This window comes from Cavia porcellus, unplaced genomic scaffold (genome assembly GCF_034190915.1).
Source record: "Cavia porcellus strain 051 isolate PalLab524CR breed Dunkin Hartley unplaced genomic scaffold, mCavPor4.1 scaffold_1, whole genome shotgun sequence".
In the NCBI taxonomy this organism is placed as follows: Eukaryota; Metazoa; Chordata; class Mammalia; order Rodentia; family Caviidae; genus Cavia; species Cavia porcellus.
The window spans coordinates 194,148,670-194,424,816 of record NW_026947484.1 but is presented as its reverse complement, the minus strand read 5'-3'; the positions used below and the strand labels follow the sequence as shown (position 1 = coordinate 194,424,816).

The following is a 276,147-nucleotide window of genomic DNA, read 5'->3' as shown; positions in this document are numbered from 1 at the left end:
AAGCAGGAGAACTGAAACGAGCCAGGCCAGCCTGGCCTGCATAAGTGAGCTCAAATCCTGCCTGAACTACACAGAGGGACCCTGTCTCAAAAGACAGAACAAGAGCGGGGCATGGTGGCTCACTCCTGTAATCCCAGCCGTTGGGAGGCTGAGGCAGGAGGATGGCTGTGCATTTCAAGACCAGCCTGGGCTACAAATTGAGCTCAAGGCCAGCCTGAGCTGTATAATGAGACCCTGTCTCAAAAAGATTTTATAAAGGGCTGGGGATTTAGCTCAGCGGCATAAGCGCCTGCCTTGCAAGCAGGCAGTTATGAGTTTGATCCCTGGTACCGATAAAAAGGAAAAAGACCAAAAAAAAAAAATACATACATATACATATATATATATATATATATATATATATATAGATAGATAGATAGTTGGTTTCCTACTGTCTTGTTTTTGGAATCCAGTATCATTCCCATTGTTTGTTTTCTTTTGTTTTTTGTTTTATTCCCTTTAAAAAAAAAAAGCCTACCACTGGGCTAAAAACTTTTAAAAGTTGAAAGAGCAATGCAATGGGGCATGCCTGTAACCACAGCACTCAGGAGACGAAGCCAGAATGATCACTGAGAGTCCAAGACCAGGTGGGCTACACAGTGAGTTCAAGGCCAGCCTAGGCTACATAACAAACCGCTGTCTTAAAAGGGAAAAAACAAAGAACATTTAAATCCATGTCTGAGCTGGGCATAGCAACCAGAATCAGGGAGGCTTAGACAGAAGAGTGACAAGTTTGAACCCCATCTACGCAGCTTAGCAATTTGATGAAGCTCTTTTCCAAAATAAAAAGGGTCTAGTAAGTATTGCTCATTGCAAAGGCTCTGGGGTCAACCTCTGGGTGCCAAAATAAAAGACAAATTGAGTCCAGGCTGGGGACATAGCTCAGTGGTTTCTCAGTGGTAGCCTAGAATGAGCAAGACCCTGGGTTTGATTCTCTGTGCCACAAAATAAAATCTCAGATCCTTTTCTTTTAGTGCTTAAGCACCTAAAGACCAACACCTTCCCATGACAGCTACTGTTGATATTTTGATAAGCTTTCTTCTAGTTCTATTTTTTAATATTTTTTTTGTACCGGGAATCGAACTCATGACTCTGCATTTGCAAGGCAGGCACTTATGCCACTGAGCTAAATCCCCAGTCCCGCTTCTAGTTATATATATATATATATATTTTATATATATATATATATATATTTATATATATATATATATATATATATCCTACCCCCATTGTCAACAATAAATGGAATGATATTTTATATGTAACTTTTCTTCATATTGGGTATTGAACCCAGGGCCTTTACACTGAACAACATTGCCAGCCCACTATATATATATATATTTTTTTTTTTTTTTTTTCATCAGTACCGGGGATCAAATTCATGACCGCCTGCTTGCAAGGCAGGTGCTTATGCCACTGGGCTAAATCCCCAGCCCAATATTTTTTATTTTGAGACGCCACCTTTCTAAGTCTCTATGCTGCTGAGGCCACGTAACATTTTATACCGCACTTTTTCCATTCTGTGCCAATAAGCCCACATCCACCTAATCTGTATGGATGTCCAGGAGCCCACCTGATGGATCTTTCACACTGTGGGATGCTCTTACTGGTGGACATTTAGAATATCTCTGGTTTTAAGCATATCTGACTGTTCTCTTATGAACAGCACAGGGCACACACAATTGGTTGAAATACAATTAGTAATAAAAATGCAAATAAATATTTTTAAAAATTAAATCAAGAAACAGAAATAGCTTAAGATTCTTTTTTTTTTTGGTCTTTTTCATTTTTATCGTTACCAGGGATCAAACTCACGACTGCCTGCTTGCAAGGCAGGCGCTTATGCCGCTGAGCTAAATCTCCAGCCCCAATAGTTTAAGATTCTAATAACTAACTGGCGCATGGTGGCATAAGCGTATAGTTCCAGCACTCTGGGAGGCTGAGGCAGGAAGATTACAAATTCAAACCCAGCCTGGAAAATTCAGTGACCTAGTAAAGAGTTTTTTTTTAATCTTTTTTTTTGTTTGTTTTTTTGTTTTTTTGGTACCAGGGATCAAACTCACAACCTCACACTTGCCATGCAGGCACTTGTGCCGCTGAGCTAAACCCCCGGCCCTGTCTTAAATTTTAAACATAGGGCTGGGAATGTCACTCAGGATAAATAACCTAGGTTCAACCCCCAGTATGCTTGAAAACTAGCTGGGTATGGTGGCAGACACTCACAGTTTCAACAATCTGGGAAACTGAGGCTGGAGAATCACAAGTTTTAGCCCAGCTAGCAGCTCAGTGATTAGTGACACTCTGTCTCAAAATTTAAACAGGGCCAGGTATGGTGGCACACAGGAGGATCACTGTAAGTTCCAGGCCAGCCTGGGCTACAAAGTGAGCTCAAGGGCAGCCTGAACTGCATAGTGAGACCGTGGCTCAAAAAGATAAAAAGGACCAGAGAGGCAGCTCAGTGCCAGGTCCTCAGGTCCTCGCTTGAACCCCAGTACTGAAGAAAAAAAGGAAAGAAAAGAAGCTAAGCTTTCACTGGAGTAAACGTCCCCTTCCAAATTCCCTTCTCAGTACAGAGCAAGGTAGCAGCTTTCTCAAGATCACTCAGAACTAGGACTGACCCGAGCACCCCAGCCCCAACTCTCATGCTTCTCAGAGTCTCGCATGAGCCTCCAGCCTAGAGCAAACACAGGTTAAGGCAGACAGGATCAGGCATGGCCCCCTGCTAAGGACAAAAATTCTGCAAGTCAAGGAACCAGAATTTAAATGTGGCCTTTGTCTACTCCAAAGTTGCTGCCAGCTGCTTAACTTGGGACGGAAAGCAGTGCTGAGGTCCAGACTTTCACCTTGTAGTGTAAGCCATGCCTACCAAGGAAGGCTTCCTGCAGGAAGGCCTCCCACCAGCAGAAGCAACTGGGGAGACAAAGGAAGGAATCTGCATCTGTGGAAGGCATTTGTGCCGTTGTATATGTTTAGATGGGAGTATGCACCTGTGCATATGTTTTATCTGTGAGCACATGGATAGGTGTGTGTGTGTGTGTGTGTGTGTGAGTGTGTGTGAGTGTGTGTGTGTGTGTGTGTGTGTGTGTGTGTAATTGTGCATACCTGGGTCTTGTTGTGCATGTAAAATCCTCTGTGTGGACACATACACAGGGTCGTGCATGCGCCCATTCAGCTGGGTTAATGTTTTCCTGTCTGCGTCACCAGAGACCCAGGAGACAGGCAGCTTGCGGCAGGAATGTGCCCTATCTGATCTGGCCAGGGGATGTGGGCCTGAACGGGGTCTTAAGGTGGGCAGGGAGCCCATCTCAGCTCTCCCAGGGCAAGTTACATGCTCGGCCCTCTCCTGCTCAACCTGAGAGGGGAGACAGCCCAGCACCGCTCAGCCTGTCTCCCCACTCACACTGCTCTCCAAGGGAACAGCCTCCCACGTCCCTCCAGACAGGCAAGGCCCTGGCACCAGCCTGCCCCTCCAGGCATAGCTGTCCCCTGAGGACAGACAGGGAGCAGAGACCCCGGGAAATGCTTCCAGTGAAGCCCTCTTCAACAGGAGAGCAGCTTTGAAATAACCCTGTGAGTGAGCAGGAAGATGGGTAGAAGATGGGAGGGACTCCATTGACAGCTTTCCAGGAACAGCGATTGCACCAAAGGTCTGCGTGGGCAGCGCTGAGGCAGCCTGTGGTCTGCCAGCGCCCTCAGGCTCTGAGTTCCACCCAGGGAGTCTTGGTGGAAAGAACAGGGAGATCCAGGGTGAGCTGGGTCTTCGCCATCCCTGAGCCTCTCCCTGTGGCGCTGGAGGGTCCTCCACACCCAAGCTGGCCCCTCAGGGGCAGGCTGGGCTCCAGCTAGCTGGGCTGGGCAGGCCGATACTCTCTCCTCTGCCTCCGGCACAGTCCAAGATCCAGGTGAGTCAGCCCCAGGTGTTCTGGCTCCAGCCCAGTTTGAGGATGCCCCAGAGCACCCCTGAACAAGAGGCAAGGGCAGCTCGGGGCTGGCACTGACCTCCACTGGGGTCAGCCCGTTGCAGGGGCTTTTGTCCTCTTGTCTTCCTCACACTCTGCCTCAGCCACATCCTGCGGCTTCGTTCTGACTTTTGTGGGCCCTTGACTTTTTTTATTTTTGTTTTTTTGTTTTGTTTATCTTTTTTTTTTAATCGGTACCGGGAATCGAATTCACAACCGCCTGCTTGCAAGGCAGGTGCGTATGCCACTGAGCTAAATCCCCAGCCCCTCCTTGACTTTTTTTAAATTGGCGCTTAAAACAATTTAAAATTTGTAATTTAAAATTTGCCATCTTATTTTAGTTAAAAATTTTTAAATTAAAAACATTTCAAAAATTTTAATGACAGTACAAAAAATTAAAGTCTATATCTATTTTACTTAACAAGGAGAACAGTGATTTAAATGTTGCACATAAACTCTTCTTTTTCCTTGCACCTGTGTGAACATGTGTGTGTGTGTGTGTGCGCGCGCGCGTGCACGCGTGTATGTTGTTACTGGAAACTGAATTCAGGGCCTTGAGTGTGGTAGATAAGTGCCCTCCCACTGAGCTACACCCCCACCCTAAATTCCTTCTCACAGAGGAGCTGCTGTGCTCCCATCAGCCACAGAACTCACATTTAAGACTTGCAGGAAGCTGGATGTGGTGGTGCATGTTGTAATCCAATACTCAGGAGGCTGAGGCAGTAAGATCACTGTGAATTGGTGGCCAGCCTGGACTATATACCAAGACTTTTTCTCAAAAACAAAACAAATAAAAACCTGAAGGAGTTTCTCATGGTTCAAAGCACTGTGGTCAGAATGCTAGTCCATAATTATTGACATTAATGATCTGTAGGACTTGAGATGTAGCCTGGCTGTCAGCCTCTCCTGGTGTCCTGAGGGAAACCGGGGTTTGATCTCTGGTAGAGGCTGGCGGGAGGGGTTGTAATAATCTATAATAATCAGTAGATGGAAGACTATGTTTTATCATCTGGAATATCTTTATCTGCATTGGGGACAGTTGTGTCTATAGCTTCTATTTTACATTACCCCAGTCTGCTTCTAGTTCTGCAAACTTCTCTTCTGTGTCTCCAGGTGGGAGACCGTGATATCCAGAGCAGGAGGTTCAGGCTTCAGCCTTAGACCTGCAGTCTTGGGCCCCATTCTTCTCTCTTTGGCTGGACAGGAGATAGTTTGCTGTCTTATGTCTGTAAGCACGTAGTTGGGAAATGGTGAGTACTGTACATTCACACTGTTGGGCCACCAACTTCCAGAGCACTTTCATTTAGCAACAACTCCCCAACCGCTCTCCCCAGTCCCCACAACCACCGTTGTTCCTTTCTCTAAACTGACAGCTCTAGAGCCTCCATGCAGGGGAATCATACAGCACTTGTCATTTGATGTTATTTTTATCTTATTTTTATTTATCTATTTTGTTCTTTTTATTTTTGTCTTTTTGAGACAGGGTCACTTATGCAAGTACAGGCTGGCCTCGAGCTCACTTTGTAGTCCTGGTTGGTCCAACAATCCTCCTGCCTCAGCCTCCTGAATGTTGGGATTACAGGTGTGCTCCACCAGGCCCGGCTCATGCTCTTTATTTTATGGTGGCCTCATCTCATTTAGCATAATGTCTTCAAGGCTCATCTGTGTCAGAATTTCCTTCTTGAACCAGGCTGGATGGTGCACATTTGTAATCCCAGCAGTTGGGAGGCAGAGGCAGGAGGACTGTTGCAAATTTGAGTCCCATCTGAGCAATTTAGCAAAATCCTACCTCAAAATAAAAAAGGGACTGGAGATATACCTTAGTGTGAGGACCACCCAGAGTTTAACACACACACACACACACACACAACCCAGCAGTAACAACAACAATGTTTCTTTTTCTTCTTCTTTCCTTTTTTCCTTCCTTCCTTCCTTCCTTCCTTCCTTTCTTTCTTTCTTTCTTTCTTTTTTTTTTTAGACAAGATTACACTCTGCAATTCAGGTTGGCCTCAAACTCACAGCAATTTTCCTGCCTCAGTCTTCTCAGTGCTGGGACTACAGGCATGTGCCACTTGATCCAGTCTGCCACATTTCTTCTTCAGACTGAATTAAATCCCACCCTTTGATGTGGCTCATTGTATCTATCCATCACATCCACCCACGGATACTTGGGTTGCTTCCCCTTGTTGGCTGTGAACACTGGTGTACAAATGTGCAAATATCTGATAGGTATCCCACCTTCAATCTGTTTCAGTATATATATACCTGGTATTTTTGCTTTCTGAGGCTGTGTCCTCAAAAAATAAAAGATGATAGGCAAATATATTAATGTTATGTATTTAAATTCTTTCCTCAGCTTACAAGTTCATTGTTTTCTTCTTTTTTAAGCAAATAAAAACATTCTGTAACTAGACATGAGGCATGGACCTGGAATCTCAGCTACTTGGAAGGCTGAGGCAAGAAGATCCCAAGTTCAAGGCCAGTCTCAGAAATTTAATGAGACCCTGCCTCAAAAAATAACAAGGCCTGAAGCTCAGTACTCCCTGGGTTCAAGCTCCAGCACTAAAGAAAAAAAAAAGAAAGAAAGAATAAATACAGAAGAAAGTGAGAAGCTGGGCATGGTGGTGCACACCAGTAATCCCAACACTCAGGAGGCTGAGGCGGGAAGATCGAAAGTTGCAAACCAGCCTGGGCTAAATAGTGAACTATTTTGTGGGCCCTCACATAAAAGCATTTTCTTGGGTGCCTGCTGTGTGTGATGGGAAGTTATGAGAAGCTGCAGAAGGGAGCCTCGTGTCTCCTTCTGCCACACAGATGCAGCAGTTTCCCCAATTTCTGTCTCCCACCAACAGCTCCTTCCCCTGCTTGAGACCAATTATCCAGCCTCTTTTTCTTGTATGTCTATCTTTGGCTGCTCCAACCCAACCCACTTAACAGCCTGTACCCGGCACCTTTCTGAGCCCATCTTGAGGCCTGCCATCCCCATCATGCCTCTAGCCGGATCCCGTCCCTCCAGGAGCCCTCAGTCTGCTTCGTACTCTGGTGCTGCTGGCTCTGCCCCTTCTCTACATCCCAAATCTCTCCGTCTCCAGCAGTCTCTTCAGAATCCTCCCTGAGTACAGTCCTCGCCCATTCTCCCCTCACAGTGACACCTCTCCCCCGACAAGCTGCCACATTTCCGCAGGTGCACTGTTCCCTGCACACAATGCAGAGGTCTGGCCTTGCACACTGGAGGTCTCTGGCACACCATGCTGTTTCTGTGCCTTTAATCATCAACTTTTGACATCAGAGTTTCATTTATCCTACTTTTTCCTGCAGTATTTTTAAAACAATTTCCAGTGACTTTGTCATTGCCTTCCCACAGCCTGCAGTCTTCATGGCTACAACATAGGAACATTGTCTTACAGCATCACAATGCCAGACCTAATGCAGTGAGTAACCACGGAATGATAAAGTCACTCCAATAATTTCCAAACATCTCCTTGATTGATTTGTTGGTTTGAATCAGGATCGACATAGCGCGTTGGGTTGGACATTCTCATGAACAAAAACCACCCCGTCCTCCAGCTTTATAAGCTCGTGTCACTGATTTGTGGAGCAAACGTGATCCTACAGGAAGTCCCGCACTGAGATTTGTCTTGTAACACCATTTAAGTTTTTCTTAGAATACACAGGATGTTTACTCTGGTGGTATGGTTTTATTTCAGTTCAACTCTTTTTTGTTGTCCGATGGCGCAGAGTTCTCTGTAGCTGGCACTGTGTGCTGTGTTTCTAATTTACCCATCTGCAGACCTAGAATGTCAAGTCGCCCCACACCTAGTGACACAGACCAGTTAGTGTGTTCAAAGGTGACAGCTGGTCCCTCCATTGCCAAGTTCCTCTCATCTGTCTATTGCCTTCTAGGTCTATCCTTTTTATTACTATTATTTGTCTTTTTGAGACACGGTCTCTCTAGCCTTGAGCTCACTTTGTAACCCAGGCTGGTCTCGAACTTGCAAGGAGCCTCCTGCTTCAGCCTCCCAAGTGTTGTATCCTTTGATTTCTACCTAAATCAATTTTAAAATCTTTCCACAATAAGGTATTTATTATTTTGTAGTTTTTGTTTGATTTCTGCTTTTCTTTTTGAGATGGGATCTCATTATATAGTTCAGGCTGGCCTTAAACTTACTATGGAGCCCAGGCAGGCTTGAACTCATAGCGAACCTCCTGCTTTTGAAGTGCTAGGATTGCAGGCGTTGGCACAATAAAACATTTTAAATGAGAAGCTCAATGCAGCAAAATTTTTCCCACATTTTTGAGTTCATGTTAGTTGTGCAGGCTAATCAGTTTCATTTTGGCAGGTTTATGCATGCATAGAACACAGTGCTTCCTGATACCCACCCTACACCCACCCCTCTTTTTCTCTTCCTCTGTATAATTGTCTTGCTGCTACTTTCTTGTCATCTTTTTTTAGATTCAACATATTAGAGAAGACATGTGCTCTTGTTTTTCTGAGTCCAGCTTATTTTGCTCAGCATGATAATCTCTAGATCCACTCATTTTTTTTTTTGCAAATGACAAAATTTTGTTTGTTTTTATGGCTGAATAATACTCAAATGTGTATACACATCACATTTTCTTTATTCACTCATCTACTGATGGGCACCCAGGCTGATTCTGCATCTTATACTGCAGTAAACTCAGGTATGCATATTCCTCTGATAAGCTGACTTTAATTCCTCCAGGTGTATACCAAGGAGTTGTACAGCTGGATCAAACGCTAATTCTAATTTTAGCTTTTTAAGAAACCTGAATAATTGATTTCCATATTGGTTGCATTAATTTACATTACCACCCACCTCTGCTCTGACCACCCTCAGCTGCTGCCAAGACCAAGCTAGAGGGCCGGGATAGAATATTGCACGCTCATTCCACAGAAGCAAGAGTCAGGCCCAGGCGGTTCCCCTGTCTCCAGCCAGGTACATCCAGTCTCCTGGCCCTTCTATTTCAGCCTCCCGCCCTCTGAACTTGAACCCCCAGTGGTCCGTTGCATCTAGGGACTGGGCTGCCCCAGGCATCATGTAATAGCCAGCTCAATCAAAGGCATCTGGCTCAGGTTCACTGAGCAAAGGGAGATCCAGGCGTGACAGGATCTTGGGGAGGCTACCTACTGAGGCAGCCCTGGCCGGCTGGGCCCATTGTGGGTGGTAGCATCTGATTTCTAAATGATTCCTCCCTCACTAGGAACTCAGCAAATGCGCAATAAATGCACGTTGAGAAAACCAGGTGCCCTCTACCCTGAGTGGAAGAGATAGTTCTTCAAGGAGGCCGACTCTGCCTGTGGGTGGTGTGGGGACGTCCTGGGCATCCCCAGGAACCGGAGGCGCCAAGTCCGTGAGTCCTAGGCAAGCAGAAGGCCAGGGCAGAGAGCCAGGTGCTTCTCACTCGTGTTGCAGCCCGTTTGTTCCCGCACCCCACCCACTACCCAGGCCCCAGTTAGTGTCTTACTAGCTGAAGCAACTGAGCAGAACCCTCAGAGGGGCGCAATTCCCACCCCTGACTCCCACCCACTGGCTTTTACACCTCCAAAAGGTTAGCATCGCGCCCCCTGCTGGCAGTCCATGCTCACGTCTTTGGCCTGAGACCGCTTAGCTGCCCTGGTTCTGGGGGACTCACAGGGTCTGCGCTGTGGGAGAGGCACGGCTCCATGCAGCCCAGCCCACACACCTTCATTGTGGTTTCCAAGTTTTCTTTTCCACTTCACCTATGCTGCTTCCTTTCTTGTTTTGTTGATTTTAGTGCTGTCTCTGTTTGCTGTGACTAAGCCTACAGCCTCAGGATGAAACCTCTGAGTTCAAGGAGTGTGAAACTGGGAGGAAGCAAGCTGGGGTGGGAATGGGACTTGAGAGACAAGGCTGTGAGCTAGCTGGGGCCTCAATTAGGGAGTTTTCACCCTCCTTTTCCCCTCCCCACTACCTTCCACACCCTTGGGGGCCTAGGGGCAGGGATGGGTGGAGAGACTTTCCCAGCCTCCCTACAGGCAGGTCTTGGCTTGTCACGTTGGTAATTTGTTTTGAAGCTCTGCCTCAGAACGAAATTCTTGACATTTTGGGGGGTGAGGAGGAGGCTTGTAGGGCAGGTGCAAGTTCTCTGGAAATTGTTAGCAGCTTGCAGTTCCTAGCTCCTCAGCTGTACGATGCAAGGAAGGCTGCCATTTCTCATGAGCATCCCAGGACCAGGCTTTTTGGACTTTTTAACTGCAGGAGCCTGAAGCCCAGCTGTCTTGTAAAGTAACCTGATGGGGGTGACTGCTGGCTGAGTCACCTCTCCCAGCGGGAAAGCTAAAGGAGCATCTCCATAGTCACTAAGTGACAGCGAGGAGTAGTACAGGCATCTGGGCTCCTGGCCAGAATCTTTGCTCCACTTCAGGCAGAGCTAAGATCGCAGAGCACGATGGGAAGGCAGCACGGGGCCTAGACCCTGGGGTGGGCACCCACACAGCCAGCCGTGTGCTATGCTCACACACACAGAGTAACAAGAGCCACACTACGCAGGCCATGAGTGACCTCAGGCTGAAGTGCTCTCTCCATATTTCTCCAGAGCAAGACTTGGAGCCTTAAAGATGTCCTTCCTGCTGCAGAGAGGATGAAATAAAGCCACGGCTCCATGCCCACCTGCCATTTGCTACCCCTGGCCTGCCTGAATGGCCGTGGAGCGTGTGCAGCTTCTTGGGGTTAGGATGGGGAAGCCACTGAGGATTAAGAAGTCACTACCATCACCATCATCATGGTCTGGCTCTTCCAGCCGGGCCAGAGAAGCCCATCCTGGGAACTAACGACAAGCTATCGTCAGGTGCCCTCCCACCTCTCAGTGCCCTGCTTCCTTGCCTCGTGGCCCACTGGCTGGGAAGCCGCCTCCCTCCTTTGGGGCACCTTGCTCTTGTGCTCTTGAAGTGCTGCCTGCCTCTCACAGCCCCTCTGCTCACACTGTGGGCACCCTTCCCACACCCTGTCAGACCCACAAGAGTGCTGTTGTGCACAGGACTCCCTGTGTGTTTACAGGCACAGACCCAGGTCCCAGAGTCAGGTGTGTCACACAGCATATCTGCCTAGTAGATGAACTGAATGCAGAGATGCTGTGTCCCTATGTACCCCTATCCTTTCCAGAACAAAGGCCACTTGTGGAGAAGGGGTGAGTCACCTAGCAACCTGTGGGACCTGCTGAGCCAGCAAGATAGGAAGCCCTGCTGGGCCTGGCAATGCCCACCTGTAATCCCAGTGCTCAGGAGGCTGAGGCTGGAGGAACCCCTTTGAGCTCAGTACAAGCGTGGGCTACATGGTGAGTTCAAGGCCAGCTTGGACTACAGAGCAAGACAGAACAAAAACAGAACATGGCTGGGGACGTGGCTCAGTACAGAGGCCCTGGGTTCAGTTCCCAGCACTGGGAGGAGAAAATAATGGACTGGGGGTACATCTTGGTAGTACAACACCCTGTCCCAGGAAGAGAAAAACCTAAATATACTGAGTTTGTTTTGTTTTGTTTTTATGAGAAAAGGCCTCTCTATTTAGTCCAGGCTGGCCTTGAACTCACAGTATAGTCCAGGCTGGCTCTGACCTTAGCCATTGTTGTTTTGCTTTGGTTTGGTTTGCTTTCTTTGTTTGTTTTTTGAGAAAGGGCTTCACTATGTAGCACAGGTTGTCCTTGAATTCATAATGTATCCCAGGCTGGTCTTGAACTCATGGAGATCCTCCTGCCTTAGCCTCTTCTGTTAAGATTACAGGTGTGCACCACAATACCCAGCATGTTCTTTATTGTAAATTTTAGAATCAATTGCTCTGTAGAAGGCTTTCTCTGATTTTTTTGTTTTTGTTTTTCATTGGTTAAGTGAAGATCTCACTATGTAGCTCAGGTTGGCTTTGGGCTCACTCAGTAGCCTCAAACTCGTGGCAACCCTCTTGCCTCAGCCATGTACACTGGCTTGCTTTCTTTGATTTTTGCCAACTCTGTATCTGCAGCCAATGTCTGGTTGTAATTCATAAGCTTTGTAAAAAAGAAGACCATGAATAAATGTTTGATTACTATTCAATTCAGAGTCATGTCTTGATTGACTCATGTCATGATTGCTATTTTCATTTACATTAAATAGTAAGACAGAAACAGGAGTTTTCAAGTATTGAAAGAATATATTTTGTGCTAGTCACAATATGATGGCTGTAGACACTTCACACACTGTAAGTTTAATCTGTACACATTGTTAACATTTTTCTTTATTACTTTCCTAAGTCTAGACCAAGGATTCTTTTTTTTAATTGTAATACTGGGGTTGAGACCAAGCCCTTCTCACAAAGCTACAACTCTAGCCCTTTTAAAATTCCTTTTCTTTGAGAGGGTCCTATTAAATTGCCCAGGCAGTGCTCAAACTTGCAAATCCTCCTGTCTCAGCGTCCCAGAGTACTAAAATTACAGGTGTGTCACCATGTCTATCTAGATCACTTTTTTTGTAACAACAATAAATATGAAGGAAAGAAAGGAGTCTGAGGGGAAAAAAAGGCAGCAAATATTTCAGGCTTTGTGAATCATATAGTCTCTATCGTAACTACTGCTCTGCACCAGTGCGGTATGAAGCAGCTGTGGACAGTATATAAGTAAAAAAACAGATTCATGTTGTGATAAAAACGTTTTTGTTTTCTTGAGTCAGGTTATCACTGTGTAGCCCAGGCTGGCCTGGAACTCCCTGAAATTCTCCTACCTCAGCTTCCCGAGAACTGGGGTTTCAGATGTGCTCCACCAGGACCTGCTTGATTAAACCTTTATTACAAACTGGGTGCCGTGCCACGGTCCCACAATCCCAAATACTCGGTAAACTGAGGCAAAAGGGTCATAAATCTAAGCCCAGGCTAGGCATCAAAAAAAGTTCTTAGTTTTGCAGGCTGGATTCGGCCCGCTCCCCCTCCACGCAGTCAGCGAAACAAGTGGTTGATCAGTTTTCTGATGAACAGTGTAATGTCACCTGACAGGAAGGTGGTAAGCAGTGTACCATTATACAGCCTATTTTAAAGACACGGTAGATAGCGATACTTTGAAGTGTACAGATAATAGTAAAATGCAATAATTATGAAGTGATTGTATATTCCCTTTGTTTTTTAAATAATTTAATTATATGTTTACATAGTTTAATTTTTTAATGGTGGCTTTGTGTAACAAGTGGTGTGTGGAATCCCTGAAGACTGGATGCCAGGTGATCCCCTCTCCACCCCACTCTGCCCAAATTTCAGCTGTGAACATGGCAAGGAATTGCAATAAGGGACACTCCCCAGGCTCCGGTGACCAGTCAGATAACACTTGTGTCTTTGGACCCCTTTTGGTGAGCAGAAACTAAGGAATAATTGTTCGCAGAGGAACCAATGAGGTGCAGAGCTGCACCTAACCCTAACCTAACTCAAGCCCAGTGTCCCAGGGTTTCCTTCACAGCTGTGAATTCCCCAAACTCTGGGTGAGGGCCACAGGCTCCCTGCCGTGCCTCCCAGGGCATCCTAGCCTCTTCACTGGCTTTTGACAAGAGGTTTTCTCTCTGACAGAGGGGCCGGATGCTACGGGGTTTCCCTTCCTTCCTCAGAAGCCAGCCAAAGGAAGAGGCTCCTCATTCTCCCTGATACATAGTCACCTGCCCTTCCATCACCTTGCCTGGATCCCTCCTAATCTCATGTCACTACCTTTCCTTCCCAGAAAGGCACCTTGGCTCCCGACCTAGAAGTAACCCCACCTCAAGACTCTTCCACCCTCTAGCTGCAATCCCAGCCCGATGGGAAGCCATAACCCTGCCCAGTCCAGCAAGGATCCCTGCAGTCCCTGAGGGCTGTAACCAAGTACTGTAGGCAGCTGGCCTACTGGAGTCGCCTCTCCCATCCTTGACCTTTGCCTGGGATCCACTCCTGCCTATCCTCCCCATGACACATACACACACACACACACACACACACACACACACACACACACACCACCCTGGGGCCCAGGATCCTCTGTCCACCTGTCCAGACTTACCTCTGTCCTCCTGCCTGACAGACCCAACCCAGCCAGTCCTAGGGACAGTGTATCCAATCCAACTAGAGAAAAGCAGGAAGAGGGGTCCTGAGAGGCAACTTCATCCCCACAGCTAGCGTCCTCCTCAGCCCAGCAAGGACCGGAGGCCCACTTCACCAAACATTCAAGTGTTATGGTGGGCAAAGGAAGGCCCTGGGAACTGGTGGAGCCTGGAGGTGGGTTAGTGACCAGGACAGGACTAAGTCCCAGTCAGGTAGGATCCTATGCAGAGGCCTGCATTCCTGCGCAGGAAGGCCTCCTTCCCACGGCCTGCAGCCAGGAGGAGCAGAGAAGCCACAGGGTGCAGAGAAGCACTGGGTGCAGGGAAGCCAATGGGCCTGGCTCTGGGAAAGGGTGCCCTTGACATAGAGTTTTGGGAACCGGATTCCAGCTCTGGACAGGTGGGAGAGGAGCAGAATCCCTGGTTTCTTACTCGTCTCATACTAAATGGGAGGGGGCAATCCCCCCAAGGGCTGGCAAGAGGGGGTACATCATCAGCATCACAAGCAGGAAAACTATGTGCAAGGCCCTGGGGGGTGGGGTGCGGGTGCAGGTGTGAGTGAGGACCATCAAAAAGTCAGTCTGCTGCTACTTGGCACAGTGGTGGCTGCAGTGATGCCATGCAGTGCTGGTGGTAAAACGCACAGATGGTATAGAAGGCTCTCACCACCGCCTCCTGCCCACCCGCCCACCGCTGTTCCCAGATGCACACTCACCTCACACTCCTGCATGTCAATTCCACACTGTGTTAAATCACAGAATTGTCATAAGATGATTATATCCTTTTTGGGAGAACTCCTGAGTCTTTTTAGGGAACCTTTTTCTGTCCACTTTGGAATTTTGCTTTGTTTTTACAGTAGTGAGGACTGGGGTCTTCACAGTGAAAACATTCCCAGCCCTTTTTATGTTTATTTTAGGCAGAGTTTCACTAAGCTACTCAAGAGAAACTCAAACTGGCTACTCTCCTTCCTCAGTCTCCTAAAATGTTCATTTGATTTGGGTTTTTTTTTTTTTCCTTGTTTTTTGTTTTGTTTTGTAGACAGAGTCGCACTGTGGAGTTCAGACTGGATTTGAACTCACAGTGATCCTCCTGCCTCAATCGCTTGAGTGCTGGGATTATAGGCATGTGCCACCACGCTTGGTTGGTCATGTTTTGAGACAAAGTCTAACAAGTAAACCAGGCTGGCCTGGAATTCATTCTGTAGCCCCAGCTGGCGTCAAACTCTCAAACCCTCCTGCCTCAGCCTCCTGAGTGCTGGGATTGCAGGCATGCAGACCCAACACTTCGGAGCATCATTAGACATTCTGGTGCTGGGAATCAAACCCAGGGTCTCAGGCCTGCTACAGAACTACCCCCCCACACACACACACACACACAAGCACTAAGAAATAGTAACCCCATGGTACTTTATTTATTCGTTACTCATTCAGTCATTCCACAGAATTCATCAGAAGCCCTTCTAAGCACTGGGCGCTAGATGTGCATTAGACAGAAAAACTTAAGGGAAGCTGCCAAGTAAATAATGAGGACAGTAGAAGTAACAAGTGCAGGACCCGTGGGAGTCGGGAGGAGCGCACTGATCAAGCTCTTGGCAAGGAAAAGAGGGAGGAAAGAAGGTGACTGTGACAGCAGTGGTGGGAAGGAGCCAGCCTGGCGGAGGCAGATCAGTGGGTATGGTACCGCACCTCAGCACCTAGGAGGCTGCTGCAGGTTCAAGGCTACCCTGGGCTACAGTGCCCTCCAGGCCAGCTGAACAGATCAAGGCCCCATCTCAACAACAGCAAAGTGGGAGATGGAAAAGGTGGTCTCCCCACTCCCGTTCCCTTCCACAGAAGACACAACTCCTGCAAACGCCCGAGGGAGGTGGCTGACAAATGCCAGCTGTGAAATTCTGGCACAGGGAGGGCGTGCACCATAACTCAGGAGAGGTCAGCCGGGCTGTACCTGCTCTTGGTAAGGTAGGAGTGGAGAGGGGCATCGAGCTCCGGCTGGGGCGTAGCTCAGCGCAGGGCACAGGCCCAGCAAGCAGAAGGGCTCATCCCAGTGCACCAAAACAAAACAAAACAAAACTTCAAAACACGTTGTCGCTCAGAAGGATTTGAGGTGAACAGAGTGGCTAGGGCAGAGGAACTGGTTAGAGGCCACCTTAGTCACAAAGGCGGGAGTCGCTGATGGTTGGAACAAAGGGAGTCACAACAGAGGTAGCAGAAGAGGCTGGGCTGGAGCTCAGTGGACTGTGGGAAAGCAGGAGTGAGAAGCTGGGGTAACTCTCGGGCTTTTGGCTGGGGTAGCGCCCTTCTCTGAGATGGGAGCAAGGGAGGAACAGGCTACTGTGTAATTGGGTCTCATCTCCATGTTTATGACATGATGCTCTCAGATTCATAATGCAGCTTAAATGTGCCTTTGTGCCTGTGTAGAGTTTTTTGGGGTTTTGTAGATCAAGGCAGTTCCCACAACAGGTGTGGTGGTGCACACCTGTAATCCCAGCACTCAGGAAGCTGAGGCAGGAGGTTCTCCCCAAATTTGAACACCTTAAGTCCAAGGCTAGACTGAACTAAGCAACATCTTGTCTAAAAAAGAAAAAAGCAGCTCTCAGCTGGGCACGGTGGTGCACACTTGTGCTCTTGGCCCTCAGGAAGCTGAGGCAGGAGGATTGCCAAGAGTTCAAGGCCAGCCTGCACTATGCGGTAATATCCTGCCTCAAAGAAGAGCGGCAGCTCTTAAACATTCTGTGCGGAGAGGGGTTATCCAAAGTGAAAAGAGGTGAGAGAGGCAGCATAAAAGCACATCTAATGAACTCCATTGTGTTCCACTTCCCCTACCAGCCTTTCATTCAACAACCAAGTCTGGCGCTAGGAAGCAGACAAGAGTCTCGGCCTCACAGGATTTACAGCCTAGTAAATCAAAAAGTAATAGAGGATTATAAAACAGTACCACTTTCACATAAAATTTTATTTTTGCCTCTCTTTTATAAAGAGTTTCATTGCAAATGATGCCCATCAAAGAAAATGTGAAAACATCTAGAAATAAAAGTAAGTTGGCCAGACATGGTGGCACATGCTGGTAATTCCAGCACTTGGGAGGCTGACGCAGGAGGATCACTGCTGCATTCCAAGGCCAGCCTGGGCTACATAGCAAGACCCTGTCTAAAAACGAAACAGATTAGTAACGTGTTCACAATTCAGACAGCATAATGCCTGTTAATACTTTCATCCCTTTTCACCCATTCGACTTTCTAAATATTTTGTTAATATAATTGAAAATAATTCAAATCAGCCTGTTTGTATAATGTCTTTTTCACCTAATGCTAAGATTCTAGAATAGTTATCAACTCTTCAGAAGCATGATTTTAGTAACCAAGAGACAAACCATACATCACTTAATCTATCCTCTGAGTATTTAGTTTTTTTGTTTTTTGAGTATTTAGTTTATTTCCAATTTTTCCCCCAAAAAAATGTTGAGAGAAATTCTTACTATGTAGCCAGGCTGGCTGTGAACTCATGATCCTCCTGCCTCCCAAATGCTAGGATTATAGCCATCCACCTCTACCTCGGGTCTTTCAGCTTTTTAAATGTTATGTTTCATTTTTTTATTCATAAATATCCACTTAACACATTAGTGTTTCAGTATTGGAAACAACATTGCATTGAAGACCTTCGAGGAAAGGCTTTTTCTGTATCTTTAGTTATTTTCTCATGAATAAATCTTCAGAAGTGAAATAAATGGGAGAAAGAATATGAGAAATATTCCCAGGCATGGTGGCATATGCCTGTAATCTCAACTACTCCAGAGGCTGAGGCAGGAGGATCGTGAGGTCAAGGTCAGTCTTAGCTACTTACCAAGACCTTGTTTTTTTGAAAAAAGAAAACAAGTGCTCACTTTGCAGAGAAGATTAGCATGGCTCTGTGTAAGGATGACATGTACACTGGTGAAGCATTCTATATTAAAGAAAAAGAAGAAAACAAATATGAGAAATATGCATTTATTTTAATTATTGCATATTTACCTCTTGAACTCAACAATTTTATGGTGGGAAGTGAGGATTTCTTTTTTCCTTGCCAGAGGTCAGAAAAGGTCTTCTTTAGGCCCCTCCTCATGCCGTCCTATTTGTCCCCAGTGTCTTCAATGAATTGAGAGGTGACACTGTACACTGAGTTTCTCTTTGCCCTAATTTTTGTTTTGTTTTGTTTGAGACAGGATCTTGCTGTGAAGTTCGGGCTGGCCCTGAACTCACTATGTACCCAGATTGGCCACAAACTCATGCCCCTCCTGCCTCAGCCTCCCAAGTGCTGGGCTTACAGGCATGCCTCACCATGCCCAGCTTCTTTATCCTAAATATAAGAAAGTGTTTTCCTTGTGTGAGTAACTGGCTTTCTCTAAGCACCCTCTGTTTCTGATGAATAACAAGACATGCTTCTCTGCTTGAACTTCGTCAGAAGTGTTTGTGCCAAATTGGCTAAGAAGCCCTTGGAACACACAAAACAACAACGAAGAAAAGAGACTGAAAGTGACTCAAGTTAGTAAGCGTAAAGCACCTAGTACAGTGCCCAGCACAGATGAAGGGCTGAATGCGTGGTATTTATTCCCTTAGTAGACATTTTCTGAGCCCCTCCCAGAGCCAGACTCTGCGCTAGTCCCTGGGGTCTGGCAGTGGGACCCAGAGGGACCCAGTCACTGCCCTGCCCACCTAGAGCATCAGCCCAGCGGGAGAGACAGCCCTGGGTACACGGTTATCACGGGTGCTAAGTGTCAGGAACTAGGAAGCCATAGCAGGCAGATAATCCAGTGACAGTGAGTCCAAGGGGACACTGGGAAGACTGAAAAGGAAAGTAATACTTAACATAATAAATAGGAATCTTGAGGCCAGCCTGGGCAGAGGCACCGCCAGGTGTCAAAGGTCCAGGCCGAGAAACTCCAGGGCAGGATGGGTCTAACTCACTGCCTGTGCTGACATCATGTGCAGAATCCTCTCAGTACTTGGCACCAAGTGCATGGCCTCGAGGCCCAGCCAAGCTCTGGTGGGAATGCAGCACCCCAGCCAGGACAGAGAGCGCAGGCAGGGAGCACAGCTCACAGGGCGAGGCAGACGGAGAGGCCAGAGGCTGGGAGGGCAGGTGACAGGGAGGGCTGTGCCCTGGATAGGGACCTGTGTGAGGAGCTGGAGACAAGAAGGAGGGGTGGGGCAGTGAACGGACATGGAGGCCAGAGACATGAAGGCATGAAGGGTCACCCCGAGGCCTTAGGTGAGGGGAGGGAACAGGCAGCAAGAGCTGGAGAGGACGCTGGGAAATGGCAACGACAACTGTCAAAGGCAAAGGTGGCAGTGGCAGCCCAGACCCCAGGGTGACAGAGACGGGTGAGGACAGTCTGGTGGGATGGGAATGGAACTGGAAAGGGGTGAGGAGGAGGCAGTTGACGAGTGACAGGGTCGGTTCAGATGGCAACAACCCTGGGTGTGTCAGTGCCAGAAGGTAAGGGTGGCGGGAACTGTGGCCTGTGACAGCGTAGGTGCCAAAGGGGCAAGCGTTGTGATGCAGGGATGACAGTCAGGCTGACACATGAAAGAAAGGGTGGTTGGTGAGTGAGGGACAGCAAGGTGACTGTAGGAGACAGGAAATGCGGTGATGATGTCAGCACAGGCGGTGAGTTAGACCCATCCTGCCCTCACCCCTGAGCCGTTTCAACATTAGAACTGTTTTCCAGGCCGCGGTCCCGTGACTCAGTACCACCCATCAGTCATGTCCCCTGATAGGATCTCTAGGGACAGCCAGGGGGACTGGCCAGGTGCCATCTGGGCTATGCCCAGACTAGCCCCATCAGGGAATCTAAGCATGGAATTTTAGTGTCCTCTCTCCTCCTCCCTCCTGAGTCCTCATCCACCCCAACCCAGTGTCCTCCAAGGCTCCCCACCTTGCTCTTCTTGGAGAATTCAGCTTCTGTGACAACTTTTCTAACCCGCTATACCAAACTCCTTCCACAGCTGACCCTTAGCTGTCCCTTAGAAGGGGGGTAGGAGAGATAGGCGGGTTCTGAAAGAGTCCATTCAGCTGGGCAAGTGACACACATCTGTAATCCCAGCTATTAGGAAGCTGAGGCAGGAGACTGCAAGCTCAAGGCCAGCCTTGGCAGCATAGCAAGATCTTATCTTAAAATAAAAAGGGCCAAGGGTACAGCTTAGTCCAAAGGCCTTGTATTCAATTCCCAGCCCCACAAAATAAAACAAAACAAAACAAATCAGAAACAAATGAAAAACCCTTCCTTTCTTCCCACAAATATTAAGTCCCTCTGCAACATACTGCCTTTTTACAACCAGACCTGCTTTTCTGTCTCCATCGGAGGATGCAGACTTGTAAACAGTAATCACCACTAGGAGAAAGTGACATTTATTTGCAACAGACGGGGCAAATTGCTTTTGAACCCTGAAGGCCGTGAGTCTCCTTAAAGAAGATCTCAAGGCCTGTGGGTGCCAGTGATGCGTGTTGCAGCATGCATAATGTGCTCCTTTTGCTTTTTTAACAGACTGAAAAGAAAAAGAAAAAAGCACCATGGCTGGGTGGCCACGCTGTTTAGGTCTAGGCCAAGGTGGTAGCAGAAACGCGGCCTCAATATTTCCCCCTTGGACACTAACAGTTAGGATGGATCGACTTAGCACAGAGTTCTTACCTTCTTTTGAAGGTTTCCCTGCCCCTTCCAATTCTGGGCCCAGCTACTGTCTGTCAGTAACCTTAGGTGCCGTATTTTGGACATATTTTCCTAACCCTCTCATTTCAATCTTATAATTGTTTTTTTATTTTTTATTTTTTATTTTTTTAGACAGGATCTCTGTAGTTCAGGCTGGCCTTGAGTTCACTGTGTAGCCCAGGCTAGTCTCGAAATCACAGTAATCTTCCTGCCTCAGCCCCCTAAATGTTGGGATTACAGGTATTGGCTTTTGACATTCTAATTCTTACACTTGGCATCCCAGGTCCACTTGGCCAAGTTTCTTTCTGGTTTCCTGAACAACCTTCAGGAACTCTCTGTCCCTTTGTTCACACTGAACCCTTTATTTCAATGGCCCCCATCCTCCTTCTCCTGAATCTAAGGGTGTTAGGACCCCAGAAAAAAATTGGATAATGTCAGGGCTGGGGAGGTAGTTAAGCCTCTCTATCATCTCATGCAGCACCCTAGGTGGTCCTGATATGCAACTGAGGCAAAGAACAGTGGGTGGAATTTGCTCCAAGTCTCTGAATGGGCTGGAGCGCCTGACACCCAGTGTCCTCACCACATAGCATTCTTCTGGTCTCTGTTCCACATAAAGCCTGGCCTCCAGTTGTTCCCTTCCTGCCCCACTAGCTTGATGACAGCCAGGCTCACTGAGCTGCTACTCAAGAGCGCTAAGAGGTTTGGGTCCCCAGCATCTGCCTCACCTGGAAAATGCCTGCTCTGGCCTCCTGCACCTCTCCAATGTGGTCAGGCGTTCCAAGCTCCAGCAACACCAAACTGCTTTCAGCTTTTCCAGGACACCCTGCCTCCAGACCTTTGCACAAGCTCTTACCTCTATCAGAGAACCCCTCAACCCAAGGTTTTCCTCATCCTTCAGGTACTAATATAGAAGTACAGGGCCAGCATAGTGAGTTCAAAGCCAGCCTGAACTACCCAGCAAGAACCTATCTCAAACACCCAAACAAACAAACATAAGAGAATCTAGCCTTCTGATGAGGCTGACAGCATGGAAGGAGGGGAGAAGAGACAGAAAGGGCATGGATGCTGGGTCAAACCATATCCCCACTTTTCATCTAAACTTTTTGGTTATGTGGGTATGTTATGGTCTGTGTCAGTATGTCCCTCCAAAGCCTCACGCAGCCATAGAGTCTCTTCGGAGGTGACTGAGGCTGGAATGTGTGACTGATTCACAGGGCAATGTTGGGATAAAGGGTTCTGGGAGGCCATGGATAAAACTCAGTGGCACAGTGCCTGCCTGGCAAGTGTAGGGTCCTGAGTTAGATTCCTGGTACAAAAGGAAAAAAAAAGAGTCTGGGATTAGGGGTGAGCGACTGTCTGTCTCTCTCCATTGTTGTTTTCGCTGCTTTGTGGGTGCTGTGAATTGTTCTCTGTACATACACCCTGGCCTGGAGTCAGCCAATTATGCTGAAACTTCTACAGATAGTGAGCTAAATAAACCCTTCTTCCCTTACCTTTGTGTGTCTGGCATTGTGTCCCAGTAATAACAGACCTGTATGTTTGCCCTCAGGAACCTGGGAGACACTGATTCCTGGGGATGTTCACACCTCTGATCTTATACTGGCCCAGTCTAAGCTCCAGACAGGTGTGCAGGGTACCTTCAGGAAGCCCCAGGGTGTAGTGGTAAGCGTGCACATCAGACAAGTCATCATGTCCATTCACACAGACTGCAAAATAAGGAACAAGTGACCGAGGCCCTATACAGGGCTAAGTTAGGTTTCCTGGCCACCAGAAGATCCACCTCTCAAAGAAGTGGAGCTTCGCCAAGTTTAACACAGATGAATTTTGAAAGCAAGGTGGCTGAGGAGCGCCTCACCCTGATGGTGGTCCCCTGGACAAGTGGCGGCCTTACACTCTCGAAGGCTCCAACTCTGCCGTTTCCTCCTTCAGATCAAGTTCATCAAGAAATCTTATCTAAAAAATAAAAAAATTTTTAAAAGAAGAAATCTTATCTATACCTGTGCTTGCTTTGGCAGCAGACACTGAAAATCTTATCTCTGTCTAAAGACACACACATCATACACACACACATATATTTTTCATTACATGAATCGGTAATACCATTGATAACATCATTGCACAAACCAGAGCAGTGTCCTTTTACTCAGATGCCAGTGCTTCCTAGTGGATATTCCACGTCTCTCATTCATTATCATATTCCTGATGCCTAGCATTAAAAAGGGGCTCATGTTACAGGTGTAGCTTGGCAGCAGAGTACCTGCCCAACATGTACAAGGCCCTGGGATTGATCCCCAGCACCAAAAATAAATAAGAAATAAAGAAAAGAAAAGAAAAGAAAAGAAAAGAAAAGAAAAGAAAAGAAAATGAAACAAGCTGCTCAAACTGGGAGTGCAGAGGTGAAAAAAACCAGCAAAATTTCTTCCCTCATGAGATTCACATTCCAGTGGGAAAAACAAAGTAAAATGTGTAGTGTCTTAGGAAAAACTAGAAACATATGAAATGTGCATCAGCTGCTAAATGGGTAAACACAATATAGTGTGTCTCTCCTACAGAATACTCTTCAGCAAAAACAAGAAGCAAACTGCTGGCACATGGATAAACCCAAAAAACATTACTCTAATTGAAAGAAGTTAGACACAAGGGCCATGCTGTGTATCACAACATCTATAGGAAACGTTCAGAAAAGGTAATTACAGAGATGGAGTCACTTAATGGTTGCTGGCAGCCAAGGGTGGGAACAGGATTGACTGTGGATGAGCATAAGGGTCCTACAGAAGTAATGAAAATGCTCTAAAATTGATGTATGGTGACTACAACTTGGTAAAGATATTAAGATCAGTGAATTGCATATTTGAAAAGAAGTGCTCAGTAGTGTCTGATGAACACTGTAGTCAGGGGTTGTGAGGAGAACAATTAGAATCAGGACATGGAATTTGTAATATTATTTTATGATGGTCACCCAGAGTTAACACAAACTACAAGAAATCTGTCCATAACACCAAAGACATAGAATATTCAGCCAAGGGCCTGAATCCCACAGCAATGTCCCACATGAGTCTGGATAAAGACCCAGAGCTCATGACAATGCCTCCCATGAGTCCAACTGGAAGTCTAGAGCCCAAAAGGACTCACGCCAGTCTCTTTTACAGATCTGTGCGGGAAGGCCCAAAGGTCAGGGATGGAAGCCAGAAAGCCCATGCCAGCGGGGTGAAGTAGCTGTGCTGGTAGGTGGAAGATTCTATGCTGGAGCCAAGAAGTCATGCTCAAAATAAAGACCAGGGCTGTCCTGAAAAGCACCACAGCCAGCCGTACGACATGGAGGCCCCGAGCTCCTCCGACGATAAGCACAGTTGGGTACATGCCAGGAAGCCAGCATGACGAATTCATCCTGGAGATTAAGTTTCCCCTCTAGAGTCAGGAAGCAATGCTCGACGTGAGGACCAGAGCTTCTGCAGGAGAACCAACAGCTTAAAAAGCAACACTTAGTGAAACCCACAAAGCCTCAATGCCTCAACTCCTTTCTTCTCTTTCTCCACATCTCTATTTATGCTGGCAACTTTCCTCAGCACCATGGTGATTTAATTCTGCTGGTGTTAAGTTGACCACTAGTTTTTAATCTATAACAATGAACTAATACCTAAATAAATTAAACCCAAGGCCTCTTGCAGAAAGGGCGAGAGCACAGTGTTTTGGGGGTTTTATTGTTTGTTTTGTTTTGTTTTTGGTCCTGGGAATTGAACTCAGGACCCTGTGCATGCTGGACAAGTGCTTATGCCACTGAGCTATGGCCCCAGCCCCCACAGTTTTTCCCAAGAGACCCTACCAGAAGCATTTCTTCTGCATGTCCATGGGCTTCCTGATACTTCAGAGGATGCTGCTTTCTCTCTCCTGGCCGAGATCCAAATCCCTGGACAGCCTAACACAGTTACCTTCTGTTCTGCCCTACCAGCCAACCTCCAGAGGCTTCTCTCTGCATTGGATGTCCCTGGCCTTACAGAGCCCTCAGACCAGGACCCAGGACTAGACTGGTCTTCACCTGGCCCAGTAGCTTTGTGCATGATAGTTGTGTCTGAGACTCAGCCTGCTGCTCTACAGACTGACAGAATGTAAAAAAAAGGTGAATTCAGAGGGGGAAATAGCCCAGCTGTCTTGTTGCCTAGGATTCTAAATTTTTGTTTGACAGACATACCTCTAAAGCAGGAGGCTCACTGAATCCTGTTATTGTCTCATCCTGCTACTATTTGTTGACAGTTGCTGTGTGCCCTGCCCAGGCACCAGGACTCTGATCACATTCTTCAAATGTTCCTGACCTCTTGCTTTGAAAATCTGAATTGTAGCCCACCATGGTGGAACAGACCTGTAATCCCAGCTGAGGCAGGAAGATTGCAAATTCAAGCCCAGTCTGAGCTATTTAGTAAAGACTCTATCTGAAAATAAAAACTAAAAAAGTCTGGGAATTATAGTTCAGTGAAAAGGCCCTGGGTTCAATCCCTAGTACCACCAAAAATATAAATAAAAATTTAAAATCTGGCCAGGGATTTAGCTCAGTGGTGTAAGTGCCTACTTGGCAAGCACAAGGCCATGAGTCTGATCCCCAGTACCAAAAAGAAAAAAAAAGAAAAAGAAAAATCTGGGTTGTACTGTAGAAATCTGTGCGGAGATTCCTCAAAAAACTAGGACTACAGATTCCATTTAATCCTCTTTTCCTCTTCTTGGCATCTTCTCAAAAAAAATTAAAAGCATCACACCAAGCAATATATGTGAACCCATGTTTATAACAGAACAGTCTGTAATAACTAAAATTTGGAACCAATCCAAATGCCCATTAACTGGGCTGGTGATTAGCTCAGTAGCATAAGCACCTGCCTAGCAAGTACAAGGTTGTGAGTTTGATGCGCTGTGCCAAATAAATAAATAAATTAGAAAGACTCATGATGTAGCTCCATGCTGGAATATACTCAAGACCATGGGTTAGATCTTGCAATCTCTCAAAGGATTAAAAAAAGTGCCCATTGAGGGCTGGGGATTTAGCTCAGCAGCATAAGTGCCTGCCTTGCAAGCATGCAGTCCCAAATTCAACCCCTGGTACCAATAAAAAAAAAGTGCCCATGAACCAATGAATGGATAAGATGTGCTTTTTCCATACAGTGGAGTACTACTCTGCCATAAAGAAGGACAAACGTGGACATCTGTAGCTAAATGGATGGACCTTGAGACCACACTCAAGTGAATAAACCAGATACATGTGTAAATATTGCATTGTCTCACTGGTATGAGAAACTGAAAGTGTAAATATGGCCCAAAATGCATAATAGAAATGATGAAATAGGAAGCAATTGTTCAAAAGGAAAGAAGAAAAAAAAAAGGAAAGGCGAACTAGGGAGAGGGAGGGGAAAGGGAAAAAGCCAAAGGAAAACAATGAGAAAAGGACAAAATGAAAATGAAGCTTTGTAGACCAGGAGGGAAAGAGGGGTTGAAGGAACAAGAGGGAAATGGGGAAGAAAGAATCAAGACATGTCGCGTACAGGTGAAAATTCCGTATGATGCATGCGGTCCCTGTGTTTGCTCATACACATTTGGGTAGCTTCTGACCTCCTGCAATAGGAGTGGGGGCAAGTGTGCATGCCAGCGTGCGTGCCTGTGCGCAAGCGTGCTTGACAAGAAGATCGTGTGTGACTGTGAGGACGCGGAGACTGGGTTTGGCGGCCTGCGAGTATGCGTGAATGTACCCAACTGTGTCAGCATCTGTCTGAGCACATGGATGAGTACCCTGTAACAGTAGTGTGAGTGTGCATGTATGAGTGGGGGGGGTGAGTGTGGAGAGATTAGCATGTGAATGTGTTTGTGTGAACGTGTGCACACACAGTCCTTCATCAGTCCCCACAGATACCCCCTCACATGCATGTGGCACATATGTACCTCAGAGGGTCAAATGGGGCTCGGGCCATAAAGGGGTAGTCCAATAAAGGGACAACTTTGACCACAGGCTGGGGTCACTGTTCTCTCCCCACCCTTGACGTGGAACTAGGGGTTACCTCTTCCACAAAGAACCCCCAGACCTGCCACCTTCTTCCCTCTTCAGGCCTAGCCTTCCTCTTCCTACCCAGTTTCTAGCCCAGCCTAGGCAGCAACCTTAGCACAGAGGTGAGGAATGAGGGGTGGCAGCGGACATTCCAGGTGCCTCCTCAAGTATGGGGGCATCTCCGTGGAGACCAGCAGTGGACCATGTCCAGATGCTTATCAGAGCTACCAGAGTGCTCACTCCCCTCCCCCAGCCTCTCCTAGGCAGTCCTCCCTTACTGTGAGGAGAGGCCTGACAGGAGTCCGTCCCCCTCTCAGCTTGCACAGGCGGAGGCCAAGGATGAGGCTGCAACTCAGTAACGTAGCACTTGCCTGGCATCTCAGAGGTCCTGCGTGAAATTCCCAGCACCACAAAAAGACAAAAAAAGTCATGTGGAGACCAGAGAATGCTGGGAGAGCACCAAAATGGTTTTCTTGAAGCAAGAAGAGAGCCAAGCCACCCACCACCACCCCCCCTCTGACCACCTCTCCCAAACCACGTGGAGGAACAGGGAACAGTGCAGACCTCCACGCTGCTGAGACTCGTGGGGTGTTGGTGAGAGCTGGGAAAGGTCCCCAGAGTCATAGTAACCCACACACCCCCTTTTTGTTGGTCATTTTAATTTTTAACAAACGTTATCAGTGCATGTTTGCTGGACATAATGATTATTTTCACATAGAGGAGTTGGTGCACATATGCAGCATATCTTGGTTCTTTTCACCTCCCCTTCCTCTCTGTTCATTTTTAACCCAGGCCTTATGCCTGCTTGAGCCACTGCTCTAGCGCTGAGCCCCAGCCTCAGTCTTGTTTTGTTCTTTTGTTTATTGAGACAGGGTCTCGCTAAACGCCCAGGGGCTGTTAGATGTATGCCAGCACTCAAAAGGCCGGGGCAAGAGGATCACTTTGCGTTTGATACCAGCCTGGGCTTCATAGTGAGGTCAAGACCAGCCTGAACTCCATGGTGATACCATGTCTAAATAAGTAAATAAGTAAGACTAAATGAACAAATTGTCCAGGCTGAGCTCAAACTTGTGATCTTGCCTCAGTCTCCCGAGGGCTGGGCTTCCAGATGTGCACTGTCTCACCCCGTCTTCAGTCCTTTTTATGTTATTTTGAGACACGGCCTCTGAGTTGGCCAGACTGGCACTGAATTTGCAATCTTCCAGCCTCAGCCTTCCAAGCACAGCACCACACTTGGCTCTGTCTCACTCTTGAGGACTAAAGTGGGAGGCAGAGAGACCTTGGGGCACTTCTGACAGGAAGTGGTGAAACAAGTGCAGAAACACAGCCTAGGCTGGGCACGGTGGCACCCTGGTAACCCCAAGCACCTGAGATGCTGTCCTACTTACTTTTCTTATTCCTGAGACAAAGCATCCAACATCCAAAGTTAAAGGGCGAAAGGTTTATTTATCTCACAGTTTGCAGAGCTTTTAGTTCATAGATGGCTGGCTCAGATGCAGGGTGGCACGGCAGAGGGGCATCGTGAAGGAGAAAGAGTTTATGGTGGTCAGATGCAGCAAAGCAGCCGCACAGTGAGAAAGTAAAAAAATGTCCTTCTGTCCTTTGTGTTGTACCGTACTATGCACACTTAGGGGGCGTAGCCTCACATCTAGGTGAACAGTCACATCCCCCATACTCAGAACTATCCAAACCAGTCGGTAGGCTAATGACCACACACCCTTAACCCCTTGATCACACACTCTGAGCCACCCACCTCTGAAAAGGCCCTTTCTATGCATGAGACTCTGGGGAGACATTTTTTAAAATTTTATTTCGAATGTATTAAAAATACAATAGCCCAAGACAGAAAAAAGCCAATCGAGACAATGCAGTGAAATTGGTACAGAACTTCACGGTGGGATACTGGGATGGTAGTAATAAGTACTAGTATATCTTGTTATCTTCACAATAGTTGTCCAGTAGTTAGGTATAACAAAATCAAACCAATAACAAAACATTATAAAACCAATTGAAAGAGAATATTGAATAGAGCAAAACCATCAAAACAAAGCATAACTGTGAAAATAACCTTTGCCTTCCAACAGAACATAGAAGGAAATCCCCCATATTTGCCATATTGTGTATGGACATCCTCCCCAGAGGTGCTCAGACCTCTGTCCCCAGTTGATGGGGGGGAGAGATGTTTGATTCTCAGCCCGAGCATCAGTAGGCTCATGGGAACAGCTGACTAGCTCTCCCAGCCCACACCAGGGGCCGCTTACCGAGAGGGTGGGCAAATTGCCTTCATGTGCAGCTGCCTAAGTCCCAACTCTTTTTTTTTTTTTTTTTTTTTTTTTTTTTTGAGACTGGATCTCCCTATGTAGTTCAGGCTGGTTTTGAACTTACTATGTAGCCCAGGCTGACTTCGAACTCACAATGATCCTCCCAAATGCTGGGCTTACAGGTATATATACCGACATGCCTAGCCGGGGAGGGGGACAATTAGACACAAGTCATAACAGGCTGAAGCAGGAGGATCACAAGTTTGAAGAGAGCCTAGGCAAAGTGATAGGTCCCTATCTCAAAAAAAGAAAAGAAAGAAGTAGTGAAGGAAAGAAGAAAGAAAGGAATGGAGGAAGGAAGGGAAAGGGAAAGGAAAAAGATTTGGGAAGCTGAGGCAAGAGGACTGCTGTGAGTTCAATGCCAGTCTGCATTGTAGTGAAACTTTGGTTCAAAATAATGAAAGGGAGAGAGAGGTAGAGACAGAGAGAGGGGAAGGGAGAGAGAAAGAGGAAGGAAGGAAGGTAAGAAAGAAGGGGGAGAGAGAGAGAGTATGTGTGTGTGTGTGAGTGTGTGTGTGTGTGTGTGTGTGTGTGTATGCGTGTGTAAGATTTTGCTTGTGGGGCTGGGGATTTAGCTCAGCGGCATAAGCGCCTGCCTTGCAAACGTGTGGTCGTGAGTTCAATCCCAAGTACCAATAAAAAAAAAAAAAAAAAAAGATTTTGCTTGTGCCCTCCACCTGGCACAAACTCCCTCCTTGACCCTACTAACACACTGCCAGCTAAGCTTATTGCTCATTACCACTACCACTCTCAGCCTCTGCCGATTCCCTGAGCCCAAAAAGTAAAGGGAAACTCAGCGGTTCCTTTCTCAGGAGCCTGGAGAAGAGCCAGGTGGGACAGGGGCTCTGGTGTCACCTTTTTGGACTCCAGTCTTCTTGGGAAATCCTGATCCTGCTTACACTGGGGAGACTAAGGCTAGACCCCCGGGTCAGCCAAGAGCCTCGGCAGTTCCAAACTTTGGCTCTGGAGGAGACAGCCTTGGGGAATCAAGTGTGGGACTTCCCAGCTCAGCTGCACACCTTTGCCCTCACAGTTCACAGGGACTTCATGAGAAGGCGTCATCACCATCACCTCTACTCCTCCATCCAGCACTGTTCACATTCACCTTATATAACCTGATGAGGAGGTATTATTACCACCCCATTTTACAGGGGAAGAAGCCAGAAGGCAGGGAGATAAAGTCAGCCAAGGATCTGGCAAGAACCCGTAGAATTCAGTTGGGCATGGTGGCACACTCCCAGCACTCAGGAGGCTGAGGCAGGAGGATTACCATGAGTCCCAGCCTAGCCTGGGCTACATAAATGAGTTCAAGGCCAACCTGCACTACATGGCAAGATCCTGTCTTTTAAAAAGAAGAACCAGTACTATCCTGTGACACTTCCCTGAGGTCTGAGAGCATGTAGCCATTACCTCTTCAGCCAGAAGAGGCCAGAGAGAGCAGCCTTCCAGAGTGCTGGAGAAGCCAAAGCCCTGGCCAGTCGTGGAGCCCAAACCTTTCGCTCCCCACCCTTCCTGCCCTCGGGATTTCTCGCTATGCCATCTTCTTACCAAAGCCAACTGGAAGCCACAGGACAGGTGATATGGTCTCCTGGGCACAGATCAGGGCAGGGATTGGACTCGGATAAAAGAGACTTCCACTTGCCCTGCGGTAAACCTAGGTGAGGTCCCAGGGCTGCCATAGGCTGGTTTGCAACCCAGGAGATCTGGATCCAGAGATGTCACGAAGTGTTAGTGGTGTGGCAGATACAAGGTGGAGGATGAGAGGACTGGGTCCTGAGGCAGGCTCTGCTACACTGATCTGTGCCACCTTGGTGAGACTCTGGGCCTCAGTTTCTCTTTGTACAAAGCAGAGATGATCTTTATTGGTCCCTCCACAGCCAAACTGCCCAGGCCACACAGAGCCCCTTCGTTCCTCCTCACCTACCCCATTACGTTAGATAAACCTGCTGCCAAAGGCAAGGAGCCCCCTCCTGAGTCCCTGTGGAGGGCACTGCCACATCTTCTGCCCATGGGACTCTGGAGTTCTGAAAAGTCCCCATCAGTCTCCCTGGAAATCCCAGTATTCACACTAGCAGGCAACAGCTTGGAGCCCCCACCTCAAAGAACACAGCCTCCCTCCTTGCAGTGAGGAGGTGCAGGGCCCTACTTAGGCTGGCACCCTCATAAATCCATCCTTGTGGGATCCAGGCTGTCTTTGGCCTCTGGGGTCTCTGCACTATATGGGGTAATCCCTTTTCTCTCTTTTCCACTGCACCCACCTCTACCTCACGGAGGTCTCCCCAAGCCTAGAGGTGCCTCACCCAGCTTTTCAGCAAAACAAAATCCAGACAAAAGGTCTAGCAAAAAGATAAGAGCTCATTACCAGAAATTAAGGAGGAGGCATCCCCTGGGGCCAGATGAGTGGGACTGGGCTGGCAGGAGAGTCACTCTGAAGTATAGGAAGAAACAGGCACCAACTGTGCCCCGAGTACTTGGAGATGGGCTCAGGGTTAGTACTGAGGTGTGCAGGGCACACTGGATGCTCACTCAGAGGTGCACAAAAAGTCGGTGGTGGAAGGTGGACAGAAACATAGTAGGTCCAAGGCTGAGATTCAGAGACATAGCCAGGGATGACAGAAGGCGGGCACAATGCATGAGTGTAAGTGTGCTAAAAATGCACACTTACACTTACGCATACAGCCATTCCTACACAGGCAGGTAGATGAAGAAACAGAAAAAGTGCTTCGAGTTTCAGGAAAACTGATTTCAGTCAGAGTAAGTCACAACTTAGAAAAGCACACACATGGAGACTGGAAATGGCCTGAGGAGGAGACTGGCACAGAAAGGGCGGAGTCCGGGTGCTTGGTGAGCCATAGTGTGTGGAGCCTCCCATGGGGTGATTCTCAGGTCTCCCCTGAAAAATGGATTACATGGGATGAAAATGATGCTTTGTTGTTGTTGCTGCAGATGAAGATTTGTTTTCTTTCTTTCTTCCTTCTTTTTTTTTTTGAGTGGGGACAGCACTGGGGATTGAACACTGCCATGTGCATGCTTGGTAAACACCCTAACACTGAGCCATAACTCTAGCTCATTCTACTTTACTTTACTTTACTTTTCTATTCTATTCTATTTTAGGGTCATGCTAAATTGCTCAGGCTGTTACTGAACTTGTGATTCTCCTGCCTCCACTGCATGCTTATACCACAGGCTTATGCCTCTGTGCCCAGTTGGAGGTGAAGTCTTTCTTCTAGAAACTGCTGCCCTCCCTAGAGAGGTGTGATGGCAGGGAGCTTTCCTTCTGCACCTGTGGGGTCCCGCAGCTACTGCTGGACTCTCGTCCTTCTCGTGCTCATTGCTCCTGGCCAGGCTCACCGGTGCTTCCTCGAGTCATCTGACCCCTACATACTCCTTTGGCTGTGTGTGCTGAGTCAAGGCACAGCAAGAAAACTCAGAAAACGCAGAACCATGGAGGGATCTGAGGCGGAAGAGGATGTTGAGTTCAATGACCTTTAGAAAACAGCTTTCAGTTAGGCATGGTGGCACATGCCTGTAATCCCAGCACTCAAGAGAAGGTCATTCACGAGTTGGAGGCCAGCCTTGGCTACATATGAGCTCAAGGCCAGCCTGAACTACACAGGGAGACCCTGTCTCAAAACACAAATAAACCAAGAAAACAAAAACCCAGCTTTCAGCACTCTTCTCCCATATTCCCACCCTGGAATTCCCCTACTCTACCTCTACAGCCAAGATGACATTACTTACCAGATGCTGGGTCACTGTGCTAAATTCTTTGCACTAATGATCTTCCATGACTTCCTCCTCTCCTTCATCCCAGAGTCACAGATGAGAAAACTGAAGTTAAGGAAAATAACTTAAATACTCCAGGGTTACATAACAAGAGAGAAACTAAGATGGGTGTCAAATTCCTATCCCTAGCCCTCAGCCATGGCTGACTAGGCAGGGTCAGCAGCAAGTTTTGACAGGGGGGCCAGCCATGGCGGTGCATGTTTGTAATTCCAGCACTCAGGAGGCTGAGGCAGGAGAATCATCGTGAGTTTGCAGCCAGGCTGGACTACACAGTAAGTTCCAGCCTGAGTGACATAGCCAGACCCTATGAAACAAAACAGGCAGTGTGAAAGTCCTGGGTTCAATTCCCAGTATTAAAGTTTTGAGTGATAAAGGTAGGATACCAAAGGTGAGGCTTCTGTAACTGACATGGAACTGCAGCCACATTCCCTTCCCAAGATTCAGCCTTCTTCCCCTCAAGGCCGGTGTCGAGGACATGTCTTCCCGCTCAGATCCCTCTAGCCTCTGAGACGTTCCCTTGGGGAGTGGGGTACAAGGAAGGCACAGAGACCTGAGGTGGAGCTGCCCTCTCCCCCTCCTTCCTCGCTGTGAGACCCACATCTGCCATCCCCCCTCTCTGGCCAGGATCTCCCCATCTTCAGGAAAAGCAGTCTCTTCAAGGCCTTTGGGATGTTCTGGCTCCATGGGGTTAACTCTGCTGGGGAGCTCAGGGAAGTTTAAGTAGGAACCAGTGAAAGGAGACAGAAATATGGAGAGTATCTGGGGTTCAGTTTGCCAAGACCCTTATATCCCTAGGTTCCCAATCAGTCAGTATCACCTCTGCCCAGACGCTTCCAACTAAACACACACGTGGAGAGGAGCAGGGAAAAGCAGCCTTGGGCAGGTGGTGGTAGAGGATGGCAAAAGAGTGGAGAAGAGCAGGGATAACTTACTTCTTGGAAGAGGAGGCATTAAAGCAGATCCAGAAGATTTTCAGGAGCAAAGATGTGAGTTGGAGTTTCCCAGTTTAGGCCCCAAGGACAAAAGTGAAGGAGGCTGAGCTGAGGTGGACGGGCATGTGATAGAGTGGCAGAGGCAGGGGCCAGGCCCTGGAGGGGTGGACAGCAGATGGAGGGCGGATAAGAACCACAGGGTTCTCCTCTTCCAACAGGGGTTCAGAAAGAGTCCTTGAGAGCAGCATGGTCTAGAGGCAGAAAGGTAGCGGGAAGGAACATAGCCAAGGTCCAGTGGTGGTAAGGGACACTGACCAGCTTGTAGCAGGCAACATGGCTTCCTAGTCTGATTTGTGTCCAGCAATGGGAAACTCATTCTCTTGGGTCTTCCCTTGGGCAGGTGTGGCTGGAAGGAGGTTCCTCCTTACACGGGGCTCTGGCCCAGTGGTGAGGTCTGGGTACGGGCAATGGGAAGATGCTGTTCACTGCCCTGGGGTGCCCAGGATGGACACTGGGGACTGCAGAGTGTAAGCTGAGAGGTTCTCTGACCTCTCTGTGTCCACCTGAGCAGGGCCTGAGTTTGACCCCTACAGCACCCTGACCAATTAGATACTCAGCTAGGCACCCTGGGAATTTGAGTCAGATACATTGAACCTTCCATTGACTCCAGGAAAACCACAAAACAAACAGAAAGAAATCTGCACAATTGGCAATTTTAGACATATATTTTATTATTTTTTTATAAAAGGCAAAAGAATACACTGTCGAATGAAGTATTAACAGGGAGAAGACCCTTTTATTAGAGTCTCCTAACTCCCACTCCTAAGACTGTAACATCTGATATATATTTTTAAAACAACATAAAAACAAACATGAAACTTATGACCTGGACTTCACCCCCTCCCCTGTGCCTATTTTATGACAGAAACATATTATAGGGCTCTAACTCAGGGATTCTAGAGCTCCAGACCTCAGCAGGGGCCCCTCCTCCCAAAAGCCTGGACAAGACAACTTAGGAAAAATGACGGGCACACATACTCAGAAACACACACACACACCTGGACCGTCCTCCATAGGGAGCCTCTAGATACACATACCTTGGCACTGCCCTCACTCACAGAGGGTCACAGTGCTCTCCCTTCCTTTTGGCTGTCTGTACCATTAGGATCCTTTAGGAAAACTTGGTTTCTTGCCCTGAATATCTTGGAAACCACACACGTGCGCCCATGTGCACACACACACACACACACACACACACACACTCTGCTACCCATTCTCTCCCCCTGTCCAATTGGGCAGGGTCCAGTGGGAATCCTGGAGGAGGTTGGCTAGCTGGGATCGACACGAGGGGTGACACAAAGGGGCTTCTAAGGAACAGTCCCTGCATGGTGGTTAATGCTCAAGGGAAGGGACACGAAAGACATGGCCACTGCCCACTCAGATCTGCTCCTTGTGCTTCACGTGGGCCAACTTCACGTTCTCCTGCTCGGTAGAGGGTGGGGGCTGCTCCAGGTGGCAGCCAATCATGAGTTGATACACAAAAACACCCGCAATGGAGCCCAGGAGCGGAGAGACAATGGGCACCCACCACCAGTGCCGGCCGGTCCTGGAGGACAAACGAGTGTGTTAGGAGGGTGGGGGCTAGGGCAGAGGAGAGCAGGCTGGGGTAAGCTGGGTGGGTGCTGCACTCACGTGAAGACTTCTGAGCCCCAGCCAGCGATGGCAGTGAAAAGGCGGGGGCCGAAGTCCCGAGCAGGGTTGACAGCATAGCCAGAGTTGAAGCCCATGGAGGTGCCGATGACAAGGACCACCAGGCCCACGGTGAAAGCCTCCAGGCCACGGGGAACAGGATTGTTGTAAGGATCGACGATGGCCAGCACACACACGATGAGGGAGGCTGTGCCTATGAACTGAGGGGTTGGGAGAACAGGTTGAGGGGCAGCTCTCTCACACTCTCACCCTGCCGTCTGTCCTCTGCAGCTCCTGGAATGTGGCTGCCTAAAGCAGTGGTGCAGAAATGTTTGCAGCAGAGGAACTGACAAGGAGCTGCATGTTTTATGAGGACCTGCCACCATGCTCCACTGCAGGGGTGCCCACAAATTGAGAAATCTTGTGGTTATCAAGGAGTCCTGGCTACTAGCCAGCCCACAAGCAACCAAAGGAACGTGGTCCCCCTCCCTGCATTCCCCTCACACGTCCCCAGTCCATACCTGATCGAAGAAGCCATTGATCATGTCCAAGTGTCCTGAGGGGTAGGTGGCAAAGATGCCAGCTGTGCCGTTGGGGCCTGAGACTACCAGCTGATTGTTGGCGAAGCCCCAGATCGCATCTGGTGGTAGATTAGACCCAGAGTGGGGGAAGGCAGGGGCCCGAACCTAGCCTCCCCGCTCAGATTGGTCCTCCCACCCTCTCAAGGTCATGAGTGAGCAGAATCACTGCTGCATTACTCAGGAGGCACAGCAGTAGAGTGGGTGGGGCGGGTGGAGGGCCTAAGACTCCCATTGCCCAACTCCATCTTCTCTCGTGCCCTCTGCCTTGGGCTTGTGACTGGGTGAGTGAGTCATGAGCCTGGGGCCTGGGCAGGCCCTGCTGTCTATCATCAAAAAGCCTGGTGCCAACGGATCCCAAGCAAAGGAAGGGGGAGTAGGAAGTAGAGGAAGGCAGAGTGGGAAGTCTTACCATAGTAAAGCCCAAAGATGATCCCAGCACCCAAGAAGGCTCCCAGGGTCTGAGCCAGGGTATAGACCAGCAGCTTGATCCAGGGTTCTCGGGCCAAGAAGCACATGGCAAAGGTTACAGCAGGGTTCAGGTGGGCTCCTGGGTAGACAGGAGATAAAATCTATTAGCTACAGCCAGCTACAGTGAAGATGCCAGGGCCCCCAGCGTATGTCTCCTTTCTGGTCTTGGCAATAAGAGGTGCACAGAAAGTCTCCTTGTACAAGATGGTGGCTGGACTATGTAACAGATTCAGTCTTGTTTGCTCTTTTTTTTTTTTTTAACTTTTAACTTTATCGGTACCAGGGATCGAACTCACGATCGCCTGCTTGAAAGGCAGGTGCTTATGCCACTGAGCTAAATCCCCAGCCCCTCAGATTCACTCTTGTGACTGTAAGGTACAAGTTGAGGATTCTAAGCGTCAAGTTTCTTCTCCGCCCTCCTCTCCCAAGGTGAAGTCAATGCTATGACTGCTGCTTTAATGTCACCACCCAGTGGAACACCTAGTGGGAATAGTGTGGGGATTTTAAGGACTTACCAGAGACCTGGCCAGCTATGAGGATGCCCAGGGTGACAGCAAAGCCAAAGGCCAGGTTGATGGTGAGGAAGCCACCATGTGTGCCTCGGCTGAGCACTACCTGGGCCACAGAGCCACAGCCAAACATCTGTGTCAGGAAACAGAACAAGGAAGAGAGGGTGAGGTCTCGGCAGCCGCATGCAGGAGGGAAGGAGTGCAGCCAGCAACCCCCCTTCCTGGAATCCAGTGCGAACCCCTCCTGCTGGGTCTACAAGAACCAGACACAGGAGACGGTGCCATCCCACCACTCTGTGCAGGCTCTCACGTGGGATCCCGTGACAGCGACTGGGAGCAGGGCTGTGGCTAGCAGCTTGGAAGGTCACTGAACTATGGTCATTGTTTTCTCTTGAATCCCAAAGTGGGTGTGGAAGGCCAGCTTTTACTCTCACACAGCCCCTTCCCCAGTCCTTCATGCCTGGTCCACAGAGGTAGAAGATCTCCTTCGTCCCTCAGCTGCCGGACAAAGAGCTTAGGAGGTGGTGGTGGCGGTGAGGAGGTGGGGGCCCATCTTGCAGGACTCAGGGCAGAGAAAGCGGAGATGACTCTGAACTTGCTGCCATGGATGGAGAAAACCTAGAGGGAACTAAGCTCCCTGATGTTCTGCAAGTATAGAACACATTACCTGTCTGCTCCCCTTGTTAAAATGTGAAAACACTAAATGGGGTGTGGTGGCACATGCCTATAAACCTAGCATTTGGGAGGCTGAGGCAGGAGGATCTTTATGAGTTTGAGACCAGTGTGGGCTACAAAGTGAACTCAAGGCCAGCCTGAACTGCATAGCAAGATCCTGTCTCAAAAAAAAAAAAAAAAAAAAACGAAAACAAAAAAAGTGAAAATATTTCTGTATTAGCTATCACAGGCTATTGCCCCGAGTCCCCAGCGAACTCCACAGTGGCTAAAATCCTAGTTCCAGGTCTCCCTTCTTATTTTCCTATAACTAAAGGTACCATGCTGACCCAGCAGCCAGTTTCTGGAACTGTGCTTAGACTCCTGTGTATTCTAATGGGTCAGTGCCCATTTAATGAGCTTTTAAACATTTTGATTATCACCTATCAGAAATACCAAGACACAGTGGGGAAGCCAGGGATGTTGATGCAGGGCAAAGGTGCACAGGCAGGTGAGAGCAAAGATCAAGATCATGAGTAGGGGGGAGAGCGGGGGCAGGGCAGGCACAAGGAGGTCTGGGGCACTCGGCCAGGCCAGGCCAGGCTGGGCCCTGGCCGCAGCTCTTTGCCTGCCTGAGGCCCAGACCTGGCTCCATCCCAAGAGGTGTTGGAGGGAGGAGCCGTCAGAGCCAGTTCTACCACCTTGGGGCTAATCTTTCCCTTCCTTTCCCCATCCCCTGCCCCCAAGTTCTTGGCCTGCCCCCCACCTTGCCTTACCAGGGACCTCAGAGAAAGGGGCCTCCCTCACAGCAAAGCCAACCCTAATCCTGCACTGCTGTTCTAGGGCCTGACCCATACAGATATGTAATCAAGCCCTCCTCCACCACCTGGGGATGCCCCAGCAAGGCCCCCACTGGTTGGGCAGCCCTGAGGTTCTGTTTTTCACAGACATCTGATGCTTCTCATCCACCCCAGCCTAACTAACACCTTCTTTTTGTGGTCTAGGAGAAGCCAAATGATTCTGGGACTCAGAAAGAGAACTGGTTGCTCCTTTTTGGGGGAGAGGACTTTTAAACCAATACTTAGGACGAGATAAAGGAGCCCCTCTATGAAAGTGGAAGACCCCTTCTTTTGTTCTGTCCCAAATAGGTGGTGGGCTTCACAGCAGGACAATAATAAAGGTATCCCTCAATTCTCTTCTTGGCTCTGGGGAGGGGGGGCATGGGGACAACTGATAACGGCCATTAGCCCTGTGAAGCCAGAGTATAAGCCCCACACACACACCGTCCCCAGCCCTAGTTACCTCTAGTTAAGGGTCCTAGTCCTCCAGGGGCTGCTGGTCTATATTATTTAAGACAGAGGCTGGGCTGGAACGAGCAACCCACCCACTGCAATGGAACAACCAAACAGAAGCAGCCCAGAGGAAGACAGGTGTCACCGAGTGGCAGACTGAACGCCAGAATAACTGGGACAGGAAATGCAAACTGTAACTGGTGCATCTGCCAGATCCCAGAAATACGCAGCCACCCAGGAACACTCCGAAGGTGAAACTGCTGAAGCCACGGGGTGACTGGAACTGAGCAGAAAGGCAGGCAGGAGAAGTATCTCACTCATTAGAAAGCCCATGATGGGAGTAACCAGGGGCCGCTGCTTCTGCACGGAAGCTGATAGCTTCTGTCTGGGTAACTGACAGGGCAGGGAGTAGGCTGCAGGAGGGGAGCCACTTTTAGAGACTCCACATCCCCTGTGCTGGGCTCCCGCTTCCCTGCACAGCTCGGGGAAGGACCTTTCTCTCTTCCCTTTCTGCTTTTTGTGATGCATGTAGCCTACGCACTCTGCCCACATCTGTAGCAAAGCAGCCCTCACTTCACTGCAACTTTTGGACTTTTTGAGGCTTAATTATTCATTAGGGGGCAGACACCCAGAACCCAAATAACCTAATAGGGGTCCATCTACTTCTGCCCCCTCCACTGCCTCCCAGGGCTGGGACTCGGAAGCAGGTGGCATTTGGGAGGTAAGAGGATAGGACCAGTGGTCCCTGATTGTTGGAGGCTTGGTGGGGGACACTGTTTGCGGGCTGTGGGCTGGGTCACCCACCCATAAGGGAGCAGAGCTGTCCCTGGGGAATAAGAGCTATCATTCTGACATGAGCCAAGGAGTCAGAGCTGGGGCTAGAACTGTGGGTGAAGAGGGCTTCAGGGATCACTGCAGCCCCCCGGGTTAAGTCTGGGGAGGGAGCTGGGAGCAAACCAGGGCTATCTCCAAATAAGTCTTTCCCAGCGTTAGGCACAAGGGCCCTGGAGGCAGAAGAGCTGTCTGGCCCCCCAACTCACCACGAGGATGAGGGTCCCCAAACACTCTGCCATCGCCTGTCGAAACAGCCGGTAGCGGATGTGGAGCATCTCCCCGCAGCGGGACACCAGCTCCTTTTGTCGACCCATGGCTCAGGTGTCGGGCTCTGGTGGGTGAGCGAGGCTGAGCGGTGCAGGAAGCAGTGGCCAGGAGCTCCTTGGCGCCCTGCCCCTTATAGGCCCTCACAGGCCGGCTCCGCCCGCAGCCCGGGCCACGCCCGCGGGCTCTGGAGGTGGAGGGGCGGCCACCACCCACCGCCTAGCCTGGGGCGCTGCAGGGATGCTGGAGAGGGGAGCTGGTGCGGAAAGCCCGGATGGGTGTGGGGAGCTTGGAGGGTGGGCTGGAGCTCTGGAGCTTCAGAGGAGGGATGTCACTGGAGTGAGAGACTGAGGGGGTTCGAGAGCTGGTTGTGGCCAGGTGACATAGCATGTGGGGACCGCAGCTGAGAACAGAGCTAGCAAGGCAGAGTATATGTAAGCTGGGCCAGCTGGCCTACATTTGTAATCTCAGCACTGAAAAGCCTGAGGCAGAAGGATCGTCAGGGGTTCCAGGCCACCCTAAACTACACAGCAAGACCCTGTCCAAAAAATAATAATAGTAATAAATAAATAAAATCAAAGCAATGAATAAAATAAAGAGACCTAGAGTGGGTCCACTCATGATGAACCCTCCACCCTCCACAGTGTATCCACGTGGGAGACGGAAACCTGTGGCAGAAAAGAAAGGAACCGACCCAACGCTATAGGATGACTGAACCAGCAAAGGTCCTGAGGGCCGAGGGAGGAGGCTGGCGGCCCCTGAGAAGAGACCCTCCTAGTGCAGGCCCAGGTTTGGGCACCCTGAACACAGGGCCTCCATCTAGAGTTTACAAGCCTTCTCACAACACATTTGAGAACACATGTGTCCCTCCTGCCTGGTCATGCTTGCTGGACACGCTCATGGCTGTGCACAGGCCCGCTGATCAGGGCTGGGTTAACTTCCCACATACATGTCCGCATGCACGGTTCCCATAGCTGTAGGGGCTGAGTGGCAGTTGCCCTGACGTGCCACATGCTACAGCTACCACAGGGAGGTGCCCACTGTTTTCAACCCTCTCTTTACCTGCTCTGGATGATCGCCTGACCTAGGAAGACTCTGAGCCTCTAAAAAAAATTAAATTGATCAAACTGTATGGGTATCATGATACCCTACCTGAGGGAGATTTGGGACAACTTTGCTCTATGTGCTATTTATTTGTTTATTTTTAGGGTTGGTGTTCAACTAAGGGCCTCGCATGTACTCTACCACTGAGCTATGTTCCCATCCCTAAATTGTATGTAACTATCAGGAAATTTGGCTCAAGGGGCAGCTTGGTGGTAGAATACTTGCTGGACATAATACTCAGTCTCAAAAGTTTTTTAAAAGAGCTAAGTTTGGATGTGGTGATGCATACCCATAATCCCAGCACTTGGGAGGACAATCACTATGAGTTCAGGGCCAGCCTGGGCTACATAGTGAATTCAAAGACAGGCTGAACTATGTAGCAAGACCCTGTCTCAAAAAGGATTTCTTTTTTTTTTTTTTCAGGAAACTGAGGCTTTTTTTTTTTTTCCAGACAAGGTAAGAGCAATTCACTTTTGAATTCTTCCTACTCATCCAGAAAAACCATCTGTCATCTTTCTTCCTCCTTCCTCATCTTCAAATAAATGGCCTCTTTTACTAAAAAAAAAAAAAAAAAAAAAAAACCCAAAAAACAAAAAACCAGGGTCTAGTCATGTAGTCCAGGCTGGTGTTAAATTCATTGTGTAGTCCAGGCTGGCCTCAGATGCTCAGATCCTCCTGCCTCAGCCTCTGAGTGCAAGAATTATAGGTGTGTGCTGCCACTCTTAGCAGAAAATTGAGGCTTAATGGTCTTTCTATGGGACAAGAAGCAAAAATCCTGTCCTCATCCCCAAGTCCTTGGCAGGAGAACAAAGAAACCACATTTTCCAAAGGGACTTAATCAGACAGGCAAGTACCTTCAGGAACCTGTTCCTTGAGGAATGGCTGTCAACAGTGAGGACTCTTAGTTTCAAACCAGGTCATGCCCAGAGGGCTGCGGTTTGCAGTGTACATAGTGTGGATCCACACCGCTGCAGGTGTATGCATGCACACAGATGCACACATGTGAGCGCACACACATAAACCCCATACCCTGGAACTGGTAATTGCACTCTGGCATAGAGACGCTGAATTTTTAAATTAGATTGTATTGGTACATTTTAGATATACACATGACCACACTCACCATAGAGAATTTGTACCTATACATGACATAACTTGTTTCTCCCCCATTTCCCTACCCTCCCTTCAACTCCTCCTCCCCCTCATTTACAAAGCTTTGTTTCTGTGTTTTCCTTCTTTTCTCACTTTTTTAACTTTTCCTTTCTTTCCTTTCCCCCCCTCTCCTTTGTTCCCCTCCCTATTTGAACATTTTCCTCCTATTTCATAATACCTATTATACATGTTAGTCCTTATTTAAACTCTCAGTTGCTCACACCAGAGAAACAATGGAGTAGAACATGTATGTCCAATTTATTTCACTTAAGTCTGTGGATCAAGGTGCATCCATTTTCCTAGAAATGTCTCAAACATATCTTTCTTTATCACAGAGAGTACTCCATTGTATGAAAAGAAACCACATCTTCTGTGTCCATTCACCACTTGATGGGCACTTGAATTGTTTCCCAAATTTGGCTACTACAAACTGTGCCCCTATAGACTTAACACTGAATCCTTACATGCTCATGAAATTCTTTTCACGTAAGATTCCGGCCTTAAGCGTGGACATATACGGAGCCACACATAAAGCTGCTATGGCCTTTGACCCACAAAGAGGCCAGTGGGCACATGCATTGTACTTATGCAAACATGGGAAAGTTACGCTTTCCCCCAGGCTCAAGATGAATCAGGGAGCCATCACCCAGTGCCTGCCCACCGACCCTCTCACCAGTGACTCAAAACAGTGCTAGACTCCTGGGCTGGAGGCACCACCACAGGTTGTGGGAGCTGGGGAACACCTCAGCCAGGTGTCTCTGCCCTCTACCCGAAGCATGTTTCTCAGCCTCTCACTGCTTCAAGTGGGGCTGCCTAGACAGCACAAGGCAGGAATTCACTAACCCTGAAACAAAATAGGGGTCCTCCAGCCCCCAGCCCCTAGCCCCCAGCTCTCACTTTGCCCCAGCCTGTGCCTGTGGCAGCTAAATGTGGCCTGGGAAGCAGAACACAGAAGAAAAATAGGGGTGCTGAGTTCCAGTAGTCACACACAGGGACATGTACATACATGTGATTGTACTCTTCTGACACGGGCAGCACCAGGAAAGAACAGGTCACACACACAACTATGGATCTGTATATCTTACACACTCACCCATGTGTGCATGCCTACCTATCACCCTGGGACTGAAGTTCACCATACAGTGACTTTGTGGTTCCTTCTAGTTGGTGTAACCCCATCAACTCAACGGTGTGGTTTGGCAAGTGAGCCAAGAGCTGGATTTCAGTGTCTTTGTGTTTTTTGTCTCCTCTGCTAAGGTCCAGGATGCAGTACCATGAATCCGTGTATCCCCATCAAATTAATTCATGTCCATAAGAAGGACATACACCCAGTTCACACAGGTACACTTTCGTGCCCACTGGTCAGGTTGGAGCTGAGAAGATATGGATGGGTAAGTCTCTATGCTTCTTAGTGGACGTGAGAGGCCCCTGTCTGGAGAAGGGAAGGATACAATATATTCCTTATTCCTGCCAGCCCTTCTTGGATCACTTGAGATGGAAAAGGGCTAGAGAATGCCAAATGGATGAACCAGGCTGACCTGATGGTGAGGCAGGAGTGGGGCTGCCTCATTACACCACTCGGGAGATCAGATTATTCTCTTGGCAGCTGATGCAATTGGTGTCCCCTGCAACTAGAAGCAGAAGAAGGCATCACTTCACAGAGAAGGTGCACCTTGCTGAGGTCCCAACCCTCTGAGTCACAGATTCCCCAGGGGCCTTTGGGCTTCCTCTTGAGCTTTGGCAGGGAGAGTCATGCTGGAGTGCGGGCCAAGAGCCAGGAGCACCAGGAGAAGGCAGATGGGGAAGTCACACCTCCTCCCAGGGCATCTGGGCAAGGCCTGTGTCTCACAGGGGTGGGAGGCTGAGCCTGGGCAGCCCATCCTGCCGTGTGAGGCCATGACTCCTTTAAGGCTGGAGCTGAGAAGTGGGTTTTCAGAAGGAAGGGCTAGAGTACACGTTCCAGCCTGCTGGACCAGAGGGGCTGGCTAGGACTCTTTAAGGAGTGGGGGTGGCATGCCCTTCGTTTCCTGTCCCCAAAACTCTTGCTGCTTGAATGAGAGCAGTCTGAGCCAGCAAAGATCTGGGCTTTGCTGCTCGTGAGTCAGAGCTGAGAACAGAAATGTAGAAAGTGACTGACTTAGCGCCCAGGGGTTACCCCAAACCCCTTAGCTCTGGCAGAGCATTAGCATGGAGTGGGTGAGGGGCAAAGCAAAACAGATCTGTAGACCTTTTCAACTGTAGAAAATGCTCCTTTCTCTTAGCAAAGCAACCTCCATAAGTGGGTGTATTTCCCATTTCACAGATAACCAAACTCAGGAACAGGATAGAAACTACTTGCTAGAGTCGGTCAGTCACTGAAAATTGATGTGAGAGTCAAACGAAACCCCACAAGCGTAGGGAGGTGAATGAAGAGGGTGGAGGCCAGGGTGCTGCGTTTCTGAGGCAGCAGGTAAATAGTGCACCGGGACTGAGAAGCCCACTGAACCCCAGCATCTTTGGGCCCCTTTCCAGAGTGTGCCCACATTCGTAAGCCACTGGTGAACATTGTCTGCTCCTGGCCCTCAGGGATAATAAGGGAGCCAAGTCTGGGCTGGAATGGGAGTGGAAGACAGAAATTAATCATCCCATTATGAGCGTCCTTCGGCTGGGGGACAGTTGGCGGGCAGCCCCTCCTTCTTCACCAACAGTTACACTGGGCCTCCAAATAGGCTGGGTGGCCCTGAGCCCACAAATGCAAAATCCTTTTAGGCACCTCCAGACAGATTTCCAATTGGACTTTGAGAAAATCTCTTAACTATACCCTGGGGACTTTGGGCTCACTTCCTGCTGTTTCTGAGCAGCCTTCAGCAGCCTTTGAGGAGTTAGGGCAGTGAACAGTCATAATAAGGGAGCAGAGGAATGAGACTGAGCCCTATGCCTGCGATCTTAGCACTTGAGAGCCTGAGGCAGGAGGATCACCATGAGTTTGAGGCCAGTTTAGATTACATAGTAAATTTAAAACCAGTCTAGAATATACTGCAAGACTCTGTCTCAAACAAGCAAACATGGTCTGGGGATTTAGCTCAGTGGTACAAATGCTTGACTGCCAAGTGCAAGGTTATGAGTTTGATATCTGGTACCCCCCTAAAACAAACAAAAACTAAGCCCTAGACCCCTTACAGAGGAAGGGCCCAGATACACAGGGATTAGGCCCTAGGCACACGATGGGGACAGAGACCTCTAAAAGACCCCGTGTCTAAACTCCAAGCAGTCAGGGGGCCTACAATACTCTCTTCCCCCACCCCTCAGAGTCACATTTTCTTCATGAGACATACAGAGGTTTCAGTGTAGGACCCTCCAAGGCACCTGTAAGAATCCAACAAGATTGAGGATGCTTCAGGCTTCGAACCCTCATTACATAGTCCACATGGTAGGGTTAACTCTAACCAGAGCTAACTCTAACCATACAAGTGCTAACTCTAACCAGAGCTGTCTCTCCTCGTGCATAAGTATCCCTGTACCTTCATGTGGGCTGTGAGTGTCCGTGTGCATACCTATGGGGGACTGTATGTGTATCTCTGGGCCCAAGAGAGTCTGTGTGTATGGCATGTGTGCCTCTTTGTGGGCCTGGCTGTGGGCCTGGGTCTCCTATCTCCAAAAGCTAGAGACAGTAAGCCAAGGGGGATGGCAATGAGCTTCCAGACATTTGAGCCAAGCCCATACCGCGTTGGGAGGAAGGGTGTTAGTGACATAGACCTGACACAGACTAGGCCATTAATGAATGGGCTCAGGCTGTCTGGAGAGCTCTTGTTCACACCTCAGGGTTCAGATCCCTAGGGATGCTTCTGATTTCTCCATCTTTGTCTTTACTGGCAAGAAAGATTTGGAGCTAGGATAAGTGGTTGTTGTAGTCAGGGTTTGCAAGAAAAACAATTATCTACATAATTTATAGTGTTATTTATAACGGTCATGCAAGGAGTCAAATACAAAGAAATTACAGGAACTCTGTCCACACACTAAAGACTTAGAGAATCCAGCTGAGGGTCTGGATCCTGCATGAGTCCAGCTGAAGATCTAGCACCTGTAACAGTGCCCTCCATGAGTCCACCTGGAGGCCTAGTATCTCAGGCAAGTCTATTTCATTTGCACTAGGAAGGCCCCAAGGTCAGCACTGGAACCTAGAAGGTTTGTGCCAGCAGGGTGAAGGATCTATACCAATAGGTTAAGGTCTCTGCAAAGGAGCCAGGAAGCAATGCTTATAGTAAAAACCAGAGGCCAGGGATTTAGCTCAGCAGCATAAGTGTCTGCCTAGTAAGTGCTAGGTCATGAGTTCAATCCCAGGTACCAAAAAAAAGTAAGACCTAGAGCTCCCCTGAAAAGTACCACAGCCATCCTCAGTGACAACAAGGTCCCGAGCTCCTCTGATGATAACAGCCAAGTTCATATCAGGAGCCAGTGTGACCAGCTCCTCCAGGAGAACTAATAGCAACAGGAGAACCAAAACACTATTCTTCCTCTCCAATTCTGCCTTTTATGTTAGAGAATCAGCAACACTCCTTATTCCTCTCTAGCTTTCCTTTTTATGTTGGCAACAGTCCTCAGGTGGGTCATCCACATCCAGCACCACACTGATTCAGCTCAGCTGGTGTTACACACTGACTACTAGTTATCAATCCGCCACAGTGGGTTTTGTTTTGTTTTGAGACAATATGTCACTATGTAGTCCAGTGATCCTCTTACCTCAGTCTCCCTGCTAGGATTATAGGTGTGTACCACCTTACCTTGAATCAGAGGGCTTCTTGGACAAGAACACATTTGGCTGAGATTTTGGGGAGAGTTTTCCAGGTGAGAGATTGCTAGATCAGGCTCTATCAGAGATAGCTGCCAGTCTGGACATAAGGAGAACAAAGGTGGAAATGCTAGGGAAGGAAAACGGGTGATGTAGGGAAGGCCTTAAGTCCTGTATGAAAGACCTGGACAAGGCAGGAGATACTTGCACTGTGCTTTCATAAGTCCAGGGCTCTGAGAACACTTTCACAGGAACTGAGAGGTGAAAATAGAGAAGCCAAGGGTGCAGAGCCCTGGACACCTCCTACTTCAGCCACAATATTTTAACTATTTTACATCAAGGTTCTTAATAAGATTATAATTGATAAATATCCCGCCACTAAGAAGAGTGGTTGGGCCAGACCTGGGAGCATACACCTGTAATCCCAACACTGAGCAAGTCATACAAGAGGTTCAAATGCAAGTTTGAGGCCAGCCTGATCTACATAAGGAACTCAAGACCAACCTAGACTACATAGTGACGTCCTGTCTTAAACAAACAAAATAAAAAACAAAGAGCAGTGGCTAGGGGAGTTCTGAAGGTGTTAAACTGGGCCAGGGGGCAGGTACTGGTCTTAAGATCCAGATGGCAAAGTCCCACCAATTAAGCGGAGGGTGGGTTGTAAGGGGAGAGACTGAAGCCTGGAGGCCTGGGAAGAGGCCATGAAGGAGGAGAAGAAGCTACACATAGGGCACTGGTGAAGGGAGGAGGAGGTTGTGAATTTGGGATTTAGGAAGCAGAGTAAGCAGGAATATCAGCACAAACTCAAGAAGTTAAAGGTAGGCAGAAGAATTGGGTGGGTAGGAACCACAGCTGAGGTGGCGCCCAGGGGCAGGCTGACACTTGCTCTCTGAAGGGCCCTTGGTCTCAGGGGAGGGCCATGGACTTGACAAGAGGCTCCACATCTGACGTGCTGGATAGGCAACAAGCATGTGGGAGCCCAAGGATGCTCGGCCTTCATCCCAGCCCAGTCCAACTGCTAATTACAGTGCAGTCACCAGGAATCCGCTCAAAAGGAGAGGAGTCACTGAGGAAGGGCAAACTGGCTCCAGAGCATCCCCAAAGGCTGGGAGATGGTGTGGTGGGGAGGGTGCTGTGAAGGGCAATTCAGGAGAGGCTAGGGTGCCAACTGATAGTTGTTCTCATCCATACTGTCGGTGGACAGTCCAGGGGCTGGACTGCAAATGCTCCCTTGCCCCTTAGGTCTTGGCCTCTTCAAACATTCAAACTTTGAGAGATTGCTCTGCAGGTTTCCAGTCTGGAAGAACAGAGAACTGGGGCTTCTTTTTGAGGGGCTCCCAGGTCAAGGGGCAGACACTTAGACGTGAGTGGAACAGAGTGCTCATCCTTCTGCCCCTATCCACCCCATCTTGAACCTGCTCCTCTGGGTCTTGCTAATAAGAGCTGTAATAAAGGCAGAGGGAGAGGGCCTAGGTTTTCTCCCCTCGTCTGCCCTACTGGAGAGATCTATTGCTCAGGCCTCTTTGCTCCTCCTTACCTCACCCCTTGGGCCCATGAAGGCCAGGTTCAGCAGCAGGTGGTTTATTGGGAGCCAGGACACTGGATTCTCCATAGTTCCCCTGCTCCCATCTCCATTTGACCCCAGGTAACTTCCTACACCTCGCTGTGCTGCACATAAATAAGAAAAACTATCCTCACTTCCCAGACACTAACGTGGCAGAGCAAGTCTTCCTTTGGGTTTGGAACACCCTCTTCCTAGTTACCCTTTGCTCCCCAGGATGTTCTGAGATGCCTCCTTTCTTTTTCTCTGCAACAAGGGGATGGGCAGATTGACCTTTCATGTGGAAGGTAGGGGTGACTCACAAGCCCCAGGGTTCTCCTCTCCCTTATCACTCAGCTGAACTAATCTGTGACTCACTAAACAAGTACCGGATATGGGGTGGATATGAATGCTGGGGGGAGGCTGGTTAACCCAAATATGACCTCATAAGTCAGGCACTGAGCTGTCCTCAGGACTTTACTGAATGTGACCTGCTGCATGGACCCCTTCGGTGTCTTGTTCTTTTTCCTCCCAAGGAGCTGGATGTGGAGGGGAGGGGAGAAGTATGGTCTTTGGTTAAACAGGATTTGGAATGAAAGGCCAAGGGCCAGGGATATAGCTCAGCGGCAGGGTGCCTGCCTGGCAAGCGCAAGGTCATGAGTTTGATTCCCAATAAATAAATAAATAATTAACACTTCATGACCACAGCCAGAAAGGAAGATTCTTTGAGAGTCCATTAAATTGCACCAGAGGCAATCAGAGGGTAAGAATTGGGGAAACTGGAATCACTTCAAAAGGGAAAACATTTATTTACTTAGGTACCAGGAATTGAATTTAGGACCTTACACCTGCCAGGCAGGCGCCTTGCTGCTGAGCTATATCTCTGGCCTGAAAACTTTATTTAAAACGGCAAAATCCAGGATTTCAATATCCTACTTAAGAATTTTTTCTAACGTGCTCTCCAAAACCAGAAATTTTCCCTTTTGCAGTAATCCAGAACTGAAGGCAAAAGCGCACACCAAGATCAGTCCATACAGGTATGTGTACCCTAGCACGTAGGACAGCTCATGTCATACATCAGATACCACCCCACCAGTGTGCACCTGTAGAAATAAGTGCTGCAGAGGGCTAGCACAACCACATATGAGGCTTCTGAGATGCCTTTCCTCCCTTCCAGCTCCTGACCACTCAGCCCCAAACCTCAGCCAAAGCCAGAGAACCTCCCTTCTCAGTGAACTGGGCCCTGAAAGGCCAGTGTCATCCTGGCTGACACAAGGAGCCAAGACAGTCTTCTTGGACACCAGCCTCTTTGCCCATCTCCTGAACACAATCCAAGGGAAGGAGCTCGAGCTGCCACAGGAGAGTTACGACCAAGCAGGAGTGGAAAGCACAGGAAGGGACGGTGTCATCCTTGGGTTTCTGAGATCTCACACTGGGCACTGGGCACCTGACAGAGTCATTACCATGCCCATTCTACAAGCGAAGACACTGACCCAAGAAGTTATTTGTCCAGGACCATGTGGAGAGGTAGCAGGACCACAGCTTGTCTCAGGTTGGCACTGGTGTCTGCACCTCTTAGAGCCACCTGCTGAAGTACTACTGCCCACACGCAGATCCTACCCTTCTCTCAGCAGTTAATCCAGTGCTGGGTTTGCAAAAAAGCTTGCAGCTGCCCTGGCATAAACCAAGATGGTTTGAAACTGCCGGCAACCTCTGGTCTTTCCCAGAACCCATGGAAGGACTGTGCAGAAATGTCTTAGGAACCCAAAGAATGAAGCAGGAGAGGCAAGGATGACCACGGACCACGGGGTGTAGATTAAGGGTTGTTTACTTTACCCAAAATAAAGCCTGGCACGCTAATTTTTAAAAAATTTTTCTTTTTTGGTGGTACCAAGGATTGAACTCACAACCTCGTGCTTGCCAGGCAGGCACTTATGCTGCTGAGCTAAATCCCTGGCTATTTTTTCATGAATGAACATATAGCACAGGTAGATCACAGACCTCCAGCTCACACTGCCAACCAATTTATTCCCTATGCTAATTTCAACCCTGGCTGAGTTGTCCTCGGATAGTAACAGTAGGGACAAGCACAGGTCCAGACATCAACAGTTGAAACAGAACTAGAGGCAAAACCTGGATATGTACACGCACACCTATAATCCAAGCACCTAAGGGGCTGAGGCACAAGGAGCACAAGTTAGAGCCCAGCCTGGACAACTTAGTGAGATCCTATCTCAGAAACCGTGCAAGGGGTGCGGGAAATGTAGCTTGGTGCAAAGGTTAAGTTCAATGCCACAAAACAAAGCAAAGCAAAACAAAACTGGAGGCCAGGGTTCACACATGTGGTTTCTCATCTCCTCAAAAATAGAGCTCCTTGGGAAGGAAGACATCCCTAGGGCCCTGCCACTCGGCCTAGTCAGGTAACAATGCAAGTTGGTCTATTACCAAATTTCCATCTATGTGGAAAACACATCTGACTAACAGTGCCAGGACCATGTCTACTAGATACTCATTAAACATCGACCTATTTATCTCCCAGGTTTTCTCTTCCAACACCATACCTGCTCTATACAGAGTTCATAAACCATTCCTATTTCCCTGAGGCCTTCATCTGCTTGAGCTGTACACTTCTATCTCCTAGTTGAGCAAAGTCCCATCCTAAGTGCCATGAAGGATACTAGAAATCTGTGGTCAAACATATTCCCTGCCCTTAATGAGCTTATACAGTTTAAAAGGCAGACAAACCAACAGCATAGACAAAATTAAGCATTTTAATTTAAATGAGAGTTCAAGAGAAGGGTACACACTGACTGCCGGGCAGCCCTGCCAAGCACTCACAGGGAGATCTGCTCTCAGCTCACAGGAGAGCAAGGACACCTCCGGCTAGGGACAAAGGCTCAGCTGAGGAGGGGCACCATTTGAGCTGAGTCTGGAAAAACTGCCATGATTACAGGAAACAGGAGTGGGAGCGGCTGCCAGAAAAGGGGTGTGGACCAGACTGAAAGAGGCCACATTCCCATGTCCCCTGGGGCTCCGGAGCTCCTGGAGAACAAGACTTGGGTCCTCATCTCTGCAGCTCCACTAGGAGTGCACAGCAGGGCGAGTGTGATACACAGGGGCAGAACAAACAGGCCAGGGTCAGCACCTGATGCTTTCTATGTGCCTCCTGGACACTGGGGACCACCTGACCCTTTCACCCACCCCACTTTTCCTGTTCTCTGCTCTTTCCCACTGTCTCCACTCTGGTAAGCAACAGCACCAACACAGGAGGGCATTGTGTCCTCTCAGTGTTGTCCATTCAGACACACAAAGCCTCTTTTCCATTGCTTGGTGTTGCTGCTGTGACTCTTAGGAAGAGCCACACCTCTGGGGCCCAGCTAAAGGCTGATGCTACAAGTGCAGGGCACAGTGAGATCTGCACACATGTCCTGCCCATGGGGTGGGGACAGAGCCTCCAACTCAAGGAAACAGCTTCTTCTCCAAGTGTTTCTTTGAGAAGCCTAAGAGGGAGAAGAAAAAAGGGAAGAAGGAACAAAAGAATGAAAAGAGGAGAAAAAAGAAAGCGAAGGCCCAGGCCCAGGGCTGCAAGGTGACAGATCTGGATTCAGTCTCCTCTGAGCAAGATTGTAGTCCTCTTCTGGCTGTCCAGGGAGGAAGGCCAGGGTGCTCTCCAAGATACCACATCCCTGCCTCGGTGCTGAAGCAGCAGAGAGGAAGTCGGGGCAGGACTTTCTCTGAGGATGATTGAGTGTGTTCAGGACATCAGGCCCATTATGAAAGGGTCCTGCTCCAGAGGTCCACCACAACTTGCTTTAGAGCTGGGCTCACACAGTCCACCTTTCACTTTGGGCCTCCACAGACTGCACCAGGCCTTCCCCCAACACGGCAAAGTCCTCCAAGATTGCTTCTATATTGGGCACCATCACCAGCTCCTCGCCCTGAGACACCACCATGCGCCCTTTTGTGCTGGAAGCCTGGGGGAATCAGAGAAATGTGCATTGCAGCATTACAAAGGCAAACCCAGAGACACACTGCTGGGGGACAGAATCAGGGTGGTGAAGAAAGACACACGAGCCCTCAGCCCATGCTGACGTAGAGTCATTCACAGAAAGACTACACAGACATGGATACCAGCAAGGCACCACATTCCCACTCAGCACACCCCAGCTGTACTAGCCAGCACACCTTGAAGGGCTGGGGCTGGAAGCTGGTGGGCTTCCAGAGTACACCGATCACCTCTCCACCATGCTGGTCATAAAAGAAAAGTGCCAGATCCTCAAAGGCTTCCTAAGAAGGGACAAAAGAGACAAGATTACAGTGGGTACCGTTCCCCAGCTCGACCAACCCTTGAGGACTCACCCTGAGTTGTGCCAGATAGAGCTGAGGAGGATCATAACCCAGCACTGGCATCAGCGATGAGGGCCCTGGCTCCCTGAGCAGGCCACGACAGAAGGAGGCAGCTGGACAGTCCACAGCCTGACGGTGCCGGGGAATGTGGCGGGGAGACAGGCGGATCAGCACGTCATATATGTCCAAGGGTGGCCGGAACACCGTCTAGGGAGAGGGCAGGGAGGTGTTAGCAGTGCTCCAGTAAAAGACCCTTCCACATGCCCACTCTGCTCCTCCCTGCATCCAACCATCCAATATAGGCTTGTGTGCCCACTTGAAGCAAGAATGCCAAGACCTCCAGAAGAAGCAGGCAGAGCAGAGGCTAGGAGGAAAGGTCCTAGAGAAGCCCAGGTTCTCCTCTAGGCTCCACGACTGCCAGTCTCAACAAACAAGGGGACTAGACATTCTGCGAGGGCTCCCCAAATACTGGACTTCCAGGGTTCAAAGAAGCCCAAGAGCTCCTGGAGTCGCTGTGGACCTGAGGCTTACCCTGATGTCTCCAGGTCCCCAGGGATCCATCAGCTGTTTCTCTAGGATAGACAAAGCCTCAGCTGCTAGAATCACAAGTTGCTGGAGGATCTAAGGGGGTAGAGAAACATCAGACCAGAACTAACCACAGGTTTCTCCTAGTTTAGGCTGTGCCATATTTTCCCTGGGACAGAAAAATCAAATTTGGGGTAGGTATGGGGTTGAACCTGGGCTGTAGGTCCATCCTGTGTCCACACAGAGCTTTTGCGGTCCTGCGGAGTCACAAGGACCATAACAGGGAGTCGCGTCCGAGCTGCCAGGAAATCACGGTGGATCTCCACCTGCTCCTCCGCTAGAGACAAGTGGGGTTCCTGGGTCAGACTATCCCTTCCAGGAAGACACTCTTACCCCCAAGTCTTCCCACTATGCACTCAGCAGCTGCCTAGCACAGGAATTTTCCAATACCCCTTCCCCAAGGAGCAAAAGTAAAGAAAGGGATACCACATTTATTTTAGCTGGGGGATGTTAATCTCCCCTCAACTCAGGGGCAGAATTTTCCACTGCCTGGCACCTCCAGGCTAGTTTCCGGGCAGGCACAAGCTGAGGCCTGCTCCTGGCCCCATGCTACCTACCTTAGCTCCCACACCTAGAGAATTAGGAATCTGACACCCTGCTCTCTGCTGAGATGCACAGCTCCTCAGATTACAGCTGGAAATTGCCATACCCACCCTAAATAGGTGTAGGCTACAAGTTTACGCTTCCTTGCTCCTGCATAAGACTTCTCACCTGGTATTTAGGATCTTCCTCCATAGCCCTTCAGGCAGCCTGCTTACCACCCCAGCCACTCTTGTCTCTGACCACCACATGGCAAACCTCTTTGCAACAGCCAGGCTTGACCTGATCTCCCCCTCTCCAGAACTCCCTACTCTGAGATAGTCACATTTAGATACCAGGACAGGATAAGCACAGAAAAAACCTAACTTCGAAAGCCTTGCCTCTTGTCCTACTCTATAATCCATAGAGTATTTCTCCCAGGAGTCTGACCCCACTCCCACCACTTACCAGTGAGCTCATTGTTGAGGTTGACAATGAGGGGATTATTCTTCCAATCAAAGGTTGATACAAGGGAAAGGAACCGAAGGAAGCCAACCTGGGGGGAGCTGAGTGGAAGGAGTGAGAATGAGTCTGGGGCCCTGCCATGGCCCCCTGCCAGGATTTTCCCACAATCCAGGCGGCCCAGACCTCTTAGTATGACTCCCGTGTGGGAGAAACAGTGTCTAAGAACAGTCTCCACCACTTCTTCAGTTCCCTCTCCCACTCAGACTGAGGCTACAGCATGCAGGATGAAAGCTGGCCTCCAGGGAGATTCCTGCCTGGGGAGAAGGTGGAGGGAATCACCTGGGAGGGGTGAAGGGTTCAGGGTGCAGGAAAAGGGCAGCAGTCACCAGATCCAGGCTCTCATCAGTGAACCCCTCACCCAGAAGCTGGGCACGCACCCACCGCTTGGCCAGCCGAGCTACACCAGAGAAGGCGGGGTGCTGCTGCTGGAGGCTGGGGGTAGAAGAGGAATAGCAGTGAGAGGCAGACACTCAGGGCTCAAGATCTCTGCCTTAGCCTCACTGCTACTGTTTACCCAACCTGTACCCAGTGCTGACCTCCACACTGATGCATTACATACATTTTCTCACGTCTTCCTAACAAACACCTAAAAAGTCAACCCTACCAATGAGAAAAGGTCTGGAGGGAAACCCACCCAAAGTGGCAGCACCATGATTCTGAACCTATACCTGAGCTACTTGACTTCCAAAAGAACAGGCAGTCTGGTAAATAGAACCAGAGGCCAAAAGAGGCATACCCATGCAGGGCACTGGTGAGCAGGGGCAAGTGCTTTGTGTCTCTCTCAAGGCGGAGAGAGGCAGGCGTGTCCCTCAGAGAGATCATCCCCTCAGGGCTCTGCACCTCTCTCAAGATCTGTGGCTCCCGCTGATAGGCCACCCGGATCCGGAACACAAAGCCATCCTGTTGCAGTAGAGTATGGGGTAGGAAGTGAACATCAAGCTGGGACCTGGGCGGCTCTGCCGCCTACATTCCCGCTCCCCAGCCTGGTGTCCACCGGCCTCTTCCTGTTCACCCTGCCATCCCCAGAGCCTCTTTCTTGGGCTTCCCTGCCCTGCACCAGCCTGACCTTGAGAACATCAGTGTGTGTGGCAGTGGCACGGCACTGCAGTCCATGCTGCTGTGTCAGCAGCTCTGCTAGGCGCAGCTGAAAGGCGGCTCTGACCCGCTGCACCGCCTCAGCATCTTGAGGCCAATGACCACTGCCCTCCAGATGACAAACCACTGAGGGAGAAGAACAAGAGGTCTCATGCTGCAGCTTGGCATAGAACTGCGCTGTCACTCGCTGCTCAGAGCCTTCTTACCAGTCATGGGCTCCACATAGGCCGGGCAGGGTTTATCCGACCGGGGCAATAGCAAGCCCCGCTCTTGGAGATGCTCATGAAAGGAGAAGGCAGGTCGGACTGGGGCTGGTGGGAATACCTGTGGAAGAAGAGGGCTGAGGAAGACACGTAGGATTGAGTGTATCCAGAGGCAGGAAGCATAAGGGACTGAAGCAGAGCTGGGGAACAGACAAGCTTGTGTAAAGGGCCTCCTTGTACCATACCTCCGTATAGCGCAGCACAGGGTGGGCGCCCTGGACGGCAGACACAGTCAGAGGGAGACCCTCCAGCCCCCACAGCAGACGGCTCAGGTCATCATAGCAACACACTGCCACTGTGAGGGCCTCCTCTCCCGTGCTAGAGGGCTTGGGGGAAAAGAGGGAAGAGGCTGATAACCACAGTACCACCTGGAATTCGACCTTGGCTCAGGAAGTAGTGGAGCCGGCACACCCCCTGCTGGCCACCCCAGGAAGTGAAAGCTGACAGAGGCGGACAGGACACCCATTTGTATAGGTTTGATCCCAAAGCCCTTACCTCCTTCGGACGTTGGATCAGGGCATCCAGGAAGCCTCCCACATAGTGGATACAGGTATCTGGGATATCAGCATGGCTGAGAGACACAGACACAATGGTGCCTCAGGGGCTATATCCCAGCAGACAAACTACAAACCTCCAAAGCTGGTCTACATCCTTCCAAAAGGCTCTCCAGCCTAAGGCTGCCTCCTCAAATGCAGATGCTAACACTCACAGTGCCAGGAGGTGGGTGACCACCTGATGGGGGATAAGACGCTTCTGGTGTAAAGAGGATGCCTCCCAGACCACAGCTTCCCGAATGGCTCCATCCTGGAAGCGCCGTAGTTCTGAGCGGGATCCCCAAAACTGGCGGAAGTCAGCAGCCTGAGGAGAGCCAAGGGATGAGAGAAGAGATTAGAAAAGAAAGGTTAGCTGGATGTGGTGGCAAATGCCTATAATCCCAGCACTCAAGGGGCTGAGGCAGGAGAATTGCCATGAGTTTGAGACCAGGCTAAATTACACAATGAGACCCTGTTTCAGAAGAGAGAGAGAAAGAAAGAGACAGAGAGAGAGTGAGCGAGGTACCAAGAGTGCTGGAGGCAGCAGAGAAAAAGGGAAAGAGAAAGACAGAAAGGGAGAAAGGGAGAAAAGGAGGGGGGGGGAGAGGGGGGAAGAGGGGAAGAGGGAGGAAGAAAAAGAAGGAAGGTGGGCAGGTGGGCAAGCAGGCAGGGTGTTTCAGAAACTTCTCGGACAGGCTTCAACATATGCAGTATAAAGATTAGCCACCCCTCCTTCCCATATATCCTAGGGCTCCTCACCTCAGGTTGGTCAGCCTCTGGACCCAGCTCAAGGACACTGCTCAGTCCCTCAGGCTGGAGGAGCAATCCCAAGGACAGGGCCCCAGAGTCTCTGTGCTTTGGTGGATCTTGGCTGATGTCCCACTATAGAGAATAAAAAAGCTCAACTCCACTCAGGACTCTCCCAGTCTAGCTAGAAAGGAAACACTATCCAGCTGCGGTAAAGAGGGATGCCAGGCCCTTTGCATATGTTAGACCCCTGAATAGCCCCACTCACTCCCCATCCTATACCAAATCACCTCTGGGACTGGGGGCCGAGAGTGAGCTAGCAGCTGCAGTCGGGTCCCCAGACCCTTCTCCAGGAGGGCAGTTAGTGGGCCCAGAACAGCTGAGACGTAGTCCCCACCACTGTCCTGCAGCTCTGGACAGAGCTTTAGCCGGTGACATGCTGCCTGCAGGCGACTCACTGGACGGACACTAGAGGGGCAGAGAGAAAGTGGAATCAAAGTATGTCAGCCTAGGGTAACATCTCCTCCTTAGAAAGTCTGATCATCTGCCTAAGGATCTTTACGCCACTGCCCCAGAAGACAGGACCCACCTACCTACCCTGGTCACCCCTTAACTCACTGCAGGACGTGGTCAAAAGATCGGACCATAGGTTTGGGAGTCATCAGCAGCAGCTGGAATCCATCATCAGCTTTGCTGTCCAGCAGCGCCATGGACAGCCGTGCCTCATGCTGCACCTGAGGTCAGAGTAAGGAGGGTCCATCACTGTAGCTCTCTTTGACCCAAGGGCTCAGACCAGGACATATGCCTGACCTCACTTCCTTGGAGGAGTTTCTGGGGCTCTTATACTGCCCCAAACGGTCTGAGCTAGGCTACCTAGGGAACGCAGGAGTTGGGGCCCATGGGTACCTGGTGGTAAGTGGAGGCGGTAACATCAGCACAGAGGTTGAGGCGGCCTGAAGAGTCCAGGAAGACAACAGGGAAGGCTTGGTAAAAGTCAGCCAGGGCCGGCTGCAGGGTAGAGAGAAACCAGTCAGGGTTGGGCTTTACCTTCCAGCCTCCTGGCACAGACTGGAGCCTTCCTCAACTCACCAAGGAGGGATCTGAGCTGAGACATAAACTGATCCCATTAACGGTCAGATCCGTGGTGGCTGGAGGAAACCAAAAAAGGCTGTAAGGAGGAGTTCCCTGGCTGGAGACCCAGCCCTAATGACACCTTGCTTGGCCTGGTGGCCGCAACAAGCTGCCTCTTCATCTGACAGCAAGGAATCAAGGGATTCTTGGGATTAGTAGAGTTCCTGGCCTTCCACAGTTTAGCTGCCTCACCCAGAAACTGTAAGACGCTTCTCAGGACCTGGTAGCCACTCATGGTAGTGTGGATCTTGCGTGTGGACACAAGGAAGGCAATCAGCATGGAGATAAGGAATCCATTAAACCCACCCAGGCCCTGCAACAGAGAGGAACAGGTCTGAGCCCAATGCCAGCCCGTCACACAGCAAGCCAGGGGGCTGGGGCACTCCAAATTTACCTTGTCCAGCTCCCGCTGCCGCAGCCAGACCTTCAGAAGTGTCACCCCATCCTTCAGCCCCTGGGCAGAGCTCAGCACAGTTGAAAGCAGCTGCATGTGGGACTCTAGAGCTGTATCCTGCAGGACCCATGTGTTGTAGTGAGGGGTAGGAGGTTCTGGTTTCCCTGTGAGAGGAAAAAGGAAAGCACGAAATGAGAGAACACCACAACCTTCCCTCTAGCACCACTCTACACCAACACTTGCTCACCATCCCCTGGATGACTCTGTCCTTGATACCAGGTGGAGCGCACATTGTTCTTAGATGGCAGTAGGCGACACGGGCGGAAGAAGTCAAGTGGAGGGCAGGGATGTAGGCGCACAGTGACCAAGTGCTCATCCTTTCCTAGGTGGAGACAGGAAGCGCTGAAAACCACAGAAGTCTCCACTCTGCTCCTCTTATACTTAGGGACCCCTGCCTTCCCACCTCAGAATGTGCGTGCCCTATCTTGCCCTTCACACTGGAGCCTCATGCCTCTCCCCATGCTCTTGAGACTCACTCCTAATCCCCTAGACCTGAGCATTCTATGGCTCTCCCTCCAAATCCACCCAGTGTACGCTTCCCACCATGTGGCCGTAACAGTAACAGTGGTTTCAGGTGGCAGCCGTTGGCATAGGAGAAGTGAACGCTGCCAAACAGGGGATCTCGGGCCAGGTGGTCAGCCAAATGGGCCAGGTAAAGAGCACGCTTTCGGAAATAGCGCTGGTTCAGCAGGTCCTTGTCTTGTAGGATTTCCTGAGGAGGCCAAAGAAGAGAGGGGGCCAACACATAAATGCCTGCAGGGTTTGAGCATAAAAAACAGCAAGGTGGCAGCCCTAGTGCTCCTCGGACTGTAGAGGGCCTGGGCCAAGGCTAGCAACACCATATTCAATTCTCAATGAACCTCCTACATGATGCGTTTTAAAATTTTGTTGAAGCTTTTTTCTTTCCTTTTTTTTTTTAAATTCTTGAAATAAAGTGGATTTAGGAAAAAAAAAATTCTCAAATGAAGAAATGTTCCAAAAGGGTAGCAACTCCCCAACAGCCCACCCAGGGTGCTCTGAAGATGACTGCGGTGGTTTGCTCTTTTGATTTAGAATTCCAATTTCAATCCCATGACAAGTGGCATGTGGAAAAGAATGACTCAGGGATTAGTAAGTGGTCAGGTACTAAGTTTTCTACCCCCAAACCCTAAACCTTACCCTGGGCATAGTCAGTGCCATATCCACATTGATGTCGGGCCGGGTACAAGTACCCAGAAGATAGCTGCCCACAATAGTGACCTGGACTGGAGGCAAGAAGCGGAAAGAGCCCTTCACAGTAAACGGCACTTGGTGGAGAGGGACTCGAACCCCAGCTGGGAGCCATGCCTGGTCAATAAGCTGTGGGGATAGAGAGAGTTACACATGTTGATATTAACGCCAAACTCACATAGATACTAGTTTCTTTATTCTAATGGATTTGCTGCCTGCACAATGAGAAAACCATTGCTAAAATAAGGTAGGGAAGGAAAACACTGTCAACTCTGTCATTACTGGATACAGACCTGGAGGACCACCATAGCATCTCATCTACAAATGTGGTGGGACATGATAGTGGAACCCTTCAATCCCAATGCATGGGAGGCTGAGTCAGCAGATCAAGAGTTTGGAGCCAGCAGAGGCTAAACAGTGAGATCTTGTCACCAAAATAACCCCTAAAAATCTGAGGAGGCTGCTGAGAAAGGGCCCCTTAAGATCTGGGTTGCCAAGCATGGTGGCACATGTCTATAGTTTGGCTAGTAGGGAATCTGAGAAAGGACTGTGACATCAAGGTCAAACTGCATTTTATGTCTCAAAATAAAACACAAAAAGAAAGAGCTGGACACCATAGCACATGCCTGTAATCCCAGCACTCTGGGAGGCTGAGGCAGGAGGACCACAGTGAGTTTGGGCTACCTAGAGAGAGTTTGAGGTCAGCCTGAACTGCACAGCAAGATCCCTTCTCAAAAAAACAGAAAAGGAAAGAGATGTATGTAGCTCAGTGGCACATAATTTACCAAGAAGGCCTGCGGCTCTGGGTTCAATCTCTAGTACAAAAGAAGAGGGTGGATTAATTATTAAAAACTGAGCATGATGACCGGGGATTTAGCTTAGCAGCACAAGCATCCACCTGGCAAATGCAAGGTCATGACTCCAGTTCCCAATACCAAGAAAACAAATAAACAAACACTGAGCATGAAAGAAGTATCACCATTTCTATCTCCTTATACAAATTTGAGACCAGCTGTACTATGTGAATGTCACTGATTCCCTGTAACAGGTGATAGTGAACTTCTTAGAGGTGAATGCCTGAACTATCCCCCAAACCCACTTACTTACCCATCACGAAGTACTAACAACTGCAACTAAACCCAAATACTGAGGTTTTTAGTTTAGAAACAATTCATTAATATCTTTTGTCTTAAAAACAACAAGCATGCCACAGGTTCACTGCCACTGCCCAAGAATACAGAGACTACCAGAAACATGGTTATAGGTACACCTCAGTCTGTGACACCCTAGTCATTGCTTCTGTGATTGTGAATTTGAAGCTGGAATCTCTCCTAAGAATGGACACACCAGAAAGTAAGGCATTTAGGGTTACACACTATTAAAGTAACTATTCTTAGCCAGGTATGATGGTGCACACCTGTAATCCTAGCCCTTGGGACACTGGGGCAAGAAAATCACCATTAAGTTCTAGGCCAGCCTGGGCTACATAATGAATTCAAGGCCAGACTGAACCATGCAGCAAGATCTTATCTCACAGCGAGATCCTGTATCAAAACAAGACCCTGTCTCAAACAAAACCAAAAGGTGGGGGATATAGCTCGGTGGCACAGCATCTGCCTGGCAAGGATGAGGTCATGAGTTTAATTCCCAGTACAAAAAAAACTCATCAAAACAAAACAGAAAAGCCAAACAAAAACAACCATATAGACAAAAAAAAAAAAAAAAAAACTTCTCAAAAACTAATTCTTGGTGTTAACAAAATGGATTCTAAGGAGTGAGGGATTTAGCTCAGCAGCATAAGCACCTGCCTTGCAAGCGCGTGGTCGTGAGTTCAATCCCTGGTACCAGTTCAAACAAACAAACAAAAAGATTCTACTGAGCAACCCTATAACCAGAAGAGAGAATACTGGATTATACCCACCAACTCATCACAAACTTTGTGCCTACCTTTCCAGAATATCTACATTTGGTGATATCGGGACCATTCGTATGGGCTGAGTGAAGAACATGAATCTTCAAACCCTGCATGATTGTGACGTCATAATTGAAAGCAAAATCTGTAGATATGCACCTTAAAGTTTGAGTGAAACTTTTTCTGGGGTCAGTGTATATCACAAGGTCAAAAACATATCAAAAACACATGTTTGGGGGCTGGGGATTTAGCTCAGCGGCATAAGCGCCTGCCTTGCAAGCAGGCAGTCGTGAGTTCGATCCCTGGTACGGATAAAAAACGAAAAAGACAAAAAAAAAAAAAACCCACATGTTTGGCATATATCAGGTTGAGTTCACACCACTGCACCAAAAATACACAACATGTCTATCAAGACATTTGTTGGGGCAGTACTGCCAGTGAGTTATAAATAAAAAGCACAGGCTTTAATGCTCAGGTGAGTATCCTGAAACATGGCCTTGAAGTTATAAACTCCTGCCTCAGCATCCCATGTGCTGGGATTATACAGCCGCATCATCACGTCTGACTTTCAATGTATCCTAATTGTCCTGGGTGTGCTCTTGTACTGAAGTGTCACACAGTTCTTTGCTTTCATTTGTTTTTCGAGTCAGGGTTTCGCTGTGTAGCCCAGGCTGGCCTTAACCTTAAATCTCCTTGCTATACTCTTCTTGCAAGAGTGTGCTGCCATTTCCAGCAAAGAAGGCCCTAAAGAAGTTTAGTGATACTATCCATCCTTTAAGACTTCTGGAAAGTACACCTGTGTTGAGAGTTTATCTTTCTGAGGCATTTTCCAGTTCATGTGATAGATACATTCTGTGAGTTATTATCAGTTTAGTGGACAAGAAGCCTGCCAGAACTGGCAAAGTCACTAATTCTGCAAAAAAAGGGGCCAGAGGGTTTAGCTCAGTGGCACAAGTGCCTGTCTGGGAAGCACAAGATCATGAGTTCCATCTCAAGTAGCAAAAAAAAAAAAAAAAGCTCAATGACGCTTTGAAAAAGCTCTTAAATAAAATTTAAAAAAAATAGAGCTCAATGAGCCAGCACACTATTCTGATCATAACACTGTGGAAGGCTGGGGCATAAGACTGACAAGCCTGACCCTAGCCAGGACAACTCAAAACTGTGTTTCAAAATGTTTTTTAGATGGACATGGTGCTGCAGGCTTGTAATGCCAGCACTTAGGAGGCTGAGGCAGGACTGCTGTGAGTTTGAGGCCCACATGGGGCTACATAGTAAGTTTAAAACCAGTCTTAACTATGTTGAGTTTTTTTTTTGAGACCCTGATAAATCAATAAACAAACACAGAGAAGCAAACATAGCTACATGTCTTTTTTTTTGGGGGGGAGGAGGGGTACCGGGGATTGAACTCACAACCTCACACTTGCCAGGCAGGCGCTTATGCCACTAAGCTAAACCTCCTACCATATGTCTAACCAAGCTACACGTTTAACCAAGCTCAAATCGTTACAGTCTAGCTTCCTTATAGTGAGAATCAGTTCCCTAGCTCCTTACTGAAGGCCCCACATTCCAGTTCCCCAGACCACTTGCCTCACCTCTGTCTCTGCAGTTGAGGGCACCTTCTTGATACGCTGATTGACCTCTTGAAGAAAGACATCAATCCGACCCTTTTTCTTCTCTGACAGCCTTACTTCCTTTAGTAGCTCCTCTACCTGTAAGGGGGGTAAGGGAGAATCCATTGGCCTCAGCGTCTCAGCCAAGTCCTTCTAGTCCAATTCTAGCTACCCAACAGCACCTGTAAACGAAGCAAGCTGGAATGGAACAGGATCTCAGTTTCCCGAAGTCGATTCAGCTCTTCATTGGTAGGCTCCTTGTACAGTTCTTCCGGGCTGAGCTTCACAGGCTGCAGGAGGCTGTCTACTAGGGACCCAGCCACTGTACGTTTTCTTGAGGCCATCTTCTTTCCCCCCTGGACTGTGCCATCCATGGCTGGTCCCATCATCTGTAGCCAGAGAAGGAGAAACCAATGTAGTAAACTTTCAGGTCCCTAGCATTTGCTGTCTCACGTGCCACCATGAAAGGTTGTGGGTAAAGACTTCACCTTTGCTCCTGACCCTCCTGTAAATGGGAGTCATGTTCGGTAAAATGCAAAATAACCATACGTTAGAGGAATATTACACAGTGCCACACTGAAAAAGCCTTAAATTGAGGGTTCCGTCTTCCTGACCACACAAGTTTGCAGCAATGCCCAAAACTACTTTACTTTCAGGTTCCATAAATTTCTAAGTTTCTTCGCCTGCTTGGACACAGTCCTGGGACTTCTCAAATGCCTTTTCCATTTCTCGCTCTAAACTAAGCACATCTTGCCAGGTCGCCCTCCGCTAGCACCTCCAGACTATTTTAGTATTCTCGCCTAGAAGGACTGTGAGAACGGAACTTTTGCAGTAAGCCGCTTTCGTGGCCCTTCCTAGACAGCTGTCAGACCAGGCATGCTATCTCTGGCTCGGCAGCCGACGGAGCTCTACCTACCTCTGGTTCCCCAGCAGCTCGGCGCAGGTGCTCTTCTGCAGAGGCTGGCCCCATCACTCCAGCCCAGGTCACTCTCCAACACTCAAGCCGAGTCTACACAACGTAGCTCACCACGTGCGCAGAAACGCCGAACTCTGGGCCTCAAACTGCTAGAGCGTAGTTCCGAATTCCACCCACTCCAGAGCCATTGGGTTACCGGCCGCTCTGCAGCTCACCATTGGTCAGTTTTCTCTAGGATCGCCCATTGTGGGCGGGGACAAGTGGTATTCTCCGATTTACGGCCTCTTTGCGACACTAGACGGAAAGCCGGCTGGTAGGTAGCTAGACCAGCCCTTCCTTTTCCTCACTTCCTCTACAGGAGGGCCTAACCTGCAGTGCGGGCTCACTTAGGCCCTCTAGTAGGAGTTTGTTTATTTATGCTAGTGATTCCTTCCCTTTTCCTCCACCCGCGCACTAAAGGTATTTACCGGACTAATTATCCCTACCTGCAAAACGTAGCTTGCATTTATTCATTTTTCTGTTTTTAAAGGCAAGTTTAGTCTTACTGTCATCTTGTGCCTAGTTATGATAAACATTTTTCATCACCTTTTACTTATTATTAAAATACTAAATAATCTGTTGTAGGTTTTGTATTTGTGAATTCTTTTTTTTTTTTTTTTGTATGTGGTACCGGTGACGGAACTCACGGCCTCGCGCTTGCCAGGCAGGCACTTATGCCGCTAAACTAAATCCCCTGACCCTGGGGTTCTTTAGACACGGTTTTGCTATGTAACTCAGGCTAGAGTCGAGCTCGCTCTGTAGCCCAGACTGGCCTTGAACTCAGCGGTCCTTATGTCTCAGCCTCACAAATGTTTACTGGAAAATTTATTACTAAATTTTAGCCGATAGTAGTAGCACACAGCTGTAATCCCAGAATTCAGGAGGCTGAGACACAAAGATTATAGGCAATTTGAGGCCGGCCTGAACTACACCGCAAAACTGTTTCAAAACTAACAAAATAAATAAATGATTTTTTGAAAAATTGGGCTGATGGGGCTGGGGATTTAGCTCAGCCGCATAAGCGCCTGCCTTTGCAAGCAGGCAGTCGTGAGTTTGATCCCTGGTACCGATAAAAAGGAAAAAGACAAAAAAAAAATATTGGGCTGAGAGGCCAAGAATATAGCTCAGCAGCACAGTGCCTGCCTGGCAAGTGTGAGGGCATTAGTTTGATTCCCGGACCAATAGAAAAAATATTTTTTTGGTGTTTTGAAACAAGGTCGCAGGCCTGGCATGGTGGCGCCTGCTTATAATCCCAGTACTTGGGAGGCTGAGGCAGGAGGATGGTTGAGAGTTTGAGATCAGCCTGGACTACAAAGTGAGTTCAAGGCCAGTTTGAACTGCATAGCGAGACCCTGTCTCAAAAAAACAAAAACAAACAGGAAAAAACATGGTCTTGCCATACAGTTCAGACTAAGTTCAAATTTTTAGCAATCCTTTTGCCTCAGCCTTCTGAGCGGTAGGGTCACAAGCGTGCACCACCATGCCCAGGGTTTATTATTAAATTTTAAACACAGAAACATTGAAAGGACAGCCAGGTGTATTGGTGCACACCTGCATTTCTAGTACTTCGGAGACTGAGAGAGAAGGGTCATAAGTTTAAGGACAAGCCTGGGCCACATAATGAGACCCTATCTCAATAAATGAATAACCAAAAAAAAAAAAAAAGTCAAGAATTCACACATGGGTTCAGTGGCAAAGCTTGTCCTTTTGCCTATGATAGAATCTCAGTTTACCACCTAGCAACACACACATATTAATAGTAATAATAATAGGGGGTAGGGATATAGCTCAGTGGCATAAGTGCCTGCCTAACAAAGGCATGGTTGTGAGTTTGATTTCTGATACCTAAAATAATAATAATAATAATAATAATAATAATACTAGACATCCAAGTAATGTTAAGTCTTGAGCTTGGTGCCCAGAATAGTTAAACAGGGTGTAGTGGCCTGTGCCTATAACCCCAGCATTTAGGAGGTTGAGGCAGGAAGATTACTGTGAACCAGCTTGCACTACAAAGTGAATTTAAGACAAGCCTAAACTACATGAAAGACCAAAAAAAAAGGTGGTGGTGGGGAGTAAGTTAAATAAGACTTGGGTCACAAACCAGAAATGTGAAGAATATTCTTGCCCTCCCATTTCAGAGGTCAGTTCCCTTCTTCTGTTTTTTTTGTTTTGTTTTTTTTTTTTTTTTTTTTTTTTGTCTTTTTCCTTTTTATCGGTACCAGGGATCGAACTCAGGACTGCCTGCTTGCAAGGCAGGCGCTTATGCCGCTGAGCTAAATCCCCAGCCCCATTTTGTTTTGTTTTTGGTACCAGGGATCAAACTCATGACCTTGAGCTTGTCAGGCAGGTGCTTATGCCACTGAGCTAAATCCCCAGCCCTTGTGTTTTGTTTTCTGAGATACGCTCTCATTATGCAGCTCAGGTTGCCTTATACTCCCTATGTATGCCAGGCTTGCCTCAAACTTGCAGCAATCCTCCTGTCTCAGCCTTCTGAGGGCTGAGATTATAGGTGTGTGCCATCAGCATAGGCTCCCTTTATGTATTCAAATATAAATTCAGATTGGCACAGGTGAATGCTTGTAATTACAGCACTTGAGAGGATTAGGGGCACTTAGCAAGATGTTCTCTCTCTCTGATCTTCCCCCAGAAAAGTAGTTTCCTCCTTTTCCCTCATTTAAAACTGCATCTTGCCATACTGTTTTTAGCCACACTTTTAATCACTTCCAACAGTACTCCCAAAACATGTAATATTATTTATTGACTGCTTGTTTTCATCATTTTCTGTATCAGCCACTAGAATGTAAGCTTTATAATGGCAGGGATCAATTACTTCTGTCTCATTTATTACTGTATCCCTGGCATAGAGTCTCACATTAGTTATTCATATATGTATTGAATGAGAGAATGGAGGAAGGAACAAATGCTTCTTTTCTCTGAAGAGAACCTAAGGGGCTGGAAGAAGTGAGCAAATATCTGCAATACAGTATTGAGGGTGTTGTGCTAGGCAGATTCTGCAGGCACATTAGACTATGAACATTACTATACAGAGGGTAAAAGCAGTCACAGTGAAGTGGGATGGTTGAGGGTATCTCCAGGTTTTGGCATTTAGTAGCCAACTGTCCTTGGGTAACTTTTAACCTCTGTAAGCCTTACTTTATTCAGAAAATGAGTATTTTACTGATGACCATGCAATGGATTTGTGTGAGAATTAAATACGATGTTTCACATAAGGAACTCACTTGTAATAGTGATTCTTAGTAAATATTAGCTATTATTATTGTATTATTTTCCAGACAGGATCTTTCTGTGTAGTTCAGGCTGGCCTGGACTCACTATGTAGCCCAAGCTGCCCTTGAACTCACAGTGATCCTTTTGCCTCAGCCTCCTGAGTGCAGAGATTACAGGCATAGGTAATCACATCCAGCAATAATATTAACTGTTATTTTTTTCTTTTGGTACCAGAGATCAAACTCACAACTTTGTGCTTGCCAGGCAGGGACTTATGCCACTGAGCTAAATCCCTCGGCCTAATTATTATTAAGGAAACCTGCAGTTTCAAAGGTCAATGTATAAATCTTGTTAACATGTTGAATGAAAAAAATGTTGGACTCTTAAAAGAGGATCATTCTTTCAATTCACAATTATCTTTCCTGAAGAAAATACCTGTCCTGCTGGGCATGGTAGCTCACGCCTGTAATCCCAGCACTCTGGAGGCTGAGGCAGGAGGACTCTAGCGAGTTCGAGACCAGCCTAGGCTACAAAGTGAGCTCAAGGCCAATCTGAACTGCACATCGAGACCCTGTCTCAAAAAGACAAAAAAAAAAAAAAAACCTGTCCTGTTATCTTACCAAGATTTCCATATCTTTTCTCTGGAATAAAAAAGTAATGATTCCTTAGAAGGATCAGGGCTGGGGATTTAGCTCAGCAGCGTAAGTACCTCCCTTGCAAGCAGGTGGTTCTGAGTTCGATCTCTGGTACCAGAAAAACGGGGGGAAAAAATTACTTTACCACAAGAGGGCACCAATCAGTCAACTCAATCTAGACCTGTAATTATGAAGAAATGAACACCCAAAGCTTCAGGAAGTTGTTTCTGCTATTCTTTCAGTAAATACGTTTTTTGAGTCCCTACTACCTGACAAACATCGGAGTGCCTGGTATGTAGTTATATACTTCATACTCTTGAACACCTACTATGTGCTTGAGAGAGCCTAGATATTGGAGTGCAAGGTCAGGTTCAATTTGCTGTTTTGTGAGCTGCTGCTTTTCTTGTTCTGGGCCATGAGTCTGAGAACAGTAACACAGTGTCTACTCTGTCAAACAGTGCGCTGACTGTGAGACACAGGGATGAATAAGACATAGTTGCAGCTTACTAATCATGTCTTACTGACTAGGATAAGTAGACATGAGCTAGTCCTGTGGAATGGCAATCACTGAGTTCAAAACTCATCTACGGTAGGCTGCCAGCCTTGTGCCTTAGTGTTATGTCCCCAGTGGATACTTGGTCTGAGTCACTGAGTTGATCTGAGATCAGGGCACAGCTTCTGGTCTGAGTGCAGGTATGTGTTCCAGTGGGTGAGGTAAGGGTTCTATCATCTTTTAAGTTAGGGTGGAGCTATAATGTGTTTACATGAATGAAATGCTTTGAGTTTTGTTTGTATCTTTGATTTTTTAGAGACAAGTCTCACTACGTATTCCAGGATGGCCTCCATCTCATGGTGATTCTCCTACCTCAGCCTGCCAGTGTGCTAGGATTGCAGGTATGTACCATCATACCTGCATGGCTCAGATGAAATGCTTTGAAGATGAATTTTCTGCCTGTTTGTCTACTCACAGCTTTGCTATTGAACGTGTCAACATCATTTCCCACATTTCCAGGTTGGCAATTTTCTTGTCCCTAAACTGAGTGATGGAGGAAGAGAGGACCAAATTCAGCACACATCAGCATTTTGAGATGGGGGCTGCATTGATTGAGATGCTGTTCCTCCTCTGAGGGCAACAGTAATTCCAGTGGAGCCTGATTTCAAGCTCTAGATTGGAAGTCTAAAGAATGATGCTTAAAAAAAAAAAGAATGATGCTTTAAAGTATTTAGACTTAATTTATGGGGGAAAAAAGCAGAGAGACATTTCTTAACTGTAATTGCATATAGTAACTCCCTTCCAGAGAGTACAGCATAGAAAGGAAGTAAATCCAGTGTGTTGATGCAGGCCTGTAATCCTAGCACTCACGAGGCTGAGGCAGGAAGTGATATCACCTCAAGTACAAGGCCAACCTGCGCTACACAGTGAGACCCCACCCACCCAAAAAAGGAGAAAGGTATAAAAGGGCACAGGAAGAATCATTTTACAGTGGACAGATCTAACATATTATTACGTCAGCCCTGTGGCTGAGGTCAACGTCAGTGGTGCTGAGTCATACTGCTCTATTGTGTGCCCTTGATATGTGATAAAAATGGTACTTTACCTCTGTGAACCTTGCCTCAAAAAACCTCTAACCCCAGGCTTTTATTTTCTTCAGACAGGGTCTCACTATGCGGTTTAGGCTGGCCTTGGGCTCACTTTATAGCCAGCCAGGCTGGTCTCCAATTTGTGATGATCTGCCTGCCTCAGCCATGTAAACACTGGGATTATAGGAGTTCGACATCACACCTGGCTCTAACCCTGGTCTTTTAAAAAAAATTTGTATTAGTACATGTTTCCAGTGTATAATAATTACATTCATCATGGGGAGTTGTACATGCATATATAACCCGTCTTACGAGAAAAAAAAATTTTTTTTTTTTACGAGAAAAAATTTGACAAATCCCAACTGATGAAGTATCTACAAAGTATTTGAGTATATTCCTCACAATTATCAAGATTGCCAAAAAAAAAAGGGTGCTGGGGATTTAGCTCAGTGGTGTAAGTGCCTGCCTGATGAGTGCAAAGTTGTGAGTTCAATCCCCATCTCCCGTACCAAAACAAACAAACAAAAAAAGGGTTAGAGGCCAGGTATGGTGGCACATGCCAACAACCCCAGCACTTGGGAGGTTGAGGCTGGAGGACTGCTGTGAGTTTGAGGCCAGCCTGCATTGCAAAGCTAGACCCTGTATCAAAAAAGAAACAAACAAACAAACAAATAAAAAAACCGAAGGAAACATAGAAACAAGAAAGAAAACTAAATGTAGACTGGTATTTTGGATAGAATAGAAAAAGGACACTGGTTTTTACTAAAGAAACTATGAATAAACATGAATTTCAGTTAAAAGTAATGCATTGACTGGGGATTTAGCTCAGCAGCATAAGCACCTGCCTTACAAGTGTGTGGTCATGAGTTCGATCCCCATTACCAATAAAAAGAGAAAGAAAAAAAATGATAAAAGTAATGCATTGCCAAAAAAAAAAAAAAAGTAATGCATTGTCAGGCATGTTGGAACATATATACAATCCCACTCTGGGAGGCTAAGGCAGGAGGATCATGAGTTTGAGGCCACACTGGGCAATTTAGGGAGCCTCTGTCTCTAAAACAAAACAAAACAGCAAACCAAAATAAAAACTTGGTATCTAGATTGTAGGTAGGCCTAATAAATGTTTTTTACACATTCTAATAAATTTATCTGCAAAAACAATACAATTTTTTGTTCTCTTTTTTTTTTTTTTTTTGGTCTTTTTCGTTTTTGTTGGTACCAGAGATCGAACTCATGACTGCCTGCTTGCAAGGCAGGCACTTATGCCGCTGAGCTAAATTCCCAGCCCCCTGTTCTTGTTTTTTTATAGTAAACTTTTCTTTTTTTTTTTTTTTAAATGATTTTCTTTTTTTTTTTTTTTTTTTTTTTTTTTTGTCTTTTTCATTTTTATCGGTACCGGGGATCGAACTCACAACCGCCTGCTTGCAAGGCAGGTACTTATGCCGCTGAGCTAAATTCCCAGCCCCCTATAGTAAACTTTTCAACTACAAATCTTGAATATGGAAAAGATTACATGCATAACAGGATTGATAAAACTCAACTAAAATAAATTTTTTAAAAATTTATTTAAAAATAAATGAAATTCTCTATTAGCACAAGAACAATAGTACCTATAATAATGATTTGTGGATGAATATTAACTATCCTAATTCTAGTTCTGAAAACTTTTTTTTTGAATCAGGAACCAGATTCTGGATCTTGCGACTGTCAGGCAGGTACCTGTGCTACTGAGCTATACCCTTTGCCAAACATTTCATTTGAAAAGTCTGCATTTGAGCAGGGTGTGATGACTTACGCCTATAATCCCAGCACTCCAGAGGTTGAGGCAGGAGGATGTTTGTGAGTTTGAGACCAGTTTTGGCTACAAAGTGAGCTCAAGGCCAGCCTGAACTGTATAGAGAGACCCTGTCTCAAAAAGACAAAAAAAAAAAAAAAAAAAAAAGAAGTCTGCATTTAAAATTCAATGCTGGGCTCGGGATATAGCTCAGGGGCATGGTGCCTGCCTGGCAAACAGTTCAATTCCTGATACAAAAAAAAAAAAAAAAAACTAAGAAAAAATAAAATTCAATGATTTGGGGCTGGGATATAGCTTGGCAGAATGCATGCTTGGCAAGCATGAGATGTTGAGTTCGAGTCCCAGTACCAATAAATAAATACATAAATAAAATTCAATGCTTTGTCTGGTTTCCTATCGCATTGCTGCTGATTTCTGCTTCAAAATGTAAAGTATCCAACTTAGTGATTAGTTCAAATTGTACTAGTGTGGGGAAAAAAATAAATACCTTAGGCCTAATTTTGTGGTACTAGAGATTAAATGTAGGACCTCACACCAAGGTACATTTGCAGTCATTTTTTATTTTAAGATTGGCCAAATCAGAAAGCTTCCCTAGCTAGGCTCAAATTTGGGATGTGCTTGCTTCAGCCTCCCAGAGGGTGGGGATTACAAGGGAGTACCATCATGCCTGTCTTTTTATTTATTTATTTATTTAATCGGTATGGGGATCGAATTCACGACGAAGCTTTTGCAAGGCAGGTGCTTATGCCGCTGAGCTAAATCCCCAGCCCCATGTTTGTCTTTCATTTCTGTAAAATTTCCATTTATGGGTCACTTACCATGTACTAGTCACTTCAGTTAACCTGCTCTTACAGAAGCCAATGATGAATCAGGAAGAAGTAAAAAATGTATCGCGTTGCCAGGGTTGGAATGAAGCCCAAAACTGTATGTACCGCTCACAATTATCTTGGCTTTACTAGGATAAGGTTTAGAGTTGAGGCAGTTACAGGTCATGCTTTCCTGAGAGAAAGAAGTCTCCTAAATCATGAAAATTGTTTCCACCTCTCACTTCAGTCAGGATTATTCAAAAGTCGCTCACTTTGAGGTTGGAATGACTTAAAGATCAAAGTCCAACCATTGTACCTTATTTTACAAAAGGATAACTTACAGGCTGCGGATTTAGCTCAGCGGCATAAGCGCCTGCCTTGAAAGCAGGCAGTCGCCTGAGTTCGATCCCTGGTACCGATAAAAATGAAAAAGGCCAAAAAAAAAAAAAAAAAAGGGTAACCTGAGGTGTAGCCAAGGCTCTCGCCCCACATCACACTGACAAAAGCCAGGAATCTAAGCTCAGTCTGTACTTATTTTCTGTTTTTGTGTGGCCTTCACACGGAGCTACTTCCTCAGCCCTTTTCATTTTTTGAGGCAGGGTCTTACCAAATTGCCCAAAGTTGGCTCCAATTTGAGACTCCCAGGGTGCTGGGATTACAGATGTGTGCTGTCAAGCCTGGTTAGTAACTAGTTCTTACTCTTTCCTCCCAATTTCCTCTTTGCAATTAAGGTGGGAAGTAAGAACTGGCTTATCTGCCTTCCTCAGGTCCTTCTTTGTGAAACTACCCCCTTAAAGGTGGGTGACTCGTCCAGCCGCACACTGTGCAGACATGTATGGAGGGCCTGTTTGCACTGTTAAGACTAACATTTTTAGCAGTCTTCCCCCACTTTGGGAAAACAAAGTCTCGCTCTGTAGCCCAAGTTGGCCTCGAACTTGCAGTGATCCGAGCGCTTCAGCCTTCCTAATTGGTGGGGTTACAGACACGCGCGCCACCATTCCGGGCTCTCAGCTCTTTGCAATCAAGCACCTACTACGTGGACAACAGACTGGGTGTCACAGGGAGGGGCCCGTGGATACATATATGGTGTGTTAGAAGCTCTAGCACCTGAATTCTCTTCCGGGGCACGCCCCTGAAGTCGCGGCATCAAACCAACACTTCCTTTAGCCAGGGCCCAAGCAATCCCCAGAAGCCCGCCCTTGTCTCTACTGCGGCTTTAACCGGGGGAGGACAAACGTCGGCGTCACAAAGCTCAGCCACCTCGCCGGCTGGAAGGGAGGAGGCAGTGAAGGGGAAAAGAGGAGGAGCAGGGCGGGGTGATGCGGGCAGGGGAGGGAGGGGCGTGCGCACGCGCGTCGGGCCGCCAGCCGCGAGAGCCGCCTGCCCGCCCCCCGCCCCGCCCGGCGCGCCCCTCCTGCCACTCTCCCTCCCTCTCGGCTCCGTCGCTCCTGCGGCGCGAGGCGCTCTAGCTCCTCTCCGCTCCTCCCCCCACGCAGCCGCTGCCGCCGCCGCGAGACCCCCGTGTACCCCTCCCCCGCCAACCCCGCGCGCCCTCCGGCCCGGCGGCCCCCGAGGAGAACGAGAGGGCGAGCTAGCGCGGCGCTCCCGGGCGGGCTCTGCCCCCTCTCTGTACAGCCGCCGGCCCTCAGCCGCCTACCTCCGCTTCCACCACCTCTCCCTACCCAAGTGGAGGCCCCCTGGGGGGGGAGGCCCGGGGTCGGGAGCGAATTCCCTGAGCTCCCCTGTCTCTCCCCCGCCCTCCCGCCCGAGTGTGAGAAGAAGGGCCCAGCCCGGCCCGTGTCGCGTGTGAGGAGGACCCGGGCGGGCCCACGGGCCGTCTGGGCCTGGTCCGGCCCGCCGAGGGTGTGAAGGCAGGGGCCCGGGGCGGCCCGGCGCGAGCGGAGCGGAGGGAGGGGCCTGGTCCGGCCCTGCCGGTTCGCGAGGACTGGGGCCCCGGCCCGGCACGGCCGCTGCCGCCGCGATGGCCCAGCAGCAGATGACCAGCTCGCAGAAGGCCCTGATGCTGGAACTGAAATCCCTGCAGGAGGAACCGGTGGAGGGCTTCCGGATCACCCTGGTGGATGAGTCCGACCTCTACAACTGGGAGGTGGCCATCTTCGGACCCCCCAATACTCTCTACGAAGGCGGCTACTTCAAGGTACCTCACCCCTCCGGACCCGGCGTAGTCCGCCGAGGCCTCGGTTCCCCAGCGCGTTGGGGCTGTTTCGGGGCTGAGCGTGTGAGCGCGGGCTCGCGGAGGGGCTCCTCGCCTCGCAGCCCCCTCCCCCATCCGCGGAGCCAGGAAGGACTCGCTCACCGAGTCCCTTTTCTTTGTCATGGGGCGGGGGCGGGCGGCCGGACTACTCCGGGAAATGGGAAAGCCTCTCTGGCTGGGCCGGTGGCTGCCGGGGAGGGAGTGCTCTTTGTTTGTTTCCCCAGCTGAGGACGTGTGGAGAAAGAGGTGGTCTTGTTTCCGCGGTCGCCCTCACTTCTGAGTCCTCCTTACGCAGGCTGGAACTGCCCCAGAGGGCAGAGTGACCTGCACTTACTGGATTGGACTTTTCTTTTTTGGGGGGTGGGGTGGGGGAGGGGAAGTAGCTTGTCATTCCTTAGGCTGCGGGTGCTCTGACATTTTGAGGATTCGTTGGGCTTTTGGGGGGAAATGCTATTTCCAACTTTGCATTTCAGTGCATGGTAATGAAGAAGACTCTAGAGGTAGTTAAAAAGAATAAAGGAGAAAGGGGTGCTTACGTTGTCTTGTCTTTAACCAGTTGAAGGAACTTTTAATTTAGCCCTTTCTGTCCTAGTTTTCTATTTATCTCAGTCAGTGCTTCTTTCAAAATGCCCTTTGTCCTCACTCACCACCAAGTTTGCTAGCATTTTTTTTAATCCGTGTAAAAACATCCACAAAAGGTGGAACTTGTCTTGTAGGGAGATTGATAGTTTCCCACTTCAGGGAAACAAAATTGAAAGCTTTTGCTCAGGTGGTAATTCCTGCGAATAGGGTCGTGTTATCCGAGGTGAGACGGTTTCTCTAGGTGAGATTGTTCCTTAGGCAGTGACCGTAGACGTTTTTGTTTCTATTGAATGATTTTAGAACAGTGGTTATAAAAATAACGACAGAATCCAGGTTTTTCTTTCTTGCTTTTTATTTCTTAAACTTCAGTGTAGGTAGCTGACTTGGAGATAGTCGGTTATGTTTCCCCCTGTGTTTTGACTTAGTATTTTCACAGCAAGGAATCCCAGATTGAAGATTTGAATATTTTAAATTGTAGAGGAAATGAGTGCTTAGGAATCCATTTTTTTTTTAATTTCCAAAATTAAGTAAAGTAGGCCAGTGAGTCAATTTTAGTTTGTTTTGAAGGGAGGGGTTATTTTGGCACAAATTTTAAATGAGTAGCTTAGTCATGTAGTTGTGATGTGTATTTTTAGGACTACCGAATTACTTAACTCTTGTTTTCTACCCTTCTAAAGGTAAAATTTAAGTTTCATGCCTTAAATTGGGTCAACTTTGTAGAAACTGGGATTGATACCGGAATGTTTAGTATTCATACTTGATAGTCACTGAATACCTAGTAAAAGCACATTTTTACAATATTATGTAAGTGCAGTATCTTTACCAAGTCTTCTCTTTTATGGTCAACGTACACTATACTTTTTAGATGCATGTATTGAAAATTATTGTTAACAAAAAAAGAAAATTATTGTTAAGGGTACAAGTAATTAATAAGGACAAATTAAAAAAACTGCTGTGTCTGTGTTAAGCTGTATTCTTCAGGGTCAAATATAGGTTTTATAGATACTGGGAACATTAGTTGTGTTGAATGGAGCTTGTGTGCTGACTTTCCTAGCAAAGCATTGTTCAGCAAAATCTAATTTCAGGGGATAAGGTTTTAATTCCCCAAAAATATTTGGAACAACATAGTTGAGACAAGTGGATACTGGCGAGAATGACCTTCTACCATGCAATTTGTAAAACAAAAAAACCCAAAATAATGAGTTACAAATTTTAATATTTTTGCCTAAGTAATTGGGAATTGTGGCAAAACCTGAGTTTGGAATTGGTAGAATGGAAGGGATTCCTATAATATATGCTGATTGAAGATAAAAGCTTTTAACTAAAGTCTATTTATAAAATGTCTTATTGATGTATGTATTAGGTTTCTTAATCTAACACTCAAAAGGGTTTATCTCTTTTTCTTTATTAATTGGTGCTGGGAAATTGAAATAGGGCCTTACACACATTCTACCACTGAGCTATATCCCCAGTCCTTTTACATTTAACTTCGACACAAAAAATTTATGAAAATTCTTAAAGCAGAGTTTATGTTGTAGTTTTATGTGAGAAATTTACTCAGTTGCATTTTCTTGTATTTTGTCTCTTGTATTGCCTTTTATCTGATTAGTACTTTCTTTGGAAAAGGCAAATTTATGGTCACTTTATTATTTGACTGCTTTTGTCTTAAAACAAGGCTTTTATTATAATCCACTACAGCTGCAGTTAACAAAGTTTTCCATACTTATCCTTTGTCAAATAGCAGTCCTTGAACAGTTAGTACAGTTCTTTTCTTTTTTTTTTTTTTTTTGGTCTTTTTCATTTTTATCGGTACCAGGGATCGAACTCACGACTGCCTGCTTGCAAGGCAGGCGCTTATGCCGCTGAGCTAAATCCCCAGCCCCAGTACAGTTATTTTCAAATACATTTTTTTCTGTGTTTGGCATAATTGTTTGAAAATAGCGGGATAATTGTTTGACGATAGCCATTCTTCTAAGTTTTTCTTAGTATGGTTTAACTCATTTAACTTTCAGATATTAATAGACCTTATTGCACCATGAAATGATTGGCAGCAGTCTGTTATAACCAGTCTGTGTTGGAAACATTCCTGTCACCCTGCTTTTGGTTATTTAATAATCTCTAAATCATATTTTTTAGTTTTGTGGGGTATGAGTATATGATACACAAGGTAGTTTCCTCTGTATTTTCTGCACATGTAAAATCTTTTTGGCTTTGCTTTTAGTCCAGTTCTTTGGTCGCGTTGAGGGAACTTCTGAATTTCTTTGCTTTTTGGAATTTTTCCTCTAGAAGTCAGTCGCTGAAAGTAGGATGGCTTAGGAGGCAGAACCTTTGAATTGAATTTCCTGTGGAACAAGTTGAATTGTATTCTGTGGAATTGTATTCCTGTGGAACAAGTTTATTGTATTCTGTTGAACTACTACATTCAATAGTTATTTAAGACATTTAATAAGTTCCTTTCTTTCTTTGTTTCTCCTTCCTTCCTTCCTTCCTACCTTCCTTCCTTCCTTCCTTCCTGGGAATTGAACTCAGGACATTGCACTTACCAGGCAGGTGCTTATGCCACTAAGCTATACCCCCAGCCCTAAGTTCATTTCTTTAAAAGAAACTTTTGGGTTTTTTTGTTTCTTTTTGAGATGGGTTGCTCTGTGCAGTTCTGATTGGCCTTGAACTCACTTTGTAGCCCAGGCTGTTCTTGAACTCACAGTGATCGAGCTGCCTCAGTCTCCCAAAGTGCTGGGGTTACAGATGTGCACCACCATACCTGGTGACAGGGTCTCACTTTGCAGCACAGTCTGGCCTTGAACTTGCCTTATGTATTATAGGCTGGCTTCAAACTTGTGGTGAACCTCCTACCTCAAGGAATTAGTACAGGCATGAGCCACTACACTTTGCTGTGTTTTCTTGATAATAATCGGAATTGTAAGTGCTTTGGAATAGAACCTACTTGGAATTCTGCATTATTTCTCTAAAAGGATGATGGCCCTCTAGAGTCAAAAAATCAGAATACCTTTTTGTTTCTTTGCTTGAGACCTGTTCTTAAGCTTTTCAGACTGGTTTTGAACTCACTGTGTACCCCAGAACAATTTTGAATTCATAGCGATCCTCCTTCCTCAGCGTCCTGAGTGCTGGGTGCCACTACCCACCTAAGAGTGCCTTTTTCATGATATGCATAACAAAATTTTTTTTTTTGTCTTTTTGAGACAGGGTCTCGATATGCAGTTCAGGTTGACCTTGAGCTCACTTTGTAGCCTAGGCTGGTCTCGAACTCACAGCGATCCTCCTGCCTCAGCCTCCCCAGTGCTGGGATTACAGGCGTGAGCCACCACGCCCGGCTCTGCATAACAAAAAAATTTTTTTTGGCATAACAAAAATTTAAGCAATACCAGAAGCTTAAAATATTGCAGTTAACTTTCTGTAGTTTTTATTTTTTTAATTAGATTTTTAAAATTCATTTTTATTGTTTGCAGTACATGAGCATCTTCATTGTACTTCATTGTAAGATATGTATAACATATCTTAGTAGTTTATACATCCCTTTCTCCCCTTCCTAGTTTTTATTTTATTCAGTAATTTGGCGGAGGAGGTGAAATAAAGATGTATGTAATTTTTAGAAACTCTCAAACTAACAGAAAGTATGTCACATACTCAACACTTTTGTCAATTTTGCTGTTGTTGTTGTTTTGGCTTTTGGGTTTTGTTTTGTTTTGGATTGAACTCACGATAACCTTGCTTGCAAGGCAGAGCTTATGCCACTGAGCTAAATCCTTGGCCCCTTTCTTTGTCAAATTTAATACAAACTTGTATTAAAGAAACTTCAGTTATTATGTATGTTATTTTATTTCATTTATTTATTTATTTTGTGGTATTGGGGATCGAACTTAGGACCCTGTGTTTGCACCCTGTGCTACTGAGCTATATCCCTGGCCTCTGTGTGTATTTTTAAAAGAAAGGGCTATTCCTCATTCATTAGGTTTCATTTATTCTAGAATAAATGAATCTATTTTCTTTTATTACTCTTTCTCCTACCACAGAAATCCCAGACTTCATATCTGGCAGTCCTTAAAATGATAGCATATTGTATGACTGTAATGCTTTTGTCTTTGAGATTTGGTCATTATAGTAGTGGGGATTGAACTCATGGCCTTTACAGTGAGCTACATCTCTACGCTTCTTTTCCCAAATCCTTTTTCTTTTCCCCAGAAAGGGTCTTGCTAAACTGTTAAGTTGGCCAGGTTAGACACACATTGAACTTGAAATTCTTCTGTCTCAGTCTTCCAGAGTGCTGGGATTACAGGCATGTGTCACCATACTTGATCTCAACCCTTTTTGAAAAGTTTATGTTTTGCTAAATTAGTCAGGCTGACCTGTTACTTGAAATATTCCTGCCTGAGCCTCCTGAATCTTGGTGTTACAGGCACCACCAACCCCAGCTTCGATAGGGTAACTCTCTTTTTTTTTTTTTTTGGCTTCTTCCTTTTTGTCGATACCGGGGATTGAACTCATGACTGCCTGCTTGCAAGGCAGGAGCTTATGCTGCTGAGCTAAATCCCCAGCCCGATAGGGTAACTCTCAAGGCGTAGTTGCAACAGTCCTTTTAAAAAAGTGATTTATCTGTTTGGATTCAGGGTCTCTCAGTGTTGCCCAAAGTCTCCCTCTCAAGTCTGGTCTCACGTGATTTCCCTGCTTGTGTCTTTTAAATACCTATGATTGGAAAGATGCATGCCACTATATATGCCTGCCTAGAAGATCATTCTTTTTAGGATATCTTTTATCAGTTAAATTCTTTTTTTTTTTGGTCTTTTTCCTTTTTATCGGTACCAGGGATCGAACTCATGACTGCCTGCTTGCAAGGCAGGCACGCTTATGCCGCTGAGCTAAATCCCCAGCCCCTATCAGTTAAATTCTAAGAGTCCCTCTTTAGGCATTTAGTTGCTGCCACTTTTGGAAATAGAAATTATCTCAGTGGTGGGTAAACTAAGTCAGAGTTGTACATGGAAACAGCTAGTGTAAAGGGTTTGGGCACTACATGAAGTTTCAGTTTATGTTGTTTTTGGCTTAACTATGTTGTCATATTTAAGCCAAATATGACACCTTTGTATTTCATAAAGTGTAGTATGTTCTATTTAGTAGATTATTAGATTTATTTTTTCCTTTTCATAGTGAGGATCTAACCCATGGCCTGAAGCATGCAAAACATTCATTCCATCATTGAGCAAAGTCCCTAATGCATCTTTACATTTTATTTTTTTCTCTTGTGGTGCTAAAGATTGAGCCCAGAACTTTGTGCATGCTAGGCAAATGTTCTGCCACTGAACTAAGTGTCCAGTTCTCTTAAATTCTCTTAAATTGAAGATGTTTTAGCATCCATAAAGTCTTTTTTCCTTTTTTTTTTTTTTTTTTTTTGGTACTGGGGCTCAAATTTTTGACCTCACATTTGCCAGATAGGCGCTTATACTGCTGACCTCACATTTGCTAGATAGGCGCTTATACTGCTGAGCTAAATCCGTGGCCCTTTTTTATCTTTTTGAGACAGAGTCTGGCTATGCAGTTCAGGCTAGCCTTGGTCTCACTTTGTAGCCCAGGGTGGTCTCAATTTGCAATGATCCTCCTGCCTCTGTCTCCCTGAATGCTGGGATTACAGGAGTGTGCCTCTGCACCCGGTTTAGAATCCATGAAGTCTTAATAGTTGTCATCATCTAGGTGGTATTTGTGACTTAGTTTTATGACAACCTTCCATTGAAATGTTCTGGGTATGTACATGTGTATGTATTTTTCAGGTTTTTCAAGCCATGTCCTGCTTGAATGTTATGTAGTTCAGACTGGCCTTGATTTTACTATGTATGCCAGGCTGCCTTGAACTCTTGGTGGTCTTTCTGCTTCAGCCTCTTAAATGCTGAGATTACAAGGGTGTGTCACCACACTGGGCAACTGATGCAATTGTAAATGTTAATAGAAAGCAAAGCTTTTAAAGGTTTATGGCCAATTGGAGCATTTGTCAGTACTGTGTAAGAGCTATTCATCATGATAAAATGTTTTGTTCCTTCTTTCCAATTTAGTTTTTTGTTTGTTTGTTGTAGTTTTTTTTTTTTGAGACAGGGTCTTACTAGGTAGTTTAGGCTGACCTTGAATTCACTATATAGCTTGTCTGGTCTCAATCTCATGGTCATCCTCCTGCCTCCACCGTCCAAGTACTGGGATTACAGGCATGTAACACCAGGTCCAGCTCCAATGTAGCACTTTTTTTTTTTTTTTTTAAATTTAGTACAACATTAATAGTCTTAGTTTCTGAGGTTCCAGAAAAACCCGTCTATTGAAGACAAGTGAGACAAAGGAGGCCAACAAATTTTCTTACCTCTGTATTAGTCTGAATACTGGAAATAACAGGGAATGTTCAAAATTCAGTTTAGGACTACTGAAGTCTGCCTGTCCGGGAGTTTATATTTAACAGTTTTAATTCTACTAGTTCGTATACTTCCTTTGGACTGTTCCACATATAACTGCATAAATGAGTTAAGACAGGTTTTGTAAAGCTCCTTGAGATTGAAGCAGGAAGATTGCAAATTAGAGGCCAGTCTGGGTAGCTTTTTCCCCAAAAAAATATTTTAATGGGCAATTTAAAAAGATCCGATCTCAAGATACTGGGGATCAAACTCAGAACCTCATGCTTGCCAGGCAGGCGCTTGTGCCAGGCTCTTGTGCCACTGAGCTAAATTCCCGGCCCATGGAAATAAAAAATTTTAAACAGCTGGAGATATAGCTCAGTGGCAGATCAAGTGCAAGGGCATTCCCTATTACTGCTAAACAAACAAACATTCTGGTAGGCTGAGGCAGGACGTGTAAGTTCTTTTTTTTTTTTTTGGTCTTTTTCCTTTTTATCGGTACCGGGGATCGAACTCAAGACTGCCTGCTTGCAAGGCAGGCGCTTATGCCGTTGAGCTAAACCTCCAGCTTCGAGATTGTAAATTCTAACCCAACCTGAGCAATTTATCAGAGCTGGTGTAAAACTGAAATGGGCTAGAAATCTAGTTTAGTTCGGGGCATGGTGGCATACTCTTGTATTCCCAGCACTCATGCTGAGGCAGGCGTATCGTTACAAGTTTGAGACTAGCCTGAGCCTCAAAGTAAGCCCAAGACCAGCCTGAACCACATAGCGAGACCCTGTCTTAAAAAGACCAAAAAGAAAGAAAGAAAGAAATATAGTTTAGTGCAAAGGCCTTGATTTTAATCCTTAGTACAGAAAAAGTATCTTTTGCATTCTGTGCAGAACTAATTTATTTCAGCTTTATTCAGTGAGAAATTGTTTGTGAGGTTAAGACAAAGAGGAAAAAGTTGGTCAGCCTGGTCTGGGAAATTCAGTGACTTGGTGGGAAGAATGTCTGTAAATAAAAAAAATTAAGGCCTGGGCTCAATCCTAGTGCTAGGGGGAATTTAAAAACAAACAAAAAAACAGGTTGATTCTAAAGTGAAACAGTGAATGAATGCTAGATACTGAATTGAAGACATTACTATAATTCAGATTGCCAAGGTATTCTTTTCTTTCAAATTGCCAAGGCTGGACTCCACAATTTGTGATTCTCTTAGCTCAGCCTCCTAGGATGCTGAGATATCAAGCAAGCACCCCCATCCCTGGTTTAGATTAAGAACAATTTAAGAGGACCAGGTGCTTGTAACCCTACCTAATTTCGAAGCTGAGGTCAAGATGATCAAGAGGCAGGCCTGGGTAATTTAGTGAGACCTTGTTTCAAAATTTATAAAAGTCAAAAGCCCTGGGGATATAGCTCAGTTATAGACAACCTAGCTAACTAGCATGCTGAGATTCTGGGTTCAAGTCTAGTACTAGAAAACAAAAAAAGACTTTTTCTTAATATACATATTGCCTGCCAGGTGTGGTAGCCCAGCCCTATATGTAATCCCAGCACTCGGGAGACTGAGACAAGAGGTTCACAAATTTAAGCCCATCCTGGATCACTTGGCAATTTAGCAAGATCCTGCTTCAAAATTTAAAAAAGGACTGGGGATGTAGGTTAGTGTGAAGGCTCTCAGTTCACCCTGAGTACCACAAGTGTATAAATAAATAATAGTATTTTCGTCTCTCACCAAGGAACATAAAACTTACTAGCATTAACTCATTTTTTGCTCTAAACCTAGGCAGATAATCAGTTTTCACTCGGTGATTATAGATTGCCCCCTCCCCCTTTTGACATAGCCCAGGCTGGCCTTGAAATCACTACCCCAGACTGACCTTGAATTTATGGCAGTCCTGCCTCTGCCTGCCAAGTGCTGAGATTACAGGCAAACACCTTGGCTCTTTATAGGAGGGTTGGTTTGCCTATCCTAGTCACTTTATATATAATATATGTCTTTTGGGAACAGACAAACAGGGTCTCACTATATGTAGCCCAGGCTGGCTTTGAGTTCAGGGCAGTCCTTCTGCCACAGCCTTCCAAGTGCTGGCATTATAGGCACATGCCACCATGCCCAGCTCAATGTCCCTTTTTTTTGGTACCAGAGGTCGAACTCATGACCTCCCACATGCCAGGCAGACGCTTAAGCTGCTGAGCTAAATTCCTGGCCCAGTGTCTTTTTTTTTTTTTTTAAACAGGGTCTCTATGCAGTTCAGGGTGGCCATGAGCTCACTTTGTCCCCCAGAGTGGTCTTGAACTCGAAATGATCCTCTTGCCTCAGCCTCCCAAGTTTTGGGATTACAGGCATTAGCCACCACGCCCGGCTTCAGTGTCTTTTTTTTTGAGATGAAGTTTCACTTGTTGCCCTGGTTGATCTCTATAGGCTCAGTTGAGACTCATTTTCTCCTCCTGAGTAGCCTGACTGATACATTTTACATAAATGGAAGTACACATATAAGCACTTAGGACCCTTTTTCTTAACATGTTTTAAGAGGTCTTTGCATGTTGTAATATTAATATTCCTTTTTTGGGGGGGGGATCGAACTAAAGACCTCACGCTAGCCTGGCAGGCGCTTATACTACTAAGCTAAATCCCTAGCTATTTGATTTTTAAGACACTGTGTCATTGAGTGTATAGTCTTGGCTGGTCTGGTTTTGTAGCAGTTCTCCTGCCTAGCCTCCTGAGTGTTGGGATTATTGGCATATGCCACCGCTTCCCAGCTAGTTCTTTTTATTTTCACTTTTATTAATGTGATGTTTGGATGTTTTATTTATCCATTCATTAGTTGGATACTTGAGTTGTTTTCACTGTTTGGCTATTATGAGTAATACTGCTGCTAACATTTATGTATAGATTAGTGAGGACATATGTTTATATTGTCTTGTGTATTTACCTAGGAAAAGAGTATTTGAGAAACTGCTAGAATGGACCATAATAGCTATATCTCATTACTTTTCTTTCCATGTTGTTATTTCCCTGCATCTTCACCACCATGTCTTTTTTTTTTTTTTTTTTTTTTTTTTTCTTTTTGTACTGGGCATCGAACTCACAACTTTGCACTTGCCAGACAGTTGCTTGTGTCACTGAGCTGTATCCCCAGCCCACATGTTTGTTTTTTGATATGGGGTCTTGATGTGTTGCCAAGGCTAGCTTGAAACTCCCAGAGCCTTCTACTTCAGCTGGGATTACAACTGTGTGCTGTGCCAGGCACACTGAATTGAAGGAACACTGAGTTCCTCCCTCCCCTTCCTTGAGATGAAGCCTGGGACCTCATGCACACTAGAAAAGCGTGTATACTAAACTATACTACCAGCCTTTTCCCCCTCTCAATACTGCAGATTGAACTGAAGGCCTTCATATTGAAGAGCATCCAGCTCTTTTTGGGAGGGGGTCTTTTTGAGACAGGGTCTCACTATTCAGTCAGGCTAGCCTTGAGCTTACTTTGTAGCCCAGGCTGGTCTTGAACTTGCAAAGAGCCTCCTGCCTCAGCCTCCCTTAATGCTGGGATTACAGGCAGGCACCAACAGCTCTTTTTTTTTTATTTTGAGTGAAAGTTTTGCTAAATTGTCCAGGTGGATCTCTAACTCTCCCTGCCTCAGATTTTCTGAATGCTGGAATTTCGGCTTGCATTCCCACACCTGACTCCCAACTCCTTTTTTTATTATTTTTGAGACAGGATTTTCACTAAATTGACCAGGCTAACCTGAAACTTGCTGTATTCCTTCTGCCAGTTTCCTAAATCTGGGATTACGGGTGTGCAGCTGTCATACTTGGTGATTTTTAACCATTTTTTGAGAGTATAATTTTGTAACTATTCACAGTGTTGTGTAACCAGAGGCACAATATATTTCTTGTACCTTTTTATTATTCCAAATTGCAATTCTGAACCCATATATTAAAACTTTCCATCACCCCTTGCCTTTATCTCCTGTTAACCTGTTAGCTTTTGTATCTTTATGAATTTGCCTATTTCTTGCTATGTGGTGGAAGTAGAATTGTATAGTGTTTCTTTTTCCATCTGACTTCACCTGCATGTTGCGTGTAATTTCATGATTCATCTGTGTTGAAGCATGTATCAAATTTTCATTACTTTCTTTTCTTTTTTGTCTTTTGAGACAGGGTCTTGTTATGCAATTCAAGCTGATCTTGAATTCACTATGTATCCATATCCCAGACTGGCCTTTAACTCCCGGAGATCCCCTCCTGCCTCAGTTTCCTGAGGGCTGGGATACAGGCATATGTCACCATGCCTGGCTAAATTTTCGTTGCTCTTTAAAAATTTTTTTTTATTTTTTGGTGTGGGGATCAAACTCATGACCTGTGCTTGCTTGCAAGGCAGGCACTTGTGCTGCTGAGCTAAATCCCTGACCCTTCATTCCTTTATGTGACTGAATAGTAATTACAGGCTGAAGATAATAGCTCAGTGGCAAAGCCCCTGCCTGGCAAGTGAGAGGTAGTGAGTTTGATTTCCAGTACAGAAAAAAAGTTGTGTATATTAATTCATCTGTTGATGAATGCTTGAATTTTTCCTACTTTCTGGATATTTAGGAATAGATTAATACTTTTTTAATCGGAACCGGGGATCGAACTCACGACTGCCTGCTTGCAAGGCAGGTGCTTGTGCCGCTGAGCTAAATCCTCAGCCCCAAATACTGTTTTCTGAGTGTCCAGTTAGACTTGAGATATCCAGCAGCTGTTTCCAGTGGGTTCTTTACTGAACTAATTGAGATGGAAGATCAAGTTGTTTGACTTTTCCACCATACTTATCACCCATCTTCCAATAGGTAATTACTGTATGTATTTCTAAATACGGTAGCTACTTTTTGTTTTGTTTTGTTGTATGGGGGCTCAAACTTACGACCTTGCACTGTGCTGCTGAGTTAAACCAGCTTTTTTTTTTTTTTTTTTTTTTTTGAGACAGGGTCTCACTGTGTAATGCAGGCTGACCTAGAACTCATTCTGTGGCTCAGGCTCACCTTGAACTTGTAGTGACCCTCCTTCTTTAGCCTCCTGAGTGCTGGGATTGTATAGGGGTATACCACCAAGCCTGGCCATACTGCAAGTTTTAATTGCTGTGTAGTGCATATGCTGTAATTTCTTTGTATTGTCTATTGAACATTTGTTTCAGTTTTTACCCTGATACTAAAAAATGCTCAGGAAACTTTACTGCATATGTTCTTGTATTGATTCTTTTAAATGAAAAAAAGTGTGTGTGTATTCTGTGTATGTTTGTGTGTAATTTTTTTTTTTTTTTTTTTTTTTTTTTTTTTTTTTTTTGTTACAAAGTCTTATTGTAGTTCAGGCTGTCCTTCAACTCACTGTGCAGTTCATACTGGCCTCAAACTCAGAGTGGTCCTCCTGCTTCAGTCTCTTGAATCCTGGTATTAGAGGTGTGTGCCACTACATCTTATTTAAATGAAATATGAAGTAAACTTTCTGTACAGTAGTCCAAGCTACTTGGGAGACTGAGGGAGGATCACTTGAGTCTAGGACTTCAAGGCCATCATGGGCAGAATGAAAAAAACAGGAAAACTGGGCATGGTGGCCGGCATTTTTAGTCCCAGATAGTTGGAAGCCTGAGGCAGAAGGATTGCCTGAGCCCACAAGTTCAACATAAAAGTGAAAGCAGCCTGGACAACATAGAACCAGGCTGTATCCCAATGGGAAAAAGAAATGATTAATGAAATTAGTAGCTACACAATCACTATAGCTTTGGGACAAATAATATAATCTAGTTTTATCTCTAGTATATAAAGTCATTGAAATAGATTTTTGGGGTCAAAAATGTTCACATCTTGAGATTTTTGTTACAAATTAGTAATTTTTCACAAAATCAAAATTGAAGAAAGTTTCTGGAAAATAGATTTTTTTTTTCTTTTTCCTGAGTTATATCCAGTGTTGAGTAGATATTGAATGACAGCATGTTTCCATTTAATATCCATTAACATAAAAGTTAGAGGCAGAAGAAAAGTAAAATCTAAGGCAGATTTTCAATATAATTTAGGATTCCCAATATTTCATGTTTTCCATAGGCTTAAAATATTTAGGGGGGAGTAGGGATCACCAAACACTTTTTGAATAATACCAAAGGGCAGCCAGTGTTCTAAGAAATACCTGATGAGTGGTTAAACTGTGTCAGAATCATGTTGGACATTTAAAAATAAATTTCTGACCGCCAATTCATACTTTTTTTTTTTTTGTCTTTTTTGCGACGGGGTCTCACTATGCAGTTCAGGCTGGCCTTGAGCTCACTTTGTAGCCCAGGCTGGTCTGGAACTCAACGATCCTCCCACCTCAGCCTCCTGAGTGCTAGGATTATAGGCATGAGCCACTATGCCCAGCCTCCAATTCACAGTTTATAGTATAGGACCTGGGGTTCTTGTTCTGGGATTCAGGATATTACTTTTTTTTTTTTTTTTTCTTTCTTTTTCCTTTTTATCAGTACCAAGGATTTAACTCACGACTGCCTGCTTGCAAGGCAGGCGCTTATGCCGCTGAGCTAAATCCCCAGCCCCCTGTTTATGAGTAGACTGTCTTTATGTTCCAAAGATATTTACAACACTTAAAGAGTTTTTTTGGTGCTCTGGACTCAGCTTCCAGGCCTCATGCATCCTACATGCTTTTACACACTGAGCCACATCCCTGGTTCCCTTTATAAGTTTAGCTAAAAAGGTGAACTTCATGGTTTTGTTAATGTACTTTCTGTCCTCAAACATAACAAGTCTGTCCTTTATATTTTTCCTTTATTATATGTCCCCATTCCATTGTAAAATATATACACCTGTGAAGTGTTGACCGAAATTCATAATTCTAAAGATTTTTGTTTATAGTATTATGTGTGTGTATGTATGTATGTTTGTTTTTGAGACAGTTGCTCTGTGTAACTTTGGCTGTCTTCAAACTCTGGGTCCTCCTGCTTCAGTCTCCTGAATGCTGGAATTACAGGCATGTGTCATTGTGCTTGGCATGTTTGCTATATTTTTAAATGAGTAGTTAATAGTTTTTATTTTTGTTCAGACAAAGAAGTTTCTTTAGAGCAGTAATGGTGAACCTTTTAGGTTTTCAGTAATAATGACAGGTTGCCTCACACATGCCATGAGTTCAGAGTTTAGAGCATATCTAATGTGTTACTGAGTCAGAAATGTTTTCCCTGGTAAATGAGAACTTTAGTAGAAAGTATTGCTAGACTGATTATTTTATTTTTAAATATTGATTGGTTGATTGATTGATTTACACAGGGTCATGCTATGAAGATCAGGCTAGCTGGTACCCAGGCTGGCTAGAACTCATGGCTGTTCTCCTGCCTCAGCCTAATGAAGCAGCCTGGCAAAGCAGCTTGGCAAAGCTGAAATTTTAGCTTCTTAGGTAATACTTTACCATTTAGAGAAAGATTTAGGCCTTGTGAAAACCATTAATGTGATTTTCCTTCTCATATATAATAAACAAATATTAATTGACTATGTAGCCCAGGTTGGCCTCAAACCTGCTGTGATCCTCCTGCCTCAGCCCCCTGAGAGTTAGCATTATACGTGTGTACCATCATGCCTGGCTGTTTTGGATTTTGAGACGTTGTTAAATAGTTGAGGCTGGCCTCCAATTTGCAACCCACCTGCCTTGATTTCCAGAGTGTTGAGATTACCACTGTACTCTGCTCTTTCCCAATTTCCAATAGATTTTTAAAATTTTTCCTTTTTTTAAATGGTGCTAGGGCTTGAACTTTACCTCACAAATACTAGGCAAGGCTCATCCATTGAGCTACATCAGAGGTTTTTTAAAAACTTAAATCCAGACTCACTGTTGTGATGTATAGCTATAATTCCAGCTACTTGGGAGGCTGAGACAGAATCACAAATGTGAAGGGCAATTTAGCAAAACCATGTCTCAAAACAAAAAGTGAAAAAGGGCTGGAAATGTAGCTCAGTAGTAGAGCATCCCTGGATTTAGTCCCTAGCACTGCTAGTGATATGAATGAATTAATGTATGTTATATATGATATAGGTTACAAGAAAAAATAGCCCCACAATATAAAATAGTAGTCCTGTACATCCTTTCTCAGCACTTCCATCAGCCCAAGAGAAGCAGTATTTCTTTTAGCTGGTTATTTTGCATTTGCTTCCTTGTTAATGTATTGCTTTAAAAAAATTTTTTTTTCAAGCCAGTCATGGTGTTTTTTCCAAGCTGGGCATGGTGGCATGCTCCTATAATCCCAGCACTTGGGAGGCTGAGGTAGGCAAATTGTTGCAAGTTTGAGACCAGCCTGAATTGTGTATTGAGATGGGCTGGGGATTTAGCTCAGTGGCATAAGCATCTGCCCTGCAAGCAGGCAATCGTGAGTTTGATCCCTGGTACCAGAAAAAAAGAAATAAAAAATAAAAAATTGTATAGCGAGAGCCTGTCTCAAAAAGACAAAAAAAGTTTTTTCACTGAATATCCAACCGAGGGTATTATATATGCTAGACAAGCACACTACCACTGAGCTACATTTCTGTCCCTTTTTATTTTATTTTGAGACAAAGTTTTGCTAAATTGCCTATGCTGGCCTGAAATTTCGGGTCCTCTTGTCTCAAGCTCCTGAGTATATGGAGTTTATATAGGCAAATGTAATGGCATCTGGTGTGTGTTTTGGTGCTGTTAGGAATTGAACCTAGGGACTTACGTATACTGGGCAGGAACTATGCCATTGAGCTGTACTTTCAGTCTCATTAACATTTTCTTGGTTTGTTTGCACTGTTTACTAATGAGTCATGCTACAACATTCATGTACATATTTTATGTGGACATACTGTCATTTCTCATGAGTGTACATCTAGAAATTGATTATATGGTAACTGTTCACAGTTTTGGAGAATTGCCAGGTTTTTTTTTTTTTTTTTTTTTGTCTTTTTCCTTTTTATCGGTACTGGGGATTGAACTCACGACTTCCTGCTTACAAGGCAGGCGCTTATGATGCTGAGCTAAATCCCCAGCCCCTAAATTGCCAGTTTTTCCAGGGTGGTTACATCATTTTACCTTCCACCAGAATCTTGGAATGTTACTAACTTAATTTTGGATGTGTGTATCTTCTGTACTTAGTTCATAGCTGTTACCCCAAGATCACTCATTTCACACTTATACTGTTCCCTGTTCTTTCTGTGTTGAGTACTTGTTTTGTGAATTTAGTGTCTTCTTTGGTTTATTCTCTTATTTTGGTATAGCATATTTTTGCAGAAATATTCATAATAGGTAAGTAATGTTTTTGAGGTCTTATTCTAATTTTATAGTTGAATAATTGTTTGGCATCATATAGACTCCCTGTTTTGGAAATTAGGTTAGCTTCAGAAATTTTTTTTTTTTTTTTTTTTAGCTTCAGAATTTTGAGGTCATTATTCTGTTAGCATATTTCCAAGCTGCAGTTTGAAATTCAAAGCTATTCTAAATTTCTACCCATTGTATGTAGATTTTTTTCTTCTAGGAATTTGTCATATCATCTTTGTATCCTTGAGATACTGAAATTTCTCATTACTCTGTGTGTGTGTGTGGTGTGCTTGGGATATGGAAGTACTTTTGATTTGGAAATTGTTTTTCATGTTGAGAAATTTTCTTCAGTTACTCCAATTATATTTTTTCCTAACCAGCTTTGCTATCCTGTCTCAAGAGTATCCATTTTCTTGATTTTGACATGCCTGAATTAATCTTTTAGAATCTTTTTGTCTGATTTCATTTTGTTTTTACTTTTTACCTTACCTTGATTACCTTCTGTTAAGTTTTTGTTTTTGTTGCCGTATATATATTTTATTTAAGGTATAACTTACGGGGTTTTTTTGAGACAGGGTTTTTACTAAGTAGTCAAGGTTGGCTTTGAACTTATGTGTAGCCCAGGTAGGCCTTGAACTCACAGCAATCCTCCTGCCTCAGCCTTCCAAATGCTGGGATTACAGGTGTATGCCACCATGCCCAATAGATATAATTTACATACGATAAAATGTGCTGGTCTTCTTATCTTTTTGCAGGGAGACTGTACTAGGTTTTAAACTTAAGGCCTTCACACTGAGCTACAGCCTTAGTCCTTTTTTCTTTTTTTCCAAAATAGTGACTAAGTTGCTACATTGCCTAGCCTATCCTAGAATTTGTGATCCTTCTGCCCCAAAACCTCCCAGAGTTCTGGGATTTATAGGAGTGTGCCACTGTGCCTGGATATGTACTAATTTAGTTCCTTCCTTTCTGATTTGGGGATTAAACTTGGGACCTTGTATGTTGACCTTTCTCTTTGTGGTATTGGGGACTGAACAATAGAGGATCTGCACATTGAGCAGTATTCTCAGTTGCTTTTTCTTTCTGTGTCTCTAACGATAAGGTCTTGCTAAGTTGCCCAAGTGAGGCTGAATTTAGAGTTCTCCTGCCTCAGCCTCTGAGAAATGTTGGGGTTACATGTGTGTATCATCACATCTAGGTCTCCTTTTGGTTAGATGAATGCTTTTGTTAAGAGATGCTATTGCTTATTTAATATTTAGTTATCCATGGATAGAGTTTTTATAGAAAACTAGCATTTATTTGTATTCTTTGCCTTTATTCCTTTCATTCTTTAAGAAAACCACCCTTTTTTCAATCTCCGGTACGGATTTAAAAAAAAAAAAAAAACAACCCACCCTTTTTTTGAGACGGGTCTCCTGGTGCAGTTCAGGCTGGCCTCGCGCGCATTTTGTAACTCAATGATGTCAAACTTGCAACAATCCTCCTGCCTCAGCCTCCCAAGTGCTAGGATTACAGATGTACAATGCCATGTCCCGTTTTGCGGGGTGGGGGTGGGGGTGTTGGAACGTAGAGCTTCACAGAGAACCAACTATTTTTTAAAATGTGTACATGTCTATAGATAGTGAGCTCAGGGATTTAGGTGCGTTTGATGGAAATTGTCTTATCTTTGGCCCATTGGAGCTTCCTGAAATTGGCTGTTTAGTGCCTCATTTCTGGTAACATTTTGTGCATCCTTTCTACTTGATATGGCTGAGTATTCATTCTTATTGCCTACATTTCCTTCACCAGATTTGTAACTTACGGTTTTTCCACAATACCTTAATTTTGGAGAAGCTAATGGGGGCTATGGTGATGCTGCTGTGTTTAGGATGTGGTTTGTCCTCCAAAGATTCATGTACAATATTGAAAACTTGGTCCCCAAAGTGACAGTATTAAGACATGGTGGAACCTTTAAGAGGTGAAATTTAATAAAAGGTAATTAACTTATCAGAGGCATTGATCCCAAAGGAATTAAAACAGTTTTTGTGGGACCCTGGTTCCTTATTCTGAGAGGGTTGTTAAGACCCTTTACCATTCTCTAACTTCCTGTCTCCATGTGATCTCTCTCATTTGTGATGGGAGAGTCACCATGAGATGCCAACCAGAACATGAGTTGATGCCACTGCCATGCCCTTTAACCTCCAGGACTATGAGCCAAATTGACTTTTTTTATACCTACTGTCCAGCCTCAGATATTTTGTTAATGGCAATAGAAAATGGACTGATACAAATAATGTGCTTTGAGTTACTATTCTTAGGACAGAATAAGGGGTGAATATAAAAATACAAACACAAATAGACTTTTGGTGGGAGGTTAATCTCCTATATTACTTCTGTGTCTTTTTCCCATTTCAAAATTTAAGGACAGGGCATAGTGTAATAATTAGAATAATTATAATAGCATAATAATTAGAATGTCTTCATTAGTAGTGACTTTCATTTGTTTTTTGGGGGGTTGCGTATTTGTGAGTTGTACTCACGACCTTGTAACTTACCAGACAGGCACTTAGGCCGTTGAACTATGTCCCCAGCCCATTTTTTTTTCCCTTCCATTATACAATATCTCAATAACCTAATATTATTTGCTAATATGATTACTGAGAAGTTACATAAACTGATTTGCTTATAATGTCCCCATTCTTTCTTTACATTAGATCTGTATTGTTAGATTACATCATGCTATTTTGTTTGCTTTTTAGTTTAGTTTAGTTAGGTTTAGTTATGTTTTGCAGTGCTGGAAATTGAATCCAGGGCCTCATTCACACTAGGCAACTGCTTTAACTCAGGTTACATCCTCATATCCTTTTTTATGTTTTATTTCGTTTTGTTTGTTGTTTCTCACTATATAAGCCAGACTTGCATATGATTTTAGATTCTTCTGCCTCTGCCTCCTGAGTAGTGGTGTGTACCCCCATACCTGGCTCTTCTATTTTGTGTGTTTTTTTTTTGGGGGGGTGGTGTCACTGTATATTTCAATCTGTCTTCAACTCACTGTGTAGCCCAGGCTAGTCTTGAATTTAGGCAGTTTTCCTGCCACAGCCTCCTGAGTGTTGGGATCATAGGCATCTGCTGCCATACTTGGCTCTTGTACTTTGTCTTGTTTTTTTTTTTTTTGTTATCAGGAATTGATACCATACTTTGTCTTAAGGAGACTAGATGCAGATCTTTTAGGCTTTGTGGGTCAAGAAACAAAATGGAAGATAATATTTAGTTATTTATATTACAATGAGAAAACAAATTTCTGTTAAGTCTTTATGGACAAATTCAGTATAAACAATAGTTTTTTGTAATGTTGGTTTGTTGAGAAGAGTGGAATTAATTTTGAGGGGATTGATAATGTTTCGTGTTAACTAATAAAGCTACTATTCATTTTCATCAAAATGTATTGCTAATGTTGATCTCTAATGAGATTTCCTCTTTGGAAATTTCTTTTCACACGGATTGTACTACCAAATACAGGCATCTGACTCTATTTTATTTTATTTTATTTTATTTTTTGTCTCTGAGACAGGGTTTCAGTATGCAGCTCAGGCCGACCCTCAGCTCACTTTGTAGCCATGCTGACCTCAAACTCACAGAGATCCTCCTCCTGCCTTAGGCTCCTGAGTGCTAGGGTTACAGGCATGTGCCACTGTGCCTGGCCTGGCATCTGATTTTAACTGAGATTTTTATTGTTTGGAAGGCACTTGTAGAGTTATAGAATTCTGTTAGATACCTCTTGAAATTTGCCTTTTAGTGGGTCATTATAGTGCAAATTGACCACTTTTGGTTGGAGGTTAGATGATAGGTCCTCAGTTGTATGGTTAGCTGGGTTTCAGCTTACGTAAATTTCCTTTGCACTTAGCTGAAGATCCAAAAAACAGTGCTGTAACTAACTACAGGTTGAACTCAGTTTGATTATGGTGACACACACCCATAATCTCAACACTTGGGAAACTGAGGCAGGAGGATTGCTGTGAGTTTGAGGCCAGCCTGATCTGGCAAGGCCCTGTCTCAAAAATCCAAAACCAAAAGTATAGGTTGATCTCAGGAAATAACATCCCTAGCAAATTAGGATGGCAATACCTCACATCCCGTTTTTTTTTTTTTTTTTTTGAACTGCGCGGTATTTGAAACAGTTTGACATTAGGCATTTCCAAAATAGTTTAGGTCTAACTGCAGTGTGTTTTGCATAAATGCTATTTGCTTCATAATTTTAGTAAGAAATACCAATTTGTCCTTGGTGTGGGAGCACACATCTGTAACCCCAGTACTCTAGGAGGCTGAGTCAGAAGGATGGCAAGTTTAACACCAGTTTGGACAACTCAGTAGCTTAGTGTGAAGGCCCTAGGTACAGTCCTCAGCACTGGGGTGAAAGTCTGAAAAAGCTACTTTCCAAAGCCATTTAGCATTCTGTAATAGACTTAAAGAGTCTCCAGAGAAATTTGTCTTTGCTCTGAGCTCAGAAAATTAAAGCCAGGCATTGTGGTGCTTATCTGTAAAGCAGCTCTCTGGAGACTGAGGCAGGAGGATCGGTGTTTAGGGCCAATCTTGGATACATGGTGAGTTCACGGCCAGCCTATAATACATAGTGAGACTGTCTCAGAAAAAAAAAAAAAAAAAAAAAAAAAGAAAGAAAGAAAGAAACAGCAACAAAACATTACTATCAGGCTATTGAGCTGCTGTATATAAGGGGGACATTGTCAGGTTATTCAGCTTCTAGTTGGGAACTACTAATGGTTTAATACACCGAATAAATGAAATTCACCTTTTGTTTCTGCTAGTTACTTACAGATGATAAATTCAAATATTTTCTGTGAAGTATCTACTGATGAATAATACAACAACAAACTATAAGCTTGAAATACTCACTGTTTTTATATTTTCACAGATTTTCTTAATTTGTCCAACTAATTTTTTCTCTTCCACACGTTTTTATGATGATCGCTTGTAATGCTGCTTAGTAGATTTCACTTTAGGTTGTACTGAATTGTATTGTTAAATTTGAAAATATTCTAGTACAGCATGAATGAACATAAAGAATAAAATGTGTTTTGTGAAATAACCTAAGCACAAAAATAAAAACTATTGCATGATTTGAAAAAAAAATTCTAGCCTGTAGTTGTTTTAGACAAACATTCATAGAGGGTAATTCTTCAGTCATTTCAAACTCTGTATTGACTGCTCAAATAAACAGCAACTGAGCAGTATCAGTAACATATGCTGACTCATCTAGAGCCAAGGAAAACCACTCAACATCATTTGCTTTGTTTTTAAATTGACTACTGGTGTTGCTTCCAATATTCTCAGTGTGCTGTGCCACTGTTTTCACCAAGATAGTAATCTTAAACACGTTTATTTTCTCCAGACTCATTTCTTTACTACTGTAATGAAACAGTTTAGTTAACTCAACCTTAGTAAATACTCTCCATGCTAGGCTAACAAGCCACTCATTAACCTAGTTGAGTATAGTTTCACTTTCTTTTCATTTCTTTCTTTTTTTTTCCTTTTTTTTTTTTTTTTTTTTTTTTGAGACAGGGTCTCACTATGTAATGAGGGCTGGCCTTAAACTCACTGTATAACCTAGCGTGGTCTCATTTGTGGTGCTTCCCTTCTGTTTTCCTTTAATTTGCTAATCATAGTCTCTCAATCTCTTTTCTTTTTTCTCTTCTCTCTTATCTCTTCTTTTTTTCTTATTGGTACTGGGAATCAAACTCACGACCGCTTGCTTGCAAGGCAGGTGCTTATGCCACTGAGCTAAATCCCCAGCTCCTCTCTTCTTTTTTTGAGACAGAGTCTTGCTCCGTAGCCCAGGCCAGTCTTAAATTTAGTGTGTAGCCCAGGTCTCAAACTTCCTACTTCAGCTTCGAGTGTTAGGGTTACAGGTATGTCCCACCACACCCAGCTATAGTCCCATTTTAAAGTTCTTGTCACCTAGTTCCAGTAGCTAAATAATCTATGGATTGTTTTCTGTACTTTTTTTTCTTGATTTTCATTTTGCTGCATTTCATAGTTTTATTTAGGTTTTTAGTTTTGGGATTTAACCTGGGACTTTCAGCCACTGTGCTACATTCTTAACCCTGGCTATTTTTATGGTACTAGAGATTGAACTCATTTTTCACTGAGCTACATCCCCAGCCCCTGCTTTTTTATTCTTTATTTTTTTTGAGATAAGTCTTACTATGTAGCCCAGGCTGGCCTCAAACTCATGGCAGTCCTCCTGTCTTAGCCTCCTGAGTGCTGGGCTGGCACACATGTATTACCACGCCGGGCCTGAACCTCTCTCTCTCTCTCTCTTTTTTTTTTTTTTTTTGGAGATAGGGTTTCAATATGCAGTTCAGGTTCTAGGGTTTCAATATGCAGTTCAGGTTCTAGGGTTTCAATATGCAGTTCAGGTTCTAGGGTTTCAATATGCAGTTCAGGTTCACTTCGTAATCCAGTCTGGCCTCAAAGTCTGTCATCCTCCTGCCTCAGCCTCCCAAGTGTAGAAAGCCACCATGGATGGCTTTCTACCTCTGGTGTTTTTTTTTTGGGGGGGGGGGTCTTTTTCGTTTTTATCAGTACCAGGGATCGAACCCACGACTGCCTGCTTGCAAGGCAGGTGCTTATGCCGCTGAGCTAAATTCCCAGCCCCTCTACCTCTGTTTTTTAAGACAGAATCTCACCAAGTTGCTAAGATTGCCCAGGCTAGGGTTGAATTTATCCCTCCTGCCTCAGCATTCCAAGTAACTGAGAGAGTATAGGTATACATTTCTGCACCTGATAAAGTTTAGCTTTTTAGGGACTGAACACTGTGTTAAAAATCTTTGTTTTTTAATTGTCTTTTTGTTGCTGTTGAGACAGTGTCTTGGTATGTAATCCAGGCTGCTTGGTATGTAGTCCGGGCTGGCATTGAACACACTGTGTAGGCAAGGCTGGCCATGAATGCAGTGTTTCTCTTGCCTCAGCTTCCCGAGTGCTGGGAGTACAGCGGCATACCACCTGACTGGCTCTTGTTGTTTGCTTTTTGTTTGAGACAGGCTTTGCTATGTAGTTCAGACAGGCCTTGAACTCACTATGTGTACAGACCAAGCTGACCTCAAAACTCACTAAATCTCCTGGGTAGCTGGGATTACAGGCATGTCACAAAGGTGTGGCTATATTCTGTAAATTTTGTTTGTTTGTTCGTTTTATACTGGGGATCGAACTTACAACAAGCTTGCCAAGCAGGTACCTGGTGCCACCGAGCTAAATCTCCAAGACCTATTCTGTAAGGGCATTTGTGTGTTTTTTATGTCAGTGCTGTAAGCCTGAGGAAAATTGTTTATGGTGTTTCAAGATGGGGGATTGGGATTGAACCCAGGGCCTTTACACACAGCTTCATCTCCAGCCCCTTGTTCTTTATTTTTGAGCATGGTCTCACTAAATTGCCAGACTGGGCTCAAATTCATGATCCTTTGCCTCATTCTTCTAAAATGCTGGGATTACAGGCAACGTGCTGCCTGGTTTGTCCTCTTTTTAAGTACTTAAAGGCATTCATGGCCGGCGTGGTAGGGCATGATCAGGTCACCCTGAGTTTGAAGCCATTTTGAGCTACATATTTCAAGGTCAGTCAGGAATACAAAGCCAGACCCTGTCTCAGCCACACCCCTCAAAGTAAAACAAAGGCCTTCATTCCAGTCCCACAGTTGTGCAGATTTTCTTTATATTGTTTTTTTTGTATTCTTTTCTTACTAGAATCTGCCTAGCCTGCCCCCCAAGTTGATAAGTGCTCTCCAGAAAAGGAATGTGATCCTCAGCTTCTGGATCACTAAAGAGCTCTTTCTGCAGTTTTAGTTGAAATACTTGTTACTTTCTTTTTTGTGTGTCTGTTTTTTATTTTGGTACATTTTAGGTATAATAATCATCAAGGGAGTTTGTACTTGTCCATGATACATCTTGCTGCTGCCATTTTCCCCATTCCCCTCCCTTCCCTTCCACTTATTTTTAAAAGCTTTGTTTCTATTTTTTCTTTTTATTGATTTTTTCTTTCTTCTTTCTTCTTTTTTTTTGTATTGGGAATTGAACTCAGAACCTTACACTTGTCAGGCAAGTGCTTAAACTGTTGAGCTGTATCCCTGACCTATTCTAAAAGGCCAGGTATGGTGGTGTTCGCCTATAATCTGCCTATAATCCCAGCATATTAAGAGCCTGAGACAAGAGGATTGTAGGAATTTGAGGCCAGCCTGAACTACTTAAAGATTCTATCTCAGCTCCATCTCCCAAAAAGTTTTTAAACTGTGAGTGTGTGCGTGCATGTGTTTGTGTGTGTGTGCGTGTGTGCATTTAATTGAGGTGGTGTCTCCCTATGCAGTCCAGGTTAGCCTTTAAACAGCACTGTGTAGCCCAAACTGGCCTTAACCTTGCTGTGGTCCTCTTGCCTTGTCCTCCCCAGTGCTGCGGCATGTACCACCACATCTGATTCAAAGATCTTTTTACTGCCTTCATAGCTAAGCTTTTTCCTCCATGTTTGGAAACATGTAGTATGTAGCTTTTCAAGTTGGCACTTGGTAACATGCATTTAAGGCTTTTCCCTATCTTTTAGTGGCTTGATAGATTATTTCATTTATTTATTTGTTTTTGTGGTTCTGGGGATTGAACCCAGGACCTTGCACTGAGGAACATCCTAATCCTTTAAAAAAAATTTTTTTTCCAGTCTTATTATAATTGCCTAGGCTGGATCCAAACTTGTGATCCTCAAGCCACAGCTTCCCATTTACAGTTGTATACCACCACTCCTGGTGAGATCCTTCTCCTTAGTCTTCCCTTTCCCCTCCTCTCCTCCCCTTTCTCTTCATCTTTCTCTCCCCCAGTACCACATTCTTCAATCCTTGTTCTGAAATGGCCTCTCTAATTTGTTACTTTGCCACTCAGGTTGGACTGGAATTTGGATTCTCCTGTCTCAGCCTCCCAGAGTTCTGCGATTATAGGCATGCACCATCATACCAACCTTCACACTAGTATTTAACTTTGTCTATTTTGGATTTTAAACTTTTTTTTTTTGCTTTTTAAGACAGGGTCTTGCTTGTAATAACTCAGACCCCGGTATAAAATCTAAGGAAGCAAGAGACTGAAATTTGGGGAGCAAAGGCTTTAGACCAGGCCTGGTGTCGAGTCCCCGGGAGCCAATTTGGAGACTGTGTGCCAGAGACTGAAGGGAGGACTTTAAAAAGAGGCTGGAGGAAAAGGTCGGGGGGGGCACGACAAAGAAACCTGCAGAGCCATCAAACTTGTTGACCCGAATCTGGAAACTGTATAGCTGTCCACTTAGTTCTGACAACCTCGGGAGCCTTTGGCGCCTTTTGAGTTACTTCCATCCTGCAGATAAGAATTATCTGCAATAACATTTGGAGAAGAAAGTAGAAAGCTAATTATCTCAGGACAGCTCCTTAACACTAACAGGTGGGAAGGGGTTGAAAGTTACAAGAAGCTGAAACTTAAGCCTTCACAAGGATTTGGAACTTAAGCCTTTTGGTGCATTAGGGTTAAGCAACAACATTTTCCTGTAATTTCTTTGAAGCTAAGGCACGTTTTATGACAGATCACCACCGGGTCAGGAAGAGGTCACCAGAAACCCAAAATTTTTATGGCCTACCCTAGATAGATAAGAGAGGGGAGAGGGGAGGCAATAAAGTGCAATACAGAGCAGAAAAGGCCGTTATGTTTTTCTTTCTTTCTGGGGAGGGGGATCAAGGTCATGTAAAGGGTTATGCTAATAAGCAAATCTCCCTGCACTCAAGCAAGTTACTTCAAACAAGTGTAAATTAGAGGGCCATCCTAGATTTCTTTAGCTCTTTAGTGGAGAATACAGGTGCCTAACAGTGATTAACAACCCTTGTTAGCTTGTTTTAGCACAACTTCTGTTGTTTGTAGAGGGCAACAATGGTTAACATATCAATTAGGTAAGGTTCTACAATTCTTTACAGAGGAGAGCATTGCTTAACATATCAATTAGGTCATCGAAAGGGAAAAGGAAAACACATACATAAGCCGTGTTTCAGGTTTTGTTATAATACACATATAACGAAGCTATTTTCTTAAGAGTACCATTGCTAATTTAGGGTGGCCTTGAACTCTGTAACCCAGGCTGGCCTCAAACTTGCAACAATCCACCTGCCTCAGCCTCCTGCTGGGATGGTAGGTGTGTGCTGCCATGCCTGGCTAAGCATTTTAATAGATATGCCTTGATAATCTTTTCAGATGTTTTATAGCTGTTTGCTTTGTTGTTGCCTTTCTCTCTCTTTTTCTTTCCTTTTGAGGCAAGGTCTTGCTGTGTAGCTCAGAGTGACCTTGAACCACACAGGCTGGTGAACTCAGCTTTCACAGGGCTGGGACTATAGGTGTGTACCACATTGCCTGCCTGATTGTTCCTTTTTTTTTTTTTTTTTTTTTTTTTTTGTCTTTTTCCTTTTTTATTGGTACCGAGGATCGAACTCACGACTGCCTGCTTGCAAGGCAGGTGCTTATGCCATTGAGCTAAATCCCCAGCCCCGATTGTTCCTTTTTAAAGAGTTTTTTTATATATATTTTTCTTTTCTTTTTCCTCTTTCCAATCTATTTTATTCAAGAATAAAAAGAAAGAAAACAAATTATATTTTGGATTAATCTTTTATTGTCTTTTAAAAAATTTGTATCTTTATTGAAGTTTGATTGATTGATTGATTAATGTACATGTGCTAGTGGAGATTGAAACTAGGGTCTGATGCATGCTAGGCAAGCACACTACCACTGCTTACATGCCAGCGCCTCAGTTACCTCCTTTGCAAATATTTTCTGCCAGTTGGTGGCTTTGCGCTGGCTTGCTCGCTTTCTAGACAACAGAGTCTCATCATGTAGCCCAGGTTGGCTTCAAACTCATGGTTATCTTTTTGCCTCAGCCTTCTAAGTGCTGGAATCACAGGTGTGTGCCTCCACGCCGAGCCTTATCTTTTCTTTCTTTTGTTACTGTCTTCCTTGGAGCATGTTTTTAATTCTAGTAAATTCCAAATTGCCTGTTTTTTTCTTTTCTGCCTTTGGCAGTATATCTAGAAAGTCAACCAAATTCAAGGTTATCCTGATTTTTCTTCTGTAGTCTTCTGGAAATATTACAGCTTCATGTTTTACATTAGGTCCATGATAATTTTGAGTTAATGTTTGTCAAGAATATGTGATCTGGGTCAAAGCAGGTTTGAGGAGGGACACTGTATGACTGAGCTACACATTTAGTCCTTTTTCTCTTTCTTTGTTTGTCTTTTTAATACAGGGTCTTGCTGTGTGGTTCATGTTGGCCTTGAGCTCATTGTGTACCAGGCTGGTCTCCTGAGTGCTAGGATTACAAATAAACTGCATAATAAAGGGAACCCCATCTCCACCCCGACCTACCCCCCCAAAAAAGACTGCCATGAGAAGGTCACAGAAATAATCATTTTTGTGATAACTCCATGTGTGATGCATAGCCTGAGTCTAGTTGTTAGGAAACATCAGGGAACGTCAGGTCTGAATGAAAAAGTCTACAGAATGACTGACCAGTAATTTTCAAAAATGTCAAAGTTAGGAGAGTCAAAGACAGACTAAGGAAGTGCTCCAGAGTGATACCGACATGAAATTACCTACGTGGTAAAGGCAACCATAAATCCTTTTTTTCTGTAAATGATAATATTGTAACATTTGATGAAAAGTGGATAAGATCTGAGAACTAGAGACCAATAATATATTGATGACAATTTCCTAATACTGTTGGGTATAGAATCTCCAGCATTTATCTTGTGCTTTCTCCTATATTGGGGTAAAGAGATAGATAGAAGATGGAAAAAGACAGATGACTCTCCATTAGACAAATGTAGAGTCCAGTAACTAGATTATTCAGGATTGGAATTGGCTGGAGACTGAAGTCCATCCTAGGCTATAAAAATCAAGCCAGAATTGCTCCAGGGGGTGAGAAGTGCACTGAATTTGATAGTGTTATTTATTCATTTAGCACTGGGAATCGAACTCATGACCTTGTGCTTGCCAGGCAGGTGCTTATGCCACTGAGCTAAATTTCTAGCTTCATGGTGTTTTTAAAGTGACAATAGCTGCAAAGGTTGCTGCAGAGACTGGGAACAAGGGTGTAATTAGTTGCTTCATTTCGTCTTATAATACTAAATCAGCTATATGCTGATTACCTGTTGAACTCATGAGCTACTGAACTCATGGTTTACATCTCCTTTGCAATACTAGATTTCAGCTATGTCTTGATGACTGATGAGCTAACTAACCTGCCTATCTGGATTCTTGACCTAGCCTTTTAACCGTGTCCTTCCAAATGCTGTCAACCTAGATTCTTTACGCTAGCCTTTTAACATTTGCGTGTCCTTCCAAATGCTGTCAGCCTAGATTCTTTACAGCCTTCACATTTTTATCACAATCATCCCCCCCCAAAATTTATTTATTTATTTATTTATTTATTTAGATAACGTCTTACTCTAATGTTCAGGCTGACCTCAAACTCATGGCAGCCTTATTGCTACAGGCCTCCTGAGGGCTGGGATTAGAGGAGTGTACCACCATGCCCAGCAGCTTTCACATTACCATCTTGGTACTTGCTTCTTTAGGTTTTTAAATTTTTTTTTTTTTTTCTTTGTCTTTTCCAGACAGAGTTTCACAGTTCAGCTGACCTTGAACTCACTTTGTAGCCCAGGCTGACCTCAAACTCCCAGCAATCCTCCTGCCTCAGCCTCCCAAGTGCTGGGATTATAGGTGTGTGCCACCATGCCAAACTTCTCCTTTAGTTTATATTTGTAAAAGTAATTCAAGCAAATAGTTTTAAAAGTCAGATGTACTGTATGATATAGAAGGGACAATAGTTCCCTACTATAGTTCTTTCAGAAATCAGTCTTTGGTTATCTCCTTTGATTACTGCCAGCATAAAGCCACCTGAAGCAGGTGTTATCCCTAGACAGAGTCATACTTGTTAAAATATACTAATAGTTCATTATTTTTGCCTAGAATTGAGTTACTAATGATCCTTCTAAGTTCATGTCTGTGTGTGTGTTTTGCTAGGGATCAAACCAAGGACCACAGTCTTCTAGGCAAGCCTTCTACCACTGAGCCACGTCTCCAGCCCCAGTTCATGATTCTGTATCATTATTTTGGCTATTCTAGACTTTGTTTGCTGGTATCTATAGATCTAGTCATTTCTTTCCTTTCTCCTTCTTACTCTTTAATCATTTTTAATGTTTATATCCTAATTTTAAAAATAAGAGTTTGTAGGAGAATTAGATGTTAAGCTACAAATTCAGGAAATTTTTTTCTTATTCTATTAGAGGTGAGTTGTCAGTCTTTGACATCTCTTTCTCTAAATATTTTAAAATGCAGTATTTAAAAATAGCAAGTCTATTTTATATAATCACAAATTACCATCAGCAATTAGGAAATTAAAGTTGGAACATTAGATCTCATTCAGTTTTACCAATTATCTTATTGGTCTTGGTAGCAAAAGGATTCAGTTGAAAGTCATTGCTTTTTGTGTGTCTGTAGTCCCTTTCCTAATCATTCCTAGTTTTGTTCTAGACTTTCATGGTCTTAGATAGTTTGAGCAATTAATGTCATTTTGTAGAATGTTCTTCTACTAGAGTTTGTACAGTTTTCTCATTTTTCCTGCATTCCTTTCAGGTGGCATATAGTTTTAATGTCTCACTACTGATAATCTCCACTTTGGTTCTTTATCACTGTAAAGTTACTCTTTCCCTTTGCAATTGATAAATATTTTTTAGGGATTTACCTTGGAACTGTGTAAACATTCTGTATCTATTGAACTTTTTTTTTTTTTTTTTTTAATCGGTACCAGGGATCGAACTCACCACCGCCTGCTTGCAAGGCAGGTAGGTGCTTATGCTGCTGAGTTAAATCCCCACCCCCTATCTATTCAACTTTTAACTTATTTATATTCTTGTGAGCTAATTGTCTATCTTATTAAATGGGTAATGATGATATTCACGTAAAATATGTATTATTGTATATGTATACATATACCTTAGCATAAAGGGTATTTAATTTTATTTCAGTATTTAGTATGCAAGTATGTAAAATATGTAAGTCCAGGTCATCATGGAGAATGTTCAGGATGAATATAAATGACTGGTGCTAAAACTTTACAGTAGTAAGATAGGTTGGATTTAAAAATCTCATCACACAAAATACGAGATGATGTTCCTTTTTGTTTGCTTGTATTATTTTTTGTTTTGCTTTGTTTTCTTGAGACAGGGTCTTGCTATATAATTCAGGCTGGCCTTGACCTTGTGGCGACCCTCCTGCTTCAGCCTCACACATGCTGGGATTTCAGATGTACACCACTATGCCCAGCCTGAGATATTATTTCTACCTGTCTTTTTAAGTCAGAAATCAAGTTGCTTGATTCTAATCTGACCTGGTCTTAGCTGTCGTTTGCTGCCACCTGGTGGTAGTTGTTGAACATACCTGTATCAATGGGGACAAACATGACTGGTTGGGACTTCTAGGCATTGGCAGTAATTTCAGGCAAGGCTAGTTGATGCATTTGGCATTGTCCTGACAGACTGACCCAGCAGAATACTAGGAATGAAATACGCTTTTCTCTGCCTTCTTGCTTTCTATGACAGTAGCCTGCTTTTTTACTTCCAAGCGTTGCCTTTGTGACGGTGGAACGGAATGGTGAATGGATGTTGTTAACTGTTCTATTGATGAGTATTGTTTATTCTTTAAACATCTTTACTGAGGCCCTTTATGGTGCTTCATACCTGTAATCTCAGCACTTGGGAGGCCTGGGCAGGGAGATCTCAAACTCAAAGCCAGTCTAGACCTTGTTTTAACAAATTATATTTTGGTGGGTGTGGTGACACACATATGTAATTCCAGCTTCTTGAAAGATTGAGGCAGGAAGATTGCAAATTTGAGATCAGCCTGGGCAATTTGGTAAGACATTCTCTCAAAAAGGAATGGGGATGTAGCTGAATGGTAGAATGCTTGCCTAGCATGGACAAGGTCCTGGGACCAGTCCCCAGTTATAGAAAACTGAAAATTTTCTTTTACTTCAAATTAGTGTGTATGAATGAAGTATTAAGATTAACTTTTATCAGAAAAAAAAATTTAAAGGGTAATGCTCAGCTGTCTCAGTAGTAAAGGAAGCAATGTTAAGTAGGTGATTGATGTAAGAAATACTTTCCAGGACTAAAAATAAAATTTTTGCCCCACTAACTATGTATGTAAGGCCCACTATCAAAACTTATTCTGACTATGTAAAAGGGTTCTTTCTTTCCGGATGTGGTGGTACACACTTGTGATCCCAGCTGTGTGAAGAGATTGAGATGAGAGGGTGACAGGTTTGAGGCAGCCTCAGCAAATTAGGCAGACCCTGAGATGAGTGGCCCTTCTCAGTTTAATACGTATTAAGGAAAAAAATTTCTAGAGCAGTACTTGTCTGCCTTTATATTTTCTATATTTTAATTCTGCTATGTGTTCCCACCATTTTCAAATTCTTGCTCATTTACATGTCTATCCACAAACTTTTCTTTTTAGATCTCAGAAACAAAGAGTTAATGACAGTTTTCAGTTTATGACCTGTATTATTGATCTGTACAGACTATTTCATGTTACTTCCTTTTATCCACTTTCATTTCTTTCTTTCTCTTTTTGGTACTTTCATTTCTTTCCTCTTATCATAGTCAGACATTCTAATGTGTCTTTTAAGCTCACTTTGTAGTCCAGGCAGGTCTTGAATTTGTAGTGATCCTGCTGCCTCAGCCTCTAGTTTATGCTTATGTAATTAGGTTTTTGTTTTTGTTTTAGTTTTGGAGGCAGGGTCTTGCCTTTTTGTTTAGGCTGTCTTTGAACTCACTGTGTAGTCCAGGCTGGCCTCAAGCTTTTTACCTGCCATATAGTCATTCATAGTAACCTTTTACATTTTTTCTATTGTTTTTATATTGCCTAGTTATTTCCTACTGATTGATTGATACTGAGATTGAATCCAGGGTTTTTGCAATCTTTTCTCATTAAGTTGCTAAGTTGACCAGGCTAAGGCTTCAACTTGTGATCCTTTTACGACAGCTTCCCTGAGTAGCTGGAACTACAAAAGTGTGTCACCATACCTGGCTCTTCTTAATTTTTAAATGTTTTTTGCTGGAGAGCAACATGGTATAAATTGTATAGTCTTAACTTTAGACTGTTTATTTGGTTTCTTTTCAAACCATTTCTTGGTTTTATTGCTGTTCTTTGTTAATTTTTGTTGGTCTGTCATTGAGTTCTGCTTTTTTTTTTTTTTTTTAGATAGACACTCACTGTGTAGTGTAGGCTGGCCTTCAGCTCACAGCAGTTCTCCTGCATCAGCCCTGAGTGCTGAGATTACAGATGTGTGCCATGACTCCCAGTACTTTTTTTTTTCTTAGATGCTAGCTATCCAACCTGTGACCTCACAAATGCTAGGGATGCACTTTTACCACTGAGCTATACCTTTAGCACTTACTTTCTTCCCTTTATATTCTTGCAATTTTGTATATGTTAGCCTTCTTGAATTTAACACTTAACTCTTTAATTTTTTGAGAAATGTACTTAAAGCTGTGACTTTTCTATATATGTTGTTTTAACCATGCCTCACAAAAATTTCAGTGCCACTAGTGTTTTGTCATTCTAAACATTTCTTAATTTCCCATTTCTTTTTAGCATAGGAGTCTAGCATGTTTATTTTCTAAGAATATAACTTTTTAAAAAAAGAAACATTTAGTACCTGTTTTTTATATTATGTTTAAAGAACATAATTTTGGATATTGATTCTTTGGAATTTATTGGTGCTTGCTTTTTGGCTCTGAACGTGTACATTTGAAAGTACTTCATTACCTCTCTAGTATAATGTCTAACTCGTTAATTTTATTGTCTAGGTTTTATTTATTTATTTTTTTTGGAGACAGGTTCTTGCTGTGTAGTGCAGGCTGGCCTTGAACTCACTTATGTGTGCCTTTTTTTTTTTTTTCCTTTTTCCTTTTTATCGGTACCGGGGATCAAGCTCACGACTGCCTGCTTGCAAGGCAGGCGCTTATGCCGCCTAGCTAAATCCCCAGCCCCTTGAACTCACTTACGTAGCCAGGGCTGGCCTCAAACTCAAGGGGATTCTCCTGGCTCAGCCTCCCAAGTGTTGGGATTATAGGTGTGTGCTAACACACCTGGCATTTATCCTGTTTTTATCTACATGTGATACCAGTTTCTGAGAAGTTATAAAAATCCAGATTTAATTGTAAACTTGTATATTTTTCCATTTCTCTCATTTGTTGATATATTTGTATAGTCATACTTTTATTATATATTTGTGATAGTTGCAGCTTAATGTTATTCCTTTTTACCAGATACATGCTGCTTTCTACTGTTCTTTGTGTACTTTGTATTAAAAATATTAGTTTTTATGTCAGAATACTAATGAATGGCTATTTTCTTAAAAAACAGATATGTTTTTTGATGCTGGGAATTGAACTCAGGGCCTCATGCTTGCCAGGCAGGCATTGTGTTCTGAGCTATATCCCTGGCCAGAGTTTTGTTTTGGTTTGGCTTGTTTTCTGTTTTTTTGAGACAAAATCTCACTCTGCAGTGAAAGGCTGGCCTTGAACTATGTAGTCCAGGCTGGCTTCAAACTCATGGCAGTCCTCCTGCTTCAGCCTATTTCTAACACTTCTAGAGACTGTGAAGTCTTGTTTTTGTTTTTTGAGGGGGTGCTGTGAATTGAACTCAAGACCTTGCACTTGTCAGGCAGATGCTTATGCTGCTGAGCTATATCCCCAAGACCTGAGCAGTCTGAAGGCCCTAGGGAAGGCCTTTCTCCCTTATTTGGTGGAAGACAGATAAGCAGTGGAACATGATGTGTGGTGGTGCATACAGGGACAAGGGAATGAACACTTGATTTTATCAGAAATCCATTCCCTTGAAAATGATAATTCATTCATGAAGACATAGCTGTTGTGACCATCTGTCACTATTGGTGCATTGAGTTTCCAGCACATGAAGTTTGGGGGGCACATTTAAACCATAATATCCTTTATGGAATGATGATGATTATCTTGAATTCCATTTTATATTGCTTCTCTGGATTTTTGTTTTGAGGTTCTTTTTTTTTTAAAGTTTTCTATCCTTAAGTCTAGTTTGTACCTTGGAGATAACATACCGTTGGATTTCAGAACAGATGAACCATGAATTTAAAATAAACACAATACTATATTTAAGGCAACAAGGGTTTCAAAATGGTATATGTTGTCTGGTTCTTGTATGCCACTTATTTAATGTACTCTTTAGAGATAAATTTTGTTTCATGTATTTCATTTTCCTTCTTTTTATTTTAAAAATGTTTTGCAGTACTAGAGGTCAAACCCAGGCCCTCATCTGTACTACCATGCCTTTTACCACTGAGATACCCTATTTCCTTGAAAGTAAGACCTAGTCAGAAAATAAATCAATCTTGAAAATTAGAGATTAACAGTGCCAGCCATAGTCTGCCTTGTCTTGCCTTACCTCCATCACTTCGTGAGAGTGGGGCCATGCACGTGCCATCTCTGTTCTCTGGCTTCTGTAAGGCAGTTAAGGAAAGGAAGACTGAATGGGACTGTGCAACTGTAACCCCTTCTTGGGATTTTAGCTGTTACAGTGGTAATATGAATTGGGAAAATAATGGGGAACTAGGTACAATATTGTTCTTGTTTTTGTTTTTTGGTTCTAGGAATCGGACTTGGGACCTTGTGCTTGCCAGGCAAGTGCTTGTGCTGCCGGCCCAGGTTCAAATTTTTGTTTATTTCAAGGAAAGGATGATTCTCAGGCACCACATAGTAAGTGTTCATCTTTGTTAGCTGGTACTTCATGCAGCACACTGGATATTTGACTTTGAAACTTACCGGTAGTAATAGAAAGGAGCCTTTTTCTTAGATTATATAGCCTACCTGCACTTGTTTACATAAATCCTTTACAGGAGCAGGTGCAATAATACGTGAACTGCAATGCGACTCTTGGTAAATCTGGTGAAAGGAACAGGCAAGGGTATTTGCAAAGCATTAAAGGGCAAGAACAAAGGACAGAATGCAAAAGGTCCTTTAGAAAATAATGCTTTACTATGGTTTTTTGTTTTACTTTTAAGTATTATGTATGTATAATTTTAAAATTTAAAAGAAATTATAGACCTAACATGTTTAACTAGTTCCCTACTGCTCTTTCCATTCTTTTCCATGTTGCGTTAAGTTTTGTTTGTAATAGTATTTATTTTTACATTTCTTTTTTTTTTACATTTTTTTTTCTTTTCTATTTTTTATTGGTACCAGGGATTGAACTCACGACCGCCAGCTTGCAAGGCAGATGCTTATGCCGCTGAGCTAAATCCCCAGTCCCTATTTTTACATTTCTTTATACACATACATACACACACACACACACACACACACACACACACACACACATTTTTGGTCTTTTTGAGACAGGATCTCACTGTGCAGTTCAGGCTGGCCTTGAGCCCACTTTGTAAACTGGTCTTGAACTTGAACTTGTAATGATTCTCCTGCTTCAGTCTGCTAGGAGTACAATTTTTTTTTTTTTTTTTTTTTGAGATAGTGTTTCACTATGTACTTCAGGCTTGCCTTGAACTCATGGTTCTCATGCCTCAGTTTCCCAAGTGCTAAGATTACAAGTGTGTGCCACCACGTCGAGCTACATTTCTTTTTTTTTTTTTTTTTCCTTTGTTTTTCCCTACTTTGTTTTATGAGACAAAGGTCATGCTGTGTAGCCCACACTGGTTTTGAACTCACCATATAGCCCAGGTTGGTCTTGAACTCATAGCATCCTCAGCACTATTTTTATTTTTTATTTTGAGATAGGTTCTCACTAAATTGTCTAGACTGAGCTTGAATTTGTGATATCTTCTTATCTCATCCTCCCAGAGGGCTGGGGTTATAGGTGTGCACCTCAGTGCACATACGATACTACTGCTGCTGCTGATTTTTTTTTAAAATGATGATTTTTTTAAAGATCTTGCTGAGTTACCCAGGTAGGACTTGAACCTTCAAACCTGCTTCTTTAGCTTTCCTAATTTCTGGGGATTATAGGCATATGTCAGTGTGTCCAGCCTATTTATTTATTTAGAGGCAAAGTCTTGCTAAATTATTAGCTCAGGTTAATCTCAAAAGTTACCATCCTCCAGCTTCCATTTCCCAGGAAACTAGGATTACATTTGTACCACCATGTCCACTGTATTGCCACTGAGGCCCGTCTTACTGCTATTTCTCATTTTTCCATTTTAGTTTGTTATTATTGAATTTGTACTATATAAGTTAAGAATTTATTTTATGATAATACCCTATGCCATGGTTACTATTTTGTGAATATAAAAGTAATAGTTCTAGTTTACTTATATTATTACCCTTGCTTTCACAAATAGTCATTCTTGGGCTGGGGATTTAGCTCAGCGGCATAAGCGCCTGCCTTGCAAGCAGGCAGTCGTGATTTTGATGCCTGGTACCAATAAAAACGAAAAAGACAAAAAACAAAAACAAATAGTCATTCCTTTTTGCTGGATTTGATTAACCTTGCCATCTCTCACTTATTTAGTTTTTAAGTTTACCTCATAGTTTATCCCTGCAGGAGTGTAAATATTTTCTTTTTCTTCTTCTCCTCCTCCTTCTTTCTTCCTCCTTTTTTTTTTTTTTTTTTAGACAGGGTATCTATGCAGTTCAGTTCAGGCTGGTCTTGAACTCACTTTGTTGCCCAGGCTGGCCTCAAATTTACAGCACTCCTCCTGCCTCAGCCTCCCAATCTTTGTGTTGGGATTACAAGCATGTACCACTATGCCAGGCTTGGTAAATGTTTTCTTAAAATGTTCCTAGATACAAGATTGTTGTATTTTAACTACAATGTAAGTATTTTTAATTTTATAAAAAATAAACATAGAAAGGTATACAAAGCCAGATGTGTTAGAACACATCTACAATCTCACTTCTCTGAGAGGCTAAAGCAGGTAGATCCCAAATTCAGGCATAGTGTAGGCATCTTAATGACTCAGGAAGACAATCTCAAAATGAAAAAGTGCCGAGACATAGCTCATTGTGAAGGCTTTAATCCTCTGTATCACAGACAAAACTGTCTTTTGTCTATTTTGGTATCCTGGAGAGTTTATTTTTGTGGTCAAATATTCATAGCAAAGTTTACCCTATAACCATTTGTAAGTGTATGGTTTTCTGCTATTAAGTACATTCAGGATGTTGTGCAGTGCTTACCACATTCATCTTTAGAAAAAGTTTTGTCTTTCAATCTCAACCCTTTGCCACCACAATGTCTTTGTCTCTATGAATTTGACTATTTTAGGTCTGTCATTTAAGTGACAGCATACAGTATTTGGCTTTTTGAGCTTGACTAACTTCACTTAGCATAATATATTCAGGTTTCATCCATGTTATATGTAGAATGTATCAGAATTTTCTTATAAAGCCTAAGCAATATCTCATTGTACATGCATATATCACATTTTCTTTTTCCACTCATCAGTAGATATTTGAGTTGTTTCTACCTTTTGGCTATAGTGGATAAGTTGTTATGATCATGTGTATGCAAATATTTCTTCAAGTACTTCCCACTTTTTTCGGTGTATGCACAAGGAATTTCTGGGTAATACAGTAATTACATGTCATTCATTCATTTAGAAACTGGAGAGTGAACCCAGGGGTATATACTGAGCTACATCCCAGCCCTTTTTTATTTTATTTTTTAAAATTTCGCAACTGCGTTTGCTATCTTGTTTAGGCTGGGTTTGAATTTTCAGTCCTTTTGTGACAGTCTCTTAAGTGTCGGGATTACAGGCGTGTGCCAAAGTACCCCTGCCTCAGATGGGTATTTTTCACTGTTGCTCACACTATAAGGGGTCAATATTTAGAGTACTTGAGGGATTATAACAACAGAGCAACCTGATTTAAAATTAAAGAATAAAAATTAATAGTAAATGACAGGTACCAGAGTTCATTTGTGACTAAGAGTAAACCTCTAGTTAATGTGATGTGGATCAGGCACTGACTGGCATGAGGAAGAGGTTGTGGGGATCTGACTACATACTCTTTCTATTGTTTTTGTTTTTTGAGAGAGGTCTCACTGTGTAGTACAAGCTGGCCCTGAAATTGATAGTAGCCCAGGCTGGCTTCTAACTTGCTATTCTCCTACCTCAGTCTCACCTTGACTACTCTTTATATTTATTGATACTTGACCAATCCTTTTTATACCATTCCTTGCTGTGCTGATACCTCTGGTTTCTTTTTCTCTTGTCTATCTCTGCCTGTGTGTCTTTCCTCTGCAGTTCTGTAGAGTAATAAACGTATTCCTTTGTTTCCTGACCACCAGACTAGTTTTTATCTTTCTTTGCTCATCTGAATCATTTACCACTTATCTTTTGACTTCCAGCTTTTACAATTTGTTTTGTGCACTCCCATGTGTCCTTAAGATTTTTGGACCTTAAAAAATAAAGGTCCTGGGCCAAGGATATAACTCAGCAGCACAGCGCCTGCTTGGCAAGCGTAAGGCCCAGAGTATATTCCTTGATACAAAAAAAAAAAAAAAAAAAGGAAGAAATAAAGATCCTTTTTTATGTAAGCTTTGTAGTTTGTGAAGAAGTGGTAGTACATATACATGGTTAAACATTTTATTTTTTTATTTTTGGCCTTTTCCCTTTTTAGTGGTACCAGGGATCGAACTCACGACTGCCTGCTTCCAGGACAGGCGCTTATGCCGCTGAGCTAAATCTCCAGCCCCTATGGTTAAAAATTTTTTTTTGTGTGTGTGTCTTTTTCCTTTTTATCGGTACCAGGGATCGAACTCACGACTGCCTGCTTGCAAGGCAGGTGCTTATGCCGCTGAGCTAAATCCCCAGCCCCAGGTTAAACATTTTTAACCAAAAATTCAATGTCTTTTATATTCCATAATCTTCTGATGATGTTTCTGTACCATTTATTATTGAGGAGAAATGGTTTACTTCTCAAGCTGAAAGAAACACTTTTATTACAGTACTAAAAAATTACTAATGATATAGCAGAAGAGCTTAGCAGTGGGAGGTGTTCTCAGGTCACAGTAAATGTGGGCACTGGTCCAAATAGAAAAAGCAAATATTCTCTACTTGCTGTCAACTGAGTTATTATCAAGGACTGTGTAAGCTGGGTTTAGGACTAGGAAACTTTTTCTTAACCTGATTAAAGCTATGTTAAGCAAATAGGAAAAATTGTGATAACTTATGTAATATTTTGAAGTCATTGCTGAAACTTCATAAGAAAATAATAGTGAGATGCCAGTTACTTTAATACTGTTCATTGGGATTATCAAAAGGTTTTTATAAACTCTAGATTTGGCTTTACATAATTACACATTAATGTTTGCAAATTACTTTTACTGTAAGTACATTTTACATTACATCTTTTTCACCTTTTTTTTTTTTTGTACCGGGGATCCAACTCACAACTGCGTACTTGGAAGGCAGGCACTAATGCTACTGAGCTAAATCCCCAGCTCCTATATTACAGCTTTGCCCTGAAATGTTTGGTTTTTATTATTTGTTTATCTATCTATCTATCTATCTATCTATCTATCTATCTATCTATTTGATACTGGGGATTGAACTCACAACCTCGTACTTGCCAGGCAGGTGTTTGTGCCAATATTTGGTTTTTATATTATGTCATGTTTGGCAAGAATAGGAAAGTAAGAGTTACAGTGAAAGTACATTAAACTTTAAAAAAGATCTTTGAAGAATCTAAGGAGTATGAGAAAGACTGGACAGAAAAGTTACAACATGGAGACAGTGAAATTGCAGAAACCCAGGAAATAAAGTGGTTCAAGAAGACAGAATGAGGGGCTGAGAATATAGCTCAGTGAGTGGCACAGTGCCTGCCTGGCAAATGCAAGGTCATGAGTTCGATTCCTGTTACCAAAAACAAAACAAAACAGACAAAATGGGGAATGGTAGAACTCCTCAAAGACGAGGACTTCTTGTGCAGGGTACATTTGTGTTTTACTTTCTTTTTTTTTTTTTTTTTTGTCTTTTTCGTTTTTATCGGTACCAGGGATCGAACCCACGACTGCCTGCTTGCAAGGCAGGCGTTTATGCCGCTGAGCTAAATCCCCAGCCCCTGTGTTTTACTTTCTTACCTGTTAATTTCTTAAGAAATGAAGTGATACATCTAGCCCAATGCCTGACACTTTGCATTTAATTACAGTGGTACCTTGGTTTACAAGCTGAATTCTCTCTACAGTTTTGGTCCCAAACTGGAAGAGATCCAAATCAAATTTCCCTACAAGGTCAGTATTGAACCTAAGCATTGAATTTGACTTGATTCTCATCAACTCCGTTTGCCACCAGAATTATGGAAAAAAGTACATGAACCAAGGCACCAGTGTGTTTATCACCACTTCCATCTGTCATTGCTCATGTATTTTTCCTCAATAAAGAAAATTGAAAGATGTATGCATCTTAATAAGTCTCATCGCTTCTATTTCCTAGATGCCTCAAAATACATCTTGTAGTTGGACTGGGTGCCACACAACTATAATCCTCAGCACTTGGGGGAGTCTAAGGTAGCCAGTGAGCTCCAGGCCTGCCTGTACAACAGAGTGAGACTCTTATCTCAAAAAACAAAATAATTTTCTATTCATTCCCAGTGTCTTTGCTTTTGCTCACATGTCTGAGCTTTTTCTGTATTCTTTTTGCTTTGTCTGTATGGTTTCTTCTCAACTTGGCCCCTATATGTTCCTTGACCACTTACTGGAGCAGGCATTTTTTTTTTCCCCAATAAGCATTTCTTTCTCAGTGCTGTCTTAGCGTCTACTAGGTATCTTGCTTAAGGCATGTTAATTTATAATCTTTTATTTCCATGTTTGTCTTTTTAGTTAGACTACAGCCATTCAGGGATGGAGATAATGTTCCAGATATCCTTGTTTTCAACTCTCACATTGGTACATGAAAATGTGATTGTTTTTAGTAATATTTTGCATTTATTCATATAAATCAACATTCATTTATTCATGTGAATTTATTTACATAAATGCTTATTGTCTGTATAACTAAAAACAAATGTCTGATGAGTTCAGTGTTCGTTTGTTTGTTTAATAGCACTGGGCTTTGAACCCAACACTTAGCCATATTCTCAGCCTTTTTTTATTTTTGAGATAGGATCTTGCTAAGTCACCCAAGCTGGGCCCAAACTTGCATTCCTTCTGCCTTAGTATCCTAAAATGATATGATTATAGGATGTGCCACCAAGTCCAGCTTTGTTTTACTGAGATTACATTTAGTAGTACTGTGAGCATTTTAGGAATGTGTAGTAGTCTTACACACACTATTTTGGAGTTACTAGCCTTACAAATTGGCAAATTAGAAATTTAAGGAATTACTTGAGAAAGAGTCTAAGGGCCTAATTATTTCTGTAACAAATGTGTCTTCAGGTGAGACTTAGAATCACTTTCTGTATTTCTTGATATAGCTATGCAGATAAAATTTAAAAAACATTTAAATATCCATCCCTTTTTATTTTAAGACAATATCTCACTTGATAAGGTGCCCATGCTAACCTAAAATATGTGATCTTCTGGCCTCAGCATCCCAGGTAGCTGAGAATAATTTTTAAATGGTAACTTTCCTCTCCTCTCCTCTCCTCACCCTTCTTCTTTCTCCTTTCTCTCTTTACGTCCTTCCTTCCTTTCATTCATTTGTTTGTTCTTTGGCACCGGGAATCGAACTGAGGTCATCATGCTTACCAGGAAGAAGCTGTTCCATTGTAACTATATCTCCAGCCCTTAAATGGTGAATTTTTAATACTTAAAATTTTTATTTTAGTCAGGCATAGTGATACACATCTGTGAGTGCAGCACTCAGGAGGATGAGGCAGGAAGATTGTCATGAGCTCAGGGCCAGCCTAGCCTGCTTAGCAAGTTCAAGACCAGCCTGAGTGTTCTTTTTTTTTTTTTTAAAGTGTATGTGAATTTGGTTACTACTTAGATGATAGTACATTTACTGACAGTTTTGGAAATAAGTAAATAAGTTCTAAGGGCCAGGATATAGCTCAGCAAGTAGGACAGCACCTGCCTGGCAAGTGCAAGGTCCTGAGTTCGATTGCTGGTACCAAAAAGAAATAATTGATAAATTTTTAACATAAGTTGACTCAGATAAATGAAAATAGTTTATCTTTTTAATTGTACCTTGTTTTTTTCCCCATCTGTTAGCACAGCAGTGATGAGCTATTTCCTATGGGATGTAGAACTGGACAACCAATTCTAGCTACCAGATATAATTATAAGCTGTTACTAACCTATATTTGTAATTTAATTCATAGACTTAGATAGCATATGTAATCAAAAGCTTTTTTTTTTTTTTTTTCTTTTCCTGTTACAGGATCTTGTAGTATAATTTAGGCTGGTCTTAAACTCACTGTATAGCTGCCCAGACTGGTCTTGAGCTTGTGATGATCCTCCTACCTCAGCCTCTAAAGTGCTGGTATTAAAGGCATGCATTACCAGACCTGGTAGAAAGCTTATCGTATTGAAATGAAACATTACTTCAGAAGAACCCGTGCTTGTGTATAATGAGTGTGTAATTGCAATGTGTGATTCCACATGTGATCCACACATATAAGACTCCATAAGGACATCAGATCTGCTGAGAAACTATTATAATTCATAGATTTCATGTGTATACAATTTCAAATTTTTAATAATGATCAAGTTCACAACCTTGCGCTGCCAGGCACGTGCTTGTGCCACTGAGCTAAATCCCTAGCCCTTACAATTTGGAATTTAAAATATATTGTGTTATAGTACAGTAAAAATTTAATGTGTAAAAAATTGTTTGCTACTTCAGTACTATTTTAATCACTGTATCTCAGTCATTTGAACCTAAATATTTTGTATATTAATTTGTGTAGTTGAAGTCCTGTGAGTTTTAGTTTGTTTGTTTTTCAGATAGAGTCTTTGGATCTGTAGGCTTGTATCACTGTAGCTGCCAGTAATCTCCACCTTACCCTCTACCCTATTAGGGATTGAACCTGGCTTCACTCATGTTAAGCAAACACTACCACTAGCTCAATACATTTTCTGGTTTGGTTTGGGTTTTTGAGACAGGGTCTCACTGTGTAGTTCAGGGTAGCCTTGAACTTACTATATAGCCCAGGCTGGCCTAGAACAAATAGTGATCCTCCTGCCTCAGCCTCCCAAGTGTTCAGATTACAGGCATACACCACCATGCGCAGCAGTACTATTTTTTTTTCCCAGAAAAAAGGAGTAGAAATGATACAGAATTTCAAAAAAAAAATAACATATCATCACTAGTTGATATAGTACACTAGTTGATATGTTACACATTGTCATCTTAGCAGTAGTTGTTCAGGTTACAAAATCAAAGCTTAAAAAAATTAACCGGCAAACAATGACGGCACAAACTGTGATGAATTAACAAAAACTTGATATGGTTATGTATCTTGCACACTTATACATACAATTATATGTGTTACTACAAATTGTTCTTTCCTTTCAAGCACTTTCCCTTTCATTATTACAATATCTATTATACATTTTGGATCTTACTACTCTTTCAGTTTTTTATTATTATTTTTTACACTAGAGACACCATGATATTTACAAATGTTGAGTATGATTTATTTCACTTATAAGGATAGTCTCAAGTTGCCTCCATTTACTTATAAAAGCCACAAGATCATCCCTTTTATAGCTGAGTAATACTCCATTATATAAAAAAAGTTATTTTCTTTTTTGGTACAAGGGATCAAACTGATGACCTCAGCATTTGCCAAGCAAGTGCTTGTGCTATTCAGCTAAATCCCCAGTCCAAAACCTTTTCTTTTAATGCCCCATCATCATTTTTGTTAACACCAAGTACATTTGTTAGAAAAGAAGAAAGTTATGAAATACACTCTTTCCTTAAGAAATTAAAAATAAAAGACAAAACCAAAAATGAATCAAAGAAGGTAATAAAGATCAGAATACATAATCCTTTTTCAAAATGCCAACATCTTTTTTCATAAAGACTAACATTTTGGAGCCAGGCATTTAGCTCAGTGGCACAAGTGCCTGCCTAGCAAGTGTGAGGTCATGAGTTTGATCCCTGGAACAAAAAAAAAATTTTTTTTTTGATTCTTACATTTCTGTAGAAATACAAGACTTAGGATAGTCTAAACAACTTTGATAAAGGAACAAAATTAGAGCGCCAGCCCTCCCCAATTCTCATGACTGAGCACAGAATTATACTTATCATGACAAAACGGCATTGCTCATCATCATTCTTTTTTTATTTTTATTTACTTATTTTTTTAAGACTAGTCAAGTGCAGTAGGGAGAAGAGGGGGCGGAGAGAAGAACAAGGAGTTCAATCTGTACTGACTGTGAACAGTCAATTGAGATAACTCACTACCTTCGGACCAGCCTCATCATCATTCTTAACATTATGCCTCCTACTATTCTCTCCCCCAAAGATAATCAATCATTATTAATGGTCAGGAATGTATTTTTCTTTTTTTCTGTATATTATATTACATACAATGTTTATGAAAAAGCAAAATATATATACACTATTTTATGAAAAGTTAAAATAGTACCAACTTTTGTACTGCTTTGTCTTTTTCATTTAACATGTTTTAGATATATTTTGGTGTTGGTGTATATATTGGTCTGTAACATCTTTTATAAAGACTACAGTGAGCTCCACGTGATGGTACACGAATATAATCCCAGCACTTTGTAAGACTGGGGCAAGAAGATTGCAAATTTGACTTGTTTTAGAAATTCAGTGATCTGGCAAGATCTTGTCTGAAAATTTTTAAAAATTTAAAAGGGGGCTGCTGAGGATATAGCTCAGTGTGAATAAAGCACAGCTTCAGTGATTGATGATACAGGCATGATTCCTTGGTGAAACAGTTATTGAGGGGTTGTTACTCAGGTATATGTTCATTCTGAAAGCCCATTGATTGGCTCTCAGAAACCTGGGGCTGTTACTGATAAGCTTGCTTACAAAAACATGGTACTGAGGCAGTGTGTTGTTTTTGGCTTGAGTGAGTCTCTCTGTCCTATGTTGGAGATCAAACCCCAAACCTAAGGCTTCAAGCACGATAGTAAGTTTGTTAAGTGATTTAAAATTGGCTCTTTTGCTTCTGTTGTTAAACTGTCAAGTATTGATTAAGAAATTTAAAAGCAGTTCTGGTGACTTTCTTACTATGGCTACAGAACAGTTAATTCTTTTGCTACTAACCTGAACCCTTGACTACTTGGAGAGAATTGAGATTGTAGCTTAAATGGTAGTGCTGATTGATAAGGTCCAGAGGTGTCTTCAGCAATTTAACAGAAGAAAAGATTTGTAAAAGGTGTTCACTGCCTCCTGGTTGCTGATTTTTCTTAAAAATGAAGTTTGATCTTTTTCTTCTTAAATTTGAAGTCAAGTTTTCAATTCATATGTCCATCAACATTCTCATCCAAAGTATTAATTGAATCGTGGTTCTATTTGAAATTCCACTTTTATTTTCTGCATAAATATATTCAGTTTCTGTTTAGTGTCACTGATCTGCCTGTGTGTCGTTTCCTTTTGGGGGGGGGTTAGTTTTGGGTTTTTTTGAGACAGAGTTTGGTTTTATAGTCCAGTCTGGCCTTGAATTTGTGGCAGTTCTCCTGCCTCAGCCTCCCAAATACATGCATTACTTTGCCCAGCCTTCATTTCCTTTTTTAGTTATCACAGTATTATAGGTTGCTTTGTCTCCAGTGAGACATATCTCCTCACTTACTGTTTCTTAATTAGAAATGTCATTACATATGGTGGGGCATATCTGTAATCCTGGCACTAGCACTTCAGAGCCAGACGCATGAGGATTGCCAGGAATACTGCAGTGAGTTTTGAGGCTAGCCTGGGCTGCGTAGTATGACCTTGTCTCAAAAACAGAAAAAAGAGTTATCTATATTTTTGTTTTGCTGTTTTTGGCAGTACTGAGGATTTAACCCAGGGGCACCTACTACTGAGCTACAGCTTTACCCCTTTTTATTATGAGACATTGTCTTTTAATAAAATTGTTCAAATGAAAAGGAGAAAAATGGAAAAAAAGATTTTGTAAATGAGGATGGGAAGAAGGGTTTAAGGGAGGGGAAGGGAAAGGGAAAATAAGAATCAATATACATTGTATATGTACAGATTCTCTCTGATTGTGATCATTGCAGTAAACATATACCAATGAAAAAATAAAAATGATTAAAAAAATTAAGTTGCCCAGGCTGCCCTTAAACTTCTTTAACTTGTTTTATTAGTATTATTGTTTTTTATTTTTATTTTTTATTTTTGAGGCAGGATCTCACTACATAATCCAGGCTGGCCTTAAACTGACTGTGTGTTATAGGTAATCTTCATTCAGACTCACAGAGATCATCCTGCCTCAGCTACCTGAGTGCTAACATTACAGATGTGCACCACCATGTTCAGCCTACCCTTAAACTTGTGACCCTCCTGTCTTGGCCTCTGAGAGTACCAGGATTACAGGCACATATTACCACACATGTCTGCATTTGCTCTTTTATGTAAACTTTTTAATCTCCTTGCCAAGTTCCATCAAGTTCACTTGGTTAGTAGTGGTGCATTTGTGTTAATATGATTATGTAAAACACATTAAAACATTTTTTAAAAGCTTTATATTAAGTCACTTTCTTTTTTTAGTTTTATATGTTTAAAATTCTCTAATACAAAAGTAAAAGTAAACTTTTGAGATTGTAGCTTAAATGCTAGTGCTGATTGATGAGGTCCTGAGGTGTCTTCAGCACTCTAACAGAAGAAAACTGTGTAGTAAACTATGTATCTGTCATAGAGCTTCCATAATTAACTGAATGGCAAATCTTGTTTTTCGTATACCCATAGATCCTCACATTATATTGTAACATCTTTTGTCATTTCATTTGTGAATTTGTCTTTTGTTTGTTTATTTGTTTTAGTTTGGTTTGGTTTTGGGTTTTTGTTTTTGTTTTTTGGGGGGTGGTCTTGAGGCAAAAAATTAATTTGTAAATATTTTAGAATGTATTTCTAAGATAGGACTTTTTTTGTATTTGTGTCTCGATATGATAGCCTGAGCTGGCCTCATTTGTGATGTCTAGTGCAGTCCTTAAGCCTTTGTCTCCAGTGCTGGTGTTACAGGAATGTCATTAGGTGAAAGAATTCCTTGATATCTAGTAAATGTTTACCTTTTTGTTCTAAGTTTGTAGTCTGTTCAGATGACTTGCTGTATTCCTAGAATTGAAAATGGGTGAGAGCAAGTGTTCCAATTGATTAAGCTCCCCTACTCTTCTTTTGGAAAATAATAATGGTCCTGAATACAATGAAAATGATTTAACCTTTGATAATTTCAGATTATGTACCTTGGGATTCATTTTTTTAGATTCTTTTAAAATTTGTGTGATTCTCATGAGAACTCTGTAGGCAGTATTCTTCGTCATTGCATATGGAAAGAAAATCAACGCCTAGAGATTTAAATGATTTGCCTAAGATTAGAGGGGTAGCAAAATGTGCCAGTGCCAGCCTCCAAAGCTACTAATTGATTTATTGTTTAGTTGTTTTTTCACCTCTTCTTTCCCCTCCCCCTTCCTGTATGAGACACTTACACTATCCTTTAGGCCTTTTTTTTTTTTTTAAAAAAACCAGTACCAGGGATTGAACTCACGACTGCCTGCTTGCAAGGCAGGTGCTTATGCCGCTGAGCTAAATCCCCAGCCCCCTTTAGGCTTTTTAAATGACCAGCTTAAAGTCTTCTTGCTTATGCTCTTGTTGCTTTCACTCTCTCTGTTTCTGTCTCTCTGCCCCCCTCCCCCTTTCTCACCTCTCTCTCTCTCTCTCTCTCTCTCTCTCTCTCTCTCTCTCTCTCTCTCTCTCTCTCGACTTGCTGTATAGTTCAGATTGGCCTTAACTTCACGTCAGTGCTCCTGCCACAGCCACTGTTGGCAGGCTGCAGGCATGTACCACCAAGCTTGGTTCTAAAGCCTTTGTTGAGTAAATTAAACATCTGGGCTTCAACTTTTCTACTGATTTCCTTTTCCACTAGGGGTTTATGGACCATGTTTTTTTTTTTTTTTTTTTTTTATGGTTTGTAGTAATTTTCTTTTGGATATACTTTAGCAGTTGTAAAAATTGGACTCCCCAAGTTAATGTTGTTGCTGTTTGTTGTAATTTTTGTTTGCTTGCTCAGCGAGCGACTTTAACCTAATTTTGTAATGTCTATATTCTTCGTTCCTTGTAGCTAGTGAATTACTCAGTTTGTAAGCTTCATGGTTAACTAATGGTTGGGTAGAGATTTCCTTACTGTCTTGTAGTCAGTTAGTTTCCTGGGTTTTGTGGATGGTGTGTGTGTTCATCATACCCTTTATATTCAGCCAGTGGGGCTGGGGGTGTAGCTCAGCAGTATAAGCACCTGCATGGCAAGCACAAGGTCCTGCGTTCAATCCTGGTTACAAAAAAAAAAAAAAAAAAAAAAAAGGAAGTCACAGTATATATTGAGCCAGACAGTTGCAAACTCTGCCTTAGCCTTCATTTTTTGCTTGCACATTAAGTTAAGTCAGTGTGAGTTTAGGACCTTCTTAGGTCTTTTTGATTTAGCAAATAGCCCAGGCATGTCCACTACCCTGCATACTGACATGGTTTCTAGTTTTTCATGTTTTTGTTTTTGTTTTGACAGGGTCTTGCTTTGTAGTCTAGGGTGGACTTGAACTTGCTGTGTAGCTAAGATGTCCTGGAATTTATGGCAATCTTCTGTGTCTGTCTCCCAGATGCTGGCTTGGCATGGTCTTCTGGATCCATAGGATTTTGCCAGAACTTCTCAAAGCCGTAACCGTCTGATATCAAATTTTTTTGAGTTAGTGTGTTACCTGTTTTCCTCTGTATCAGCCAGTTTGAAGTTGAATAGTTGTCTATTACTGTTTTCAGCACATGCCACATTGGCCAAACTCTAAATCAGATCAAATAGCCTTGCACAAGTGGATCTTTGGAAACCACTCAGAATGCCAACTAAGGACAGTTATCTGGGCATAGGAGGGTTTGAAGAAGTTCCAGAGCATCTGTCTTCTCTATTGCCTGCCAGATTACTGTTTGGAGACATTTGATTTAAAGCCACTGCAGAGGTAGAGGGCACAGGATTTAAATAGGATGTTAAACCTAAAAAGCTTGCTCTCTGTAAGGTTCAATTGTTTGCTTGAATAATGCATCTTGAATCGCTGCAAGTTTTTAGATATTTTCTAGCATTTTGAAAATACTGATCCTTAAAAATTGTTTAGTAACTTGCTCATTACTTTTATGAGAGGACTTGATAGTCCTTTTTTTGTGTTACTTACAATAATAAACAACATAAATGCCCCAAAATAAGAATGTAGTGTTTTTTAAAAGGTCTTCTATATATACATATGGTAGGATAATATGTTAATAGTAATAGCCATACAAGTACTTGTAGAAAATACTTTATGATGCGAGAAAATGATGTGATGGTAGAGGTGAAAACAGAGCACAAAATTTAGGGCATGCAGACTGGCCACGGTGGTGCACTAGTAATCCCCACAGTTGGGAGGCTGAAGCACAAGGATTGTTGTGCATTCGAGGCCAGCCTGAACTAGTAAGTTAATGAGACCCCTGCCTCAAAACCAGTCAGTTGATTAATCAAAAAATATGGTGTGTTCAAATTTGTAAAAGAAATTTGGGGGAGGGAATAAGCAATTATGAACTGAAATTGCAGAAATAAACATCAGAATATTAGCATTTACTATTTCTAGGTGAGGAAATAATGTTTAAATTATTTGAGTAGAAAAATATTTGTGTATGTTGTACTATATAAGTCTACACATGTAAAGATAAAATAATAGCATAACTGGTTTTCACTCCTGTTGTTAAAAGTTAAAATAGCTGTGAGTTTTGGTGATTTAACATAACCTTTCATAAATACTTGAAGAGATGCTTTTGAGAGCATGCTAATAACTAGCACTGAAGATGACAAAGTGTACTTTGTTCTTGGGTGTCTACTCTAGAAAGGAACTTTTTTTACGGGATGAAATAGAGTGAATTACTAGGCAGATGGCTAATTTACAGTATCATTTATTAGCATTTTTTTTCTTTCCAGGCACATATTAAATTTCCTATTGACTACCCATATTCACCACCTACCTTCAGATTCTTGACCAAAATGTGGCACCCCAACATTTATGAGGTAAGAGATGTCCATCATAAATTTCTCTGCAGATTTATTTCACAGATCATTATGTTAAAAAGTCAGTTGGGCTGGGATTGTAAGTTAGTGGTAACGCACATTTTATCAGACCTGAGCCCCTGGATTCCATCCCTGACAATACACACATACACCACACACACACACACACACACACACACACACACGCACACGCACACACACACTTAAAAAAAAAAATAGCCTGTATATCTCCGTATGTTAAAGTTGGAGATATATTCACAATTTTCCATTTTTAGTTAGCAGTCTCAGGTTTAATTATTTAAAATTGAGGGTGGTTTTATAATAAATACTATATACTTCTAATTGAAGATTAAGGCTTTAAACCTAGTTCATTGTTAAAGACTAATGCACTGTGTCAACACTGACATTTTAAAATTTTAATAGATAAAATCAGAAATTTGTGTCCCTAACCTCTAACTTCATAGCAGGGTCACATGTTACTATGATCAGTGATTCAGCTTTTTAGGGGATTTGTCGTCCTACATTTGGACTGTCCTCCTTTCAGGGGTTGCTGCCCTGAGCATTTGAGAGCCTCTTGGAATAAATCCAAGGTGAAGTTCTTCTGTTGGACAGGTCAACATGCCTGCAGGAAGCATTTCTAGTTTGGTTAGTTGGAACATATTTTTGCTTTGGGCTAATTCATGAGGATGCTACAATAATGCAATAGTATGTTGGAGCAGCTTTTTTATTTTCTACAATATGCTATTTTTAGTAAGACATTTTCATTTCTCTTTCCTGTTTTCTAACAGGACATGTGGGTGCTGAAAAGCTGATACGTAGTTTCCTCCTCAGAAATAAGCTTTCAGAAAACTGTTTTGGTTTTTTAAAACATTTGACATAGTATCAATAAAAAACAGTAAATATTCTATTCTGTACAACAAAATTAACACACCTTGTAGAGAGGATCAGTTCATAAAGTTTGAACTAAATTTAGTATTTACAGTAGTAATTCAGTTTCTGTCTTAGTTCATTTGGCTGCTGCAACAAAATAATTATGCTGAATAATTTATAAATAGCAGAAATGTATTACAGTACTGGTAACTAGGGAAGTCTAAAAGTAAGAAGGCAGCAGATTTGGTGTCCTGTGAGGAATTGTTTCATGGAGATGATTTCTTCCTGCTGTGTTACCATGTGACCAAAGATGCAGGGCACCTCGCTTGTTCACTTTATTGATTGATTGATTTTGGAAACAGGCTCTCAGTATGTAGCTCAGGTTTGTCTTGAACTTGTGATAGTCTTCCCGTTTCAGTCTCTTGAGTGCTGAAATTACAGGTGTGGGCTAGTATGTCCCGCTACCATACTTTTATTGGGACACTGACAGATTTGTTAGTGTATTGTCCAAAGGCATCACCTCTTAATATTGTCATCTTGGGTATTAAAATTTCAAAATATTAATTTTAGAGGACCCAAATAATCAGCCTATAACAGTATCCTTGTTGGAGGGGGGGGCAGGCATCAAACTCACTACCATGCAGTTGTCAGGCAGGCGCTTACGCTTCTGAGCTAAATCCCTGGCTCTAATTAAAGGTTCTGCTTTTAAAATAATGTAGTATATATAGTTTTGGTTTTTTTTTTTTTTTTTTTTTTTTTGTCTTTTTACCGGTACGAGGGATCGAACTCACGACTGCCTGCTTGCAAGGCAGGCGCTTAGGCCTCTGAGCTAAATCCCCATCCCCATATATATAGATTTTAAATAGAAAAATGAGGAGAACCAACTTTTTGTCTAATAAACCCCTAAAGACATGTATGTACCTGTTTCCATTTCAGTTATTTAATTCTCATGCCCCTGTCAGAAAAAGAAACATTAGTAACAGCAACAAAAGCAGGATAAAGGAGTTCTAACCCTAAAGAGAATAATACATAGTAGGTAAATTCATTCTGTTCTGTTTCAGTACTTTGGCTGTTCTTTCAAGATTTAGAAACCGGGCAAGTTGGCGCATGCCTACAATTCCAGGACTTTAGGATACTGAGGCAGGAGGATTGCAAGTTCAAATCCAACCTGGGCAACCTAGCAACTCTGCCAGACCCTGTCTTAAAAAGCAAACAGGATGGGAGGTTGGAGTTTTAGCTCAGTGGCATAGGCACCAGCCTGGCAAGCACAAGGTCATGAGTTCAATCCCCAGTACAAAAAAAAAAAAAAAAAAAAAGGATGGAATACAGTTTAGAGCCTGGTCCATGGTTCAGTCCCTAACACTGGGGGTACAGGGTGAGGGTTTATTAGCATTAGATTTAACATTGTGCTTAATTTATTTATTTATTTTTTTGAGTCAGGGTCTCACTAGTAGTTGAGTATGGCCTTGAACTTACTATGTAGCCCAGGCTGGCCTTGAACTCGTAGTGATCCTCCTGCCTCGGTCTCCAGAGGCTGGGATTACAGGCTTGTGCCACCACACATGGCAGCACTGGTATTATGAAATGTTTTTATATTCATGATAATGCATGGATGTTCATATGTTTCTGCAGAATTGATCGTGGTAGTTAGGAATTAAATTTAATCTAGTCAAAGTAAACCTAACAGATACTTTTCATGTGCTTCTTTATTTTGGTAACACTGTGAAAGTGATATCAGAATGAACTTTTTTAGGACCTGTTTCAATATTTTTGATTCTAGAAATCCGGGACCAATGTTTCTTGGTTAAGGGGATGCTCTTGGGAAATTGAATCTTGGTATCAGTGGCTAATGTCATTCAGATTGTTTGCTTCAGGCTTATTTATGAATAACTGAAGAGGGAGAGGCAAACAGTGTCAACAACAAAACAAATACAAAAGTATAACTGGGCTCAACAAAATTACTTTTTTTCCTCACAACACACAAAAAAGTTATATTTCTCAGTAACTTGTGATGGTTGTGGGCCAGTTTTTCCTACTAATTCTTTTCTACCCAGCCCAAGGTAGAAAAACAGATACTACTAAGGACATTTTTCTTCCTATTTACTGAATGTAAAAATAAAATGACAAAATAGCTTAAAATTTCACCTGAGATGCATCTTACTTTATTCCTCCCATTCCATTAGTCAAAACAAGTAACAAAAGCAAGTAACAAAAAAAGTTTCACAACAAAGAATAATTTGGTTGAGTTTGTATATGATTAATTGAGATAAGTAAGATAATATACCAGAATCCATCCATTGGTTACAAATTTTTACTATCTCTTGATCCTGCTAATATATACTCTTTCTTAAGGATGACACATAAGGAATTCTGTCCCACCTATTTAATTCACAATGTTGGAGAGGTAATGAAATGATTACAGTTAATTTTCTACTTTGAAAAGGAGTGTAGTGGGAGACCATGCCATTAACTCTTCCATAATGATCTTGGTATCTTTTCAAATGTCTTGTTGATATTGCAGTTCAGTAGTCTCAAAATCACCTCCGTAAGACCATAGTTCTGCTACTGGGAGAAGCTCTACTTCTGGGGGTTTTGTGCCCGTCTCTTGATGGTACTTCTTTTTTCATTATCTTAAGTGTCCTCATCTGAAAATCATCATGGCGGATATGGTGATCTATGGATGATATAGATAAGACCTCCAAATAATATAAGGGTAGCGTCATAACTCCCAACCTGCTAGATTTCCAAAATGCTGAATTTATGTTCTCTAAAATCAAGGAATGAAATTTAGAAACAGTAGAGTTTAAAAGTAGGAAGAATTTATTGAGAGAAAGGTAGCTTCTGTCTGAGAGACAGAAGTGGGCCTGGAACATGGGTTGCTCCACAATAAATATATTAATGAAGGAATACTTGTCCTTTCATTCCTCCCTCCTTCTCATTACCTGGCATCACACCTCCCCTTCCCTTTCTCTCTGTCTCTCTTCTCTTCTCTTCTCTTCTCTTCTCTTCTCTTCTCTTCTCTTCTCTTCTCTTCTCTCATGTATTCATTGATTCATTCTTTAAGACAGGGTCTCATTATGTAGTTCATGTTGGCCTTAAACCTATTATGTATCCCAGGCTGGCCTCAAGCTCTCAGTGATCTCTGGCCTTGTCTCCTGAGTGCTAGGATTATAGGCATATGCCACCATGCCTGGCTGTGGAGGAACCTCACACTTGCCAAGCAGACACTTCTACCACTGAGCTAAACCCCTGGCCTCTAAGTGTGGAGGAATGTTGGATAAATTGACTTTATGACCAAATTTATGGACATTGTCAATAGAAAATAATTTATTACAGCTTTAAAAATTGACAGAAATGTTAGTTACAATTTATTAAATACTATATCCTAAAAAGTTGTGAAACCTGTTGTGCTGTGAGTGAATGTGGTTATCAAAAATTTGGGGCCCGGGGGTTTATTTATTCTTAAATTTATAGTATTATTTTATAACGGTCATCTAAAGTGTCAAATACAAAAAAAGGAGTGCAGGAAATCTGTCCACAAACTAAGACCCAAGGAATCTAGCTGAACGCCTGGATCCTATGTTAATGTCCTGTATGAGTCCAGCTGAAGACCTGTCTCATGCAGGTCTGTTTCACAGATCAGTGCTGGGAAGGTCAGCAGTGGAAGCTAGAAAGTCGTCCAGTGGATGAAAGATAATTGTGGGGCTGGGGATTTAGCTTCATGGAAAGCACCTCTTAGGCAAGTGTAAGGTCCTGAGTTCAGTTCCCTGTACCTACTCCCCCCAAGACATCATTACCATATGAATTTTATAATGATCAAGGGGAAACATGGAGAATAAATGGAATTTTATATGAATTTGTCACCAATGATTATACTGCCCAGGTTATTCTATTCTCCTTGAGTAAGCTTGATTGTGTTATTGTGTGCTTGGAAGTAAAGAACCAGTGATTCTTGTTTATTTTACAAACTGTTAAAGTGATATGCTTGGGTTGAGGCTACAACTCAGCAGCACCCCACTTAACTGGAAGGTAGGTGCAAGGTTGTGAGTTTGATTCCTGGTTCCAAAAATAAAATAACATAAAATGATATTCTCATACGCAGTTTGTTTACTACAAGCCTCACATAAATGGAACAATTTAATTTAAATAACATCTCACTGCGCATTATTAAAAACTTTTTTTTTGCGGGGTGCAGTGTGCCAGCTTAGGAGACTGAGGTAAGAAGATCTTGTGGAGTTCCGAGGCCAGCCTGAACTACCCAGTGAGACTCTGTTCCAAAAAACCAAAACAAACAAAAGCCTTAAATTTTCAGAGCAGTTTTAGTTTCAGTTTAAAATTGTGAAGTACACAAAAATGTTGAATGATTATTTTATAGTGTTCATGTGTTGTCCATTTTCCCTTTAATCAGCCTGCCAGAGTACTTAAGTTTTTATGAGTTCTTGGTTTCCAGGAGTCTTTGGGGTCTGATCTACTCTTCCTTTCTGGAAAATTGAGGCTGCCAAGTGGAATGGAAGTGCTGTTTTATTCTTAAAAGCCTTTGCCCTTCCCTGAATTATTTGAAAAGTAAAAGGTTGATTGCCACTCTGAGAGACTTCTTTTTTGGGGGGGAGGTACCAGGGATCAAGTTCATGACCTTGTGCTTGACAGGCAGGTGCTTATGCCACTGAGCTAAATGCTCGGCCCCTTCTTATAGCATTTTCTGAATGGGTACGAAAGGTTTCAGCCCAGCCTATAAAGGTGTCAGGACCAACATTTTAAATCTTTCACACAGTGGCATATGTATGTATGGTTGTCAGTCCTCCCTAGGGTAGTCCCTGTCCTCTATGCAGGTTCTAATAAAAGATGTGCCTGGGTTATCATATGCACAGAGTGAGCAAACTTTACAGATCTGTCAGGTGGTCACTGCTAACCCTAGTACTGCAAAATCATGAGTGGCCATTTCCATTGTAGCATCTCTTCCTATGTGGAAGGAATCATTACACACTTTGACAGCTTTTTACTGTGTCTCAGTTTGTTTCTAAATATGCCAGAGTCTCTCTTTCTTCCCCCAGTCCTGAGGCCCATTTGTCTTCCTGGGGAATAGAGATTGGTTTTAATCGTTGTTTAGGAACTGGGAATGAGCCCAAGGTTTTAGGGGCTAGTAGGTTGCCCTTTTTGCTTCCCCATCCAGTCTTTTGATTTCCCAAAAAGACTTGGGATATGTCTCCTTGATGCCCTGTAGAGGGCATGATAGGAATCTGCCTGTAGAGTTACAGAGTTTTCTGCCTATGTTTTACAGATGATTGACAAAGCTACTTCCATCAGTGACCCATACCGCCGTAGGGCTTTTGAGGGATAGGTCACTGCCTGCTTGCATAGGTCTGGGAAATCAGTGGTTCACAAGAGCTTGTGGGATCACAGAAACAGAGTTAATAGTAATGCATGTTTTTATAATAACCTCCAAGGCATGTATAAGCTATTCCCCTGTTAACCACAAGTAACCTGCTGTCTGCCGAATAGCTCTGACTTGATGAGGAGTCAGAACTTCTAGTCTCTATCTCAAAGTTAACTTTGCAGCTCCTTCTGTTAGTAAACCTGCAAAGAACCACTGATTAGGAGTCTTCTCAACTCCAGCTATGTGTAGATCCAAGGAGCGTTTTCTAGAGAAGTCAAAACAGAATGAAGTAATTGAATTAGCTCACCCATGATATCTAAGATTGCTCAGGATTCCTCAGAGATGGTGATTATCTGTGGACAGGGACATTGCAAGTTCTGCTGGACCTCTTCATCATCAGAGCAGCAAATAAGGGTTCTGGATGGCCTAGCCCCCCTCCAGGAGTGGGTACGGTCAAACCTCAAGGCACATTAGCAGTCTCACATACAGAGCAGAGCCCAGGTGGAAGCTCACTGAGATTGAATGCCTCGTTTCTTACACTTGAAACAGAACCCCAGTTGTCCTTAGATTTTCCCTTAGATGATTTGGGTGAGTTTAAAGCATTTGCAATTGCAAGAGCTATAATCTTAGCTTTTTTCTTTTCTCTCCTCTGGGTCCCAATTATTGAACACAGAAAAGGCCGTGTTCATCAATTGGGTTATAGGTGTCTGTGGGCATCTGGAACTTTTTTGTAGTCTGTATTAAATGTCTAGGGCTGATTGACAGATGAAATAATGTCCCATGAGTGCTTCTCCCTAGAAGCCAGCTTTTTTTTTTTTTTTTTTTAATTTTATTTAAGGAGAAAAAAGAAAAAACAGAAAAAGGATACAAGTTATACAGAATTTCAGAAAAAATAAACAGTAGGAAATCACTAGTTAATTACATTAGAAGTCAGCTTTTACGTTAGTATGTTTGTGAAAGATTTTTACTAATTGGAATGGAGTTCTTGAGTCATTTGTAAGGGATAGGTCTGATATATTGGTCTTGATATAGGAGAATGAAACTCCGGACCTGCTATATTTGGTACAAGTTCGTGTTCTCTAAAATTGAACAATGAATTTTAGGAACAATAGAGGTTATGAGTAGAATATATTATTGAGAGAAAGAAAGCTTCTGTCTGAGAGAGACAGAAGGGGTCCTGAGTGGGTTGCCAAAGCCTTGTGTTCCAGGGATGTTTATAGAGTAAAATCATGGGATGAGACGGGTTTAAGCTGGAGAAAACTGGGAACTGACAAGGCAGATGAGCATAAGGTGGGACAGAACTATGGTTAACCAATAAGATTACTAGTTTAGGTAAAATTGATTATATTAGGGGCAAATGAGGAAACCAGTCATGTAGAAAGTGGGTGTTCTGACTTCCGGGAGAACATGGCGGATAGATAACAGCAGCTATGGAGGTTCTCTGAGTTAGCCAGCTTAGAATCCAGGAATGGTGTGGTGTGAGGAGTCCTAAGCAAGGGGGGATATTCCCTGCCAACGCAGGAGCGAACTAAGCTGAGAGAAACCAACTGGAAATGCAATCCCGGTGCTATAACCGGAACAGACAAAATCTCAGCACTGAAGCTGGAACCCGCGCCTCTGGATGCAGCGATTTGAATTTGCTGCCACCACTGCTGCATCTGAATCAGCACAGCAGGGACAGATAGGCGAAACCCCTGAGAGCAGGAATCGGTGAACAGAATTGAGAGTGGCACTGGTGGGGACCTGCATCAGCCTGCGATGAGTGAGAGGAACGGGGACCCTTTCATAGATTAGGAGGCTTCAACAGAGGACGTTCTGGGACCAGGCAGACTAGCTGGAACAGGACGCTGCAGTGACTTTAGTCGCATATTCCCCTCTCAAGCGGGACTGGTAGGGAGCGCTTGGCCTGGGTGATGCCGCTGACTAAGACCCAGTGGGCTAGCCCAAACCAGATCTCACCGCCTGGCGGAGCACCCTAACAGTAAAGCCTTCAGTAGGTTGACCTGAAGGGGCGGGCCCAACAGAGGCTGCCCAGGTCTGTGTCTCCCTACTACACTGCAGTGGCCGCAGACACCTAGCCGGCGCAATTCAAACAATCTGTAACCCACAAAGAAAGAAACTGGGCCTGCTATATACACCTATATGGAAGGAACAAAAAATATGAGAAGAGGAGGCAACAAGAAAGGGTCCTCGGCCCCCAATCCTGACAACACTGATCCAGGAAAGGTAAATGCAAAGGACAATGAGGACAGAAAACATGCAGTATCAGACACAGCACCAATAGACATACAACGGTATCTCCGGAGCCTCATAGACGAGTTCAAAAGTGTAGTATTTAACGAAGTAAAGCAAGATATAAGTAGAATAGTTAGAGAAATGCTAAGCACCGCCCAAGAAAAAACAGATGGTAGAATGGAAGAACAGGAAAAAAAGGGAGAATTGTTTGATGGAGAAAATAGAGAAAACATAGAATACATGAAGCAGGTTCAAAGAGATTACCAGGAAACTAAAAACTATTGAAAGCTGGCATAACAGCTTGAAAGAAACTAAGGATAGGTTATCTGAACTGGAGGACAGATTTGTAATATGGGAGCATGAAATGAAAAACTTCTTAAAAATAACAAGGAAACAAACAGCAATATTACAAAGGCTGGAAGATGTTAAGAGGATCTATAACTTAAGAATTAAGAACGTAAAAGAAGTAGGTACACAAACAAATAACTACAAAGGCTATTCACAGAAATAATCCAGGAGAATTTCCCTAATTTAGCAAAAGGTAAAGATATTCAGATGTATGAGGCATACAGGACCCCTGCCACCTACAACCCAAACAGAACAACACCCAGGCATATAATAATCAAAATTCCAGGAATCCAATATAAGAACAGAATGTTAAAAGCCGTCAGAGACAAGAAACAGATCACTTACAAGGGAACACCCATCAGAATTACAGACTTCTCAGCACAAACCATCAAATCATGAAGAGCGTGGGGGGAAATAATTCAAGCTTTGAAATATAATAACCTCTAGCCAAGACTGATATATCCTGCACAACTGTCCCTAGAAATTGATGGAAAAACAAGGTGCTTCCAGGATAAAGAGGAACTAGGGGAATTTGCAACCACCAATTCAACTCCACAGAGAATACTGCAGGACATTCTAAAAAAAGAAAAATACCAAGATTCTAGAGACAGTGGCAGAGAGGCCACAATGAATGGAGCAGAAAGAGAAAAGAAGACAAACTGACAACAAACAACAGAAAAAGAGCTCAACAGAAACGAGGCAGAGAAGGTTGGATGGTAGGAACAGCTGTTTTGGAGAAAACAAGACATCATAATAGCTAGTGCTGATTTAATATCTTGTTTTGAAGTCCCATCAAGCTTTTGTTCTTCTATCTCCATTGGTCTTAACATGTTGTATCTTTTTGGATTTTATTATATATGATAATATAAACAAAAACTTTTATAGACAAGGAGATTATACAGAAACCATTGTTCATTTTCTGTTAGTTGGTTCTAAATACCCTATAATACTGTCATTCTCTTGAATGGTTTTACATTGTCTGGGGATTGAACTCATGACCGCCTTCTTGCAAGGCAGGTGCTTATGCCGCTGAGCTAAATCCCCAGGCCTTGTCTTGATATGTTTGATGCTACAGTATATGAAATTATACTCAAAGATTTCAAGAAAAGAGACACATGGTAACTACTTTTGTGTCGGGATATCTGGTGGTGAAACACTATTTTGCTTAAATGGTTATGTTTTGACCTGTGCTGTTTTGTTGTTATGTTGTCTTTTATCTCAATCTCCTTTTTTTATTATTTACTTTTTTATTTTTATCTTTTTAATTAAGGGAAAATTTTTTAAAAAGCAGGATATATTTTAGTAACCCACTTTGATTTCCTATTAACTTGATTTGAAACCCTGTATTGCTCTCACCATCTTGTTTTGACTGATTTTCCTCTATTCTGTTTTACTTGATAGTACCAAGTTCGAGAGTATAGGCAACAACTGTGAAGACAATAAGATTCATTATGACGCCCATTCTGGTTTGACTATTACCTTCTTTTGAAGTCCTGTAATGTCTCCAGTGTTTTGGTTTTATTGGTTTTGTTCTTTACTGTTTTGTTCAATTTTATTATAACTGATGATATAGGCAGTTCTTTTTAAGACAGCAAGAGGCATTATGGTAACCATTGTTGATCACCTTGTATTTTGTTTTTACATTCTGTATTATGTCCTTCCTTTTGATTTGACTTACTCTGTTATGTCACATTTGGTTTTATTCTCTTCAAAAAAAAATAATAAGAACTGTGGGAGTAATAAAACCCAAAGTGTGTAATTGTCATTGTACAAAAGAGAGGAAAAGAAAGTGCTCTAAAGGATATAACTGCATGTATATTTAAGTGTATAAGATAGATAACCATATTACTGAGTTTTGTTGGCTCATTGAACAGAACTGTTTGCAGTCTCACTGTTTGAATGTCCACTTTATATGCTTTAATTTTGTAACTTGAACAACTATTTCTAAGATGACAATATGTAATCTATTAACTAGTGATTTCCTACTGTTTATTTTTTCTGAAATTCTGTATAACTTGTACCCTTTTTCTGTGTTTTTTTTCTTTTTCTTTTTCTTTTTTTCCCTAAATTAAAAAAAAAAAAAGTGAGCATTCTTAGAGAGCAGTGACTTTTTCTAGGGGGTTGGGAGGGTGACACTGGCTTCCTTTGGGTGATAGAGAGCTATTTAGAATTTCAGTCTTTAGGATATGGATACATTTGTCAGATCTTTTGTCTTGATGCCTGGCTCACAGTAGGAAGTGTCTGTTTCTCCCACAGTTGCAAAGTATCTGGGCTTCTGCCCTTGCTCCTTAGAGGACCTAGCCCTGTCTCACTGCCTATAGTATTCTATCTAACTCAGCTGCCTGCTGAGTCTGGGGACTATAAGGTCAAAGGGACCTCCCACTCATATCAAAATGATCAGAGAGACCCACATCCCCCTAAGAAACCAGTGGCTTCTCTAGGACTGGCCTTTCTAGGACTGTTGTTTAGTCTTTCCGGTTTCAAAAGCCTGAATGTAAAGAATTTCATTGCACCTTTTACATATTAGGCAGAAACACTATAATTGGAGAATAGTCTCCAAGGTAAAAGTATCTTCCCATATCCATCTCTTGCCACCTCCCATTTTCATACTGAACCTAGATTGTATTATAGTAGGAGATAAACTGTTCCTGCTTTAAATTGTCAGGATCAGACTTTTCCTACTCATCAAGAATATCACCTAACCCAGCCTGGTGGTGCACTCAGGAACTGCGGCAGGAGGATTGCCACTATTTAGAGACTAGCTTGGTCTACATAGTGATTTCATGACCAACCAGAACTACACAGCGAGTCCTTCACTTTTCTTTTATTGTCTTTTTTTTTTTTTTTTGTCTTTTCCCTTTTTTATCAGTACCGGGGATTGAACTCACTTGCCTGCTTGCAAGGCAGGTGCTTATGCCGCTGAGCTAAATCTCCAGCGCTTCTTTTATTGTCTTTTTGAGACAGGATCTCCCTAAGCAGATCAGGATGGCCTTGAACTCACTTTGTAGCCCATGCTGGCCTCTAACTTGCAGCAGATCTCCTGCCTCAGCCTCCTGAGTGCTGGGGTTACAGGCATGCGCCACCACACCGTCCTTGAGAGCTTGTTTTTAAAAATACATACATACAAATAAACCCCACGTACATACTGTTAGAGTATTCTGGTGCAATAGAGAAGCAAAAAGTACAAAATAAACAAGTTTATTGAGTTGAGAACGAGGGAAAGAGCACACAACCCATGGCAGCTGGGCTGTCTCCTTCGACCAGATACAAAGAGGCAGAGAGATACATGACCTCTGGTTGGGCGGATATTGATGAGGAGTGAGGAAACATTTGGAATTCTCTGTGCCTGCAAACAGGAAGAGGAGTTGCAATTGGGGCTGAAGAAAAAGCAGGAAGCGGGAAGCATTCCCACTTTGGCCCTCCTCCACGTTAGACCACCACCATAATTGTACAGTAATTTATACTAGGGCAAGAACCTTTCACATGCTAGTATTGAAGTCCATGAAATATGCATGGTGGCAAGGTCCAAGAAGTTTCGTGTTGGCTCATTTTGGGGCTTTTAAAGAGAAGGAAACAATAAGGTTTTGCTCTTAAAATGGTGTTCCATTCAGGAGGAGGAGACTCCAGAGTTCCACAGACTGTCCCATGTGAGACTCTAACAGACTAGACAGACTGTCTGAACCTTCAAATAATGTGGGCATCATTTACAGAAGCACAGGACAAAGTCCCCCAGGAGTTTTTGTCTCTTTATGGGAAGGCAGAAGGAAGCTAAAAAGACTCTTGCTGGCTTTACCTAGTCCTTAATCCCCATGAGAGATGGGTGAACTGTTTCCCCAAGCAAAGTTGAAATCCGTGATGACCAAATTTGCACTTCAAGCTCCTTGATGATTCCACTTCGTATTTTCAGCCCCTAGATTACTGCTTAACCAGAATGGAGCCAGTTGGAAAAATTCTCTTGCATTTATTCCAGTAGTAAAAAGACTAAAAACAGGGAAAGTTCTGCTTTTGTATAATTACAGTCCCTTTAATTAAATTCTAAATGCTGCTTATTTGTTCTGCTCAGGTCTGTCAGGCTTAGGGTTTTAAATTACTTACATTCAAACAAGCAAGGGATCCAACCATGAAGCTCTAGCCTCAGGTGGGATTTAAGACTATGAGGAAGCAAGTCAGCCAAAGATGGAAATTCAAGAAGCTACAGCTCCAGGAGAGAGTTAAGAAGAGGCCTGGAGGTGGAGGATTTAGGGAGGAGGTGTCCACCCAAACCTGTTTGAATAGGGCTTCCTGGCCATTGCCCTGCCTCAGGAAAAAGCTGCAGGCATTTCCTTTTAAAACAAATTTTTCTCTTCATTCTCCAAAAACAGAGGCTTATAGCTATAATGTTGAGTACCCTTTCATATGCTTATTGCTTTTTGTATATTCTCTGGAGAAATGTCTGTCCTTGGCTTTCTGTGAAATGAAGTCTCACTATGTTGCTCAGTACTGTGTTCCCTAGGCTGGCTTAAACACTTGGGAGTCTAGTGAGTCTCCTGCCTAGTCTGCTGAGTTTTGAGACTGCAGGTGTATATTGCTATGCCAGCTTTGCTGTTTTGTCTTTTTGGGTTTTTGTTTTGTTTTGTTTTTTGTTTTGAGACAGAATCTCTCTGTAGTCCAGGCTAGCCTTTAACTCACTTTGTAGCACAGGCCAACCTCAAATGCTGCCTCAGCCTCCTGGACGCTAGGATTATAGGTGTGGGCCACCATGCCTGGCTTGAATGTTTTTAAACTGTGTTGGTTGTTACTGAATTTTCAGAATTCCTTATATTATAGATAATAAACCCTTACCAAATAGATGATTTGCAAAAATTTTCTTCCTTTGTAAAAGGATTACCTCTTAACTTTGTTGGTAATATGCTTTGAATGTACAAAATTTTAATGAAGTGTCCAGTTTATATTTTGTGTCTGTTGCTCATATGAAAATCTGTTTCTAAGGCAGAGGTCATGAAAAGTTATACCCTGTTTTCTTTTTTATACCCTATTTTCTTTTAAGGATTTATGATGTTAGCTCTTAGAGCTCTGATCCATTTTAAGTTAATTTTGTATATGATATGCATTTCATTCTTTTGTTAGTGAAAATCCACTTGTCCTAGCATCACTCCTTGAATGGACTTGGTGTTCTTCTCAAAAAATCTGTTGACTGGAGCCAGGGATTATTTAGCTCAGTGGCTTAAAGCGCTTGCCTGGTAAGCACAAGGTTGTGAGTTCAAGTCCATGTCAGAACCCAACCCCACCCCCATCTGTTGACTACAAATACATAGAATTATTATTAGATCTCAGTTCTGTTCAAATTGTCTGCTTATCATTGTGGCAGTACTAAGTTGTCTTGATAAACGTTGCTTTGTAGTAAGTGTTGAAATTGGGAAGTGAGTCCTACAATTTTGTTCAGTTTTCAAAATTGTTATGGCTGTCTGGGCCACTTAATTTCTATAAAAATTTTAGGATCAGCCTGTTGTTTCCAAAAACAAAGATGTTTGGGTTTTTTTTTTTTTGTTGTTGTTGTTGTTGTTTTTTGCTAGAGATTATGTTGAATTTCTAGGTCAAATATGGAATAATGCCATCTTAACATTAAATCTTTATATGTATTTAGAATTTTAAAATGTGTCATTTCCTCCCACCCCCAACACCTTTGTGGTAGTGGCAGTTGACTCGGGCACTGTATCATTGGTCCCCTCCCTAGGCATTTACCTTTTTATCTCTTTTCATACTGAAGATTGAATTCTGGACCTTCACACTGAGGTAATCTCTAGCTTTTTTTTTTTTTTTTAAATAGATAGTGTCTTGCTGCTATGCCAGGATTCGGAGGCAGATTTATTTAATATCAGTCAGGCACTAACAAAGAACCAATCTTTAGAAAAATGTCTCTGGTCTCTGGTGCTCTAGGGTTTATGTGGGATAAGCAAGCAGGAAGTACAGAGGCAGAATGGCTTGTCAGTTGGGGATTGGTTCTTATAATACGCATCACAGTGACCAGCTATTTCTTAGAAACAAAAGATCTATTACCTGGGTAACAAACTGAAGTATTCTGGGGTGGAGGGAATCTTCTACCATGCCACTATATAGTCTAGTTTGGCCTCAAATTTGGGTCCTCTTGCCTCAGTCTCTTGCATGCTGGATTTTTTTTTTTTTCAATGTCTTATTGCAGATAGTCTTTCTTTCTTTCTCTCTCTCTCTCTCTCTCTCTCTCTCTCTCTCTCTCTCTTCTTTGTTTCTTTCTTATTTAAAAGGAAAAAGAGAAAAAAAGCAGAACAAAACAAAACAGTGTAAGGGTACAAATAATTCAGAACTACAAAAAAAAAAAAAAAAAAAAAAACCCAGTAAGCGATCACCAGTTAATAGATTACTCGCTGTCATCTTACAAACGGTGTTTCAGGTCACAGGATCAAAGCATACAAAGTGAACATTCAAACAGTGAGACTGCAAATAGTTGTGTTCAGTAATTCAATCAAAAAAAATTTTTTTTTTCTTTTGGTCTTTTTCATTTTTACCGGTACCAGGGATCGAACTCAGCAACTGCCTGCTTGCAAGGCAGGCGCTTATGCCACTGAGCTAAATCCCCAGCCCCTCAATCAAAAATATTAATATGGTCTTCTATTTAACACACCTAATCACCCTTGCTGTTGTATCCTTCAGGGCACTTTTCTTTCCCCCTCTTTATTACAACAAAATTTACACATTTTGGGTTTTATTGCTCCCTTAGATGTTATTACTTTTTTTTTTGTAAGAGAATAAAATCAAGCATGATAAAACAAAGTTGTCAGTCAAAAACAAGGATAGACATAGCACATGATGTAAAAACACAGTTCAAGGTTATCAACAATGGTTACCATAATGCCTCTTGCTTTCTTAAGAAGAATTGTCTATCTCATTAGGTATTATAAAGTTAAACAAAACAGTAGAGAACAAGACCAATAAAACCTAAACATTATAAATCTTACAGAACCTCAAAAGAGGATAATAGTCAAACCAGAATGGGCATCATAGTGAATCTTATTGCCTTCAAAGTAGTTGCCTATACTGTGATACTTGATACTTTCATACAGAGCAGAATAGAGTCTAATCAGTCAAAACAAGATAACGGGGGTATTACAGGACTTCAAGTTAATAGGAAATCAAAAAAGTTACTATAATATATCCTGCTAGTTTTTTAAATTTTTTTTCCCTTAGTTTAAAAAAGAAATTTATTCCAGATAGTCTTGTTGAGTTGTCTAAACTAGCTTTGAATTTGTAATCCTACTGTTACAGCTTCCTAAGTAGCTGGGATTACAGGGTGGGTCTTTTAAAATTTCTTTGAGCAATGTTTTCAGTGTAGGGGATTTTTACTTTCTTGATTAGACTTTTATAGATGCCAGTTATAAATGACATTTTTAAAAAATAAAATGGATTATATATGGCTGATACATAATGATATAGGGGAATGAAACACCCAACTTACTATGTCCAGTATGAGCTCCTGTTCTCTAAAATTGAAGAATGAATTTTAGAAACAAATATATTTATTGAGAGAAAGAAACCTTCTGTGTGCGAGAGACACAAGGGGACCAAAGCAGGTTGCCCAGGATTCTGTCTTTTCCATGTACTTTTATAGAGTAAAACCTTGGGTTCTAGGTGGGGGAGTGGGGAGACTGGGAACTCACAAAGTAAATGGGGCATAAGTGGGACCTAACTATGGTTAGCCAATAAGATCAATAGTTTAGGTAAAATTGATGCCATTAGGGACAAATGGGAAAGCAAATTGTGTAGGAAGGGGGCATTCTTGAGAGTTGTGACCTTTCCCCTAGGGGGATAGGTAGGTATGTAGTGACTTCAGAGTGATAGGAAACTATTTAAGGTATCAATCCCATGATATGGGTGCCTTTGTATGGTCTTTGTCTTGAAGCCTAGCCCACAACAGAAGGCCTCAGCTTCCCTGGTAGGTGCCAGGTGTCTGCACTGGCTACACTGAGGACCTAGCTCTATCTCACTGCCTGTATTTCTAACTAGCTCAGCTGCCTACAACAATAGGAATAAGCCTGAGCTTGCTTAGGGTTTCTTTGGAGTTTTCCATATGTAGAATCATATCATCTGTGAATAAAGCTAAATGCTTTTCTTCCTCAATTCATATTTTTATTTATTGCCTAATTGTGACTTCCATTACAGTGTTAGATAATAATGGTGAAAGTGTCCTTGTCTTGTTCCTGATCTTAGGAAAAAACTTTTAGTCTGTCCGTTGAGTGTGATGTTATGAGTTTTTCATAAATGCTTTTTATCATGTTAAAAGTTTCCTTCTATTCACGGTTCTCTGAGATTGATTGATTTAGATCGTGAAATCTGTTGAAGGCCAGAGTACAGCTCAGCTGCATGGCAATTGCCTCATAAGCGCAAGGTCCAGAGTTCGATTGCCAGTATTGAAAAAGAAAAAAAAATGTTGGAATTTGTCAAAAGTACTGTATCAAGTAAAATTTCCTTTTCTCCTCCTGCTCTTCGTGGTCTTCACTAGAAATCAAACTCAGGACCTTGTGCTTGCATGGCAAGCACTTAAGCCGCTGAGTTATATCCCTGGCTTTAAAATTTCATTTCTAGTGCTAGGGGTTTAGCTCAGCGGCATAAGCTGAGTAGCACACACCTACAATCCCAGCACACAGGAGGCTGAGACAGGAGGATTGTTGTGAGTTCAACACCAGTTTGTGATAGAATTTTTGGCACAGCTAGAAAGATAGAAATATGAAATAAAAGTGGCCTTTATTTTAAGAACGTGGAGAGAAAACCTCCCTACCTTTGGGGTCTGGCTTTTCTCTTGCCAGGTACTGGTGTGGGGGGCATACATATAGTTTAGGTTTTGGGGTAGTGCCTAAGGGGCATTACTGATGGACAAGTAGCCCATTGGAATTCATTTCGCACCACAGGTAAATTGCCTCGGTATGGGGAAGATGACCTCAAGATAGAGCCCCTTAGTTTTGCCTCCTAGCCTCCCACCGCTGCAGCGTCCCATTTAGGGCAAAATCCTTTCAGTTTGGGCTACAAAGAGCTCAAAAAGACACACCCCCCACCCATAAATAAATAGATATTTATATACATGTTAAACTCTGAACCAAGTAATATACTTTTGAGGGGAACTCATTTTTATGCTCACTCTAGAAAAACTTACTGCTCACTACTAAGAGTACATAAAATAATGGATCCCACAAAGTGTCCATATCCTACTCCCTAAAACCTGTAAGTATGTTAGGTTGTATTTGGGTGCATGTCAAAGAGCAATTAGGTTGCCAGTCAGCTAACCTTGAAACAGTAAGATTGTTTAGGATTATCTGGGTGAGCCAGAGAAATCACAAGGATCTTTACAAGTAAAGAAGACAGAAAATGAGTGAGAAAGTATAGCTTTTCTGGAAAAACTTAGCAAAATGAAACATTACTTTGAAGATAGGCAAAGGATTGTCTTTTTCAGGAGTAAGGGTGCTGAGAAGCGAATGCATGGACTCGTGCATATTTGGTAAATATTTTAGTGCGGAGCCACATCTGTGGCCCAGCTTTTGTTTTGTTTTGTTGTTTGTCTTTGTCTTTTTGAGGCAGTGGCTTGTTACGCAGTTCTGACTGGCCTTGAGCCCACTCAGTTTGCATCAGTCTTCTTGCCTCAATCTCCTGAGTGCTGAGATTACAGCCGTGCACCACCAAGCCCAGGTCCATGACTCCATTTTAAAATTTTAGAAAGGGTCTTGCTAGGCTTTTCCTTCATCAACCTTGTGAATAGCTGGGATTACAGATGTGGCACTTAGCAGAGGTAGTTTTTAGTAACACAGGGAAAGGAATCTTCCCTAGAGCCTCCAGAAGTGAGTGCAGCACTGCCAACACATGTGATTTTGAATTTATTAGATTTATATCTATAGAAATGCAAAATAATAGATTTGTGTTGTTTTATACCATGAAGTTTTTGGTAATTTGTTCCAGTAGCAATAGAAGATAAATACAGTTACTCAAGCATGTTTTATTCTACCATTTATTGTAGTGTTTGTTTTCTCCAAACAAACTAAAGTTCTAGATTGTTAAAACTGTATTCGTTATTAAATAAAAACCTATCTCAAAGCTTCTATACCCACAAAACTTTTTCCTCTGCTTCATCTACCCTGAATCCACTACCCAAATTTTTCTACTTTGTCTCTTCTGTTAGACTTTTAATCTTCTTTTGGTTTCTGATACGGTGTTTGTTTGTTTGCTGTATTGAGACAGGGTTTCGCCATGTAGTTCAAACTGGCCTTGAACTGGAGGCAGTCCTGCTGCATCAGCTCCTCAATGCTGGGATTACAGATGTACACAACCATGCCCGGCTAATAAAGTTTCAAAATACAATATTTGATGTTTATTATTTTATTCTTTTAAGAATTCTGTTTCACATATATATATTTGTATGTATCTTAATTAGGTTGTATATGTAAGATTTTTGTACTCCATATTGTAATACATTTAATTTTTTAAAAATTGCCTTTATCTTCCATTTTAGACTGTCAAGTTGACTCTATTTTACTCATCGTGTGTTTTCTATTGTAGCTCATCTTGGATATTGGTCTAAATGAATGTTTAAAGTGTTTAAAAAATGTTTTTAGAACTTCACATTTAAGCCTGAATAAAATGAATTGTTTTCTCCCTTAATGAAAACTAAACAAGATTTAGGAACAAAAGAAACCTAAGGAGAACTAGTGTTTTGTATGTCACCTTTTGGATATTTTAGTGAATGTGATATTTGTTTTGTAGAATGGAGATGTATGCATTTCGATTCTTCATCCACCCGTAGATGACCCACAGAGTGGAGAGCTGCCTTCTGAAAGGTGGAATCCTACTCAGAATGTGAGGTAAGGTGTTTTGAGGAATACATGCTTTTTTATTTTTGTTTTCAGTGTTTTGAGGAATACATGCTTTTTTATTTTTGTTTTGTCTTTTCAGGGGAGGGTCTGATAGTTCTCTAGTACTATAATCTAACCTCAAATTCCTGGGGTCCAGAAATTCTTCTGCCTCGACCTCCTCCTCCCCAAGTACCTAGGAACCTACAAGAACAAACTCCTGAATAATTTTTTGTGTATGTCCTAGAATCTCATTACTTCTAGTAAAGTACAGTTATACATTATTTCTTAACTGAAGCAAAAGAATCATTTCTCTGTTTGGTGGTTATGGTAAAGGTATGTATGCATCACTTGGAAGCTGTTGTGTTTCTGAGCAGTAATGCATGTGATTCTCATTTTTCTGTGGTCACTACTGTGGAAATCTTCAAGTCTTTGTTATTCCTCCTACATTATCTTAAATTTGGCTTTGCCTCTTTGAATCCCATGACTTCTGTGTTTAATTTTTTTAACTTGGTATTCCTTTTACTTTTGAAAGAAAGTCTTAGGCTCTACAAACTCAAAATTGGTTTATATGTTGTTTTGAAAAGAGCTTTAGTGCTTTATGTTTATTGTGTGGGTATGTAGGTATGTGTGAGATGGTTTGGTTTGGAAGGCTTAATCGTACTTGCTTTTTGACTATCCACTGATTGATTAAATCTATGGACTTATCTTGATAGGTTTGAATCATTTTTGTTTAGTGTTCTATGTGTGTAGTAAGTAGATGATCATATACTTCTTAAAAGAATTTTTCGGGGCTGGGGATTTAGCTCAGCGGCATAAGCGCCTGCTTCGCAAGCAGGCAGTCATAAGTTCAATCCCTGGTACTGATAAAAAATGAAAAAGACCAAAAAAAAAAAAAAAACAACAGAATTTTTCAAAAAACTATTTATACTGTTTCATGTTTTTAAGTACAGTTTTTTATCTTAAATTTAAATAATTAAAAATAGTCTTATGGTCACATACCATGTATGAGGCCCTGGATTCAATCTATAGTATTAAAAAAATTCCTTTCTTGCACTCAAATTTGCATTTTATTCTCCCTACTGAATTTTACCCTAATACTTGAAATTTTTATGCTTGATACCTTGTACTATTTATCTGTCCTGTAATATATTTCTGTGAACATCTTTACGTATTTATTTGAGTGACAAACTAAAATTCTGTTGACTTATATTACTGATAATCAGTTCATTAAAAACTGTGTATTAGAATTCCTGTGCATTTTTAATCACTGGAAATACCTTCTCTTTCATTCCTTTCCTTTCCATTGTGGTACTGGGGATAAATTCGGGGCCTCATGAATGCTGGGTGAGTGCTCCACCACTATAAACTGTAGCCCCGGGAAATCCACCCTCCCGTGCTCCTCCCACTTTCACCTCTCTTATCTCCCTTCTCTCCCCTCCCATCCCTTCCTTCCTTCCTTCTTTTTTGTAGTGCTGGGGTTTGAACCAGGGCTTCATACATGCTAGAAAGCACTGTAGTGCTGTTAAATCCCTAGCTCTTTTTTCCCCCTTATTTTTAATTTCAACATAGAGTCTTGCCCAGATTTGCCTTAAATTTGTATTCCTCCTGCCTTAGTCTCCCAAGTACCTGAATTACAGGTGTGTACCACTGACCTGGTGGAAATAGATTTCTTAATAGATAGACATTTATTTTCTGTTAGTTCATGTATCCATGAATAATTGCAGTATTGCTAGAATGATGCAGAGTTCAGCTTCAGTTTTATTTATATAAACATGCATATAAAATACATAAATACATGTATATTTATAAAATAATTAATAGATATTAGACTGAAAGACTAAGAAATCCTATTTACATATAGTAATAGAATAATTTAATGTATTTTGAAGGGATTGTTTTGTTATATTTCAGTTTTGTTTTGTTTTTATCGATACTGGGGATCGAACTCATGACTGCATGCTTGCAAGGCAGGTGGTTATGCCGCCGAGCTAAATCCCCAGCCCTATGTTTCAGTTTTTTAAGACAGGCCTCACTATATACCTCAGGCTGGCATTGAACTCACTATGTAGCCCAGGGTAGCCCTTGAACTTGTGGTCCTTCTGCCTCAACCTCATGAGTGCTGAGATTATAGGTATGCACTCCAACACCTGGCTTGAAACTATGAATTATTTGTCAAAAAAATTTGTAGTGTTCTGTTGTCATTTTTGTTTATAAAAAAGCTCTGTTGCTGGCACAGCACCTGCCTGGCAAGTGCAAGGTCCTGAGTTCAATTCCCAGTACTGGGTGAGGGGGAAGGCTTGATTATCATTTGATTATCACTTTATTAACACTTCTTTTTTTTTTTTTTGGTCTTTTTTCATTTTTATCGGTACCAGGGATCGAACTCACGACTGCCTGCTTGCAAGGCAGGTGCTTAGGCCAAGCACGCTGAGCTAAATCCCCAGCCCCTCATTAACACTTCTTATTGTCTGTGGTTTTTATTGTAGTTGTTCTTGCTGGATAGAGATATATCTTTGTAATTTTCTTATCAGTGTCTTTTCTTAACTAATCTTATTTTAAATAGTTCAATAGTTTTAAGAATAGTACTGGAAATTACTTAGAAAATAAAGAATTCCAATTTATCCTACTGTTTTGCTCTACTTGTTAAATGATAGTAGGGATTGAATGCATGGTTTTTGCACTGAGCTATATCTGCAGAACTTTTTAGTTTTGAAACAGGGTCTGAATAAATCGTCAAGGCAGAGTTTAAATTTACATTCTTCTGCCTTCATCTTCCATGGTGCTGGGATTACACATGTGCACTACACACCCCATTGTTAAGTGTCTCTTGACTGTGGCACAGTTTCTTAGACTGCTCTTGTTTTTGATGCCCTAGATAGTTGTTGTTATTGTTGTTTGGTACTGGGGATCAAACTCATGACTTAGTACTTGCCAGGCAGGCATTTACACCACTGAGCTAAATCTCAGCCCATGGCCTTGATAGTTTGGAAGTTTACTGAATAGGTAGTCTGTAGAATGACCCTCAGCTGGAGATTAAACAAGAATATTGAAGTAGAGTGCCATTTTCATCACTTTACCTATGGAATATTTACTGTCAGCATAAAGGGCACTGTTTCAGTCACTTCTCTCTCTGTACTCCTTAGAAGGGAGTTCATGTGCACAACTCACACTTGAATCAAAAACCGTCTTTCCTCGAGGATATAAATAGGCATTAGTTTTTAGAGCACTTTTTTTTTTTGTTATCTTTTTCCTTTTCATCGGTACGGAGGATCGAACTCATGACTGCCTGCTTGCAAGGCAGGCACTTATGCTGCTGAGCTAAATCCCCAGCCCTAGGCATTATTTTTTGTGCTAATTGTTGGTGCAGAAAATTTTTGCTATGCTATATTCTGTTCCTTTTACTTTATGTAGGACCCCACATTTGTGGAATTGATTTTTCTTTAGATCCTTTCTACTTTCTTTCACTGTTATGGGTTAAATTATTTCCCTCACAAAAGTGTTAAGGTCCTTAAGCTTCATTGTGACCTTACTTGGAAATAAGACGATTACAGATGAAATTTTTTTAAATAAAAATGAGGTGGTGTAGTAGTAAGGTGGACTGTTAATCCAGTGTTACTGGAGTTCATTAAGAAGAAAAGAGGCACGCAGAGTAGAAAAGTTTCATGTGGCAATAGAGGCATAGCTGAAAGTGATACTTCTGTAAGCCAGTGAATGTTACAGATGGCTGACAAACAACAGAAACTGGGAGAAACAAGAACTCCCTCCTTTCTCCCTCTGTGGTTTTAGTGTTCCCTAACATCCATGTTCCCTAACATCCATGGAAGACAAATAACATCCAGGGAAGATAATCAAATTTTTGAGGAATTTTGTACCAGTAGATATACTGTCAGTCTGGAATAAAAGAAACAGAGACAGGATGATATGAAAGAAAACTTAACTATGAGGGCAGGGTAATGAATACAGAATCCAGAGAAGGCATAAGAGGAGATAGGTGCCCTCCATGGTTCCAGAGAGCAGAGACACGGCCCAAGACCAAGAGAGTGGACTCGTGCTGTGGGCTCTTAGGACAGCATGGAGCCACCTCTGGCCCTGGCTGGTCTCAAGCCCCGAAAGGCAGTTGAATTTGTCATATTAGGTTTGGACTTCTTTGGAACCTGTAATCTCTTTTTCCCTTCCAATTCTGGTTTGTTTGTTTGTTTGTTTTGTAATGAGAATGTCTGTTCTATGCTTAGAAGCAAATTAATTCATTGATTGATTTCACAAGGTCCCAGATGGAGAAGAGTTTTGCCTTGTGGTTTTTTGTTTGTTTTCTGTTTTTTGGTACTGGGAATCTACTCAGTTCTGAGCAATATCCCCAGCCCTTTGCCTCATGTTGAATCCATACCCAGGTCTTACCCATAACTGTTTCATTTTGTGAGATTTGGGACCTTGAGCTTTGGTATTTAGTTGGAGATTGGTATTAAAGTTTATGCCCAAAGGATTAGAATTTTGAGGATGTTAGTACCCTAAATATATTTAGCATATGGAAAGGACATGTCTTTTGGCAGACCAGCAGGTAGGTTGTTAAGGTTTGAATTGTGTCCTCAGAACATTATAGATGAAGTCTTTTTTTTTTTTTGTACCAGGGATCAAACTCACGACCTTATGCTTGCCAGGCAGGCGCTTATGCCCCGGCTTTATAGTTGAAGTCTTAATCTGTAGTACTTTAGAACATTTTATTTGGTAATAGGCCAATTGTGGAAGTAATTATTTAAAAAGAGGACATACTGGAATAGAGTAGACTCTTAATCCAAAATGACTGGTGTCCTTTTAAAGAAGAGAATTCAGGAGTGTGGCTGTAACAATGTTAGAGCACTTCCTAGCATGTGCAAGGCCCAGGGGAGGGCAGGGACACGCAGGATAACAGATACACAAAGATGTGATAAAGGCATTGCAGTGTTGGTTTTTGCTTTGAAAAGTTTGGCTACCATATTTCCCATCCCTTTCATTTAGCATAGTTGACTTGATTTTCTCCAAGATCTTGTTTCATTTTCCAAGAGCTTTTGCTGAACTAACTTGGTTTTTCACCAGATCCTTTCTGCCCTCTGCCACTGCTAGGGTTTCAATGTACTCTCCCAAGATGTTTGTTGCAGTCTTAATTCTCAATACCTTGGAGTGCAAAGATGAAAGCAGTGCATTTATAAACCAAGGAATATTAAGTAATGCTAACTGACATAGGCCAGAAGCTAGAAAACAGAAGGGCTTTTTCCTACAGGTTTCATTGGAGAGCATGACTCTGCTAACACTTTGAATTTTTGACTTTCGTTTTCTAGAACTAAGGCAAATTACTGTTGTTTTAGCCACCTAGTTTGAGCAGGAGTTTACTTTTTACCTTGTTGACTTGAACAAACCCTGGTCCTTGTTCTTAACTCATTTTGGACCAAATCATTAGGGCCTTACTAAATCCCTTGTGTGTGTGTGTGTGTGAGTCTGTCTTTTTTTTTTTTTTTTAAATTGGTACCGGGGATCGAACTCTCCTACTGCCTGCTTGCAAGGCAGGTGCTTATGCCACTGAGCTAAATCCCCATCCCCGAGTCTGTCTTTTTGAGACATGGTCTCTCTGTGTAGTTCAGGCTGGCCTTGAACTCACTTTGTAGCCCTAGGCAGGCCTCCAACTTGAAGTAATCCTCCTGCCTCAGCCTCCCGAGTGTGCCACTACACTGGCTTAGTAAACTCTTGATGAACATCAGCTGGAATATACTTTTCTGGTTTTGAGTAATCTGTTTCTAGCACCCTGTCTTAGAGTTCAGTTGTGTTAAATAGATAGTAAGCTCTCTATATTTATGAATCCTACATGTGTAGATTCAACCAACTGGGGCTCAAAAATATTGGGCAAGGGAACCAGTAACATAGACTTTTAACTCCCTAAATGTAGTATAGCAATCATTTACAAAGCATTGACATTGCATTAAAATCTAGAGATGGTTTAAAGTAATATACAAGAGGGTGTGTGTATATGATATGCAGAGTATACTATGCTACGTTGTATAACAGATTTCAGCATTGGATTTCCATACCTTTACAGAGATCCTGGGACCATGGATGCTGAAGAACACTGTAATTTTAAAATATAAACCAGCATCAGTCCACTAACCCTGCTTTTAATGTCCAGTTTCCCCAACTCACTTTTTGGGTTTGTTTGTTTGTTTGTTTAATTGTGTGTGTGTGTGTGTGTGTGTGTGTGTGTGTGTGTGTGTGTGTGTTTGGTCTTTTTGAGACAGGGTCTCTCTATGCAGTTCAGGCTGGCCTTGAGCTCACTTTACAACCCAGGCTGGTCTCAAACTTAAAACAATTCTCCTGCCTCAGCGTCCTAAGGACTGGGATTATAAGCGTGAGCCACCATGCCCCACTCAGTTTTTGGTTCTTTTGATGCAGTAGTTTGTGTTCTACAATTTGGGTTAAGGCACATCGTAATGCTTTGTTAATTTGCTGTTTGGAAGAACGCAATACTGAGGATAGAACCCAGGGCCCTATCTGCCGAGCAAGCTCTCTACCACTGACCCATATATCCAGTCTCTGCTTTGTTAATTTGTGATGCCTTATAAAAATCACTGACTTCATTTTTCTCTGAATCACAATTTCTTTAGATTATTGGCAACAACATATATGTAGCTGGATTTTGCTTTCTGGGGGTCCACATTTCTCAAAGGATGATACTAAAGTCCAGTGCAGTCATATAGTATAAATATAAATACCGCAAGAGGCAGGGAGAAGCCAGCTCAGCCCCGTGTGCATGCAGGCTGCCATTAGCCACTATTGGGGACTCTCCCTTTAGGTAATCGGCATGGGTGGGGAGAAGCAGCAGCCTTGCCTTGGAGAAGCCTGCCCTGTATCCCACTATGTCTACTTGACCCATTCCTCATACCATGGGTGGTAGCCAGTGCACAAAGTGCCTGGAACCCTACAAGCTGCTTGTCGAGGGAAACCCAGGAAAATGTCAAGATGAACTAGCAAAAGGTGATCTCTGGCCTCCAGCCCAAACGGAACAAGTCCAGAAGACATGGATGTGGAAGAAAGTGGAAGTCACACACCAGAAATTCCTGAGATGATGACAACCGAAGTAAAGAAATTGATCTCATAAGGCTGTAAAAAAAAAAAAAATCAGGTCAGAAATAACATCTCAGGTAAGAGAAGAAGTGACAGTAAAAGGATTGCTGAGCGTGTTTAAAGAATATACAGATAAAAACAAAAAGTGTAGGAGAACGAGGGAAACCTTGAATGAACAATATAGGGAAAAACTGTAAATGCATGAAACAGACTCAAAGTGATACCCAGGAAATGAAAAACTATTGAATACTGGCAAAACTACTAGAAAGAAACTCAGGATACTTGACTTTCAGACCTTGAAGAGAGAATCACAGCTAGTGATTGTGAAAGGAAAGATCTCTTAGAAATAATAAGGAATCAGGAAATAACAGTTCAATGACAGCAAGACAATGCGAAGAAAAATAATTTAATAGTGATAGATATCAGCAAAAAGCAGGCATCAACATGAACATCAACATAAATGATGTAAAGAGACCATTTACAAAATAATAGCAGAGAACTTCACGAGCATGAAAAAAGGACCTGACACACAGATAAACGAGGCAGATAGATTACAGCTAGCTATAACCAAAATAAATTGCACCCTGATATATAATAATCAAGATCTCAGAAATTCAGCACAAGAATAGAATATTAAAGACTGTTAGAGAAAAGAAACAGACAACCGAAAATCCTTCAGCATCACGACAGACTTCTCAACCCAAACTATCAACTCAAGAAGAGCTTGAAGTATTTCAAGTCCTAAAAGAAAACAACTTCCAGCCCAGATTGATGTACCGTGCAAAACTAAAAAATTAATGGAGAAATAAGATACTTGCAAGACAAAGAACCACTGAAGAAATTCATGATGACCAAACAAACCCTACAAAGAGAACTGAAGGATATTTGAGAGAGAGAGAGACCACTGTTCCTGGAACAGCAGCAGAGTAGGATCACTGAGCAGGGCAGGCAGTTGAATAGAGGGGGAATGTCAGGAGCCAATGGCAGGAAAAAAGCATGGAAGACACAAACCAGTGCATGTTGGCTGTAACCACTTAACCTAGATGGTCTCAATTCACCAATCAAAAGAAAACACAGGCAGAGGGGATCAAGAAACAAGATCCATCAATATGCAGTATACAACAAACACATTAATATGAAAGGATATTCATAGATTGAAAGTCAAAGTTCAGAAAACAGTGCTTCATGTGACAGGGAACCAGAAAAAAAAAAACAGGTAGCTTGCCCATCAACCACAGAATGGATAAGAAAGATATGACATCTCTATATAATGGAAAGCTGCTCAGCTGTAGAGCATAATCACGAGGCTCTTGTTGGTAAATGAATACAACTTGTGGTCACGCACTCAGGTAAAATTGTTCTAACTTTCATGGGTGAACATCCTGTTGTTTCCCTGGTATTAAAAAGCTGAAGGAGTCAGTGGATTCCAAAATGTACAGGAGATACCGTTAGTGTGAAAGGAGAGGAAAAGTCTAAAACGGGAAGATGGTAGCCATTGTTAATTCCCTATTACCTGTTTTAAAGCCCTGTATCATTTTTATTGTTTTGATTGGTTTTCTTCTGTTTTGTTTGGTTTGATTTTATTGTATTTGGTGGAAAAGGCAGCTATTTTGAAGATAATAAGATATATTGTTATCTATTATAAGCCATTGTTGATTTCCTGTTACCTTCTTTTGAAGTCCTATATCACTTTCTTTTTTTTGTTTTTTTTTTTGTTTTTTTTTTTGTCTTTTTCATTTTTTATTTATTTTATTTTATTTTATTTTATTTTATTTATTTATTTATTTAATTTATTTATTTTTTATAAGGACTGGAGAGCGCCCGCGGGTCTCGAACCACCGGACCAATTGGCCCGGGCGGTTGGGAAGCCAGACTGGAAGGAACCGCTGGGCTAAAGCCGGCCCTGTCTTTTTCATTTTTATTGGTACTTGGGGATCGAACTCACGACTGCCTGCTTGCAAGGCAGGTGCTTATGCTGCTGAGCTAAATCCTCAGCCCCAAAGTCCTATATCACTTTCATTGTTTTGTTTTAAAAATTTTATTTAGAGAGCAAAAGAAAAAAAAAAAACAGAAAAAGGGTACAAGTTAAACAGAATTTCAGAAAAAATAAACAGTAGAAAATCACTAGTTAATAGATTACTCTTGGGGAAGAGTTTATTCTTAACATCATAGAAAAGGCGTGCACATGCGCGTGTGTGTGTGTGTGTGTGTGTATGTATGCATAAGACAGATGGATTCTGAAAGATCACATAACAGAAGCTCTACCTTTTTAGAGAAAGTTTCAATCAAATCAGACCTCTGATTGCTTCATTCTTTCTCTTTAAGTGCTTGCAAGGGCCAGGAGCAAAAGACTTTGACAACAATAATCTATAACCACCAACCAAAAAGTAGATAAATCACATTTTTTTTCTCCTCACAGACATGTACAGAGGATTTAGAACTGACTGGAAACATTTTAGAGTCTTACGCTTCCTTGGTTAACAAATTTTATGTTCTGTGGCTGATTGGAATGTCAGATTGTTGTATTTGGATTAAAAGCATATATTTATATCAGATTTGTAAGCCTAGAGATCAGTAGTGTCTAAATTACTCTCCATTGTACTTAACATCTCACTCATTGCCTCTGTTATACAGTAAAAAAAAAAAAATTTTTTTTCGTCTTTTTGAGACAGGGTCTCACTATGTAGTTCAGGCTGGCCTTGATCTCCCTTCATAGTACAGGCTGGTCTCGAACTCGCAGTGATCCTCCTGTCTCAGCCTCCTGAGAGCTGGGATTACAGGCATGTACCACTATGCCCCATTGTATAGTAAATATATTTTTGAGTCAAGAGTTCTGTTATCTAGGCACTAGCTAGTTTTTCCATGTCAGTGCTTTGATTTTCCTCCAGTCGCTGTGTAACTCTTACCTTCCTTAGCAGTACAAAGACATGTGTGCGATACTATTTACAGATTTTCTAAGTGGCCACAATAAAGATGGAATATACAATAATAGCATTTTTACCCTGTCCCATGAAAAACTTGTCTCAAAGAAAATGTTTTAGATTTTCCTTTTTCCTGCTACATTTAAGTAATTCTTTAGGCAGCCAGTTGAGACAGTGACGTCTGTAGAGTTCACTTAATGTCCCACAATATACATGACCTGCATGCTGGACTCTGCTTTGTTCCCTTAGTGAGAAGTCTGCTAGACTAGCCAGCTAAGTACTGAAAACAAAATTTCATGATGATCGATTTTCCTAGGCCTACATTCCATAGTAAGAGAAGGGAAACTTAGAATTTTATTGTGTGATCATTATGTATATCTAAAATGTACCAATAAAGTCTAATTTTTAAAGATCTGATTGTATTTTCTTAAAAAGCAAAATACTTTTGAGTACTGTGAACATGGGCATTTATAAGTGACTTTTTCTGTTTTCAGGACTATCCTGTTAAGTGTAATCTCACTGCTTAATGAGCCCAACACCTTCTCCCCAGCCAATGTGGATGCTTCAGTTATGTTCAGGAAATGGAGGGATAGTAAAGGAAAAGACAAAGAATATGCTGAAATCATTAGGTAAGGTACTTTTGTATTTGTTTTGTTACTTTATACAACCCCAAATTGATCTGGAACCCAGGGTTTAACTCAAACTGAAACATGTTTCCTGTTTACTCAGGTTAATGCCTCTTTATTAGGTTACAGTGTGGGAAGAGCTTTCTGCCTGAATTTAATAAACTTGGCTAATGAGATAGGAACCTATTAGAAGAGGATCCACTTTCCCAGTAACCAAAATTTTTGGATTCTTAATTTTGCAGATTTCCTTTTCTAGCCATTTTAAGCACATTGTTCTAAATTTTTAGCATGTCCATTAAACATAATGAATATATTTACCTAAAAGATGCCAGATATTCTAGGCATAAGAAAGATACCTTTTTTTTTTGGAGATAGGCTCTCTCTATGCAGATCAGGCTGGTCTCCAGCTCACAACGATCCTCCTGCCTCAGCCTCCAGAATGCTAGGATTACAGGCGTGAGCCACCATGCCCAGCTTTGATTTTAAATAAATGGAGTACTATGGTTTATTGGCAGTTTTTGACTGTAGTATGAAGTATGTCCTTTTTTTTTTGGTTGGTTTTTTTTTTTTTTTTTTTTTTTTGGTATCGCGGATCAAACTCATGACTGCTGCTTGCCAGGCAGGCATTTAATGCCGGTGAGCTAAATTCCCAGCCCCTGAAGTATGTCTTTTTGATATCCTCATTATTTAACAACACTCAAAGATGATATAACCAAGAAAAAAGGCCAGAAGACATGGAATCTGAGGCTGCCACTCTTTGTATGACCATTTTATTAGTTAACTTTTTGAGTCTTTAGTTTCTCCATCAGTGTAAAAATGAAAAAAAAAGGTATCAGGCTCCATCTTTTCATTTCCTAATCACCCTAAGGTTTTTATAATAATTTCACAAGATATTTAACTCCTCTTAATAATACATTTTTATACCTTAAAGTGGAGCCTTAAGTACAGTTCCAGAATGCATACAAATTGTTATCACCAGAATTTAAAGTCTCTTGCTGTACAAATAGCCTATCCATAAATCTGGTTGGCGAAAATACTAAGTAATGTGAGAAAACAAAACAGTACAGAGAAATCCTTTGTGATTGCTGAGTGATATGAATCAGGACTTCCGTTTCCTACCCATTGGGCCTGCCTTTAGACCTTGCCTGACCCACAGCTATTTAATGAGATTATAAAGATAGAATTTGGGCCCCTGCACGTTTCAACACCCCAGTGTCTGATGTGTGCCAAACACTGAAGGCAGTTAGTGTGCGTACAAGAGAACCTGTAGAAATTTAGAAGAGCAGGAGTCAGCGGAGTTTTGAAGGACAGGCATGCTGCATGAAACAGGATCAGCGTCTTTGTTCAAGGAAAGGTAGGCTTCAGGCTTTCTCGGTGCTTCTGTTTATATTTAGTAATTTATTTAAAGATTTCTTGTCTGATTTTTTTTTTCCCCAACAGTTATATGCATGTTTTGTATCAGATACTCTCCTAAGTCATTAAGGCAGCCCTTTGTCCTTAGGGATTTCATACTTAGCATCTGTAAAGAGAAAAATGACCATTTATTGTAAGTGCAACTGTAAAAGACCAAACATTAGATTTCCAAGGGACAGATAATGCCTCCTAACTAAACATTTTTCAGGTTCAATTAAAAAAAAAAAAAGACGCTGAGCTGGGGATTTAGCTCAGAGGCATAAGTGCCTGTCTTGCAAGTGCAAGGTCCTGAGTTTGATACTCTTACCAAAAAAGAAGAAAAAGACTCTTGGAGTGCGGGTGGGGTCTTACAAAGGAAACAAACACATTTGTACGTCAAGAGTGATGTAAGCACTTTTTCAGTGCTTGAATGTAAATTCTGATTTGGAAAGTGATGGGAAATTAAGTAAGGAGCAGCAGGTTTTAAGAATGGAAATCTTGTTAAATGAAGTTTTAGAACTGAGTTCTAAAAGGGTTCTAAAAGGGAAGGGTTGCTCTGAATGAAAACAGCTGACCAGCGGAGCAGTGGGGATGACTACAGATCTGAGGATTTTGGATGAGATTTATGATTTAGTACCAGTGCTTATATGAAGAAAGAAAAATGGAAGAAGCTGGCTGTAAATGTAATCTTACCAAGTTAATAGCAGCAGCATGGAGACATTTGAAAGGTACTTGTTTATGTGTCTGCAGTTCAGAGGAACGTGTGAGCTGGAGGCTTGAGAGCTATCAGCATAATAAAAGGAGTTACATGTAAAACCATGGGAATGCGTATGATATTTCAGGTGGAGTACAGAGCTTGAAGCTTCAAAGAGTGACTTTGAAAGAGAGGTTTTGGGTACCAGAATGGATTGTATGCACGAGGGTGCCAGAAGTAGCTAAGGACAAGGCGTCTGCTTTAGCAACGTTCACATTCTGATGAGGGAAGAGAGAGGAGTGAACATTCAAAAACGTGTCATGAAAGAGGGGTAAATAGACTAGCAGTAGGTAGGGTAGACGTGAATGATGACATATGTGAGTGGCCAGGTGGCTACTTTAAGTGAGGTGGTCCTTGAAGTGCTTGCTTTTAGGGATGGACACCAGACCCTGCTTTTCATTCCCAGCACTGTGGAATTTTTTTTTTTTTTTTTTAAAGTTCTGGGGCCGGGGATTTAGCTCAGCACAAGTGCCTACCTGGTAAGCACAAGGTCATGAGTTCAATCCCCAGTACCAAAAAAAAAAAAGCTTTGATAAGTTCAGTAGTCCAAGCAAACCTGCCTTAAACTGATGCTGGAGATGTGAGTGACTAGCACTAGGAGTCAGATCAGGGCAAGGACAACCAACCAGTCCAGAAGAGGCTGCCACCGAGTGTAGTTACGGTGCACAGAGAAGACCTGGAGCCCAAAAGTGCTGGGATTGAAGAAAGCAGTGGGTGGTAAGAACCAAGAGAGGAGCACCGATTTTGGAATATGGTATAAAGCATTTGGATTTTACCTTGAAAATAAACAAGGAGATACTGAAAGTTGTTAGGGGACCTTGAAAATAAACCAGGAAAGTTGTTAGGGGTTACCTAGTGAGATGGGGAGTGAGAAGACTAGGAGGAAAGCAGTTCATTTGGCTAATGTGTGAGAGGCACTGCCTTAAACTCCTTTTATGTTAGTTTATTTTGAAACCTTTGCTATTAAAACTTCGAAAAATGGTACCTGATGGGCTGAAAGCCTTTGGATATGATACATCTGTTAGATGCTTCAGGCAGGTACTTAATGACAAAGAATCTTGATTGAAGCAAAGTATAACTATCTTTATGTCTTAGCGCCAACTATTTCTGTTATGCTCCATGTCTTCAGGAAACAGGTTTCAGCTACTAAGGCTGAAGCAGAAAAGGATGGAGTGAAGGTCCCTACAACCCTGGCGGAATATTGCATCAAAACTAAAGTGCCTTCCAATGACAACAGCTCAGATTTGCTTTATGACGACTTGTATGATGACGACATTGATGATGAAGATGAAGAAGAGGAAGATGCCGACTGTTACGACGATGACGATTCTGGGAATGAGGAGTCGTGACGTGCTCCTTCAGTGCCCCTGCACTGCCCTGCCGTCTCAGGCCAAAGGGAGGGGAGCGAGTGGGGACCTAGCAGTGGCCCCTCAGCAAAACCTATTCAACAGGGGGTGGGGAAACAAACACAGCTCCTGCTGACTCCCCTTATGGATCTCAGTTTGCTCCTTTTTATGGACCTTTAATGGAGAGAAAGTAACCCTCGACAGAATGTCTGAATTCTTGCATTCTTTACCCTTCCATCACTGTATTGATTTTTTTTTTTTTTAAACCCAAACTCCAGCATCACTTTGTCTTTACAAAATGTTCACGGCAAAACACACACGTTCGTTTAAGGTTCCTAAAGAATTAAATAGTCTTTTTAAGACATTTAATGTGTTTTAAAGCCGGGAACCCATTGGGAGTTCACAAGTGCTGCATATGCTGAGTAGCAAGAGAAAATACAAAAATGACCCACAAACTTTAAAAAACTTTTGCCAAGGTTTAGCTGCTCATTTACATTAGTGTGTGCACATCTGTTCAGCCCTTGATGGCAAATTCTGTTTCTTTCTCTTCAGGCTGGGATACGGTGGGCATCAGGGACTGGCTTCTCGCTAAGCCTGATGTGATGTGTTCTGTCAGCCTCCACAGCAGGGAGGTCTTAGCTACTCTGAGCAGAGAAATCAGATTTTGATTTTTGATGTTTTTTTTAATTGATTGGGATCTAAACTCTGAAATAAATATTCATACTTTCCATAGAACCGAGCACTTGGTTACTATTTATTTTAAAGGCAAGTTTTTTTCCTCCCACCAAGCAGTGGGGCAAATGGGGAAGAAACAAACTGATGTGTGGGTTTTTAGTGACGAGAACAAATGGTTTAAAAACATCAACTTTGGTTGATGCTGCTGAGGGAAAAAAAGTCAGAACTGCTGGTAGCCACTGTTGGGAGAGGAAACATCTGTTTTATGTATGTAACATGGCCTTCCCCTCAAAGATACACTCTTAACATGAGGTTTGGTTTGGTTTTTAATTTAAATAGCCACTTTCAATTACTCAGTATTAATCCTAGGTGCATGTGTTAAGATTTTGTCAATGAGCTGCTTACACTGATAGTGAAAAATGTGGACGTGTGAGACTTGAGTGAATGGTTCTTACTTGCTTTCACTGGATGTGATCTGGACTTTGTTTTTCCTTTCAGCGTGTTTGGAGCCTTTCCTGGGCTTGTCTCTTCTGGCAGCCAAGAGTTTTGATGATAGGCAGTTTCCAGGCCAGGTCAGAACTGTTGGCTGTGCAGTTGCTGCAGGTTTGATTCCCAGGTCTCAGTCATACGTTGTCTCCCATCACAATTGAGATTCCAGCAGCCTTTACCATACAGGGACTACAGAATTGAAGGTGATTTTTTTATTGTTGTTGTTAATGGGGTGCAGAAACTCGTAGTGTTGAGTGGGAAAAGCCTCTATAATATAAAGTCAGATTTCAGAAAGAAAATAAGCAAAGACTGACGACAGTCCTACTTAAGATCCCTGTACCCAGTGTCATCTTCAAGTCACAGCTCAGAAAGAACCAAAGGGCAGATTAAGGGCAGATTGGGGACAGGGGTAGGACAGGCCCTAGGACAGACCAGAGTAGCCGATGCTTACTTCCTTAGCGCCTCCTTCCTTTCTGATCTCAGGGTTTTCATTTGCTCTTCTAATGCTCCCAAACTTAAGCTATTTTCCAGCAGCCAACTCTGGCCTATAAGGCTTGGTCTATTGTTCGGTGGGAATATTTAACATGTTAAGGTTAATATGGGACATTGCTGAGCCTGGTCCCAGGATCTCTGTGACTCTCCACAGGGCCAGAGCTGCTGTTACACCTTCGATTTCACAGATTCAGGAAACAGCAGCTCTGTGTAGAGATACACTATTAATTTTCCCGAGTATAAATTCTTGCAGAATTTTGAAATGAGCTGTTTGCTCCCCACACTTAAGTACTGCTTTCAGATAACCTGCAAAACTTCTGGAGCCAAAGTCTTTGCCAGTGCTCTCAGATTTACCTCCCACTCAGCGCCCCCAATCACAAGTTTACAGCCAGTAGCTTGATTTTACTGTCTCAGAGCCCTAAAATGAAGCCTTTTATTCTCTTTCTGCTAAAGCATCTCACTCACTTCCCAAGGCACCTTGGCGCTATGGGAGGAGCTGTGCTGTTCAGCTCTGTCCCATTAGGCCCTGCTGGCCTCTGTTGCATGACTCAGGGAGCCAGAGAGCCCAGTGCAGGTCCTACTTCTTAGCCATTCCTTCAGCATGGCACTGCTGTAGGTGGGTTTTGCCTCTGATGGGAATACAATCTAGTTCCAGAAGCCAGGGGTATTTTGACGGCGACAGGTATTCTGATAGTTTAGCCTCACTAACAAAACCCAGATGCTGGTTCCAGTCCTTGTCTGTCCCTCAAATATCCTGTGGAAAAATACTTGAGTAAGGTCCCACCCCCCTTTGCTTTTGCCCCCCTTTGCTTTTTTTGAGAGTGGATGGAGGTCTCAGGCTCATGCCAGAAGCTTGTGAGTATAGTTATGATTATCTGGTATGAAACAAACAAAATTCTGCATTTTTAAGATTCCTTGATTTGAACTGAAGCCTCACAGAGTTGGTCTGTGTGTACTGAGAGGCAGAATGTAGACAGTAAAGCACCGCGTTCTGGTTCTGGTGTTGCCCCTCGGTCTCCCGGCCCCATCCCCTTTTCTTACCATTCCAGAGTTCTTTTCTACTAGCCAAACTTTTTTGTAGTCCTCTCCTGACAATTACTTGCTGGTTTATGTTTGGGGCATATATAGTAGGAGATTGGAAGGGGAAAATGTGTAGTCTCTGCTGGAAATTAATTCTCAACCCTCCCCATCCTGACGAAAAAAGGTTTACATTTATAACTAAGATTCAGATGCAATTTTCAACTATTTTGAAACCAGCAGGACACACCTGACTTTAATAGCTTTCTTAGCTGAAATTGTAGATGTTTTTCTTCAGTTTAACTTATAAAAGATTATCTGATGCATTTTGTGTTGACATCCCCTTTAGTGTTTTATTTTGTCTTTTTCTGCCCATCTGTCTACTAATAAAATGTGAAATAAAATATACCTGTATTGCTACTTCCCCATGGGATGACCCTCTTTTTTTCTTTGTGTTAAAAAGTAAAAGGTGGTATCAGTGTCTTCATTACCTTAGAAATCATGCTCAGTACTGAAGAAAAGTAAAACCACCCCCAAAGCCTGGCTAGTGTGCCTTTTTGACCTGCCCCACCCATCTCCCCAGAGGATCACCATTCCCAAACCACTTTCAAGGCATGTTTAACTTAATTCTAAAATAGGACAGTCTTGGAGGGGTACTTTGCTGCTCAAATACTTTGCCATCTGGGTACCCAGCTTCCTGGTGGTAACACCAGGAATGAAGCAAGAGGTTACATTAGTAAAACCCTGTGTGTTTAGCTTTATTTGTAGACACTGGCCCCTTTTTTCTAGCTGTGATTCCAACCTGTGAGTTAACAGCTTTACGTGTCACATCTGAAGTCACCACAGCTCACAATTCCAGAGGAATAAAAGTATTGAAGATGGACCCTGTGACCCTTGGCTGGTTTTGAGCCAATAACGGAACCAGTACAGGTTATAAATCTCCAATCTGAAATGCTCTGAAACTGGTGTGTAGAACTCTGGTCCCAGGCATTTGGATGCTCAGCACGTACCTGACACCAGAGTCATGTTATTAGCGCGACTGAAGTATGACATAGTGATGCAGACACTGAAATTAGAGGCTGAAACACATTGGGAAACATTTGCAAGAAATGCCAGACTCATAACCTGACTCAACTTTCATCTGTCCCAGCTCAGCCCTGACTGCTGGTCAAGGTTCTATGTGGCCGATGGAAAGCACAGGCAGGTGTGTCTTTCCACCTGGATCCAAGTTTTCGGCTTTGCTTGAGTTAGGAGACACTCTCCTGCCTTAGCGTTCCTTCTGCCAGGGCTCAGAGACTGCCCCTCTCAACAGCTGGAAAGAAGTCACTTTAGCCTTGTAACACAGGATGGCCCTGGCAGGAGGGTCTCAGCTGTCTTCCCAGCCACATCATTGGGCCAAGAGGAGGCCAGCAAAGACCACCACCACAATCTGAAGCCCAACAGCCTGCTGCCAGATGCCCCTGGCCAGAAGTCTGTTCCAGCTGTGAGGTCCAGGATGCCTCCATGGGGACCTCTGCCGAGCCACACCACTGATATCACGAAGTGCTCTCAGAATTTTTATTAGGTGGAGTCTGGGCAAGAGAAACCCCTGGGACAGCTGCCCACTCCGTCCGGGGCACCGGGAGTAGAGGACCCTTTTTGGAGATGGGCTTACACTGAAGTGGAGGCAGATCTTTGATTTTTAAAGGGGAGCTCACTGGCGTATTTTTCTGAGACCTGGTTCAGATTGTCGCCCTTTCACCAACCATTTAAACCAATCTCTAAGGACAGGACCAGATGCAGAAGCCCTGGCTCTCTGAGGACAAACATCAGCCCAGATTCTTGTTGGGCAGGTGATCATCTGCTATTCTCAGATCAAGATTTGGAAGGGGAACCATGACATACCAAAAGGACCAGTTTCTCAAAAACAGATATAAAATAGTTACAAAGGAAAGAGGACAAATCGGTTGGGAGTCTTCATTGGTACCTGACCCCGAAGCCCAAACTGCCTTGCCAAGGGAGATCCAAGGCCAAAGGGCACGGGCTTATTTGGCTACAGTGAGAGAGGTCTGGGTGGGGAGAGCAGACTTGGCTCATCTCATTTACAGTACATACATAAATACACTACATACACAGCAGGCTCCGGGTCCCAGAAGGAGGCTCCCCACAGAGCCTCAGGATCTAGGAACAGCCCTAGGCTCCCAGAAACGCACTCCCCGTGCTCGCTCTCCTGCCCAAGGTGAGCCCTGCTCAGAGCCCACCCCTCGCTCTGCAGTCTAGTTTGTCCAGTATGGAGAGTTGCCGTAGGTGGGTTTGGAGGCTTGAGCCTTGGGCTGTAGGGAGCTGGGCTGGCTGCGCTGTCCTGCGCCGCTCTGAGAAGGAAGGTAAAAAAGCTGTCAGGGCAGGAGGAAACCCACGCCCGGGGGCAGGCCGGGTCACCGCGTCCACTGAACTCACTGGAGTGTCCTGTGGGAGGTGGTGGTGCAGCAGCTGTGAATGGGGCTGCTGGTGGGCTGGCAGGATGTGCAGGAAAGGTGCAGGTGCGTAGCCAGGGGCTGCTCCAGGGGCTAAGGGGCCAGCAGAGCCCAGGGCTGAGGGCAGGCTGAAAGGTGGTGGAGTCCCTGCAGGAAATCCCTGCTTGTCAAAAGCCTGCAGGGCAGAGGTGACATTGGTGAAGGTCAGGCAGGGCTTCACCGCCTACCTACCTGTCCACCTTTGTTCTCCCTCACCTGTGTCTTGCTGTAGACAGCAGCAGTCATGTCCGGGAGGCCCGTGGCACCTGAAGACACGGATGCTCCTAGGAGGAAAAGCAATTAAGTGTTCCCCACAGCATTTGGTCCCAGCTCCAGAAGCAGTGAGGTGGCCCTGCCTGCGAGGATCAAGGAGGAGACAATCCCACATTTGATGCCAGAAGGATGGGTGGACACTACCTTTGACAGGCCCAGAGCCAGCAGACTTGCTTGGTGCCTGTGATGATCCAGCATAGCCACCCTTCGTGTAGTCACCCGCTGCTGTCCCCTGGGTCAGGTCATCATAACCTAGCATGGCAGCACACAGGAGACACGTGTGAGCTAACAAGCCTGCCCTGCCCTATCTCTGTCTCTGTCCATGGTGGGAGCACCCCTCACCTGTGCTGTAGCTTTGCTGGCCATAGCCACTGGCCTGCTGAAAGGGGGTGGTGGGGGTGCTGAGGCTCACACCATGCTGTTTGGCTGAGGCTGGAGGGACCTGGTGGGGCAAGTGGATAAGCACTAGTCTGTGAGCAGTGCAAGGCGACATGAGGTGACATCCACGACCAGAGAGAACCTGTGGTGTCTTTACCACAACACACCATAGAGCTAAAAGCAGGCGGGGAATGTTAACTTCACCCTCAGCCTAAACTGTTCTGGCGGCAAGGTGAGACTGCTCCGGGCGATGATGACCTGCCCCCACACCCTGCTTCTGCTCCCAGCTCTCACCCTTTCAGGACCTAAGGCCGGGGGAAGGACTGCAGCCCCCACAGGTACTCACAAACATGGTGGGCCCATACTGGAAGGCACTGGGTACACCCGTGTAATAGGGAAGGCCTGTGTAGCTGTAGCCAGGTGGCAGCGCGGGATTCAAAAAGGGCTGCTGAGCTGTGTGGTGGGTCTGGGATTGGCTCTGCGGGGGCTGAGCTAGGGTGGTGGGAGGAGCAGGAGACGCAGAATCACCTCTGCCAAACTTTGTGACATCACCTAGCAGAAAAACACAGAACCTTACACACCCAAGGTAAAGGCCAGATCGGCTCCTGCACACAGTAACCGGTCTGCCTGGCAGCTCAAATATGAGCAGCAACAAAAGCCTCCCGACCCTCCCACCTGCTCCCACCCTCCTGGGATCAGCCACAGGGCAGTACCCACCTCTCCCCTGCACCCACTGAGCCAACCCACCTGAATATGGATTGTTAGCCAAGCTCCCATCTCGGCTGGCCAGGGCTGTGGGTGCAGCAAAAGGAATTCCGTAGTAGTCCTGTGAAAGACCGGGGGACTCCTTCAGCACATGTCTCAGCCATTTCAGCAGCATGGGCACCAGGCACTCTGGGTGACAGCACGCTTCCCACACAGGTAACACGCCTGCAGACAGTCTGGGGAAGCGGCATCGCCGGGGTGTGCAACACAGGAGCCCTATCAACCCCAGGGGCTTTGCCAGGCCAGGCTCTAGAAGACCAGCCACACACGTCTGCCCCACACCACAGCTGTGCCTGACAGCTGCCTTGAGCTACCCCAACTTCCTGGCTTTTCCTACGTGAGGCTAGAGAGCAGCCAGGAAAGCTGGGGAAGAAAGGACACCTGGAAAAGCAGTCTGCAGTAGGAAAGGAAGAAACCAGGTAGACACAGGAGCCCAGACCTGAGCCTCAAGGCCTCCACCTACTCTCTCCGCATGGGCAGCAGCAACCCCACAGAGGACCCTGGCAAAGCATGGCAGTTGAACACAATGTGGAGACACAGCAGCGGTATGCCACAGAGCTCAGGACAGGGCATCCCTGGCCTGCCTGACTCCCCATCCTGGGCTTCGGCAGTACACCCACCTGGGGACTAACAAAGTGCAAGCAAGCCTGTGGTCACGGGGAAGCCACCCTGTTGTCTTCTGGCCACACCTCCAGGTGCCCTCCAGGGAACCCACATATCCTTAAGCCTGGAACCTTGAGAAGCAGCAGGACTAGATAACCTGCTCAGGAATTCTGTGGGAGGGTAATATGAACCCACGAAGGGAGTCCATGCACAGATGCTGAGAATTCTAAAGGCAGGAATTGTGCACAAAAGCTGAAAATGCTAGCAAATAACCCACTGGAACACTAAAAGCAACTTATCCCAAATGTGGGCTTGGAGGGTTTTCTCTAACGCATAAATTAAGAAAAAGGAAATCACATAAAGGTGAGTGGGGGGGGGGGGGACCAGCACTGGACCCTGCTCTGTACAGCTGCTGCCCGGAGACTCCTGCGAGACCCAGTGGCCTGGCCAACTGCCCCCTCAGCCTGGGCCACGACTCTGCAGGTGAAGAGCTCTGGCCCGAGTGAGCTGCTGTGTGACGCATGGGGGACCCTGACCCCACACCAATCATTTAAGCACAGGATGACCGAGTATCACCTAAAATGTATCAAATTTATCCAACAAAAGAACTGACTGGCTGAAAGGACACCTGCCTGAGTGACACTCAGGACAATACGTAAACAGAAGTGCTGCCCAGGCGACATGTGGGGTTAGGGTTAAGGTTGAAGAGGGGCAGGAGAGAGAACACAAGGAAAACCACAACCAGGGTCTGAGGATCTCAACAGACACCCCAGGAGGCATCAGGTTGAGAGAGTAGCCACCCCAAAGAGGCTGGCAGGGCAGGAAGCCAAGACACTTTGCGCCCCAGCCCACTCTTCCCTTGCTCCTGAGGCTCCCATGGGAAGGCCCAGGGTCCTCTTGCCCAGGGTCAGGATGAGGAAGTTGCCCGACCTGCAGAGAGCAGGGAGATGCAGCAAGGAGGAGAGGTCAGGCTCTGACGCTGCCCTCCCAGACAGCAGCATCACCGCTCTAGAGAGGGCAGGAGAGCAGTGCTGCCATCGCAGGCATGAACATTGGACGACACAGATCAAAAGAGCCATACAGGCGCTGAGGGAGATTTCATACACCTCAGGGCTGAGTGAGGGCCACATGCCTTGTCACATAGGGTTTTTAAGGGTCTCCCAGAGACTCAGGTCCAAAAGAACTTCAGCTTCCCTACGGCATTCATTCACCCAAGGTAAGGCCACAACAAGCACCATCACCAAACGGAAACTGCCTTCTCAGCAGTGGCATTGAGGAGCTACACAAGCCGAGGACCCTGAGGGTGGCAGTCAAAGTCAAAGGAGGAAGGACAGATCGGGACTCAGAACTGCCATGGCTTCCAACAGTTCACTTCCCACTTACCATAGGCAGCCGTGACTGCAGCATCTGAAGCTCATCATAGCCATAAATCTGCATGAGAACCCAGAAAAGGCATGTAAGGGACCACAGGCCATCTCATGGGCAGCACAAGCCCATCTGGGGCCAAGACACGTCCAGCAATAGTACCCAGATCAGCTGCTGTGAGAACCAACCGTCCCTGGGAGGCATCTAGATGGTGGAAGACATATGAGGAATTACCGGGCAGAGACGGGTGCAGAGAGAGAAAAGCAGTCCAAGCTGGGCACCACGATCCAAGCCCACATCCCCCTCACTAGGTCCTGTCTAGCGCCAGCTCCAAAAGCCAGGGGAGCTGGGGCTGGCCAGGAGTTCCACCATGCACTCACCGGGTAGGCAGGAAGCAATCCTCCAGGGCCCACGAGGTACTGGTTGTGCAGCAGAGGAGGTACCCCTTGAGGCAGGTTTGGAGGTGCTTTGCCTATAGAGTGAAAAATCAAATGCAGTAGAGCAGACACCTCAAAGAGTAAGATTCCTCAGCTGCTTTAGGAAGCACAGGTCACTGGCTCAGCTGGCCACAGTGCTGCCACGGTGGGTCTGTGGCCAGCAACCTAGAGAGGATCATGCTAGAAAGTAGCTTACAGAAGACAGACAGAAACGGTGTCACAATCACAATGTTTTAACACTAGAAAATTCTAGACCAGAGAAGTGCCTGTGGCCCACTAAACCAAAGGTGACAGTGCCCTGAGCAAATCTGAACATGAACAACAAGCCTCCTCCAAACAGTAGAAGCTGTTAGGTTAGATCTGGGAAGTTCCACCACACTAATGTGCTGAAGGCTTGCTCTCTAGTTGGTGGTGACACTGCCAGTGGTGGCCCTCTAGGAGCTGGGCCTTGCTGGAGGATGGCAAGAGGCCCGGAGAAGGGTGTGCTGGCCTGGGGCCTGTCTGAGGCCTAAGGCATGCAGCTTTCCCCCACCGTGTCTTCCGTGTCATGGTGCTGTCACGCCATAGCACAAACATGAGAGTCACTATGGACTAAAACCTCTGAGACCATGAGTGAAAATAAGCAGTTCCTTCTCCGGGCTATTTCCCTCTCTGAGCTCAGGTGTTTTGTCACATTCATAGAAAGCTGACACAGAAGCCAAAAGTGCCAAGAAAGAGACAGGCTGTGTTAAAGGCAGGTTTTGGGAGTTTCCACTTCTGCTAAGCCATTAAGACAGCCTGGATTTAGCTGGCAGTCACAGAAAATGGCCAGGAGAAGGCCAGGACAGGTCATGCCAGACCCCTCCAAGTCACCACACCAATTCAGCTCCAGGGATGAACAGGGCAGAAAATAATGGAGAGCCAGAACCACAGAGGCCTCCAAGAATACCCCACAGATTTTCACCTGGCAGATGGATGCCATACTTCCCTCACAAAGGCTGGAAGCGTCAGCCTCACGAGGTCAGTACATGCCATGCCAGTGGCCAGGTGACACAGAACCAATGTGCTGGTCCTTGTGGCTACCCATCACACCCCCGTTTTGGGAGGCCAAATGTACAAATGTGAGGGGGTGAAGATGGGCATGAAAAGCCCCAGGGTACCTACCTGACGTCACCAAAGGTGCAGTCCTGCCAGTGCTGCTGGGTGCGCTCACAGTGGTCCCACCCACGCAGAGGCTGCTTGAGGTGCTCACGTTGCCAGGTGGGGTGACGCTTGAGGAAGGGGCGCTCGAAGAGGAGGGTGCTGCCGTGGAAAAGGTCGCTGAGGACTGGATGGAAGAGGGGCTCTCCACATTGGCATGCTACCAAAACAAAAGCCAGGATACATAATCTGGAGGCAGAGAAGGTGGGGCTAGGGAGAGCCTGGCTGCCCTTTGTGCTTGTGCTTCATGGCTGAACAGACAGGTGACAGTGCCAGCACCTGGGGGCTCTCCGGAGGTGAACTCTGCCCTCAGTGGTCACCATGGTCTCTCATACTGCAAACAGATTCAGCCATCAGGACTTAAATGTCATTGAAATCATTAAAATTAAGCTCTATAACCAAAGTATACTTTAAAACCCTTCAAGATGCTTGTGTTTTGCTATCTAAAATAAGACATGGAAGCACCAAACTACAGATAACACATGAAGAAAGAGTGTTGGAATACAAGATAAGAAAAGCAGAATAGTCTCAGAACTTCTGACCACAGGGGAACTCGAGCCCCGCCCAAGTCAGAGTCTCTCTTTCTACTGGTCTTAGCTACTCTGGTCTGGAAGCCACAGGAGACCATGGCAGTCCTTTAATCCAAAACCTGGTAAGACCATGCAGTCTATCAGTGCCTTACCAGGGCATGCGTTCCTGAAAACGCAAGGCCTGCCACTAGGCTTGCTCACAGATATCCACCAGGAAGGAAGATGAAACACAGCAGAAAACTCATCTTAGCTCCAGAAATCTGCCGAGCAGTGCAATGCTAGTAAAAAGACACCATGAAGCACTCAAACACTGGTAGGGGCAGGGGGCTGGGCAAACAAGTAGGAAAAAGGTCAGTAAGACTGATACCAGGGGCTGGGGATACAGCTCAGTGGCACAAGCACCTGCCTGGCAAGTACAAGGTCCTTTGATTCCTGATACCAAACAAACAAACAAACATAAAACCCACAAATGTATAACTGTTATCAGTGTTCACATGAGAAAAAGTGCAAAAGCTACTAGAAGAGGGGGTTCCCAGGATAAAGACAACTATGACCTTCGAATTTTCTGTGACATCTCATTCATGTCAGACTTCCTTCCTCACCAGATTAACAGCTAGCAGCATTTGCCACAGTTACTGCATCTGAAAACATGTTCTCTTAGGATATCAGGGAGCCTGCTCCAGCACAGAACAGGGTGCAGATGGCCCCAGCAGAAGGAGGCTAAGGAAGCACAACCTGCCCAGCACCAAAGCCAGCGGCCTCGCCAAGAGACTCCACTTCAGCCCAGCACCACCAGCCACAGGACTCAGAACAGCTCTGATCAAGGTTCCCAAATGTTACTAGTCACACAAATTCCACAGGAGTAAAAACAAACAGGAGACATGCTTGGGAGAGAACCAGGTCCCAGCATGTTGAAAGAACTCAATGAAATCATCCAGAAGGCTTCTCCTTCCATTCCACTGTCGCTAGCAGAGCCCATCTGTGTCCCTCTGCCGCCCAGCACTGTGAGATGTCAAACTGTGGGCCTCATAGGCTCACACCACGTGTATATGGCCTCACTCAGGCCAGTCAGTGTCCTGGGTGGGCAGTTCCCCACAGATGGGCCCAGAAAAGCAAGGAAAGGAAAAACACTGGGATTTCCCTCATAATGCTGTTTTTAAAAAAATTATTATATGTTATGAGAAAAAAAGACATTGTGTGTGTGTCTGTGTGAGCATGTGCTTCTTTATGAGCCAAGTGTAGTCCAGGATGGCCTTGAATTTGTGGCAATCCTCCAGCCTCAGCCTCTGGAGTACTAGGTCTACAGTACTGGCACCTGGCCAATGTCCAAATATATTTTATATACATTTTGGTATCAGGACTCAAGCTCATGACCTCATGCTTGCCAGGTAGGCACTATGCCACTAAGCTATATCCCAGGCCCAATGTGTGTATATTTTTTAAAACCAAAACTAAATAAAATTTTTTTTTGAGGCAGTGTCTCCCTTTGTGGCCCAGGTGGCCTCAAAATCACAGTGATCCTCCTGTCTCAGCTTCCACACTTATAAATCAAAGTATCTGCCAGGCACAGTAACACATTCCTGTAATCCTAGGATTTCAGAGGCCAAGGCAGGAGGATCACTGTGAGTTCAGGGCCAGCCTGGGCTGAACAGTGACTTCAATGCCAGCCTGAAATACACAGAGAGGCCCTGTCTCAAAACAAACACTCTGCACCTCCTACCACAAACTGCTACTAAGTCTCCCTCATACAGAGGGTGCCTGCAAGAGAACAAGGACCAAACAAGAAAATGAACAGCTCAAAAAAAAGTAAATTCAATGTCTTTCAAATATATATACAAAAGTCCAATCTCATTCCATTAAATCATATACCAAAAGGCTATTTTTTCTTAATACATTAGAAATGTATGCAAAAATGCCATTCTGAGGAGCTGTGGGAAATAAGTCATTTCGTTTTCTGCCAGTAAGAGATGAAAACTAAGAATGGCAACTGGTGTGAGCCATGTGCCTCACATTCTACATCTGGACTTTACCCTCCAGACAGCTGTGAACCAATATAATGCAGAGGTTATGCAACGTAACACTGCCAAGACAGAAGAAAGGTCCTGAAGGGAGACAGAAAGTAACACAGTGCAACAGTACAAGAACAAACGTCCATATGTCCAAGATGCGGCAAGGGGCACTGAGTACAAAGTACTCCATTAATGTGACTGGAAAAAAGAAAACATTAAGGGAAAATTACTATGTTTAGGCATTTTCTTTCCTTATGGATTTCTGGTTAGTCTTTCAACACAGGGTCTTGTGTTGTAGCCCAGGCTGGCCTCAAACTCACAACCTCCTGCCTCAGACTTTCCAGTGCCAACACTGAAGACCTGCGCCACCAGGCCTGGCTTTTTTTTTTTTGGGGGGGGGGGCAGGGGAGGTGGGGAATGGGTCTTTTTGAGACAGGGTCTCACTATGCATTTCAGGTAGACATGGAGCTCACTTTGTAGCCCAGGCTGGCTGGTCTTGAACTTGCAATGATCCTCCTGCCTCAGTCTCCGGCTTATAGGCGTGAGCCACCACACCCTGCTTTTTTTTTTTTTCCATGCCTGTCTTTTTATGGATATTTTTAAAGCCTATATCGAGAAAACAAGCAGTTCAGGCAAAGCCAAGAGACAGGAAAATTTTTCAGTATGTACCTTTTCACATCTTTTAGTATTATTTTCACTATCTCAATGACGGAACCACTATGTCACACTGAGTGTGGCGCTCCCCAGATGAGCATTTCTGGACAATCTCCCCACTCCAATTCCTGGGGCTTGGCAGCTGCTCCTCAGTGCTTGTCTCAAGGGGAGCCAGGGACGCCACAGTTGGAAGACAGGGGAAGGTGTGCAAAGAGTCCACACCACACTTCTCTTTGATGAGGGCAGCCCACGTGTTTGTGACAAAGGATCTCGTGTAAAATTTCACTTGGAAAACAAGTCTGAAAGTCACTGGGCTTGACAGGTATTAGGAGGACAGACAGCAGAACTGTCCCTTTCTACCTCCTCACCTGCAGCTGGGCTGATGCTTTCTGCAAAGGAAACCATTTCACCCATTTTCTGCATCTTCCAGTCAACTCCATCCAAAGTCTCACTACTGTGAACCTGCCTCTTCATTCTTGCTAAGACCCTGCTGCCCCAGAGTATGGACACTCTCTGTCTAGGCACCTTTCCATCCATCAAACCCTAGGTTCCAGTGTATCCCTGTTGCTCAACGCCCCCTAAAACTGTGTACTCCCATTTTATCACCTCTCCTCTCTTACCCTGTCACCCATCTGGTCTGACACTTCTTAAAGCCAGGCTCCCAGCCTCCCAGCTAGCCAAGCCACCACCAATAAGCCACACCATCTAGGGTACCCCGGGACCCTCTCAGCTGGTGCCTCCACTCTTTATCTCTCTGCTCTGCCTTCCTCAACAGCACAATTCTGCTTTCACCTATGCTCTTATACCCTTCAGACTGCCTTTCTCCAAGTGCCTGCCTGTGAGATGAGAAAGACAACATGGACACAGACCAAACAGGACCCGATGACAGCCACTATGACCACCAACGGGATGGATTATAACCACACTCACTGTACCCAGAACCAGAACCATCAGTCTCAGACAGACATGTGCATGGAGGCCCATGGCGGGAGCTCCTCACCCACATTCTCCCTTTGTCGTGTAAGTATTTTTCTGCACAAGTAACAGAATTATTACAACACCACAGTCAGGCCAAGGATTTAGCTCAGCAGCATAAGCTGAGCTGCCTGGTAAGCACAAGGTTGTCAGTTTGATCCCTTGTACCAAAAAAAAAAAAAAAAAAAAAAAAAAGAAAGAAAGAAAGAAAAGAAAAGAAAAGAAAAGAAAAGAAAAAGAAACGATGCTCTTGATTACAAGTTTTTAGTGGAGCCTAAGCTGGAGTCAGCAGCAAACATATTTTTCTCCAGAAAGCTTTCAAAATCTCAATGTGACAATACCTTCCATGCTGACAGGAAAAACTCTAAATGAAAAGAGTATGGGAGCAAGGTGACTGCTCGGCCCTCCTTGTAATACCACACTTCTCCCATGGAGCCATGCTTCACACCCTCGGTGTCCGCAGAGCCCAGAAAAACAAGGGCTTCAACCACATAGCAAGATCAAAGTACTCTGGCCAGGCACAACTGCAGATTGTCCCAGCTCCTACACATTAACACACTAGAGCCCAGCTGCTTAGCACAAAGCTCCCACAGACTCACCAGGCGGCAGGGAAGAAGCCCTTGGGTACTTACTGTGTGTGGTGTGCTTGAGGGGACTGCTGCATGTGCAGAGGAGAGGCTGCTCTGGTGGCCGGACAGTGAACTAGAAGAAAAAACAAAGCACCTGTATCCGTCCAGACGTTGATCCACAGGAGCGAAGCCCACAGCCACGGCAGGTGGAGCCTGTCTGTGGCAGGCCTCCGTATCAGACTCTGTAGCCTCGGAACCAGGATAGGGTCATGGTGAGAAATGACCTAAAGAGTCACTTGTGATGAGATTGATACATCCTGGCCTGGAAAAACCTCCAGAAGCAAAGTCAGTAAACTGTAACTCTTTAGGCTGCCGAAGAGCTAGAAAAAACAGGTCTGTGCTATAAATACTGCTATGCTTGGCGAGCACATGACATCTGTGGTGAGATATATCCAACCCCATATACTCAGTCGGAGCCCACATTCCCATCAGATCTACAGTGTTAATCAATTAATTTTGCTGAAGAGGTCAAGAAGCTATCTGGAACCATGTCAATTTTTAAGTCAAATATTTACTCAGAAATCCAACATCACTCATACTTGAGGTACATGATGGGTAAGGCAAGTCCAGAGCTAAGGACAGGCTAGATGCAGGGTACCACATGAGGTCCAAGAGGAGTGGCAGAGAATCCCTGGTGCCATCCACTTCCTGGAAGGCCCAGTGCTCTGTGCCAGCAGAGGCAAGGTTTTCTTTCACATATTTGGCAGTTTTTAGCCCGCATGTGGCCAAAACCTAAGCTCAAGTATTAAGGGAAACTCCGGAGAAGTCCCGGTGGATGCAACAAGTACAAAGTGTACTTGTGGGGCATGCAAACCTCTACTGGGACTTCAGCGGCCTTCTCACCTTGGGCCCACATTTCCCCCATACCTGCTAAGCTGAGAGAGGGGGCTGCTGGACAGGTCACCAGGCTGAGACAAGGAGGGCAAAGCAGCAGTATGCTGGGACACAGAGGGCAGAAGCGCAGTGCAGGAGGTGGTGCTGGGCAGGGAGCCCACAGATGGGAGGGCGGAGGGAGGGTCTGTCATCTTTGGAGCTGGAGCAGATGAAGCAGCTGTAAGAAACACATCTGTTTAGCCCAGACCAGTCTTGAGGATCTTGTGGCATCATCAAGCTCAGGTGAAGCACACACAAAGGTACTTTCCCTGGGTGATGCCCATCACCGGGTGGCCAATCTCCGTCAGCACAACTAGCAAGATGTTTGACATCTCCAAGTGCGGCAGATTAGAACGAAGGGTAGGAAGTGGCATGGTTATAACATTAAAATGTCCTCAGACACAGACATAATTCTCTACCTATGGAAACCTGACCCTCAGCACCTAGAAAAGAACAGAGGTGCCGAGACTGATAAACACAATTACCAAGTGAGGTGTTTCCCTCCAAAACCGCAGTGAGGCTTGAGTAAAAGGTAAACAGACAAGACCACCCCAGAGTACTCTAGCCATTCAGTACCTGCATCACTGCCAGCTCTAGGCAGGGAGCCGAGAACCCAGTGCATACACCATGGAGTGGAGATGCTTCTATTTCTACTCATGGGAAAAACAGTAAAACAACTGCTGGGCCACACCTGCTTTCAGATGCCCAGTGAGAATTTCACTGGGACATGCCTGACAGATTCATCTCAACACACATGAACAGACAGCAGGCTGCAGAGAGGAGGCCAGATGAGCAAACCTGGCCTATGGAAAAGACTCAGGTTAGTGCTGTCCACACACTCACTTCAGATATGTGCTTGATAGTACATCATTGTCTTTTCCAGACAGGAAGAGAAGCCAGCAAACAGGAAGGGCAACTGTGTCTAAAAACACACACAGGCTGGGACAGGTCAACCCTTAGAGGCCTTTCTTTTCCTGAGCCCTCCTCCTCCTCCTCGGCAGCCTGTGCCAGAGATGAAACTGCCCTTATGGAAAACCAGATGAAGACAAAACTAAGGCCTGAAAAGGTGCCTCCCTAGCCATGGATGACACTGAGAACATGCTCACAGCAAGCTACGCTCTCAAACAACATGCAATGGAGATGGAGGGCAGGAAAATAAAAATAAAAACCTGTTTTCAATGGGTGCTGTGCTTTCCAAATACCTATTATCTCATTTAAAATTAAAATCTCCAACCCCACCAGGACTCCTATATGTGTTTTCAACCCCATGACTGGACAAAAGAAACTGGACTTGATGCTACCACATGAGACTCCAATGGCACCCAATAAACTCACAGAGTTGTGACATTTCTCAAAACAGCCCTGGCAGCCCAGCACTACCATCAGTACTGAAACCAAATTCCAGTACCTCAATTCTCATTAATCCAACAGAGGCTCACTCACCTTGTCTGCTAACATTCCATATCCACACTCTCAAAAAAAAAAAAAAAAAAAAAAAAAAAAAAAAAAAAAAAAAAATCCTCTTAAAAAAGTCCTGCTGGCTTCTGGACTCAATAGTGGATAATCCATCTGCTTTACTAAATGATGAAGGAAAACCAACAGCCACAAAAGAAACAACTAACAAGGATTTACCTTCATCATCTCCAGTGATCACCAAGGAGGCTTTTTTTTTTTTTTTTTTGGTGGGGGGTCTTTTTCGTTTTTATCGGTACTCTCACGACTGCCTGCTTTCAAGGCAGGCGCTTATGCCGCTGAACTAAATCTTTAGCCCACGGAGGCATTTTTTTTACAGGGAACATTTTATCTTCTGCTCTCTTCCTAGAAATTCATTCTTCAAATTCTAAAAGCAATGAGTGTATCTTTGCTAAACTAGGACAGCTGTTTTGGTTTGTTGTTTTAAAAGTCTCTTAAGCTACTCAGGAGGCTGAAGCAGGATTGTAAGTTTGAGGTCAGCAATCGTGTGCACCACAGTAAGACTCTATCTCTAATGAAGAGAGAGACAGACAGATTGAGACAGAGAAAAGGCAAAAAGAGAGGGAGCACAAGAAACGGGAGGGAAGGGGAGGAAGCAGGAGGAGCTGCTGTTCCTGTCAGATGGCAATCTCTTCACTAACATGGAACCATGTCTTTGAACAGATCTAAATGAACGCTATGCTCTGCATCTGGCATCAAGTCTAATTAGGGCAGAAGAATATCAGACAATATCTCTTCTCGCCATGTCTGTCACATTTCTATAATACTAGTAGCTACTACCTAATCAAATGGGAACCTCTAATGATCTTCACTAACTCTGCCACAGAAAGAGAACTTCCTTTCTCTTAACCACTGAAGGACCAGAAACCATTTTCAGAAAAATTATCCAAGGGCTGCTCTGGAGAATTAGTCACTGGCTGCTTTGTGTTTTCCCATCATGTCAACCACACTTTATCTGTCCTCCACCAATCAGGACAGGAATACAGTTAGGTGACATACTTACTATCCAGCGTCTGCTGATTTCGACCACCACCATGTCCATTCTACAAGAAACAGAAAAATAAGTAATCACACCTTCCTCTCAAATCATTATCCAGATAACTTTCTATTGAGATTTAGTAACAACCATAGAAAGTACAGATTAATGAAGAACAATAGTCTGTTTTATTCTTTTGCTCTCACTATGTAGTTCAGGCTGGTCTGCTCCTCCTACTTGTCTGCAACCAGCAGGATTCTTTTTTTGTTTTCCAACAAATGGAGAGATGGTACAAAAAACTCGTATCCCATAGGGCTTACAGTTTTGAAAGAAAACAAGCTTTGCTATTTTAGGAAACAACAAATATGGTACACAGAAAGCAGCAAAACAGTCCTAAAATAATTCTTTAAAATGTTTAACTGGTGGTGCACACCTGTAATGCCAGCGCTTACGGAGGCAGAGGTAGAAGAATCTCAAATTCAAGACCAGGTAGCCAACTTCATGGCTTAGTGAGATCATGCCTTCAGATAAAAGGGCTGGAGATGTGGCTCAGTGTGAAGGCCCTGGGTTTGATCTCTACTACTACAAAAATTAAATTTGGAGTGGCCTACCTTACTACCTCCATCTCTCTCTCCTTTCCCTCCCACTCCCCCAAGTTTCCTTCTAAGATTTCCAGTAGATAACATTTCTATATCTCAACTTGAGAAAGACTCTAACCACAGCCATAACAAACAAATACACAGCTGGTAAAGGACAAGCCTTTTAAAATATGATAAAAGAGATGTGATTTCTTTATCTGGGACAAAAGCTGATAACAGACTATATATAATTACAGCATAATAAATTCTGCTAATAGTAATTCAGAATCACATGTTGTGAAGGTAAAAGAATAGTAAGGAAGAAGGAATAAAATATTCAAAGGCAGACTACAGACCATGTGGAAGAGCACAGTACCAAAGCCAAAATGGTTACACTTGTTAGAGGCTTGGTGTTTTGCCACCAAGTATGTATGTCCATAGCTTCACGCATTGAGCCTTAGAGATGCCTGCTATAAGCGAACTCAAACTATAAGAACTGTATTCAAACGGTAGCCAAGTTTCAAAATAAAATCTTACCTATAGCATACTATATCAAACTACATACTAACTTCCAAGTAGATTTCCTACAGAAGAAAAAGCCCTAAAACATCACTCACCATGACGGTCCCTGCAGCCGATGCTGGTGGACTCATGGAGCTTTGGTATGTGAGCCTGCTGTGCACAGAACTCTGGTCATAACAGGAAGGTGTTGCCACAGGGCTAGCAGAGCTCAGGGATGGACTGCTCATACTGGAGGAGGTAATGGTTGGAGCTGTACAGCTGGAGTTCTGTACAGCACTGGTCATTGGTAGAGAGTTACTCGAAGGATCACTAAAAACAGTGAAAGATATTAGACATAAATAGATGTTGCCTGACATAGCTTCCTTAAATAAAGCCATTTCACCTCACTGCCAGATTCTAGGTTCAATAAAAATGTAACTATAAATTTATACTACCATGTCCTTTAATTCTACTAAATAAAGTTCAATAATCCTTCACATACCCATGAGACTCACCAAATTTAACTGACATGCAAGGGGACATTTTTAAGAATCCTCAAAATGGTTTAAGGAGTCCAGGCTTCTAGCATGGTGTTTCAAAATGGAAACCCAAAATAAATACCTGATTTTGTCTCTGGACATGGAAAAAGTTTAACCAACAAAATCTTAAATACAGGATTTCTAATCTATAAAACATTCCACTGAACGAAACTAGTGTTTCAAAAATGCAGAGTAACTGAGCTGTTTCTAGATTCTGAGTAGGTATGTAAAATACTGTAACTACTGTGGATAGTGTCTGCCCGTTTTTCGAATGGTTAAATACACCAATTACCATAAGACTCAATAATTCTACTCTTAAGTATGTATCCAAAGAACTGAAAGCAGCATACAAAACCTCCAATTAAATGCCCTCAATATGATTCATTATGAAGAAAAACAGCCAGGGATTTTGCTCAGCAGCTTAAGTGCTTGCCTGGCAAGTAAGTATGAGGTTGTGCTTCAATCCCCAGTTTAAAAAAAAAAAGAAAGAAAAAAACCTAATCTGCACCAACTAATGAATAAATGCACAATGTAATAACTTTCACAATGAAACCTCTGGCAATACAAAGTATACATAAACATAAATGACTCCTACAAACCTTATGCTAAGTCAAAAAAAAAATACCACGTTGTTGTATGCAATGGTCAGGGGAAGCAAATCCTGAGATAGATTACTGATGTCAAGTGACAGCAGGGAGAAAAACTGAGTGTATACTCTCACAGGGTTTCTCTTGGGAAAGAAGAAAAGTTCTAGAAATAAACATTGTGGACAGATGCAAAGCCCATTACTATAGGATGATTTCCTATATTTTGCAAAGAAAGAAACCAGAGAGTGGAAGTTTTATACCTTAAAGTCTTCGAATACAAGCTGATGGGAATCTGATTACTATTTTCACCACCTGGAACTGATCCAAACTCAGAAAGAAAGGATTCTGATCCAAACTCGAGGGCTCCAAACTGAACATTTAATCCTATGACATCTGCTGAACCAGGCATTTCCACTGCAGAAGCTGGAATCTGAAAAAGCAATGTAATCATATCAGAACAGAGGCCAGGGACTCATATCTTAAAGGGTTACAACCGAGTCAAATGAGCAGTTGTGTTCCCTAGGCTCTCCTAGCAGAAACCCAGAGAAGGAAGGAAAGAAAAAGGAGTTGGAACTATTTTTTAAAAAGATGAAAAGCTGTGCATTACCTGTAATCCCAGCATTTAGGAGGCTGACACAGCAGGATCACCTCAAGTTTGAGCCAGCCCCATCTCAAAAAATTAAACAAAACATAATAATAGCAATAATAAATGGAATGAAAACAGATTAAAAGGAGGGCTGAGTATTTAGCTCAGCAGCATAAGCACTTGCCTGGCAAGCACAAGGTTGTCGAGTTCAATCCCTGGTACCAGAAAAAAGAAAAAAAAAACAAAAAACCCCAACAGATTAAAACAGATTGGTTTTTTTTGAGACAGGGTCTTCTGGGTCTGCAGTTCAGGCTGGCCTTGAGCTCACTTCATAGCCTATGAACTCGCAATGATCCTCCTGCCTCTGCCCCCCAAGTGCTGGAATTACAGGCATGTGCCACACCAGGCTTAAAAAGTAAATTTTTTTTTCTTTTTTCTTTTTTTTTTTTTTTTTTTTTTCTTTTTATCGGTACCAGGGATCGAACTCATGACCGCCTGCTTATAAGGCAGGTGTTTATGCCGCTGAGCTAAATCCCCAGCCCCTAAAAAGGAAAATATTAAAAGGTAACAGGGAATGTGTTACTGCCACCAACTGCTCCTAGGAGTATGACAGTCTCAGAGGTAAGCTGGTGAGTAAATGAGGGGGAAAGTGAGCACTGACTATGTTCAGGAACACATCAAGTCAGAAAGCATTACCCGTTCAGGGAACCGCTCACATCCCAATTACAGTATGCAGCAAAAGTAAAGAACAACAGACACTTTAAGCCACATCCTCAATCTGTATTTGAATTAAGGGCCTCTGGCTCTCAGCACAAATCTGTCCCTTAATTTTAAACCAATCTCTATAAATGGCCAAATCCTCACAAAGCAGTGCTTGAAAACACTGCATTCACAGTTTGGGAGATTTTAGTGCCTTACTACTTGAGCAGACATTAAATAAACCCTTTGGGATTGAGACTGCATGATGGACTGCCTACCTTAGACGCTGGAGGTATCCGCCGCTTAGGGAGTTTGATGTGTTTGTGTTGTGGTTGGTGGGCAGATACAGCGCTATTTTCAACAGCCATGTTGGGAAGCTGCAAAAGTTTGTCCATAGTGGAAGCACTGTCCCTGGGTGCTGATTCTCGGTGCTGTGCTTGGGAAGGAAAGGCCTCTGAGCCAGGAAGAGGAACTCTGGCTGCTTGGGTCTGGTGCTGCTGACGCTGACTCAACTGGCTAAGAACAGTGGACGGCTCAGGCTGAGGTTTGAAGTCTATGAAATATGTGAAGAAAGTAAGAGGGAACAATTATTTGCATTAAGGGCTTAAGCCCCTTCTTTACCATCACCAACCACAAGGGTTTAGATCACTACCAGATTCCCTGAATCATCTAATTGAAACTCATGTGTGTATGCATGTGCACACACACACAAATACTTAAAATCTGGAGAGGAATACCTGAGTAGGTTAATAGCTTAACTTCTGTCCAGAGAACACACACAGTTTAGGCTTAACACAGACAGAGATCTCTAAGAACAGTGCCAAAGTGCTGCTATATACACTTGGCCATTAGCTAACAGAGTTATTTTATTATTTTATTATGGATTTTGTACGTAACTTTATTTTTTATTTGGTTTGATTTTTGTTTTTTTGGCTAGAACTTGGGATTGAACCTAGGCCCTATGCATGCTAGGCAAGTGCTTTACCCACTAAGCTACCTCCCCAGTCTATGTAATTTTAAAAAATTACTTTATTACTTTTACTTGTATGTAATGTTAAAAATGGGAGCAATTCTGCCTTGCAAGCAGGCAGTTGTGAGTTCGATCCCTGGTACCGATAAAAAGGAAAAAGACAAAAAAAAAAAAAAAACTGCCTCCTCAATATTGCATGATCAAGACAGGGAGAAGCCAAAGAGAAAAACCAAAGAGACCCCCCCCAAAAGCAGCTGCCTTTGTTTCAGACTTAAAAACCCTAAATGTACTTCTCCAGGCTCTAAGAAGAGCTCAGCGACTAAGCTTATCCGCTACAGAACTGTGGAGGCCAGGCCACCTTCTGAGGGATGGGACGGCCTTAGGAGGCCCTGCACCACTTTTTGCCTGCAAAGGCGGTCCCCCAATGGCAGCAACTGCACTGAGGCGAAGGCTCCAGAAGCGCAGACCCTGTCTCTCCAGGGGCCTAACAAAACTAAGGGGCCCCAGTCCACTCTGCCCCTGCCCTTTCCCTCTGGCCCAACTATTACCTCTACAGAGGAGCCCTAAGTGACCGTGACTATTTGAAAACAAAACAAACGAAAAAACCAGCCTATTGCTGGACACGGCACATTTCTTGGTCCTTCTCTTCAAACGCCTTTCTTCCAGCCACTGCACCTCAATAAAGAAAGTCACCAGAGAAAAGAAAAAGCTGTAACTGGGATGGCTTTTTCTTCACTCATTCATTTTAATTCTGCCTAAAGGCTAGTTCCCTCTGATGTCCAAGGTTCTATAATACGTTGCCTTACATCAACACACCAAGTGAACCCTAAATGAGACCTCAACTGGTCTCTTTCTTTCTTAAATAAAAAATAATAGTAAAATTAATAAGGCAAGTTGCCCTCTGAAATAAAATGGCTTTAGACATCCAGCAGCACAGGGAGACACTTGTACAATTACAGAAGTTAAATGTTATATACACATTCCTATCCTTGTTAATATTTCCATAGCAGTTCAAGATACTAGACAACAGATTAATGACATCATGTCAGATTCTGAAATTCACTGGATCTTCTTAGTCTCTATTTGCTTTATTTATTTATTTTTTTGGGCAGTGGAGTACCAGGAATTGACTGAGGACCCCGTGCTTCCCAGGCAAGTGCTTATACCACTGAGTTATATCTCCACCCTCCACCTTTTTTTTTTTTTTTTTTTTTTTGATGCAGGGTCTCACTACGTATCCCAGGCTGGCCTCAAACTCACAGTGACCCTCCTGTTCAGCCTTCCCAGTGATGGGAGGACAGGTATGTGCCACCACACTGGGCTTCCTCACCCTCTTTATAGAAACCTATTACTGTCTCTTACTAGTGAAAATCTTTGCTGACTGTATCATCCTATTGGTCTTATCATTTGGCCTATGCCATACTTAACTGTTTCTTTGGCCTTGTCTCTTCCAGATTAAAACTATGCCTACCCACAATGAGAATGCCTGGCATCTGTCAAGGCCTCCGATAGACCTCTGTGGGGTGACTCTGACTGCCAGCCCCAAGTGTGACCCTCACAGCCTGAAGGACCCCTACAGGACAGTAAGATGACTTCTTCAGAGGGGATACCACAGACAGCTGTTAGGTAGAAAAACTGTATGTAGTCAGACCAGAAGAGGCCCTCAAAAGTCAGTGTGAAAGGTGAGAATTCACTTCAGCCGTGGGGGAGGTGCGTTCGTTAAGAGTGCAGACCTCCATCTGAAAGAGTGACCACAGCGCCACACTCCTGCAGGGATGAACAGCAGTGACTGACACTGGAGACACAGGCATCACCTTGGGTGGGAAGCAAGGAAGGGCCACTAATCCACCCGCTGCGGGAGAAGTCCCTGTTCCATCTGCCTATGCTATGTGACTGCTTCCTTGTGTGCTCTCCATTTAATCAAAACTACCGAAGCGACTATACTTACAATCTCAATGGCTCGCCATAGGTTTGTCCCACCCCATGCACACCCATGTAATTTCCCACTGGATCAATGCTGCCTAAGAAATTAGACTTGTAATCTTAGTAACTGATTACAGTTTACCCCACCTTAGACCTGCCTCGCCTGGTAGTTTTGCTGCTCTATAAAATTCCCTTGAAAAGCAAGGTCCTCAGCAACCCACAGGGAACCCCTTCTGTCTTAGATAGCTTTCTTTCCCCAATAAACATAGCTTTGTTTCCCAAATAAATGGATTCTGCTCTTTAAAAAAAAAATGGGTACAATGAATATAAATCTTACTTCTACCTTCATACTTGGTCTACAGAGGCTAACACTTTACTCAGTTTGACTATCTTCATAGATACTATATCAAAACACAGAGTCATAAACATACATACATGTTCACACACACCCCCAATATCTCACAAACATTTACTCTTTAGAGACTGCTTCACATTAACATGCAGAGTCACTGTGCTCATTTTGTGACTACCTAGAAACCCAATGTACAACTACTGTATTTATATGTAAGGCACTTTGCTCAAATATACCTGCAAGATAACTAGAATGCAACTACCTATACAAATGTTTTAATTTGGCAAACACTTCTAAAGCTGCTACCCATAAACAGGATACACCCAGTTTACTTTTCATTTTTTTCTCAGAAAGAGTCTCTCTATGCACCCCAGGCTGGCCTCAAATTTGTGTGCCATCATGCCTGGCACAAAAATGGCAAAAAGATTGTACAGTATGGCTGGGAATGTAGCTCAGTGGTAGTCCTCTTGCTTAGTACATACAAGGCCTGTTTTGAACCTAGGACAGAAAAAAAAAAAAAATACAAAAACAAAACAAAACCAAATAATAATAAAGAAAAACCTGGGTATGGTAGCAAAAGAGGCTAAGACAGAAAGATCAAAAGCTTAACCCCAGTCTGGGTAACTGAGCAATAGTCTGCCTCAAAATAAAAAATAAAAGAGCTGGGAATGCAGCTCAGTGCAAAGGCCCTTGACTCCAAACTCAGTCTTATAAAAAAGATGGAAGGGTAAAGACAGGGCAAATGGGGAGGAAATCGGAGGAGGGCAAGGGAAAGAGGAGGCAGAAAAAAAGAAGAGCAAAGTGTGACTTCATTTCACGTACTTAAGTGTTCTTTTTCCTGTGGACACTAGACATTTGGGCAGGTGGGAGCAATTTTTAACCTAGTTTTTTTATCTTTATTTTTCATTCTCTCTCTCTCTCTTTTTTTTTTTTCCTTTTTATCGGTACCGGGGATCAAACTCACAACTGCCTGCTTGCAAGGCAGGCGCTTATCCCTGCTGAGCTAAATCCCCAGCCCCTGATTCTCTCTTGTAACAGCAAAATCATGTGGCATGACTGAGATTTTTTTTTTCAATCTGCCTGCCTTTTGATTTGGTTGTTATTTTCTTTCATTCCCATGGAAGGCTCTCCTGTTACCTGTATTACACAGGGATCCACCTATGGTTTTTCTATAGATAGTCTAGATTCACCATTTACACTTAAATACTTAAACTTGTTTGGCACTTTGGTGCGGAAATCCAATTTTATTTTCAAACCAGTTAACTGCAATAAGCCATGGCTTCACCAAAGGTTTGACATGCCACCTTTGTCACACAGGATAAAGGTAGGAAATCTTTTTCTGTGAAGAGGATAGATAACATACACTTTAAAATCTGGTGGCTGCCTTTAGCAGCTACTTAATTCCACTTTGGTGGGCTGAAAGTAGCCAGTTTGGCTAGTTGGCTGATTTCTAAACTAAGCAATTCACAAATCCTAAGTTCCAAATTCAGTTTAGTTGATTCTTTTTCTTTGAGGAATTTAAGGATTATACCCAGAGCCTCATGCATGCTAGGAAAGCACTCTGTCACTGAACTGTATTCCCAGTCCTTTTATATTATTTTTTGAATTTTGAGAGAGAACTTGCCAAATTGATAAGGCTCGCCTCAAATTTGCAGTCCTCCTGCCTCAGCCTCTTGAGTATTGGGCACTTTTTTAACCTAGAATATAAATAGGTGGCACCATGACCACTAACAACTCCAATTTTTAATTTGATACTAGAGGCATATACCAAAAACATAGGCAACATTATATAGGAATTACATGCTTGTACCTAAGAACTATCACTTGTTACTAAGTATGCCGGAAAACTAACACAGGAGACCTATAACTGTTATTAGAAAGATTCATTTGAAGGTTTCCCCTTGCCTGTCATCTGAGAACATGGAATGGTGGCAGGTGCAGGCAAAGAATGACCAAGACACTAACTGCTAAGTTCACCATGTTCAGAACGTGTATACAAACAATGTGGTTCAGGCTCAACATCTGTTACCCTTCACGGAATCTCTGCTTCTGTTACCTGACAGGCAGAAAGTGCCCACATTCTCAGCCTCCAGTGGGATCTCTTAAGAATTTTCCTTGGTAAACATTACTTCGAGTCCAGTAGTCACCCAAGAACGTCCAACACGCTAAGCCCTTTTACTGTGCGTCCCTGTCTTTCACTGCTCCTTGCCAGAAATCAGTCTGGACAACCAACTTTTATCATTAAAATGACCATGCTAGCTGGGTGCGGTTGCACACACTTGTAACCTTAGCACTCTTGGGGCTGAGGCAGACCACCATAAACTGAAGGCCAGCCTGAATTTTATAATAAGACCTGTCTCAAAAAAAATGAATATGTGTTGTCCCTTATAGTGTAGCAAATGAGCATGGGTGGTGAAAATGGACTAAAAGAAAATGGACTGAGGACACAATTTCTGTAGGAGTTTTGTTTTTAAAAATCCAGCTTACACATGCTGTGTTTACAGTATGAAACACAAAAAGTAAGACTTGACCAAATTATGATAGATACATGCAAAATGCCAGAATGAGAAAACACAGAGAGTGTAATTTATTTGTTTTGGTTTGATTTTGTTTTGCAGTATTGAGAATAAAGCCAAGGACCTTGGTCACGCTAAGCAAACACTCTGCCTACTCACAGCCGCAAATAGGGTATTATTAAAAATGTCAACATTCCACCTTCTGTCAACTTTACTCTAATAGAGCTCAGAAAATTCTGCTTAGGGATTTACTAAAGAGTTGTTGCATTCTCCTGCACATCTCTGTCAGGTAGGTGCTATTACTGCTGCTACTAATAACGAATAAATGCAGATATTACACAATACAAAAAAGACTGATCTAACAACTGAAACATCTCAAGATGAGATCCACTTAAGTATTCAAAAGTTGGAGGTGGAGGGAAAAGAGGAAAAAAAAGAATTGAGATGTACATAAACTAATTCCCCACAAAGAAAATAATCTTTATGTACTGCGAATATGTACTAATTTTTTAAAAATGCAAATGGTTTTAAAAAAAAAAAAAAAGTCAACATACTGCCAATGATTTAGCATGTCCTCAGGAGCAAACCAGCACAGAAAATGTGTACTTACCAAAGTGACTGAGGACTGCAGGTTGGGGTGTTGAGGGCTTGAGGTCCCAAGCAGTAGTAGTTGTTGAGGAACTATTCTGCTGTGAGGCTGGGGAGGTGGAAAACTGGCCCAAACTTGGAGCTTTTAGGTCCAAAACCTGGGAGCTGGGAATATTTGCCAATTTTGATGGTGTAAGCTCTCCAAATCCTGAGCCAAGGACAGATGACTTTAAAGAGAAGTGAGAAGACTACTCAGATGTTGATCTCTCCTTCCTCTTAGGCTACACAACCTTTACATCAGTTTGTTTTATCAAATGCATTATTTTGTGGGCTTTAAAATACAATGAACTCACTAACTCAAGCTGCCTTGCCCTAGATAACACTTAGGATAGGGCCTCTCAATACCATCTCACTAGGGCAATGGGAGAGACTCTAAAAATGTGTGTATTAATATGGACACGTGTATGGATACATACACAACACACTGCCCAAGTTCCAACCTTACATATATTACAATTTGTTTTGTGGAGGCACAATCTTACTGTTATCATTTTTTTTCATAATAGTTGTCATATATTACTTTCCCCAAAGCAGTAGATAGGAACCACTGCTTTCACATAATTGTGTTGATCATGACATAAAACATAGCCAGGTGACTGAAAACTCAAGCTCTACCTATGAACTCAGTGACCAAGTCAAGATTCTGGCAAGAACAGCCTTAACTGTACCCTGCTAAATGGAACTGCAGAGAGAAAAGGACACCGGTCCAGACATGGAAGTATGCATAAGGAATGCCAGATACTTGAGAACAGGAAGCTTTCAAGCTCAAGGCCAACCGGGGAAACTCAGACCCTGCTTCAAACATAAAAAGGGCTGAGACTTAGTTAAGCATGTGTGAGATTTGTGGTTTAATCTCCAATGCTGCCCCAAAATTAACTCTTTCCTTTTTTTCTTCTTTGTAAAAGACAAGGTCTCACTATATAGTCCAGGCTGGCCTCAAAGCGATCCTCATGCTTCAGTTTCCCAAATGCTGGGAGTACAGACACATGCCACCACGCCCAGCCAAAATCAACATTTTAGATACCCGGAAACTTCAAAACAAAATCCAAGAAAAAATTACTAATAAGGATGCTTTCAATCTGATTACTAGTTGAAAGTAATTGTTATAATAAAGAAATATTTTCATCTTCATCCAGGAAACTCAGTAGTTAAATTCCACACAGAATCATCAGATATGTGCTTGGAAATTATCACATCATTGTTCTCTGGACTCAGATCTACTGTACAGATGTCAGCATTATTTGTGAGAAAATAATGGTAAGGCACGTGTCATCTTCTACACTACCACTACTAATGAGCATAATATTTTTGTTTGTTTGTTTGGTTTTTTGTGCCAGGAATTGAACTCACAACCTCACGCTTGCCAGCCAGGTGCTGTGCCAATGAGCTATACTGCTGACTCAAGAGTATGCCTTAAAATCCCACATGAAGTGAAAATGAGTTACCAGGCGTTGAGGAGAGTACGAATTGGGAGCAGGGGAGCTGCTGGGCCCCGGCGCCATCTGACTATTGTGTTGAGAATTTGTAAAGACAAGGGCCTGGCCAAAGCCCTGCTGTTGGCAGGTTTCAAAGGAGCTGACTTCTGACACTTGACTTGGAGGAACAGGCTTCTGTAGCAAGGATACTAGGTCAATGCTAGGTAAACAAAAAGCAAATGAAAGAACAAGTCATAAGCAAATTTTGCCAACAAACAAATTTAAGAAGGGGGCCAATACAAATTGAAACTAGAAATTATCTAAGTAGCAGAACACAGACACTGAATGAGTGATTCTGATTTTTGAGACAAGGTCTCACTGTGTAGTTCAGGTTGGCCTCCCATTCTTGGCAATCCTCCTGCAGCACTCAGCCTCCCGACTAGTGGGATTACAGGTTTACATCACCATACCTGACTTGAACATGGAGTTTTAAAGGTTCTAAAGTCAAGAGTTGAAAGCATGGCTTTCAAGAAAAGATAAACAAAAAATATATGGAGAAATATTCACAGATATGACATGATGACTGGTGGGGGAAAAAACTGGAGATTTAATCTTCTGAAATTAAATGAAAAAAATGAAAATGTCCCTAGAAAAATCACGGAGTCAAAAAAACTATGAACAGTCTAGCATGGTGGCCCATCCCTGTAATCCCAGCTCTCAAGAAGGCTGAGGCAGGAGGATAGCTTCAGGTTTGAAGCCAACCTGGACTATACTGTCTCAAACAAACAAAAAAAGAACCAGGAATTTAGTGCCCCATCCAACCCAGAAGACAAACAGTGGAAGATGAGTGGTACCTTCAAAGAAAGGTAAATAGGGCAGATGCCTCCTCCAAAAAAAAGTGAGGAAAAAGAGATGTGCAGTGAACAAGAAATTCCGCACAATACACACAATATACTGTGAGATAAAACTGCTAAGCCTATTTCCCTGAAATAAAGTTCTATAATTCTCATACAGCATGCAGTGGGCTCTTCTAACAGGCTTTCATCATTCAGGTCATGACATTTTGAAGTCACTTACAAGTGTTTAGAATCACTGTGAAAACTACGTAAATAAAGTCCTTCAGGAATTCAGTTCAGTATACACTATAAGAACATTACCCCTTGCTTTTCTGTAATCTAGGAGGTTAAACTAAAGACTTCTCACCTAAAATAAGAAGTCTGTGTGGAACTGGAAAAGATCTAAACAAATACTACTATATGAAGGAAGCAAAGGATGACTAATATTCAGTCAAAAAGTAATAGATTTACAGAAACAGAACCATATAATAGGTTACCATAACCTTTGCCACAACTGCTGACAATCACTGTTATTTTAATTCATCAGTGGATACAATTAGATTAGTTCACAAGGCAGAGGTTAAAGTGTTTTAAATGAAGAGAGAAAAATAGACACAATCCAAAAATGAAAACAGGTGTCCTAAACCCAAGGTTTCAAGTATGCTCTGAAAAAGAAAGAAAAGAAGGCCAAAGTGTTTACCTTTGCCTAGGCGTGACATCATTCTCTGCTGGAACACATGAGGCAGTAAAGACTTTTGTTTCAGAAAGCTGCAGGGCAAGTTTTTAAAAAACAGTTTCAATCTTGTTCTGTATAATTTAAAACCAAATACTGAATATTCTTGATGATTTTTAGCCATTGGTCTTTTCTCACCTAAAGCAGTGATGATGAACATTTTGGAGCTTTCAAGGATAACAGAAACGTGGTAATGCACACCTATAATTCCAGCACTCAGGAGGCTGAGGCAGGAAGATCAGTTTAAGCGCAACCTGGACACTACATAGTGAGACCAGGCCAGCCTGAATTACACAGCAAGACCCTGTCTCAAGGAACAGAGGGACGGAGGGAGGGAAAGAGGGAGGCAGCCAGTTGCAGTATGCATGCCACAGATTCGCCACCCCTAGCTAAAGACTGTTCAATCACTTAAGTTTATCCTGGTGTCACTTGGGCAGCATATTTGTTTACATACTGATTATCCCAAGGATCATCAGGTAAGTGTCATTTCAGCCAATTAACTCTTTTGTTTAATTGGATAAAATTATCATTTTATACTTCCTGTTGCGTTATCCTATAAAATAATGAAAAATATGCAATTTTTGAACTGGACTGATAAGTAGTTAAAGGAAAGGAAATAAACAAGAAACCATGACAAGTAATTTTCTTCAACTGAAGGTAATCTTCAATCAATAAGCCTTACAAATTACTTCACTTCAGGAAATGAAAAAAAAAAAAAAAAAAAAGAAAAAACGATGGGAGGTTACGTGGCTCAGTGATAAGAGTTCTGGCTTTGCATGCACAAGGCCCAGGGTTCAATCCCCAGCACCACCAAAAAAAAAAAAAGAAAGAAAGAAATGACACAATGTGATAGATAAAGTCCAACTAGCTTCAAATTCAGCCTCGCTGCTCGCTAGCTATCACTTGTGTGGTGACTCTTTAGGCTATCACATGAAATATAAAATATAAAATGTCAGTATTACCAAAAGAAGTCAAGAAAGAATAAAGAAGTTTGAAAAATGAAATAGTTGATGTTTCCTTTCCCTAAAATACAATAAGTATTTTGTACTTGATTAATTTGTATTTTGCTAAGTCACAGGCTTCCTTTTTAAAGAAAAATTAATTTCACTGAGGTATAGCATATACAATAGACCAAATATTCAAAAATAAGTTTTGGTATATGCAAGACTCCCATGAAACCGTCACCATAACCAGGACAATAAACACCTTCCTTGCTGCAGAGTCCCCTGGCCCTGACTCCTGCTTGCATCCAAAGGCAATCACTGACTTGTAGGCCTTCTTTATCCTGTCCTTTTTTGGCCCGGAAGATTGAATTCAGGGCCTTCACAGTGAGCTACGTTCATGGCTGTGTTTTTCTTTAATTCTGAGACACAGTTCAGCTAACAGACACCCTCAGGCTGTTTTTATTTTCTGACCCTTCTGACTCAGCCTCGAAGCATGCACCACCAGACCTGGCTCTGACCTAACACTCCAGATTAGGATGCATTTTCTAGTTTTAGATGAAAAACAATTTTTAAGAGCCGGGCGTGGTAGCTCATGACTGTAATCCCAGCACTAGGGAGGCTGAGGTGGGAGGATCCTTGCGAGTTGGAGGCCACCCTGGGCTACAAAGTGAGCTCAAGGCCAGCCTGAACTGTATAGGGAGACCCCATCTCAAAAAAGACAAAAAAATTTTTTCAACAAAACTAACTACTGAAATTAAAACTTTTGTGCCTCTAAACCAAGAAAATGAAGACAAGCTACAGACTCAATAAAATATTGGCAAATTACAACTCTGATGAGATATATCTAGAATATGCAAAAATACTTCTAATTGAGTAATAAAAATACAACTCAATGTTGAAAAGGCAAAAGATCAATAGACATTTCTCTAAGGAAGATATACAAATGATTAATAAACAGATACAAAGAGGCCTAATATTATTAGTAAGAACTCAGGAAAAATATAGTCATTATCACAATGAGGTACTATTTCACACTCAGTATGACTAGGTGGGGGGCTCTCCCTCATCTCCTCTTACCCCTCCCCACCTTGACTGCTGCTTTTGCTGTTTTCCACCCCTATGAACAATTAGTTGCCCCTCTGCCATATGCCACTCTGCCTTGGAGCCAGCAAATTATGGACTGAAACCTTTACAAACTGTGAGCTACATAAACCTTTACCCCATTAAAAAAAAAAAAAAAGATTGTAACAAGTGCCACACAGATGTGTAGGTGAGAATGTACATGGCGAGTCGCTTTGATAAGAGCTGGCAGTTACTCCAAAAAGATAAATACAGAGATATAGCATGACCCAGCAATTTCACTCAAAGATATATATCCAAGATAAATGAGAAAAAAATGCCCATAAAGAAACTTGTACACAAGGGGCTGGGGTTTAGCTCAGTGACATAAGCACCTGTCTGGGACATGTGAGGTTGAGTTCGATTTCCGGTACCCCCCACAAAAAAAGAGAATAAAAAAAGGAAAAAAAAACCTTATATACAAATGTTTACATATATATTTTTTGATACAGTATTTTTAAATTTATGATTTAAAATTTATAGTTTTATTTATAATTTAATATTTTAATTTTAACGGTACATTTTAGGTATACATAATGATCAGATTTATTATATGGAATTTGTACCTGTACATGATATATCTTGATGCTTTCTTCTCCAATCCCCTCCTCACCCTTTAACCACTCTTCCCCTCCTTATTTACAAACATTTTGTTCCCATTTTTTTCCTTCTCTTTTTCTAGATGAAATTTTTTTGTTTTTTGTTTTTTTGGTACTGTGAACTGAACTTACAACCTCACCTGCCAGGCAGGTGCTATGGTACTGAGATATATCCCCAGCTCTAGATAAAAAAAAATATTAAAGTTTATACCTTTTTACCTGGATTCTCTCACTCAGTGTAATTATTTCAAGATTTGTGCATATTTTTAACTCAATTTTAGGGAACTCAGAATAAATGTTTTGAAACCTTATCTGACAATAATGAAAACTACACTTTTTAATATTTGCAATGTAAGAGTGGGCTTGGAAAAAAAGCTAGATAATGTTCTAATGAAAAACATGGAAAACTGATAAAAGTAGTATTCAAAGATTCCTTAATTCTGATTAACCCTAAACATCTCAGAATGCTGAAACACCCTATGAAGGCTTGCTGAGACATTAACACACAGCCAGAGCCACATAAGGAAACAAGTGCTAAATTAACTACCAATTCAACAAGTCTCTACACTGCACCCTGTTCCAAGGTATTACTTATGAAGAGTCCCAATGAATCCATTTTTGCCTTAAAGAAACTTCCCAATTTAATAAAGACAAAATGAAATGAAAAGGAGGAAGAGAATATATTTAAAGCTTTATTTACATAAGAAGCTTGAGTAAACAGGATAGAAACTGGCTAGGGTAGGAGAGAATGTCTCACACTTTCCCCCAAGCACTGGCGGCAATATAAACACTAACGGATCTGACTCAACGGGAGACACTTACATCTTCCGTCCAGTCTTCTGTTGTCCACTCCTCCACAGAATTTTTCCAGGCACCTGTTTGGAAGACCATAATCAAACTGTATAGCAGAAAATCAAACATCATGTTATTCCTAAATTCCCTATTATTTACTATGCAGTACAAAATATACAAAATGCTTTTAAAATGAAACAAAATAGAGCAAATCAATGTCTCAAAATGATTTTAACTCAAAGTTACTATCTAAGCACTTAAAATATAGACACACTACAAATTAACAGGTAACGATGGGCTAATCCTTTATGATATGTATTATTTTAACTGGAAAATACTAATTTTAAGAAAACTGTGCCCTAAACCTTTTTTTCTAGTGGATTATTGAATTATCAAATTTAGAGAGGCACGGCTGGGGCATTAGCTCAGTGACACACACACAAGTGTCTGCCTTGCAAGCACAAGGTCGTAAATTTAGTCTCTGAAACCGAAAAAAATTTAGAGGCAACCTTCTTATGAAATATCCACTCCACTAAGTAGTTTGCTCTTAGGTCTCCAACATAATTGACATTACTCCTCCTTCTCACATCAAATCTCCTTACTGTATGTTCAGAGCAGCAGCAGAGTTAAGTATTCAAGTGTAATTCAATTAGTCTATCACCCATACAACATCTAACTGTGTTGAAAAAAAAAAATGCTGGTGTTCAAATAATGTTAACAGTTCTTGCAGATCATGTGTAACAATGGCCCTTTGTATTAAAAGTACCCTGGAGAGGCCAGCGTGGTAGCTCATACCTGTCATCCCAACACTCGGGAGGTGGGATGATCCTTGCGAGTTTGAGACCAGCCTGGGCTACAAAGTGAGCTCAAGGCCAGCCTGAACTGCATAGCGAAATCCTGCCTCAAAAAAGACAAAAAAAAAAGTACCCTGGAAACTGATACTCGGAGACAATGCTTTTGAAGGCTTACTGGGGTATTAAATATAATCATCCCAGAGAGTGGTACTGTGCAAGTTTTCAGTTCCTTTATGGTAAGAAAGGAGTTAAGCCTCTGACATGAAATATCTCTTTTATAAAAAGCTTCTATGTGGGGAATAAAAACAATCTGGGGGATAAGGGGAAGCAAGCAGATGACCAGGTCTAACTTCCATGGAATCAGGCAAATAATCTAACAGCCAATCTAATAAATTAAATTATTGCTGTTTCCTAGGAATACCTATGGAATACTTCTAACAGACTGAGGACTGATGATATCAAACAATCACAGAATTCATGCTTTTGTGGTGCACAGTTCCCTATAAAATGTTACTTTATGAATATAAAATGGAAATGATTCAAAATCAAGAACATTTCCCAGTATGGAGAAACCTACAAGTATAACTTAGAAACCTCATCATTAGTTGGGTGCAGTGGTTCACACCTGCAATACTAATACCTGGGAGTGAGTCTGAATCAGAAGGACCACAAGTTAGATCTCAACATGGGCAATTTAGGAAGACTCTAATGTCAAAGTAAAACAATTTTAAAAAGCCAGGTACACTCATGCGCACCTATAATCCCAACACTCAGCAGGCTGAGGCAGGAGTCACTGCTAAGTTTGAAGCCTGGCTGAACTACAGAGCAAGATTCTGCATCAAATAACCAAAAATTGTTGAGGAGGCTATAGGGAAAATGGGACACTGTGGAAATCAGTATGGAAATTCCTCAAAAAACTAGTATTGGAAGTTCCATTCAATTCAACTATTCACCTCCTGCGTATTTTCCCAGAAAAATTGAAAACGTCATGTCACAGTGACCTACGTGCACCCATGTTCATAGCAGCACAATTTGTAATAGCTAAATCTTGGAAACAATAAAAATGCCCAGCAACTGTAGAATGAATGAAAAAGATGTGGTATTTCATACAATGGAATATTATTCAACTATAAAAACGATGATCTTGAGGTTTTTAAAGGTAAAAGGAGGCAACTTGAGACTACCCTCATAAGTGAAATAAATCAGACTCAGATGTGTAAATATCATATTATCTCTCTAGTATAAAAAATAATAAACTGAAAGAGTATAAGATGCAAAATGTACAATAGATATTGTAATAATCAAAGGGAAAGAAAGTGTTCTAAAGTATACAAGTGTGAAAGATAACCATACTACTTTTTGTTAGTTCAAACAGAATGGTCTGTACTGCCATTAAGTCCATTTTTTATGCTTTGATTTTGTAACATGAATTCTAGGTATGTACATTATGTAATTTATCAACTAGTGATTTCTTACTTTTAGACTAGTAATTTCTTATTTTTTTTTAAATTCTGTATTATTTGTACCCTTTTTTTATTTTGCAGTTTTTCGCTAAAAAAAAAAAAAAAAAAACCAAAGTATTTTCTTATTTTTCATTTTACAGTGGTAGGGACTAAGACCAACCAGGGTCTTTGCACACTATTACCCTTCACCTTTCATAGTTTTCTCAATTTTGAGATCAGGGTCTCTCTCTTTTTTGTTTTTTAAGACAGGTCCTCACTATGTGGTTCAGGCTGGCCTTAGAATTGTGATGATTCTCTTGCCTCAGTCTCCCCAATATTAGGTTTACCCCATGCCCAGCTAGGATTTTAAAGGCATAAGTAAAGTGGCAGTTTAAATGAAAAATACAAAATGCAACTATCCTGGTAGGAAGTCAGTAAGTCAGTAGTGGATGCTCTGTTCTCTTGGCTCTGCACAAGCCTCTGAACACATACTGTGCCAAGAAGTCAAATGAATCTGAGATGAGCCACCCACCACCCAGACTTCACTCGCATCCTTTTACAATAGAACTGTAAGCACCAAAACAGAACCTGCAGCCATTTTTTTTTTTTTTTTAACAGTACTGAGGACTGAACTCACAACCTTGCACTGAACTACATTCCCAGGCCTTTTTACTGTGAAAGAAGTTCTCAAGTTGCTAATACGCTCAGGCTAACCTCAGCTTGTGATCCTTCTACTCAAGACTCTCAGAGTGTGGTTACAACACATGCATGCACTACCATAACTGGGCTCAGACAACTGAGGGGCTGGGTTGGATGCTCTCTCAAAAACTAAACAGATTGGGGCTGGGGATTTAGCTCAGCGGCATAAGCACCTGGTGTGCAAGCAGGTGGTTGTGAATTCGATCCCCGGTTCTGATAAAAAGGAAAAAGACAAAAAAAAACTAAACAGATGCTGGGGGTCAATCCCCAGCTTTGCGGCGAGAGGGAGAACAAAAGAGGAAAGGAGAAAACGAGGAAGGTGGATAGAATAGAGGAGGCGGGAAAAGTGGGGTGGGGGAAGAGACAGAGCAAAAGGGCATTTCAAAAGATTCTTTTAAAATTGTCTGTGTTGAGGTTGTTTGTTTGTTTGTTTGTTTGTTTTGTGGTGCTGGGGATCAAAAACAGGACCTCACACACAGTAGAAAAAGTGTCTGATTCACACTGTTACAGACTCAAGCCTGAAAGACTTTTTTGTTTTTTAGAGACAGGGTCTCGCAGTTAAGGCTGGCCTTAAGTTCACTTTGTAGCCCAGGCTGGTCTCAAACTTGCCACGATCCTCCTACCTCAGCCTCCCTAGTGCTGGGATTACAGGCATGTGCCACCACACCTGGCTATAAAATTTCTAAGTAAATTTTTAAAAGAAACATTTCATACCTTTAACTCCATAGGAACTTTTGTTTGGCAGATCTGGGGTTGTGTTGTGACCATGTATTGCCAGTTCTGTGGATCAATATAAAATGGAAATTTTTAACATAACAAAACAATGAAAGCAATCATAAGAGCAACTGAATTGCACATAAAAGAAAGTGTCAAAACTAAGTACAGTAGACCCCATCTGTAGTTTCAATTTCTGTGGTCAAACAAATTCTAAAAATATTAAATGGAAAATTCCACAGCCGGGCGAGGTGGCTCACACATGTAAACCCAGCACTCAGGAGGCTGAGGCAGAAGGATTGTTGCAAGTTCGAGATCAGCCTGGACTACAAAATGACCTTAAGGCCAGCCTGAACTGTACAGTAAGACCCTGTCTTAAAAAGACAAAAAAAGAAAAAGAAAAAAGAAAGAAAGAAAATTCAACATAAACAAGTAGAATCTACATATTCACATAACTGGATTTTTTGTTTCTGGGTGGGGGGAGGGTTGGACTTTTTGAGATGGGCTTCACGTTGGCTTGAAACTCAGTGGTCTTCTTGCCTTTTTTTTTTTTTGGTGGTACTGCGATTGAACTCACAACCTTGCACTTGTCAGGCAGGCGCTTATGTGCTGAGCTAAATCCCCAGCCCCGGTCCTCTTGCTTTAGCCTCCTGAATGCTGGGATTACAGGAATGTGCCACCACCACCAGCTCACTTAACTTGTTAAATGGCATACTAACTTATTATTAGCTGTCATTATCAATCCTTTATTGTATCTAGTTTGTAAATTAAATTTCATCATAGGTATATACGAGCAAAAGCTATGCATGTGTGCACACGTGCATGCGCGCGCGCGCGCGCACACACACACACACACACACACACACACACACACACACACACAAACACACACATGACAAGATTTGATACTCTCTGCAGATCTCCAGTTTCAGGCCTTCACTGAAAGTCTTGGAACACATCCCTCACAGACAAGGTGGTGTCCGACTGTGGTGCTGACAAACTGTTGAAGGATAGAGAAACTTGCTACAGTCTACACTGTGATAGGACACCATGGCTCTAGCAATGCTGCCTTGTGCTGATGTCTCCTGACCACGCAAGTTACACCATCTATCACTGTTCTCAATGACCATATGAACCAGACTTCCTTCCTGTCTGAGTTTTCCAATCATGCAGGGCATCTTTTTGAGACAGGGTCTCACTATGCAGTTCAGGCTGGCCATGAGCTCATTTTGTAGCCCAGGCTGGTCTCAAATACATAATGATCTTCCTGCCTCAGCCTCCTAAGTGCTGGGATTATAAGCGTGAGCCACCACGCCAGGGATGTTTTCCAATTTTCTGACAGGTTTTTTGTTTTTGTTTTTTAGCAAGTTTAGATATTCACATTTATAAATTAAGATTACATACCGGTTTTTCCAGCTTGATTAATGTTTTCCTTGTAGCAATAACAGATTCCTGATTATTCTACTGTCAAAAGTCAGATTTCTGAGCCTATATACAGGGCTAGGTAAGGACTGATCTCAGAAATCCACCTCATAAACAAGACAGTATTGAGACCTCTGAAGAAACAGCCAGTACTCCACCCACTAAGACATACCCTTCAACTGTGTTTAAAACAAATTCATTTTGTTAAATAAAAGTTACTCACCAAAAAATCTATTCTAACAAGACCAAGGCAAAGGAGTGGAATAAATTGAAAAGAAGAAAAAAGAGGAAAAGCATGAGCGGGCACAGCTAAACTGCTAAGTAACTAAACATTCTATTCCAGCACCCTTTTCTCTTTTCTTTTTCTTTCTTTCAGATAGGGTCTTGCTGTGTAGTTCAAGCTGTTCTTAAACTCATTATGTATCCCAGATTGGGCTCAAGCTCATGGCAATCTTCCTGCCTCAGCTTCCTGAGTACAGGGACTACAGATGTATGCCGCCTCACCTGGTTTCCTTAATTCTGTCATATCAGGGAGGAAAAAGCCACTATAAATATCGCATATGGGCCAGCTGTGATGGTACAAACCAGCCTGAACTACATAGCAAGACCTGGTCTCGAAAGGAGAGAGGGGAGGGAAACAGGAGAGAGAAGAGATCAAACGTGTTTTCATTCCATTTTCATTAAAACCTAGGGCTAGGAGTATAAGGATGTAAGATGAAGGTGCATTTTCCCCTCAGACACAGAGATAGGGGGATGGAAGGATGGATGGATGGATGGATGGATGGATAGATGGATAGAGATCCAGTTATTCCACAGTCTTCACTAGCAACTTGATATTTCTTTTAAAGCTATTTTAATACAAGAATGAGAGTAACTTATTCCTTGTATTTCCCTGATGAGTACTTGTATTTGTCTGATAACTGATGAATATGTTTTTGGGGGCTCATTTACCATTTTAAGTGTATAACTCAGCTGTGTATTCACAATGCTGGTTGAAAACCATTACCACTATCAATTTCCAAAAATTTTTCCCTTTTTTGCTCATTTTTAACTCTTCTTTGGGGGGGATTTTATTAATTACTACGTTGGGCTATTTCTTTATTTCCAAATTCATTCATTATCAAGTATGGACTTTGTAAATATCTTCTCACTGACCACAGCTTGCCCCTTCACTTAATTATTCTTACTCCCTCCCTCTGCCCTCTCCCTCTCTTTTTCTTTACAAATTAGAGTTTATATTGGAAATAAGAATAGCTCCTGGATTTTCAGGAGGGATCCCAAACAGAGTAAGCACATGGTCCCCTGATCCAGAACTAATTATAGATAAACAGAGCACAGGAATTACATGTGTAGTGGCCACCTAATCAGAGGTGGCTGTTTTATTTTCTTTAGAAGAACATAATTTTAAATGTTTGATAAAATCCAGTGTGTCAAAATTTTCATCATGACTCAAGTTTATTGACATCTAAATTAAAAAAAGTCTTTGTCAAAGCTCAAATCATTAAGATTTCCACTGTATGAAAGGGAAAAAGAAAAGTTAAATACATAAATACACACACACACACACACACACAAAGATAGTTACACTACTGCTATTAGTTCATTGTTTGATCAATTTTTCATGCCTGTATAAGTACTTTGAAGATAACAATACACAATGTACTAACTATTGTTAGTACCCTCCTACAATCTCATTTGAAATTTTGTGCCATTGTTTTTTGTTGTTGTTCTTGTTTTTCCAGTACAGGAATCAAACTCACGACTGCACACTTGCAAGGTAAGTACTTATGCCGCTGAGCTAAATTCCCTGCCCCTGTACCATTGTTTTTATTGGGGTTTTTTTCCTTTAAAACAAAACAAAAAAAAAAAAAAAAAAAGACTTGCAATGTATTTCCATTGTGAGTTTCATATTTAGGTCTATTATGTACTTAAGAGTTAATTCTTTTATACATAATATAGCACCAAATTGCCTTAAAACTTCTGCTAAAATCAATTAGACATACATGAGTATGTTTGCTTCTGGACTCAGTTGTTGATCTGTATGTCTCTATTTTAGCAATTGCATAATGTTCTGATTAACTTTTAGAGTAGGTTCTTAAGACCAAGAAATATGAATTTGAACTTTGTTATTTTTACAGTTATTTTGGTTAGCCAAATGTGGTGGTCCATCCCTATAATCCTCACAGTATTCAGAAGGCTGAGGCAAGAGGACTTCTTCATGTCTGATGCCAGCCTGGGCTACATATTTCAAAGCCAAACCAGACTACATGATTGAGACGCTGTCTCAAAAAACGAAAAAATTGTATTCATAATCACAAAATCTTGGCTATTACAGTACCCTCCCTTTTCAAAAAAATTTTAGAATTTTGATTGGAATTATGCTCAAGGTATAGATAAATCTGAGGAGAAACAAAATTTCAACAATACTGACTACTTCAATGAATAACAAAGAACATATCCCACTTTTGGGGGGTTTTCTTTGATTTTTCTAGCGATGCCATTAATTTTTAATACATAAATCTTAGACAGATATTAACAGATTTTGTCTCTCTTTTGCAAGACTGGGGTTAAACCCAGAGCCTCATATAAACAAAGCATTCACCCTACCACTGAACTACAGTCCAAACCCAACATGTTTTTTGTACTACCATAAAAGATTCTATTTTTTTAATTCATTATTTGAATTTGCAAATATTTACTGATGATATAAAATAACATTTCAATTTGAAAGGTGGCTATGGTTCTTTCTTTTGTAATAATGGGGATGGAACCCAAGGTATCTCACTGAGCTACATTCCCCCATCCTTTCATTTGATAGGGTGGGATCTACACTTGCAATCCTCCTGCCTCACCTTCCCAAAGAGATGAGATTACAGGCATGCAGCATTGTGTCTAGCTGGTGGTTACAATTCTATATACATTTAATACATATACTTGTGTTTCTAAGAAAGAGTAAATTCCATCATATGTAAGTTAGCCAACAAATTTTTAAAAAGACATCAGTGGAGAGACTTTTCACATGACAGACCATTAGAGATTAATAAATTCAAAGACACTTAGTTTAGACTAAAGTTTACAGGGGCTAAGGATATAGCTCAGTAACAGAATCCTTACACAGCATGCATAAGGCCCTGGTTTCAATCCCCATCACTAAGGTTTACAATAATGAGACTTGGCATGCCTGTAATCCCAGCGACTTAACATGCTGAGGAAAATTTCAAGGTCTGTTTGGACAACTTAGTGAGATCCTTTTTTAAAATAAAAATGAAAAGCCAATGGCAGTGCACACACCTGTACTCCCAGCACTTTGGAGGCTGAGGCAGGAGGATCACAAGTACAAGTCCCACCTGAGCAACATGGCCAGACCCTGTCTCAAAATAAAAAACAAAAATAAGGGTTGATGATGATCTCAGTGGTAGAGTGCTTCACTAGTATGTGCGGGCCCTGCCACGCCCTCCCCACCAAAATAAACTAAAATCCCTTTGCTAATACTGTCTTACATTTTTTCTAGGCAAAGTCTGTTGATCTTACATATATTCAGGTTCACTTGTTTTATGAAGTCATTATCAATTTTGTTTACCATTTTCTGTTTGATGAGTTACAGAAATACATCTGGCTGAGCATAGTAGGTACACACTTGTAATCCCGGCACTCAGGAAGCTGAAGCAGAAAGATTTCAAGATCGAGTCCGGCCTGGGCTACATAAGCAAGTTAAGGACAGCCTGCACTACATAGTGAGACCCTGCCTCAAAACAAAACAGGTATGCACCAGTGCTGCCCCCGACTGACGCATTTTGAAATTTTGTTGTAGCATTCTTTCTTTATATCCTAGAATAAAATGGACTTGAAAAAACAAAACAACACAAACCAGTTGTGGTACTTCATACTTCGTACCATGTTTACTCCCTCACTATTCTATCATCAGTATACAGAGCAATGAAAGGCTTTTTTCCCTATGCCTTCTCATCGCTACTTGCACTTTTGCAGTCTAAACCTATTACGGCTTATATTTGAAGTGTACCCCAAAGTCCCACACACTCAAGTAGGGCTTTTAAGAGTTGGCTGGATCAGCCTGTGATAACTGGACCAGACCACTGACTAACTTAGTTATAGACAGTAGGATTACTAAAGAGGGAAGCCACACCCTGGGTGTGGGTAGTACCAACCAAATATTGGCTTATAGACCTGATGAAATATAAAAACAAAGGAGCTGGGCATGGTGGCACACACCTGTGATCCCTGTAGGGAGGCTGACACATGAGGACTGCTGCAAGTTTCAAGCCAGCCTAGGCTCCATTAGTGAGTTCAAGGTCAACTGGAACATAGAGTCTCAGAAAACCAAAAACAAACAAACAAAAAACAATAAACAGAAGGAAAGAATAAAGGCAGGCTTGTGCTTCCTGTTTGCCATCCCATGAACTGTTTTTCCTTTCCTACGCCACCCTACCTTAGAGCCAGCCTGCTGTGGACTGAAACTTCTACAAACCGTGAACTAAAATAAAACCTTTCATCTTTTACTTGTGGGTGTTGGGTATTTTGTCTCAGCAACAAAAAAGTAATCAAAATAAAACAGAGCTCCAATACAGTAACATTCAAAAGCAGTAAAATCAAACACTTCTTTCTCCTCCTGAGTACTCAAGATTTAACTGGGGGGGGGCCTTCACAATAAAATACATACCCATTCCTTTTCATTTTCTATTTTAAGGCAGGTCACACTAAGTCACGAAACTCTAACTAGATTTGAACTTTCAATGCTTTTGCCACAGCCTCCCAGAGTGCTTGATTATTCTGGGTTAAGACTGGGTAGGTCTCACTGTGTAGGTCTGGTTGGCTTTGAAGTCACTACATAGTCCAGGCTAACCTTGAACTCATCTTCCTGCCTCACCTTCCCAAGTGCTGGGATTTCAGGCATGTGCCACCATGCCCAGCTAGAGTGCTAGAATTGTAGGTATACACCACCACACCCTGCTAAGACAAAGAACTTTTATTTTGTTCTGGAAGGAAAACATTCAACATAACTCCATTAACAGTAATAAATGGCCAAATTTAGTAGATATGCTTTATCTGCTTATGAAAATTTCCGTGCACTGCAGGAAACTTTCTTTTTAAAAATTCATGAATGGATGTTTAATTTTGCCAAATGCTTTTCCTTAGTAAAATGCTAAGATGAATTTTCTTCTTAATTCTGTCAAGTGGGCCGGGTGTAGTGGGGTCACACCTATAATCCCAGCACTCAGGAAGCTGAGATACTAGGATTGCTATAAATTCAAGGCCAGCCTGGGGTACACAGTCAGTTCAAGACCAACCTGAACTACACAGTGAGGCGCTATCTGGAAAAAAGAAATAGCTGTCAAGGAGATAAAAATAGTCATGTGTTTCTACTCACAGTATCTGTAACTGTGTGTACATGTGCATGTGTGTGTGTGATACTGGATGGTGAGCCAGAGCCTTTACATTGAGTCACATCCCCAATCCGTTTTTAGTTTATACTATGAGGCAGAGCCTTCCTAAACTGTCGAGGCGAGACTCAAATTCAGAGAGTACACATATGTATTTGAACCATACCCAGCTCAAATTCCACTTTTAGAAGTATAAAACTAAATAGTTTTTAGTATAATGGCAATATTTTTAAACATCAGAACAGTCTCCTCACTCTTAAAATAAATTTGAATCTGGGCATGGTGGTACACAACTGTAATTCCAACACTAGGAGGCTGACACAGGAGGATCACTATAAATTAGAGGCCAGCCCGGGCTACAAGGTGAGGTCAAGGCCAGTCTGAACTGTATCATGGGACCCTATCTCAAAAAGACTAAATAAACACACCAATACATTACTTCCTATTATCATCAAGTTTTCCCCACCCGAGGTAGCTGAGAATCTATTTTCTGTTTTTACGGGTTTGCCCAATCTGAACATTCAAACTCACTGAGTCACAAAATACAAAATGTGATCTTTTGTAACTGACAGCAAATTATTTTATTTAGCACATGTGATCTATGGTTGATTCATAACGTAAGATACAGCCTTCATTTTTTAATGATTAAACAATATCCTTTTAAATAATCCTTCTTTCAATTACTAATCCACTGTCAATGGATTATTCTTACTTTTTGATAATTATAAATTGTACTGCTGTAAACATTTCTATATAATGTTTTAATAGAACCTATGCCCTTCCAGTCTCTTGGGTTTGTATCTATAAATTGACAGATTTTTAAAGCCTAAATAAATTTGAATATCAAGAATAAATTTAGTATGGCCATGATATATTAGAATTTTTCCATCTTACTAGACTCTATTTTGTAATATTTTAGTTTAAGATTTTACCAAGAGTGAGATAAGACTAACCTCAAAGTGGCTGTTACAAATCATGCATGGTGGTGCACATCTATAATCCCAGCACTTAGACAAGCCTGGGCTGCAAAGTGAACTCAAGGCAGCCTGAACAACATAGTGAGACCTTGTATCAAAAAGACAAACAAACAACAACAGAAACAAATTTGTTGTCACACATAGTATACTGCTTTTTTCTGGGGGCCTGCAGGAGGATTTGCTGGGGATGACACCCAAGGCCTTCCATGTTAGGCAAATGCTAACCTGGATAACAAAATTTATTGATAAAGTATATTCTTATAATCTTCTAATATCTACCCACCTCTATATCAAAGATTTATTTTCTCACTCCTAAACCACTTTTATTTTGTTGTTTTGTACTGGGAATTGAACCCAGGGCTTCATATGGAATTGCATTCCTAGACCTTCTTATTTTGAGACAGTCCTAAACCACTAAATTGCCCAGGCTAGGCTGAAATTTGCCTCATGCCTCAGCCCCTCAGAATGCTGGGATTATATACCCATGCACTACAGTGGGTATAATACTATGGGTTTGGGCTTCCTAAAACCAATTACTTAAGCTTCTTCACTTTCCGGTTACAAATCTCACAAAAAAAATCGATTTTATTAGTGTCTTCAAACAATTACATATTTTTATTAATGCTCTGTATAGTATATCTATTTCTAGTACAATAATTGTACACCTGGGATAGTGGCTCTGTTTTACTTTTGGGCCAAAATTTATGTTACAGATGTTTAGTTTTTGACAATTTATTGAGCTACATTTTTGTAGCCTGGGTTATAGTTCATTTTTGTTTTATTTTTTGAGACAGTTTTTGTTTTGTTTTTTGAGATAGTTCATGCTGGCCTCAAACTAAATCTTCTAGCCTTGACCTCCCAAATGCTGGGATTACAGGTGGCCACTACCATGCCTAGCTTATATTTCATTTATTAAATGCTAAATACATTATAAATACAATCTCAGTACTATATGTATATTATCATGAATCAATCCTCTGAAAAGTTTTATGTAATAAAGTATCAACAATGAATTTCCCATGAATTTCCAAAAATAATCTGGTAACAGGAAGATACAGAAAAAATTGCCAAAGTAGTAATATCCTAATACTATTTATCATCTAACACTTTATCTGGCAAAATTTTGGTGTCCAACAGTAAGAATGCTAAGCACTTTCAATAAAATACCTCATACAAAATTCTATGTACTGTATCTTTGACACACTGCAATAGCAGTATGGCTTTGCACTGATTTGTGCAGATTACAGTTTCTCACAGTATGACAGGAAAAGTCTAATTTTTCACTATCAATGAGATTTTCTCGAAAGGGGGAGGTTCATTACAGATCCCAAGTGTGCCTGAATTTAATGATCCTCTTCCCTAAGCCACCTGAGTGCTGGAATTACAGGCATGTGCCACCATATTCAGCTATCAATGAGATGTTTAAGTGAGAGACTTTGAAGCTAAGAAACAAAATAGGAGAGTAGTGTGCATTAGCACACTTAGGCTTCACCTTTGCATGATAATGTAAGACTCCTAATATCTCCAATATTTAAAACCCACCTCTGAATTGGTGGTCCAGCTCTGTGGTAGATCATTTTACCTAGGATGCCTAAGACCCTGAGTTTGATCCTCAGTACTACAAGAAAGAAAGAAAATAAATACCCTTCTGAAAAGAAGATAGTAATACTTACCTGATCCTTCATTTGCACCATTCTGAGCAGCTTCCCAAACTACTACTTTTGTAGAATCTGAATAGTCTGCAGGATTAAATGTGCTGGAGTTTGAAATACAGAAAAAAATAAAAGCAAATGAAGCCAGCTGCAAGTAATTGAAAATGATTTTCCCCACCAAGCAAGCTTAATCTAACAACCATTGTAAAAGGCTTATCCTCTCCTTCCATTATGGCTAATTCTTTTAATCACCAGGATGCAGAGCCTCTAAAAAGGTGAGGGTGCCTAGGAATCTACTATATAATCCGGCATAACGGCCTTATTTTCCACAATGTGGCCCTCTGCATTGTAAGGCAGTCCTAAAATTTGCAGTCTTTTCAAGACAAAATAGGGCCATGGATGCAGATCAGCGGCTCAGCACCTGCCTGACAAGCGCATGGTCCAGGGTCTGATTTCCGGAACAAAACATGCACTAATGGAAAGTTCCACTGACTACTAAGACCACTAGTAAACAAGACTTTTCTTCACAAGTCAGAATCCAAGTCTGGCTTTAAAATTTTTATAACAGAATTGTATCTCCCTTTATAGATAGAAGAAAATGGATATGGATTTTTTTTCCACCTCTCCGTTATGGCATAATGTGAAACATCTCCTCAAAGTCTCGTGTTCAAAGGTGTAGGCTTTTGAAAAATGATTGGAACTAGACATGATGGCGCACTCTTATAATCCCAGTACTCAGGAGGCTGAGGCAGGAGGATCATTGGGAGTTCAATACCAGCCTGGATTACAAAGTGAGCTCAAGGTCAGCCTGAACTACATAGTGAGACCCTGGCTCAAATAGACCAAAAAAAAAAAAAGTGTTTAGATTACGGGGTTGCTATTCTTATTAGTGGATTAATCTACTGATGAATTCATAGCTGAATGTGCCGTTATGAAGTAGGGCAGGAGTTACAAGGGAATGACCTGGAATGGTATATTTTTAACCCTGGTTCCTCCCTTTGATCTTAGCTTCCTGACTGCCATGGGTCAAACAGCTTTTCTCTGCCATGCCTTTTCAACCACACCAATTCTGCCACAGCTTTCCAACATGCCCCTCCACCGTGCCATTTCTGCCTTGGAGCCAGCCAATGATGGACTAAATCCACTGAAATCATGAACCCAAATAACTCTTTCCCTTACGTTGAGAGTGTTGGATATTCTGTCCCAACAATAAGAATGACTAAAATGGCTCTCCCTGGTTTTCGGTTTATTTGTTTGTTTGTTTTCCTGTAAGGTAGAATCTCACTTTTGCTGTTCAGGCTGACCCTGAACACACAGCAATCCTCCAGTCTCAGCACACCACTATGCTCAGCTAACCCTTTTTATTTTCATTAAAACCCTAAATTAGAAAACTGGACACCTATAAGGAATTTAGATTCAGAGGTCTCACATTGGCTAAAGTAGATACAACCTAAACTCTTCACAAACACAAAATAAACTGAAAAATTCATAAACTAGTTTAACAACAGGGTCGGTATATCCTTGAACTGGCTTAGGTAGCCGAGGCTGGCCTTGAGCTGACAGCAATCCTCTTGCCTCAGCCTCCTCAGTGCTGGAATTACAGGCATTTCCCAACAAGCCCAGTTCTCCCTTTATTTTCATTCCTCCTTTTTCCTCAGATAGCTCCGTTGAAAAACAGAAATGGCAGGTGGCACTATCACTTCTAGTAGGCATTGCTTCCCAGAGTGCTTCCCTAAAAGTTATGGAAACGACAGCCTCTTTATGGCATTAATGTACTTCCGTAAGATTTTTGTTGTTTTGATGTTGTACTAACGAACAAACTCAGGAATGCTCTACCATTGAGCTGTATCCCCACCCCCCCTTTAACTTTTATTTTGAAACAGTGTCTTGCTAAATTGCCTGCCCTACTCTCAGAATTGCAATCCTCCTGCCCCTGTCCTCTGCAAGTTGGGCTTGCATGCATGTATCACTACATCTGCCCACAAATAAATAAAATAGAAAGACTGATTGGGGGGCTGGGGATTTAGCTCAGCGGCATAAGCGCCTGCCTTGCAAGCAGGCAGTCGTGAGTTCGATCCCTAGTACCGATAAATACGAAAAAAGACAAAAAAAAAAAAAAAAAGAAAGAAAGAAAGAAAGACTGATTGATTGACTGATTTTGGATACAGGGTCTCACTGCAGTTCAGGTTGGCCTTGAGCTTATTTTGTAACCCAGGCTGGTCTCAAAGTACCAACGATCCTCCTGCCTCAGCCTTCCAAGTGCTGGGATTACAGGCATGCACCGTAAGATTTAAGCTTGCCCATAAGATTTTTATTTTTTTTTTTTGGTACTGGGGATCCAACTCACAACTTCATGATTGCCAGGCAGGCCCTTAAGCCACTAAGCTAAATCCTCAGCCCTGCCCATAAGATTTTTAGAAACAACTTTTTTCTAAGAATCCAGTAAGAGCTAAAGTTTTAGAAGCAACAAGATGGGACAGAAAACAGAAACAATAAGCCATTAATTTTAGCACATGTTTAGTATACTCATTCTTTACTTCTGTAATTCAGGACAAAAATATCACTTTTACATGAATAAGCACTGCATGTAATTAACATTCAAAGACAAATGTTGGATTTACTAGCTCGTATGCAGTGGCTTTCAATTAGGTATAAAAATAATGCATACAAGCATATGTGCACAAACACACATACACCCCCAGGAACATGTAGCAATGTCTGTAGAGATTTTGATTGTCACATCAGGAGGAGTACAACTGGCATCGTAAGGAGAATAAAGGGTTGTTGCTAAACATCCTACAATACACAGAATAACCACTATTACAATGTACTAACCCAGCCCAAAATGCAAACAGTGCCAAGGCTAGAAGCCATGCTCTCATGCTTACTCAAATTTATTTATACTATTTTCACTTTTAACATTCTTTTCAAGTATAAAAAAATTTGATTCACAAAGGTAAACAGACTGGGGGCTGGGGATTTAGCTCAGCGGCATAAGAGCCTGCCTTGCAAGCAGGCAGTCGTGAGTTCGATCCCTGGTACCGATAAAAACGAAAAAGACCAAAAAAAAAAAAAAAAAAGGTAAACACACTGGGTACAGAACAGAGGACGGGAAACTATAATAAAGTAAGGGAGCTATAGTAAAGAAATAACTATGAAAATAGGATGGCTGTGACTTACCCCATGCTTTGGGCTGAGAACCTTCCTGTCCCTCTTCCTCTTCCTCGTCCAAAACCTTTTAAAAACAAAAACACAGGGTCAGGGGTTTAGCTCAGTGAAGTAAGCACCTGCTTGACAAGCGCAAGGTCATGAGTTTAATTCTTCAAAATAAAAAAAATTATAGTATACAATACTATGTATGTTCTACATAATCCTATCCTGTCTTCCTATACTCATCACACAAACATCGTGATTATTTCTATCCTGTTATTAACTTTAGAAGGAGTAAGGGAGGGGAGGAAAGAAAAACAGAGAAGGGAGAAAAGTAGAGGAAATTAGTGTGTGACTCCTCAAAAATTTTAAGCAGATTTTCTGAGAGCCAGAATGCAACACTTGCATATGACCCTTAAAAAAACAAAAAACAAAAAAGGCAACCAACGACCCACAGTAAGGCAGATCCCACCTGCAGACATTTCCCTGACTCCCAAAAATGTGCACCCCAAAGAGAATCAGACAAGCTACCTGAGTCTAACCTAGGAGGGTAGAATGCAATCCGTTTCTCTCTACACTAAGAAGAAAAAAAGGTTGGCTAACAGCCAGCTGTGCCAGAAACTATGTACACCTCCCAAGTTGTAACATGCAGATTAAAAGATACTGGCTAGTTCTAAAGTTTTTATACTGATGAAATTCTTTGATTTTTTTTTTTTTTCTTTTAGGTTTTTTGTGATAGAGTCTCACTCTATTTCGGCTGGCCTTGAACTTGCAATGATGCTCCTGCCTCAACTTCCCAAATGCTGGGATAACAGACATGCACCATCACACCTGGTGTTCAAATTCCTTCAATTCTGAAGGCTGTTTCAATGATATATAGATACTACTATCCAAGGACACCCTGAACTCCATAGCAAGACCCTGTCTCAAAAAAAACAAAGGTAGTGTTTTCCTGATTTTATTATTGTAATACAGTTCTACAACACAAGATCTATATTACACACTCATATGAATGTGAGGAATATGAATAAATGTCATTAGGTCTGCAATTTACAATAAATTTTTAAGGAAAAAATGGTACGGTAAATGTAATAAAATATTAAAACCCAGGACCTGAGTAAATGGAATGAATTATTGTAACCTTTTATTTCAAGATAGTATGTACTACACTGCAGAGCATTTCTGAACATATTTCTTAAGTAAATAAGTATTTCTTTTGTGAAAAAAATTAAGTTCCTTCCTATCTTGGACCCTTTACACTAGCTCTTCCTTTGACAGAGTATTGTTGCTTGATTTTCATTTACTTTCTCTTTCCTCAGCTTCCCAAAGCAACGCAAAAAACTTGAGGCATCAGGCTAACAGATGCTCCTTGAGAATATGCTGTTGCGTGAAATAAATCAGACACAAGGTTAAATATTGCACAATTTCTCTTACATGAGAAACTCCAAATATATGTATGTATACACAAAGGACAAAATAGAAGACAAAGGGCTGGGGATTTAGCTCAGTGGCATAAGCGCCTACCTTGTAGGCACACAGTCGTGAGTTCAATCCCCGGTACCAAAAAGAAAAAAAGTTAAAACAGAAGACAAATAGGCTTTGGGGAGGAAAAGGTATTAAAACGAGTTCCTTACCTTTAAGGAGTAAAAGTAACTTGGTAAATATCTTAATAAAAAAATAGTAGCCATGAGTTAAGAGAGAGACAGACAGACAAATAGGAAGGAAGTTTCAATACCTCCCTGTATTATCTACTCTGTTGTTTCAAAGTTATTTTAAGATAAATGATGATCTGTTATCCAAAAATGTAAAGGAGACCTAATGACACATGATCACATTATTGATTATTTTCTAAGCCAAATATTGCTCTTCAACAACAAAACATAAATTCAAACACTTAAAAGTACGATAATGTCACTATATAAGAAATAACTCAGCTGTTCAAAAATTTAAGCCAAACTCAAAGACAAATGTCATAGTTCTCCTCAATATATGGACTTTAAAAAAAGTCAAAACTGCAGGAAGACTTACCAGAGATGAAGAAGGAAATACACAGATGGGGCGGGGGCATAAAGACAGCTGATGGGGAATTAGATATATTTTGCCCACTGGAAAGCCCCAAAAGGTAAAACTGAGGAGGCCATGGTGGGGGACACATGTGAAAATGATCAAAGTAAGTTATGTGCATGTTTTGCAAAAATGAAATCTGTAGGGTCAGGGATTTAGCTCAGTGGTATATGCACCTGCCTGGCAAGCACAAGGTTATGAGTTTGATCCCTGGTATCCAAAACAAAACAAAACAAAAAAAAAGACTGAAATCCATTAACTTGTACAACCAATATTAATTAGTAAAAAAAGTTGTGGAAAGAAGTAAGTCTCACATAATCTAATATTTACACTGAGAATGTCATTTCCAATTCATAAACACATTGTGCTATACCACAGAAACAAGAGTGCTATGCCATGAATTCCATATGAAAAATGTTAATCTATTTATAAAGCACATGCAAAGTTACACAAAACAACAAATAAAAGTGGTGAGCTTCACTAAATTTTGGATTATCTTGGAGCCACTAAATATACCAAGACTATGCCACGTGTGGTGGCACACATTTGCAATTCCAGCACTGGGGAGTCTGAGGCAAGAGGATCAATGCAGGTTCGAGGCCAGCCTAGGCTACATAGTGAGTTCTATGCAAGACTGAATTACATAGGCCCTGTCTTAAAAAAAATAAATAAAATTAAAAGGCTGTGGGTGGGCTCAGTGGTAGAGCACTTAGCTAGCATCTAGCATGTGCAAGGTCCTAGAGTTTACTTCCCAGCACTATGAGAGGCAGGGTATTCCCTATGAAACAATACACTTCTAACTACGTTTCCTGCCACTGGTTGCAAGAACTCCAGTGCAGATTATTCCCTTGCCCATGACAATAATATGTGTAGGGAACCCTAACACAGACATACTCCTTGCTTGTAGTTATTTGTTTGTCTTTTTGGATGCAGAATTTCATTACATGGTTCAGGCTGACCTTGAATTCACTATGTAGCCCAGGCTGACTCCGAACTCACAGTGATCCTCTAGTCTCAACCTCCCGAGTGCTGGGATTACAAACTGTGTAGCACCACGCCCAGCTTTCCTTTAAGATTTTACAACCCTAGACCCATACACATCAGGAAGATCCTAGAAAAGCTCAGCAGGACTGCCCAGAACCTGTTACCACAGAGATACATAACTTTCTGGCAGCATACTAACCTGATATTTTAGTAATGTAGTCTTTTTTTTTTTTTTTTTTTTCAGACAGTCTTGCTATGTAGTCCAAACTGGCCTTGAACTCATTATGTAGCTCAGGCTTGCCTCAAATTTGTGTTGATCATCCTTCCTCAGTCTCCTGAGTGCTGGGATGATAGGCATGTACCACCATGCCTGGCTAAAGTCTACCAACTTATCAACGAGAGCCCCTGGCCCTTAGAGGTTCACACTCATAAAGTGGCCAGGCCCTGTGCTCTGCATCATTGGTTCAGATTTGATAACTCTTGGGGATGAATGTTAGAACAAGTCACCTCCCAATATATAGGTGTCTGATGATTGTCTCAGACAAAGATGACCACCCATGTTGTTATCTGTGAGACTTCATCAGTTTCACAACACAGCACCAACTTGGGATATTCATCTTTCCCCACAAACTAGGTTACCCCTACTTGAGCTTATGTAAGGTTTATCTTTGTTAGCCCTCTTTGAGACTACACCTCCCGTCTTACATATGGAATAAACTGCATAATGTTTTTCACCTGCGTAAGAAAAAAAGGCAAGACACAGGGCACAACTGCTGGAATCTGTAATCTCAGCTCCTTGGTAGACTGAGGCGAGACAAGAGGATCTCAAGATCAATGACAAACTGGGCAATTTAGCAATACCCTGACTCAAAATAAGTAAAGTGCTACATATGTACCATAGCACTCTCTCAGTTCCATCTCTAGTACCAGGGAGAAAAACAGGCTGGCAAGACCTTAGAGGGCAAAAGAGCAGTAATGCCAGATGCCATGGTGCAACTCTGCAGACTGAGGAGGATGAGAGGATCAAAAGATCAGGGCCATTCTAGGCAGTCAGCAAGACCCTACCTTAGAACAAAAAGTTAGAAAGGGCTGAGATACATAGTTCAGTGGCAGAGTGCCCCTGGGTACAATCCCCAGTAATGGGGGAGGCAGAAATGAAGAAAATCATCACAAAAGTAAGACATGACTTTTGTTTTGTTTTGTTTAGCTTATGTTTGTTCAAAGATAGTTTCTCGCTATGCACAGTGGCCTTGAACTCACTGTGTAGCCAAGGCTGGCCTTGAACTTGCAGTGATCTTTCTGCCTCGGCCTCCTCAGCACTGAGATTACAGGTGTACATGACCACACCAGGCAAGACATGATTTTAGGTCAAAATTTCAAGTTTTCTGGCCCTGAATCAAAGCCAGCAGCCATGCTGGGACCTGGAGCACCGGGAAACCAAGCAACCCTGCCGGTTTTGTTTTGTTGAACTTCACTATACATGAAAGTATGGACAGCTATTTTGAAGAGAACAAGAGACTCTGCGACAGGCATTAGTGACTTCCCTATTGTCTGGTCTTGAAGACCTAAAATGCCTTTCTCATTCTGTTCAGATCAGTTTTATACTGTGTTGTTTTGTATGAATTCTCTGTATGTGAAGACATGGACAACTATTTGGAAGAAAACAAGAAACAATATGATATTCAGTAGAGATCTTAGGTTGTCTAGCTTTGAAATTTGTATCTCTTACATTGCTTTCTTATGTCCTATTTTGTTCTGTTTTGTTGTGTTTAATTTTACCCCCTTTAAAATAAAAATAAATTTTTTTAAAAAATTCAAGTTTTAAACAATTCATAAAAAGAGCTTTCTTGACAGCATATGGTGGCATACAACTGTGATCCCAGCACTCAGGAGCCTGAAACAGAACTGCCCACATGAGCCATATAATAAACTCAAGGCTAACCCTGTACTATATTACAAGACCCTATCTCAAAAACAAACCGGAGATTTTCCCATTTCATCTGCAAACAACCAATAGGTTTCTTCAAAACTGCACAATCAAAATAGTTCATCCACAGTCATCAGTAAATGAATTTCAAGAAAAAGTACGCTGCCCTCCCTCCTTCCAGCTGCCCAGCAGCCTTGCCTTCTTCCGTCTGGTACCAAACATTTCCTTCCCAGCATTCCAGCTTACCTCGAACACGGGCTCGCTTGCCCAGGTCTGCAGTTTTGTCTCGCTGATTACAATCAAGTCCATTCTCTTCCCCTCTAACTAAAGAGGAAAAAACATAAAAATTTATTTTAAAAATTTTGTACATACTTTACCAGATACAATGCAAAAAGGGGGAAAAAAAGAGAGAGACAGACAGACATACTACAAGCCAAAGTTTAAACAAGTTCAGAAAACAGGAAAAATAAAGTGACACAAAAGTTGAATGGCAATATCTTGCACAATCCATAGGTGTAAATTCTGAAAAGAAAACACAGCAACTTGTCTTGCTTCTCCAGAGATTTACTCTAAAAGTAAGTTTGCTTTAAAAAAGAAAATCAATAAAAATTCAAAGTCAAAAAAAAAATTCAAATAGTCTCATTATGCAAGTACACAATATACCATAGAATTGGCTCGTTGGTTAAATTTAAAACTGTAAAGGCAATGAATAGCAAAATAACATATCAAGGCTGATGAGAGGGAGGGTAACGAAAATAAAAAGAAGCAAGATAAACCATATATAAGTACAAATTCCCTGTGATGAATACTATAATTATGTACATCTAAAATGTATTTTAAAATAAAACATTTTTAAGAAAACATACCAAGGAAAAACTGTGTCTTTGGAAAAACTGTTACAGACAGGCTTTTCCAGGATGGTGTCTAGTTTGTTTGACCAACATACCATATCTTCTTTGCCCACCTATACTGACACTGATGACTTTATATACAGGTATTTGATGAAAGATAATGGCATCAAGGCCCAGGGATCTAGCTCAGCGGCACAGCGCCTGCCAGGCAAGCACAAGGTCACAAATTCAATCCCTGGGACCAAAAAAAAGGCACTGGCACCACTTGCTCCTCTTTCCTTGTTCAGGGCTTCACTCACATGAGTCCCCAGTGAGGCATTCTTTGTAATGTATTTAATTTTGCCACACCCCTCTCTATAATCTTCAATCTTTCTGCCTTTGTCTTTAGATAATGCTGTTAAAATACGGCAGGTGAAAGTGCAACTCAAGTAAGTGGCTGAACATAAGCTCTGCATGAATAAGGCACTGAGTCCAACCCCTTCTGTCACCAAAAATGCTATGTAAAATATTTTATTTCACGTTTTCTATTTTCATATCCCACTCTACCTTCAGTAAGATAAAGTCTAGGGGGCAGTTTTCTGCTTCACTTATTTTGTTTCTCTCCCCCTTTTTTTTTTTTTTTTTTTTTTTTTAATACAGTCTCACTGGGTAATGTAGGCTGCCCTTGAGCTCCTGATCATCCTGCCTCAGGCTCCCAAGGGGTAGGACTGCTGGCCTATACCACCACGCTTTCCCTTTTATTCATATCTATATGTACATGACAGTATTCACTACATACTGAGTGCTCAATAAATATCTGTGGTATAAATGAGATAGCAAGTCTCTCGGACTACTGCCATGCCCAAACTTGGCTATAATCGATAGTATTGAGAAAATCCTGCACATTCAACAAGTTTCCTATCAATCCCTTGTATATACCAAGATTCATAAATGGATAAAAGAGCTTTATCTGCCAGCCAATCAACTTCCCTACATGTGTTTAAAATTAGAAAATGTACTTGATTCATACTGGAAGGCAATCTTAAGGCACCTGGTATAATAACCTACAGTCCAAGTCAGTGCTGATAAGCAATTGTATCACAGGTTCTAAGGAACTACTCAGGGGCAGCTCATTACTAGGGTGAACTATCAGATAAACAAGTTTCGCACTGAAAATGTGATTCTAAGAGCATTCTTTCAGCTTTTCAAAATGTATACAAAGTCTATACTTACTCTCTCTACCACGATTACTTCCTCTTCCTTTCCGGTTACCACGTCCACGAATTGCTTCTCTTTCGCTTCTCTTCTCTCTATTCTCTTTGTTTTCCGAACTTTCTTTTCCAAAGTTCTTTTTCTTCCCCCCGACAGTTTCCCACGAAGTCTATCAAAAAGAAGGGTTTTTTATTCAGTTATCATTTAATGTATACAATTATTGAGGATGTCACAGGAATCTTTAAAATTGCCCACAACTTGAAAAGTTGTTTGCCTTTTGTTTTTTTCCTCCACAGTTCTATCTTTTTATTTTAAAGGAAAAAAAAAATTATAGAATTTTATAATTCTAATTTCAAAATACAGAATTTCAAAACAATATAACAAGAGATTAGCAATGGTTCATATATTACATAATTATCTCCTAAGTAGTTACTCAGATTACAAGGTTTAGGCATGAAAAAATGATCAAACAATGAAAACACAAACAGTTCTGTTGGAAGAACTAACAGAGCTTAGTAGTATAATTATCCATCTTACATATGTATATATGTGTGCATATATATATATATATATATATATATTAATATCTTTCCCCTTCTTTCTTTTCTCCTTTCCCTCATCCCAGTTGTTTCCTTTTAAGCAGTTTCTTCCCCCTTCACTTTTATGTTATCTACCACTATATTTTGGATCCTATTCACTCTTTCAGTTTTTTACACGTGCAAGTCTGATTTATTTCATTGTGCTCTACTTCCTTGATAACACAGACAACAAACTTCTTCCTAAACCCATTATGCTATACAGTTCACAAATAATTACAGGTTATTAGCTGACCTGACAATAAATATACTGTATGTTTTCCCACCATAGTTTTCTTTGCTGACTTAAGTAAATGATGTTCAACATGGCACACATGCCTATAATCCTAGCACTCCAAGAGGCTGAAGCAAGAGGATCATAGCTTGGACAATTTAGCAAGGCCCTGTCTCAGAATGAAAAATAAAAAAGAAATTTGGGCTGAAGATTTAGCTCAGCAGCGTAGTGCTGGTCTAGTGAGGTCCTAATTTTGAATCCTGGTACCCAAACAAACAAAAAACACAGGGGCAAAGGATTTAGCTACATGGTGTAAGTGCCTGCCTGGCAAGCATGAGGTCATGAATTTGATCCTAGTACCAAAAAAAAAAAAGGGGGGGGGGGGACTGGACTGTAGCTCAGAGTAAAGTCCCCATATTGAGGGGAAAAAAGCTGACCAAATATTATATTCCCAAGCTCCTTCCCTATGCCACTTGTTATCGTTTGTGTCTAGGTGGCACTCCAAGCCTCATGCAGTCATGGAGGCAGCTGAATCTAGTGTTTGTGATTGGTTCATCGTCTAGCACTAGGACTGGAAGTGTGCGTGCTGTGCTTTCCAGGGGCAGGGAGCCAGCCTACAATGTAAGAGTGGGAAGGAGGTGTTCTTTTTTCCCTTTTTCACCCTTTTCATTCTTACTGTTTGCAGCCGCCCATGGCACCCTTCTTTGGAGCCATCTAAGTAAGGACAAAAACCACCAAACCTGTAAAATAAATAAACCTTTCCTTGCTTTACTTTTGGCATCCGGTATTGTGTCTCAACAATGAGAGAAAAGTAACCAAGACACCTACATCAGTAGTAACTTTACCAATATGTAGATAAATTTACAGAATACAAAATTACTTAGAATGATATCCTACAAGTTCTAGAAATCTTCAGGTTGTGAAGCACCAGCAAGGAAGCAATGCAGCCATGGTAGGGTAATCATTTCCTCTAATCCCAAACAAGGAAGCTGACTCCACCTCTTGCCCCTCCTCCCACTCCTCCCACCCTCCCCACCACCACCACATCCACCAAGTGAGAGGCTAATAGCTAAAATGGGGAAGTAACCTGATAGTTATGTTGTCTAAATTGACTTTGCAGGCCTGGGGCCCCTAGTCTGGGGAACTATTTAGAGGATGATAATATGCACAGTAAGGAACCTGGATGGATTTCCTATTGTCCTATCACTCTTTTGTTTCATTTTACTGTTCTGTTTTTCTCCATTTAAAATAATTTAAAAAGAAAAGTAAAGTTCTACGAATACAACTTTGCCATTCAGCTATCGGAGGGTGGGGCAATTAGATTCATCAAAGTCTACACTGGTTGTTTTTTCCTCATTACTGAAATGTAAAATCTACATCTTCAACCTCAAAGAACCATTCCAGTGAAAAGTCAAATGATTTATATAACCTCCTGCAATGGTAACATGAGATCTAATTATATATAAAAACTTCTGAGAAGACAAGGAAATACTACATTCTTAAATTCAAGAGTATCAAGCACAAAGCCAGTTATGGTGGCACAGACCTATAATGCCAGCTCTCAGGAGGCTGAAGCAGTAGCATCGCTGTGAGTCTAAAGTTAACCTGGGCCACATAGTGAGTTTAAAATCCAACCTGAACTTATAGTGAAATCCTGTCTCAAAAAACCCAACACGAAGTAGAATATGAAACACACACACACACACACACACGAATGAAGAATATTTACAATGGAGTTCTATTTAGAAAAAAAAAAAAAAAAGAATGAAGATTATCAAAGACAACTATACATGCTAATCATATCCTGTAATCCCAACAACCTGGGAGACTGTGGGAGGAGGATAATAAGCATGAGACCAACCTGGGCAATTCAGCAATACCTTGTCTCAGAATGTAAAAAAACAATTTTTTTGTACTGGAGATTTAACTCATGACCTCACACTTGCCAGGCAGGTGCTTGTGCCACTGAGCTAAACACCTAGCCCCCAGAATTTTGAAATTTAAAAAGAGCTATCTTCGATGCCACGGGGAAAAAATGTATCAAGCAAACTGTACATGCCTATAATCCCAGCATTTAGGAGATTAAGACATTGTAAGCTTTCAGAAATATTAAGAAAAACACTAACATTACCCAAATAAACTAAAATTCAAATGATACAGCTGAATTATTTGCAAAATGAATACAGCTTCAAAACGTACAAACTTCTTTGGCCTTCTACAAATATCTGATTAATTCATATACTTAATTAGACATACAATGACTGGCAGTTTAAAAAAAAAACCACACAAATAATCTTTCTACCTTTAAACTTTTTTTTTTCCTGCCCTGTTGTATTTGAACTACCCTTAAACTTTGTAAGACTAAAACTATTGGCACTTGCTGTTACCCATCAACATACTCCTAGACAGTTCAGGGAGCAGGCCTCTGTAACCTTTTTACCAAGATATCTAGTGACAGTTTGCAAGTTTTAATTGATAAACAATTTTAGATCTAGCAACTCTACATTTATGCCTCTATTCAAATATTCTGATAATTATCCAACCATTTATCTACAGACAAGGGTTAACAGAATGAGAGGAAGTGAACAGTTCCAAAACATAATTTAGAACACTATCTAGCACATTCATAAAAGGAGTACTATGCAGATAATTATACAGATACACAAAGAGGCCCTTGTTATAAATAAATAAGCTATCAACAAACAATATATAATTATATATACTGTTAAAGGTCAAATAGGAGCCTCTGTGTGTATACTGAAGGACGTGCTAGTAATTAGTTACCTAAGTAAAGACAATCTATCTTTCTGTGCTGCTTTTCTGATTAAAGAATAGCTTATTTATTCCAGATTTTAAAATTTCATGGTATAAAAACTCAATTTAAGGGCTAGGGATTTAGCTCAGTGGCATAAGCACCTGCCTTGCAAGCAGGCAGTCATGAGTTCGATCCCTAGTACCAATAAAAAGACCAAAAAAAAAAAAAACTCAATTTAGGGCGAGGAATGGTGTTGCACACCTATAATCCCAGCACTTGGAAGGCTACAGTAGGAGGATCACTGTGAGTATGAAGTCAGCCTGAACTACATAAGCAAGTTCAAGGCCAGCCTGCACTACATAATGAGACACTGTCTCAAAGGAAGGGAAGAGAAGACAAGACAAGACAGAAGGAAAGAGAGGAGAGAAAGCTGTACAGTACATAATTGTTTAAGATAGAATCCTCTTCTCAGAGGTAAACAATAAAAAACTCAAAGAGGCATTAGAAAAGCTACACAAATTACAGTTAGCACAATATGAATGCATGTGTGTGTGTAATGTATGTTTTTACACAGCCAGACCTACAGGAGCCAATTTTCTACATAAAAAGAGAGACACATCTTATCCTATTTCATTTAACAAAAAGAATATACCCGCCTCAAGCACACCTCGGCTTATGAACTCTACAGAGTAATAAGAAATCATTTATGGGGAAAAAAAATTATTGAGGCAACCTTGTTCAAAATTATGGCCCTTCAGCTTTGACATGATCAACACAATTTAGTAAAAACAGGTAAATATATAGATGCAAGGGACTGATACTTACATTTTGTCATCCAAACAAAACATCAAAAAGCAAATATTTCAGTAATGATGATCATGTGCAATATTCTCCTTTGAGACAGTTACCCTTTAACTCATTCACAACAGGGCCATAATTCATACATCTTGCCACCAGGCAGCTTAGACCAACCATGGCAGACGCATGATTGTCCCATCAGGCGGCTTTTAATTAATTAAAATAAAAATCATGGATTGAGGGCTGGGGATATAACTCAGCACAGTGCTTTCCTGACAAACACAAAGCTGTGAATTCAATCTCCAATACTTCAAAAAAAAAAACAATGGATCTGTTTGTACCACCAGTGGTTCAAACCAGCAGGACTGTGTTAAGGAGAAAAATTCATCCTGACAAATAGGACAACAGCCAGGCACAGTGGTGTATGCCTGTAATCTTATATATTCAGGAGGCTGAGGCAGGAGGATCACAAATTCAAAGTCAGCCTGGTAAATTCAGTCCCAAAATTTAAAAAAAAAAAAAAAAAAAAAAGGAGCTAAGGATATGGGTCTGTACTTTAATACCACAGGGCAAGGGACAGTGTCAAGGACACCCTACAAACACCTTTGCAAACTAGGAGATTTATTTCAAAAGAACAAAGTTGGCCAACAAAACAAGATGTTTGCCTTGATGACTTAGGAAACACTGTTGGCTCTCCTAGCAACTCTACAGTGTTTACACTCAAACACCCCCACTCCAGTTAACTGCAGGAGTCAAGGGAAAACAGTTACTATCGCTGAGTTAAGGTACTAGCTGCAGACATCAACCAAGTCAAAAACAAGGCAAACAAGAGTGAATAAAAGGCTGGCACAGGAGGATCATGTCTAAAGACAGCCTGAGCTACACAGAGAAGAATCCATGGCTCAAAAAACTAACAGGGAGACTGCTGAAGCAAGAGGACCGTCACAAGTTTGAGCCCAACGTACATGACATAATGAGTGCCAAGCCAACCTGAACTGCATAGTGAGACCTTGCCTTAAAAGGGGCAGAGAGAGGGGAAGTGAATGCCTCATAGAATACCCTAAGTAAACCAGGAATTCAAAAGGACTATCTGTTTCTCCATTATCCCGTTAGACCTCACCTGCAAATAAGCGTACCTTTTTAAGGCTGGCCTGGAATACAAAGCCATAACTGTCTCAAAATATAAATAAAGAGAATGAAATGGCATTCAATTTCTACACAGAAATGAGGTTAGGCTACCAAGAGTCTGATGTGGCTTTAGCTGCATCCTTCCTAAAAATCCAAGAGCTAAGGGCTACCAATTTTTTTTTTTTTTTTTTTTGCTTTTAAGGTTAAAAACAAAAGGCTGGGGCTGGGGATTTAGCCCAGCGGCATAAGCGCCTGCCTTGCAAGCAGGCAGTCGTGAGTTCAATCCCTGGTACCGATAAAAAGGAAAAAGACCAAAAAAAAAAAAAAAAAAAACGCTGTCAGACTTGGTAGCACACACCTGTAATCTCAACACTCAGGACACTAAGGGAGGAGTACTGCCATGAATTTTGAGGCCAGCCCAGACTACACAGCAAGAATGTCTCAAAAAAGTAAATAAATGAATATACATATACATATATTCATACATACAACAAAAAACAAAAGGCTAAGGCCAGACATAATGATGCAAGCCTATACCCTGTACTCAAGAGACTTGGGTAGGTAGATTAGAAGTTTGAGGCCAGTGAGTTTAAGGCTAGCCTAGACTACTGCAGTGACTGTGTCTACAAAAAACACAAAATCAAACAAAAAGACAAAATTGACCAGGGATATAGCTCAGTGGCATAGTGCCTGTCTGGCAATTATGAGGTCCTGAATTCAATTCCCAATACCAAAAAAGACAAAAACTTACTTCCCTACTACTTAAGTGGATGTGGGAGTGTATGTGTGTGATATTGAGCTATCACTAGAATGCATCCATAGAGCACATGAACAGAGACACCAACAAATCTTGGTGTCCTGTCAGACCAGAGGTCTAATGCCTAGACAAAATAAATGAAATGAAGAAATATGATCAGGGTATAGCCAAAACAAGATTTTAAGGTGGTAAAATGTCCACAGGCCCAGACAATTTCAGAAACTATATAAAGCTAGAACACACATCAGCAAATCTTTCAACTATTCAAGTTCTATTACTTTTAAAGAAACTGTAACAGTCATTTCAAGTTAATGTTCTTTTCTTTAACTTAAAACAAATACAAAACAGAATCCAAAATCATTTCCATCCCTACTCCCATTCACACTGAAGCTCAAAATATAAAACTGCAAACAATACTGAGCACCACAAATCAATTAAGAATACTTACTGTGTCTGAACTCCCTTCCAGTAATATATTAATAGCTTTGTTGATGTCTCCATTACAGTCATGTAGGGCCACGATGCATTCATCCTGATTTTTCCCCGTCACTTCCATAAGCTATTCAAGGTTTGGCAAATAGTTAGGAAAAGCCAAAATAGGCAGTTAATATTAATTCTGAGATTCCTCGGTTACATGCCCAAATTATGCAATGCTGCTATATGAAGACAGCCTTTTTCTGTGATCACCCTACATTCTCTAATAGTAGTAGAATCAAAGTATACAAATCGCCCCTCCTTCAAGCTGACCAAGCATCGAATTTTAATCACCCTCACATACATATATATGTATACATGGGATCAGTTTTCTGCTGTCTCAAACTCTCCCAAATCCTGAACTACTACCACATTAAGTAATATTATTTAAGTACAGAGGCCCCATTTGCAGAATGTCTAATGTTCTGCACATGTACAACATTCCATGTACTAGCTATACTGCACAATCTGTACATGGTAGTTGCCTGTCCCTAATCCCAGCACTCGGGAGACTGAAGTAAGAAAAATGCTGGGACTTTGAGCCTAGTCTGGACAATAAGTAATTTAGTAAAAGCCTGTCTCAAAATTTAAAAGTAAGCCAGACATAGTGACACATACCTGTGATCCCAGCACTCAGGAGGCTGAGGCAGGAAGATTGTTTTGATTTCGAGACCAGCCTGGACTACAAAGTATGTTCATGGCCAGCCTAAACTGCATAATGAGACCCAGTCTAAAAACAAACTTAAAAATAAAAAAAGGGCTGGGAATTCGGCTTGGTGATAAGGCCCTGAATTCAGCAGAGGTGGCGGTGAGACACAACACAACACTCTATGCACAAAGTTAAAACCCAAAGTTTAACAAGTTGAATTTTGTTGCTGTCACACACACTATACTCCTAAACATGCTACATTCTAAACAAACTAACAAGGCACTGTGTATAAAGTAACAAAGAAGTCTCAGCTCATTTTCTTTAATAATGGAGAATATTAGTTCTTCATTAAAATGGTCACTAATGAGGTACAAGTTTCTCAAGTGTCAGTGAACAAATTCACTAAGTATCTATTGTATTTTTTTTTGTCTTTTTCCTTTTTATCGGTACCGGGGATCAAACTCACGACTGCCTGTTTGCCATGCAGGTGCTTATGCCGCTGAGCTAAATCCCCAGCCCCTGTCTATTGTATTTTCATTACATTTATTTTATTGTGTACTAGCTAAAGTTTAAAACAGCTTGATCCTAACATTTCAAAAGATTTGTCTATGATCACAGGCTAACTGATTACAGACAGTCTAGAACATGGGAACCTCGATCTCATCCTCAGTTTTTGAACTACAGGGTTGGGCCTCCATTTTCCTCTTCTCATTTTATCTGCCTACTCTACAGTTTTCCAGTGCATCCATGTTTGGATATCTACTAATAATACATAAATTATCTGTACAACCTACCACATGAAATTATTAAAAAGGAGCAATCAGCAAGATTTCCCCACTGACCGCGTAAGAAAAAATAGTCAGAACTTCACTCTGAAACTCTATAGACCAAACCAAATGTAAAAAAGAATTCTAAACCAATGTTCCATTTTGTATACTGCTCTGCTATTCAGACAAAAATACCATATAGTAAGAACAACCATGAAGCTGGGCATAGTGGCTCACGCCTGTAATCCCAGCACTCAGGAAGCTGAGGTGGGAGGATCTTTGCGAGTTCAAGACCAGCCTGAGCTACAAAGTGAGCTCAAGGCCAGCCTGAACTGCATAGCGAGACCCTGTCTCAAAAAAGATTAAAAAAAGAAAACCATGAGCCTAAGATGTCCCTAGAGAACGAGTTCTATGGTGGGGTGGCATAACAGGGAAGGACAAGGTCCCAGGCTGGCCTCAAACATTTAGATTGAAACAATATTCTCCCCTTCATCTTCCAACTAGCTAGGACCACAGAAGCATGTGCTTTTACAAGGAGCCATGACTGTTAATAAATTGTTTCTATGACTTTGAAAGAAAATTACTCCTAGCATATTGTCAGAAACTGTAAGAAAGAAACTGAATACTGAAATAGTACTATGGGACACTGGATCCAACAACTACTAGGAGAGAACTACTAAGAAGTGGAATACCTGACACTGAGGAAAGGGTATACCTCTGTTTCTGAAGTCAGTAAAGGAGCGTTTGAAATTAAGATTAATTTATCAAAATGACCACTCATTAAAGTTCAAAATGAAGATAAAAAGTACAATTGATACTTTTTCAAGTACAGTTTGAAATCACATTCATATTTGACGTAATTCAGCTCTTCCCTAGCATTAAAAACATTTCCCAAGAATATGTCAAACATTATACTTTCTATATACAATTATACAAAGTATGAGTGGGCTTTCACCAATGTCTACCTCAGTGTTTACATGTAAACATACACTAGTAACTCAAAGATTCTGTCAAGAAGATGAACACACATCTTCACCTGGCTGCCAAAAAAAGTATTTAGCCATGAGTACAAAATCTAGCACAGAGGGCTGGGTATGGTGGTGCGCACCTGTAATTCCAGCACTCAGGAAGCTGAGGCAGGAGGATCACCATGAAATTGAGGCCATCCTGGGCCACATAGTGAGTTCAAGGCTACCCCGAAATACATAGTGAGACCCTATCTCAAAAAAACAAACAAAAACCCTAGCTCAGAGGTATGAGTTGAAAGTAAGCAAGAAACATACACTGGGGCTGGGGATTTAGCTCAGTGGCATAAGCATCTGCCTGGCAAGTGTGAGGTTGTGAGTTCAATCCTCAGTACAAAAAAAAAAAAAAAACATGCATTTATATTAAAATCTCTAATGAAATTATCTTGTTAAGCACAATAACAATACAATACAAAAATCATAGTATTGTTTGTCAGAAACATACCTGTTTTACTTTAGCTTCAAAATCGGAATCATTCTTATCAAAGATCACTTGAGCAAGACGCATCTGTTCAGCTGTGGCCTGGAAAGCACATATAACTGGTAAAGATTTGAGCAATACATTAGATACTAAACTCTGGGTCAAGCAGACAAAGCACTCAAGCACTAAAGTAATACAAACAATGATTAACAAAAATGGGGCGGGAGGGGATCTCAGGTCTCTCAGATGCTTACAACTTGTTCCATAAGATCAGTAAGCACAAAGTGAAATAGTAAAAAGCACCCAGCCCTTTGGTTAAATAACTAAAAGTTCTTTTTCATTATCACTGGCCATGTAGTTTATTTGATCTTCTTTGCCCCCCCCGGGGGGGGGGGGCCAGCATGAGATAAATCAGAAAACAATTAATGGGGCTAGGCATGGTGGCACACTCTTGAAATCATGACTACTTGGGAGGCCATTCAAGAGAAACACAAGTTTGAAGCCAGCCGGGGCAACTGATCAAGGTTCTGTTGAAAAATTAAACCAAAGAAAGGCTAAAAATGTAGCTGAGTGGTAGAATATTTGCATAGTACCACAAGAAAAAATAAAGAAGCCCTCAAAACAATTGCCAAGACATAGGCTTAATAACACTGGTATCAAAAAAGCTCTGCTGTCCTGTCTAAAAAGGTATCCTGGTCAATGTTGACAAGAAAAGCCTGTATTAACTGAAAAAAACTTTTTTTTTTCCTGGCAATTACTGCTTTTAGTAAGCAATTTCAGAAATTTTTAATTTAAAGAAAATTCCTGGGCCAGGATATAGCTCAGCAGCACAATTGTTTGCCTGGCAAGCACAAGGTTCCGAGTTCAATTCCTGGTACCAAAAGATAAATTCAAAAACAAACTAAATGCTAAAATTAATCACCACAATAGAAAATACATTTCCAAGCCAAGCCACATGTGGTGGCACACACCTGTAATTCCAGCACTTGGGAGGCTGAGGCAGGAGGACTGTTTAAAGTTTTGAGATCAAAGTGAGCTCCAGGCTAGCCTGAACTACATAGTGAGACCCTGTCTCAAAAAGACAATAAATAAACAGGAAAAAGAAAATACTTTCCAGTTATTTTCTTCATTCAAAATATTTTGTTTTTCTAAATCAAATTACTAGCTGTGCATAGTGTTACACACCTATAATCTCACCACTTAAGAGGTTTAAGTAGGACTGAGAAGAGTAAGCCAAACTGGGTTAGGCCTGGACTACAGAAAGAGATTCTATCTCAAAAAAAAGCAAAATTTCTAATTTAAAACCACTGAATGTCAAGGTTTGTCTGTGATAATTTTAGCAATAAAAGAACTGTTATTACTCTTTCATGCAATAACTTAATACAATATATACCTATTTTGTATTTCAGTTTTGACCAAGATACCATGATTATTTTGTGACAAAAGGAAAATTAGGTGAGGGGCATACATCAACTCCCTGATCTAACTCTTGGACAATTTTCTTTTCTTTTTTTTTTTTCCTTTTCTCTTTTTTGGGTCTCATACTTGCCGGGTGGTGCTGTACTAACGAGCTACTTCCCTGGCCCAGTACAATTTCCTAGTAAATCTAAAATTACTAGCTCATTTTTTAGCCAAACATGGAGGTACACACCTGTAATCCCAGTACTCTGGGAGCTAAAGCAAAGAAGGTCATAAATTAGAGCCCCATTAATCTACTTAAGAGACTTAAAAATAAAAAGGGAGATGGGGATTTGGTTCACTGTGAAGGCCCTGGGTTCAGTCCCCAAGACAGAAAAAAAAAATTAATTACAAGTTTGTTTTTTAAATTACCTTTCTTAATTGAAGCCTTCATTAACTAGTAACAAATGTATCTAAAACTCTGAACAGCTCACTGAGCAATTCTAAAGAAAGAGAAGCCACATACAAGGAACAAATGAATACCTGTTTTTGGATTTTAATATACACTGCACACATTTAAAGTAATCTCACAAAGCAGAGAGAGAGTTACTGTCATTTCTGCATTGCTTTAACACTTTTCACAAGGCTTTTCAGTCTATGTGGGTGGATAATTACACAAATTTCAGCATTTGTGACCTGTACTGGACTACTTAATGGCCAATTTTGTCATTCCAGTTTATGCCTGCTCTTATGGTCACTGCTAATTACACCCTGAATAATATTTCCTCATAAATAGTGTCCACACCTTAGCACCTCAGTATATAAGAGGGCCTTAAATGCACTTTCACAGTGGATACTGCATATGACACTTGGAAGTTCCATTATCGCTGCAAAAGGATCATTAGCATGATAAATAAATGCAGTAAAAGGAAAACAAGCTCTGAAAAGATGGTAGTCTCAGATTAGAATCTGAATGCTGGGTAACAGCAACTTTTTTTGAATCAAAGTATACCACTGGGGCCAGGCATAGCGGCACACATTTATAATTCCAGTACTCTGTGAGGCTGAGGCAGTAGGACCACAAGTTTAAGTCCTACCTGGGAAAGCTGATGACTTAGCAAGACCCTGTACTCAAAAGAAAACAAAAAGCTGGGGAGATGTAGTTCAATGTGAAGGCCCTGGTTCAATGTCAAATACTACAAAACAGGAATGAATGAATGACTACAGCCCATCAGTGGCCCTAAACTAAGCCTACATTAATAGTTAGCCTATTTTTTCCTAACATCAGTATCTTTCATTCCCTGAGACCCAGATCTAAAATAGTATACTCCACCCGCACTTTAAAATGCCCTGCAACTAGTCTGCAAATACGTAAAAACCGCCTCTGATAAATGAACAATCCTATCTTTCCCAAAACAAACACCTTGAAAATAAGGCCATTTTAATTAAAGAAATCGGTATTTAAGTGCTGGGGTGCAATTCATTAGTAGAATGTGTACCTAACATATCCAAGGCCTAGAAAAAGGTACCAAGCACCCCCAACCCTTAAAAATATAACAAATCCTGGGGTGAATACCAAGCAACCCCATCCAAAAAAGTACTTAGTTTTTATATCTTAGATGTCTAGTAAGGATAAACTTTTAAAAATACATTGATTCTGCGACTGGGGATTTAGCTCAGCAGCATAGGCACCTTCCTTGCAAGTGTGCGGTCGTGAGTTTGATCCTTGGTACTGATAAAAACAAAAAAGACAAAAAAAAAAAATACACTGATTCTGAGCTAAGATATAAACTGGCTGGCAGGACACTTACTTGCCTACTATGAAAGAGGACCCAAGTTCCACCTCCTGTACTGCCATCAACCAAGAAGAAGGAAGGCAAAAAGTAAAATATTTTCATTAACAAAGGGTATAACTGGGGCTGGGGATTTAGCTCAGCAGAATAAGTGCCTGCCTTGCAAGCAGGCAGTCGTGAGTTCAATCCCCGGTACCCATAAAAAAGAAAAAGACAAAAAAAAAGGGTAGAAGAGCAGGTACAGTGGTACATGCCTGTAATCACAGCAGTCAGGAGGCTGAGGCAAAAAGATTGTCATGAAGTTGTGGCCACCTAAGTTACATACTTGGCAAGACCCTGTCTCAAAAAAAAAAGGAGTTTGACAAAGAACATCTCCATTTTACAACTTCTATAGTAAAGGCTGGTTCAGGCCTGGGAATGTTGTTCACTGGTAACAGTGCTCACCAAGAACATGTGACACCATGGGTTCAATGCCCAGCACCATGCCGCGCGTGTGCACACACACACAAAGTAGATTGAGACAAGAATCATTAATGAAGCTGGGCATGGTGGCACACACCTATAATCTAAGCACTCAGAAGACTGAGGCAGGAACACTGACACAGGTTCAAGGTCTGCTACATAGTGAGTTCAAGGCAAGCCAAAACTACACAGTGAGATCCTATCTCAAAACAAACAAACAAAACAGAATCATTAATGAATGCTAATTCTAATGGAGAATATTTCACAAGGAACAAGCTATTTACTTGTAGTTTCAAAGTGCCTCCTCATAAAGGGAAACACTAGAAAACATGTAACAATAAATTAGCTAAGGTGGATAAAATCTAAACTGAATAATGAAAATCAATATCCTCAAAGTGCCACACACAGACATCATATGTCTCCATTTATGATGCTCCAAAAATACTACTAGTTACACTTTCTTTTTTTTTCTTTTGATACCCAGGATCCTTGTACTTGCCAGGCAGGAACTTACACCACTGAGCTAAAATCCCCCCACCCCTCAGTATCAGTTACATAATTTGCTCATCAGTTCTACAACCTGAATCTAATCATGAAAAACCAAACACAGTTGAATACTTTATACAAATATTCTGTATTTCTTTGCCAATATTACAGACACAAAGTGTCCAGACTATTCAACACTAAAGGAAACTTTAAAAATTTCAATTAACATGGGCAGCTATTTCAAAGATAACAAGAATGTATTATGGTAGCCATTTTTTATTTCATATTATCTTATTTTGAAGTCTTACACTGCTTTCATTATTTTGTTTTGATTGGTTTTACTCTGTTCTGTTTTCTTGATTTTCTTCTGTGTGGTCTTATGGGCAGATATTTTGAAGATAATAAGAGGCATTATGGTAACTACTGTTGATTTCCTATTATCTTGTATTGAAATCCTGTATCATTTTCACTGTTGTCTTCAATGGCTTTATTGTTTTATTTTGCTTGGTTTTACTGTCTTTAAAATAAAAATTAAATGCCAATTAAGTCAGGTTAGTGGTAATCTCACTTACTTGGAAGCCTGAAGTAGACAGAACTCAAGTGCTAGTCAGCTAGACAACACAGGGAGACACTGTCTCAAAATAAAATGAAGAAGGGCTGGGAGTGACGGAGATAATACCATGCTCACAGGCCATACAGTCCAGCCACAGCACAAAAGAAAGGGGAGAGAAGGGAAGGAAGATGGAGAAAGGGAAAGGAAAGAAGAAATACAAGTAAATGCAGTGACTCTATATTGGGGGTAAAAATATGCTAAAATGGGACACTACTAGAGTATTCCATCTCACTGGAAAAACTGATGCAGGTATCCTATGCTCTGAGTTATTAATTTAAAGACAATAATATGCAATGTATTAACCATTGTTATCCTCTAGTTATGTTTTAAAATTTCTCTTGAAATTAGAAAACTGAAAAATATTTTAAAAATACAAGAGACTGAAATATGAATTATAGTGAATATTGTAGCAACTCCAAATTTATTAAACTGGTAGCTGAACTGTATTTATTTATTGTGTCTTTTTTGAAACAGGGTCTTACTATGCAATTCAGGCTGGCCTTGAGCTCACTTTGTAGTCCAGGCTGGTCTTGAACTTACAATAACCTCAGCCTCAGCCTCCCAAGTGCTGGGGTTACAGATGTGCACCACCGGGGCTGGGGATTTAGCTCAGTGGCATAAGCGCCTGCCTTGCAAGCAGGCAGTCGTGAGTTCAATCCCTGGTACCGATTAAAAAAAAAAAAAAAAAAAAAAGTTCTACAGATGTGCACCACCATGGCCAACCTGAACTGTATTTATAAAAAAAAAAAAAATCCTTGCCAGGCACTACAGTTACTTTGGAGATAAGAGCAAAAGGATCATAAATTTGAGGCCAGTCTAGATTTCATGGTGAATATATTAAAACACCTCAAAGTAAAAATATAAAAAGGCTGAAGATGCAGCTCAGTGGTGAAGCCTCCCTGAGTTCCCTTCACCAGGACTGCAAAAAACAGAATGAAGTGAAGGAACATCTTTAGTCCTAAAAATTCAAACTTAAGTATTAAGGGGAATAAAAGGCAAAATGTATTAACTTATTCCCAAATAATTCAGAATAATGTATGTACATGTGTCAGATAAGTACATATAGACAAAAATAAATACACAAAGTTAAAATATGTCAAATGTGGCATAATTTTTTAAATTTACTAAAGGGTATATGGGAGTTCTTTATTCTTCCAGTTTTGCAACAATCAAAAAATAAATATGGGCAACAATACAAAACGTTATATAGAAAGGTAGCTCTTACTAAATTCTAAAATATAAACAGAAAAACCACCAAAAAATACAACATTCATGAGTCAAGGGGCTCAGTGGGCTAAGCACCTGCCCGGCAAGGGCAAGTCTTGTGTTTGATCCCCAGTACAAAAAAAAAAAAAAAAGATTCCCATGGTAACATTTTGTGACATATCACAAAAGCAAACACTGAAGTATCTAACTTGTCTAAGAACGAGAAAACCTCAAACAGCCAGGCAATACATAGTACTTGCAAAGGGCCAATTTGAGAACAGCTGAACTTACAGCATTTCTGCCATATAAGAGAAAGCTAACTGTACTGAAGGCAGAAAGATTTACAGAGCCAAGAAGAAAATCTGAAGAGTAGAATCAAAATTGAGCAACACATACATACAGAAAAAAAAAGGTTGGCACGGTGGTACATGCCTATAATCCTTGCACTCAAGGCTGAGGCAGGAGGACCTCAAGGGATAAATACAAAAATAGGGAAAAAAAGAAAATGAACAGCCAGAAATTTCAGAAACCAAGTCTGCCTACTGTAAGTACAAGAAAATTCATAAAAATGGACAATAAAAGATAGAAGTCTAATCTTACAGAGTTAATAGAGTAAGGAGTAGCCGAACAGGATGCTTGCTTATGATCCCAGCCACTCAAGAGGGTTGAGGCAAGAAGATCACTGTGAGTTCATGTCCAGGCTATGATACATAGTGAGTTCAAAGTCAGCCTGATCAGTAAAGTGATATCCTGTCTCAAAAAAAGAGAGAGCAGATTAATGGATTTACAAGACACTCAGCACCAAGGAAAAGAAGTCATTTATCAAGAAATCAACCAAATGACATGTGACAGAATACTATTTACTGAAGTTTTTCTAATTCTAACTTGAAGTTATAAAACTTACAAAGTAATTAGAAAAAATATACTCATATCTGAACTAAAAATCTGAACTAGGAACAATACAAAATTGAAATTTTAATAATGTTCCAAGAAAAATACAAGATGAAAGCAGAAAAATTTTGTTATTTTTAGATGGCAATTTGCTTGCTACATTGCCCAGCCTAGTCTCAAACTCCTGGGCTCAAGGAATTATTCCTCCTGAACTGAGTGATGACAGCTCTAAATCCAGCGAGTGGGGAAAATTTTTAAGGATGAAATTAACGTAAGGAAAAATAACATACTAGGTATAGCAGCACTTGCCTATTAATTCCAGCACTTGGGGAAGCTGAAGCAGGAGGGTCACAATTTCAAGCCTAGCCCTATCTCAAAATTTTTTAAAAAAATTTTTTTTGAGGGTTGAGAATAAAAACTCTCGGTTTAACCTTCAGTATAGTGAAAAGAGAAAGACAAACAGGCAGAAAAGACAGACAGACAGACAGAGAGAGAGAGTTATCAGAGAAAAGAAACCAAAGAGTCAAAAGCTGAAGACAGGCAAAAGATAATTCAACTTCAAACAGTGAATAACTAAAATTTCTGAGGAAAAAAAATAACACATACTTAAAAAATTAAACTCAAGAAAAAACCTGAAAATAAATGTTTAGATATGTGAAAGAAAACATGTAACACTTCAGAATATAAACTGATAATAACCTACATTAAGACCTATTTTACAGAAATGGACTCTACAAAGGAAGCATCCATCAGGCAAGCAGGCAAAAATAGCCAAAAACACACAGTAAAGAAACCATATCATTAAAAACCTTTCAAGGGCAGTGTCTCATGCAAAAAGAAAATACGCACATGAGCCTGAAATTCATAGTCAACAAAACAATTGACAGTCACTAAAACAAAACTATACATTCAAGTACAAAGGGTATAATAGTAAAATATGCTCTTAAGGACATTAATTGAACCCAGAAATGGCAGTGCACAGCAGTAATCCCAGCCACTCAGGATGCTGAGGCAGGAGCAACACGAGCCCAGCCTGAGCAAATTAGCTAGAGTCTGAAAATAAAAATATTTTTAAAGGACTGAGGATATAGCTCATTCCAGAGTGCTTTTCTAACTAAAAACAATGGTTGTATCATGTTGAGAATCATAGACAACAAGGTTCCCACATACAAAAAAATGAAGCAGCAAATTGTGTAAGTAACGCTGTGAGGCTTTACTTTACATGTGGCGGCTTACACCTACAGTTACAATACTTTGGGAGGCCAAGGTAGGAAGAAAAGTTCAAGTCCAATCTGGACAACTTAATGAAACACTGCTTCAGAAATAAAAGTAACAAGAGATAGAGATGTAGCTCAGCACCAAGGTCCAGGGTTTCAATCCCCAGTTCTAATGCGAGGGAGGTAAGATTCTGGCAACAGGACAGTAGACACAGATTGCCTCTGGCTATGCACTGATTTCCACTCCTACCCATAAAGATCAAAGTCCTTACCATGCAGTGACCCTGCTCCTGTGGAAAAGTCAGATTAATTTAATCAAATAGTTTCCTTGAAACATTCAGAAACTATTTGATCAGATATTTGTTCTATCAATTGACTTCAACCCATCTGAATCGAGCTGGAACACAGTTAAAATTTTTAAACTCAGGGGCTTGAGGGTCTAGCTTTGTGGTGTATCACTCAAGACCCTGGGTTCAAATCCTCAAAACCACTAGACAGATAGGTAGATAGATGTAAATTCAATAAAATTCTTATAGAAACAGAGAGTGATGCCTACCTTGTTGCTCCACAATGATAATCTAGACATTTACACCTAGTGTTCATACACCTAATGTCACTTTATAAAAATGAACCAACATTTATGGAGGTCTCTGGAATGAAGAGGGTACCAGCACCATTCCTCTGTAATTCAAAACACTAACAGAGAAAAGGCAGAGCTTGGACTAAATATAGAAAGCACACAGTGGTAGTATTAGCATTATTAGCACTGTGTTCTTTGAATGTTTGTGTGAAATACACACACACACACACACACACACACACACACACACACACAGAGTTTGTTGGAGTTGGAGGGACAACCGGGAATTCCACTCACAGCCTCGTGCTTCCCAGGAAGGTAATTGTGCCGCTCATCTAAATTGCTGGCCCCAAATGTTACATGTAGTGAGGCAAAGTGAGTAATTTGGGGATAGTCTTAATTCTAGCATCTCCCAGTTCTTAGAGAACAAGGATTCTCAATGTGGAAAATGATAAAGATGTAACCAAAAAAGTAGTTTAAAACTATCACCATTAATTCACAATATAACTTTCTGGAAAAAAAAATTTCTTCATAACCCTGTTCATTAAAGAGTAAAATGATTCAATGACCAAATCAATAATATTAATAAATATCTTCAGTTACCAGATTAAAATCACTAAACACTATTTCCTAATAAAACAAGAAGACTTTAGAGCCAGGATTCATTCTAGGTAAAAGCAGAAATCATACAAGTCTGGAATATTTTGTCTTAACACTTTATAAAGATAACTGTCAATGATTATTATGAGCATGTTCCAAAGCACTCAAGAGCAAACTTAAACCAACTTGGTCTAGCCAAAGACTGGCTAATAGGAACTTCAAAAACAGTTAACCAAAGCCTAGCGATTGTTTACATCATTAAGTTTTTAGTAACATTTCAAAACATTATTCACCTTTGAAGGATGATGGATAAAAAGCTATCTTAAAAACTGATAAACTGAGCCAGGTGAGGTGTTACACATGCAATCCCAGCAGCTGGAGATCAAAGGCCAGCCTGGGCTACATAGTAAGTCTGAACTCCATAGTGAGTTTCGGCCTCAAATAACCAATGGAACAAACAAATAAGTAAATCATGTACAGAGACTAAATAATAGCAATTAGGGATACATATGGATGATAAATTCTAAGTAGAATTTCAGCCCGGTGGGGTTTTTGCTTACTTGTTTATTTGTTTTTGAAACAAGAGACCACTATGTAGTTCAGACTGACCTTGAATTCACTAGGTAGCCTAGGCTGGTTTTGAACTGGCTGCAATCCTCCTGCCTCAGTTTCCTGAGTACTAGGAAAGGACTGGGATTACAGGCACACATCATCACACCCAGCTGTGATGTGAGACTTGTCATTAAAACTTTAAAAAAAAAAGGCTGGGGGTTTAGCTCAGCGGCAGAAGTGCCTGCTTGGCAAACGCGAAATCGTGAGTTCAATCTCCAGCCCCACAAAAAAAAAAAAGGCTGAAACTATAGCTCAGTGCAAAGCCTTAGGTTCAATAGACCTCCTTTAAAAAGTCATAAAAAGAAGCGGGGCGTGGTGGCTCACACCTGTAATCCCAGCACTTGGGAGGCTGAGGCAGAAGGATCATTCCAAGTTCAAGACCAGCGTGGGCTACGAAGTTAGCTCAAGGCCAGCCTGAACTGAGACCCTGACTCAAAAAAAAAACAAAAAAAAAAAAAAAAGTCATAAAAAGAGAGATCGTGTTTTACTGTTTAGAAAGGATCAGTTCTACTCCATACTGTCTCCTAAAGTACTTTACCAAAGCTTACAATGCTTGTCAGTGGTAAGATCTCTATTAGATCCAATGCTTATTACGCTGCCTTGCAGACAGGGGAAAAGCTATTTTAAGTCTAACAATGCTCCAATGGCAGATTTAGGCTGATTAAGCCACAAGACAGAAAGGAAGTAAAGGGGATGCTTCTTTTCAGCATTCAATAATTGAGACAGAAGAAAGCGACAGCCTATATTGCAAGGATTGGGATGCTAAGAGAACACAAGCCACATTAAAGACCTGGAAAATCTGTGGGTGTACGAAATGAAAAAAAGTTTCACAGAAAGATGTCATTTACCGGGAGGTAAAGTGGCACATCCTGCAATCCCAGCACTCTGAGAGGCTGAAGCAAAATGATCAAAGTTTAAAGCCGGCGGGGCTGGGGATTTAGCTCAGCGGCATAATCTCCTGCCTTGCAAGCAGGCAGTCATGAGTTCGATCCCCGGTACTGATAAAAATGAAAAAGACAAGTTTAAAGCCTGGGCAATTAGGGGGCTGGGGATTTAGCTGGGGGCTGGGGATTTAGCTCAGCGGCATAAGCGCCTGCCTTGCAAGCAGGCAGTCGTGAGTTCGATCCCCGGTACCGATAAAAATGAAAAAGACCAAAAAAAAAAAAAGCCTGGGCAATTTTGTGACTTAGTGAAACACTGTCTCAAAATAAGGAGGAGGGAGGGGCTAGCAATGTAGCTCAGTGCAAAGCACTAGGTTCAGTACACCTCCCCACCACAAAAGGAAAGATGGGAATGAGAGTTGGAACAAGCGACTGGAAAGATGAAAAACATCAGTAGTGCATATAGAAAATTACCAGGGATGTAGCTCAAGTGACATAAGCACCTGCCTGGAACCTGTGAGGTTGAGTTTGATCCCTGGTACCAGGAAAAAAAAAATTTTTAAATTTTTTTAAAAAAGGGGCCGGGGATCTAGCTCAATGGAGTAAGTGCCTGCCTGGCACCTGTGAGGTTGAGTTCAATCCCTGGTACCAAAGGGGAAAAAAAAAAAAAGGAAAAAGAAAAAGGAGGCAGCTGGAGATTTAGCTCAGCGGCATAAGCGCCTGCCTTGCAATCAGGCAGTCGTGAGTTCGATCCCCGGTACCGATAAAAAGGAAAAGACAAAAAAAAAAAAAAAAAGAAAAAAGAAAAGAAAAGAAAAAGGAAATTACCAGAATTCTAAAGCAGGCAGGGTGTTTTGTCTTTTTGAGACAGGGTCTCGCTATGTAGTTCAGGCTGGCCTTGAGCTCATTTTGTAGCCCAGGCTAGTCTTGAACTCACAATGATCCTCCTGCCTCAGCCTCCAGAGTATTGGGATTACAGACATGTGCCACGACACCTGGCTCACACAGGGTATTTGTGAAAGAAAAAAACAAAGAGTCTGCTTCATTGTTATAGCACTTGCCCACCAAGAAAAAGACTTTGGATTCAATCTTCAGCACCAAAAAAAAAAAAAAAAAAAAAAAAAAACCCTGTAAACAAGGACCAGGGATATAGCTCAGCAGCATAGCACAGGGTTCTGAGCTCAATCTCCTGTACCAAAAAAAAAAAAAAAACCTGTAAACAAATATTACACAGTAGATTAATGATACATAGGCTGAAGTGTCTAGGTTTATAGTGTAGTAACATCTAAATGAAATAAGACAGAAAATAACTGAATAAGCTAGGAAAATGATGGCTGGAAAAGAAGGTGATAAATCTAGAAAAACTTAATTGTGAGTATAAGTGTTCACTGTACAGCTCATAACTTTTAGGTTAAATTATTTTTGTAATAAAATGTTGGAGGGAGGTACTTGAGCAGATAGGGAAAGCAGCATTGAAGAAAGGCCATTAAGTAAAGAGGGGAAACAGGGTTAAACAATCAAAAAGAAGGCTGGGTGTGTACTGCATGTTGTAATCCCAGCACCATGGGCTGAGGCAGGTGGACTGCTACAACTGCAAGTTCAAGGCTAGCATGGGCTACATGGTGAACACAAGGTCAGCCTGAATACACACTTGAGATCCTGTCTCAAAAAACTCACAAGAGGTAGCGGCAAGGGGATAGAAACAAAGGTTGACTCTAACGGCAGTGATTTTTGTTGGTTTTGCAGTGCTGTACATCAAACTCTCAGCCTTGCAGTTACCAAGCAAAGACTCTAAGCACTGAGTTATACCCTTCAACCTAAGGCATCCATATTTAGCCTGAGCTTTTTGTAAATGTATACAATAAAAACAAACCAGTCAGGACAGAGGATTTAGCTCAGCAGTTCCAACACTTGCCTAGGTTAAGTGTGAATTTGTGAGTTCAGTCCCTATTACTTAAAAAGAAAAAAAAAAAGCCTTCTTTGACCTATAAAATGTTAACAAAAGGGGGCTGGGGATTTAGCTCAGCGGCATAAGTGCCTCCCTTGCAAGTACATGGTCGTGAGTTCAATCCCTGGTACTGGTACTGGTAAAAAAAAAAAAAAATGTTAACAAAAAGCACTTGCATCAAGAGAACTTCACTGATTGTAAAATACAGTTATTGGGCTGGGGATTTAGCTCAGTGGCATAAGCGCCTGCCTTGTAAGCAGGCAGTCGTGAGTTCGAACCCCGGTACCAATAAAAAGGAAAAAGACAAAAAAAAATACATAGTTATTAATAGACTTATGCAAGCTAAGCACAAACTCTACCACTCAGCCATACTGTACATGTTTCTGTATCTTCATTTTAATTGTTTCACCCTTACATTTCTATAGTCACTATTCACTGCCATATGTAAATACTAATTACTGATTTATTCAAAAATCTAGCTTTTTCTGCACAAGTATTATGACTCAAGATAATATATTCTTGAGCCAGGCGTGGTAGCTCACGCCTGTAATCCCAGCACTCAGGAGACTGAGGTGGGAGGATCTTTGTGAGTTCGAGACCAGCCTGGGCTACAAAGTGAGATCAAGGCCAGCCTGAACTGCATAGTGAGACCCTGTCTCAAAAAGATAAAAAAAAAAAAAAAAAAAAAAAAAGATAATATATTCTTTGCATTTCTCTCATACCACACTTATTCCTAACTGGGTACAGACTAAACTTCTGAGAGCACAGCTGGTAACATTTCACAGCTGTAAACAAGCACAGTCTTGCAACATTGACACTAGCATATTAAGAAAATATTAAGTTTTAAGCAGAATATTAAATTATTTTTACTTTTATAAAATACCCTACACATACCTTAGTCAGGAAAAAAATTACATATTCAATAAATACTAGGTATACAAAGCACCAAACATAAATTAAGAGTATAACAGGGAAGTTACCAAGCTGAGCTCTAAAAATATCAAGGTCTGTCAGCTTGGAGAAAAAAAAGAGGAAAAAGCAGGGTCAACTGATGATTCTAACTTAAACAACATTAGTGTACCCATTCCATTACTGCCATCCATCAAGCCAACTCTCATCAAACTGAAGCAAAGTGTGGCCAAGATAACTGATTTTCTCTAGATTGCTCATCCAGTCACATGACTTATACAAAAGCCAACCTGTTTTCACAATAAAGTGTGCTGAGTTTTTCTACTGAGCCAATTTTTTTTAATTGGATCTATAATCCAGCAAATTAGGAAAGTAAGTAACAAAGTAGGGTCACTTTTTCTAAACCACCCTTATGCCCACCATCAAAAATAAACATTAACACAATCTACTAGTTTTCTTTTTTTTAATGTTCAATAATTTGAGATCTTTTCTCACTTGAACAGAAATGAAGCATTTTCAATAATATTAAGATCACCTCATAATTTACATGAGATAAACAAGAATAAAAGCTACTACCTCCTGATCATAATCATGCAATTTAATCTTATATTATCCTGCCAAGTAAAACTCATATGCCATTTTATAGTTTAAATTTGTATGTCAAGATACCAGAGAAACATTACCTTAACCCAGTGATAAAACTGATCATTTGTGTATGAAACAAGTTCAGTAACTTGGCAAGTCTGTCTCAAAGTAAAAAATTTAAAAATAAAAGGGATAGAAATGTAGGTCTGTGCAAAAGCCCTGTGTTCAATACCCAGTCCTGCCCAGTCCCCCCACACAAGCACTTCTCTGGCGTTTCTATCACAAATGCATACTCCAATCATGACAAAATATGGTGACTGGTTCAAATATTCAAATATGTCAATGTCATGGAATGTTAAGGAACAGTACATTATAAAAGAGACTATGGGGCTGGGTTGTGAGTTCAATTCCCAGCACCAAATAAAAGAGACAGACACTGAAGAGAACAGACATCTCAATATAATGCATGATTAAGGATTTAGCTAAAGCCAAGTGTCATGGCACACTCCTATTTCAGTACTCAGGAGGCTGAAGCAGGAGGCCTGCTATGAGCTAGTCTAAAGCCAGCTTGGGCTACATAACACCCTGCCTCAAACCGCACTCCAAAAAAGGACTTAAAGTAAACAGGACTTTATTGAGATAATGTGGATAAACATAGATGGAATATTCTTTTATGTCAAGATAGAAACTTGACTTTCTGATTTTGGAACAAATGTACTGTAATTGTATAAAAGATCTTTTTAATATACACAGATGTATATAGCAGTTAAAAAGCATCATGTCTGCAGGTTATTATGAAAAGGTTCAGGGAAGATTAAAGGTTCTGGTTAGCAGAACATGCCTAGTATGCACAAGACCCTGGGTTCAATTCTCAGCTCCACACAAACATACAAAAAAAAAAAGTTTGTGGAAAACTGTAGAAATAAATAATGGAAGAAAAAACAAAGTAAATGTGGCAGAAATACTAATGCCTAAGGAATCTGGAAGAAGAGTATTCAGAAATTACTTATACTATTTTCAAAATTTTAAGAGTCTAGAAATTTTATTTTAAAAATTGAGATTTCTAGGACCAGCATGGCAGTGCCCGCATATAATTCCAGTACTTGGAGACTGAGGCAGACGGTCTGTGAAAGTTCAAGGCAAGCCTAAATTGCATAGTGAAACTCTGTCCCAAAAGGACAGAAAAAAAAAAAAATAATAATAACCCAAGATTTTTTTTTTTTTTTTGCTCTTCACATTCCTTGAAAATAACCCAAGATTCTAAGAGAGTTAAGTAACTTATCTAATTAGATTCAAAAGAGCTATTGTAGTCAGACAAGGTGATGCACACTTGTACTGTCAGTTACTAGGGCAGTTAAAGCAGGAAAATCCTAAAGTCAAAACCAGCCTAAACTACTTAGCTCTGTGTCAAAATTTAAAAAAAAAAACAACCAAGTATGTAGCTTAGTATTAGAGCTCTTGCCCAGCATGGACGAAGCTCTGAGAGTTCAATCTCTAATACAGGGTGTGGGAGGGCAGAAACGGATGGGAGACAGACAGACTCTTTCATCATGTAACCTAAATAGGTCATCTCAAAACACCTTTATCACCAGACATTTAGAAGCAGGCATCAACATCTTACCCAATAAAGCCACTTTGTTCCTAATTTAAGGTTACTCCCTTAGAAGATACTGTCCAGGACGAGAATAATGGGGAAAATCTTTATTTTCTTCCTTTTCTAAAACAGTCATGAGATTAAAAAAATCTAGGACATCATGCATGCTACCCAAGCCCAGTATGAAAGAGTTCTCCAATACATAATGCTGCTCTTTTAAAATTTTCAAAATACTTTTTTTTTGTCTTTTTCGTTTTTTTATCGGTACCAGGGATCAAACTCACGACTGCCTGCTTGCAAGGCAGGTGCTTATGTCGCTGAGCTAAATCCCCAGCCTCAAAATTTTCAAAATACTTTTATAAAAAGGAGTATTAAAAACCCAATGAGTTCCTGGGCATGGTGGCTAACGCCTGTAATCCCAACACTCGGGAGGCTGAGGTGGGAGGATCTTTGTGAGTTCGAGACCAGCCTGGGCTACAAAGTGAGATCGAGGCCAGCCTGAACTGCATAGCGAGACCCTGTCTCAAAAAAAAAAAAAAAAAATGAGCAGTCCAAAATGGTGGTCACTCTATTTTCCAACTACTCAGGAAGTTAGAATAGGCAGATGACTTGAGCCCAAGAGTTCAACACCAGCCTGGGCAACATAACATGATCCTATCTCAAAAGCCAGGTATGGTGGTGCAAGTTTGAGGTCAATCTGGGATATCTGAGTGAGTTTAAGACCATCCGAACTAGAAAACACTTGTCTCAACACACACACACACACACACACAGAAACACACGGTAAGAATCCTTCCCAATGATGTTCAATAGAGCCATTTCCCAAAGGATTCAAGGAAAAATTGAAAGGTTTGGCCCAGACAGGACACTGTAGCCAGGAAAGCCACAACCGGAAGCAGGAAGCCCCATCTTGCCCTGCCCCTAGGAAGTTACCTGTGACGCCATCTTCCCGCCCCTGGGAATTTACATATGGCGCCAAACCTAGGACCAATGGGCTACCTGTGTATCCCTAATGCCCGCCTTAGGTTCCACCCCAAACCGAGGCTATTTACAGGCCCCCACGCCACGTGTCCGCCGGAGAGATCGCCGGACGCCAGCGGTGGGGTTGCCGGTCATCTCTCTCCGTGTTCTCAGAATAAAGGCCGCTTTTTATTTTATATTTCTCATCTTTTGTTAATATTTTTCATCTTTTGGAAATAACTCTATCAAAAATTACAACACAGTGTTTGTTAGTGACTTTTGAAGGTGGGTAATGCTACCTCTCCACCAATCTGGAGACTGATTCTTTGGAAATCAGCCCTTCTTCCTTCCTTGGAAGAAATGGAAGGGTACAGAGTTTACATTCTCAACATTTCATATGATTCTCCTTCAAAAGAACACATTTCATTTTTACTAATTTGGCAATCAAAAGAATATAATGATTATTTTTATTTCATTTGTCTTGTTTATTTGATTTTTGAGACAGGATCTCGGGGCTGGGGATTTAGCTCAGCGGCATAAGCACCTGCCTTGCAAGCAGGGGGTCATGAGTTCGATCCCTGGTACTGATAAAAAAGAAAAAGACAAAAAAAAAGAGATATATAGTCCAAGATAGTCTTGAACGCACCATGGAGCCCAGGTTGGCTGAACTCAAACTCTTGCTGATCCTCCTGCCTTAATTTCTCAAGTACTGGGATGACATGCACCACAGTGTCCGGCCTGTATTTCTGATCACTCTGATTATTTCTAATTTTAATATTTCTTTTTGTTTATTTTTTATGACAAGCTCTTACTACATAATTGAGGCTGGCCTAGAATTCTCTTTATAGCTCAGACTGGCCTTGAACTTTGTTGATCCTCCTATCTCAGCCTCCTGAGTGCTGGGATTACAGGCACACATCACACCCAGGAAGAGAGACAATATCTTAAATAGATGTTGTGGGGACACATAAATTCATATTTGTTTTTGTCACTTTTGTGGAAGCCACTTAAAGGTCTGGTGAGTGACAGCTAACATAATGGACCAGATTGTTAATTTAAACACTGGAATTTGTTAGGATTAAATGTGATGAAGAAATCAAAAGATAGCCAGAAGGGGCTGGGGATTTAGCTCAGCGGCATAAGCACCTGCCTTGCAAGCAGACGATTGTGAGTTCGATCCCTGGTACCAATAAAAATGAAAAAGACCAAAAAAAAAAAAAAAAAAGATAGCCAGAAGCGGTTGTATACAGCTGTTTCAAGAAAACAACATGAACAATGAACTCAAAGATATAAACAAGAGTCAAAGCAGCAGGTGAAGGGTGTAGAACCCATGCTTTTCCTCCCTGCAACACAGATGTCCTACAGGCACAAATAATGTTTCTTTTCTTCTTCCCTCCTTCCCACCCAACAGAATTATTTCTTTGATAACAGATCACCCATAAGATAAACTCTGTCAAATACATTTAAAAAGGAATAATCTAGCCTCCAAAATCCAAAGTTGTTTTTCATGGGTTTGTGAATAAATGCCTACCAAAATGAGACTATTTAGGAGCAATCACAGCAAAAATGTCTTTCTGTTAATACAAGCTAAAATACTAACAAAATATTAGCTAACCTAACTTTGGATTTAATGTGACAATTAAGCAATCTATGTACTGTGCTCCTTAATGAAAACAGAACACTGTTAGAAACACTTGTAGCACCTGCGGAATCCCAGCATTTAGGAATCCCAGCAATCAGGAAGATTGTTGCAAATTCAAGAACAGTCTGGGTTACAAAGTGAGCTCAAGGCCAGCCTTAACTGTATAGTGAGACCTTATCTCAAAAAGACAAAAAAAAGAAAGATAAAAAGCATTTTCAAATGCTAGTTGTGGTGACCTACACCTTAATCCCAGCACTCAGAAGCCTGAGGCAGGAGAAATGCTGCAAATTTGAGGCCAACCTGGGCTACATTATGAATTTAAGGCCAGCCTGGGCTATATACCAAGATACTGTCTCAAAAACAAAACCAGGGACTGGGGCTATAGCTTGGTGGTAGTTTTTGCCTGGCATGCACAAGGCCCTGAGTTTGATCCCCAGCACCCCAAAAATAAATAAATAAATAAATAAATATACACACACACACACACACACACACACACACACAGAGCACTTTTAGCTGGGCATGGTGCATCCACCTGTAACCCAGCACTCCCTAGGCTACTGATAGGAAGGTAACAAATTCATGCCCCACCTGGGTGATTTGGCAACTTAGTGAAATCCCATCTCAAAATGAAAAGTAAAAATTGGGACTGGGGGATTGTGGCTCAGTATAAAGCCTTGGGTTCAATTCTCAGAGCCCAGCCCCCCCCACACACACACACCTGCCCAAAAGAAAGAAGTACTCGTAAGAGCTAAGGAAGTGGGTTGGGAATTTAGTTCAGCAGCATAGTGCCTGCCTGGCAAGCATGAGGTTGTGAGTTCGAATCCCACTACCAAAAAAAAAAAAGGCGTTAAGGAAGTAGCTCAGTGGTAGAGCACACACCTGGCATGTGGCCCTGGGTTTGATCCCTACTATCACAAAACAAAACTATCAATAATTATCAATATATAGTCAAAGCATCAATCTGAAATCAGGATGGAGCAGATAAGGCTTATTTACCCACTTGCATACAACCTCCGAAATGAGGTTTGCCAGTTTAGTAAACAGTGTACATGTTAACTTTGTACCAGATACTGTGTTTATGGATTTAGTTGAAATGTCTAAATTCATTTAAATGAATAATAAAGGGGCTGGGGGCAGTTTAGTGGCAGTGTACTTGCCTAGCAGGAAGAACCCCTGGGCGCAATCCATTGCTCCAAAGATAAAAGGGAGGGAGGGAGGAATAAAAACAGAAAGGAGACATCCTATATGCTAACAGGTAGCTGGATTCAAAATTAAATTGTTCAGGCCAGGGATTTAGCTCAGTGGTATAAGCACCTGCATGGGAAGTTCAAGGTTTTAAGTTTGATCCCCAGTACAAAAAAAAAGATTAAACTGTTCTCATGGAACATATCCAAATATAATCTCTTTCCTATTAGTTACTATCTACTTTTTAAATACACAGTTCAAAATCCTGAGGTTTCCTATTAAAAATGAAAAAAAGAAAAACAGAAAGAAGGTCTACTTTCCTTAATTCTCAACAAAACTTCCATAAGAACTTACCTGTACCACTTGTTTCTGTGGTTGTGTTGCCTGTGTTGCTGAAATCTGTGTTTTTTCCCGAGCACCTCGACAACGGTCATTGCTCACTGAAGTCATCATATACAGTATATATAAAATAATGTGTACAAAATAGAAAATCTGCAAGAAAGTAGGTATAGTAAGAAAGACTTCCAAACAAGGTTAAAAGGCAAACATGTAACTCAAGAAGAGGTCACATAAAACATAAACATTCTCTGGAATACAAGTTTTTGAGAAATCGGTTTTGTTTTGCTTTGTTTTGTTTTGGTACTGGAGATGGAACTCAATCTTGCACTTGCCAGGCAGACACTAATTCCTTGGCCCAAGAAACTGTTCTTTAGAGTTGTAGATTTTACTTGTAGTAATTTTTTCCTATTATTATTTCTCTTTTAAGGGTAGAATGCTAGGATCAAATCCAGAGCTTCACGCACACTCAACACATTCTACCACACCTGACTCTATCACTTGACTACACCCCAAGTCACTGGTAGCTTTTCAACTAATTTTAATAATAAACACCTATGCCTATGATCTCAGTAATTCTAAACAAAACCTTGAGCATCACTAATTTTAACTAGCACTCATTCTACCATTACCAGTATGTAGTTCTATCTGCTCTTCTATTTGCAGGTGGACAAATACTGCATCCAGTCAAGATTTTACCTGCCAGTAATCAAATTCAAAATGCGATGTCAGGGGTTGGGAATTTAGCTCAGCAGCATAAGCACCTGCCTTGCAAGCGCACAGTCGTGAATTCGACCCCGCGTACAAAAAAAAAAAAAACTGATGTCAGCTGCAGCATTGAGGCCACCCTGGGCTACATAGTGAGTTCAAGATCAGCCTGTAGAACACAGCAAGACCTTGTCTCAAAAAATAAAACAGGGATTTAGCTCAGCTGCATAAGCACCTGCCTGGCAAGTGTGAGGTTGTGGGTTTAATCCCTGGTACCAAAAAATAAAAATAAACAAAAATTTGAATCAAGAAACTAGCTATTATTCAGTTGAGGTGGTGTAGCTAGGTAGTAGAGTACCCTGGGTTCAATCTGCAGAGGGGCTATATATAAAGGGAACAAGATATACCTAATAGAAAAAAACACCTGTAGACAATAAACCTTCGACAGGAGACAAAAATCAACTGTACATACGCCCAGCAAAATAACTTCACGAACCCAGAAGTTGGCATGCCTGTAGTCCCAACTAGTTAGGATGGTCAAGCAGAAGGATCATTTAAGGACAGGAGTACCTAGCCAGTCCCAGCAACACAATACAATTTCCATCTCAAAAAGAAAGAAAAAAGAAAAAGTGGCACAGTGATCCACCCCTATAATCCCAGCACTGAAAAAGAATGAGGCACAAGGATCACAAGTTGAAGTACCACCTGAACAATTCAGCAAGACCTAATCTCAAATAATACAAAGAACTACAGAGCCAGAGATATAGCATGAGGTCATGAGTTTGATTCCTACAAAAAAGAAAAAAAAAAAAAAAAATGGACTGTACCTGGGTTTGATCCTCTGAACTGGGAAAAAAAACAAACAAACAAAAGTACATTTGCCAGAAACAGAACTGAGATTTTGTAGAACAAGCATAGAGGGGGAAAAAATGTGACTAAAATCCTCTGGAAAAACAGAGCTAACAAAACACATGAAGTTAATGGCATATATAATTCAACAAATAAATTTATTTTCTTTTTATTTTTTTGAAACAGGATCTTTCCAAGTCACTAAATTGCCAAGCCTGGGCTTGTACTTACAATCCCCCTGCCTCAGCCTTCCAGAGCAAGCATGCATCACCATCTCTGGCTTGTAAATTTTTCTTACATTAATTTCACATAAAATTATCTTTTTTGGTGGTACTGGAAATGGAACCCAGTGCCTTGTACACCTACCCCAAAACTCTACTATTGAACTACAACCTCCTAAAGCCCAGCAACAAGAAAGAAAGAAAGAAAGAAAGAATTGCTTCTGCAAGAAAGACCTATTTGGCCAACCACAGGAATTAAGTTTACACTTGTTTTCCCTCCCTCTTATCACTCTCCACCCTCAAGAGCTTTACTACCCTGAAAAAAATCCCACAAGAGTATTCTTAGAAACAGACAAGAGCAAGAGAATCTAAAAATAACCCAGCACCAACTGAAACATACATATCTCACATTCCTGAACTGCAGGAAGCACCAAGTTACTCCACTCCATCCAACCAACTTTTAAAACCTTGATTTACTTCAGTGTATTAAAAGCAAATAAACAGTGATAGATTATTAACACAGATAAGAGGTGCTGCCACAAACTTTTTTTTGTGGTACTAAGGATTGAATCTAGGACCTTTGCCCCAAGCTATATTTATATTGTCAGCCCTTCTTCCCCCTCCTTTTTGGGGGGTTTTTTTGTTTTGTTTTGTTTTTTATTTTTTGAGTCAGAATGTAGCCCAGGCTTGACTACAAATTGCAACCGTCTCCCTGTCTTGGACTCCCAAGTGCTGGGATTATAGGACTGGGCCACTACACCCAGTTTTAATCTTTCATTTTGAGACAGGGTCTTGTTAAATCACTGAATGGCCCCAGCTGGGATGGAACTCATCTTCTTCACTCAGCCTCCCACAATGCTGGGATTAAAGGTTTATACCATCAGGCCCAGCTCAGGAAAGATCTTAATAGCAAAATGAGTGCCTTTTTCAAACAATATATATCTTTTTTTAATGCCAGAAGTCTCAGAAAGTTTAGTCCTTGAACTTACAACAAAACCTAGGCTGACTTCAAACTTGTGGCAATTTTCCTGCCCCCGACTCTAGATTATAGATGTGCACAATCATGCCCAGCTCAACAAAATAATTATATCAGACAACATGAATGGGCTAAGAGCCACCACTAAAAATAGTATATACAGCCAGGTGTGGCACACTTCAATAATCCCAGCACTCAGGAGGCTGAAGGAGGATCCTTCCCAGTTCAAGACCAGTCTGGGCTACAAAATGAGCCCAAGGCCAACCAGAACCACAAAAGGAGAACCTATCTCAAAAAGACTCCCCTCCCCCAAAAAATGGATATACAACTTATGTTCGTTCAGGAAGCAAGTCTCCATCAAGAATGCCTACTGTTGCAAGGACTATCTCTTACACTGTCAAGGATGGGTCCAGGGTCTTTCAACTATTAAGTATTCCTGGCAAGCATAAGGTCCTGAGTTCAGTTCCCAGAACCAAACAAAAAAAAAAATTTAAAAACCTCAACAGTAAGTATTCTCATTCTCTAAAGTCTAAAACCAGTAATAAATAATAGAGACAGCAAACTCACATAGTTCACTATGTGCCTCACATCATTTTATGGGCTTCATGTACACAGCACTAAATCATGAATCTTCCCAGCAGCACTCTAAGGAATACATTATTATCAGTGAGTACAGTCACAGCTAGGTATGTGACACCCTCAATCCAAGTGAAGGTACAAATTCAAAGCTAGGCTACCTACTCAACAGTCTACACTCTCAACCACAATGGTAGATTGTATAGTCCCCAATTTGGCTTCTTCTTTTACAAAGGCCTGTAACTACTGTCAGCATCACTTGCATAGCTCATGCCTAATTAAGAAAGATTTCATCTGGGTCAGAATCTCACTAAGCTCCCTTATCTTCCACAAACCCCTATGTGCTCCCTTTAGGAATCTCTATCATTTCTTTCTTTCTTTTCTTTTTTTGGTACCAGTGATCGAACTCATCACCTAGACAGACAGGCACTTATGGCACTGAGCTAAATTCCCTGTCCTCTATCATTTGTTTCTTTGTTTTTGTTTTATTTGTAGTCCTGGGGATCAAACCCAAGGGTCCTCTACCACTGAGCTACAATCTCAGCCTTTTTCAAGACAGAGTCTCTCTCAATACATTGCCCAGGCCAACCTCAAACCTGCAGTCTTCTGCCTCAGCCTCTTAACCAGCTGGGATTACCACCATGTGCATCATAATCAGCTTTTGTTTATTATTTTTGTTTAGTTTCTAACTTGTGCTCTTCTTTTTCCTACTAAGACCCATTAATCTCAACCTTTTTCTGTAAAGGAAATTTAGAGTAAGTGTAAACCGGGGCAAAGGGTTTAGTTTAGCAACACACACTGCCTGGCAAGCGCTAGGTTACAAATTCAATCCCCAGTACCAAAAAAAAAAAAAAAGAATAAATTAAATAGACTAAGTAGATTAAGATTAATCTATTTACATTAAATAAACTCAAAACAATTTGAGAAAACAAGAATAGCCAACAAAAAGTCTATATGCCCAATCAGTGAGTAACTAAGAACTAAAGTACTCAACTGTAAGACCTAATTCCATGCAGCTCAACTACTAGTGTCCTGCAGGCCAGTAGCTGACCAAACTGATAGTTTTATTCTCCAGATGCAGAGGCCATAGTCAGGCCTCTAGTAACTGGTGGACAAGGCTAAACTTCCCTCCACCAACACTTGGCAGACATGGGAACCACAAGGTTATCAGCTGCCCTGTGCATGTAAGCTGCCTATGAAAAAGATGAGTGTCAGCAAAGTCCTGAACTTCATGTTCTGTCACAGGACATCAAATTTTCCTTACTACAGTCACATTTCTCTTCTAATTTCCTAAGGTAAGGGAATGAGAAAAATATTTAACTGCCTGTGGCTGCTTTTGTACACATCCTATTCCTTTTTCTTTGTTTTTCTGAGACAGGATCTAGCTATGTTGTTCAGGCTTCCCCCATAACTCACAGTGAGTGATCCTCTTGCCTCAGCCTCCCCAGTGCTAGAATTATAGGTGTGCAACACCACATCCAGCTCATGTCCCATCTCAATTCATCTTTCTTAGATCTAAAATGTCTCTTTTTGAGGGGAAGAATACTGAAAACTGAACCTAGGGCTTCGAACATGCAAGACACTAGGCACAGTGGTGCACACCTGTAACTCCGGTACTCAGGAGGCTGAGGTAGGGAAGAGAGGCTCAGATAGCAGGATCACCTGAGGTACAGTGAGTTCGAGAGCCTGAATTGCATAGAGAGATCCTGTTCCAAAAACACCAAAACAAAATAAAGATGGAAGGCAAGCACTCTGCTACTGAGCTACATCCCCATCTCTTAAACCTTCTCTTTAATCTAGAAGCTACCCAGAATTCTTTGACCTCAATTCCTTGAAAAGTCTCTCATTATTCATGAACCTTTTCTTGTTGTTGTTGCTAACTTCACTTCAGAAACACCTTTCACCCTAACTTCAAACCCTCACTCTCCCCCACCAAAAGAACTTTTAAATTATACTATACACAATATTTCACAAAATCTATAAATTGTGAAAGTACAAGGGAATTCCCTTTTTGTTTTGTTTTGTAGAACCAGAGATTGAACACGGGGCCTTTGCACTGGGCTACATTCCCACGTTATACGAGCAAACCTAACAAGTGACTATACTACTGTGTAAAGTGCCCTATAATCCCAGAATTTGTGAAGGCTGAGGCAGGAAAAAGCCAAATTCAGGCCCTCCCAGGTTATTTAGCAAGATACCATAAAATAAAAATGGCTGAGGATGTAGCTCAGTGGTACAGTAATCCTAAACTCAATTCCAAAAACACAAAAAACAAAGATTAAAAAAAGGCTAAATAATACCAATACGGAATCTTCATTAAAAGATTACTAGTCCCCAGACACGGACTAATGAAAGGTCTGTTATAAAAAGAGAGACAGAGAGAAAGACTAGGAAAGAGAGAGATTAGACAGCAAGACCCTATCTCAAAAAAACTTTGAGACTAAAATCAGATCAAAATAGAATTCTGTAAATCATCAACTTGCCTGAACATACTAACTTCCTCATAAATTTGGTAATAATTTTTACAAAACATACAAATACACAATCTAGGGGCTGGGGATTTAGCTCAGCGGCGTAAGCACCTGCCTTGCAAGCAGGCAGTCGTGAGTTCAATCCCTGGTACCGATTAAGAAAAAAAAAGTTAAAAAACAAATACACAATCTCCTCTGCCCTTTTATCAGATTCTATTCACCTTCCTATGTGTTACCATCTGGACTACCCCAAAAACTGTACACATTCACATGTACAATGGCACATCTACAAATCTGGGTTGGTTTGGCTTTTTTTGGTGGGGGCCTGTCTGCTAATGTTTCTGAGATTTGTTTCCTTAGTTGTTTTTTCCAATACAAGGTCTCACTATATAGGTCAGCCTGGCCTTGAACTCACTATACTGCCTAGGATGCCCTTGAACTTGCAGCAATCCTCCTGCCTCAGCCTCTCAAAGTGCTAGATTACAGTGTGCACCACCACACCCAGCTACACTTTTTTGCTTTCAATCCTCCATCTCTAAATTCTCCCAGGTTTCTCACAGCTATAAAAAACTGCTAAACAATTATGCTGTTATTCATTGCCATGTTTTAATTTTAAGGTTAAGCCGTGTGGCGTGTGGTGGCATTCATTGGGAGGCTGAAACAAGAGGATCACTGTGAGTTTGAAGCCAGCTGAGCTACAAAGTGAGTTCAAGGCCAGCCAGAACTGCATAGTAAGACCCTGTCTCAAAAGACAAAGACAAAACAAACTAAGTGTAAAGCCGCACAGTGGGCTTCAGAAACCAACAAAATACTACAGTAAAAGGAGTTAGGAAGAAACCCAGAAAAACTGCTACTCCACAAAAGTCTCCACCTAGGTCTGTCAGAATTAGTACTTGATAAATGTGGCATTCTACAGAAGTCAAAATGTTTAACAAGAGCCAACTGTGCTGTAATCTCAGCACTCTGGAGACCAAAGCAGGTGTATCACAAGTTCAAGCTTAGCACTGTCAACTCTGTAACTCGGAACGACAGTCTCTCAAAATAAAAAATAAGAAAGGGCTAGGTATGTAGCTCAGTAAGATGGCCCTGGGTTCAATCCTGAGTATTTAAAACAAAAAAACAAAAAAACAAACAAACAAAAAAAAAACCTCTGGAAGAATGGATAACAACCCTGATTGCAGAATACAACTATCAGAGCTCCAATGGTGCAATGGGGATTAGCATGCGGTACTTATCAGAATACAACCATCTAAGGAACTTCCAAGAAAAAAATGAGTCTCCAGTCATATTAAAATCAGGACTCGGTATCTGTTATGTTCTTAGAAGTTCTCCAAGCAATTCCTAAACATTTAAATACTGAATTACCACATACCCAAGCAATTCTACTCCTAGGTACATACCCAAGAGAACTGAAAAACATGCTCACCCAAAAAGTGTACATGAATGAGTCACAATAGCCAAACAGTAACAACCTACACTCTGATCAACAGATGAAAGAATAAACAAAATTAAGTATAACTACGTAAGATATTAATTTAAATACTAAAAGTAATAGTTCTGATACATGCTACCACATGGATAAACCTTAAAACCATCATGCTAAAATCAGTCACAAAAGATCTTATTATGTATAACGTATGAATCCATTTATATGTAATGTTCAGAAGAAACAAATCACAGAAACAAAAAGAATAATATATCAGTGGTCACCAAGTGCTAGGAGGACTCAATGTGTGTCACTGCAGTGTGCTTGGGGCCCTTTCTAGAGTGATGAAAATGTTCTAGAATTAGAGAGATAAGGCTTACACGCTGTCAATAGACTAAAAACTGCTGAGGCGCATAATGAATTTTTGGCATAGGAATTATACTTCAACTTAAAAAGAAAATGTACTACCCACTCGAAACCTCTTCTCTCTCTCAGATAGAAGCTTTCTTCCTCTAAATAAATATATTCTGCTCTTAAAAAAGAAAAAAAGGAAAAAGAAAGTGAACAGGCCAGGGATATAGCTCCTGCCTGACAAGCACAGGGGTCGTGAATTGAATCCCAGTACCAAATCAAACAAACAAACCAAAAAAAAAAACCACAGAAAAGAAAATGAAAAAACAAAACTCTTAGGTTTTTAATGTGCAGTAGAATGTCAAACCATTACTTATATTTTTAACAATGGTTCTCAAACTATAGTATCTAGGGATCCTGGCAAGCACAAGGGCATGAGCTGGATTCCCAGTACAAAAAAAAACAAAATAAAATAAATAAAACAAAAAACTGTGGTGTCTGAACTAGCAGCATAAGGAGCACCCCAGGATCCACTCTAGACTCACTGAATCATTAATTCTGTTTATCACAAACCTGATACACACCAATATTTGAATATCACCATCTTCAAAGTACCTTACATGAAAACTGAGGGGCCAGGGATTTAGACGGGGAGCGGGGGGAGGCCTCAGCGGCTAAGTGCCTACTTGGCAAACACGAAGTCGTGAGTTCGATCCCCAGCACCAAAAAATAAGTAAGAACTGGGGAATATGCGGAGTATGCAGAGGGGTCTCCACAAAGGAGATGGAGGTGACTTCGGAAGGCAGGGTCTCCAGCACGGCTCAAACTCCAGGTGAGCCATCACTGAGCAGGCCCGAAAGGCTAAGGAATAGCCTGCCTTCCAGTCTTACCACCCCCATGTAGCTGGTCCTTCCCCAGGGGGTCAGTTCCTCCCCAGAACTTTGAGCCATGCCCAACATGGCAGCTCCAGATGAGCCAGATATTGGTTCTTCCAAAGAAGAAAGATGGGACAGGGATTTAGCTCAGTGGCAAAGGCACCTGCCCAACAAGTGTAAGGTTCTGAATTCAAACCCTCATACCAAAATAAAGTAAAACAAACTCACAAAGAAAGGAAGAATGTTTACTAACTCCCAAAGCCCACAGAAGAAAATGTTTTGGATGATTTTACATATGTAAAAAATAGTGATAGTAGTAATGACTTTGTAACTTGCCGTGACACCAATGAGGATTTTAGTGACTCTGGCACAGCTAGAGGCAACAATCCACCCCTCACTACTGGTACTCAAGAATCAACAGATGATATCACTATCATATAAATGCTACTTTTTGCTAAGAGAAAATGTTATTTCCTGAGTGACCTAGAATAGATGCCTGATAGTTTATCTGAGGAATGTCAGATGGCACAAAGTTGAGTGGGACAGGTACTGAGCCTGTCTGAAAACTGAAAATGGGTAAGACAAGAGAGTTTGGAGATTTTGATTTTGTACCAAAAATTTACAATGACTGCAGTGCTTTTCAAGACTCTGATGACTTTGTAGATTTCAGTTCATCTGGTCATAGCCAAGTTATAGACTGGAATGCTTTTGAGGATGAACAAAAAGATGGTTATTCTTGGGCTGCTTTTAGAAACCAACAGGCTACCAAAGCTCATCATGGAAAGGAAGTCTGGCAGTCACATAAGACACATGAAATTAATGAGACTCCAGGAACCCCCAAGATACACCATGTTCCTTTAGCAACTTCCAAAAGAACAGATGCTAGTGGTCATTCACAGGACTCAAATCACTTCCATGCAGACCGCTTTACTAAACCACCTGAAGTGAATTTTCCAAGGATGTTTTCCTTTCATATTTGCTGATACCAAAGAGAAAGGTACTTCCTGAAGCACTTGCTAAAGACAAGCACCTTGCCAATAAAAATGAGGCATGAGCTGAAAGTTGGGAACTGTTGATGTGTGGATCTAGCTATAGGATATCCATGACCCATATGGCTTGGGGAGCATGGCTCCCATAGCAACATGCTTTTATGTTCTTTGTGAATAGACACTTGAGACATTCTCTTCAAGAGACAGTAAGAAGCAGCCTGTCAGACCAGGTGTGGTGGTGTACTCCTGTAATCCCAGCACTCAGAAGGCTGAGGCAAGAGGATCACTGCAAGTTGGAGGATAACCTGGGCTACAAAGTGAGCACAAGGCCACCTCAAATTGCAGAAAGACCCTGTCTCAAAAAGACAAAAAGATGGGGGGATGAGTTTTAGCTCAGTGACATAAGTGTTACATAGCAAACATGAGGTCATGAGTTCAATCCCCAATACCAAAAAAAAGCAGCAGCAGCCTGTTAAAAGCGCCCACCTATGCAGCAAGATTGAGTATATTAGAGTCCACCAAAGAACTACTAAAACCACTATCTGTTGCTGAAAAAAATTGGTCAGACAACCACCATGACACTAGAAATGAACACATGTACATCTGATACGTTCCAGGAGTCTCTACCACTCTTCCCACAGCTGGCCAGGCTGAGCGCTGCATGTGAATTTGCTTAGGTACCCCATTGCACTAGCCACATTCACATTCCACTGTGCTACCAACACCCCTAGGATCTTTGGGTAAAGTTTTAAATGAATACTCTTCTGTGGAAATAAAACAGTGAATGGCCTATTTTAACTAACAAAATTTTTTATTCTTTTAATAGCTGAATTATTCTATAGTAGATATAAATATTTTCCTACCATTACTGTAACACTTCCAACCATAATAAATTAAAACAGAACTAAGTAACCTAAAGTACCAAAGCTAAAAATTTTTAAGAGATCTTCTGGTCTCCAATAATTTAAAGAAGCATTTAATTAATATTATAGTAAGTTTTTTTAATTTTGCTTTTTGTTTTCTGGTGCTAAGGCTATATTCCTGAGGCCTGTGCAAGCTATGCAAGCACTGTACAACTGAGCTACGATTCCAAACCCCGTATTACAGCAGAAAATTATGTATTTGTATGGTACTGCAAACTGAACTTCACACTGAACTACATCCCCAGTCATTTTTGAAAACTATTTTTTATCTTGGCCAAGTGTGATGGCACACTCCTGTAATCCCAGCACTTGAGAAGCTGAGACAAGAGGATTGCTGCAAATTTGAAGCCAGTCTGAGCTTCAAAGTGACTTCAAGGCCAGCCTGAACAGCATAGTAAACAAAAAAATAAAAACAAAATAAAATACATCTTAATGGAAGTGAGAAATCAACTTATGATAAATGACTTTAAAACTATGTTGTGAGCCAGGCATAGTGCCACATGCCTGTAATACCAGCACTTGGGAGGCTGAGGCAGAAGAATCACTAAGTTCAAGGCCAGCCTAGACTACAAAGTGAGTTCAAGGCCAGTCTGAACTGTATAGTAAGACCCTATCTAAATAAAAGACTAAATAAATAAATAAAATGGATAAATAGCTGGAAATGGTTGCACATTCCTGTAATCCCAGCACTCAGGAGGCTAAAGCAAGAAGATTATTGTGAGTTGGAAGCCAGCTCAGGCTAGCTCATAGTGAGTTCAAGGGTAGCATGAATTATAGAGACCTTGTCTCAAAAAAAAAAACGAGGAAGAGGAGGAACGACAGGTCCAAATAGAGCAGCTTATATACCTATGGAGGTCAACAGAGCAGAAATAAGGAGTGCTGGAGGCTGAGAATGCTGGTACAAGTTGCTGGTCTACATCCTACTGTCTAGAATGTGTCTCAATGGATTGGAACATCCCTGCCATCTTATCACCAAGACTATCTTAAAGATTCACCTTGTTCATAACTAAACCAATCCCTAGTCTTTTTTTGCCCTGAACCTGTGGCATTCCGGACTACAACTATTCTCAGTTGTGGCCAAGTGTAACACATGTACAATAAATAATGCTCTCTTCTGCTATGTTTTTAAAAAAGTAAGTAAAAGTGCTTAAACATCAAGCAAAAAGCTGAGTGGTGGCTCACCCCTATAATCCCAGCACTCAAGAGGCTAGGCAGGATGATTGTTAAAGAGTTCAAAACTAACCTGGGCTACAAAGTAAACGCAAGGCGAGCCTAAACTGTATAATGAAACCCTGTCTCAAAAAGACAAAATTAAGTAAATAAAAATTTTAAAAATTAAGCAAAAACTTGTCAGGTACAATGACACATGCCTGTAATCCCAAAATTCTCTGAGACAGGAGAATCACAAATTACAGCTCAGAACAGGCAATTTGACAATTCGACCAGATCCTGTCTTGAATTTAAAAATAAAAAACAGCTGGGCATGGTGGCATGTTCCTATAATCCTAGCACTTGGGAGGCTGAGGTGAGAGGATCACCTTAGTTCAAGACCAACCTGGGCTACATAATGTGGGAACCTGTCTAAAAGTAAAAATAAGAATGGCTTGATGCTAGGCCTGATGCAGCATGCTTGTAATCTCAGCCAAAGAGGCTGAAGCAGCAGAAGGATCCTCATGAGTTCAAGGCCAGTCTGAACTACACTGGTCTCAAAACCGTAACAAAAGAGCAGACAAGTGCTCACACCTATAATCCCAGCACTCCAGAGGCTGAGGCAAGAGGATCACCGTGAGTTAAAGGGCAGCCTATACTACAAAAATAAACCCTAAATAAATAAATAAATAAGCAAATCAAAGCTAGGTGTGAGCCAGGCGTGGTGGCTCACGTCTGTAATCTCAGCATTTGGGAGACTGAGGCAGGAGGATCATTGCAAGTTTGAGACCAGTGTGGGCTACAAAGTGAGTTCAAGACCAGCCTGAACTACATAGTGAGACCCTGTCTCAACAAGACAAAACAAACAAAATCAAGGGCCAGGGATATATATTTCAGCAGCAAAGTGTGTGCCTGGCAAGTACAAGGTCCTGAGTTTGATTCCTGGCACCATAAAATAAACAAGCCCTCCCAAATTAAATAAATATAGGGTTGGGAACCAGATGCCCAGCCTGGATCACAAGTTTCAATAGTTTAAGAAGATGCTATCTCAAAACAAAATCAATCCCTGGGGCTGGAGATTTAGCTCAGTGGCATAAGCACCTGCCTTGCAGGCAGGCAGGTCGTGAGTTCGATCCCTAGTACCGATTAAAAAAAAATCAATCCCTAGTACCAGAAACAAAAAGAATTGTCAACAAAACTTGTATAAGGCTTTAGACTCAAGCACAAATATGCTCTATTAACCTTTATAATTCCAAATGAAGAAAAAAAACTATTCCCAACAACCTTAGAAAAGTTAGGGCCGGGATACAGCTCAATGGCACAAAACCTGCATGGCCCAAGGTCATGAGCTTGATTCTTGGTACCAAAAAAAAAAAGAAAGGCCAGCCTGGTATGGTGGTGCACTCCTATAATTCCAACACGCGGCTGATGTAGAAAGACTGCTATAAGTTCAAAGCCAGCCTGTTCTAGGTAGTGCGCTCCAGGCCAGCCAGAACCATATAGTGAGACTGCCACACATAAAAAAAGAAAAAAACAAAAAACAAGCCATCTTAACTTTCTGGGAGTGTCCACATTGCATTCTGGAGACTCAGCACACTTTTATTTTTGCTCTTACTCTTTCTTTATTCAGGCCAAGCTTGCTCTGCAGACAATCTACCCCTTCACTCCTGGTGTTTTCTTATTGTTGTTTTGAGACAGGGTCTTGTTACACAGTTCAGGCTGAACTTGAACTCACGTTGTAGCCCAGACTCCTCAAACTCAGAGCAAACCTCCTGCCTCAGTCTCCTGAGTACTAGGATTATGTGTGCACCACCACACCTGGCTACACTTTTGCCTTCTTGAATAAATTTCGTCACTGTCAGAAAAACAAAGTAAAGAAAGCACTGCCTAGGGTCAGGGATTTAATTCAGTGGCATTAAGTACCTGCCTAGAAAGCACGAGGTCTAATTCAATCCCTGGTAACAAAAAAAAGAAAGAAAGCACTGCCTAGTCTTAAATGCAACACCTTCTCTCCTACATGCAAGCCTTATTTTATGCCTCCAACTCAAATGAGCTGCACTGGGAATGGTGCACCATTTGTAATCCCAGCACTCAGGCTGAGGCAGGATTGCCAAGAGGCCAAACTGGACTACACAGTGAGCTCAAGAGCAGCCTGAACTACACATGAGACCCTGTCTCAGAGAACCAAAAAACGAGAACATGATTTGCTTAGCAAGGCATGGAAAGCAAACACCCCCAGGCACTCTGTGAGGCTGAGCCAAGAGGATGGCAAATTTGAAATTTAAAGACACAAAACTAACCAAAACAAACAAGAATATACCTTACATTTCTGGGGAGATGGAGCACTACACTAAACACTGAACCCCAGGGCCTTTACAATGAGCTACATCCCCAGACCCTCACCTTTTTTTTTCCTGAGGGGGAGAGGGGCAGCCACTCTCACTAATTCCTCAGGCAGGCTGGAGTTTGCAGTCCTCCTGCTTCAGCAGAGAAGTATGATAAATAAGATTACAAGCAGCCCATCACCACACCCACCTGCAGTTACACTGTAATTGTCAAAATAACATAAATTTGGTCCTTTAACTTCAAAAAGAAAATGAAATTAAGCCAGGTGTAGCAGCACAAACCTGCAATTTTAGCACTCAGGAGGCTGAGGTTGAATTGTGATTTCCAGACTAGCCTAGGCTCAGTCAAGGCCATCCTAAATTTTGATACGAAAACCCCATCTCAACAACAACAAAAAGAAACTTGTTAATTGGCTCAAATTCACTTCAAAATACATCACAGGCTAACATGGGTGAAATTTCCTACCAATCTTCTCTTTACTTTCCTTAGGTTCATTTCCCCTCTTAGTTTTACAAACAAAAACAGATGCTAAAACAGATATTACTACCTCACCATAGGGGCCAGACCAGCTTTTAAGGACACTTCATTTACTCAATTAATTTAAGAGTAAACTGACATTTGCTGACACGTGTTACTTCACAAGGAGATATGAAATGAGTTTAAGAACGAAGGACCAATACTGGATGTGGTGGTGGGTCCCTGTAATCCCAGCACATAGGAGGATCCTGGTGAGTCTGAGGCCAGTTTAAGCTACAAAAGTGAGCTTAAGGCCAACCTGAACCACATCTCAAAAAAAAAGACAATTCTAAGCCTTCATACTGAGGTACAGTCAGTCCCAGCGCACCTACCTCCTTAAAGTCCCTAAACTGACCTGGCTAGGTTCAAATATGATCTCCCTGCTCAGTCTCCAAAGTACAAAAGAGATGGAGGGCGGGTTCTTTTGTTTTGGGGGTGTATTTTCTTTGTTTTTGGAACAGGGCCTCACTTAGTTCAGGCTAGCCTTGAACTTACCATGCACCCCCAGGCTGACCAACGAACAATACCACACACAACTCCAAAAATAAATAAGTAAATAAATAACTCATCATTTAACAAAAGGACTAGGAACCAAAAAGCTAACAATTTAGGGCTGGGGATTTAGCTCAGCCCTAAATTGTTAGCTTTCTGGTTCCTGGGAAGGGTGAAATTGTGAGTTTGATCCCCATACCAAAAAAAAAAAAAAAAAAAAAAAAAAAAAGCTAACAATTTAAAAATAAAGTGACTTCATACCATTTCAAATACTCAAGACATGATTACACTATCAACATGTATTTCATATTTAAGGTAGAAATAGTAACCAGTTTCCATCAAAACGCAAATACATACTAAAATAAAATAAACCTATTTTCTCCAACGTTTCCCCCAAACAGTAAAAGCCGCTTTGAACAAAAACATCCCGGTGAGCACGGCACAGGCTTCCCCAATCACCAGGAAAGGGGAGCAGAGGTGTTGGTGTTCCAGCATAGTTCCAAAGGAAGCTCCATGTGACTGCTGGTCCAGCCCGTATTTAAAGAGAGAGGCCAAGGGAAACCAGAGCAGCAGGAAACAGGCAGGAGAGGCCATTACCACAATCTTCGCATGGCCTCATTCCCTTTGCATGGCCTCATTCTCTTCCATGCCACCAACTCCAGCCACTTTTTTTTTGTCTTTTTCCTTTTTATCGGTACCAGGAATCGAACTCACGACTGCCTGCTTGCAAGGCAAGCGCTTATGCCGCTGAGCTAAATCCCCAGCCCCCCAGCCACTTTTCAATCAAGACAAAAATCTCTCATAACTGGGCATAGTAGCATATGTCCATAATCCCGGAACTCGAAAATAAAATAAATAAATAAATAAATAAATAAATCCCGGAACTCAAGAGACTGAGGCATGAAGGAAGCAAGTGCAAAGCCAGCAAGTGCTGCATAGACAGCTCAGTGAAAGCCTGGATTACATACACAGCAAGACGCTGTCTTAAAAAACCAAAACGTCTTCGAGACGTGCGGGCGCTCTCTAGTCATTTAAAAATAAAATAAAATAAAAAATAAAAAATAATTTAAAAAAAAAGTCTCCTCCAAGGTACCTAGTTAGGAAGCTGGGCATGGTGACGCACGCCCGTAATCCCAGCACTGGTGAGCTCAAGGCCAGTCTGAGCTGCATAGTGAGATCCTGTCTCAACAGAAAAAAAAAGAAAAGTAACTGTTTAGTGTAAGAAGCTATCAGAAAGCAAATGGGAAAATCAGAAGTGTGAGGAAACAAGGACAATGGTATACGAAAATCTCTCACCACAGCCTTAAGTAGGAAAATCAGAGCACACTGGCATCAAGTGGAAGAGTGGTGTGGGAAACTAACTAGCTTTGCCTAATGGTAACAGAAGTCTTCCTAGCAAATGGAAGACCAAGAGGCCCCTCAGCCTTTAAGAGATGTTGGAAGATCTCCATGGAGTAGAATTTACTCCCTTTCCTGTGAACTACACCAATGTGCCCACTCAATGCCTAAACTATAGTTTAGGTATGGGAGTCACCTCCCTTCCAACTTTTACCAATATCAAAAAGGACAATTCACAGGGAACGGTGAGAACACAGTAACTAGAGGCAAAACATTGTGTAAGAGAAAAAGAACTAAGTTGACTAAAAATTTTAATTACATGGCCTGCAAATAAACGATCATCTTCGGATATTGTATGGAAATCTTAGAGAAAACTGAAATGAGCCAGGCACAATGCCTCAGGTCTGTAATCTCAGTACTCTGGGAAGCTGAGGCAAGAGGATCATAAGTTTAAGAACATTCTAGGAAATTTAGCAAAAGCCCGTTTCAAAAATTAAAAAAAAAAAAAATGAGGGGTGGCTGGGATGCAGCTCATTGTAAAAGCGCTTAGATCAATCCCCAGTAGCGACCCTCCTCCCCTCTAAATTTTTAGTATATGTAAGTGCTGTAGAACAGTAAACTTAAATAAATACCCTTAACATAAAGTAGAATCAACACCCGATAGAAGTGGTAGTAAACTATAAGATTATGTCTAACAGGAATGACGATAGACTCACCCTCGAGAAAGAACAAGGGGAAGAGAGTACAGTGGCGACGGTTGAGATGCCTGGGCAACTAATTAGATTGAAAACTCCGGGAGAAAAGTGGGGAAGCCGAGTGCCACTGTGACTCGGGCAAAATAACTTGCAAAGAACCAGTGAAAGAATAACACTTTGAATATGTAACAGACAGTTTACCAGGCACTCTAAGCCTACATTAAAGAATAAGATGTGACACAACCAAACCACAAGAATCGGAAATGAGAGGAAAACTGAGTTGAGACAAGATCCCTCTAAGAATGAAAGGGAGAAATGAACATGCCTCCAAAGTAAACCGAAAAGGGCTAAAGAGAGCAGAAGCTGGGTTCTAGATAGGCCAGTTACAGGATCACCGGCAGGAGCGGACAGTGGAAAGGGGGTCAAGGTAAGAGCGACAGCTAGGCAGAGACCAAGGTGGGAGAGAAAACTACACCCTCCAGGTCAGAAATCCGAAGGGGGGAGGGGAAGGCGCCCCCTGGGGCTGGGTGGGGCCCAGCCAATTGGAACCGGGAAATACTGGAAGGAGTACAAGGCTCCCTGAGCCGAAGGAAGGAAGGTGCCCGGGCCTGGTCACACTAAGGAAACGTGAAGCCAGCAAGGGAAGCTCGGCCGAGTCCCCACGGTTGGGCGGTGGACGAGCCTGAAAGGGGGTGAGGACTCCGAAGACCTAACCTGAACCTAGAGCACTCTCATTATGGTGCTCAAAGCCTCGCAACAAGGGAAGGAGGGGAGAAGTTGGCAATTACCGCTGCTCTCCTCGCTGGACTCGGGAACCGCCAGCACCGCCGCTGCCGCCGCCGCTCGTTACCTGCCAATGTGCCTCTTACAAAGCGGCGGCGGCAGCAGAGGCAGCCCTGTCCGTCACGTGACCGCTACGTCACGACCCGGGGAGGTGCCACAAGGCGTCGCCAGCGCACGACTCCTCCCTCCCCGCGGCCTGCTTCAGTCACCACCACCGCCCCCCGCAACTGTGTGAAACCGACAAAGCAAAGGTAGTGGAGACAAATGAAAGAAAAAATAAAGGAAAGTTTACCAAAGACAAGAAAAAATTTACATTTCTGGGGCTCACAGATAATTACCTTCAGGGTAGAGACCACAGCTCCACCTCTTCGTCGCGCTACGATGACCTCATGAAGAACCGTCAGTTGCTCCCCTTCGGCCTGCTTTTTCGTCACGTGATATGAACAAGCCAATCACCGCAAGCCTAGCCTCCACAAGTTGCAGGCGGGGACTACAACTCCCACCATGCTGCCCAGCGAGGTCACCCCAAGACAGTTTTTGGTGCTCGGGTTCTAGATGCACCGCTAAGGACTCCAGAATTGAGGGAAGACCGACCGGGGATGCTGACAGGGCTAACTTCCAGCCCTGAATCCCAGTGGATGGCACCTGCTAAGTGGCCCCGCGTGGTTCCCAAAAGGAGGTGTAGTCCTGGTGATATGTGGGTCTGCTACGTGTAAGCCAGCCTCGCTCCGCCCTGCCTTGTGCGCGGGAAAATGCCAATGGCTCTCAAGCTAGCCCGAGATTCCCAGAAGGTCCACAAGAGTAGGGGCCTCACAACTCCAAGGCTGGTTAAATGTGGGTCGAGGTCTGCATTCCCAATGTCCTTCTGCGTGAAGAGACATTTCTTTCTTTTTTTTTTTTTTCTTTTGTCTTTTTCTTTTTTATCGGTACCAGGGATTGAACTCACGACCACACACTTGCAAGGCAGGCACTTGTGCTGCTGAGCTAAATTCCCAGCCCCGAAGAGACATTTATTGAATGCCTACTGGATATCAGCCAATTACACAGTCTTTTTTCATTGTATATATCGAACCTCTTGAGCTAAGATAGGCCCCGCCGTTTTGAGGATAAAGAAAAAGGCTTCGAGAGTTATTTTCTGACACAAAATCAGGTTTGGTGCCTCGGCAAATTGAACAGTCCAGGTCTCTGCAAGATATGACCTATTGCTGGAGATGTACCCGTTGGAAAACCATCTGTTATAATTGTAACTGTTTTAGTGCTTAACAGTATTTTCTCACTGGTCTAATTAGACCTACAAGATAGTATCATACGGGCCAGGGCCAGAGCTGCTCAGAGACAGAGATAGAATGAGTATTGAGGTTGATGCATAATAGTCTGCTAATTACTAACTTGCTAGTTCAAGAGATCTGTTTTTTTGAAACACAGTCTCACATTATAGTAGCATAGGATGACCCAGAATTTAAAATGATCTTCCTTCCTCAGCCTCCCAAATGCTGGAATTCCAGGCAAACACTATCTCTCCTGGCATATTCCAAGACATTTGCTCTAAATTAAGTTACTTGAGGGGCTGGGGATTTAGCTCAGCAGCATAAGCGCCTGCCTTGCAAGCAGGCAGTTGTGAGTTTGATCCCTGGTACTGATAAAAACGAAAAAGACAAAAAAAAAAAAAAATTTAAGTTAAACAGTCCTCACGAACAACCTTTCTGGTTATCATTTATTAATGATAGAATGTTCAACTAGGGCCTGGGGATTTAGCTCAGCAGCATAAGCGCCTGCCTTGCAAGCAGGCAGTCATGAGTTCGATCCCCCGGTACCGATAAAAAAAAAAAAAAAAAAAAGTTCAACTAGATGTGGTGGTACACATCTGTGATCCCAGCACTTGATCCTATGAGTTCAAGGCCAGCCTGAACTACACTGACGAAAGAAAGAAAGAAACAAAGTTCAGACTGTGCCTTTAGGTCAGTTCATTCTTCCTACTTTCTGTTTCTGCTTATAGAAATATATAGGAAAACAAGGCATGATGATACTATAATCCAACACTCAGGAGACTGAGGCAGGAGGATCTTCACAAGTTTGAAAACAACCCAAGGGGCTGGGGATTTAGCTCAGCGGCATAAGCGCCTGCCTTGCAAGCAGGCAGTTGTGAGTTCGATTCCTGGTACCGATAAAAAAACGAAAAAGACCAAAAAAAAAAAAGAAGAAAACAACCCGAATTCCATAATGAGTTCAGATAAAATAAAAACAAGTGAATAAATGAAATGTGTGGGAGTGTTAAAGATAAAAACCAGGGTATTTGCGGTGGCTCTTACACTTGTAATCCAAACATTCTGGAAGACTGAGGCAGAAAGATTACAAATTAAAATCCTACCCTGGACAGTGAAGTGATTTAGCAGCAAGACACTGTCTCAACATAAAAAAGAACCAGGCATGTAACTCTGTAATTCAGTCCCTAGCTGCTCACCTGCACCTCAATTTTTTTTTTGTTTTTGTTTTTGTTTTTTTTTAAGGCAAGGTCTCACTATGCAGTTCAGGCTGGCTTTGAACTTGCTTAGTAACCTATACTAGTCTTGAACTTGGAATGATCCTCCTGCCTCAGCCTTCCCAAGTGCTGGGATGACAGGGATGTGTTACCACACCAGGGACCCACCTCAAATTTAAAAACAAAAAACAAAAAACCCACTCCTGACAGACTGAAAGGAAAAAGCAGAAGAAAAGGCTTCTGAATACATCCCAATAAAAGAGATTGTCTAAGGAAAAAAGATGAGGTTTGGTTTTGTTTTTTTTGGAAGAGGCTTTGTAATAAAGGTACTATCCAAAAGGAAATGTAGTGTAATGTTTTAGTGTTTTTTTCCACTGGAGAAGATACCGATATATGTATTACTTTAAGGATTAATTTTGGAAGCTGGGAACTTAGCTCAGTGGTACAGCACTGGCCTACCATGTGTGAGAACTTTAAACTCCAGTTTAAACTCCAGTACTGCCATAAAGAAGGAAGGGAAGGAGGGAGAGAGTGAAGAAAAAGGAGGAAAAGAAAAAAATTTTAAAAGAAGCCAGGTATGGTGTGCAACTGTAAAGTCCTGTTGTTTTTGTTTTTTGTTGTTTTTTTATGTTTTTTTGTTTTAAAACAGGCTCTCTCTGTAGTTTAGGCTGGTCTTCAGCTCAGTTTGTAGCCCAGGCCTGGCCTCAAACTCACAGTGACCCTCCTACCCCAGTCTCTTGAGAGCTGGAACTACAGATATGTGGCCCCAGCCATTACCATCTGTTTTACACATTGTAAGTCTTTTTGGCTGTACTAAAGTGAGAACATAATGTGATGGAAAATACATGTAATGCAATACAATGGTTAAATTAAACCACTTTTTTTTTTTTTGTCTTTTTCATTTTTATCGGTACCAAGGATCGAACTCACGACCGCCTGCTTGCAAGGCAGGTGCTTATGCCACTGAGCTAAATCCCCTGCCCCATTAAACCACTTTTATAAAGTCATATCTTCAGAAACAGTAATAAATGACTAAGATTTTGGTATATATAATCAAATTTAATCTACTTGCTTATAATAAAATATTCATAATTGAATGCATTATGCCCTGCTTGAACAGTGTGATAACTAAGTATCATCTTTCTAGGACCTTTAAAAAAAAAGCTGGGCATAATGTAATTTCAACATTTTGGAGACTCAAGCAAGACAATCACTGTGAGTTCAAGGCCAATGTACACTACCAAGCAAGATCCTGTCTCAGCCAAAACAACAAAAACAAAAACTGGGCACAGTGGTGCATGCTTGTAACCACAGCACTTCAGAACCTGAGACAGGAGAATGGCCACAAGTTTGAGGTCAGCCTAGGCTACCCATATCAATAAAGACCAGCCTGAACTCAGCTTGTACCCCAGGCTGGCCTCAAATTCAGTGATACTTCTGGCTCAGCCTTCTGAGTGCTGGAAGTACAGGCATACACCACCATGCCGTCCCCAAAGACTTTTTTTTTTTTTTTTTTGGTCTTTTTGAGATGCGTTTTCACTATGTACTTCAGGCTGGCCTTGAACTTACTTTGTAGCCCAGGCTGGTCTCAAACTTACAGCAATCCTCCTGCCTCAGCCTCCCGAGTGCTGGGATTACAGGCTTGCTGCCACCATTCCCAGCCCAAAAACATTTCTTAAAGGTTAAAAAAATGAAAATGGTAGAACATGCCTGTAATCCGAGAATTCAGGAGGCTGAGACAGGCGGATCAGTGCAAGTTCAAGGCCAGTTTGGTCCACATAGTGAGTTCAAGGACAGCTTCAAATACAGAGTAAGACAGTCTCCAAAAAACTAAAACACACACAAAAAAGTGAGGCATATAACTCAACAGCATAGTGCCTGCCTGGCAAGTGCAAGGTCAATTATTTTTTTGAGGTTTTGAAAAACATTATTTGGGATTGAAGCCAGGGCCCTTACATGGATTACATTCTTAGTCTTTGAAAATCTTTTATTTATACAAATTTTATTTATTTATTTCAGTACTGAGGATTGGACCCACAGCTTTCACACTGAGCTACATCCCAGCCCCCAGGCATATTTTTTAGTCAGAATCTGAAATTGACAGTATGTTCCAAATTGTTATGATCAGCGTACTAATTTTAGGCCATGAAAAATAATATATGGTCCTCTGGTCAACAGCACAGTCAATTCTCTGGAGAAAAGGTTTAATGAGAAGCCAAATTCTAATTAAGTTGCTTGGCAACATGAATCAAGATCAGTGAATCCTGGGTGATTTTTATGGGTAATGAACATGGAACACTCACTTCCATGTGCTAAAGGCAGAAATCAGTCAAGAGATTCAGACAACTACATGTGCTGTTCATGGTCAGACCACCCTTTCCCTACATACTGTATAGTTTTGCTTCTCTCTCTCTGTCTCTCTGTGTCTGTCTGTCTCTTTGTCTGTCTGTCTGTCTCTCTCTCTCTCTCTGTACTGGGAATTAAACTCAGGCTTGGTGGTGCACACCTGTAATCCCAGCATTCAGGAGGTCAGCAAGATCTCTGCAAATTTAATTTTTTTTTTTTTTGTCTTTTTCGGTACCAGGGATCGAACTCACGACTGACTGCTTGCAAGGCAGGCGCTTATGCTGCTGAGCTAAATCCCCAGCCCCTGATCACTGCAAATTTAACACCACCCTGGGCTACATAGTGAGTTGAAGGTCACACTGAACTACATAGTAAGATCTTCAAAGCAGCCAAAAAAAATTATAAAGAGTTCAGTGTGGTGGCAGACAACTGTAATTCCAACAGTATAGGAGGCTGAGCCAGGAGGATCTTAATTCAACACCAGCCTGAGCAATTTGGCAACATAACAAAACTTTGCCTCAAAATAAAAAATAAATAAATAAATAAATAAAACCAGGTTTGGTGGTGGTCGGAAGACCAAGATAGAAGGGATTGAAAATCTGACCCCCCCCAAAAAAAAAAAAATAAAAAAAATAAAAAAAATAAAAAAAAAAAAAGAAAATCTGACCCCAGCCTGGACAATTTAGCAACACCCTGTCTCAAAGTGAGATTTTTTTTTGTGTGTGTGTGTGTGCTGGAGATTGAACTCATGACTTTGCACTTGCCAGGCAGGTGCTTATGCCATTGAGCTAAATCCTCAGCCCCTAAAATGAGAATTTTTTTTAAAAAGAAAAAGTTTTGGGATTGTTTCTCTTGTGTATGAAACTGAAAGTGTAAACAAGGACCAAAATGTATAATAGATATTGGGAAATTTGAAGAAAATGTTTGATAGAACTGTGGGGGACCGGCGGCGGCTGAAAAGATAAGAAGTATGAAATATAAATGACCTGGGAACAGTTTCTGGAAATAAATTTTAAAAAAGAAATATAAATGACATTTATTTTGAGAATTCAGGAGAGACACACCCCCCAGCCCCTGGGGCGCAGCATCTTCCCCCAGGGATGGCAATCTCTCCACGGAACACGTGGAGTGGAGTGGAGGCATATAAGTAGCCTAGGTTTGGGGTGGAACCTAATTAGTGATGCACAAATAGCCCATTGGTATTCTTTTGGTGCCATAGGTAAATTCTTAGGGGTGGGGGAGATGGAGCTTCTTGGTTCTGCCTGAGGCTTTACCAGCTACAGTGTCCTGTCTGGGCCAAAACTCTTTCAATGTACAAATGAGAACAGAAACAAGGAAGAGAGTGGGAGGAAGAAAAGGAATAAGAAAAAAAACACACATTTCTGAAGACACAACTGAAAAAAAAAGAAAACACACAAGGAATAAATGGAAACAACGCTTTTGTAAATAAGGAGGGGAGAGAGGGGTTAAAAAAAGGCTAAGGAAATGAGAAAAAAATTAAATTCTGGGGTTGGGAATTTAGCTCACTGGCCTAAGCACCTGCCTGGCCAACGTGAGGTTGTGAGTTTGATCCCTAGTACCACCAAAAAAAAAAAAGTCTACTATGTACGGGTACAAATTCCCTATAGTGAATGTGATCATTATGTTACCTAAAATGTACCAATAAACTTAATAAAATGATATATTATGTACAGATACAAATTCTCAAGCCGGGAGTGGTGGCTCATGCCTGTAATCCCAGCACTCGGGAGGCTGAGGCAGGAGAATCCTTGCGAGTTCAAGACCAGCCTGGGCTACAAAGTGAGCTCAAGGCCAGCCTGAACTGCATAGTGAGACCCTGTCTCAAAAAGACCGAAAAAAAAAAAAAAATTCTCTGTGATGAATGTTATTATCATTATGTATATCTAAAATCTAGGGCTGGGGATACAGCTTAGTGGCTTAAGTGCCTTCATGGCAAACACAAGTTTGTGAGCTCAATTCCTGGTACCAATAAATAAAATCTATCAATAAAGTTAAAATATAAAAAAAAAAAAAAAGAGAGAGAGTTGCTGGGGGTATAGCTCAGTGTGAGGGGTCCAGGATTCAATCCTCAGTACCACTAAACTCAATCAATCAATCAATCCTGAAAACCTAGGGACCTGGTAATGTAGTCCACAGCAGGTCATCCATAACACGCACAAAGCCCTGAGTTCCAGCACCACAGTCTTCCAGCACCACACACAGACAAAAAGATCTGAACTGGGTTTGGGGTGTAGCTATGACAGAACATTTGTCTAATATGTGTGAGACCCTGAATTCATTCTAGCTGACAAAAGAAAAGAAAGGGAAAAACTCAAAAACTATTGTAGAATCTAGAATTCAAGCTCGGGCTAGAGATTTAGCTCAGTGGCATAAGCACCTGCCTTGCAAGCAGGCAGTCGTGAGTTCGGATCCCCGGTACCGATAAAAATGAAAAAGACAAAATAAATAAATAAATAAATAAAATTCAAGCTCATTGAAACTGAAAGTAGAACCGTGGTCACCAGAAGCTGGAAACCTGGGGATGCAGAAAGGCTGGGCAAGACTGACAAATGCTTACTGAGATTACAGCCCAGAGACAGAGGCTTGGGGCGCTCTGGACAGAATCTGGACTGTGGTTAATGACTGAGTAGCACTCTGAATCTCAAAATGCCAAATGAGAGGATTCTGAAAATTTTCATCACAAATGACAAATACTCAAGGAGATATGTTTAACCTGACTTAAACATTATACAATATATACATGCATCAAAAACTATACCTCCACTAATATATACAATTTTTCTTTTTGTCTTTGTCTTTTTGAGACGGTCTCTCTATGCAGTTCAAGCTGCCTTGAGCTCACTTTGTAGCCTAGATTGGTTTCGAACTCACAAGGATCTTCCTGCCTCAGCCTCCCGAGTCCTGGGATTACAGGCGTGAGCCACCACGGCTGGCTCTTTTTGCCTTTTTTGAGACAGGGTCTTACTGTGCAGTTCAGGCTGGCCTTTGGCTCACTTTGTAGCCCAGGCTGTTCTTGAATTTGCAGTGCTCTCCTGCCTCAGCTTCCCAAATGCTCAGATTATAGGCGTGTGCCACCACACCTGGCTCGATCATTTTTTTATCTGACAAAAATATAAAAATTGAAAAAACATTAAAATTGGGGCTGGGGATTTAGCTCAGCGGCATAAGTGCTTGCCTTGCAAGCAGGCAGTCGTGAGTTCGATCCCCGGTACCGATAAAAACGAAAAAAACAACAAAAAAAAAAAATTAAAATTGTAGCCAGGTGTAGTGGCACACACCTATAATCCCAGCACTCAGGAGGCTGAGGGAGGAGGATTGTTAGGAATGTGAAACCAGCCTGGTTACAAAGTGAGCTCAAGGCCAATCTAAACAGCATAGTGAGATCCTGCTTAAAAAAAAAAAAAAAAAGAGCTGGGCATGGTGGTCCATGCTTGTAATCCCACCATTTTGGGAGGCTGAACCAGGAAAATCAGAAGTTTGAGTCCAGCTTGGGCAATTGAGCTACTTAGCAAGATCCATTCTCAAAATTTACAAAAGGCTAGGATATAATATACTGTAAAGGCCCTGGGTTCAAAGTCTCATGCTGACAAAAGGAAATAAATCCTTCACACAATGTTTTACAATGCTAGCATCATATAGTATGTGCTAAACAAATGTCTGCAGAAAAAAGAAAGACAGGGTAGGAGAAAGTGGTTGGCAGATATGCCAGGCAGGCAGGAATTCCAGGCAGGGAAAACCATAAGCAGAGGAGAAATAAGCCCAATATGGTTGAAAGAAGAATTTTTTGGGAATTGATATAGTAGAAGAGAAAGTTTTAGAGGTCAATGTTATCTGACTGTGTAGGGTCTTATAGCCAGAGTAAGGAATTTATTCCTTCCTATTATTGATCTCTGCTAAAATGCTTTTACCATAAGAATGTAAATAGGGTCTCTTGAAACAGAAAATCTTCCATAGAGATACAGAGGAATTAAACTGTAATGGTGAAATGACAGGTGATGGGGCTGATATTTTAGACGAGGAAGCTACCCCCTAGAACCTCTGCTGTTGATATGGCACCAATTCTGCCAGCTTGAGGGTAGGCCGGCTGTGGTCACTAAAGAAATAGTATTTTCCCTGAGCAATCACTTGCATGTCAGCTTTAAATTAGTAAACTTAAGCAAAACTTTTCCATTGAGCTTCCAAAAATATATATATAGTAGTTGCCAGGGCAAATCTGCTCCAATGACGATGAATGCAGTTCCCAGTCTAACTGCGGAAGAAAATACACCTCCCACTCTGGAGAAGGAAGGAGGCTTGATAACCAGTTCAACTCATGACATTCCCCAGCCAAATGTTAATCTTCCAACAGATTGGGCTCTGTTCAAGGCCCAAGATAGTTCAGTATGCAGTAACAGAATGGCTACACCTGTTGTCTTTATAAAGCAAAACCAAATGCCTTTTGATGGAAGGATAAACCACAGTGCTCTCAGCCTTTCTGACATAGACCTGTGCTCTAGAGAACATGGTGAAGTTGGTCAGAGATCTGGTAAGTGATTGGCAAGCACCTCTCCAGTTTCCTGGCAGGCAAGAAAATGTTCTCTTTGTTTTAAACGAATAAGAACAGATCCTGTACTTGATCTTAGCCAAAAACCTGAGCAGTGATTATTTTTATATTTTATTTTGTTTGTTTTTGATACAGGGCCTCCCCCTCTGTAGTTCAGGCTGGGCTTGAATTCACTACGTCCATTATCTTTACGTGGATTTGAGATCCAGAAAGATGTTTTTATTCTTTTCACTCCTAAGTTGACCCCTTAACAAGTAATTATTGTCATAAATGCCTGGCCAATTAGGTGATATAAAGACAATGAATCAGATGCTGTCTTCAATACATTCATTATCTGCCAGGAAAATACATAATTTTTTTTCAGTGCTGGGGATGGAACACAGGCCCAAGTGCATGTTAGGCAAAGTCTCCACCATTGGGCTATACTGGCAACGCTGAAATAATTTATTTTTCTTTTTGAGACAGAGACTCTATGCATTTCAGGCTGGCCTTGAGCTCACTTTGTAGTCCAGGCTGGGTCTGAACTCTCATTGATCCTCCTACCTCAGCTTCCTGAGTGCTGGGATTACAGGTATGCACCACCATGCCCGGCTTTGAAATATTTTTAAATCAAATTTTAGTGCTCAATTTGGCAGCACATATACTATTCAATCAAATTTTATAAAAATGTAGAATTTTCAGATCAGATAGAATATACATGTAATCCCAGCTTGATTCTGTTTGGGAAGCTGAGGCAAATGTGAGCCCAGCCTAGGTAATTTAGCAGCCTGTCTCTACAAAGATGTAAAAAGGGTCAGCGAACTAGACAATCACAACAAAAGGGTGGGGACCAGGAAGGTGGCTCAGCACCAAGAACATTTTTCCAGTACACCTGAGGATGTGGGTTCTAGGCCCTCTTCAAACCACCCCAACTTGTTTTAAGTTGTGTTTTTGGTGCACAAAACATTTCATTGTTGCTTTTTGAAGCAGAGATATGTGCCATTAAGGGGATAGGATGTCTCAGCAACTAGGTTGATGTCAGGGAAAACGCTCTCTTACTTTGGTGCTGGGGCTTGAACCCAGGGCTCCACATATATTCAAGCTCTATCACTGAGTTATACTTTCAGCCTCTCCTTTCTAGTTTTGAGGGACTTCTTGGCTCTCAGAAGAAGAGGTTTCCTGACATTGACACTTAGAGACATCTTGGCACAAATGCCTTACTGTGTAGAAAAACTAAACTATCATTTCCTGCGCATCTCTAGGGCTCCACCTTCAGCACAGACTCTGTTTCCTTAATCCAAGCCATCCGTTGGCATCCACCCCTAAAATTAGTTACTAGAACTGTGCCTCAGGCAATCTGGACTGTGACACCACTGATACATCCTCACTTTAAAAAGCAGCAGTTCCTTTACTGGACTGTGGACCCTCAGACCGGTAATTCTGCCATTTGTATTTCATTTCCTGAAAGTCATGAGCAGTTGATAAAGCATTGTTAAACAGTATACTAATTTTCACGTCAAACTTTCCTTGTTCAGAATATCAAATGAAGAGTTCACTGAATTTTGTGTTTTTTGTTTTTTGTGTTTTTGAGACAAGGTCTCACTGTAAAGTCCAGGCTGGCCTTGAATTCAGTACGTAGTCCAGGCCTGCTTCAAACTTGGAGTGACCCTCATGCCTTGGCCTCCCAAGTGCTGGATTACAGACATGCCAGACTTCACTGAATTTTATAGTGGCTTTCTGAGTTTGGTGATCCATTGAAGAAGGGAGATGGAAAGTTAATGACTGCCCATGTCTTGTCTGAAACACACGATTATTTATGAAAAATCTTTAATAAAGCACTGGGCACTGTGTTGTAATGCCTGTAATCTTGTTACAGGCAGCTGAGTTAGTTAGAAATCTTATAGGAAGCCAGACAGGCTGGGCCCTCAAAGGAGCCAAGACCTAAGCCCAGATATCTTGCAACACTGGAGGAGACAGACACCTCTGCTGCAGGCCAGATCTCAAGACAAAAGGTGAGATACAAGTAACCACACCCTACGTATAAACATCACATTCTAAATAGGTATGGGTGGCCTTGAGGAAGCCAGGAGCCACCATCCCACCCCTCCTGCAGTCACTGCTCTTTAAGCATGCCTGCTTGCTATTTGATTCGCTTCCCCATTTGTCCCCAGTTCCAGTCAAATTTATTGGAACAACTAACCTTTTTGGTTGACCATAGTTCTGTCTCACCTCATGCCCCTCTGCCTTGTGAGTTTCTATATTTTCTTCATTTTGGAATTTTGGATCTCTCTCACCTTTCAGTTTTACTCTATTAAAGACCCTAGAAAAGACAGAATCTTTGGCAACCCACTTGGGACCCCTTCTGTCTCAGACAGAAGCTTTCTTTCTCTCAATAAATATATTCTGCTCTTAACCTTCATTGTTCCTAAAATTGATTCTTCAATTTTAGAGAACATGAACTCATACTGGACATCTAGTAAGCTGGGAGTTTCTTTTTTTTTTTTTCTTTCTTTCTTTCTTTCTTTCTTTCTTTCTTTCTTTCTCTCTTGTGTGTGTGTGTGTGTGTGTGTGTGTGTGTGTGTGTGTGTGTGTGTGTGTTTTCTTTTTGAGACAGGGTCTCACTATGCAATCCAGGCTGGTCTTGAGCTCACTTATAGTCCAGTCTGGAATTTGCAAT

General features: G+C 42.1%; 4 protein-coding genes, 1 long non-coding RNA gene, 2 other non-coding genes and 2 pseudogenes across 22 annotated transcripts; 4 read left to right on the top strand and 5 right to left on the bottom strand.

Moving 5' to 3' along the window:
• Nucleotides 1–3,456: 3,456 nt before the first annotated feature.
• On the top strand, nt 3,457–12,063 carry LOC101788189 (uncharacterized). Its single transcript, XR_216321.4, has 3 exons — nt 3,457–3,941; nt 5,112–5,248; nt 10,578–12,063. It is a non-coding gene; the product is annotated as an uncharacterized LOC101788189 (long non-coding RNA).
• A 5,843-nt stretch (nt 12,064–17,906) lies between these two features.
• On the top strand, nt 17,907–18,006 carry LOC111757096 (U6 spliceosomal RNA; annotated as a pseudogene).
• Nucleotides 18,007–34,506: 16,500 nt separating this feature from the next.
• Aqp3 (aquaporin 3 (Gill blood group)) lies at nt 34,507–40,197 on the bottom strand. Its single transcript, XM_003470832.3, has 6 exons — nt 40,031–40,197; nt 37,054–37,180; nt 36,480–36,617; nt 36,011–36,129; nt 35,493–35,710; nt 34,507–35,406 (listed from the first exon to the last, which is right to left on the bottom strand). The coding sequence occupies exons 1-6, from the start codon at nt 40,136–40,138 to the stop codon at nt 35,238–35,240; spliced, it is 879 nt and encodes a 292-aa protein (XP_003470880.1). The 5' UTR covers nt 40,139–40,197; the 3' UTR covers nt 34,507–35,237.
• Nucleotides 40,198–51,405: 11,208 nt separating this feature from the next.
• Nucleotides 51,406–64,699, bottom strand: Nol6 (nucleolar protein 6). Its single transcript, XM_003470833.5, has 26 exons — nt 64,499–64,699; nt 63,765–63,971; nt 63,565–63,681; nt 60,010–60,189; nt 59,395–59,563; nt 59,039–59,173; nt 58,792–58,955; nt 58,590–58,710; nt 58,356–58,414; nt 58,173–58,274; nt 57,885–58,000; nt 57,557–57,734; nt 57,279–57,401; nt 56,696–56,844; nt 56,482–56,557; nt 56,172–56,312; nt 55,930–56,047; nt 55,695–55,849; nt 55,365–55,528; nt 54,908–55,060; nt 54,572–54,669; nt 53,737–53,861; nt 53,531–53,620; nt 53,012–53,206; nt 52,838–52,939; nt 51,406–52,626 (listed from the first exon to the last, which is right to left on the bottom strand). Exons 1-26 carry the CDS (start codon nt 64,550–64,552, stop codon nt 52,477–52,479), a joined length of 3,441 nt encoding a protein of 1,146 aa, XP_003470881.1. The 5' UTR covers nt 64,553–64,699; the 3' UTR covers nt 51,406–52,476.
• Nucleotides 64,700–69,228: 4,529 nt separating this feature from the next.
• On the top strand, nt 69,229–162,147 carry Ube2r2 (ubiquitin conjugating enzyme E2 R2). Of its 3 annotated transcripts, none has more exons than XM_063226538.1 (5): nt 69,229–69,297; nt 125,161–125,247; nt 144,833–144,930; nt 155,423–155,557; nt 158,830–162,147. In XM_063226538.1, the coding sequence occupies exons 1-5, from the start codon at nt 69,253–69,255 to the stop codon at nt 159,047–159,049; spliced, it is 585 nt and encodes a 194-aa protein (XP_063082608.1). In that variant the 5' UTR covers nt 69,229–69,252; the 3' UTR covers nt 159,050–162,147. The 3 variants fall into 3 exon arrangements, with proteins under 3 accessions (XP_063082608.1, XP_005004114.1, XP_003470722.2); XM_003470674.5 differs by lacking the exon at nt 69,229–69,297 and adding an exon at nt 74,000–74,743; XM_005004057.4 differs by lacking the exons at nt 69,229–69,297; nt 125,161–125,247 and adding an exon at nt 73,995–74,743.
• Nucleotides 162,148–163,262: 1,115 nt separating this feature from the next.
• Ubap2 (ubiquitin associated protein 2) lies at nt 163,263–264,577 on the bottom strand. Of its 14 annotated transcripts, XM_063226510.1 has the most exons (30): nt 246,443–246,516; nt 245,606–245,615; nt 240,185–240,211; nt 226,542–226,619; nt 223,630–223,740; nt 216,955–217,102; nt 215,138–215,215; nt 209,947–210,001; nt 206,788–206,870; nt 197,317–197,382; nt 193,698–193,750; nt 190,181–190,248; nt 188,675–188,864; nt 187,192–187,396; nt 181,099–181,373; nt 179,796–179,965; nt 178,526–178,739; nt 177,358–177,397; nt 174,876–175,059; nt 174,012–174,081; nt 169,176–169,371; nt 167,976–168,067; nt 167,614–167,661; nt 165,610–165,688; nt 165,209–165,414; nt 164,827–164,926; nt 164,629–164,736; nt 164,428–164,495; nt 164,156–164,347; nt 163,263–164,070 (listed from the first exon to the last, which is right to left on the bottom strand). In XM_063226510.1, the coding sequence occupies exons 1-30, from the start codon at nt 246,514–246,516 to the stop codon at nt 163,975–163,977; spliced, it is 3,384 nt and encodes a 1,127-aa protein (XP_063082580.1). In that variant the 3' UTR covers nt 163,263–163,974. The 14 variants fall into 14 exon arrangements, 11 of the variants coding, with proteins under 11 accessions (XP_063082580.1, XP_013008840.1, XP_013008839.1 ...); XM_013153386.3 differs by lacking the exons at nt 240,185–240,211; nt 245,606–245,615 and adding an exon at nt 264,441–264,577 and having other exon boundaries at nt 246,437–246,574; XM_013153385.3 differs by lacking the exons at nt 240,185–240,211; nt 245,606–245,615 and adding an exon at nt 264,108–264,255 and having other exon boundaries at nt 246,437–246,574.
• Nucleotides 175,687–175,764, bottom strand: LOC111757126 (small nucleolar RNA SNORD121A). Its single transcript, XR_002791505.1, has one exon. It is a non-coding gene; the product is annotated as a small nucleolar RNA SNORD121A (small nucleolar RNA).
• Nucleotides 188,360–188,440, bottom strand: LOC111757125 (small nucleolar RNA SNORD121A). Its single transcript, XR_002791504.1, has one exon. It is a non-coding gene; the product is annotated as a small nucleolar RNA SNORD121A (small nucleolar RNA).
• LOC101787579 (aftiphilin-like) lies at nt 254,954–256,046 on the top strand (annotated as a pseudogene).
• Nucleotides 264,578–276,147: the final 11,570 nt, after the last annotated feature.

Coding starts and splice junctions, on each gene's coding strand:
- Ubap2 (XM_063226510.1), bottom strand. CDS start 246,516: ATGACCGTTGTCGAGGTGCTCGGGAAAAAACACAGATTTCAGCAACAC. Junction 206,871..209,946: donor TTCTCAGCCCAAAGCATGGG/GTAAGTCACAGC, acceptor TTCAAACTCCAG/CACATTTAATCCTGCAGACT. Junction 190,249..193,697: donor CAGAAGACTGGACGGAAGAT/GTAAGTGTCTCC, acceptor CTTGCCCTGCAG/CTTTCTGAAACAAAAGTCTT.
- Nol6 (XM_003470833.5), bottom strand. CDS start 64,552: ATGGGGCCAGCCTCTGCAGAAGAGCACCTGCGCCGAGCTGCTGGGGAA. Junction 60,190..63,564: donor CCTCAACTGCAGAGACAGAG/GTGAGGCAAGTG, acceptor CTATCCCCACAG/CTTATTGACCAGGCATGGCT. Junction 55,529..55,694: donor CACACACTGATGTTCTCAAG/GTCAGGCTGGTG, acceptor CTACTGCAACAG/GATGGCTTTGTGTTCCGGAT.
- Ube2r2 (XM_003470674.5), top strand. CDS start 74,567: ATGGCCCAGCAGCAGATGACCAGCTCGCAGAAGGCCCTGATGCTGGAA. Junction 74,744..125,160: donor ACGAAGGCGGCTACTTCAAG/GTACCTCACCCC, acceptor TTTTCTTTCCAG/GCACATATTAAATTTCCTAT. Junction 144,931..155,422: donor AATCCTACTCAGAATGTGAG/GTAAGGTGTTTT, acceptor TTCTGTTTTCAG/GACTATCCTGTTAAGTGTAA.
- Aqp3 (XM_003470832.3), bottom strand. CDS start 40,138: ATGGGTCGACAAAAGGAGCTGGTGTCCCGCTGCGGGGAGATGCTCCAC. Junction 36,130..36,479: donor CATCTTTGGGCTTTACTATG/GTAAGACTTCCC, acceptor ATCTACCACCAG/ATGCGATCTGGGGCTTCGCC. Junction 35,711..36,010: donor TCAATGGCTTCTTCGATCAG/GTATGGACTGGG, acceptor CCAACCCCTCAG/TTCATAGGCACAGCCTCCCT.